This window comes from Hemicordylus capensis, chromosome 1, assembly GCF_027244095.1.
Source record: "Hemicordylus capensis ecotype Gifberg chromosome 1, rHemCap1.1.pri, whole genome shotgun sequence".
NCBI lineage: Eukaryota > Metazoa > Chordata > Lepidosauria > Squamata > Cordylidae > Hemicordylus > Hemicordylus capensis.
In genome coordinates, this window is record NC_069657.1 from 364115419 (window position 1) to 364364118 (window position 248700).

The 248700-nt window shown below is 44.3% G+C and overlaps 2 protein-coding genes and 1 non-coding gene across 9 annotated transcripts; 1 reads left to right on the top strand and 2 right to left on the bottom strand.

Moving 5' to 3' along the window:
* The first annotated feature begins 63351 nt into the window (after nucleotides 1-63351).
* Nucleotides 63352-112720, top strand: OPRM1 (opioid receptor mu 1). Of its 3 annotated transcripts, none has more exons than XM_053293311.1 (4): nucleotides 63352-64292; nucleotides 93925-94277; nucleotides 96858-97378; nucleotides 98314-112720. In XM_053293311.1, the coding sequence occupies exons 1-4, from the start codon at nucleotides 64078-64080 to the stop codon at nucleotides 98410-98412; spliced, it is 1188 nt and encodes a 395-aa protein (XP_053149286.1). In that variant the 5' UTR covers nucleotides 63352-64077; the 3' UTR covers nucleotides 98413-112720. The 3 variants fall into 3 exon arrangements, with proteins under 3 accessions (XP_053149286.1, XP_053149293.1, XP_053149300.1); XM_053293318.1 differs by having other exon boundaries at nucleotides 105959-112720; XM_053293325.1 differs by lacking the exon at nucleotides 63352-64292 and adding an exon at nucleotides 87576-87816.
* Nucleotides 112721-130061: 17341 nt separating this feature from the next.
* Nucleotides 130062-188598, bottom strand: IPCEF1 (interaction protein for cytohesin exchange factors 1). 5 transcript variants are annotated; one of them, XM_053293411.1, is made up of 11 exons: nucleotides 188533-188598; nucleotides 174179-174228; nucleotides 165638-165674; nucleotides 164841-165010; nucleotides 155511-155584; nucleotides 153613-153684; nucleotides 152400-152461; nucleotides 146636-146721; nucleotides 140449-140812; nucleotides 131028-131218; nucleotides 130062-130720 (listed from the first exon to the last, which is right to left on the bottom strand). In XM_053293411.1, the coding sequence occupies exons 2-11, from the start codon at nucleotides 174200-174202 to the stop codon at nucleotides 130517-130519; spliced, it is 1284 nt and encodes a 427-aa protein (XP_053149386.1). In that variant the 5' UTR covers nucleotides 174203-174228; nucleotides 188533-188598; the 3' UTR covers nucleotides 130062-130516. The 5 variants fall into 5 exon arrangements, with proteins under 5 accessions (XP_053149386.1, XP_053149379.1, XP_053149404.1 ...); XM_053293404.1 differs by lacking the exon at nucleotides 188533-188598 and adding an exon at nucleotides 180794-180871; XM_053293429.1 differs by lacking the exon at nucleotides 174179-174228 and having other exon boundaries at nucleotides 188533-188556.
* Nucleotides 133116-133206, bottom strand: LOC128341329 (U5 spliceosomal RNA). Its single transcript, XR_008314350.1, has one exon. It is a non-coding gene; the product is annotated as a U5 spliceosomal RNA (small nuclear RNA).
* Nucleotides 188599-248700: the final 60102 nt, after the last annotated feature.

Consider the following 248700-nt stretch of genomic DNA (forward strand, 5'->3'; position numbering starts at 1 on the left):
GGTGTAGTTCACAACAACTGTGCCTGGGCTCAGCCCCCTCAGGGACACGGGGAACCTAGCTAGCGGAGCCCCCCAAGGCACGGCTCAGCTTCAGACCCTTACCTCCCTTGGGAACCCTCCCCACCCACCTGGCATTATAGACCAGTAAGATCCAGACTATCACAGGTCTGAGAAGCAGCTCTCTCAGCGCTCAGGCGCTTTCAGTTTCACTTTCTCTGTTGCTGTGTTTGTTTGCCTTTTCTTACTTATCTGTCCGTGCTAATCCTAATGATTTTATGCAAGGACTCCCCAGAGTACTACAAGTACTGATGGAGTCTAAAACTAGCTGGCCTGCCTACTCCTCCTCTGCCACCAGCGACACCACCCTAAGCTGTGTTGGCTGGCGAGTTTTTACTCCAGCCGGAGGTCTCTGGAGCACATGGACGTCGCTGTTCAGCTGTGTGGCAGCATCCCGCAGCAGCAGGGAGCACAGCCGATGGGCAGGATGCAGTCCGAGCAGCACCTCCAATACCACTATCCCTGACTCCCCTTGCTGGCAAGAATTTGATTTTGAGTACCCGCAACCCCCCACTCATCTGGGCTGACATGCGGGATGCGCGGAAGGCCAAGCAGACTCCTCCCCTGCCGGCAATGGTGGCCTCAGGCTCTACGGCCCTTAAGAAGGCACCAACAACTGAATCTGGAGCGACAGCTGAGAACATGCGGTACCCGCAATCCCCGCTCACCTGGGCGGCCAAACCGGGTGTCCTCCTCCCCTGCCGGCAATGGCGGCCTCGGGTTCTAAGGCCCAAAGAAGGCGCCAGCAGCCAGATCACGGGCAGCTACAAAGGGCATGTGACCAGGAGTCCAGCCTCGACAGCACTGGAGGAACTGGTGAGCTCAGCCCATGCTGGGTCTTTTTTCAAGAGTCTGACTTTCCAGCTGTGTGTTCCACATGGTCATCTAGTCTGACCCCAAATACCCCTGTACCCCAGGCCTTATTTAATCTTCCTGTAAATAAGATGAAAGGAAAAGGAAAAGAAAACAATAAATGAATGAATTAAAGGAAATGCGGACCTGAAGGGCCTCTCCCTTCTCTCATAGTGTGGCTTCCAGATTTAGTTGGAGGGAGCTCAGTGTTCACTCCTCTGTGATTTATTTTATTTTATTAGTTATGTTCAACACTCGTGTTCTGCTCTTCTCTGAGGAGCTCAGAGCAGTGTACATGGTCGTTGTTGTCCACACAACAACCCTGTGAGGTAGGGATGTTATGTCTGGTCATGGGTCCCCAAGAACCCCAAGGTTGCCCCTCATAGTGGTATGGGGAACTTGGCCATGGCAACCCACAAGGCCCTCCCCCTCCAACGGCCTTCTAGCTCCATTTGGGACCCCCATTCACCAACTGAACCAATGGGCCAGGAGGACCTAGACCACCTAGGTCTGAGGGTGAATGGCCTGATGCCCAAGCACCAGTCTCACCTTAGGCTCCCCAGAGACTTCCAGGTGGCAGATCTGGCCCCACTTACGGCCCAAACCATACATGCTTTGAGCCCAGCCCTGCAACCTCTCAGGAGGCCCTGCCAGTGGGTAAACAAGTGCACTAGTCTTCCCAGGTTCTAAGCAGTCTAGCATAACCCTTCCACCCCTAAACAGTTTGTGGAAATGGCCAAACTCTTCCCAGCACACCAGATCCTCCACCTAGGAGTGCTGATAGACGCCCAGCTGGACAAACTCTTCCTGCTCTGGGACCGAAGACATACCCTGGAGTCAGAGGTACGAAAGGTGATGAAATCCAATTTAGCACATTTTATGGACCTGTCCAGATTTCTGGGTCTGATGGTGGGAAGCTTACAGTCCGTGCCCTAGAGGCGTTTCCATCTGAGGCCTCTGCAGTGGTTTCTCCTTCCCTTTCAGATGGGCATAGCAATGAAGTCCAACCAATGGGTTGCTATGCCCCAAGAAGTTCGGCGCTCCCTAGGTGGCTAACCCCCCTCCATCTTTCAGGGGGGAGTTCCTCGATCCCCCCCAGGATCATCATGACCACGGACGCCAGCAAGAGGGGATGGGGAGCACACTGTCAGCCCTGGTCAGTCCAGGGCAGGTGGTCAGCAGAGGAACGCCAACACAGCATAAACTGGCTAGAACTCAGGGCCATCCGCCTAGCCCTACGGGAATTTGTGACCTCTCTGCTACATCGCCACGTACTTATCCACACTGACAACACCACGGCAAAGGCTCACATAAATTGTCAAAGGGGTACCAGGTCCGGGCCCCTCCAGGCAGAGAAACCATTACTGTTCCTCTGGGCAGAACGCAGGGGGGAACCCTTGATGGCTCACCACGTCCAGGGCAGCTTGAATACAATAGCGGACTGGTTGAGCCACTCAGACCTCCTACCAGGGGAATGGCACTTGAACCCAAAAACCTTCTCCTCATTGTGAAGCACTTCGGCCTACAAGTGGTGGACCTGTTTGCGACCCCAGCAAACACGCAGCTGCCACGCTTCTTCACGAGATTTCCATGCCAACAGGCAGGAGAAGTGGACGCCCTCTCGGGGCCATGGCCCCTGGGTCGCCTCTACGCATTTCCTTCCACGCCTCTCCTGGCAAGGGTCCTGCGCAGAGTCAAGCTCCTTCAATCCAAGCTCATTCTGGTGGCCCCGTACTGGCCACGGAGGCCATGGTTAGCAGAGATCTACAACCTCACCTCGGAACCCCACCTACTGCCCCCCATCATGCCAGATCTCCTGCAACAAGGTCTGGCCTCTCATCCCAATCCAGGCTGGTTAAAGCTAGCTGCCTGGAAACTGAACAGCGCCTCCTGAAGCACCATGGATACTCGATACTGTCTTGAACACCACGTTAGCTCCAGGCGTCCTTCCACTAACCGAATATATCAGTCTATGGGGAGGGCCTTCCTACGCTGGTCAGACCACCACGGTGTGCCAAGAGGGTCCACCTCCATGTCTCACTTGCTACAATTCCTACAAGATGGTTTGGACAAGGGTCTCTCAGCGATCACTCTGAAATGCCAAGCCTTCTCCCTCGTGGATCTCTTTGTGGGTACCTCTAAAAGAGCTGGCCGTCACCACCCACACCTCAGACGTTTCCTGCAGGGTGCTACTCTCCTGTTCCCACCGGTGGTCCACCGTTTCCCCACCTGGAAGTTGCAAACTGTTCTCCAGGCCCTTCAGGGGCCTCCCTTCGAGCCATTCTCTTCTATTCCCCTGCGGATACTATCACTCAAACTTGCATTCCTAGTGGCCATCACCTCTGCACGCAGGGTGTCTGAGCTCAGGGCTCTGTCTGTACACAAAAACCTCGGTATCTTCTCAGAAGACTCGGTTAAGCTAATCCAGACCCTTTTCTGTCCCAAGGTAGCATTCCCCTTTTCACATGTCTCAGGATGTTGTGCTACCTTCCTCTTGCCTGCACCCGGTTCCCCCGGCGGAAGAGGCGTGGCATGAGCTCGACGTCCGCAGATGTCTCAAAATCTACATCAGGTAGACCAAGCACATTAGAACCTCTGAGTTCCTCTTTGCTTCCTTTCTCCATGGGTCGGCCCCTTTCTTCATGCATTGGAGAAATGCTCCGTTTTAGCCTTTGTAGAGAAGCTCTAGAACTGATCTTCGCTATTTTTCAAGTGAGGGCTACATTGGCCCCTCTCTCCGTGGGTCGGCCCCTTTGTTTCCTTTCTCCTTGGGTCGGCCAGTGGCACCCGCCACCATAACTAGGTGGCTTAAGGCTTGTATATCTCTGGCATATGAATCACAAGGCCTTAGGGCTCTGACTATGGTTTCGCGCATTCCTCTATGTCAGCGGCCACATCAGCGGCTTTTCCCACTACCGCTCCCGTCCAGGACATCTGCTGAGCAGCGACCTGGTGGGCTCCCTCTACTGTTGCCAGACACAGTAAACTCGATATGTTTGCATCTGCACTGGCAGCATTCAAGAGGAGAGTCTTCCAGCAGGTGCTCCCTGCATGGTAGAAACTGGTGCCCTCCCTCTTGGGACCCAGAGCTTTGGTATGTCCCATCTGTGAGATGCCCTTGGACCCAGAGCAGCAGAGAACGGAGCATTGGTTACTCACCGTGAAGGCTCCTTCTTGCTGCGGGGTCCAAGGGTGTCTTGACTCACCCTTTGTGGCAGCTCCTACCATCCAGAAATCCGTTAGTGTAAATTTTCTGCCAAGTGATTACTGTAATGTTGGCCTAGTTAGTTTCTGGCCGTGTTTGTTTGACTTATTTTTTGCACATAGTTTACCAGGGGCTTGCTTCGCATCGTTGTGCCTGTCGCTTCTGGTACTAAAAGAACTGGGAGAGGCTTCCTTCTCCCGAACTTAAACTCTAACTAATTTGCATAGTCCTGCCTTGGAGTCATGTGGGTGAGGATAACCCATCTGTGAGACGCCCTTGGACCCCGCAGCAAGAAGGAGCCTTCACGGTGAGTAAACAATGTTCCGATTCTTTCCCTGGCATCTCCCAGATAAGGCTGAGAGAGATTCTGGCCTGCAACCTTGCAGAAGCCTCTGCCAGTCTCTGTAGACAATGCTGAGCTAGATGGACCAATGGTCTGACTCAGTAGCTGCCTACATTCCATTCACAATTGCAGCAAGACTGGAGCCTTTTCCCCAGGGTGTGGCCCATGGAGTTGCATGTGAATGATGCAACCAGAAGTTCAGTGAAGGCCTTCCCTACCCCACCAGTACTCATCTAAAAGGGATGACACTATCTGGGTAGCACAGCCCAGGAATTCAGGCCCACTCACATGCTTACAGCATTTTCATGCAGCCTCATGTGATTGTGCCACAGGGAAGCCGCTCCCATTCTGCCTCAACTACCTGTGAAGACAAACTGAAGAATCTGAAGGAAATATTGCTTAAAATGTGCACACCTATTAAACAGTAATTCCATTCAGTTTAACCAGGATAAAACAACTTCAGTTATTTAGAAATGAAAGAACTAATAAATTACTTCATGGTTCTAAAACAGAACAATAAAAAGTTATCTCCTAAAATGTAATTTGTAATGACTTTGGCTTACTTCCTTTCTGGATCTGTTTAATTACTTAAATAACCTCAATTGTAAGCCCTTCAGTTATGGAAATATAGGGAGTTTGGGAAAACAGTACCGTCACCTGTTTGAAACCATGAAACAGAGCAGCCTCCGAACAGAAGAAGAAAAATCACACAAAAGCTTCACTGTCTATTCAGAGGAGGTGGGGGGAAAGTCTTCTGTCCAACCTGCATTCATTAAACACATATCACTACAACCTAAAAATATTTGTGACAATGGACTGTAATAAGCCTGCAGGAAATGCAGTGTTTGGAGACAATAAACACTGAATAGAAAGACAGGAGTAAAGTTATAGGAGACAGTTTCTTTTGATGGAAACAAAGTTAAGGATTATTCAAGCCTACTTCATTTACTGATATTTTTCCTCATTTATTATTTATCATATTTTTATACTGCCTGATATGTAAATCTCTAGATGGTGTACAAATCCCAACATTAAAAATCTCAGGTTAAAATACATAAAACATGATAAAACAATAAAAAATAAATTATTAAAATTATTAAAATTCTAATTAAAAGCTTGTGAGAACAGGAAAGTCTTGAGGGTCTTCCTGAAAACAAACAGAGAAGGAGATGCTTTTATTTCAGCAGGGAGCTTATTCCAAAGCCCTGGGGCAGCCACAGAGAAAGCCCAGTCCTGAGTCGCCACCAGACAAGCTGGTGGCAGCCATAACCAGACCTCTCCACAAGATTGTAAAAGGCAGGAGGGTTCATGACAAAGGAGGCGCTCTCTTAAATAGCCTGGTCCCAAGCCAAGGGCTTTATAGGTAATAACCAGCACTTTGACTTTCAGCCGGAAACATATCGGCAATCTGTGCAGTTCTTTCAAAACCGGTGCTATATAGTCCTTTCATGTTGTCCCAGAGAGCAATCTGGCTGCCGCATACTGTACCAATTGTAGTTTCCGGACTACATACAAAGGCTGCCCCATGTAGAGCACATTACAGTAGTCAAGTCTGGAGATTACCAGACTTTTTTCTAAAGTATTATTCTAAATACTTTACCACAGCCACCTTGCTCCAGAGATTTTCTCCCTACTACCTATCATGGCCCTTTACCCAGGTTTTACAATTTTCCATCCCATTCCTCCTTTCAAAAACAAAACAAAGAGTTTTTCCAGTTGGCATTAAGCCACATGTTGAAAAGAGACTGTGAGCAAGTTCTAGGCTAGAGCTTATTCAGCATCCAGACATTCCCACAGTCTTCTGTCATTTTTCCAGAGGGATCTCAAATGCAGGTGAGATGGCCCCCAGGAGTGTCATGCAATTTCTGGTGGATGAGGGAGAGGATGAGTTAATATTAAGAAGCAAGAGCTGGCGGCACTGCAGAAATCATGCAAAGGCCCTACTGGCCATCTGAATTGTGTGTGAGATCCCACTGGAAAAGACAACAGAAGTCTGCAGGATAGTCAAGATGCTTAGTAAGCTCTCACCTAGAACTTACTCACAAACTTTTCTCAGTGAGCATCTGGAAGAACCCAAAGATGGAAAATAAAATATAGAAACCCCAAGAGATCTTCAAGACATTATTACATTACTGTTATTCAAGATCATAAAGGCTGCTTTTATGGAGAAGGGTTTAGCCCCAGTTCAAAAGACAGCAAACTTAGCACTTTTAAATTGTATCAATACATCTGAACCTATCACACACTTCACTGTCCAAAGTAGTGGGAGAAGCATGGCTGGTACTGGCGAAAAGAGAATGTCAACAAGCATCCTTTTGAGTCATGCCATATGAGTCGAGTAAACTTACCTAAGAGGAGTGACATCATTTGAGTACCTGAGCCAAGGAAAGCTATTAAAGAAGAATCATATTATTTGCCTCAGAGAGTTATTCATTCAATTTAAGTTACTTGAACATAAGAACATGTGAAGGGCCCTGACAGATTCGTATGGGTGAATGCAGTCCAACAGATACCCCGGCCCCAAGCCATGTAGGGCTTTAAAGGATATTTATTTAACATATTTAACATTTTATCCTAAGCCACCTACTAGAGTGTAAATCCCATATAAAATTGTCTGTCAACTATTATTTTATTGGTGAAACCAATAAACTGTACACAGTCGGTGTCTGAATCAGGAAAACCAATTAATTTCAAAGACAAAAGACAGTTGCTGTTGACCTTGTCTCAAGACCTGGCAGCTTGCCTGCCTAGAATTCACTAGACACCTCCACAAAGGATGTGCCAGGCATGAGTGAGGGCAGGAGACCATAGCTTCTGCACCTGTACTTATATATCTGGCCAGCTCATCAGTTCTGCACAATGAATTCCTATTTGGTAAATAATTAAATCAGTCTGTGTACTAGGTGTGCAAAGGTACAGATACCTTGTTTCAAATTTGGATTTGCACTACCTAAAATACATGATAAGTTATAGAATGGCCTGAGAAAGTATCTTTTTTTAAAGTGGGGAGGTGGTAAAGTATATTGAGAGAAAGCATATGCTACCATTTATTTTAGTTTCAACAAAAAATCAGTAAAGATTCTTTAAAAGCTGAGATTGTATATTCAGCTGGGTTCAGTTATTAGCAGAAATTGTTTAAAAACCCACTTGAAGAATAAGTACACATAGGAGCTCATTTAAAAACATTAAACGGAGGCTGGAATGGTAAGGGCAGCTGCTTAAAATTCTGGAGAAGGAACAGGGAAGAAGCTGGTCTGTGTTAGTGCCACTGTACATTAGCACTTCAAAGCCCATAGCACATAGTGTATGATGCCTTCATTAGGAGCAGTGGTGAGGTCTGGAAAATAAAGTATTGCACAATTATACTACATGTCCCAAGTCTAGGTTAAAAAACAATAGGGAAAACACAATGCAGCTGAGCTGCATACACCCTGAGAATTTATGTACTAATAGGTGGAAAGAAAGGTCAGTGTCAGTGCATTTAAAATTCTTGTTTCTACTCAGTGCTGGAGCTGAATGCTTTAAATCCTCCATTCAGCATGTACCCCTGGACCAGAAGTTACATGGAACGTTGTTGTGTGTGATTTTCCTCCCACCGTTGCTTGTTGTATCTCCACGTGCCTCTATCATGAAGCGCCTCCCTGACAGCAAGCTGGGGTTTATGATCCAGCATAAATGGGACTTCGCACGGGGACAATGCTTATTAATCTAGGCCTGCTATGGCACTTAACTCCTGTGTGGGTGGAGCTGCAGCTGCGAGCAGCATGGCACAACCTGTGCTATAACACGAGACAGATCTCAAAAATAATATTCTAGAAATGACGTACAGAGAAGAACAGACAAAAAGTCTGGTCGAAGAAATGCTCTTCTTGGCAAGAGGATATGGATGTTCTTACTGGCTCCTCACATTCTTGAGCAGCGGAAAAATCTCAGAGCAGCGTACAGGGCCAGTTTCCTTTGGAAGATTTGGTCTGGGGGTATTATGATGTTTTTGTAATATCCGTTTGAGTACAACTATGCTAGGGTTGTCAGGAGTCACCATAAGTAGCACAGCGGGAAAATGCTTGACTAACAAGCAGAAGGTTGCCAGTTCGAATCCCTGCTGGTACTATATCGGGCAGCAGCGATATAGGAAGATGCTGAAAGGCATCAGCTCAAACTGTGTGGGAGGAGGCAATGGTAAGCCCCTCCTGTGTACTACCAAAGAAAACCACAGGGCTCTGTGGGCGAAATTGTCTTGATGGCACATTTTACTTACTTTATGGTTGTCATATCAGATGCCCAAATCCTACATTTTCTGAGGAGGGTACTGTGTAGCGCCACAAGATTGCCAAACCTTGAAAAATGGGGAGAGAAAGCCGGTACTGGGGCAAAGCTCAGCAGTAAAGGGACAGAGCCCGGAGACAGTCTCAAAATGGCCTGAATTAACCTTTGCCACCATCCATGAAAAAGAGAAGCTGGAGGGTCAGAGTCAATTCTGTCAAACTGAAAACCCTAAACTCTACAGGTTGAGCAGGCGGCAGGCAGAATCAACAGTCCCCCTGTGCAACAGCAACACACCTGAAATCTGAAAGTTCAAACACTTAGCACTGTTTTTCCTGACCAAATTCAAAGAGTTGCTTTCACTTCACCTATAAAAAATATAACTGTGAATAATAGTGCATCATTAACCATACTTAGGTCTGAAACCTTAGCAACGCAGAGACATCAGGACCCTAAATAATGGATCCTGATAAACATAACCATGTACACTGCTCTGGGCTCCTTGGAGGAAGAGTGGTATATAAAGGTACTGTAAGAAAATTAAAATAAAATAAAGAAGAAAGAAAGTATTGGCCGTATTTGCATGTAATGTGAAACCAGAGGCTGCCAAACCTGTGGTTAATCTTTGTAACCATGAATTGCATCATGGACATTTGTCCAGCTGCAGACCGGCAACCTCCATTTTCATGGCAGGGGAGTCCTGCCCTCTTCCTGGTCTGCTGAGGCTGCATCCCAGCAAGCTCTATAGCGCTCACATCACCAGACTGTGGACACGACATCAGGATATTTCCAGGGCAGCAGCCATTGGCCATGATCTTCAAGGATGCATGCTGAGCATGATTGTACTTTTTCAGAATGATCTGCCTGCCCTCAGCAGGGAAAGGGCATTTAAATCTCTTTAAATGATATTTAAGCCCTCCTCCTGACAGTAATTGTGTTGCAGCCCTCGTATGCAGGGGCATATCTAGGGTAGGGCAGGCAGGGCACATGCCCCGCGTGCCACTTGATGGGGGGGCACCATTTTTAAAAATTAGAAAAAAATTAAAAATGGCCATTGAAAACAAAATGGCCACTGTGCATGCTCACAGAGGCCATTTCAGCATGCATGGCAACCATTTTGTTTTCAGCAGCCATTTAAATTTTTGTTTTTAAAAAATGGCCACCGCACATGCTCAATGGTTCCTGTGTGAAATCCTTAGTATTAAGGCCCACTGGGAGTTTCTTGCTCTCTTTATCTCATTTTAACTGTCTTTCTGAAAGACTAGAATATATTCCAAGCAGTGACACAGTTTACTCTGCATATCGTTTAATTATTTTCAGAGTATCTGAGAAAAGTCAAATTCTCCATTTATTTTTAAAACTTATGTAATAGTGATGCTACAATGCATAGTAGAGAATTAGACATTAGTTTTCCAAGTACACCTCCACATAGTATTTGGGTATTTCATGAGTGCCCCAGCATACTGAAATTTGTAGTTTTCCAGCATTTTTTGGTCTGACTACATCCACTGCTAAATAGTTTTTGAAATATTAAAAGATTAACAAGCTTGACTTGTATTTTTGAGCTGATATTATGGTAAACTTATCTGAAAGATGGGTGTCAGATGTTTGGACAGGGGGCGCAATTTCAGTGCTTGCCCTAGGCGCTATTTTCCCTAGATACGCCTCTGCTCGTATGAGCTCCACTTTATCCACAGCCTCACACAAGCACAATTTCTGGTGGGCAGGGGATGCTGAGGGGCATTATTTTTCTGTTACTCGGGAAAGGGAAGGGAACATGATGACTTCCTAGAAGGGGATATGTATAGGAGGGAGGGGAAAGGATCCTAGAATCAGGGCCACTGTTACCAAGGATGTTCTTGCAATGGCTCACCCTGACAAAGCAGTCCATGAAGACCAAACCACACTCCTTCCCCGTGGCAGCTTGTCACCAAGGAATAGCACTCTCATGAGAGGGCCAGTCTACTGGGGAGGACCTCAGGCTCGCCAACCTTTGGTCTTTGTCAGACTGTGTGCTCATGAGTTGAACTATCCAAAAGGGGGGGAGGCCGCTTGTGCCCCTGTTCTCACTGGTTAATGATAGGTCTTTTTCATAGTGACCCCCTCCTCTCAAAGGAAGCCTTTGATTCACCCATAGGAGATTTTAACACTCCATGTGTCAGGACATAGCCAGGTGGGCAGACTGGGGACTGGGGACAGATCTTAACTCATTCAAATTCCCTGGGTTCAGACAGGCGTTGCAGCATATGTAGATCTGCACTGCAGGGAATCATGGGAGAGGGGAGCCAAAGCTGTCTGTGACCCCCTGGAGAGTGGAGTCACTGTTCCGGGGGGAATTAAGATGGACATGTTCAAATGGCTGGACAGGCTAGCAGTGGGCCCCCTTTGACTGCTTCTTCATGGCAGTTACCAAAACAGAGAGAGGTGTTGCAGGGTACTCATCTCTGTGGCTTGCTTGTGTGGAGCAATCAGTCTGGGTGGCATCTGCCATCCCAGCCTACATGAGTGTCTCCATGACCTAACACTCTTGTGGGACAGTGGTCCATGGGGGACATTCAACACACTTTATTTATTTATTATTGAATTTATATACCACCTAATATAGAAATCTCTAGGCGGTGTTAATCACATTATTAGTGATTCTGCCCGATGCCCCCGTCCCTCCAGATGGTTCTTCTCAAGAGTTGTGAAGGGATATCCCCATGGCCTTACATTCTCATGAATGAGTGGTCTGCTTAGTAGCAGCATCCTTCCTCATCACAGAGGATGAATTTCTCCTTTCACTGGAGGCAATAATGATCCTGCTGTCTGGTCCGTTTCATGAGTAAGCCTAGGGATTTCACACATTCATCCAATGAGAAGAGTCTGGGCCTCCATTCCCCAACATCATTGTGCAAAAAAATAGATATGAGCCATTCAAGAATTATTGGTTGGGGCTGCTCTTTAAACCCAACCCCAGATATTGCCACCCTGCCATATGTTCCTGTCCCAGTAATCTAATGGGGTTGCCCTGATTGTGTTGTCACAGCCACTGCCTGTGCTTGTGAACATACCTCTTGATTGCTTCATTTTCAGAGAGGTAAGCACATAGTGCCCATCTTGCCATCCTGTCCCCTTTCTCTCCTGACTGCCACAAGGGGGGGGACAAGGGACAGAGTGGGAAGAGGGCATGCCGCTGTGTGACTTTCCCATTTGATAGGCTTTTCCCATTTGGAAGCTTGGGATGGGACGTGGTGTCATTGCTGTTGCTTGTCAACTGCTTTATTAGATTGGAGACAGAGTGGGGCAAGTGCTCGGAGAGGCAGCCAGCAAGAAGCACCACAAGCATGGAACAGGCTGGGCTGCCCTCTCTATGGTTATGATTACATAAACTGCATAAAACTGTGTTTATGGCAATGTCCACATTCAGACATAACCCCACCACAAAACCTCAGGTTGAGGTGTGAAACTCACTACAAACCAAAGGTTCAAATTGGAAGGAAACCACAGGTCACTTTTGCCATGAAACCATGGTTGCATGCATTTGAACATTCACCAGTTCCAACCTCTGCCCCATTTAGCTGTGATTTCATGTTGCGTGCAAATGCAGCCAGTGTGTAAGGAAAAAGTACAGCCACAGGGACAGGGGCAGCCAAGGAGGCTGGTAACCTTCCTAAATACGGTGGTACACCTCAGTATGAGTCTCTTCTGGCTTATCTATTGACCACTTTGTTCAAAGCAAGGAGCCTTAATGAGCTGCAAAGAGCTAAAGAGCTGCAAAGAGCTAAAGAGACAAACTCTCCCTTTTCCTGAGTCGCAACACTTGTTCAGAACTGAGGATAGGTGCTGCACTAATGCCACTATTTCCAGATTCAGCCAAGAAGAATCAAAATAAATATATTGTATGCATATGGACCCACACTAAAATGTTGCACTACATCTGTGGAGTCCATGTGTTACCTGAGCCTGTGGCTGAGCATGGTGAAAAAGCAAAAGTTAGCAACAAAGACAGGAGTCATTGTTCCAACTTGGGTCTTACTTAATGTGCAAATTATGGTTAAGGGTTTTTTGTGGGGGAAGGGACACTGGTGCCTCAGCTCCTTTTCATCCAAGGTTTAATGTTAAGAAGTAGGGATGTGCATTTCGTTTCGGATACAAAACGTTTTGTGCACAAAACAGGCCGTTTCGGCTGTTGTGTAGCCAAAACAAAACACCCAATGCTCAAAACAGAAAATTTTGTAGCCAAAACAAAACGTCCCTGTTTCAGATACAACATGTTTTGTTGTTTCGGCTGTTTTGGAATTCCATTTTGCAGTCGCAAAAAGTCTTTCTCCTTCAGTCTCCATTTTGAGTTTTGACATCTGTTTGAATTTCCAGCCCTTCCAGCCCACAGATTGGCCAGTGAAAGCATGGGCTGATCTGCTGGCAATTGCCTCCTTATTCCTTTTAAGCAAATTTAAGGGTAAATTTTACCCTCATTGCCCAGTGGGGCAGTGTGCATTTCATTGTTGTTGTTTCACACTGTTGTGTATAGATAAATTGCATTTTGGGCTGGAGGGATGTGGATGTACATGACCTTTGGAAATCTGCCTGATTTTTTCCAAAGCTCTGCTGTTGCTAAAGTGTGATGTTGATGTTATTTGGGGTGGATTCGGGGCAGAAAGGGGGCTTTGGGGGCAGAAGAGTGGTTCAGGTGGTAGTGCCCCAATGGGTGCCTGCCGCCACCCAGATTCCAAAGGAATTGGGAAAAGGGCTGATTTTTAAAGAATGTCTTAAGTTGAAATGTCTTTGGGACAGATTCGGGGCAGAAAGGGGGCCTGAGCGGCAAAACAGTGGGTTGGGTGGCAGTGCCTCAAGGGCTGCCTGCCACTTGCCCTGTTCCAAAGGAATAGAGCAAAGGGCTGATTTCTTAGGAATTGTTGAAGTTAACGCTTCTTTAAGGTTCCCCCCCCCCCGGAATAAAGGAGGTTTCAGAAGACGCATAACTCCACCTTGTGGGCACTGGGGTAGCCGGGAGCGAGTGGTGGTGTAGTGCACACAGGGTGCCAACCACCCCCATGGGTTGCTGACCCATGGGGCGCTGGGTTCTCTTGTTTCTGAGGTGTTCTGAGTGTAGATTCTCTTGTAGCATATGAGATTTTCAATGACAAACCATGAATCCACTCTTACATGCTACCAGAGAATCTGAATCTACACTCAAACATCTCAGAAACAACAGAACCCAGTACCCCATGGGTTAGCAACCCATGGGGGTGATTGGCACCCTATGTGCTCTACACCACCACTTGCTCTGGGCCACCCTGGTGCCCCCCAAGTGCAGTTATGGGGCAGGAATTATGGAGGTCCATCATTCCCTATGGGGAAGAACTTTACAGACGCGCAAACTCCATTACATCTTTAAAATCAGCCTTCTGCCCAATTCCTTTGAAATAATTCTGGCAGCTTCCTTGCCCCCACTGGGCACTACCACCCACCCTACTCTGCTCTGGGCCTTCCCTTTCACCCCAACATGAAGCTATACTTTTGCTGAAACCTCCATTCTTCCCTATGGGAAAAATCCTATACTTCAAAAATTCACCAAAAACCAGCCCTTTGCCCAATTCCTCTGAAATTTGGGTGGTAGTTTCCACCCATTGGGCACTACCACCCCCACCCACTAGTTTTTCCCAAGGGCCATTTTTCAAAATCAAAAATGTTTCGGATTCGGATTTTGCAATTTCGAACAAAGAACAAAATTGGGGTGTTTCAGATTGGCTGATTTTGAACAAAGAACAAAATGGGGGTGTTTCGGATTCGGGCCAAAAACAAAACAGGGGGGGAAACAAAACGCACAACCCTATTAAGAAGCATGGCTCTTGAGTTTTGTGTAACTGCTACAGAGTGAGCTAAGACACATTTCTTCTGTTAGGTCATATTGTGGTCTTCTCAACCTCCAGAGTGTCCCCATAAAGCTGGAGAGTTTTGAGGAAATTCTCTCAAAACCTGCCTCCCAGCATCTGAGAGGGCAATACTTCATAATATCAAGATATTAATCATGTTATACTCCTCCCCCTTCAGAAACAGAATAGGGTTACCTGACTGCTGAGGGAGCCATCGAATTTCAGCATTTTCTGAATAATAGTCTTTCTGTGGAGACTATTAGACAGTTTTTCCCCTCAGAAGCAGAAGTGCTGATTGTCTTGAAGGAGTGTTCTTTGAGCTGATAAATTTTATGCTCTTTTTGATGAAGCCCTCCTCGCCGCCCTTCGCCACTGAGTTCCATTAGCTCTGCCCACCTGTTAACTGACTGAGCTCATGAACATTCTGTTCCATTGGCTAACGTAGGGACAATTGTGGCATGGTGGCTCCCTTAGGATGTTTTCCCCTCAGAGTTCTGTGAAACCGACTTATCTGTAAGTCACCCCAAGTCTGCTGGTACACCCACATGCCTGCAGGCCTTCCGGTTTTCCTCCAAAAAGGAACATAACATTTCCAGCTCTTTAGGAAATAGTTCATAAATAATTACCATCGGGCGGGGGAAAGACCGCAAACAGTCATGGTGGCAGGAGTAGTGGCAAGGTGCTACTGCAGGCGAGTGGAGGCAGTGGCACTCTTGCTCCTGGACTTCAGGGCCAAAGTCCATGGCCTCCACAACCCTGTGGGGGGCCCACATTCTCTTTAGTCTGTCCTGGGCGGTGTGGTCACCACTGGCCTGCACTGTGCTGGGCAGCTGAATGATTTTTACCTGTGCTGGGTGTTTTAGAGCAAGGATTCTCAATGTTGGGTCCCCAGATGTTTATTTATTTATTTTATTTTTTACATTTTATATCCCGCTCTTCCTCCAAGAAGCCCAGAGAGGTACTACATACTTAAGTTTCTCCTCACAACAACCCTGTGAAGCAGGTTAGGCTGAGAGAGAAGTGACTGGCCCAGAGTCACCCAGCAAGTATCATGGCTGAATGGGGATTTGAACCCGGGTCTCCCTGGTCCTAGTCCAGCACTCTAACTACTATACCATGCTGGCTCTCTGGACTCTAACTCCCATAATCCCCAGCCCTAGTGGCCTTTGGTTAGGGATTATGAGAGTTGAAGTCCAATAACATCTGGGGACATAACGTTGAGAATCCCTGCTTTAGAGACAGAGGGGTGTGTGGGGAAAGAAATACGTGGGATAGGAATATGTCAAGTTGTGTGTTGAAATGTTTCTGCTACTGCATATGTACATAAACATACCTGTTTTATATTGTTTCATTCTTGTGAGTTCAGTTGCTGTTTTCACCCTCATAAACCACCATGTTAAAAATTCTGTGTTTGTCATGTGTGTATAGGAGGTAATACTTAACTTGCAGTGGGCGGGGGGGATCCAGCATGGGTGGGGGCAGCTCCAAAGGCTTTTAGATCCAGGCTTCAAAATTACCTAAGCGCACCTCTGAGCAGATGGGGAGGGGCCACATACCATTGAGAGAAGGCTGCATGCCCAAGGGGTGAACACAGGCCCCATTGGAGCTAGCTATACCAGTGGTCTGCAGCCACATGGTCAAAGCCTAAGCGTACCATTTACATGCATGTAGGTTTTCTCATATCTTCCCCTGAATTAACACTGGGATGGGACCAGGGCCAGAGGTTGTGATCTTGCTCCCCCATGTTTACTTTCAGCATGTCAAAAGGTAGTATATGTAAGATGTGAGCCAGCGTGGCTTCTGCAAAGGTAAATCTTGCCTCACCAACCTTTTGGAGTTCTTTGAGATTGTCAACAAGTGTGTGGATCAAGGTGATCCAGTTGACATAGTATACCTGGACTTCCAAAAATCTTTTGACAAAGTTCCTCATCAAAGACTCCTGAGGAAACTTAGCAGTCATGGGACAAGTACATGTGTGGATTGCTAACTGGTTGAAAGACAGGAAACAGAGGGTAGGGATAACTGGGGAGTTTTCACAATGGAGAGAAGTAAGAAGTGGGGTCCCCCAGGGATCTGTACTAGGATTGGTGCTTTTTAATTTATTCATAAATGATCTAGAATCAGGAATAAGCAGCCAGGTGGCCAAATTTTCAGATGATACCAAACTCTTCTGGGCAGTGAAATCCAAAACGGATTGTGAGGAGCTCCAAATGGATCTCTCCAGATTGGGGGAGTGGGCGACAAAGTAGCAAATGTGGTTCAATGTTAGCAAGTGTAAGGTGATGCACATTGGGACAAAAAACCCCAACTTCAAGTATATGCTGATGGGATCTGAGCTGTAGGTGACTGCCCAAGAAAGGGATCTTGGGCTCGTGGTGGACAGCTCGTTGAAAGTGTCGACTCAATGCGCAGCAGCTTTTTAAAAGGCCAATTCCATGCTAGGGATAATTAAGAAGGGGATTGAAAATAAAACGGCTAATATTATAATGCCCTTATACAAAACTATGGTGCAACCACACTTGGAGTACTGCGTACAATTCTGGTCACCACATCTTTAAAAGGACATTGTAGAACTGGAAATGGTACAGAAGAGGGCAACTAAGATGATCAGGGGCCTAGAGCACCTTCCTTATGAGGCAAGACTACAACACCTGGGGCTTTTTAGTTTAGAAAAAAGACGACTGCGGGGAGACATGACAGAGGTCTATAAAATCATGCATGGTGTGGAGAAAGTGGAGAGAGATAAATTCTTTTCCCTCTCACAAAACACTAGAACCAGGGGTCACTTCATGAAATTGATTGCCAGGAAGTCTAGGACCAACAAACAGAAGTACTTTTTCACACAACGTGTGATCCACTTGTGGAACTCTCTGCCACAGGATGTGGTGACAGCCAACAGCCTGGGTGGCTTTAAGAGGGGTTTGGATGACTTCATGGAGGAGAGGTCTATCAGTGGCTACCAGTTGGAGGGCTGTGGGCCACCTCCAGCCTCAAAGGCAGGATGCCTCTGAGTACCAGTTGCAGGGGAGTAACAGCAGGAGAGAGGGCATGCCCTCAACTCTTGCCTGGGGCTTCCAGCGGCATCTGGTGGGCCACTGTGCAAAACAGGATGCTGGATTAGATGGGCCTTGGGCCTGATCTAGCAGGGCTGTTCTTATGTTCTTATGTGTATTGGACTTGAACAGATTCAATAAATATGAATTACAGGCTCAGGTGAACAAGAGAAAAGCCATGAATGACCAGAATATTAACTGATATGCTAGTATTGATGAGAAATTTGGATACTGAGAGGCATGCATTGTTATGCTTCAGATGGCGCCCCACTTTTGGCTGCAAAGTATAATGCATTTTGCTATTGCGCCCTTGGAATCCACAATAAGCTCATGAATTTGGCTGCTGGAGTCAATCTATTGAGCAAGAACAGAAGGACCCCAAAGTCTAGAACTGCTCTTTCAGTTTCAGATATGCATGAGTGATTGGTAGTAAACAGTGCTTCTTGATAGCCTTGCTCTGCTCAAGAGCCAAGCAATTTCTAGGACGATATTAAGGTAAAATGTAGAGCTGCTTGCCTGGAAACCTACCGCTACACCCTGATCTACTGACTGGGCAGATATTTAACCAAAGATTTGCAGTTCACTCAGACAACCTCCACTTTTTTTTTTTTATTCTTTTCTTTCATTGGAGGCTGCTTCAAAAGTAGAACCACAAAGCATTTTTGTTTGCAATTTTTAAAAAACGTACTAATGACTTTGATAGCAATAGGATTATTAGCAGTGATCAGAACAAGGGAGGGCAAAAAAGGCTTTTTGGCCTGAAGGGCATTTCATACTAATTAATAAAATATACTGTCTATATTTAAGCATTCAAAACTTAATGTAATTACATTAAAATTCTCATTAGCCCTGTTAATAAATCATGACTACTCTGCAAGTGAATCCAATTATTAAGTGATAATTCAGTTCAGGTGTGCAAAACTGACATACACAACAATGTTTTTCTCACTGAATATGCCATTGATTTGGAAGACAACTTGAGGAACCTTATGGCACATCTTTAAAAGCAAAATGTTTCTGGGGAGAAATACACATCCCAAAATCACTTGTGCCTTCCCTTTCTTTAGTGGTATCAGCTCATTGTTCCATGTCAGCTTGGTACCAACAAGCTGTTGCTAGGATGCGAATGTTGCCATGGCAATAAGCAAACCACTTAGCAGCACTAACAAATAGAATTCCATCTTTTTCCCTCTCAACTTTTCCCCATCTCTCTTTTTCTCTTTCCAAAAAAAAAAAAAGACATCTATTACTGTAACTATAACTATAACTATTCCCAAACACAACTGAAAACACAGCATGGCTAATTAAATCCTCTTTTGAGTATATTCTTCCCTTGCATGTGCCTGCCTCCCACGCCTTCCACTGGAGCTTCCTTTGTGTCAATATCTACACTGTAAGCCCCTCAGAACAGGGACCTGCCCTCTCATTCTTTGTAAAGTGCCAGGGACATGGAAGGTATGATATCAACAATAAATCACAATAATACATCTGCCAATTTGATTAGGCCAATGAAACTTGTGACAAGAATAATGTGCTGTGCAGTTGTTTGATATACAACCCAACTTCCAATAGGGAGTGGACATAGATTATATATCACACTCCAAAAATTATCTCATATGTTAGAAGGAACAGTCTGTTTCTCTTAAAGTAGGTTGACTCTGGTGTTCTCTTTCAGCCTTCCTTTTTGTTTCTTTCTGGAATGCCCAGCCACTAAAGAAACTACAGTATGAATGCCAGCTGTTGGGTCTAAAACTGTCACCAGAGTGTTGTGAACTGTGATGAGCAAAACAAATGGCCCAAGCGTTCAGAGAGCCATGTCTGGCCACATGGTGCTAAGTACTTATTTTTAGTTCCCCACCATTTTTACAGGTCTTGGAATATATGTGAGGAGGAGACTGGAAGACTCATTCCATGTCTGCTTTGTCAGGTTGGTATATGGTTCCTGGTACTTTATCGAGGGATGAATAATAATAATTACAAAGCAGTAATTACAATACCAGTAATTAACAGCTAGCCGTTAACTGGGGGAGCAAACAAGCCCTCTCAAAAGGTTGGTGGTTGGATTTTTGTTGGGGGCAGGTTGCCATGATCAACACAGGATATTAGATAACTATGGAAATGGGAAACCCAAAGAGCCAATGAGAATCTTGGGCTCAACAGGTGGAAACTAATTAAGGGCCTAAGAACACAAAGGGGAGAAGTTTAATTTTATTTTTTAGATATAAAATGAAAAGCCAGCAAGAAAACAGGAAGAATTTTCTCTCTTGGTTCCTTTATATTTTACCTCCCCTTCTTGCATGTCTCCTTTGCTTCTCTCCTCTTGGTCCTTCCCCCTCTCTAACCAAGTTGCTTTATCTCTTAAAACTATTTTCTTTCTCTTCCCTTCTCTCCTTCACAACAATAATCTCAAGTATTTTCTTCTCTTCTAAATATGCAAACTTCATCTATACAACTTGCTGGTCTTGTGGTAGCAAGCATGACTTGTCCCCTTAGCTAAGCAGGGTCCACCCTGATTGTATATGAAAGGGAGGCTAGAAGTATGAGCACTGTAAGATAGTTGCCTTAGGGGATGGCACCACTCTGGGAAGAGCATCTAGGCTCCAAGTTCCTTCCCTGGCATCCTCAAGATAGGGCTGAGAGAGATTCCTGCCTGCAACCTTGAAGAAGCCGCTGCCAGTCTGTGTAGACAATACTGAGCAAGATGGACCCATGGTCTGACTCAATATATGGCAGCTTCCTATGTTCCTAACTTATTGAAGCTCTTCTCACGATCAGTGAGAAGAGCTTCTGATGGGTCTATGGGAAGAATGGGCTTAGCCTCTCCCTGCAGATGATCTTGCCTGCAGCCCTGGGCGGCCGGATTGGCCACCCACACGGCTACTGGCTCCATCACGGAGCCAGTGGGAGCTGCAGGGATTGGGGCCATGCGACCCCTGGAAGTTCCATTATGCCCCACGCTAGCATGGGGGGCATACTGGAGAGACCCCCCCCCAAGACCAAGAGGCTGGCTGCAGCCTCGCAGTCGGGGGTCTACTTGTGTGTCACTGCACACTGCGGTGGCACATGAGCAAAAAAATGGGGTTAACCGAGTTCTTGCTCGGTTAACCTCATTTAAGGGGAAGGGGAATTAGGTGGGCTATCCACCTTGGAACCACCGAGTTCACCTGTGAGCCCGGTAGTTCCCACAATCAGTAGAAAGCGGGTTAGGCTCCCTTAGCCCGCTTTCTACTGATCGTGGGAATAGCTTCCTTATATTCCTATAGACTTATCTTCTATCCATTGAAGAGCTAATTCTTTACTTAGTACAATAAACTTACTGAGGCAATAAAGGAACTGATTTTTCAGCATGGAGATTCAGTATAAAGAAAGGTTCATCTATAAAATGTATGCCTGTCATGAAGCTGGTTTTCTCTAGCAGACAAAACCATTGCATTAGCTGGGATAATGGCAATGAAAAGCATGGCAACTCTACAACCTACTAAACACCATCCTGTGTAATCACGATTACAGAGAACTTCCACATGTCATAGTGTGATCATTGTTTGCCAGAAGGAACCTTAAATTATACTGAAGATTATTTTATTAAGCTCAGTTTTCTTTGGGGAGGGGGGCCATAGCTTGCCAGAAGACCGCTTCCTCCTAAAGTCCTGGAGAATGACTGTCACTCAGTGCAGACAATCCTGAGCTCATCTAACTCAGTACAAGGCAGTTTTCTGTGATAAGTGATGCTTCTTCAGAGCACTGATTAAACATTCTGAGGCAGTATGGAGGACTTCTCTATTCAGGTCCCCTGAAAAAGTGACACTGATGGCTTAATGTGGTGTAATATGTTATATGTCAGACTAGGACTGCAGTAACCCAGCTTCCAGTCTCTACTGGGCAACTACTTCTCTCAGCTGAATCTTCCCTACAGGGTTGTTGTAAGGATAAAAAGGGAGAGGAACCACGTACAACACCCTGAACTCCCTGGAAGAAGGATCAGCACTGTAAAAGTCCACTAACTAAAAATACATCTTCTGTGCACCTTTGAGAAGTCTTCTCTGGTTGCTTCTGCACTGATGCCCTCCATCTTTCCTTCCAATGTTAGCCAAAAAAAACAGTAAGTGCTACAAAAAGTGTTGCCAACTGACCAGAAAAGCCTGACCTGCTTCTGTGCCTTTAACAGCAGCGGTAGGTGACTCTTTTTCACAACATGAAAAAGCAAGCAACATAAACTGTAATATCAAATTGCTGTTAAAGAGTAAGAATCAGTTTAAAAAAAACACAACTCAAAATAAGGGCAACCCTAGTAGGAGTGTGCATGAATGGTTCAGCGCCAAATCAGTTTGCCACAAACCAGGCTGATTCGGTAGCTCGATCATGGACCAAACTGGGGGTGGTTCGGTCCATGATTGAACTGAACCAAGACTGGTTTGGGTGCACCGGTTTGGCACTGAATGGGCAGCCGGAGGATGTGGTGAGAGGGGTAGTTAAAGGCTTCTTACCTGCCCAGAGCATCTGCAGGCACTGCCATTCGCTGCCCCACCCCCACCCCCAGACACAGCCCATAGCCCAAGAGAGCACGATCCTCCCTCCTTTATCATGTCACCCATGGAGCAGCAATTTAATTGCAGACTCTGTGCATCCACGGAGGCCAGAACCGAGTCACCACCATGTGGGCAGCTTGATAAAGGAGGGAGGATGACAAGCACTTGGGCTATGGGCTGCACCAAGGAGGGCAAGCAGCAGCAGCAGCAGCCACACAGGGTGGGTAAGAGCTACCTTTAACTCCCTCTCATGGCCTCACTAGATTCCCCTTTACAAGTATTAGCTGCTGGAATGGTTCAGTCAAACAGAACAGACCTGGTGGTTGGTTTAACCAAACCAGTTTAGTAGTATGCAGTTTGGCTCAAATTCAATTCAAATTTGAGCCAGACTACAGTTCTTGGTTCATACACACCCCTAAACCCTAGCAACAAGAAATACTTCATTAAATAAACCACCACATACTTCAGGCTATTGTTACTGTTTTGGCATAACAGAAGCTCTGTCTCCAGTGCTAGTCTATTTCACCTAGCAGTAATCAGAACTTGAATTAGGAAGAGAGCTGGTCTTGTGGTAGCAAGCATGACTTGTCCCCTTAGCTAAGCAGGGTCCACCCTGGTTGCATATGAATGGGAGACTTGATGTGTGAGCATTGCAAGATATTCCCCTTATAAGATGACGCCTCTCTGGGAAGAGCAGAAGGTTCCAAGTTCCTTCCCCGGCATCTCCAAGATAGGGCTGAGAGAGATTCCTGTCTGCAACCTTGGAGAAGCCACTGCCAGTCTGTGTAGACAATACTGAGTGAGATGGACCTATGGTTTGACTCAATAGATGGCAGCTTCCTATATTGCTATATAATTATTCCTCCCTACACCTAGCCTGAACAAGTGGTTTGTGAATTGTTGTTGTTGTTGTTGTTATTATTAATTCGATTTCTATACCGCCCTTCCAAAAATGGCTCAGGGCGGTTTACAAAGAGAGATAAACAAATAAGATGGCTCCCTGTCCCCAAAGGGCTCACATTCTAAAAAGAAACATAAGACACACACCAGCAACAGTCACTGGAAGTACTGTGCTGGGGGTGGATAGGGCCGGTTACTCTCCCCCTGCTAAATAAAGAGAATCACCACGGTAAAAGGTGCCTCTTTGCCCAGTTAGCAGGGGTCAGCAGCACAGTGGCCAATATACTGCACAAGAGAACATCAGCCCAGTAAAGTTGCATTTGTGCAATTAGCTTAAGTTGTGCAAACACAACTGTGATAGAGAAAGCCAGTTGGAAATAATACATTTACTTTTAAGCAACAAATATTGCACACATTTTGCAGTTGCACAACTTACACAGATTAGATAAATGCATCATTACTAGACGCATATACCTTTGTGTAGGTGTCGACTGCTGATTATGAGCACCCATCATCCACGAACCTGTTCATATCGAAGCTATTTCATATGGCAGAGCACACAGGCAGAGCACACAGAAAGATCATGTTCCACTCTGCCTTAAATGCTTGAAATGCCTAAAGAACAGAGAAAGTGCAGCACTGCTGATTAAGTCAAATCCCTATGAAGAATTTATATAACATCCAAGAATCCAAACACAAAGTGGTTGCTTGCTATAAGTTCTTTATAGAGATTCATTGAGAGAACTATAAAAGAGGCCAAAAACTTTAAAAATTCAGTTTAAAAAAACCATACACCCCACCGGCTTGGGGTTTGAGAGGGGAGTTGTTGTCCAATGTGCCTTACCCCAAACCCTCTTTGGAGCACCTGGGCAGCCCCATGGGGGGAAATGGGATGGTTGAGCCACCTCAAATCCCCATGATTCTCCTTTACAAATTTACACCGTCCAGCTCAGCCCACCCCCATCTAGTGTGTGTGTGTGTGTGTGCAAATGCCCCCGCAAGTGCTGCTGTCCAGTTGCGCAAGATGTTCAGCATCACGGGTGGTGCCTGTGAGTGTGGGTGTCATGTCATAGCACTAGCAGCAAGCTGTGACATGGCACGGCTTTGGAAAGAGGGAGGGAAGGTTAGGGTTGAGCAGAATGTTGCGGGCAGGTGACCAACACCATGGGTCAACCAAGGACCAATCACTTACCAACCTCAGCTTCCGCCTCAGGGTGGCCCAACAGGGGGAGGTTGACCTTGAGGAAGACCAACTGCTCAACCAAGCTAGGATCCAGCAGAGCGCAATGGGGTGTCACCATGTCGCCAGCACATGAGAACACCTGCTTGCTCTGGACACTAGTTGGTGGACAGGAGAGGAGGTGTACCGTGACTACTTGGCCAGTCTTGGTGGTGTGTTGCCCAGAACTGCACACAGTCCATCTCAAGGTCTTCCTCCACCAACTCCTGCAGGTACTGATCAACAAACTGCTCAGCACTCATGCAAGGCCTGGTCAGCTGAGTCTCCTGCACCCCGAGGAAGGCACCAAGGTGCACCCACTTAAACCACTGGGCTGAACAAGTGGCAGGAACTGCCTGCTATGTTGGCATCACCACCTGGGATATGACACTGCTAGACTGGGAAGCAGGGGAGAGGAAGGTTGCCCCACACTGATGCTTAGTGTGGATTGCACACTTGCAGGGGGCACACCAGCACCTTCCTCCTGGTCTTTGGTCCTCCTGACCTCTTTCTCTCTAACTCTGTTGACCAGGAGGTCCCTCCACCCAGGCAAGTTGCCAGCACGAATGACATTGCCCCTGATAGTCGGGTCACAAAGACAAGAGATAGTTGGGTCACAAAGACAATTACTCAAATTGCCTGTACAGGGAGGGGACCACCATCCAACTGAAGGAGGTCCTTGAGGGGATGTTGTAGTCAGGAGTGAGCGTCTGGAGTATTTGGTGGTAATCCACTCCGCCAATGGCCCAAAAGAGAGCACAACCTTTGCCTGACTGCACAAAGGCTGGGGACACAGAGTCAACCCAGGAAAAAAGATAGTTAGAAAAAGGGGGAGAGGATTTAAAAAATGGACCAGAGGCCTCAGGCCAAAGATCTGCAGCCCAGCTAACTAGCTGGGCTAGCAGCACCAGGAGTAGGCCCACTCACTCATTCACTTACTTACTGCTGGGGGGGCGGGGAGAATTTTTCTTAAAATACCTTAAAGGGGGAGATTACAGGACAGGACACAGGATAGACCTGAGTGACCAGCAGAGACAGTCTCCACAGTCAGCAGCAATGACAGCAGCTCGCTCTCTCCACTCTCAGCAGAGTGATTTTGCAAGGCCAGGGCTTGCCTTTAAATATTAGTTGAATCTCCCTACTTTGGGGGGGGGACCCTTTTCCCTCCCCCCTGGCCAATCGGGAGATAGTTCTCCATGACTGGAAACATTTCCAAGCCTACTAAAGGGCCACACACATCTGGCCAATCATGAAAGTGGGAGCTCGGCCAATCGATTTAGTGACACAAGTGTCACAAAATGGCCACCATTCTCTTAAATGGAGGCTCGCACCTTCGAACCTGTTTGAAGCAGTTCAAACAGAACCTTCAAATAGAACTGGGCTTGGCTCAGTTCGAACTCGGACCAGCAATGGCCAGCCTGGTCCAGGTTTGAACCTTCGAACCAAATCAGTTCAAATCCAAACGGTTTGCACATCCCTAGTGCTGATAGTAATTTGTAGTCCACATTTAAAGAGGTATAGTAAATCTTCATTGAATATGCTACTTCCCACTATACATTAATGGCCACAATCCAGCACAACATTGTTAATTTCACACACATTATTAATTTCAGTGAGCTTCTATACATCTAAATCTGTGCCAGATTGTGGTCAAAATAAATCTTTTGTTTGAGACTCTTCCAGGAGAAAGTGAAGGAGAGGTTGTAGTTCCCCTATTCCATGTTCCATAATTGTTTCTGCTGAAAGGCAACATTATCCTTTGCGTCCTATCTTCCTGAAATGATAAGAAGGCTTCCGCCCCCCAGTGCTAACAATATGCTCAACATATTTTTAGGAACAGTGTCTAAATATTCCCCGCATGTGGTGCACAATATGGTTGTTTGCGGCTTCCTCAAATATGTGATAACATTTGTTAATGATTTCTCAGGCACAGGCCCAGGATTGACAGTGTTTGTTATAAGTTTTAATAAAACTGAGGGTGGGAGTTCTTTGCTAAAACATTAACAGTGTGTTACATAAGAATAAGCCCATTATTTCCAAAGAGCTTACACCTGTGTAATGCCATTTACTCAACTTGCGCAAATACATTACTGGGCCGATATACTGTTGTGTGGTATGTCAGCCAGTGGCTTTTAAGCATTTAAATAAAGTGAAATAAATTTAGGACATGACTTCTGCTGTGGCTACTCCCAGACTGTGGAACTCTCTCCCACTGGTCCTGTCGATATCAAATTCCAGGAGCTTTGTCACTTTAAGGGTAGCACAACTGGAGGTGGGGTGGGAGGGTGAGTGGGGCTGCTCAAAACCTAACTCCCCCCCCCCCAGATGATCGATCGTTAAGCTTTGGTGGGAGTGCAGACTGCTCTCCCACACAATCTACACTGCTCCCAGCAGTGCGGATCTCCAGAGGCTGGGACAATTTGTCCCAGCCTCTGGGAATCCCATAATATACCAAGCAATGAGTATGGTGCATTGGGGAATTCCCCCAGGAGGTGAGCACTCCAAGTGCCCATCTCTGTGTCCACTCGGGCTGCAAGTAGTTTGAGCATTCACAAGCGCCCTTCAGCTCAACTAAAGGCTAGGTTAAAAAGAAAGGTTTGGAGGGAGGGCAGTACCGGGAATGGCCTTTTCTGAGAAAGGCCCATAACAGATAGCAGATGGGGGCATGCAGTCATTTCAGAGGGAGGAGGGGAGCTGGAAAGAGCTCTCTCTCACCACCCTTGCCACCACATCCCGCCACGCAGTGGGTGTTGCTAAAAGGGGGGACTTTCCCCTTGCCCCACCACCACCCTCCACCCTGCAGCCACTGCCACCCCATCCCGCAGCACCACACCATTTTAAAGGTAAATGGGGGGACTTTCCCCTTGCCTGCCCCACCCTCTCTACAGCCTTCGCTGCCCCCATCACACTGCACAGTGGCAGTTTTCAGGAGGAAGAGACTTACCCCTTGCCCTCCCCCCTCGCTGCAGCGGCTGCCCAGAAAGGGATGGCAAAGCCTTGATTGCCTAAGGGTGGCAAAAGGCTTGATCCGCCCCTGCTAGGCTGCCCTAGACGGGGCTAGGCTGCTTGTGTGAATGGCATTTTTGTTTTGCAGAACCTGGGACTTTTTTTGGTTCTGCTGTGTGTTTTGAATTTCTTTTGCTGTTTTTAATTGCTCTGCTGGTTTTGTTATGCCTGGTTCTTAAGAATATGGTGCGACTGTGGAGTGGCAGTGGCAGAGCTGAAAAAGTGTCAAAGCTGAAGAAATTGGGCAGTCATGCTAGTAGTGTAATTCTTCCTATTGCCACAAGTGGGGAAAATGTGGTCATACTTCCAGCACTACTGCCTGAAATCTCCAGCCTTGCTGCTACTTCCGCCTTTGCAGCATTGGCTCCACAAGCCCTCCCATCCAGTAGGACTTCCATATTAGAGACGAGCAAATAGATTTGAGCTCAAAACAATTCGAGCTTGAAATAGCCATTTCAAGTGTGTCGAGCTAGAAACAAATTGCCCTAAGGGGGGGGGGCAGTTTCAAGCTCGAAACGAAACTACCCCATTTCGGGTTTGAATTGTTTCAAGTGTTTCATGTGCCATTTTTCTAGGGAGAACTGGTCTACCAATTGGGGTTGGCAGGTAAGCCAGTCCTCCAAGGCAGGCGTGATAAGCTAAGTCTAGAGCAGAGGCCTGATCTACCTGCCGTACACGGAGGTTAGATCAGGCCTCCTCTCTGGACTTAGGACATTGGCCTCCTCGGAGGACTTGTCTACCCGGTAGACCAGTTTTCTGAGGCAGGCTGACATGCTGAGCAGTGGCCTGATCTACTCACCTCACACATTGGGTAGACCAGTCCTCTGAGGTAGGCCAACTGGTCTACCTTGTAGACCAGTCCTCTGAGGCAGGCCAAAGTGATGGCTGGAGTGGAGGCCTGGTCTACCTGCCTCATGTGACAGGTAGACCAGGCTTCTGAGGTGGGCCGACATGCTAAGTCCAGACTCCAGAGCAAAGGCCTGTCTACCCTCTGCATGAGGTGGGTAGACCAGGCCTCTGCTCCAGATTTAGGTCATTGGCCCACCTCGGAGGACTGGTCTACCCTCTGACCCCAATTGATAGACTGGCTTTCCCTGGAAAAATGGCACTCGAAATATTTGAAATGTTTCAAGTTTCAAACAGTAGGCTTGGCCGCTGTTTCAATGAAATGTTTCAAGCATTTTGAGTTTCATTTTGAACTCAAAATGAAATGCAAAATTCGCTTTGTGCCCACCTCTATTCCATATCATGTCAGCCATTGTTTTTTAATGTTGTAAATCTTCTCCTTACTCCCTCCTTGGCTATGAAATTGGACTGTGGCCCTGTCCTGAGGACTCCCTGGTGCTAGCCATGCTATTTACTCGGGCCTAGCCAACTGTGCCATGAAGGTGCTGACAAGCACTGAGCTGCATTTCACCTTGCACTAGAGCGGTTTTGTTGTCCTTTTACATGACACACAGAATTAGAGAGTAAAGGCAGGGAAATTGAAACCCCTCTGAAGTAGCCCAAAGTACCCGCTTCTCTTTACTTTATGGAAAGGTTGACCCTGTTTCTATAACCATTAATCCTTCCTACAGCACTTTTATTGTGCAAAGGGCTTATAATCATCTTTTGGTCTTCTCAAGACAGCTGTCTAAGGCAGAGAGTTGTTTCTGTTGCAGAAAAGGACAACTGTCGCTGGGATAGCTTCTTCTCAAAACCACCTATGGAATCCATAGGTGAACTAAGGCTTGAACTCTCCTATTCCACATCTTCAGCCTATTGTCTGTCCACTGGGCTACACTGGAACTCATCCCTTTGTGTTTCTCAGAAGCAGTAATGTATATCAATTCCTCCCACACATCGACATGGGAGCAACTTAATACAACATTCCTGCATCATAAAAAGCAATCATGAACAATAATAACCCACAGAAAAGGAACCATTCCCAGTCAGATGCTTACTAGTGGTATACAGGGAGAGCCATTTACAGTAGGTTTGCTAATCAACAAAAATCTTGACTCCTTCTATTGCTTTTGCATATTCCACTATCTGGCTCCTTACTGCCTGCCATCATGCTACTTGCAGGTGGCCCATGGCAAAGTTCCTCCTTGTTGTGATCCACAAACAACAACTTCCATCGGAGGCATTCCTAATAACCCAGTTGCTCTTGGGAAACTTAAATTAGCTGGTAGGGCTTATCCATGGTTTTGGTGGCAACAATGGCAAAATGAATTGGAGCAACAGAGGAGGTTTTATGCCCCATTCAGAATGTACATGCGTAGAGACACCCATGCACTTGTACATGTATTTGTGTGAAAGATTGGAAGCACATTCATTTTAAAAGTGAATCTAGGTACAGGCTCCCTCGCAGGAAACAGATTTGTACTACTGTACATGTGCTGAACCTAATGTGACTGCACATGCAGTCAAATCTGTATGTGCATACACAGCTGACATGCTGCGCAGCGAGCCACCCATCCAAGAGCTCATCCACACGGCTTCCGAAGGCAGAGGTTGTCCTGTGCTTCTGAAGTTGTGCATTGTTGTACTGCGCTGCTACTGCCATTGGGAATAGTGGCATAGCAGTGATTCCACCTTTGGAAGCTGCATAGATGAGCTATTGACTGGTTCAGCAGCAGCAAGCATACATCCCTTTTGGATGGGTAGCTTACTGCATAGAACTAACTTGGCCAGGCGCAGAGCATATGCGCCTCCGGATGGCCCACCCACTGCCACTGCCTTTTTCTCCCCACCCCCCACCCCTGCCAGCTTTATGGGCAGCCAGCAGGCCCACTTCTTCTCCCCCCACCTCTCTGCCCCCCCCCAGTGCTTTCTGGCTGGTGGGTCAGCCAGAAAGCCAGCCCACCACCTCCTCCTGCCCACCTGCCAACTCCCAGCAGGGGCTGCCTCCTCCGGTTGGCCAGGCCACCACCTCCTGCTCCCACCAGCTGGACCAGTCCGCTGCCATTTCTTCCTCCTCCGGTGCCTCTTGCTCCCTCCGGCCGGGTCAGCCGGCATTATTATTTTCTCCCCCATCTCTATCCTGTCTGGCAGCTACTCATGAGAGCTGCCATGCATGGGATTAGCGACGGGTACATTAAAGAGAATTAAATATATAGATGTGAGTGATTTTATCTGCAAGGTGATGGACAAGAGTCACAGTTGAAGACAAATTATTCAGTGACCTCTTGTATGGGGGATGGAAAAACATCTCTCATCAATTTTGGAAAAGCTCCACTGAGTGAGACACAATGGTGGTGGAGAAGTAAGAATGCTTCACTGCCACTATTACCACAGAGTAGGCACTAACATGAGCCATAACCTCTATCTGGATAGACTAGTCCTGATTTTTTTCCCTCCACTTGTGTTGAAGTTAACACCCTTGGAGTTTCATTGCCTTCAGTTCCCAGTTGTACCAAGATGCAGTTTGGATTCCAGTCCTAATCCTAATTCCCATCTAGGAGTGATCATGTTAGGAGGACTGTTCATCTCCTTATTTGAAAGGTTGATGAGGGTATCGACAGGACTGACCATTATATCAGCTGAAAACTCCACAATGGTATCCTGGAAACGATAAAGATCCTTCAGCCTAAGAGAGTAAGTAAATCAATCATTGCAACAAATTCCCCACCAGTGCAGGCTATGATCACCTGCAATATGGAGGCTAATCAGATCATGTCTGACTGTAACAAAGTTGTGATCTGAACCTCCTCTACCACCAAACTAGCCCTCTCCTTTGCTGAACAGAAAACTAAATCAAGCCTTTGGCCTGCAGCATGTATAGGACCAGCTCCATGATTATCATGGATGCCATGAAATCTTAAACTGCTCCATCATAGGATCTTCAACATAGATGATATCATACTCATCCCTCACCTGGACACCTTACCCAGTCATCCCTGCTCTCACCAGGGACTTAAGGGGAGGACTTTAACAATACTCAAGAGTAAATCATTACACAATTCACATGATCAAAAACTGGATAGGACAAGCATCTTGCCCAGCTTCAGGAACTGTGTGAGCTTCCAATTTTCAATCATGTTTGAGCAACCAACTAAGTAGGAGGAGTGGGGAGTGGTGGTCATGTGTGAGAGTGGAGCTGGGTAATTTGGTACTGTCCTAGTCCTACTCAGCTCTCATACTCAGCATCTTAATAAGGTAGGAGGAAAAGCCATCCTATCCAGCTCCTCTCTCACACACAATCAACCCCTCCTCCTACCTAGTTTTTTGCTAGGTAGCACACTCAAAAATCAGGAGTGTGCACAACACCCACCCAATTTTCAATCATGTGAACTGCCATAGTAAATAGAAAACTTCGCTTAATTTGAGTGATATATTTAAAGACAAGTCCAAAGTGTGCCAGAAGAGATCCTAGAAAGATCCACATATCTTCACTGACATATCTTCACCATGATGAAGAACCCCTGGGCCAGATTCTCCTGTCTTCAGTTTCCCATTATGTCACCAGAAGATCAGCACCCTTTGGCATCATTCCCAGTGGCAACACCATCGCTACCTCCAGCCTAATGGAGAAAGGTTACTCCCTGAAGCTCCCATCACACACAATCTATGTGGGTGCAATTTGTACTTATAGGAGAAGGTAGGTGGTAAAATCCCTCGCTAATCATCCTAAGACACAGGTATTCTAGCAGGGTTAGAGTTATGACCGGGGGAGTGCTTATATGACATAAACGTACTCTCGCACCTCTTGCCTGCTTCTCTGCAGGTTGTAAAATCAATCCAATCCAAAAAGGTTTTGCTGTTAATTAAAATCCATATCCAGGTTAGGTCGAATACACCAACTTGTAGTTTTCCTCAGTTTAAAATGAACGAAAGTGTGTCTTGCACTCACTCAGTTGATCTAAACGGACTGGTTGCTGTTTCTCAGGATGGAATTAAACATCACAAGAGTCATGGAGAACCTGCTGCTACTGCTCTATATTTATTTTTCGTTCTCTCTTCCTGATAACATCTGGCTTAACACAAAGTGCAATGTGACACTATGGCACTGTAACTCTGATTGCCAATGATGTGGGCCATGAAGCACACAGGGTGATGGTGACACATCACCCCTTCTTTTATGCTAGACATTACCTGGATGAGAAAAGAAAGAGACACAGAATGGCAGCAGTTGACAGTCTCGTTCTTCCCTAATACAAAATAAGCCCAACAACAAATTGACAACAGATGTCTGTTGTATGGTTTGCTGCCATTTTCTAATTAAAAAGCATAACGCCACTAGTTTACACTGTCTGAGTATTTAGCCTCTAGTGGTCAAATTGTTTAATCTGTTGAATAAGTGGCATAGCACATTTTACTACATTTACTTTATTTCATCCAACTTTGTGCCTCTCTGCCTCCTGCTCTGTTTGAGCATGCTAAAGTAAAGAATTATGTAATTGTTATTCAGTGACTTGACACCTCCACAGAAGCACAGACAAATAACACCTCATAAATCCAATGAGATCGGGTAAACACAGTTTTGGCCTTGCATTAAAAGTTTATTACAATTCCGCTTAAATATGTTTTCTCATTTTGTTGTTTAAATAACGCTTGCAGCAGCCAATGTTGTGCTCATTAAGAATATAAGCATTTGGTCCACCAGTGGTAGCCAGACATCAAGGAGATTTACAAGCAAATGAAGTTATGTTGCCAGTTCACAGCAGATGATAACTGGAGATATACAATTACTGAAAACGGAGGTTGCACTTTGGCTTAGCATGACCTGTAATCATCTTGAATGAATTCATGTTGTGCTTTTTAAAAAGATGATACAAGCTTAACCTAGAAGAAAATTGGGAGTATGAAGATGAATAGTTGTTAATGGGGTTATTTTCAAGTACCTTCTTGCCCTAAAGTGTTCTCATTTATTCTAGAAGGTAATATACTAGACTGTCAAGCTCCATGGACATTGTTAGATGTGCTGAGAAAATAGCACAGTGAGAGGATGTGACTGGCAAAGCAAGGAATGAGTTTGTCCTCACACACACACAGTAATGAAGAGACTCAGATACTGGATGAAATAAAGGTCATGTCGTTTTTGAATCAAACAAAAAGGAAATGCAATGATTAACTAAGCTAGTTAATTAACCCCAAGCTGGTGAGGGTAACTACCAGGTCTGTGGTGGTGAGGATCTTCTTCCACCATCTGCATCCCAATGCTTTTAGGGCAAGCCCACACTGGCTCCATGCCTATGATCAGTATCTTCCCTGACTGAGACATGTCCTAGCCACACCTTCTCCGGTACTCAAAGGATTTTGGAACTTTTCACTCAGAGGCGTTCTTACCCCCTGACCTTGGAGCCCTGATCCATGGCCTCCATGGTCAAAGGAGGCCTCCTAAGACCAGGGGGCCTCCTGCTGCCACCCCGCGCCTGCTCCGCTGCTGCCCTGCCACTGCCCCCCACCACGTTGAACCACGGCTTCTCTGTAATTTTATCTGCCATGTGTGGGGGTGAGCCAAGCAGGCCTCCCCCCACTGTGGAGGTGACGGTAGGCAGAGCAGCCATGGGGCCTGTCCATTCAGCCCAGCAGCCCTCAAAAACTGTGAGGTGCACCTATGCCATTCAAATAGATAGTCACAAGCCCATGACATCATGGGCTTGTGGTGATCTATTCGAACTGCGCAGGCACGTCTCGCCCCTTAACCCCCCACCACTGCACATGACAGATAAAATTACAGAAAAGCCATGGTTCAGCATAGCTGGGCCTTGCGGAGGTGGGGAAAATCTCACAGTGGGGGGCCTCGCGGCCGCGGGGGAACTTTGCAGCAGCAGCGGTCTGTGCGCCAAAATCACCTAGGTGCACCACTGAAATCACCCCTTTCTCAAGGGGCTCCATTCTCTTTTCCCTAAGCCCTTTGACACTTGGGGCCCGGGTGAGGGGACAAGTCCAACATAACCTCTTCACCAAGTTATGCCTCAAAGTGCCTGCCAAATCCACTCAACCTATAAAAATACTGCCCACACCGACATTCCTGTTGTGATTGTGATAAACCTGCATTACATCTATTCTAACTAACCTACAAACCATACCCAAAACAGTGGAGAGCAGACACATACACACACAAAAGCCCTGGGCCAATCTGGGCTGAGGGGTAAACAGTTCCTACTCAGACCCTTAACAGTAACACATCTTTCACTGCTGGTTGGGAAGGTACTGCACAAAAGCCAAATGAAGCTGGAAGGGAGATGCTGGGCTTCAGCCCCCTCCCACATACCTCCCATTGGTCCATTTATAAAGCACCTGGCCCCAACATGTATCCAGGACCAGGAAATTCCACACTAGCCATAAACCAGCCCAGCACAACCAACTGGGCAAGTTGGCGCAATGTTGCAAGGTAAAAGCAAAATGCCTGCCCTGCGTATCACTGGTACTTTTCTCACTGAATATAAAGGTTCATTCACTGGTTGGATCCACATTCCAAGAAAGCTGTAATGCAGAAAGGTGTGATGGTTGTCCCTGCTCATGGATTTGGGAGTGCAGCAAACACCAGTGATGTGGCAACCAGCAACCCAACCCCTCCTGTTCCATTTTCCCAATGTGATCACAGCATTTTGCTCCTGTTTTTGGATGGTACGGCTTTTAAGAGCTGGGAGTGGGAAGTCTCAAAGGCAGCATAAGCTGCGTTCTGAATTGCTCACTATCTGCTCAGACAGGTGTAGCTTATCTTAAGGGACCACTCCAGAGCCCATTTAAGTTGATGAGATTTTCTTCCTAGTTGACTTCAGCAAGTTCAAATGAATGCAAAGTTGGTGAAGCAAGTGGCAAACATCGACAGAGGAGAGACGTGTCAGAATTTTCTTTATGTCTTTAACAAATGGCCTCAGCTGTGGGTCAAACTATTCTCAGTAATTTCTGCTTTCAGAGGAAATGAACAAAGATGTGTTGCAAACTGATATGCAGAACAAGGACCTGAAGTAAATAAATGTTGGTCAGCTGCCCACTTGAGTGCTATACCCTGTTTCATGTGGCTTATAGCCTGGATTGATATATGTTTTTCTTTTCTTTGCTGTACTGTTCTAATGGTGATATGTTTTATTGTTATATTGAAATTGATTTATAAATTTGAGCTATAAATAAAACATGTGTTTAATGTCTTATACATCACCTGGGGTACAACATGTATAAAGGCAGTATATACATTGTTGTTGTTTTTTAAGTTCTTCCAAAACATCATTTCATCACTACTCCTTCCTCACAGTGGTTTCACAAGCATTCCAGAAAACACTTGAGGGCTGTGGAGAACCCAGCAATCATCTGAACTGGTACAAGTGAGAGCAACTGACCAATGTCTTTTTCGTTGTTGTTGTTGTTGTTAAGAAAGAAACAGCAAAGCTCCCGAGAAACAAAAATCTTTTAGTCTTGCCCATTCCTCTTCCAGCCATTCCTGCTCCTACTGGGGTATGCGAGGAGGTTCCAAGTGCTAATTAATATTATCTCAGCAAATGATCAAGCAGACAGTTCCACTGACTCACTGCCTGAGCTGCTACTCCTTCACATGTGCACAAAAATATGGGACTCCTGACAGGTTTTTCCCCAAAGCTCTAAAGCAGCGGTTCCCAATTGGGTGGTACTTCAGATGTCGCTAAACTACAACTCCCATCATCCCCAGCTATAATTTATTGTGGCTGGGGATGTTGGGAGTTGCATTTCAGCAATATCTGGAGTACCACTGGTTGGGAACCCCTGCTCCAACACACCACTTGCAGCACTTTGGGTGTTACACTAAGGTACAGCCTATGGCCTACAGGTATGTATACAACCTATACAGGGCATTCATGGCCCACAAGTGAAAAGACCTCCTGCATTTTGCACAGGTGTGAAGCTTTGCTACTTTGTCTTGGACAAAAACCTCCATGTTTCTACAGAACTGAACTAGCACTTGTGCATTTGCTGGTTGCTAGTATATTCACGCCATGAACCAGGCCTCTCCCTGCCCTTTGTTCACCATGTAGCAATAACAGCATGAAATGGCACCCTGAACTATTTCACAGGCTATGCCTGGCTGTGCTCTATGCTCCTGTTTTGAAAGGCTGTTTGAGGCACATACAGAAAACCCAAGGAGAGGAGATCTTTCTTTTATTTCTAACCCCACTGCATTATTCATTTATTATTCATCCTTATTAGGGATGTGCAAATTGATTCAGATACAAATCAATTTGTACCCAAATCAAGCTGATTCGGGTGATTCGGAGACAAAACGAATCACCCCTGTGGTCCATTGGCTAGATTCGGGTACAAATTGAATCGCGGCTGATTCGATTCAAATCGATTTGGGTTTTGGATCTGTCCTATTAATTCCCCCAGATTCCCAGCTTTCATTTTTTTTAATTAAAAAAAAAAGCTAAGCTCTAGCCCTTATAGAAATGGAGTTATGGAGCAAAATGTGTGGTCACTATTTTTCAAGTGTTCTGATTCTTTGGTGTATAATAACTTTCACTCAATGAATCCTTATGAGGATTCATTACACACCTTCATTTCTTCTATTCATTTTGACTGTCTTTTCAACAGCGCCAACTGTCAACTGTCATGTGCCAACTACACCCCACTCCCACCCGCAAGGCAGTAGGGTACTACTCAGTTTAAGTTAAGTGCCTAATGGGTAGAGGCTACCACCCAAATTGCAGAGGGATTGGGCAAAGGGCTGGTTTTTGGTGATTTGTTGAAGGTTTAGTGTCTTTGGGGAAGATTTGGGGCATAAAGCAGGATCTGGGGTGGAATAATGGGGTGAGGTGGTAGTGCCTAATGGGTGGAGGCTACCACCCAAATTGCAGAGAGACTGGGCAAAGGGCTGGTTTTTGGTGAATTGTTGAAGTTTACGCATCCTTAAGGTTTTTCCCTTTTAAAAAAGGGTTTTTTTTTACAATGGAGGTGTATCGCTTCACGTCGGGGGGGAAAAGGTGGCCTTGTTGGAAGTTAAAGGACTTTGCGCTGTCTCTTTGTCTCAGACAGTGGAGGACAGACTAGTAAGTCAGAGGGCTAGAGAGTCAAGACATTGGTCATCCCTTCACTGCTCTGATGCTATCCCTTTGAAATGTAGATTGCTACTCTTAGGGATTAACATACTTCCTCTCTCTCTTTCCTACCTGCCTTTCTACCTTGCAACATGGCAAGCCTCTCTCCCTGCACCATATGTGCAGAGAAGATGCAGAATCCATCTGCATCTAGATAGATAGATAGATAGATAGATAGATAGATAGATAGATAGATAGATCCTAACTCCTCACTTTCCTATCTAGAATGGAGTTCCTTAATAAATGCCTTTTATATTGATTTGAAACGATGAATTGGCTCCAAGTTACTTTACTCTCAGCACACACGCATGCCTAACTAAACTACCGCTGTGTTGTGCCTCTGTGCACTCTGCTATAATGAGAAAGGGATTCTCTCACCACAGAGAATTTCCAACAGGCCTAGAGTGGTGTGGGGTTGGTGGTAGTGCCCAAGGGGGGCAAGGAAGCTACCATAATTTTTTCAAAGGATTTGGGCAGAGGGCTGTTTTTTGGTTATTTGTTGAAGTTTATGCATCTTTAAGGTTTTTCTCCATAGGGAATCATGTAGGTTTCAGCAGCCCCATAACTGCAACGGGGGAGGGGGGCTCTGGGGTGGCCCAGAGTGAGTTGTGGTGTAGTTAACAGAGGGTTCCAGCCACCCGCATGGGTTTCTAACCCATGGGGTTCAGGGTTCTGTTGTTTCTGAGGTGTTCTGAGTGTAGATTCTCTGGTAGCAAATGAGATTTTCAATACAAACCATGAATCCACTCTCATTTGCTACCATAGAATCTACACTCAGAACACCTCAGAAACAACAGAACCCTGTACCCCATGGGTTAGCAACCCATGGGATTGACTGGCACCCTATGTGCACTACACCACCACTCGCTCTGGGCCACCCCAGCACCCCCCAAGTGCACTTATGGGGCTGCTGAAACCTCCATTATACCTTATGGGGGAAAACCTTAAAGATGCATAGACTTCAACAATTCACCAAAATCAGCCCTTTGCCCAATCCCTCTGCAATTTGGGTGTTAGCCTCTACCCATTAGGCACTTAACTTAAACTGAGTAGTACTCCATTGCCTTGCGGGTGGGAGTGGGGTGTAGTTGGCACATGGCAGTTGTGCCACAACCCGAATCAATTCAAATTGAATCAGCCATGATTCGGATCCAAATCGAATCTGGTGTGATTCGGATGGGTTAGATTTGGATCCAAATCTAATCAGGGCTGTTTCGATTCAGATACAAATCAAAACACAGAAAATCCAAATTGCACAACCCTAACCCTTATCCTTATCCTTATCATCAACAACTGCTTTTCAACAGAGTTCTCAAAGTAGTTTACAGAGCAAAAGCTATGAAGAGATTCCCTTTCCCAAAATGGCTCACAAGCTTAAAAACAAACAAAAACAAAGGAGACACCAGAAACTGTCAATGGAGAAATGCTATGCTGAGCTGAATAGGGACAGTTGCTCCCCCCCCCCGCCGCTAAATAGAAGAGAAGGGCCACTTTTAGGGGTACATGATGCAGTTCTGGAGAACAGTTTTTCTTACATGGGAATGGTGCCCACATATAGTTTGATCTTACGTACTTATGATCTTCACAGGGCTCAACAGAGTTTTGTTTTCTCATTTTCCCCTTGGGCTTGCATGCACAGGCAGAACACCAAGGCAGTCCAGGAAACTGAGTTCTGTGTGTGCCTCTCATATTCCCATTGAGCCCTCCTTCTACACCCAGTCAAGAGGCAAAACTAGAACAAGAAGTAGGGAATGGGCAAGTGGGGCTGTAGAAGTATACACATACTGTAGGTCCCATTCTCCAGACTGCAAAGGTGTACTGCTTGCTCATGCACCTTATGAGGGAGGGTAACAATGAGGTTCTGTTGACTCTCCTGGAAACAGGCATCAGTATCCATATAGGGAAATATCATATTCCTGGAATTCTACACATTCTGAGGACATTTCAGGTTTAACTCTTTTTAACAATATTATTTGATTAACTGATCTAATGCTCAAACTGGTGGTGGAACATCTAAATTAGAAGTCACTAAAGGGCAAGGGACTTGTCCAGAAACACATTGAACCAGGTCTCACGATCAGTGAGACCCGGTTTGGTGAGCTGAGCTCACTGGTGAGCTGAGCTCATTGTCCCTATTCAGCTAAGCCCGCTCTCCCTGCAGACAATCACGGCGGGAGCCCTGGGCGGCCAGATCAGCCACCCACATAATTGCCGACTTCCGTGACGGAGCTGGCAGGGGCTGGGGAGCTCAGGGGCCCCGCGGCCCCCAGAAGCTCCAGTATGCCCTGCGCGGGCGTGTAGGGTATACTGGGGAGACCCCCCGGAGCTGGGAGGTGGCTTTTCGCCTCCCCTCCGGGGATCTACTTGTGAGTAGCCACGGCATGGAGCTGCACCACAGCTACTCACAATTGGGAAGCCCAGGTTTGTGGAGTGCTCGCTCCACAAACCCGGGCTTAGGGGCGGGCTACGAAAGTGGGCTAGCCTCTTGTAAGCCACCAGGCTTGCCTGCAAGCCCGGTAGTTTACACAAGCAGCAAAAATTGGGCTAGGCTCTCCTAGCCTGATTTTTGCTGCTCGTGAGAATAGCCCCATTCTATGATTTCTAAACACCTGAATTCTTAACACTTCCTAACTGAGTTGCAGTTGTATATGTGATAGGGGCGTGCAGAACTGGTTCGGTTCGAACTGGACCAGCCCCCAAAAGAGGGGGCCAGTCCAAGTTCGAACCAAGTTGAGCCTGGACTGGTTTGATTCAAACTGGTTTGAACCAGTTCTATGGTTCTAACATGGTGGACACCATTACAGAACTTTGTTGACAGTTTTTCTGCCTTTCTGATCGGTTTTTAGCCACTGCCTTCCAATTGGCTAGCTATGTTCTGGTTGGCTTGTTGTCATTCAAATCTTCCTTCTGTCTGGGCAACTCTGCCCCCAGTGGCTGGGGGTGAGAGATGAAGGAGGGGGAGAGCAAAAAGGAGGGGGTTTCAAATGTATTTAAAGCCTGGCAATGCCTGCCTGGCTTTAGTCTTCCTCAGGCTTCTGAGGAATAGATCTGGCTGTGCTGTTGCAGGCTTTCGCCACCGCCGCCACTGCTGCTCTTGGTGCACTTGGTACAGAACTCTGTCTGCAGATCCCCCTGCAGATCCCTGACCCCTGAATTACCTGCATTTTTCTTTGGATTACCCTATGCTGTTGGATTACCACCTGCCTTTTGCTTTGGACTACCCTGTTGAATTACTGCCTGCCATTTTAAAAATTGCCCTTCCTGTGGATTGCCTGCCTTGTTGCTGCATTGGATCGGTGAGGCACCTCCCCCCCCCCCTTTGTATTTTTTTTCCTGGTTGATTAGTTCATTTTGTAGTTTGGTTCTTTTCAGATTAGAGTTTGGGAGAGTTTGTGCATTTGTTTTTCTGTGGTTAGGTTTGGAGTTCTATTAATTTTTTCTTAGTGCTGCTGTTTTCTAAGTCTTGTTAATTGGTTTAAAGTTTATTTTTAGGTTGAGTAGTAGCTTTGGTTCAATTTTCGGGGGTTTTGTGCTTTTTGTGTAATTTTAGATTCAGTCTTTGGTTTTTTGGGTGATTTTGCTGGCACTTTGGTGTTTAGTTGGTATATCTATATCTATATCTATATCTATATCTATATCTATATCTATATCTATATCTATAATCTCCTAATTTGGGGGAAGGGATGTCCAGGAGGGTGCAGGGCAGGGCTAGAAGCACTATTGTGGGCAGAGGGAGGGGTGATGCTACTTTAGGGTGAGGGCGGCAAGAGGGGCCTTCTCCCCTAGTCCCCCAAGTCCCCCTGGAGGTCATTGCATATAGGCTCAAGTTTCCGGTGACACCTGCTCCTGCAGCGTAGCTGGCTATGAGGGTGGAAGCCCAGTCAGGGAAAAAACTCTTCTTCCTTTGGTGGGACTGGAGGAGGAGTCTGCTAGGCTCCTCCCCCTGATCCCCTTTCTTACTGCGACTCCCCACTCAGACTGAGGAGGAGCAGGAGGAAGTCAATTTAGGGTTGACCTACTGATGACCTTCTACAATTCAAAAATCCATTAAAAATTGCCTGATTGCCTGATTGAGTTGCAGGTTGGGTGGTAGGTAGCACCCACAATGATGTACCACCCAACCCATTTTGGTGTCCCTAGGCACTACCCATAGGGAATAAAGAGCCAGTTTGAATTCACATTATTCCATACGGCAGAACCAATTTGAACCAGCTCGACTCTGTTTCAAATTCAAGCCAGATCAGCAGCCAGTTCAACAGATCAGCAGCCTGTTCAAACTGGGGACCCCAGTTTGAACTCAAACCAAACTGCCACGTCTGGTTATGTGCACACCTCTAATATCTGAATTTACAGTTGTGTGAACTGACTCCATATAAATGTTTTGCCTTTGAAGTGAAATGATGTGAGATGGCATGAATGTTCTGTTGGATCTGTAAATGCTCATTTCCACATGCCAATCAGTGCTGTGATTGTCTAATGATGGATAAGTATATGTGAACCAGCTCTCAGTATTACTCTAGTGCTCTGTGAGTATAATGCCACTGAAAGAATGGCTCAAACAATGAAATATTAAATGATGAGGCACACCCCAAGGTTCCCATTAGTAATACTGATGTTTGCTGATGTCAACATAGTGAGTGATTCTGCAGCAATGATTTTTTTTAAAAAAGGTTAGACTATTTAATTTACATTTAAGCATTCCTGCTCCTGTTGTCTTCAATGAGACTAAGGAAGTATAAGGCATTTGTAGACCATATGATGTCCATGATGTCTTGGCAAATTGTACATATTTCAAACATGAAGTTCCTGCCCATTTGCTTCTTCCCAGCATTCAAAAATGTGACCTCTTTTTGTTGCTTTCTCAGGTATTCCCATAAATCAGTTATCAATTGCCGGTCTAAGCTTTCTCCATTGAATAATCAATAAGGTCTTTTTAATTGCTTTCATGGAATTATATATTCTATGTCTGCTCAAGACTTCTCCTCAATTACATTCTTGTTGCTGATAAAGGCTTTTCTGACATCTGAAGAGAGACCAGACCATTCTTAATTTTCTCGGAGACAATGTAATGCAATGCCTAATTTGAATAAACTGGAACTGAGGCAAACTGGAGCACCTGTAGAGCAGTTTAAATGTAATAAAGTCTAAATGTACTTTGATGGAGCATCTGCTTGACTGATCAGATTCCAGTCCTTTCAAAATATCGATCATCCATCTTTACAGCTGCATGGACCAGCACTCAAGTGGCATTTTCTGACAAGAGTGGTAGCCTCTATTTGCAAATGTATTATGTGAATGAAAAATATGAATAAGGGAGTGGCCATAGATAGAGTGCATACTTTGCATGCCTAAGAAACAGTCTCCATCATACCCAATTAAAGGAATCTCAAGTCGCAAGGGTCTGGAAGATCTTTGTTTGAGACCTTGGAGTGCTGCCTGAAATCAGGGTAAACAATGGGCCAGTTCAAACAATGGCTGCACTCACACGTAACGTGAAACTGGAAGTTGCCAACCCCGTGGTTAATTTTTCTAACCATGAATTGCATCACAGATGTTCGTCCGACCACAGTCCGGCAACCTTTGTTTTCAGGGCAGGGAAGCCCCTCCCTCTTCCTGGTCCACTGAGTCTGCATCCCAGCAAGCTTTGTAGCACTCAGATCACCACTGTGGGCAGGATGTCTCCAGGGCAGCAGCCACTGGCCACGATCTGCAAAGGGGCGTGCCGAGCACAACTGTGACTCTTCAGAATGGTCTGCCCACACATGGCAGGGAAAGAGCATTTAAATCCATTTAAATGCCATGCCATGCACACCCTTCTTCTGACAGCAATCTCACCACCACCCTTGTAAGAGACCCACAACAAAACAGTCTCGCACAAGCACAATTTCTGGTGGGAGGGATGTTGAGGGGCACTCTTTTTCTGTTACTCCTGGAAGGGAACATGAAGACTTCCTAGGAGGAGATATGTATTTGAGGAAAGGCAAAGGATCCTGGGTCTGGCCCGCTGTGACCAAGGATGCTCTTACGATGGATCACTTGGCAAAGCAGTCAATGGAGAGCAAACCACACTCCTTCTCCCTTGATGGCTTGCTGGTGGGGGAACTAGCACTCTCATGAGAGGGCCAGTCTACTGGAGAGGACCTGGGCTGAAAAGGTTTTGGTCTTCTGTCAGACTGAATGCTCATCAGTTGAGCTATCCAACAAATGCGGTCCACACTTGCATGGGGCCCCCTTTCTCTTTGGTTAATGATATAACTTTTGCTCAGCATCCCTCTCCTTCTCTCATGATTTGTGAATGGGTATCCCCATGGCCTTACACTTGCATGAGTGAGCAGCATCCATCTTCATCACACATGTCATGAACCCTCCCACCTTTTACGATCTTCTGGAGAGGACCAGTTACGGTTGCCACCAGCTCGTCTGGTGGCAACTCAGGACCAGGCTTTCTCTGTGGCTGCCCCAGGGCTTTGGACTATGCTCCCTGCTGAAATAAGGGCATCTCCTTCTCTGCTTGTTTTCAGGAAGACCCTCAAGACTTTCTTTTTCTCACAAGTTTTTAATTAGAATTTTAATAATTTGTGTGATATTGTTTTTATTGTGTTTTATGTATTTTAACCTGTGATTTTTTTAATGCTGGGATTTGTACACTTAACTTTGTGGTGGATGGTGCCCACTGTCTGTCATGATGTGCAGCATAGCGGCAATGGAATGATCTGTGCCAGGGCTGCTGTGTAATTATAAGGCAGCCGGAATGCTTTTCAGAATGTGCAGTTGCACAAGTTGCTGCCACAGTTACTCCCATTCACTGGCCCAATGAAAGTAGCTTATGCTATTCTGAATAACATCAGGGCTGCTTTAAAAGTCTGCCGCAGCCCTGGCATGAATCTTTCAATTGCCTATACACTGTGCAGCATGTCGACCACTATTTTTAAATAGTAATGAACCAGATTTTGGGTAGCCACCCAACTGGTATCTACAATATTTGTGTTCATTTCTGTTTAAATATATTACACACTTGCAGTTACTTGCAATTACAAATTTCATTCTCACCACTCTGTGTTTGATTATGAAACTAATGCAGTCACACACAAAAAGAAGATGACACTGAAGCAAATATTCCTTTAGTAATTAAAGAAAGCCACTTAATGCCCCCAGATTCTTCACTTCTTGTTCTATTTTTTTAATATATATAGCACATAAATTGTATGGATTTGATATTAACTTGAAAGAGAAAGCTAGGAAAAATAGCACCGCAAATGGAGCAAATAGATAGTTAGTTTGAGATTGATTTTTAAAATGATATAATATAAAAATGCTAGCAGACAATCTAGATTTATGAATCAGATTCCCACGAACTGAGCAGTGATATATACCAAACACCATTTCATGATCGAAAAGGTGATAAAATGACACAGCAGAGATTTTGCAGCTAGACATAGAAAGAAACCACAGTCCAATAGTGTCAGGCATGTTTAAGCCTATTGAATGTTAGTAGATGTAAGCATACCTAACAGCACTGAATTGTGGCCAAAACGTTTTCAAATGCAATGTTTTCAAACACAACCAGTCTCCAAATTAGGAGTGCATAAGAAATGTTACAGCTGTCACTTATATACAAAGCTGCCTTATATTTAGTCAGACCATTGGCTGATACTATCATTTGAATGTGGGACCTTCTGCATGCGAAACATTCCTGTACTGCTGAGCTATGGTGCTTCCTCATATGTAGATGATACATGTATGAAAAATAGCAAGAACACTATTCTTATCATAATATATTACATCTCTGCCTCCATTCTTTGCCACATTTTAGTGGACTTCATTCTTCAAAGGAATAAAACAGCACTGGAAAACTGACTCGCACGTCATGTCACGCAGAACGTTACACATATAACGCGGAACCATTTGCATGTAATGTGGAACCTCTACCCCAATGAACCCACATTTCCGCTCCCCACCTCACCCTGCTCTCCTGTCCACATTTGGATGTAACAGAGAGTAGGCTTTCTGAAGTCAGGGAAACTGCAGAAAGCCGGGGGAATTGGCTGTCCGGACTTCCTTCTTGCATGAAGGGCAGCCCGGACAGCCAATCTCAGCTGAAGAGAGGGAGGAACTTCCTCCCTCAACTCCAGTTTCAGACAACTGAGTCTGCAGTTCAGTATTCGCATATAACACAGGTGTCTGTTAACCTTGGGTTGTAGGGAGTGGTGAAACACTACAACCCAAGGGTTCAAACTGGAGTTTGGAGAGCAAAACCTTGGATTGCTCTTCGTGTAAGACTGGAGTGACACCAGAGTATTATGCATTTAGACGTAGAGGTTTAGCAACCTCTGGCCCCTTAAACTCCAGTTTCACATTACGTGCAAATCAGCTTTTAGTGAAAGTTAATTGTGCTTAAGGACTGAGACAATAGAAAATGCCTATGGCTGGAAGGTTTACTGTAAAAGAAAGCAAGGGATGCAGAAAAGGTTTATCAGATCCATTGAATATGGTGTTCCATTTCAGAAATGCCATGTTGCACCAGTCATTCCTGAGGTATTTCTCACAGGGGGAAAACGGTTTTCAGCAAACAGTGTTTCTATGCAAGACAACCATTACAGAAAACATCTAACTGAAGGGATATCAAACCCCTCCATACCTCAGAACTATGTACTAGGATCCTTCAAAAGATTGTTTTTTATGTTCAAGATGATGAATATGACAAATATTTATATACCACTTTTCAACAAAAGTTCCCAAAGTGGTTTACATATACATACATACATACATACATACATACATACATACATACATACAATGGTTCCCTGTCCCCAAAGGGCTCACAATCTCAAAAAGAAACATAAGATAGACACCAGCAACAGCCATGGGAGGAAATGTGTGCTAGGGATGGATAAGGCCAGTTGCTATCCCCCAGTAAATAAAGAGAATTGCCAATTTTTAAAGATGCCTCCTTGCTGAGTTAGCAGGGGACTGCTAACCCATGAAATAGATTTGCTCAGTTAGCAGGGGACTGCTAGCCCATGAAATGGGTTAGTTGACTGGCCTCCCACTGAAGAGTATGATCTGTATATCTGTATACTATTTGGACAAAAAGTGACAAGTCCCCGGGCAGTATTGTAAGATTTTGTGTCCCTTGTGTTGGATGAGAAAGCACTGAAGATTCAGGGTGGTGCCTTTGTAATTTATGCTTCATTTGCCTTCACATGTGCCTTCAGCAGGTAGCAAAGTTGTCAGTCTGGCATCAGATTGCCAGATGCAGTCCCTGCCCCTCAAGGTGCTTTACCTTCTGATAACTCATAGCTCCCGAGTTCTTCCTCATTGTATTCCTGAATTTATTTAACCTGCAAAACTGCTTTTAGCTGTCTCTATCTGTCCCTCCCCCACCCCACACACAAACTCTAATAGCTGTCACATGCCAAAGGTCATAGGAGAACATCAAGGTTCTTTTGTCAAATCCCAGATGGTGACTCCGATCAGGCCGGACTCTGGGCACAACCCTGGGGAGAGGAGGCCCATTCACAGCGAGCCAAACTCACAGCAGCCACAATTTTGTTGAGAAAACTCCACTGCTTTCTCCAGAGTGTTTATTGCTTAAATAATGGTGGCAGAGCTTTGAATGTTGCCCCCTCTAGGCTTAATTAAATGACTTCCTTACAAAAAAAAATGTCCTGCTGGATGAGTGCTAGACACTGACATTTAATGTGTGAAAAATAGAAAGAAATGGGTATGTCAGACAACTACTTAACACGAATACTATCCAACACATTCTATTTAGTATTTTTTATTATCATTCACATTAACAGCATAAATGTGTTGTTTAATGAGATACCATCAGAATAAAAAAGCAGAAAATTGCAAAGCAGGGGTGAAGGAAGGAGACTGTGGCTCACCATCCGTGGACCAGAGACCAGTTTCTGGGGGACCACCTAGTGCCTGATAGTTGTTGAGTTTCATTGCAAAGAATGCTGGACTAATTGGACTTCCATCTGATTAAGTGTTTTTATATTCTTAAGGAATATCACATAAGGCTCACTCAAGATATGCATGATGCCTTCAGAACTTGCATTAAGAGACTCTGAGTTTTGCTTTGGAAATTGAAAACACATCAGAGGACTTTGGGATTATCATGAAAATAAAGTCAACCATGTAAGACTTTATGCTGTTCAACATGCAGCTGCTGTGAAAAGGGCAAATTCCATGCTAGGAAATGCGAGGGCTTATTCAGAAGAGGACTGAAAATAGAACTACTAATATTATAATGCCCTTATACTGGGCCTGCTCAATTTTGCCCCACCCCAGCTGTTTTTAGACTACAACTCCCATAATCCCCAGCCAGAGTGGCCAATAGCCAGGGATTGAAGGAGTTGTAGGCCAACGTTCGCAGGAGGGCCAAAGTTGAGCAGCCCTGCCTTATACAAATCTATGATGCAGTCACATTTGGAGTACTGTGCACAGTTCTGGTCACCATATCTCAGAAATTGCATTGTAGAACTGGGAAAGGTGCAGAAGGGAACAACCAAGATGCTCTTTAGAGGCCTAGAGCACTTTTCTTATGAAAAGCTGGGCTTTTCATAAGCCCCACTTATGACTTATAACCTCTTTTAAGGGCCTAGAACACTTTTCTTATGAGGCAAGGCTACAACACCTGGGGCTTTTTATTTTAGAAAAAAGATGGCTGAGGGGAGACATGGTAGAGATCTATAAAATTATGCATGGTGTGGAAAGAGATAATTTTTTCTCCCTCTCTCACAACACTAGAATCAGGGGTCATCCCATGAAACTGATTGCCAGGAAATTTAGAGTCGACAAAAAGAAGCACATAATCTATGGAATTCTCTGTCACAGGATGTTATGATGGACACTAGCTTGGATGGCTTTAAAAGGGGCTTAGACATGTTTGTGGAGAATAGGTGATCAATGGCTACTAGTGTTAATGACTATAGGCTGCCTTCAGGCTCAGAGGCAGGATGCCTACAAATACCAGTTGCAGGGAAGCAAGAGAGAGGGCATTTCTTCATCTCTTGCCTATAGGCTTAGGAACATAGTATAGAAAGTTTCTTTCTACCGAGTCAGAGCATTAGTCCATCAAGCTCATTATTGTCTACACCAATTGGTGGTGGCATCTCTAAGGCTACAAGCAGGGGTCTCTCTCAGCTCTATCTTGAGATGCGAGAGAGGGAAATTGGAAGATTCTGCATGCCAGCATTTCCAGAGCAGCCCCATCCCCTAAGGTGAATATCTTACAGTGCTCACACAGGTAGTCTCCCATTCAAATGCAAACCAGGGTGGATCCTGCTTAGCAGGGGACAATTCATGCTTGCTAACAGAAGGCAACTCTCCTTCCCAGGCATCTGGTGGGCCACTGTGTGAAACAGGATGCTGGTCTAGATAGACTTTGGGCCTGATCCAGCAGGGCTGTTTTTATGTTCTAACATGCCAACAGCAGATATGATTTTTAAAAATCCTGTTCACACTTACAAGTGATGAAAGTGGATTGGAAATCCCACCTTGGCACATCACTCATCTCCAATACCATACTACTCATGGAAATAGCAGCATTTTTTCTGCAGAGGGAAGCTCGCTAACTGTGATTGCAAGTGCTCCGATGATGATGATGATTATGATGATGACATTTATATCCCGCTCTTCCTCCAAGAAGCCCAGAGCGGTGTACTACATACTTAAGTTTCTCTTTCACAACAACCCTGTGAAGCAGGTTAGGCTGAGAGAGAAGTGACTGGCCCAGAGTCACCCAGCAAGTCTCATGGCTGAATGGGGATTTGAACTCGGGTCTCCCCGGTCCTAGTCCAGCACTCTAACCACTACACCACACTGGCTCTTGGCAGCCTGGGGCAATCCTGGTTAACAAAGATCTCCATGATTATGAGAACACAGCTTGATGCATCCATAGTAACAAGGTGTCATTTGAGGCCTTTTGTCATATATATACTAGGGATGTGCATGAACCTGTTCAGAGACCCTTTTACAGGCCTCCGAACAGGTTCGAGCCCTGGCCGACTTGAAGGTTTGACAGTGCAGGAGGTTTGCCTTTAAGTGCGAGAGAGGATGCACACACACCCCACCGCGTTTCCCCTGCCGGCGCACAATTTCCAAAAAGCCCGTTGGGGTGGCAGCGTACCTTCCTGCCTCCCCGTTGCCCCCTTTACTGGATATAACCAGAAGTACTAGGCTCACCTGTGAGAGTCGCACTCACGTGAGCACATCAGATGCATGTGTACAAGGTGCATGTGCCCAACACACACAGGTGCCTCTAGTACTTCCAGTTATATCTGGTACTTCCAGTTATATCCGGTAAAGGGAGCAACAGGGCAGCAGGGAGGTATGTGGCCACCCCGACGGGCTTATTGAAAATCGTGCGCTGGTGGGGGAAACGCGGCGGGTGGTGGTGGTAAGTGCATCCTCCCCCACCCATAAAGGCAGACACACACACACACACACACACACACACACACACCACCATCGAACTGCCAGTTCCATGCACATCTCTAATATATACTGCTTACACTCTTTAATTTAACAACAATTGTTTATGGGCTTTGGATTTCAGATTACAAGGTTACATCATTCCCCCCTTCCCACATGCAGGCAGCTGTTGTACCTTAGGCCAGCAAGCCTCTCTGTTACATCAGAGCTGTTGAGCCAATGACAGCCAGGATCGACATATCAGGTTTTCTTATGTCACAGACCATAGTTAAAGAATCGCCGTGAAAAAGAACTGTTTTCAAACTTCTTTCCCAATTAAAAAATACTGATATCTGTTCAGCTGCTAAAAAGTATGCTTAGAAAAATGTGAAGTTACAAACATGGTAATTAGTCCAGTTATGAAAGTCTGCATTTTTCTTTTACTGGGTAGGAGTTTGAGGTTCCAGAAGTATGGTCTCACAAATGACTCTAGCAAGTAAAGCAATTTTGTGTTTAAGAAGCTAAGCACTCCAGAGTCATATTACAGCATAGTGGTTTTTTTTTCAATTCATAGCAATGGTTAAAATTAGCAAATAAAGCAAGTTTATGTTTTATCAGTTAAGCACTCCAATTTTAACCACTGTTACAAATTTTTTAAAAGCTGTGCGGTATTCACTGTGCTAAAGGAGGTTTTTGACTAGATTTACTTCCTTTGTGTAAATAGCAACGCACTCCCTCTATTCCCTCCTCTGCTACCTCCATTCTCCCCTACCCATGATTTCATGAAAGAATAAAATGCTTAATGTTTATTCTGGAGACCACTAAAATATCTGGATCATATTTCCCTCTTATACAGCCACCAAGTAATGTAGAATTATATTTTAAGGCTTTAAAAAGGCACTTTATTTTGTTAATTTTATACTATTAGTTTACTTGTTTTGTTTTCTCAACTAGTTATATCCTGCCTGAAGCACAAGCAATTAACAACATTTTAAAAAATCAATAAAAATACAATAACTCAAAACAGTAATATCAAGAGAAAGAATAATGGATATGTTCCAGCCAACACCATACACTTCTAAGTACTATGGATTGACACATACTTCAATCTCTCCCACTGAGGGATTCAGTGAATAGAATCTAAAGGGGTTTAACTCTGACTGGATCATGCCCAATATATTAAAATAAGTCCATCTCAAAATAACTCGTCAGATTGAAGCAAATCAAATGTTTCTTTGAATTAAAAATGTTGATTTGCCTTCTTAAAAATAAATATAGCATAATGCTTATTTAGACCCCCTTCCAAAATGTTAGGAGTTATTTAAGCAAACTATGGGCACAAACCAGCCAAAGTTAACCACTTTCCAGTATTATTGAGTTCAATGGAAGAGACAATCTAGATGCTTAACAGCCCAATCATATGTAGGTTTGCTCAGAAGTAAGTTTCATGTGTAAGTATATATAGAATTAGAAATTTAATCTCTCCCACTGAAATCATTTGGATTTAAAAGTGATACACTTTGGCCTGGTTGTGTTTAGGATAATTTATCAACAAAGTACACAGAATTATGCATGGAGAACAAAATTAAGTAAATTCAAACTAATTTAGCATTGATAACATACACTTAATCAAGGCATGTAACTTAAACAAAGGAAGCTATCTTCTATTGAGTCGGTCCATTAGTCTATCCAGCCCAGAATTGTCTGGACTAACTGGCAGTGACTCTCCCGGGTTTCAGACCGAGAACCCCTGCTGGTACGTTTTCCAGATGATGGGAAACACCTATATCAGGCAGCAGCAATATAGGAAGATCTGAAAGGCATCACCTCATACTGCGCGGCAGGAGGCAATGGTAAACCCCTCCTGTATTCTACCAGAGCAAACCACAGAGCTCTGTGGGCGCCAAGAGTCGAAATCGATTTGACAGCACACTTTACCTTACCTTTCTCCATCCAGCCTGGAGACATCAGGGACTGAACCTTAGACTTTCCACATGCATCGTATGTGCTCTACAGTTGTGCTTGGTCCTTTCCATAAATTGCCCTTGTACAAGGGGTACAGTTCCGTAGTTGGATACTCTATTTCCAAAAATTCAGCATAGATGTATTTGGATAGTCCAAATAATATTCTCTTCTCCTCAGCAACAATGTTTGCTTGATTAAATCCCCATCTATTGAAACCAGGTGTCAGAACCCTGGTTCAAGAACCCATCCTTAACATAGAGGGGGGGAAATGAGATGGTTCCCTGTGCCCAAAGGGCTCACAGTCTAAAAATAAACACAAGGTAGACACCAGCAACAGCCACTGGGATGGATGCTGTGCTGTGCTGAACAAGAACAGTCCCTCATCTGCACCACCCACCCACTTCCATCTAAATATATGAGTCATCACTTTAAAAGTGGCCTCTTTGAATGTTTAGCAGGAATAGATAGTAGATATAGATGGATGGATATGGATATGAATATAAGCAATCAAAAAGCTGTTGAAGCAAGTGGTTTCTGGATCCTAGAAGGGTGAGTTTAATCACACACAAAATCTTCTTCATTAATTGTGATTAATGTAACAGAAATATAGATGATATAAAACAAAATGTTTTAGCTTTTGCCTTCCTCAGTTGCTATAAGAATGAGAGGCACTGGGTTTAACTTGGCATACATATTATACACATTATGACATGTATCTATATCTACACACACACACACACATTTGGTGCTTTGTTCTTTTATTTGCTCAACCAGAATGAAGAAAGATAACTAGTGATAATGGAAAGCTGAGTGACAATGTGCTTGAGTTATCAATTTTTTCATTGAAGATTAGCTGGACTCAATCATCTGCCTGGGTTTCGTTTAAAAGGTACAAAAAGGCAAAGGTTAAATGGTCCATGTTCCACAGTGGCATGGCTTGTGCTCTGATAATATCAAAAATGCATTCACAGCCAGCTTGAAAAAGAGACTCAACTGAAAGTTTCAGAAGGTGTGTCCCAAACAAAATGTTTCACTTTTGCCATTTACACCAAATTATATCGATTGTACTTGTATACTGTACAGCTCTCAAAGGCAGGAGAGCTGGTCTTGTGGTAGCAAACATGACTTGTCCCCTTAGCTAAGCAGGGTCCACCCTGGTTGCATATGAATGGGAGACTTGATGTGTGAGCACTGTAAGATATTCCCCTTAGGGGATGGAGCTGCTCTGGGAAGAGCATCTAGATTCCAAGTTCCCTCCCTGGCATCTCCAAGATAAGGCTGAGAGAGATTCCTGCCTGCAACCTTGCAGAAGCCACTGCCAATCTGTGTAGACTATACTGAGCTACGTGGACCACTGGTCTGACTTGGTATATGGCAGCTCCCTATGTTCCCTATGTACTTCTTAATGAATCCAGAGCTAGGAACATAAGGATTACCATACCTTTCTGCACCACACTAAGGGCCATCCATTCTACCATTCTGCTTTCAACAGCAACTAGCTGGCTGTCTCTCGGTGCTCCCTAAAGAACAAGTGAAATTGCAAGCCCCCTGAATCTTCTTCAGCTCATATCAAACTCTTGTCACTTCTGTTTGACTCCCTGCCTGAGATGGGCAGTTCAGGCAGAGGTGGCAAGAGATGGTGTTCTAGGGCAAATCAACAGATCAAAAAGTTTAAAAACAAAACAAAACATCAGGCAGCATCCACCCAAGTGTTCTTAAAGAATTCAGATATAAAATTGATGATCTTCTAGAAAATATAGGTTAAAATTCCCCTAAAATCAGCCTATCTCAGAGGACTAGTAACCAATGTGATACCAATTCTTAAGAAGAGATTGCGGGGTGGGGTGGGGGGCGTTATGGGACTTTCCAGGCTGGTTACCTAACATCTGTTTAAGGTAAATTGGCAGAAAGCATAATTAAAGATTCTGTAAAAACATTAAGTAAATAGAAGAAGAAACCCTGCTGAAGAAGAATCAGCTAGATTTCTATCAAGGTATGTCTTGCCTCACTTACCTTTTAGAATTTTTTAAGAGTGCCAAAAGATGTGTGGATGCAGATGATCCAGTTGACATTGTATACTTGGAATTAAAGGGATCTTGAGTAAACTTGGCAGTGATGGGATAAGAGAGCAGGTTTGGGGTGGTTTTTTTTAATGGAATGGTAACTAGTTAAAGAACAGGAAGAAGAAAGTAGGAATAAATAGACAATTTTCACAATAGAGGGAAGTAAGAAATGAGGTGCCCCACGGATCGATATTGGGATTGGAGCTTTTTAACTCATTCATACTCATTCATAAATGATCTAAAGTTAGGGGTAAGCAGTGAGACAGCCAAGTTTGCAGCTGACATCAAACTTTTAGCATGGTGAAAACTAAAACAGTTTGCAAAGAATTCCAAAAGGATCTCTTCAGGACAACCAAATGGCAAATGTGATTCAATGTAAATGAAATGAAAATGGACAACAAATGGCAAAAGTGATTCAATGTAAATACTGCAAGTGATGCACACTGGGGCAAAAAAATCTCAACTTCATATATATAATGATGGGGTCTAAGCTGTTAGTGATTAACCAGGAAAGGGACCCTGGGGTCTTGATGGATAGCTCAATGAAAACATTGACCCAGTATGCAACAGCTGTGAAAAAGGCAAAATCCATGCTAGGGCTCAATAGGAAACAGATTGAAATAAAACCGCTAATATTATAATGCCCCTATATAAATCTATGGTACAGCCATAGTTAGAATACTTTATATTCACTGTATATGAATATCTAGAATATTCACTGTATATCAATATGAAGAATACTGAATGTCACTGCATCTTAAAAAGGATATAATAGAACTGGAAAGGTCTAGAAGAGGGCAACCAAAATGATCAGGGGGCTAGAGCATCTTCATTACAAGGAAAGGCTACATCTCTTGGGGCTTTTTTGACTAACCAGAGATATGATTGAGGCTTATGAAATTATGAATGGTGTGGAGGAAGTGGGTGGAAAGAAGTAGGGATGTACACAAAACCGGTTTGCCTGGTTTGGTTCGAATTCGAACCGAGTTCGAACCAGGAGGGAGTGGTTTGGTTTTGGTTTTGCTCGAAACGCCCCCCCCGGTTCGGTTCAAATTTGAACTGTTTAAAACCAGTTTGAACTGGTTTGAACCTCCAAAAGTGGGTGGGGTGGTAGCTGGCACCCAGGGGTACCTGCCACCCAAACCTCAAAGCAATCTGACACTCGTACGATTTTTTATGAATTTTTGAAAATTATTGTTATTATTTTCTCATAGGGTATAATGGGACACGAACCAGACCATTATTTCCTATTGTGGAGCACCCATGGGTGCAAACAACCACCCAAACCCCAAAGCAATCAGACACCCCTACTACTTTTTATGAATATTTGAAATATTTTCAATTATTTTATCATAGGGTATAATGGGACCTGAATATGGACCAGCCCATATCCACTATTGTGGAGCACCTAGGGGCACAAAAGTGGAGTGGGTGGTAGGCACCCAGGGGTGCCTACCACCCACAAAGCCCCAAGGCAATCGGACACTCCTCTGATTATTGGTGAATTTTAAAACTATTTTTGAATTCCTCATAGGAAATAATGAGGTGAGCAACCCATGGGGGTGGTTGGCACCCTCACTCTGGGCCACCCCAGCACCCCCAAAGTGCAGTTATGGGGCTGCTGAAACCTCCATTCTTCCCTATGGAGAAAAACCTTAAAGCCACTTGTGCGGAGCTGTGGTGGCCCAGAGTGAGTGGTGGTGTAGTGCACAGAGGGTGCTAACCACTCCCATGTGTTGCTAACCCATGGGGTTCTGGGTTTTGTTGTTTCTGAGGTGTTCTGAGTATAGATTCTTTGGTAGAATATAAGATTTTCAACGACAAACCATGAATCCACTCTCATTGCTAACCTTAAAGACACATAAACTTCAAAAATCAGCCCTTTGCCCAATTCCTTTCAAATAATTCTAATAGCTTCCTTGCCCCCCCTTGAGCACTACCACCCACCACACTCTGCTCTAGGCCACCCCTTTGCCCCCGATGTGAAGCTATGCATTTGCTGACACCTCCATGCTTCTTTATGAAGAAAAACCTTAAAGACGCGTAAACTTCAAAAATCACTTAAAAATCAGCCCTTTGCCCAATTCCTTTCAAATAATTGTGATAGCTTTCTTGCCCACCTTGGGAACTACCACCCACCACACTCCACTCTAGGCCACCCCTTTCCCCCTGACCTGAAGCTATACATTTGCTGCAATCCTCATTATTCCCTATGAGGAATTCAAAAATACTTTTAAAATTCACCAATAATCAGAGGAGTGTCCAATTGCCTTGGGATTTTGTGGGTGGTAGGAGCCCCTGGGTGCCTAACACCCACCCCACTGTTGTGCCCCTAGGTTCTCCACAATATGGGATAATGGGCTGGTTCTGGTCCTATTATACCCTGTGAGAAAAATAATTAAAAATATTTCAAATATTCATTAAAAATCGTAGGGGTGTCCAATTGCTTCAGGGTTTGGGTGGTTGTTGGAAACCATGGGTGCTCCACAATAGGGAATAATTGTCTGATTTGAGTCCCATTATACCCTATGAAAGAAAAAGAAAAATAATTTTCAAAAATTCATAAAAAAATCAAACGAGTGTCCGATCGCTTTGAGGTTTGGGTGGCAGGTACCCATGGGTGCCAGCTACCACACCACCCACTTTTGGAGGTTTGAACCAGTTTTAACCGGTTCTAATTGAACCACCCCCAATTTGGTTCAAATTCGAACCTGCAGCTCAAACCTGATGGCTGGTTTGGTTCGAATTCGAACCATCGAACCACCCTGGTTCAAATTTGAACCGGTTTGAGTTTGAACCGGTTCACACATCCCTAGAAAGAAGTGTGTCTCTCACTAGTACCAGGGGTAATCTAATGAAATTGACCAGCAGCAGATTTAGGATGGACAAAAAGAAGCAGGGATTTTTTTCACACAGTGCATAATTAATCTGTAGACTGTTGTGTTGTACAATATGACCACTATCTTAGATTACTTTAAAAGGAGATTAGACAAATTCATGGAGGACAAGTCTATCAATGGCTACTAGTAATGATGACTATAGACTGCTTCCAGGCTCAGAAACAGGATGCCTCTAAATGCCATTTGCAGGGGAGAAGGAGGCATGCCTTCATCTTCTGCTTGTGGGCTTCCCAAAGGCATTTGGTGGGTCACTGTGGGAAAGAGGATGCTGAATTAGACAGGCCTTTAGTCTGATCCAGTAGGGCTCTTCTTTTTTTACACTGCATCTGCACATGGAAGCTCTGTTTAACATCTACCAACAACTACCATTGTTTTCAAACTCCCAAACAGAGGTGCACCTAGGTAATTTTGGAGCCTAGACCCAAAGGCTTCTGGAGGCTCCACCCACCCAGTATTTTAATGCAACCACACCATCTGGGACCAAGTAAAAAGGATTGTGGGGGCAGGGGTGTGGAGGCCATGGACTTTGGCCCAGAAGTCCAGGGGTTAGAGTGCCTCTGCTCCCAAACATGCAATAAAATCCCCACTTTATTCCCATTTATTCCCCATTTATAGAAACTCAGTATTAAGTGATCCTGAGTATGTATCACTCGAATGTGCTCTTAAACGTGTTGTTTACATAGAAGTCAGCTCCTTCCCCAGTACTGCTTGGAAGTGTGGTATTAAAATTCAGTCTGCATCTTCTCTCCTAGACTCTGGTGGTTTAATCTACAACTTACAGTAAAGCACAGAAACTGGGAAGCAGTTCAAAATAATCGTGAAGTGAGGTACATTCCCTGCATAAGTAGAGTAATGTCTCCTACCTCTCTGTCTCACACACAGTTTGGCAAGGGAGCATGTAAAAGAATACTTTCAGCTTCAGAATACTGCAAATAATGGAACGAAGTGTTGGAATAAACCCAGAGCTGTTGCCAAAAAGGGACAGTCCCCCCCACTCCTCCTCCTCCTTAAATGTTGTGGTATTTACCAGTGCCCTCTAGTAATTAAGCTCTGGGTCTTTCCCTGCCCTCCCCCAGTGGCAGCCAATTAGTTGATCATGATTCATGCAGTCCAGCATTGTCCTAAAGCAGGGGCAGCAAACCTAAGACAGGCCAGCTGCTGTTGGACTGCAATTCCCCTCATCTTCAGCTACAGCACAGGGCAATACATTGTAACTGGGAATGATGGGATTTGTAGTCCAACAACAGCTGGGGAGTCTCAGGTTGGCTGCCCCTCTCATAAAGCTCCCCCTGCTAACATGGCAAAGAGGCACCTTTTAACGTGGTGATTCTCTTGTATTTAGCAGAGGAAAGAAAGAAAGAAAGAAAGAAAGAAAGAAAGAAAGAAAGAAAGAAAGAAAGAAAGAAAGAAAGCTGTTTCTGCTCTTGTACAAGTTCCTTTTTGGCAGGCTGAAGTCTGGCTTCAGAATGAAGATAAGAGGTGGGCACAAGAGCCAGAGTGGTGAGTGGTGCGGATCCCACCAGAAGCATTTGAGGAGTCCTCCTCCCCATTTTATTGAATTTCCACTCACCAGACTTAATATTTCATATCCCCCCCTGTAAAAAATAAGTGAGATGCTCCTCAAGCTTCCCCTCTCTGCACCCCCATTAGGCTGGCCTAGGAACATCCTGGCTTGAATAGCAGCTGGGCAATGAAGTGATAGGGCTGTTGCTATCTCTCTAACCAAGTATGCCACCCTGTGAGATACAAATGCAACAGCTACCTAAATGAAGTTGTGTTGCTCATCACTAGTGATGTCACAAAAATGACCCAATAGGGAGCCCTGTTGCTCATGTACATTACAGCCACCACTCCATATGACACTGGTGGTCCCACTAGCAGGGGAAAGAATTCCATTTTCCAGCAACAATGTATTACAGCTTGAATGCTGGGGAATGTTGGGGGGAACTATCTCCAAAATAAAAACATTTCTTTGCATGAAAATCTCTAAAAGCCAGACGACAAACGAGCAACAAAAACATCTGGGAAAGAGTGAGCATATATCATATTATGTTTCATACTCAGTTTCATATTCCAGAGGAGCAGATAACGGAAAGAGCTTTTAATATCCAAGAGAGAGATTGTCTGCAGAGTCCTACACGTAGAATAATGAGCCCTTGGGGGACAGGGATCCATCTTATTTATTTATTTATTTATTTATTATTTCTCTGTGTAAACCACCCTGAGCCATTTTTGGAAGGGCGGTATAGAAATCGAATGAATAATAATAAAAATAATAAAATCACCGCTGAGAGCAGGAAATGAAAGAATTCCCCCATAGAGGAGACTTCTGTATATATACTTTTGTGCTATTGATCTTTTCTGTACCTTGGGGGATTTATTTTCACACATTGCTGAATTAGTCCCAAATTGATGACTATAATACATGATTCAGCAGTAGCCATAGACTTTGCATGAACACATTCTTGTAATTCCATATTTGGAAGGAAAACACACAGCAGATGTTTCAAAGAGCACTTTCTCATCTACCACTCAGTATGGGTAATCAGAAAAGGTAGTGTGTGTGGCCCAAAGCATACTCCTGATTGTTTCTTGACCTCAGTCATACACACAAAGAACATGTAAACACAGGGGCAATGTAATGTGGATTACAAAGAATATCTCTTGCTGAAAGCATCATTTCAGAGTGACCTTGTTGAGAACAAGAGAATAAATAACATGGACTAGGTAAAAATAGATGTGCAGCTCATCCTTGGCTCTACCCTGTGTGGAAACTCTGGGCCAAATTAGACATGATACAAAAGATACATGAACAAGATGTGTCAGGTTCCGTTAAAAAGTTAAAAGCAGCTAAAGCAGCAGCGGGGAAATCACATCAGAGTTGTGGAATTAGGAGTACTATTAACTCTTTCCTTCATGTCATTTCTCCAATGCAAATCACACCCACTCCAAGCTTGGGGGAGGGGGAAAACATCTACCCATATGTTATATACTTCGCCCACTCTAGCAGCACAGCCCTGATCTGATTCAGACAACCCACCGTGCTGTTTTTAACTTAACCAACACACACACACACAACACCCCAAAACAAAAACCACCTGTAGGTGACGCTGCTTGTCTTACATGCCACATCTGGACTGGCCCTCAGTAGTTCCCTATAGAGTCATTTTGGTATTCCTGCTACTTTGTTATTTGGGCACACATGACTGGGAAAGTCTCCTGTGCCGGCCTAATTGAAATGAATGAAAGTCATGCAAGATGATGTTCTTGTGTTTCTGCCATTCATTTCAGTGGTGTGTGGCATGCAAAGGACAACTTCCCAGTGAACTGTGCCCATAGTGCTTAACTAGAAATGTGATCGTATATCCTTCCATTTCCAGATGCAACCTGGCCCTGGGCTTTTGTGCCTTCTCAGTAATTCTCCCCACCCCACATGGCCTGCATTCACAACACACAATTCCTCTCATTTGTTGGATGGGAAACTGAGCAATCATGGTGGTCTTTGATCACTGTGGCCTGGTACACTGTGATTTATGTGGAAGAACATGCAAATAATTCTTATCTTGTCCTAAAAATAAGTCTGTACAAGTGTAAATACATTTACATTGGTTATCCTTGTCTAATATTTCCCCCACTCCCATCCTTTATTATTATTATTATTATTATTATTATTATTATTATTAATGTGGTTATTAATAAACTGTGGTTTTATTATTATTAATAATAATAACAACAACAACAACAACAACAACAACAACAACAACATTTATAAACCTCCCCATCCAGAGGCTCTGGGCAGTGTACAACAATTTCTAAAAAGACATTAAAAATACACAATTCAAAACACAGTGCTAAAAACAATATAAAAACAATTCAAAAACAATTAAAACAATTTAAAACCAATTAAAATACTTTAAAAAACAACAACACTTTACAAGCCTTGGAAGGCCAGGCCAAACAAATTGGTTTGGGGGGCTCTCTTAAAGGCCAACAGCAAGCCTAAACTGTGGATATCTGCCGGGAGTGCATTCCATAGACCAGGAGCAGCTACAGAAAAGGCCCGGTTCTGAGTCGCCACCAGACATACCGGTGCTAACTGGAGATAGATCTCTCCAGATGACCTCAACGAGCAATGGGTGTCATACCAAAGAAGGTGCTCTCTAAGGTTCTTTGTTGTCTCTCTTCCAATTTAGATTGGAAGAAGAAGAAAGTGGTCACCCAGACCCATTAAAAATCCATGACAATATAAGGAATCTGGCTTTTGTTATGTAAACATTTCCCCCATCTAAAAGAATATACATTAGCTGGATGCCCCCAAAAGACACTAATTCTTTAATATGAAAATTATTTCTGTATAATGCATCTGAGAAGTATGATTTCTAATCAGAGATGGGCAAACCAACCCCTCCCAATCTGGAATGGGTTGGGTCTTTCCAGGTCATGCAGAATTATACATATTAGTTATTATCTGTTTTTATTTTGTGTATACTGGTTCACATACCATGCAGCAAAATGCAGGTGGTAGAGCATCTGCATTCCTGGTGTGTGTCTGTGAACAGAATTGGGGCTGTTGTAGAACAGAGCAGTTCTACTCCAGCTTAAAGTTGTGCAAGCAGTTGTGTGATGCAATGCTTGTTGGAAATAAGTGTCACTACACACAACTGTGTTTGCACAACTTTAAGTCAGAGCAGAACTGTTCTGTTCTGCAATAGCGCTGACGGTGTTTACACACATGCAACAGTGCAGGCAGATACTCACCCAACTGCATTTTGCTGCACAGGATGTGAACCATTCGGTGCAGGAAACAGATCATTTTTAATGCTGGGGCACTGATATTTGCCATAAAAGGTAAAGTGTGCCGTCAAGTTGATTTCGACTCCTGGTGACCACAGAGCCCTGTGGTTTTCTTTGGTAGAATACAGGAGAGGTTTACAATTGCCTCCTCCCACACAGGATGAGATGATGCCATTCAGCATCTTCCTATATCGCTGCTGCCCGGTTTAGTAGCAGCGGGGATTTGAACCGGCAACCTTCTGCTCATTAGTCAAGCATTTCCCTGCAGCGCCACTTAAGGTGACTGCCACAACATGACAAAGTGCGAATTTTGATGCAGCCAAATATAAAATACACACAAGTCACAATGCAGTTAATCCCTGCACATGGCAATGAATGTACATAGTCCTTGTGTAAAGAATGAATATTATAAATTAATTAATCTTTGGCCGCAATCATAAGCATACCTACTCAGAAATCATCCAAATAGAGCAGCCTAAATACTATATTTGGACCACCTGACAGTGAACTTAACTTCATCCATGCAGCATGGACTATGGAAGTCTGAGTACTCAACCCGTATTGGTTAATGCCTGTAATAATTCCTGTGATTAGTGGCACACATCTCCTTCCACTACTACAGCGCCACATGTATACACAGAGTTTCCTGCTTTGAGACTAAGTGGTTCCTCAGTTGTGTTCCTCCAAGAACATAGTCCTTTAGAACAGAGGGATGTTCTAATAAAATCCCATATAAACACTCTCTGTAGGGCAGAACTAGATGGAATTCTACTGCCAATCACCTTATATTCCATACCCGGAGACAAATACTTTGAATCTGGAGGAAATTAACTGCCAGATCTGTAATACAAGCAATAAACCACCTCTTCATGGTAATCATTGCTCATAAAGTAGTTGTATTTGCAGTAACAGCTAATAAGATTAGCAGTGGCTTCGTGGATGCCAATATGCTTTGTTATCAAAAAGATGGCATTTGATTTGGGACCTTTATTTGCTTCTTGAATTTAATTGCTGCTGTATGCCAAAAATTGAATTATATGCTCCATTCTGTAGACAATAATTAGAATGCTGCTGTATTATTAAAATTGTTGTGGCTTTTAGCTTAAGCGATAAACTAGTGGCTGATGATTTTTAAAATAAAAATTTACTGAAACAATACAAAGGCAACTGCTTCTCAACCAGAAATGCTCCAACATCTTGTAATTGTTTAGAGCCAGTGTTGTTAGAGTGTTGGGCTGGGACCAGGAAGACCCAAGTTCAAATCCCCATTCAGCCATGAAACTCACTGGGTGTCTCTGGGACAGTCGCTTATCTCTCAGCCTAACCTAACTCACTGTGTTGTAAGGTTAAACATAACCATGTACACCACTCTAGGCTTCTTGGGAAAGAGTGGAATATATATGTAAAAATAAAGAAAAAATATTGTCAAAATTGGTTTAGTTCTTTGGAGGCTGTGTCATCTCCTTTCTAGTACGTTTACTCACATCTGACTGAGTTTTTAAATGCCTTCCACACCAGTGCAGAAGGTCACAGCAAATACACAGAGAGAGAGAGAGAGTGCAGGCAACTATTACCTCGCGGTTCAATCCGAATTTGGGATTCGCCTTGGGGGAACTAGCTTGCAAAAGTTAACAGGCAGCTGAGGCTCGCTTTCACGGAGGAGAATGCACCTTAATAAAAGGCATGCCTCTTGGCAACCGATGGCCAGCCGAATGGCATATCATTGTTTCAGAGGAACTGCCTGCATAGAGAGAGAAAAGTTTCCTAGTCCGTTACATAATCCAGGAGAGCAACAACATCTCTCGTGACTCATGCACGCTGATCAGTGACAGCTAACCCTCCCTCCCTTATGCCCCATGCTGGTAACTCCTATAGACTCGGTCTATAGACTCCTATAGACTCGATTATTATTATCATTATTTCATTGTCATTTTAAGAAGGTTTAACTTTCAATAACAAAGCCTTTCTTTGCCATGGCGGCAAAAGGAAGGGTGAGGAAAGGCACCCGCTGTTGACCCCCGTTCCAGCATGATCGCAAGCCTTGGGGATACTGAACAGCTTAGGCGAAAAAGTCAGTCCGCCCCCACCCCCTATCAGCCCCTCCCCTTAGCCATCCCACTCGCACACACGTGTGTCAGAGCCAGCTGTGTGAATGCACGCCGGAACATCTGGAGGGGGGGGGAGCTTGGGGCCGCTCTCTGGGCTGGCAGATCCTTCCTAGCTTCTCTTGCATCCCCTTCGCTTCCCCCGCCCTTCGCCCGTCTCCTTTCCTTTCTCCTTGTGTGTGCCTGGTGGGGGCTGCGGTGCGGTGGGAACTACCCGCAAAATCCATCAGGCTGCTTTCTCCGAAGGTGTGACTGTTGAGCCGTCGCTTCTTTCGCCCTCCGCCGGGTGCAGCTTCCAGGTCGCTGCAGGGGTCCCGCCCTCCTCCTGTAACTGGGGGAGAAGGAAGGGGGACCTGGATGGGACTTGAACGTCCCACGCCTGTTTGGGACGCGGCTTGCCTTGCCAGGAACGCGCTCCGCGCCCACCTCGGCAGCACCACGGACAGCTCCCTGACTGCCCGCGCCGGCGTTTGCAGCCCCTTCCAGTCTCTCTCCGGCGGTGGCTGCTGCCCGCGCCTGTGATTCGGGGAGAAATCTGTCCGGCGGCATGGAGGAGGGACACTGGAACCAGAGCGACCCCAACAGCACCCAGCTGTCGTGCGGTGGCCCCAACAGCACCCTCGGGGCAAGTGGCGGCAGCCAGTGCGGGGGCTCCGGTGTCAGCCCTTCCATGATCACCGCCATCGTCATCATGGCTCTCTACTCCATCGTGTGCGTGGTGGGACTCTTTGGCAACTTCTTGGTCATGTATGTCATCATCAGGTAAGAAGGGGCAAGGGGGCAGGCCGGGAGGGGGACGAGGTGCCCGGGACCCAGCGGAAGGGCTGCTCAGGCAAGGAGGGGACTTGGGGGGATGGAGGGAGCCCAGATCAGTGAGGCTGTCAGGGCAATGGTTACACAGCGACATAGGAAGCTGCCTTATACCGAGTCAGACCAGTGGTCCATCTAGCTCAGTGTTGTCTACACAGACTGGCAGTGGCTTCTCCAAGGTTACAGGCAGGAGTCTCTCTCAATCCTATCTTGGAGATGCCAGGGAGGGAACTTGGAACCTTCTGCTCTTCGGCTCCAGCCTCCATCCCCTAAGGGAAATATCTTATAGTGCTCACATGTAGTCTCCCATTCAAATGAAAGCCAGGATGGACCCTGCTTAGCAAAGGGGACAGTTCATGCTTGCTACCACAAGACCAGCTCTCCTCTCCTTAGTTTGTCCATTTCAGTGCACCCTCTAATGAGTAACTAGGTTGTACCAGTAGGTGCTGTCTTTGCCCTAGGGAGAAAAGAGGCAGAGAATCGATACATGTGCATAGGCCTTCTCCCAATGGAAACCTGAGGGTTTGGTTGGGAGATGTTATAGCAATAGCAATAGCAATAGCAATAGCAATAGCAATAGCAATAGCACTTACATTTATATACCGCTCTATAGCCAGAGCTCTCTAAGCGGTTTACAATGATTTAGCATATTGCCCCCCAACATTCTGGGTACTCATTCTGGGTACATTCAACATTCTGGGTATGTTCTTCTCTAAAGGCAGCATTTTCAAAGCCAGGGATGGTCTTCTGCAAAAACACCATTTCACATATCAAGAAATGGGATTGGACACATCTGTTGTGGACCTAATCGTAATAAGTAATCAGCTGAACCAATTAGTCTCTGAGGTGCCAGACAGCTTTTTGGCCACTCCACCCCACCCCAGCTGGAAAGGTTGACTTTTCCCCCCAGGTCAAAGGGAAGGGAATAGTGTTGGAAAGAACTGCTAGTGGGAGGGAGAAACATATTGAGAACATATACTATCTCTTGTTTGGAAACCGATGGATGTGAGCAACAAGAGCTCCTGTAAGCAAAAAAGAAAGTTGCCACAGTGAGCAGATCTGATCCTGCCAGTTAATCCATTTGAGGTGGGGCAGCCAGGGGAGTCAAATGCCTTCTTAAAGAAGAAAATATTATTCCTGAGTGATGGAAATAATTTTCAGTAAGTGTCAAACATGTACTTGTTAGGAAAGAACTTTGAGTCATAGCTTTCACATCCAAAGAGAGATGAAAGATCAAACAATATCAGAAATAAAAACCTGTCACAGAAGCCCCAAAACTGAGCATGATGTGCTCAGGAGGACTGAAGTTTCAACAGGGCACATATGGATGCATTCTTCCTCACAGGCAACACATACAATGAACATGAACAATTGAAAGCCATGCTGGCTGGCATCTTTTCCATCCACCCACCCCCTCCATTGAGTTATATACTAAAAGATTACCTGTTTCTATCAAATGGGAAAAGATTCAAGTCGATTAAAGCAAAGGGAATGCATTTTTCTTAGGAGTAAATTCATCTTCCAAAAAAATTACTAAACTCACTGTGGATTAGAAGTTGCTGCAAATATATCTGTCTAATACTTAGGGGAGTTGGGGTTTTTTTTAAGTAAACAGTTCCTTTGGAATGAGTTTTTTGTTACTGTTGTTAAATTAGATTTACTTAATGAATGCCAGGTAGGAGAGCCATTAAATTTGCTCCTAGCACACAGCTAACATTTAGGAGAAATGAGGTTACAATCAAGTTCTATGAGAACACAGCACCATCTACTGAAACGATTGATAACAACAAGTGGACATGGCAGCTTCAAAGGGGCACACAGGGCATCTGAACAGAAAGTCAATAGGACTGTTTCCTTCATGGTCCCTCTGCCTGGTCCCACTTTAACATTTTCAACTTAGGATGACAGAATATTAAAGATGAAAATTCTGCATTGTCAAAGAATACAGACATTCAGTCATATTTGAAATGACATGCTGTTATTTACACAATTATTCTAAACTACTAGCATGTTGACCTGTATATCATATTGTTGCTAATTATTTCTGTATAGCCATTGCATTGCTTTTCATTCAGAAACAACAAAAACATCTCTTTGTTGGTACCAGCCATGATTCACAAAGTGTTGTGAGCTGTTAAGTTTTGCAAAATCTTCCTTGGTCAGAATGAAAACAAGGAAGAGGAGAACTTTAAGGATAGAAAAGATGTTTAAAGGAGATGCTGGTGAGCTTTGTCTGTAGTTAATGCTTATAAGGTGATGAAGGAGGGCCCCTACAACTGATTAGGTTAAGATATCTGAGCTTTGCCTAGAAAGATCTCAGGTTGCAACGAGGCATGCAGGGACTGGGAAGCAATGAAGATTCCCTACTAACTAATAGCCAAAGTGCCTGTCAAAATTGACAAGATGTATTTTTCAGTTTCCACACAATTTCAGTCTTCTCTATGGGCCTACGCTGGAGTAAGGGATCTTGAGGGAAAGTGTCACCCCTCACTCCTAACCTGGCTCTACTCCACTTCTTTTCCCTGCTGCACATTCATTGTGAAGCTCTTCCTGTATTTATGATAGTAACAATCTGAAGGAGATGTCCTGAAGTGCTGATTAAATATCCACAAATAGTGCAGTAACGTCAGAGGTTTTTGAATTTCACTGTGGGTGGGGGGTGGTTTGTATTTTAATTGTGATCAGTTCTTCACAACAGGGACTGTGTAGTGTAGTGTAGTGCTAATGCTGGCATCCTGTGTTGGTGACAATTCATGGTTTTGTGTGTTATGATTTTTTTTCCCCATTGTGGATTATTTTAACTGTGATTTTGTGTTAGCGATAGCCAGTAGTTGTTGCTAGTCAACATGAGCACTGTGAAAAGGAAAGGAAGTGGGGACCTGAAACAGAAAAGCAGAATGCTGCTGACTCCTTTCCTTTCCAGGGGCCTGGCTCTTCATTGAAAATAATGACACTTATTTTAAGGGTCATTAAAAGACATTAAGCTTCTGAGGTAGTGGTTTTCTGTAGGATAGAATATTCATCAAGTCTGAATTTCCTAAACCCTTAAATATCCCAGGTGAGAAGTATGGGGTTTGGAGCATGAGCAACCAACCCCCAGCACACACTTGGAAATTAAATGTGCTAGATTATTTATATCAACAACGAGAGGAAATGTCTGTGCTTCTTTTGGAAATTGATTTATTTCTTTTACTTATATCCAGTTCTTCCTTCAGGTTCAGGTACATGGGATGGTTTCCGTGGATCTTCCATGATCAGGTTCACATTTTCTTAATTTCACCACTGTTATAGGATTAGTAGTTCCTTGACCATTAAAGAAGCCAAACAAAGAATGAAGGTTTTAAAACAGTGATTCGAGTATTGGAATCGGACCAAAGAAACTCAGGTTTAAATTTCCATTCATCCATGGAGCTTACTGAGTCACAGTCTCTCAGTCTGACCTATCTCACAGGATTGTTGTGGGAATAAAATGGGAGGGAATCTTGTAGATTAGCCTGAGCTCTTTGGAGGAAGGCTGGAGTCCTAAGTAACACATACATAAATGGAATGTGTAATGAACAACATTCTTTTCTAATATAAAGTAGGTTTTCAAAGTCAATGCCAGGAAACGGGGTGCGGGGGGGCATCATTTTAGCCTTAAATCCATGCCCCGCCACACATACCATTCACAGTGAATCTCTCATTAGTATAGTATGTGGAATCACTGACATCTACCCAAAGCAAAAGACAACTAAAAGCATTTCTGTACAACAATATTTTAAACATCAGCTAACTTCCACCCTTTTATGCTTCTAATGTAATAGTGTGTGTTTTCCAGGACATACATAGAAAGCAGCTTTAATTTTTGATCGAGCCAAGCAAGCACAATAGGGGACAATTAGCAGGTCTGGCAAGAAGTCTGCTTGCTTTCACTGTGGGTGCAATCTGCAGCCAATAATACTAAAAGGAAACATTATCATTGATTGTTGAGGGCCCTGCAGTATTTGTACTAGAGGATTATTATTTTTTTAAACCCATGCCGGAACAACCTCAATAATAAGCATGCAAAAACCGAAAGAAGGCAGGCAGGTTCATGTGCTGGGAAGAAGAGTCATGTTGTACCAGCAGAGCATTATGAGATCAATTTGCTTGGTAGGCAACAGATGCAGAAATTGTGGACTCTTTCTAGTGTGGTGAAGTGGACCGTATGATTCCTTTTGTCTAGAAAGCCAATCTGTACTTAACAATGAAGGTCAGACAACATTGACACTCAATCACTTGTTAGTTCAGATTTTGGTTTTGGGTTTTTTTTTTTATGAAAAGCAGCTGCTGGAGTCTAGTCTCAAGTAAAATGCCAGCAGTGAGCTGCTTTACTCTTTCCTGTTGTATTTGTCCACTCTACATGTATGTTTTTTTAAAAATAACTTTTTTACAGTTACTTTCCCACCCATATTTTTTAAAAAGACATGGAGCTTGTATTTTTGCAGCTCAAGAGAAAAGCAGTTGTGGGGAAGGGGTTAGAGCAGAAAGGTAACTCAAGGGGAAATAGTTAAGCAGTCCCTATTACCCCACTTCTTCCCCTGCTGGTGTTCTGAGCAAGATTACAATCTGCTTTTACTTTTTTAATTAAAATTATACACATCTAAGTATTGTGTTTGAGTGATATGAGCAAGACACTATCTCTCTGAACAGGACTGCAGGTCACTGGACACGCAAATGGCCAGTGTGCACATGAGGCAGCCTTCAAAATGGCCAGCACAAGCAGGCAGAGGGCCAAAAAGGCCCATAAATGGGCCAAACTGGCCCTAAAAAGACCAGGAGGAAGGCCAGCAAGGGGAGTGGGGACCATTGGAGATCCTATGCCCCACGGTCATGGCAGTACCCCCTGGAGGCTGCCGGACTGGGCGGTAAGTTTTGTTTTAAAATATTTTTTTATTTTGAACCCCTGAGTCATCCAGGGTTGTTCAGCTGAACCAGGCCTGGTTTGGCTCGAGAGTGAGCCATCTAACAGGCCCGGTTTGATGGCAAACCAGTTCGACCTCAAGCCAGTTCACACATCTATATATAGGGTGTGTGTGTGTGTGTGTGTGTGTGTGTGTGTGTGTGTATTCCCCTATATATCCCTATATTTTTCACTATAGTGAAAAATATTTAAACCATTAATGTAGCAAGTAGAATCTAAGTATCTCTGCTGTTGAGAAGTTTCACTGCACTTTTCTCATGTGATATGGGGAGAACTTGAGCTATCATATTCTGAGAATTTTAAATGCCTCTCTACAGAAAGGCATTCTTGAGTAATTACAGTTGGGATACCAGTTTGGGTGGGGCCCTTTCTATAACAAAATTAACCTGGGCATTAAATAACCTACACACAGTGATGACCATCTGTCAGAGATGCTGTAGTTTATTATTTATTTAGTTAGTTAGATGTATATGTCGCCCTACTCCCATAGGACTCAGGGCAGCTTACCAGCAATAACATACACAGCAACACAATTTCATAAAAATATATCTTACATAGCCTCATAATGTAATGCCCTCCATCTGCCACAGCCATGGAATGGAGCCACTTATCATGACTTCATCCCATGCTACTTCTATCATATCTAAAGGTCTGGCACACGTGGGCTAGACCAATGTATGCAGGTATGTTTGTATGTATTTGTTTATTTCGGCCCAAGGCCAGCATAGTGGGCTAGACCAATGGTGCTGGGCCATTAAGCATTACAGCAGCAGTGTAGGATGAAGCCAGGGATAAATGACTCCTGTGCTGCTCTCAGAACATATACAGGACACCTTCGTCCAGCGCCAGTCAGGCTTTCATTTTGATTTATTTTCTTTCTGTCCCAAATGTTCAGCTTGAGTTATGACACAGCACTATTTCTTTTGATCTCCATAACCATCCTGTAAGGAGTGTTAGGGTGACAGATGGTGACTTGTCTGGGTCTCTCCTGCTCAAGCCCTACACCATTGATTGCATTGCAGCGGTGTTCTCATGCATATTAGCAATAGCACTTTCATTTGAAGGTCAGTAGCGGCTCGTTCATGTGGATCTACTGCTCCCTGACCAACACATCTGCCTATAGCAATGATCAACCCCTATCCTAATATTTCCCTTTTCCAAATCAGGCATCACCAAAAATCAAAATAGGCTCAAACTAAAGAATGCACCCAGAGATTCTTTCCCCCCCAGGCCTAATGGCAACTGAACTCAAACGTAAAACCTCTCCTTTGCTTGAACCTGAATCTGAACATGAGTAATGGTAACTGATACAAAATAAATGGTATAATACTCAGGTGTTCACGAGATTTTTCTTAGGAGTAGTAAGGATTCCTTCCTGCTGCGCCAGGAGTCGATATTGACTCAACGGCACACTTTACTTTACACTTCCAGTGAGATACCTGAAAAGAAAAAGAGCAGCTGCAGCAAAGATTGGTAGGCAGGGCTTGTGAATTGTAGTCTTGCTGGTATTTAAGTAGAGGCTTTGCCCATACACAGCCTGTTATCAGACAACAATGCCTCAGTGTAGACAATTATTGTGCTGAGGTATTTTTTGGGTGGTGGTGGTGGTGGATTCTTTTGCATTTGTACCACATTGATCCTAAAGAGTGTATTTTCCTGGTTTAGGTATTTAACTTATTTTATGTATTTTGTTTGGGAAACTATTGTAAAGATTCCAAAAATAAATAACTTCATTTATTGGCTGCCCCATAACATTCGTTCTCTGGGAAGTTTACAAAGTAAAATAACACAAACGAATAGTCTTATCAAGTTAAATCATTATCATATTCACTTTACAGAATAGTGTTGCAAGCAAAGGCATTTGACATTATGCTGCACAAAGTATATTCAAGTAATTCAAAGGATGTTAGCCAGTTACTGAACCACTTTTTGAAGTTACTGTCTGAATCAAAATTAAAATGACAGCTGAAAAATATTGATGAATCTGGACCAGAATTGAATCCAAATGCTTAATGGTTCAACCTTATGCCTATAACATGATTAGTAGAGATTCTGAGAATGGGGCAGAAGAACATGAATGGGGAATTCCAGTGGGAGCAGCAGATGGGCATTACAAGGCTAAGGGCAGGACAGTGGTTCTGTGGTAACAATATTAGCTCTTCTCCAATTCAGAAAAGTGTTCAAATAGAAATGTAAACCAAAAATTATCCTGTAGCTATTGTCTGGCCACAAAAGCCCTATTTACATATTATGTTCCATGCAAATAAAACAATATATTCCCTATCCATACCCTAGGGGAGGAAGAAGGTTGCTAGAAGTGTCCTCTTCTGATGTAATCTTTGCAAGGCATGTGAGATGGGGTGCTCCTTGCAAAGCTTTAAGGGTCAGATCAGTCCCAAAGAACTGCTCCAATTGTAGGATGGGGGGTGCATCTTGCCCCCAAAAGCTGCAGCCTGAGGCAACCACCACCTCACTTTGATTCATGAAGGCCCACCCCTGAACAGATTAGCTTCATTTTGTGACCTCACATTCTAGCAGTATGAGAGAGGAAGGTGGGGGCTCTCCACTGTATTGATATGCTTCAAAAAGCATAGAGACAGTACATGTGAGAAAGCATCAATTGAGATTTCCCAATAGATACTTTTGGCTGAAATTCTCCTCTCTCTCCACCCCAGTAGGAAAACACTCACTGGCTTTCTCTATCGCCACAATGGCTGCCAATGTATCAATTCACCTTTTTTTTGCTTCCAGAGGAGAACAGATGGCTCTCTTTGCACATTTTCAGCACTATTTCCTGTACATAAATTCTGTTGCCTGATACAGAGCTTGTTCTGTTTATTTTGTCCTAAGTTTATTTTATGCTAAGGGCTCAAGGAACCCAACTAAGGGTAGGCATTTTTATACTTTTATATTTAATTGACTGTAAGTGGAATAATGAATCGATGTGGTCCTATTCTCTGGCTGCATTCTTCATTTAAGAATGTACATCATGATATATGAAAGAATCTTTAAAATGAACTAGAATGTCAAAGTACTAAGATGTCAAGAGGCTTGAGAATAATCCCACGGGGAACATGCAGTTAAATGCAATCTGTTGCTTTTGAGAAACCAATTAAAATGATTTCCAACCCAAGCAAATGGTGTTCATGCTCTCCTTTCACTTCACGCATATTGGATCTAAACACATGTTGAATCAAAATGGTTGGAAGCAGTGTTCCCTCTAAGGCATGCACGAGTGCACACACTCACATGTTTTTTGATGTCCACTCAGTCAGTTTTAGATCCTGTTCAGGTTGAATCAGAGAGGTCCCACTCTGAATGCATGTGCAAACACACTACCTTGATACTGCTGCCCAGAACAAAACTTGTTCTGAACAAAGATGGAAAAAATTAGAGAGAACGCTGGTTGGAAGTGTATTTTTTATTCCCAATAAGTATTTTTAGCAAGGAATTTTCATCTGAAATGAGATGAGCCACATACACACTTGCATAAGGCCAGGCACTGCTAGAGAATCACTGGAATGTTGCATTAGTTGCTATGGATGCAATCAGTCATATTGTCTTCAGTAAACTTTACTAAAAGCTACACGATGGAGAGAAGTGTAGAGTTAAAGATAACCGTGTAAATTATTTTCTTTCAAATGGAATGCACAAATTTTTTTTACAAGAATCCATGTCTGCTGCTGTTGATCAGTTTTATTTATGTATTTGTTTGAAGTATTTATATACGTTTCTCAAGCACAAAGCAATTTAGTACAAACACTGTAATGCATTCTTAAAACAATAATAAAAATGTAACAACAAACAGCTCATCAGAGCTCAGCAGCCATCAAATTTAAATATGAACCTACATACTGAGGTTATTCTCATGAGCAGTCTAACGCAGGCTAGGGCAGCCCAGCCTGGGTTAAGCTGCTTGTGTCGAGCGTGGGATCGAGGCTGATCCTAGCACTCCTGCCCCTCCTAACACAACTTTTTAGCCCAGCCTTTAGCCAGGGTTAAGGGGGTGAACAGGCCCTTAGCCCCATGCCAAAGTCATATGTATGTGCAGGCTGCAGGCGGTCCTACCCACCCCCAGCACTGTACCTCTAGTGACTGTTGCTGGTGTCTATCTTATGTTTCTTTTTAGACTGTGAGCCCTTTGGGGACAGGGATGCATCTTATTTATTTATTATTTCTCTATGTAAACTGCCTGAGCCATTTTTGGAAGGGCGGTATAGAAATTGAATGAATCAATGAATCAATGAATAATGCACACATAGAGCCAGGCAGCAAGAGCGCTGGGCTGAGGCAGGATCCATCAATGCACTGTGCTCCTGGCTTCCTTACTTCCTCCTCCGAGTTCCAGCTCCCTGCTCTGCCTCTCACTACAGCACCAATCATGGGCAGGGCGAGCAGAGCCTGGAAGAGTAAGGAGATAGTGTGTGGGGAGGCAGGCAGAAGCCTGCCTCCCTTCCAGCCCTCCGTCACAACAGCATTTTTGGTTGCATGTTCAACCTTATTATCCCAGCTGCCAACCATGTTTCAAAATAGGAATATTTCACAATTCCCCACCCCCACTCAAAAAAGGCCATAAGGTAAGAATGGCTTCTGAGCTCAGTAGAGAAGTCATTCCAAAGCCTTGGAGCAATTGTGGTAAATTCGGCTTACGATTGGTGTAACGCTTTGAAGTGTTCTGAGCACTTGGCATGTATTTTCTTGCTGTAATCCTTAGCAGATTCCTCCACCGAGCAAGGTGGTTAGACTAGAAAACCTCCAAGGTCCCTTCCAAATCCAACATTCTATGATTTCTGTGATTCTATGAGTTGCAGAGCTCAGACATTGCACAAGCAAACACACACACAGATTCCAGTGCAACAGCCTTGACATTCCATAGATCCAGTGGCAGCCATTGCACAGAAACAATTAAATTATTTTAACTGTGTTAACATTTTAATTGTTTTGTTTTTGGACTCACCCAGAGATTTGCATATGGGGCGGTATAGAAATGTGCCAAATAAATAAACATTTTTAGAACATTAAAAAAAAATTCAAAATGTAAGAATTTGGAGTTGAATTCTGAATGCCAGGCTTTGAATGAGAGCTGGAATTAAATTTTAGCTCTGCTCAGCTTTCACATTTGTGAAAAAGCAATATTTAAATCCTTATGAGGTGCCAAGAGTCTTTCTGCTTAAATCTCAGTCAGATGTGAGTGGAGCAAGCCAGGGTATGGGCTTTTCAGTGCTCTGTGTGGCTCTTTGTTACTCTCAGTGAGTAAATTTTACACAGTCTCTCAGAAAGAGACTGTGCAAAAGAAGAAGATATACTTAAATGTGTATCGCCATCTTGTACACTTTTTGGCTTTATCGCAGAGAATACACAGACCTGCCCATAGCCCGCTGGGTGTATTTTACGGATTTCAGCTTATGCATTAGCTGCCCTGAGAGGATTTGGTTTGGAAGGGTGAAATATAAAATGTTTCAAATACAGGTTGCCCTAGTTACCCACAGTCCTGACACCCACAGCTTCGTGTTTCCACAGTCAGGCAATGGAGACTCAACCTTGGTATACACCAGTGTTCCCTCTAGCAGGGATTCCCAGATGTTGTTGGCTACAACTCCCAGAATCTCCAGCTGCAATGGTTTTTGCTTGGGGTTATGGGAGTTGTAGTCAACATCTGGGAATCCTTGTTAGAGGTAGGAATTGTAGGAAATGGTAGGAATTTGCCTATCCACAGTTCCTAGGTGGCCGGAAAAATTCTGGCCACCATTTTGCTGAAAGGAGCCACTTTGTGGCTCTTTTGTAAGAAATAAATTTTCCCATGATTTTTTTGCAATAAATCACTTAAGGGAGGGGGGCATTGCTGGACAGCTGGAAACACACCTATGGCAGCAAAATTTGAGGATCAGCAAATTTTACCCTTCCTCAAATTTTGCCACCCCTCTCTGTGGGCACCGGTGGCTGCAGCAAGGGTGGAGTGGGCGAGGAGAAAGTCCCCCACCCTTTACCTTATATTAAAAAGGCAATCCCTTTAAGGTAAAGAGGCGGCAAAAACCTTTTTGCCTATGGGCAGCAAAAAGCTTAATCTGCCCCTGGTCCCAGAACCACTTACCTGCTACCTGTACTGGGCTCTAAGTAAAGATCAGATGGATGGCTGGCAGATTGCTGAGCTGCTCTTCTACTTGAGGATGGAGGAAGGCCCAGAGCCAGAGCAGCTTGAGGGGATGGCTTGTCTTGTGGCAGGGTTCTTTTTTTATTTATTTCAAAGAGCAGTTCTTTATTTAGCATTAGCATGTACCTGTTCTTTATCAACTGAATAAAGAACATGGATTGTTCTATATTTTCAGCACACTGAGGTAGGCCAGTCACTGACTGCAGTGAACACACAACTGGCTTCATGTTGCAGGCTTCTAGAAAGCAGTCTTCTTCAGTCCTGCAGGCTGGATAGCAGATTGCACTCTGGGTTCTACAACTCCCATGATGAAGCTTGTTTTTGGAGCCAAAAGTTAACCGTTGCCCCTGCAGGCAATAGGAGGAGGCTGAGCCTTGTGGAGCAGAGAGCAGCCAGGCCTGTGAAGGTATGGCCCATTCCAGGTGCGGCTCGTACACTCTCCTCTGGGGGCGGGGGCGGCAGGCGGCTTCTTTAAGGTAAATGGAGCCGGTGCTCTGTGCCGCCCAGCAGCCCACACGGTGGGGAATGGCCTCCACCACTCACCTGGCCGCTGGCGGGGGCTCGCCTCCGCAGGAGCCAGGTGAGTGGCGGAGGCAATTCCCTGCCGCGGGGGCTGCTGGGCGGCATAGAATACCGACTCCATTTACCTTAAAGAAGCCGCCCACCGTCCCCCGGAGGCACGTTCACGAGCCACGCCTGGCCCATTCTACAAAAGTCTCTCCCTAGAGTTGAACAGTCTAACCGTCTGTCATCTTCTTCCACCCAACCGCCATCAAAAAAGGCAGGAGAATGCAAAAATATCGTGAGGAATAGGGAAAGGAGTTCTTTTAGTTGTCTAAAGTGCATGATAATGCTTTGAAAGCTCATTGCAATATACAGGCAACATAAACTTTAGTTTCGCACTGTGGAGTGTGTGAGGTGAAACAGCATGCAGCTGGAGAAGGTCACGCTCACAACATTCGAATGAGGGGCCAAAATCAAGTCATACCCAAGTTTCTAATTTAATGAAAGTTCATCAGAAGCCAATAAGGTATCTCTTTTTATCATCTCTTGTTTTGCCAGTTAATGAAAGTGAAATAAATTTGAGGGGCTCTCTCTGGTGACAAAGCTACTCTCACTTCATATGAAAAATGTTAACACTAGTATTTCTTCTATGCTGCTGATAGTAGTGTATATTGTTAAGCCTGGATGGTTGCATCAAGCTTCCTTGTTTTATTTATTCATTTAGACCTTTGTGTCCCACCTTTCTAGAAAGCTAGAACATCAGAACACGTTCATTTTTTATTAAATTGAGTCAGACCCTTGGTCCATCTAGCTCAGTATTGTCTATACAGACTAGCAGCGGCTTCTCCAAGGTTGCAAGCAGGAATCTCTCTCAGCCCTACCTGGAGGTGCCCAGGAGGGAACTTTGAACCTTCTGCATGCAAGCATGCAGATGCTCTTCCCAGAGCAGCTGCATCCCTAAGGGGAATATCTTATAGTGCTCACATGTAGTCTCCCTTTCAAATGCAAACCAGGGTGGACCCTGCTAAGCAAAGAGGACAATGCATGCTTGCTACTACAAGACCAGCTCCCCTCCCAAGCTATTTAAGGCAGCTTACAATACCTAAATTGTACAAATATGGAGTAACCAAAAATATTGCAAGGAGTAACAACAACAACAACTCATGGAAAAGAAGAGATGCACTCAGGGCAAAAAGCAACTGTGATTTAACATACTATCTGTTTTAATTGGGTTGAGATTGTACTGTTATCAGCTATGTTGTTTTCTTATAATGCTGCTTTTCAAAACTGCTCTTGCTTATTATGGGGTAGCATTCAGACAAAGCTACTCATGTGAAGCACAACTGAAATCATTGAGTTATCTTTACTACTTTAAGGCACATAAATTTCAATGGAACTCAGTTATGGCTAACTTAGTCTGAATGCTACCCAAGAATTCTTTTAAAAAGCAGTATATAAATATATTAGATAAATGTAACACATTACACGACTAATAAATTATTGTTCATGTTCTGACGGACCCACATAATGTCATTTTATTAAAGTCTTACAATGAAGCTATTCTCACGCGTCGCCTAAGCCAGGCTAGGGATGCCCAGTCTGGGTCAGACAGTGCACGAAAACCACCATGATTGGGCCCTGTCTCAGAGGGGCAGCACCACCGAGCCTGGCTTTCAAGCCCGGCTGTTAGCTAAGGTTAAGGATGCAAGCACTGCCTTAACCCTGCCTACCTGTTTGTCTGCAAGCATGGTCTGCTTCCAGCCTGGCCACACACAGAAACGGGCACCTAGAGTGCCCATCTCTCAGGAGAATCCCACAATGCATTGCACGTGTTGCACGGTGCATTGTGGAATTCCCAGAGACCAGGACGCGTTGTCCCAGCTTCCAGAGCTTCATCCTGCACCACACAGCAATGCTTGTCTGGGAGCGTGGTCTGTCCTCCCAGGAACATGAAATCACTCATCTGGGGGGGAAGGTGAGTTTAAGCAGCTTTCCCACCCACCGGCCACCCCACCTGTTCTTTATTTTGGAGCTCTTCAGGTGGCAAATCTAGGCAGAGCCCAAACAAAGAGTGAGGGGAAGAGAAGGAGAAATGGAGATCACTGTTCCCTCTAAGGTGTGCGCATATGCATGCGCTCACAAGTTTTTGGATGTCCGCACAGCTCATTTTAGAAACTGCTCAGGTTGAATCAGGAAGGCCCCATTCTGAGTGTACATGTGCACACACTGCCTTGATACTGCCACCCAGAACAAAACTCACTCCACACAGAGATGAAAAAAATTAGAGGGACCACTGTTGGAGACCTTTGACTAGGGCCTTTGAGTCTAGGGGAGCCAACTGGCCTGTTGTGCCATATTTATTTATTTAGCATATTTGTATTCTGCCCACAACTCCTGGCTCTGTGGGTTTATTGGAGCTGGAGTTCCACTGCATCAGACGTTTGCACCAACTATCCTAATGATCACTAGGGACATTGGGAGCAGAGGTAGATAGGGTCTCCTTACCTGTCCCTGCTTTACCTCTACTCTGACCCCTGCCTTGACTCCTCAGGTATTTCCTGTAGGAAGTCAATTCACTTTCTTTCCTCTCGGAGAGTAGATGGAAACATCTCTCACCCCACCCCCATCTATCCATTATGTAGCCTTTAGACAGAGCTAGGCCTTTACTATCCAGAATGTTAGGTTAGATTATATTACGCTGTGTCATAGAGTCGGTGTTGACTCCTGGCGACAACAAAGCCATGTTGTTTTCTTGGTAGAATACAGGAGGGATTTACCATTGCCATTTCCTGTGCAGTCTGAGATGATGCCTTTCAGCACCTTCCTATATTGCTGCTGCCCGATATAGGAGTTTCCCATCATCTCGAAAACATACCAGTGGGGAGTCAAACCATCAGCTTCTTGCTCTCTAGGCAGATTGCTTTCCCACTGTGCCATTAGGTGGCTATATATCCAGAATGCACTTCACCAATAAACCTATTTAGTATAGATTGTGCTACAATCTCTATGTGTGTTCTTTAGATGACTGCAGCAACAAAAACTCTGCACGCTACTCTAACTGGAGTGGATAGCTTCTTTTGTTGGTGTGTTGAAAAATAATTACAAACTCCAACAGGGTTTTGCAATAAAAAATAAGGGGGGAAACTGAACTGCAGAAGATCATGCTTAAGGATTGTTATTCAAACATATTGCTGTCTATGGATGTCTAGATCTTGTGGGTTTGACTGGAGTCAAACAGAAGCAGCGTTCAAGCAGATAGAACAATCAGCATGCTAAGGCAGCTGCTGCTGGTCCAGGCCCCACTCTAGGGATGTGCGGTTCGGTTCGGATCCGGACCGGTTCGTCCGAACCGGTCCGGATCCGGCGGCTCGATCCCGGACCGAATCGGGCCCTCCCGGGGACCGAGCCGGACCGAATTCGAGCCGGTTCGGTACCGAACCGGCTCGGGTTTCCCGAACCGGTTCGGGAATGAAATTGAGTCTCACTCAGTGTCTCTTTAAAGTGTGTCCTCCATTTTGTGTCTCCTTCCCGAAACTTTTGCTCCTCCTTGCATCCATTTTGTGATGCTATTTCCAGGCATTGTATTGGCTGCGCTATTGATCCTTGATTGGCCAGAATGAGTCCTTTGGTCTGGTAGGCTGCTTGGCTGTTGCACTGTTGAGAGCTGGCACCCTGTTGGCCGTGGGGGGAGTGCAAAGGTGGGGGCTCCCAAAGGAGGGAATTTCAAACCTATATAAACCCAAGCCTCTTCTCTGGAAACTTCTCTTGGCTGCAGTTGTGGGATCATCTCTGAGACCTGCTTGCCCTTTGCTGGCTGCTCTGGTGTCTCTGTGAGTCCTGACTGTGTCCTGTGTCTCTCTGTGTGTGCTCTGTCTAATCCTTTGTCCACCTGCCCTTTGTGACTCTCTGTGTGTCTCCTCTCTCTGTCTGTCTCTTGTCTGTATACTGTGTGTTACTTCACTTTACTTTCTTCTTAATTTCCCCCAATTTTCCCTGTTCCTTGTCTGTCTGCTTTTCTCCCCCCCCCCCTTTCCCTTCTCATCCTTTGGGCCTACCCTCCCCCTCCCCCACTCCCACCCACTGCATCCTCATTGCTTTAAATCTTCTTCCATTAATTATTGCTCTTTGTCCTGCCTTGTTGTTGTCCAACTTTTTGATTTTCACATTGCATTCCATTGGTTTCAGTTATATATTGCTTGCTGGTTTTGCTTAAATTGTACCATTTTGTTTGTTTCTGCTGACTGCTGCTGCCCTGCGAGTTGGTTCCCTGAATCCCTCCCCCCCACCCCCAGAGGATTCTGTTGTTGTTTCTTGTTGTCCCATATAATCAGTTTTGGTTCCCTGCTCCAAACTTGCCCCTCCAAGTCCAACCACACCCCACCCCAACCCCACCCCATCCAGCCTTCTCCCAAGTTTGCTGCTGCCAAACCGAGTCCAGTTTTCTTTGCTTGGTTCCACTTATTCATTTGCTATTATTAATTTGCAGCAATTGTGGTTTCATTGTCTCTGTTCACTTAGTGGCCCCCCTCAGAGTCTGTGTTTGGTTCCCCCTCCCCACACCCCCACCCCCAAGTTTTTTCTGCTGGTTATAGTCTTTCTTTTAAATTTTTTTTTTAAACTTCTGGCTTGTGTTCTCTTGATATATATTGCTTTATATATTTTGCTACCCTCCTCCTCCTCCTCCCCCCCCTGCCTGCCCCCCCCCACCCTCCCTCCTCCCAGACCCTACCCTAGCCCAGGCCCAGCTCCTCCCCCAACCACCCCATCCAGCCTAATCGCTGCTGCTGCCCGAGTTGTTCCAGTTTCTCCTTTGCTGTTTGTTGTTGCCCCCTCCCCTTCCCCCCAACACCCCTCTGCCACACACTAGCCCCCAACCACACACACCCTCTCTGCTCCCCCCACCCCACCTCTTTTTCTCCTTGCCCCTGACTCTCTCCACTCACCCCAGGCCCCCTGCCACACACTAGCCCCCAACCACACACACCCTCTCTGCTCCCCCCACCCCACCTCTTTTCCTCCTTGCCCCTGACTCTCTCCACTTACCCCAGGCCCCCTGCCACACACTATCCCCAACCACACACACCCTCTCTGCTCCCCCCACCCCACCTCTTTTTCTCCTTGCCCCCGACTCTCTCCACTTACCCCAGGCCCCCTGCCACACACTAGCCCCCAACCACACACAGCCTCTCTGCTCCCCCCACCCCACCTCTTTTCCTCCTTGCCCCCGACTCTCTCCACTTACCCCAGGCCCCCTGCCACACACTAGCCCCAACCACACACACCCTCTCTGCTCCCCCCACCCCACCTCTTTTTCTCCTTGCCCCCGACTCTCTCCACTTACCCCAGGCCCCCTGCCACACACTAGCCCCCAACCACACACACCCTCTCTGCTCCCCCACCCCACCTCTTTTTCTCCTTGCCCCCGACTCTCTCCACTTACCCCAGGCCCCCTGCCACACACTAGCCCCCAACCACACACACCCTCTCTGCTCCCCCCACCCCACCTCTTTTCCTCCTTGCCCCCGACTCTCTCCACTTACCCCAGGCCCCCTGCCACACACTAGCCCCAACCACACACACCCTCTCTGCTCCCCCCACCCCACCTCTTTTTCTCCTTGCCCCCGACTCTCTCCACTTACCCCAGGCCCCCTGCCACACACTAGCCCCCAACCACACACACCCTCTCTGCTCCCCCCACCCCACCTCTTTTTCTCCTTGCCCCCGACTCTCTCCACTTACCCCAGGCCCCCTGCCACACACTAGCCCCCAACCACACACACCCTCTGTGCTCCCCCCACCCCACCTCTTTTCCTCCTTGCCCCCGACTCTCTCCACTTACCCCAGGCCCCCTGCCACACACTAGCCCCCAACCACACACACCCTCTCTGCTCCCCCCACCTCTTTGGACCGCTGCTACTGCTGTGTCCTCCCCCCACACCTGAATCCCCCCTCCCTGCTGCGCTGCGCTTCTCCTCTCTCCTCTTTCTCTCTATCATCTCTCTTTCTCCTCTCTCTCTCTTTCTTTTCTCTCTCTCTCCTCTCTTTCTCTTTGTCCCTGCCCCCCCTCTCTTTTCTCTCTCTCTTAGTCTTTTCTCTCTCTGCTCCCCTTCACTTTCCACCTCCTCTCCCACAGCTGCAGCCGCACACAGTAGCCTACCCACCTGGCGGCTGCCATCGGTTTTTTTTTTCTTTTTATAGTTTTTGGTTGATTTTGTCTCTGCTTGGGGGTGAGTTGAGCGACACAAATAGTGTTGTCTCCTCACTTCTGCCCCTCCATCGTTGTTGAACTACCCCGGTTGCCTGTGTGCCTCGTGCGGCCGCCCTGCTGTGTCTCAGCCCAGGGTGGCTGGCTGGCGGCGGCGAATCCGTGACCAGCAGTGAGTGGCAGGAGAAGGACCGGAAGAAGAGGGGTTAGTGCGTGTGCGATTGTGCACCTTTTGTTGCCCCTTTCTCTCCCTAGCTGGCGGTTTTAAATAGGGACACCCCTATTCTGAAATGCATTTGGGTGTGGGGAGGAGGGAGGGAACCTTGGAGAGGAGATGTACTGTTGTAAAACTTGTGTCTTCATGCCCATGCCCAGTAAAGAAATTGCTGCTGTGTGTTGCGTTGCATTGCATGCGTCTTGCAGGTGGTTTTTGAACAGCTGCCTTCCAGAGTGCTTCCTTGCCTCTGGGGCAGTCTGAGTGGGGTCCAGGGTTCTGATGCGATGCTGCCACTACATGCTGGGCCCATGCCATGCCAGAGTGCTTCCTTGCCTCTGGGGCAGTCTGAGTGGGGTCCTGGCTGGGCTCTGATGCTGCCACTACATGCTGGGCCCATGCCATGCCAGAGTGCTTCCTTGCCTCTGGGGCAGTCTGAGTGGGGTCCTGGCTGGGCTCTGATGCTGCCACTACATGCTGGGCCAATACACACGTATGATGATGATCATGATGTTCAATCCATGAGGCTGCCATCAAGTGTTTGCTGCTGCTTGCTTGCCATGGCATTGGGCAGGCAGAGTCACAGAGTGGGTGGGTTCAACCTCTGTGTTGGTGTGACTGGGTTCTGGTTTTGGTTGTGTGCAATTTAGAGTCACTAAATAGGCTGCATTGAGTTTGATGCTCCCCCCACAGGAGCATTACTTGAGAACCACCCCCCAGAACCCACACTTTGTGTTCCAGTTCACTAAATAAGGGTTTCCTCCTTTGATCTGCAGGTTCCCAAGCGTTGACTGCATCCCTCCCCCACCCCCGGTAGGTGCTGTGCCCTCCCCCCATCCACTCTCCCCCCCAAAAAAAGCTAAAAACTTGCCACCCACACCACATCTACTCCACCCAACTGCCCGTGCCACCCTCCCACACCGGGGTTCCACCCTTTAACCCCCTATTTTTCTAAAAAAAAACCCTCCCAGACCCATCTCCCCAATTGGCTTGGTGGTTGACTCCCAAATTCAAAAAGGACACCCTCCCCCTCACTTCGATTGGCTTCCCCCCCCATATCAAAAAGTCTTCCTTTCCCCCCAATTGGCTTCCTTTTTTGAAAACAAACTTCCCCCCCGCCGCCTCCAAATCAGCTGCCTTTTTTTTGGCCCCTAAGCCCCTCCAAATTATTTTTTTGACCCTGTCTGGCCTTCCTCCTAAAGTCTCCCTCCTTCTGACCTAGCAGCATGTCTGAGCGCCGTGTGGCGGGCAGGGCTCGCTCAAGGCTGGCAGGCAGAGGTGGGAGAGGCCAGGTGCGGGGTGCGCCTGCGGCACGGGGAGGGAGAGGACGCGGGGAGCCTGAGGACACCCCAGTTCTCCCCATTGGAGAATTCTTTGCTCCGGCCCCATCTTTGGTGCGCAGGATTCAGTTCCCCACGCCTGCTGCCGCCAATCGCGGCAGAGGCAGAGGCACTGTTAGGGCTGTGGCGGGTCCCTCCTCGCCGGCGGCACCAGGTGCTGCTGAGCTACCTCCAGTTGTTGAGGTGGAGGAGACTGTGGAGTTGGAAGAGCAGGTAGAGGGCGGTGAGGACCGTGCGGCTGGCAGCGATGCAGCCAGGTTCTCCCTCCCTCTGGGGCCCCTTCCCCCTATCCTTTCGCCGCTCAGTGGGGCCCCCCCTCGTGAAGCCCGACACTCTGGTGGGGAGCGGTCTGGCGAGGTGGTGGAGGAGAGGCCTGCCTCTCCGATGCCAGTTGAGCCGGGCCCTTCCTCCGCTGTGGAGGGCGGAAGGGGCGGGTTGGGTGGCAGCAGTGGGCAGGCAGCGGCGGCCGCCCCCCCCCCCAGGACTGCAGCCACCCTGCGAGAAACGGCCTAGGACGGCGCCCAGGGCGCAGGAGGCCAAGGGCAGTGGTGCATGGGTGCATTTTGAGGTCCCTCAAGATGCCCCATTCCACGCCCGCTGTGTCCACTGCAGGATGCTTGTCAGCCGTGGAAGGGACCCTGCGCACCTGGGTACGACGCCTATGTGGAGACACCTAGAGTGTCACCACCCAGGTCTCAGGGGACAGGCTGGCAGCGCTAGTGCGCCTTGTGCATCTGCCACTAGGGCGGGCAGCGGCAGTGTGCCAGCCAGCAGGCAGGCTACACTGCCCGTCCAGCGGTGGACGCAGTCCTCGGGCAGCCAGCGTATTGTTCGCGTGGACCATCATCACCTCACCCGCCTCATAGGGGAGATGATTTCCACCGATGACCAGCCGTTTCAGGTGGTCGAGAACAACGGCTTCCGCCGTATTCTCCAATACCTGGCTCCCGAATACGTCATCCCCTCAAGGACGACGTTCAGCCGGAACGTGGTCCCCTCCCTGTACCGCCGGTGCAGGGAGCTCGTGTCGGCCGAGCTGCGTGCAGCTCCGGCCGGGACAAGCGTGCATTTCACGACTGACCTCTGGACCAGTGTCAGTGGGATGCACGCTTCTTTCCTGGCCCTCACTGCCCACTGGTGGGGACCGGAGAGTGAGGGGACCTCCGCGGGCGATGCTTCCGGGTCCGGCGCGGCTCCCGATGCACTACGGCACAGGTGGGCCGTCCTGCACGTGGAGACGATGGACATGAGGCACACCGCGGAGGAGGTGGCGGCCGTACTCGACCGCCAGATAGAGGAGTGGATTGGCGGGTGTCCACACCTCTCCCGCGGCTTCATTGTCACCGACAATGGAGCCAACGTTACCGCCGCTGTCGAGACAGTCATGGACTGTGTGAACATACGGTGTATGGCACACACGCTCCATCTGACCGTCAGGGACGCCCTTGGCCTTAAGGAGCTGAGGGCGTCCCAGGAGAAGGGGGCCCGCCCCATCGCAGGTGCTGTTGCTGCCATGGCTACGCTTGTGGATAAGTCCCGCAAGCTGGCCGCCCACTTCCACCGCAGCGAGAAGTCCAGGAGACTGCTTCGCCAGAAGCAGGATGACCTTGGCCTTCCTCGCCATCTCATCCCTACGGATGTGGAGACGCGGTGGAACTCCACCTTCCTCCTGTTCCAGCGCCTGTTGGAGCAGGAGAGAGCCCTTGTCGCCCTGGCGAGGGACGAGTCCTTGGATGTCTGCGACTTCTCGAACGCAGAGTGGAAGCAGATGTCCGAGGCGGTGTCGGCACTCGAGCCCTTCCAGCTTGCCACGAAGGGCTTGTGTGGCGACACCACTCCCTTGAGCCAGGCGCTGCCCACAGCTGTTGGTCTCGAGAAGCTGATGGGTGGACTCCATATCTCTCTGACCACGCCAGAGGGTCGTGCTCTGGCTGGGAGGCTGAGGTCTGGGGTTGACAAGCGGCTCGTTGATGTGCTGGGAGACAGGGAGGAGTATGTCCTCGCTTGTCTCTGTCACCCAGCCCTCAAGGGCAATGCCGTGAGTGCCGACGACTTGCCCAGGTGGAAGGGCATCCTGGTCGAGAAGGTTAGGGAGGAGGAGGCCGCTAGGGCCCGCAGAGACCAGGGTGTTGGTAGTGGTGCGGGGGCAGCCCTCACGGCCCAACCCGCACCCAGCAGCAGCATGGGCGGCCAGCCGGCGTCAGCTTCCCCTTCCCCTCCCTCTTCCCAGTCCAGCAGCGCGGCATCCCAGGCGGCACCATCGCAGCAGCCATTTGCTACCGACTCGAGATCCGCCCAGTGGTTTCAGCGGTTCTGCTATGGCGCCATGCCTGGTATGCGGGAGGCTCGACCTGCCAGGCCCCCCTCCAGTGCTGAGCAATGCGTTGCGCAGTACTTGGAGGAGCCTGTGGAGGGAGACGGCGTGGACTGCGCACAGTTCTGGGCGAGCCGCCGCCAAGTCTGGCCGGACCTGGCGGTGGTGGCTGTGCGCCTCCTCTCCTGCCCCCCAACCAGTGTCCAGAGCGAGCGGGTGTTTTCACGTGCCGGGGACGTGGTGACACCCTCTCGCTCCCGCTTGGACCCTGGTCTGGTGGAGCAGCTGGTCTTCCTTAAGGTGAACCTCCCCCTGTTGGGCTACCCCAAGCTGCAGTTTGAGACGGGCGAGTGATTACCGTGGGTTGCCCCATGGTTGGTCACCTGCCTGGCTCGAACTCTGTGCTTATCCCTACCCTCCCCCCTTCCACCTCTAGCTGAGCTGACGTGACAGATGCTGAGCCGTGCCAGCCAGTCGCAGCGTGTAGTGTGCCCACACAGAGATGCAGTTGTAGTAGTAGTTGTAGTGCTGCGACTGGCCAGATGTTTACAATGCCCACGCCCACCTAAAAAGAAACCCAATGCTGACCAGCACAGGCCCTTTATCTATCCACCTGTCAGCATTTGGGGACCTGGCATGGGCACGGCACACCCCCCCAAAGTAGCACAGCCCACGGAGTACTAGACTTAGCGGCAGCGGCGGGTATACGTTCAAAAATGCAGTGTAGATATGTAAATACTGTATGTAAATAAACATGTAAATAATTTTTTCTTTAAAAACCCCATGTCAAAATCAAGCCTCAAAATTATGCAAAAGAAAGAAAAAAAGGTGACAAAGGGAGAACAAAATGATGAATGCCAAATGAATTGATTTTATTGAAAATGTCACCAGAAATCATGTGTGGGGGGCTTGGTTTACATGGAGAAGATGATTGGGTGATTTTTTGAAATGAAAGAATGAATTATTATCATCTTATGTTCATCTTGATTGTGGTCACTGTTGATGTTGGCTGATGGCAAAAACCCCAAAACCATCAGAATAGCAATGAACTGGCTGCCAACACAACATATTGATTGATAACTGTGCAGGGGGGGAATTGGGTCTGTGTGTGTGTGTGTGGTGCAGGCTCAGTCTGTCTCTTCCTGTTGTGTGTCTGTCTGTCTGTCTGTGTGAATGGATGCCTAGCACTGTCTCTGTGTGTGGATGCTTTCTGTGTGTAGTGTGGTGTGTGTCTGTCTACATGTTTTTTTTCCTCCCCCCCATGCCTCCCTCCATACTTCCCCTCTCATCCTCTCCCCTTCCTCTTCACCACCTTCCATCCTCCCTCCCTTCCAGCCCACCACCGCCTCACCTGCCCCCAACCCCGGTCTGGCAGATGATGAGAGTCTGGTCTCTCCCACCGAAGCACACACGTGAGCACGTGTGTGCACAAATATGTGGCTGACCAACTCTGAGCCGGACCCTCCCCCCTTCAATCCCCTCTACATCCCTCTCCCCCTCCCCTTTCCTCCCCCCTGCCTCCCAGCCTCCCTCCCTGCCTCCCTCCCCCCTCCTAGCTAGCAGCGCACACATACACACACAAAACACCTGTGGTGGCAAACACCACCAGCACACATGCACTCACACTGGTGCCACCACCTCTGCCTTGGGCCTCTGTGTCCTTGAGCAGATATGTGGTGGTGGACCAGAGAAGCATTTCTTTCCAGCAAGGCAAAAGGCATGCACTCACTGCACACACACACACACACACACACACACGAAGAGGTGAAGACGAGAAGAGGCAACTTCTAGAACCAGCAGCAGCAGGTGAGTGTCGTGTAATTGTGTTGCTTCCCAAGGCCACTGCCCATGCTCAATGCTCAGTCTGCTGAAACTAAAGAACTAGCTACAATCACCCTTCCTCACATGCAGCTCAGCTCAGCTCAGCTCAGCTGCACAGCACACTGACTAACTAGACACTACAGCTGGTGGTAGAAAAAACAGAAGTCTAGATTCTAGAAGATGTCCTGGTGGATTTTAAACTTTCAAATCTGTGCTAGGATTGCCTCGCCCGCCTCCTCCTCCTCCTCCTCCTCCTCCTCCTGCCTGTAATTGTGCCCTCTCCCCTTGCAGTTGCGCCGTCGTGATGGGTTGGTGATGTGCGTGCGCCGTCTACTTGTTAGCTCTCTCCTCCTCATGTTGGCTGGGCTTGCCAGGCACTGGCTGGCAGCAGCTGTTGGCTGTGTGCTAGGCTCAGGCTGTGGCGCGCGTGACTGGACTGGGAATGTTATTGTAGCGGCAACACTGGTTGTGGTGGTAGCAGTAGTAGCTGTTGTTGTTGCTGGGCTGGTGGCTGCTGGCCTGTGCTGACTCTGCGCACTTGGTCTGGTCTGGTCTGGTCATTGGGATGCAGATGTAGGGTGTGTGTGCATCATCCATGGGGAGCATCAGAGCAGAGCAGAGCAGGTTGGCTGGCTTCTGTCTGTCGGGCCTAGTCAGTGGCAGGCACTGAGTGAGGCGGTGGTTCCTTTGGGCATCACGTCACCCATCATGCAGAGCGGCAGGTCTGCTGCTCTGCTGCTCCGCCTCCTGCTTCTTCTCTGTGTGTGCTGCTCTTGTGCTTAGTGTGCTGCTCCGCTGCTGCTGCTGTGCTGGCAGGCAGCACAGCAGTGGCCTTTTTGTTAGATCAGAGAGTGGGTGTTGTCTCTCTGAGTGTCCTCCTCTTACTTGCTTGGATAGGAGTGGTGGTAGTAGGTAGGCATTAAGATGGACTGACTAGGTGTTACGTGTTAGGGCGCCCAGAGAGAGGGGCCAAAAAGATGGGGTGGCAATTGTTGGGTTGCTCCTAGTATTATTGGTGAATTTCTGAAGAAAAATTTTTTTTCCATTGGCTAGAATGGGGGTTCGGGGCTGCCCCAGACCCGCCTCTGTGGGGTGGCAGCACCGCCAAAGTGGGTCCGGGGCCATGGCAAAAATGCCCTCAGTCCCTCCCAGCAATCCCCGTAGAGATAGGAGTGATGGTTCTGTTGTTTTTCTGAGGTGTTCTGAGTGAGTGTGGATTCTGTGATAGCAAATGAGAGTGGATTCATGGTGTCTCATTGGAAATCTCATAAGCTATCATAGAATCTACACTCAGAATACCTCAGAAAAACAACAGAACCATCACTCCTATCTCTACGGGGATTGCTGGGAGGGACTGAGGGCATTTTTGCCATGGCCCCGGACCCACTTTGGGGGTGCTGCCACCCCACAGAGGTGGGTCTGGGGCAGCCCCGAACCCCCATTCTAGCCAATGGGAAAAAATTTTTCTTCAGAAATTCACCAATAATACTAGGAGCCACCAATTGCCTTGGGATTTTTGGGGTGGAGGACACCCATGGGTGGCTACCACCCACCCCAGCTTTTTTGCCCCTAAGGGCTCCACATTGTGAGTTATGGGCAAAAATTTATTTTTTGAAAAAAATTTGTAAAAAATCAGAGGAAGGTCCAATCGACTTGAAATTTGGGTGGCAGGTAGAACACAATGTCCCCTTCAAAACCAGCCACTTTTTGTGATCCGAACCGGTTCGGTTCGGATCCGAACCGGTTCGAAACCGAACCGGACCGGGGGGGTGGTCTGGCAAAACCAAAACCGAACCACCCCGGTCCGGTCCGGACCCGGTTCGGACCCGAACCGAACCGGGAGAACCGGTTTTATGCACATCCCTACCCCACTCCACATCACAGTTTCTAGGCCTGGGAACTGGAATTTCAGCCTTCAAACCTGATACTATTCTCTTTGTTAGGATGGTCTCATAGATCTCTTTCTAGCTTCCTTGCAGCCTAGTGGGGAAGTGGCTAGAACTAAATTATTTCACTAAATTCAGAGTTTCTTTGGGAGCCAGTATCCTACTTGCTCCGACCCCACACTGCAGACACTCATGTACTCAACCCCTGGGTCTATAGAAGCATGTGGGGCTTCTATAGATCCCCTAAAGTAGCCAATTTTTCCATTTAAGTGCAAATCTTTAAACAATCTTCTTTTCTTATACTTTTATATCTTCTCGCAAACTGTTTTCCTTCTCCCCGCAAAGTGTGTTTCCTCGCCTCAACTGTTAAACAGTGTTTTTCTCTCCCCCAAAATGTATTTTTCTCCCCCCAACAAATGTCTTTCCTCTCCCCCAAAAAAATTTAAGTGTGCCCCATCTTCACCCCTGCTTTGCTTTCATTCACTGACCAGGGAACTTAACCAAGTCCCTAAGCAGATTCAATCCTGTCCTCAAATTACAGGGGAACAGAGAGGAGTCTGGCCTCTTGTGGCAGCTTGCTTGGTTACCTTTTAAAGAAAACTGCAGTGGGAGGACATTCTTTGGATAAAATCGAAAGAGCTCAGAGGGTGGGATTTTCAGATTTTTATCATGAGTCCCGCGCCTTCTCTACCCGCCATAATCTGAGTTCTAGATGGACCTCATCAGCTGTGGCCAAACCCCCTGGGGCACCAGTAGGTGCAGTTATGCCTGGCCATCCAGATTTGGGCAGCTAAAAGCCTTAACATGGTTGCATGCTAGTTATTGCTTTACACTCAAATACCCACATCGCTTAATTTCTTTTTAAAATGAAATTTATCTTAACAGCTGGCTGGGAAAGAGGACAAATAAAAGACAACAGGGAGAATGTTGCACTGCAGCATCGTATGAGTTTACAATCAATAGATCTTTTACTCAGTGTCTGTAGTTGAACTGCCAGGATTACAATAAAGAAATCCAAATAAAATGCACCATATTGCCTTTAAAAATAAAATTTTAACTCTGGCTCATGTCATAAATGTGTAATAAAATATTTATAACAAAAATTCTGAGGAACTGTTAGGGGTGGGGAGTTTCATGATATTAAAACTCTGTCACTATAACATATTTTGTCTGGAATATTGCTCCTTAGTTCCTTCTCTTTCCTATTCTAACTTGGTGATAATAAAATATCAGTGTAAAAGTTATCTGGAAATCATTTATCATGAATGGAAATATCCAGTCTTCTTTCTGGCAATGAAATGCGACAATTTCATCACACACACACAAAATGTAACAAAATGCACCCTAGCCTGCAATATGGAGAAGATGAAGAGAGAAAGTGGCATCACACTGCCAAAGGAATTCTTGGAGCAATAGAACCTGCCACGGTATATTTTGTCAGTCAGCCTCACAATAGGGGCAGAGGTAACTGCTTACGGCAGCTCTGCTGCAGCATCACATTGAAGAGACTTTCCCAGAGATTCATTGCTATGCATTTTTGTTTTCCTCAGAAATATGGTGGATTCAGACTGGATTGTGTATAAAGAGTAATTATGGAACTGATGAACCAAGTTGAAAAGAGCTTGGCCTGCTTAACTTAGCAAGTATGGTTGTCAGGTTACCAGTGTGGCAACCAGAATTAGGCCTTCTGAGCAGTGCTCCCCCCCCCCACCTGCCACACACACCTTTTGAAATCCCCTCTCAGATGCTTCATCACTCTCCCACCTTGATTAGTTCTAAAAAGAATCTGAAAACCCTCCTTTCTAAAGAAGCATTTTAAAATCCATTTCAACTGGGTTTCCTGATTTAATAGGTTTTAGTCATGTCTTCCATTTTGTATTGATGTTTGTATTGATGCTTGCTGTTTTGTATTGATGCTTGCTTTGTTACTATTTGTTGTTGCTTTATTGTGTGTTTTATTGTAAACTGCCCCAAGCAGCAGTGTGCTAGAGGGGTGGGGTAGAAATATAAAAAATGAAATGAACATTCTGATGACTGAAAGGCAGTTATTTTGCCTCTGTGGAGAGGAAGTAAGAAAGCAAACCAACTGGCTATTAGAAACAATGGTTAGCTACCAAGGGTAGCAAAAACTGTGGTTCCCTGGACATTGGCATAAAAGAAATACTATCTGAAAATACAACAAAAGAACTAAATTAATATTGATCAATTCACATTGGCATCCAGAAATGATTGCTAGCAACTTGAGAGAAAATTAAAAAATAAATGTGAGAACCAGGTCAACCTGGTGTCAATCTGGAAGGTTCTGATATCATGCAACTTTTGAATATGAACCAATTATCGGGTTTGAAAAAAATGCTGCTCTATGATGGTATCATAGAGAAGCCCTACGGCTGCTTTGAGTTATGATACTGTACTGACCATCCAATCCTTTGAGTTAGTGGGGAGGACTGTGTTTTCTCTTTAAAGTGGAGAACGCCAATGGTCAAACTAATCATGAATGGGGCAGCCACATTTGTTTTTCATGTGTATATCCCATTTATGTATAAAGGAGTGTGGTGGTGGTTTTAACTTTTACAATCAAAACTTTGTGGAGGTGAGCGAATCTGAAGTGATGGAGAAAATAGCATGAATGTTGGCAGGACAGGAAGCACATGAAGTGAATTTATATGAATATATCTGAAACAGATCACTGTTTAAGTTTTGAAACCACACCTAATCCATATAGAGGCTGTTCACATGAACAGCAAAGATCGGACTTGGCTGCCTTCGCCCGATCTTTGCTGCACATGTGAACCATCGGGAGCTATGTAGCTCCCGACGGTGGCACACATGCCTATGGAGCCCACCTCCAAAATGAGATTAAGGGAGTGCCCTCTCTCTTAGCCCCATTTTGTTGATCATCTGCAGGGGATGTAAGTTTTTGCAGCCTTCCTCCCTGTGTGCCCCAAGTCCTTTATCACGGATCATAAGAAAAGGCTCATTGATTTTTCCCCATCAGCTTTTCTGTTAACTCAGCCAAGAGAGATAAAGGGCAAAGCCATTAAATAATTCGAGATAAATGACATTAAATTTACTTCTTCCAGGTCTTTCTGGGCATTTATTCTTTGCTTTCTTTATTTGAATTCAAAAGACATTTTGTGTTAGACGTTTGTTTATTGCTCTCTGACAGCATGGAGAGACATTAAACCAAAGTACCTGGGTTTCAGAAAATTGGGTTTTATTCAATTGGATTGCTATCTTGGCCCTAAGAGGCCACTTTAGCTACAGTAGCACAAGCAGGGAATTATGTTATTCTTGCTAAACAGTGGCAAAGAAGTTCATCTGAACTATGGCAGGCAGACAGAGCTATAAATTAAATATGGGACTCATGAATGTTTCTGCATAGAGGACTAGAGACAACTCCAGTGACCCTTAGGGTCTGTGCTCTTACATTAGCATCCCATGCCTTACCCATCATCTCAGGTAAATTCTTTGTGCAGCCTAGGCTACAATGCCACCCAGGGGCAGGACAATGTGAAGCTCTGAGATGCATACTGAACCCTTCCTGGAAAACAGTATCATTTGATGTTGGAGATGAACTTCCAGTGCATCGACCTTTTGCACCAACTGTCCTAATGTTAGGGGGCATTGGGAGTAGATACAGTGAGTAAGGGTCTCCCTGTCTGTCCCTACTCTATGACCCCTGAACTGACTCTGCAGCACTTCCTGTGCTGAGTCACAATCCTTCCTTTCCTTCTAGAGAGCAGATGGAAACATCTCTCTCTCCTTACCTATCCACTATGTAGTCCTTTAGATTAGAGATAGGTCTTTCCTATCTAAGTGTATTTAACCAATAAATATTTAGTGTTTGGTCATACAAGGATCTCCATGTCTTTTCTCTAAATAGCTGCAATATCCAAACCATCCTCTGCTACCTACTCTGTAACTGGAGTGTGTGCTCATTCCTTAATGCTCTGCTGTTTTACCTATTGTGGGTAAAAATCAACAACCTCTAACATTGACCTTGGTGCAGGGTTTCTGTTCCCTCTTTGTCAGTTTGCTTTGATGCATCTGATAAATATGAATGAACTACATTGCTAGATCTAGGCATAAAAACCACAACAACATAGTTCAGGGAGGTTTCTCTTTAGTGATTCACGTGTCTTGTGCTTGTTTCCATTTGACCTTGGCATGTATTTTCAATTTGCTCCTTTGTTGACTTTCCTAGATACACCAAAATGAAGACTGCCACAAACATCTATATTTTCAACCTTGCTCTGGCGGATGCCTTAGCAACAAGTACACTGCCATTCCAAAGTGTGAATTACCTCTTGGGAACGTGGCCATTTGGTACCACCATTTGTAAGATTGTTATATCTATAGACTACTACAATATGTTCACTAGTATTTTTACCCTCTGCACTATGAGTGTGGATCGCTATATAGCTGTTTGCCACCCAGTCAAAGCTCTTGATTTCCGTACCCCCAGAAATGCCAAAATTGTCAATGTCTGCAACTGGATAGTTTCGTCAGCCATTGGCATCCCAGTTATGGTCATGGCGACCACAAAAGAAACTAGTGGTAAGTAAAAATTCCACCTTCCATCTTGAAATGCTCATTCACTGTCTTCAGCAGGAAGAGAGAGAAGTTCACTCAATCAGGTATCAGCATTGTTATGATACTTCCCAATGAGTTCAAGCCTTTAAATTTGACACCCATCTAATCCAAGACATCCTGGTTACTAAAAATCTGAAAATGAGACATTGATGTGGAAGACTCTCTGTCAAGTGTTGAACATAAAACACAACCCAAAATGGTTAAATCCCCATATTTGCGAGACAAGTAGAGGATCATTTGTAAGCTGGTCCTTAAAAGAGGGGTGGGAGTATACCCCTCAGAATGTTGTTGCTTCTTCACACATTTCAGCCAGGCTATGATTTAGGGGAAGGCGGGGGTTGTAGGAACAGCTAGGAGCATTATGCCTGCAGAATGCAAATATCATTGACAAGTGTGTGTCTCTTGTAAGCTTTAATTGATTTAACAGCCTGCAAACTTCAATTAGATTGAACAGTAGATTCACTAACTCAATCTTCAGTTGATTAATTGATGGGGACTAATAAGTGATACTGTGAATTAAAGGCATGCTTGTTTATTTTTGAGCTAATGTTGGATTTTGTGAGTTACAGTAATAAGGGATGAAAACAAAATAATATCAAACTTGGCCTTTTCTAGTAGCAATGAATGGAAATTCTGTTTATTAAGTTGTAAATTAGCTCTTAACTGGTAGGAGGGGGAGCTAACAAAAAAAGACAGATATGAATGTCTTCCACTACACTATCCAAGCTATTCAACATTTTAAGTTAAACTTTTTGACTTAAAACCGACTACCATAGGTCATCATTCCTACCATTTTGTCATTAAAAAATAAAATAAAATATTGATCATTTCCCACAAAATTTAACTAGCAATTTTCTTTATGTATTACGGTCCACTTCCAGAGAGTAAACTGTCAAAAGACATTGGAATCTCCCAATGAAATCAACTCCTCTAAATTAATTGCCTTTAAAAATAAAAATGAAAGTACTAACCATGATCTCAGTGTTTGCAGCATTTTTTAAAAAAATGGTAGCTTTATGCCTTTTAACAAAACCTTTTCCCACTTTCATTCTGATATGCTGAACTACTTGTAGCAATTTAAGAGATTAATCCAAAATTTACAAAGCTGCAAAAAAACCAGAATATAATTCTGATGCTGATCTACTCTTGTTATTGCTTGATTGTTTTACATTCTTTTAATTTTTGTTTTTACCTTTATAATTTTTCACTGTTTTGAGAATGTTCTAGAAAAAAGGTATAGACTTTTAAATAAATGAATGAATACTAGTACCATGGAACCTCTATACAGTTTTTATGGGTACCAATCCTACAAAATAACAATGTCGGGAACCATGCTACCATGGGCTCTTGTGCAGTTGCCTGGCCCAACAAACCCAGCCTATAAAAAAACAGGCTAGTCCAGAAATGGTGTGATTCTTGGTATTGGTGCATAAGTGTTCTGGAAGCCACAAAATGATCATATAAGCTGCTCCTTTAGAAGGAACAGTAGCACCCACAGAAAGGAATGTCTCATTCTGTTTTTTCTGAAATATCAGTGTCTCAGCTATTTCCAAGCAAGAGGATATCAGTGAACATTTGATAGGTGCCATCCTCAACTGAGCTGATGTGCTGCAAACTCCAAGTGGACTTTCCCCTACAGACTACTCTTCTGGGGACTTCCCAAGTTGCCCATTTGTCAGATGCAATTGGCTATGGCTGTAATTTGCCACTTTATAACACAAGTTTTATTAACTTCAGAATCATAGGTGGCAGCAAAGGGGGATGGTGGGCAGGGGGGAAGTGATCCACGTACAAATAGCTTTCTTCTCATCCCATCCTATGCTAGACCCCTGTGGTTACTTGAAGGAAAGGCACTTCTTCACATCCTTGCCTCCCCATTTTGCCCCTTCTGCTCTCCCACACACACCCCACCCACCCACCCTGCCATATTGGCTGACAAGATTTGGAAAATGATTCAGAGTAGCTCCATTGAAATTAAAAGAACAAATTAGGCAATGCCTAACTTGTCCTTTTAAATTTCAATGGGAGTACTTTGAGTTGTTTTCCTCACCCTACCAGCCATTATTTTTCTGTGCTGCTACTGTTCATGATTTGTCACTGAATTTATAAGAATTTAAGCATGCATGAGACAAGTTTCTCCTCCTCTTCCTCCTCCTCCTCCTCCGGGGCAGGGCAGAATTAAAGGCTTATTGCTCAGATCTCTCAGGCTAACCTTTTAGTTACATAAGATGCCTCTCCCCTCAAGTAAACACTTCTTTAAATTGTGCCCTTGCTTTTATGTTGCATGAACAGTACATATTCTCCTCAAAGGTTACTACACTGTTGACATTACACTAAAGGAGAGTTTTTCTGTTGGAATAAAGCTGTTGAAAAATAAAATGTCAGCACTATTCAGCAAGCCATTTAACAGGCTTGCATCAAATTAAAGTATTGAACCAAGTATATAGCTATGGGCGTGGGTTTGTGAAGAGGGGAGGAAAAGAAGTTCATGGGAAACCAATCACTCACGAAAAGTCTTTTTTTTTCCCCCTGTTCTTTTCATAGGATCTATTGATTGCACCCTTAAATTTTCTCACCCAACCTGGTACTGGGAGAACCTGCTGAAAATCTGTGTTTTCATCTTTGCCTTCATCATGCCAGTCCTAATCATCACAGTTTGCTACGGACTCATGATATTACGCCTGAAGAGTGTCCGAATGCTGTCTGGCTCCAAAGAGAAGGACAGGAACCTAAGAAGGATCACCAGAATGGTCCTTGTGGTGGTGGCTGTCTTTATTGTTTGCTGGACTCCCATCCATATTTATGTGATCATCAAAGCTTTGATCCATATTCCAGAAACTACTTTCCAGACAGTCTCCTGGCACTTCTGTATTGCTTTAGGGTACACAAACAGCTGCCTTAATCCCGTCCTTTATGCATTTCTAGATGAGAACTTTAAAAGGTGTTTCAGAGAATTCTGCATCCCAACAGCTTCAACCATTGAGCAACAAAACTCCACCCGAATCCGACAAAACACTCGCGACCATGCCTCCACTGCCAACACGGTGGATAGGACTAACCAACAGGTATGACTAGCCGTGGAGATGTCATCTCTGGATTCAGGAATTCCTCCTGGAGATTACATGAATTCTGAAATTACCATCGTTACTGATGTGTAGCTTCCGGAAGGTTTGCAACACCCTTTCAATTTCTCTTCCTTAGCTGGGGTGTTACACATACATGGAGGGACCAGTCCTAAATGTTGGTTAGGCATCTTCAGTTCCCATCAATTCTGGAAAACCCGGGAGCTCCTAGATGTATCTTGAATGACCAGACCCTGTATGTGTATATAAATGTAATCTGTATTCAGTAGACAAGAAAGGAGGAGATGCCTTCCTGGTTTTTAGTCACAGAATGTTTGCTGCTGCTCAGCATTCTGCACCTGTATATATTAAAAGCTGCCTTGTACAAATCAGAGCATTGGTCCATGTACCAAGGACTATTAGCTGTGACTGGCAGTGGCAGCGGGCCGCAGAGCTGCCTCTGTGGGGTTCTGGAGGAAGGCTTTACATAGCCTGCTTCTTTAGTTCCCTGACTGACACATCACTATTTCTATCAGTATTTTTAGATAAGTCTGTATCACCATGACAAGACTTTGAGGAACCAGTTTCCTGCCAATGTCTTTGGTATGCCCATGCAAACAAGTAACCCTTTGTTAGGCTGTGATCATACTCTGAGGGTAACTATCCTGTCAGCAATTATTCCTGTAAACAGACTGTGGGGAGGAGTGTTTGTGGGCAAGCTTGTGTGGGCTGCAAACCCAACAAGCACACACTCTCCCTTGTTCATATGAGCACTTGCTCATAGTGAATTCAGCCCTTGGGGTGAAGAAAAACTGGCATGTTTTCAAACTGTGAATTTATTTTCCTTTTATTTAAAAAGTACCACCCCCACCCCCACCAACTCACCCTGATAATCTCCCTTTCATAATTGAATAGACAACCCTTTTCTCTTAATGCAGGGGGGAAGTCCATCTTATTCATTTGTTTCTCCTTCACCCTCCATGGGGACTCTCCTCTTCTCTGAGAAGCAAGTATCCCTTTTTCTTGGAAAGCACTAGGTCCACATGAGAGACTCATTGTATATGCATGGTGGGAACATTGCAATGGTGATAGAAGAATGATGGCAACAAGTACAGTGACAGCGGACAGTTGACAAGAATACAATGGATGGGAAGAGGCAGCGGAAAACAACCAACAGAAGTATCTGAATCTCTTCTCCAAACCTATTTTGTGAGCAGATTTGGGGTTTCAGACCTGATTGTCAAATTTGACTTATCCCTGTTTAGGTAACCTTAACGTAGAGCTATCAACACTACATAAATGTTGTGGACTGGCCATACATTTTTGAGAGCTTTCTCCATAATAGGTAGAACACTTATTATGGACAAAGTTTGTTCCCCTTTTTTTGTGAAGACAAAATTGTGTGTCTGAACAAACCACAAACAGTTTTGACTTATTTATCAAAAACATTTTTTTAATAGCTTCTGGAGATAGCAAAGAGCAACATCAAATCTGCTCTAAAACAATAAAAAAGAAATAAAATGAAGTTATTTTTTGAGAAATATAATGGGCTTGTTCTCACAACCATAGGGCGTCGGGAAGGTACACTCCTACTTTGTGCCTCCCAGACAACCAAAGTCTCTCTGGGCTCTGCAGTTTGCATACCTACACGGCTGCTGCAGTGGCATTCTCCATTGCTGAAATTGGGGGCTGGGGCCTCCACATATCCCACAATGCATTGTGGGAGCAGCAGAGAGGCAACCCTCAGTACAACAATTCTCCTCTCCCTGGTCCCACTTTCCACAAAACTCTATGGGGCGATTCTCACGATCAACAAAAATCGGGCTAGCAGAGGCTAGCCCGATTTTTGTTGACTGTAAGAACCACTGGGCTCGCAGCCGAGCCCAGTGGTTCTTGAGCGGGTAACCCGTTCGAGAACCCCTGCTAAAAGGCAGGTTTGCAGAGCGAGCACTCCAGCAAACCTGCTTTTTAGGATCATGAGTAGCTGTAGCGTGCCTTCACGCTGTGCCTACTCATGAGTAGACCCCCCAGCCAGGAGGCAAAAAGCCACCTCCCGGCTCCGGGGGTCTCCCCAGTATGCCCTGCGCACTCACGCAGGGCATAGGAAACATAGGAAGCTGCCATATACTGAGTCAGAGCACGGCCCCCGCTCCCCCCACCCCACGGCTCCGTCACGGAGCCGGCCTCCGTGTGGGAGGCCGATCCGGCCACCCAGGGCTCCCTGCCCACTCATCTGCGGGGAGAGCGGGCTTAGCCTGCTCTCCCCACAGTTGTTACAAAAGTGGGTTTCACGGATCGTGAGACGCGCCTCTATGATAAACATGGCTGCTGGCAGCCCAGGAACAGTTTAAATAGTGCTGGCTCACAGACGACAAAGGTAGGATAGCTCTTTTCTTGTCCTACCTCTCTTTAAACCTGGGTAAACAGATCTGGGCTTTCCAGATTTGGAACTTCTGGGTTGGGAGGACTACCGGTTCCTGGATTAACCCCTTCATACCTAGGTATCTGTGGCTGTGAGAACAACTCTAATATATTCTATTATTCTGTTTGTCGTACCCATTGTAAATACTGAAAAATCACCACAGGCTAAGTGGCTATAATGACCATTAGGGATTAGTAATTTGCTTTCTAATGCAAGACTTGATAAATAAAATCATGTAATGCATTGTGCTCATTATGAAGCCCTTTAAGCCCCTTGGTTTCCTACTGATTTTGCCCCTCTGGTGCAACAAACAGCTGGACTGTTCATAAGTTGCCAGGTTAAGAGGTAGCAACCCTAACTTAAAGCCATGTACACAGCTGTAGTATCGCTATAACTGTTCTCTAGTGCTTCGTCCTGAAAATGGTTCATGTGTCTCCATCCAATCTCATAGTTTTATGCTGCTTAAGATCTAGGTGCAATTGTTGAAGTACGTCAGTGAAAGGGTGGCTACAGATGCAATACATAAAGTGTTTGCCTTGAAAGCTAGTTCAGTGGCCTGCAGCCTTCAGCTTAATTGCTATAAAAAATGTAGCTGCACCTTCATTTCCAAACTGTAATCCATTTTATATTGAGACAGGCTTTGTGTAATTATGACAATGTCCTAATATTATATTCTGATAGTAATCATACATGGTAGCAAACAAATATTTCAAGAGAGATGTTGCTCATTTGCATGAGTTATTTCATCAACCCTTGACTCGTTTTGTGGTTGAGCTGAAATGCCATTATCTATCTATCTATCTATCTATCTATCTATCTATCTATCTATCTATCTATCTATCTTTATTCATTTATTTATTTATTTATTTATTTATTCATTCATTCATTCATTCATTCATTTATTCATTTATTCTATTAGATTTATAAACTGCCTAATAAAAGCTCTCTAGGCAGCTTACATAAAATTTAAAAAATTTTTTAGAAACAACCAACAATTAAAAGAAATAAAAATAATTAAAACATGAACGATGGCAATCTCATTAAGGCCTTTCAGTGAGTTAATGTTAATGGGTTGAATGCTGTGATCTGAGAGGACTGCTTCAATCACTATCAGTACTACCGGAAGTTAACCTTGTGTCTAAAAGTGCACCATGAAAGGCATTTTATTCAGGAGCAATGTGTCGACACCACACTCCGGCTGTTGGAAGCAGTGCTGCAGCCATGCCTGGCCTTTTGGGAAGTGGGTGTGGTGCCCGGAAAAGTGCAAGGGCAGTAGAAGAGCAGGTAAGGACCTGCTTTGTAAGAGAACCAATCCCCGCCCCGCCGAACCAGTTCAAATGTGGGTGCCTGAGCCAGTTCAGCACTTCTAAGGTGCTGAACTGGTTTGGGCACATCCCCCCCCCACCCCGGTGCCAAGAACGCTGGGTGCCACCACTGAGCATGCTACCCTGCACTGGCCACAGCCCTTCCACCTGCACCAGCATGCCTCTGAAGTAGGTTTTGCCAGCAAAGGGCAGAGGTATGCAGCCCATCTAGCCTGCAGGTGCTGACTTCTCTAGCCTGGGTGCTTCTTTCCTCTCCCTCACAAACAGGGCCTGCATTCGTGTGCTGACACAGGGATAAAGGGCATGGCCAACATGGCAGCAACAGGGGGCATGGCACCCACCCTCACATCCTGTTCCAGGGCCGCTGCCAATCTTCCTATGTCCATCGAAGAATTCAAAATGACTGCTTAAATCCACATTTTGTCCCAGCAGCAATGCTAATTTCTGTGAACCAAATGCTTCTTAATCTAATGGAAACATTGAGACCTAAATTACATGAAAATTCAGGGTACTCTCTTGAGATGCCGCTAATGAATATTTTTGCCATTTATTTTCTAACAAATACTATTAAGAAGACATTTCCAAAAGACAACATCGAGTGGATAATTGCTGAATGGGATGGGACAGATGCCTAGTGCTGATCTTTCCCCTTAAATTTCTATGTGTTGCAAAGAGGGAGTGGAAAGATCATTTACAGTATCTCTTTATTATGCAAAGAAAGAATATCTTGCTTCGCCATTAAAGAAACCAAGGAGTGGTAGCAGGAAAATAAGATGCCATTTTCAAGAAGGATATGCAAAATTGAAGCTAGTCTTTTTTTCATCCTATATAGAAATACAGATTTAAAATGGAATCTCTAACACTCATTTACTAGTAAAATAATACATGCTGTTTCTCTGCAGTTAGAGATTTATCAACGCTGGGGAAAAGCTTCATTTTTGCATCAAAATGCTCCCTGCGAGGAACATGAGATGCCAGCCAGAGGAAGACAGAGATTCCTATGGAGTTGTGTCATTTGGCTCAATGGCCATAGTGCTAGTTTTGGAGAGCTTCAGAAATCAGCCTTGATGAAAGCATAGCAAGTACGGAACCATATGGGTATTTAGTACTTCAGTCAAGGCACCTGTGCAAAGATATTGCCATAGATTAAGGGTGTCGAACTGCAGCCCTCCATCTGTTTTTGGCCTACAACACCCATCATCCCTGGCTACAGACCACTGTGACTGGGGACTATGGGAGCTGCAGGCCAAAAACAGCTGGAGGGCTGCAATTTGACACTCTGCCATAGAGTGGTGTAGGGTGTTTTATTTTTGTTTTTTTTAAAATCACATTGTAGTGGAATCAGAAAAACAGTAGTCAGGGCTTAACAAAACATGTAAATACATTCAGGTTTTGGGCTTTATTCACATGCTGCTACCAAAGTGAGCAGAATCATCAAATATCGGGAGTGGGGGATGGTTCTAGGGCTATATTCTTTCAGCTTGCTGTAAATGTTATTGATATAGCCAATTTAAAAAAAAACAAAAAACCACTGGCTGACATGATGTGCAATGTTACAGAGCCATAGTGTTGCACCCTTTGGGGCTGCAGCAGACCCCTAATGCAGCCCTGAAGCTGTCAAGAATGGGCAATAGCACAAGCCGTGCTTCTACAGTTCTCCCCATTTTTATGAATGGGGGAAACTGCAGAAGAGCTGCTTGCACTCCTGCCTGTTCTTAACAGCATTGGGGCTTCCTTAGGAGTCTGCAGCATCCCCAGGCCACGGTGTTACAGCTCCATAACGCTGTGCATCATGTCAGCCCACAGAAATTTAACAACTTCCTAGGAGATGAGGGAAAGGGGAGGAACTGTTTGATATTTCTGTTGCATTTGTCTGGGTCCCCCCACCCAAGCTTTTAAACTTTTAAAATAGAGTCTCAGAAGTGCATATTTTTGCACATAAGTGGTAGATTTAGGTTGCTGTTGCCTTCACAGTGAGGATGTTTAAGTACAGTTGAAAACAATAGGATTTTAGCAGCCTAACTGTGCAGAAGGTTGGAGCTGTAAGTAGTCTTATAGGATGCAGTCAACTTACAAAAACTGGTCTGACTTCAAATAGCTTTTAATCAATGGCTTCAAAAAATAAATAAAGAGGGAGAACTAGTGTATTGTAGTAGTAAAGAGTCCAATCTCATCTCTGCTGTTAACTAACTAGGTGACCTTAGAGAAGCCACCACCACCCTCCGCCCCAGCTACAGTACAGGGAGAATAACTGTTATCTTACTGGGCTGTTAAGGATTACAAGCTCATTCATGTTAAATGCTTTGAACACTCAAAACACTTAGCATAGAAATGCTAAGTAATACAATTAAATGAAAACCTAATTTGTCTACCAGTAGTCTATATAGGACCCCCTTAGAAGAGAAACAGTCAGCAATCTGTGCTTGATATGTAATGTATTCCATGCATGTGTGGGTGGGTATGTGGTTAATATTTATCTTTGGTATTTTGGGATGTGTAAGAAAGACCAAAAGCTCAACTGGTGTAAACCAGCAAAGTTGTACAATTCAGTAGAAGTTTTCTGATTTACAAGATGAAGATTTGTCCCATATATTCTCATCTTTGGGTAGAAAGTTCAATTACTGTCACTGCTATTCATGATTTAGAACTTTTTGTAAAGATCTCAAGTAAAGGAGAACCTTGGTGATATGAACCCTAGAGACAAACCCCGAGCAAGCAATCAACCAAAGGCATTCTTTTGTGCCTTTGGTTTCGTGCCTCAGCCACCCAGGGAATAGTTATCAGCTTGACATGAGCTTTTCCAACCAATCTGTTTGAAGCTTCAGCATGAGAAGGTTGATGCATGCAGTCAGGAAAGGTGAATAAAAAAATCATCAACCTCTCATGGAAATCCCATTGGGGCTGTTGAAATGATAAAAAGAGAAGATGGGTAGAACTGGGGGGGTGAACAATTGTAGGAAAAGCACAGAGTGGCTGAAAACCCTTCAGCATGAAAAGGGGAGTTGCATTTTGATGTTATGTAGCAGCACTTCTGTTTCAAGGGGTTCATAAACACTGAAGTTCTGCTGTAGAAGCTTTGCTCTTTTGAAATCTGAAAAGCAAATGTGTTTGTGTATGCAGAGGACTTCCTCCTTTAGCCTTGGAGCAGCCAATTTTCTTTCAGAGATAACGAGTCAGTTCCAATCAACCATTGTACATCTTTTGAAGGATTGTGATATTTCTGCTTCCCGTGCACATCTATAGATGTGATGCCTCTCACACAGATTCATTCCATAGTGGCAGAGCCATATTATCTCCCTCTCATGGTTCAGCCCGTACATCATTTCAGTCCTGAAGAGCAGCTGAGACATCTGAGGGCTCCTTCAAACCTAGGGTCAAAGGATGTTCACATAAATCAAATCAAATCATCTTTATTACATTTCCAAGACCAGCATAAGATAGTGCACAATTAAAAGCAAACTATGGAACCAAAAAACTATGTTACTTTAAAATTACGACTCTAATACTATAAAACTATAATATAATATTAAAAGGCTGCCAACCTTAAAAGAAGAGAGTAGCTATGAAATTATTAAAATTATAAGCATATAAATGTGGAATATATAAAATACAAAAGGCAGTGGCTAAAACAGAGTATAGCAAATAAATCATCTAAACAGGAACACTAAAAATAATAGTAGAATCAACTATATTAAAAACTATGCATAGCTGATGCAAGGCAATGGCCTAGCAGTCATGGCCTGGCAGATCGTACACGCCGCCACACAGAACTTGGCAGTGTTCAGGGCACACCTAGCTCATTTTGGTGCCCAGGCTGCCCCCGGAGTGAGGCCCCCCAAAACCTACTGGGAGGGGCCTGCCGCGCCGAACCTTCTTCGTTGTTGGCTTTTCCGATTTCAGCCATCGTGCGGCCAAGGAGTGGCTACTGGGGGATCAGCCAAGCAGTCCTTTCCCCTCCCCCAGCAGCATGGCTTGCGACGATCTCCCTCCATTGCGCAGGCACACCTCACAGTTAGCAAGATATGCTGGGCTGAGCGGACAGGACCAGCGTCACTCCAGCCGCCGGGGGGTGGGGGAGAAGGATGGCTCAGATGACCCCCTTGGCAGCCACCCTTCGGCCACACAGTGGCTGAAATGTTTTTTTAAAACACAATGGAGGTTTGGCACGGCGGGTGCAGGGTGGCTTCAGGAGGCCCCGCTGGACCTTGGAGGCCACGGACTGGGCCATTCAGGAACTGCAGATAGGCAAAAATCACCTATATTTCACCAAATCACCTATATTGCTTGCCGAGTATAAAGAAACTGGGTTTCTAAGACCCATCTGCGGATACATGAAAATTCACTCTGTGGATAACAAGGGTCTCCTGCATTCATATGGCACTTTTAAAGATACACAATCTTTAGCTCATTCAACATCACAAAGAGTCCTGGGAGCGGTTATTGTTCCCATTTTGCATAGGAGTAAGTGAGGCTAGAAGATGACGACTTGCTCACAGATACCCACCTCATTGATAGTTTGACACATATGCCCGTATAAACTATCCACTAGCTCACACTGGCTCACTAGTATAATAAAACACAGTTATATTAGAAGCTGCTGCTCGTGTTACATTTTCCATGGAGATGAAGCACCATGGTTTACGTTGGAACTGGCCCAGTGTCCTCAACCTTTGTGGCTTCATTATATAATGTAAAAGAAGTATTCTTGCCTTCTCAGAATAACTTCATTCTGCTTTATTCACTGAGAAAGAAGTAGCAAATGCCAGACATATTCACCAAGTAGCATTTGCGAGTGGAGAAATTAGCTCATTTTTCATTGTATTTCTTTCCTTGCAGCTGGAACTTCTTGAAGCTGAACCCACACCACTGCCGTGAGTGACAGGGTCCCCTGCTGTGTAGCAAGCATAAGTCAGTGCTGCTGCGCAGCTGCATTATTTGCTGTGGGAATGTCAGGAGACTGATTTTGCCCTCTCTTACTCCCACCCCCTGCCCCAGCCTAAGGCGAGTGCCTCCTTTTAACATCCATCAGAACAATTTGTCTCTGTGGCAAATTGCCACTCCATGCTTTGGAATCAAATATCTTCACAATAGAGTAAGGCAAGATAAGGATTTTATATCCATTCTCCAGTGCACTAAAATATAGCCACCCAAGAATGTACGTGCTGTCACAAAGTATGGTCCTGGAATTAGATAGCCCTACCCTAAACCAAATCAAAATTACAGTAGAACTTAATTACTTAATAGAAGAGCAGAAGTATATTTAGTACATTTGTATCTAGGGGTTTTAAATAATTCTTTTATGTATGGGTATATTGTTGTGCAGGATGTTTTTTCTTCATAAAAATATTTCCAGCACATATTGACAGGGGGGTGGGGGTGGGAAAGATTGTACAAGATAGCTGTTGTAAGAAGACAGATCTAAGCTACCTCTAAAATTCAATGAAAAGAAACAAAGAAAAGATTTCCTTTTAGCTGAGATTGAAGTCATCATGTAGAAGTCATTAGGGACATACGAACCAAAGTCGAGCTAGTTCACCATCAAACCAGGCTGGCTTAAGGCTCACCCTCAAGCCGGACAGGGCCCGGTTTGGCTCAACCTAGAGCCAATCCCAACCCCATCCGGCTCAGGGGTTCTAAGTAAAAAAATTTTTTACTTATTACCCCTGTGACCTGGGCATGTGAGAATAGTCAGTGTGCCTGCACAGCAGCCTTCAAAATGGCCACTGCGAGCTGGGAGAAGGTCAAAGAAGACCGGGGGGAGGCTAGCAGGGGGAGGGGAGCCTTCTGAGACTCCCCTGCATGGCCACAGCAGCACCCCCTGGAGGCTGGGTGAGTTTTAATATTTATTTACTTACTTACTTAGAACTCCAAACCAGCTTGAACTTGAGCTGAGCCAGGGTTCTAGTTTGGGGACACAAAACAGGTGTGAGTCCAATCTGGACTCGAACTGAACTGGGCAAACCAGTATTGTGCACACCCCTAGAAGTCATCCATTTCTCTAGCAACAAGATTTCATCAAATAATGTTAACAGAAAGGAGCATCAGTATTCTGCACTGACTTAGAAGCCATCATTCTCTACACATGTGCAAATATATGAACTACAAAACCATAGAATTTTCTGTTTGGAGAAGTGGATGACATATGAGCATCAGCTGGACAAGCTGCTGTGTGATGCTAATTTTGGGTATCAAAAGAAGATAACCCTTGTAAGTTTTGTAAATAGCATTGTAAATACTTGTACAGTGCTAAAGAATTGGCCATGAAATATGTGGTGGTGTTGCACTTTTTCAAAGCACATCCACCCAACTGGGCTATGTCCCACACACATAATTCAAACAGACCCTTCTGTTCTGAAGGTTCTTTCTATATTTGGTCATAACAGATAGTATACATTATCTCTGTAACAAGACATGTAAAATAGAGGGGTGTGTGTTCACCTAGTTAAACCTACAAAGTATTTACACATTAGTTTTTGGCACAGTTTAGAAAATGGATTTCCTAATTAGCAAGTGGGAAAGTATACATTTCTTTTTAAACTAGATGGCAGTTTCATGTACATAGTCATACTATATAAAATTTTCCTATTCCATTAACAATGCCATTGTCTGCATCTCTGTTTTATGATAGCAACTAGCATAATTAACAGCTTCAAAAAAATTACCATTTTTTTGTAATTACTGTAATAATCGTACAGATAATGTGCAGTTGTATAACATTTTCTACTTGTTGTTTAGTGTATGCTGTAATTAAATGGTCAACAACTACCCAGGAAGCAAAAAGCACTTAGGTGAATTTGTGTGCATTGTAAAGAAAATCATACCCATTGCTTTCCTTGTTTTATTTTAGTGTCTACTGCTGCATTTTCATTGCTGCTTTGATGTTAAATTATGTAAGTAGTACTTGTTTCATGTTAAAAATATTTTTGTCAAGAAGGGAAGTCAACTCCTCATTTGGAGTGCAGAGATGGAGCTAAATAAGTGACATCAGTTTACATTAGATCTTTGTATCCATATGCATGAGGGATATGTGTACAAAAAAGTGCCTTAGTTTCTCTTATGACTCAAATCTCTTTTGAAACCATGCTTTTATTAGCCAATGGCAGACCACACTTATGTTGTTATATAATTGGTGGTGGTGGTGGTGGTAGTCTTGATTTTATTATCAACTGTTTTTACTTATTCCTTTTAGAACAAAATGATTCATTACAACTGAACATACCCACCAACCAGCAGGCTACCAAACTAGTTCCTGCCCCACCTCAACCCTCACTACAACTCTTAGAGAAGCTAACTCAAAAGCATTTGGCTCAGCAACAGCATTTGGCTCAATTCAGACTTCAAAAGGAAAAAAGAGCAAATCAAAGGGGATGAAAATTTAACAAACTGAATCAAAAGGGTGGGGGAAGAAGTCAGAAAATGAATAAAAGGCAAAAGTAAAAGTTTGAAAGGGATTTCAGAAAAGAGCATCCACCAAATGTAAGAAATACTACTACTACTTATATACTGCTTTTCAACAAAGGTTCTTAAAGCAGTTTACACAGAAAAATGAACAAATAATAAATCAGATGGTTTCCTATCCTATAAGGGCTCACCATCTAAAAATAGACTTAAGGTGGACATCAGCAACAGCCACTGGAAGGATGCTTTAATGCTGGGTTGAACAGGGACAGTTGCTCTCCTTCTGCTTAATATAAGAGATCCACAACTTTAAAAGATGTCTCTTTGCTCAGTTAGCAGGAGTGAAATAGGTTGTTACAATGCAGAGGAGTATACTGAGTGTCTGTCTAGATCAGGCCTGCTCAACTTTGGCACTCTTGCAGATGTTGGCCTATAACTCCCATAATCCCTGGCTACTGGCCACTGTGGCTGGGGATTATGGGAATTGTGGTCCAAAAACAGCTGGGGAGGCCTAAATTGAGCAGGCCTGGAATAGATCAATTCAGAAGCCAATATTAAAATAAAGATCAAATTCAATGTTTGTGAAGGTGCAGTTGAAAAACATTTTATGGGCAGGTTGATTCACACTTTATTTAGCAGATGTAGTGGAGGTACACATCCATAACAAACACACAGGGACACTCAGCAGGCACACACACAAAAGTGAGCTGTGATTGGCCATGATACGTGCATTCACCAGATATTCACAGACATGGTTTCTTTTTCCACTTCATATATCCCAGGTGTTCACTGGGAGTGGCAAACCTATTTGCTTCATAAAATGTGAATTGGTCCTACAACAAAGGATCAATAAACAGGGGAAACAGCTGTTGAAATAGAGTCGTCCTTTAGAATAGCTTCTGGGTAGTACAACAAAGTAACTTAGTCTGAATGTCTGTCTCTCTCTCTGTGTGTGTATAGTTAAATGTATATACTGCCTTTCATACATTTATCCCAAGGCAGTTTATGAGGTTGAAACCCAACAATAAAATCTATGAAACCACATTAAAACCACCGTCAATACAAACCATACAATATGAGACAGAGAAACTTTGACTAAGGGGCAAAGGCCTGAATATAAAGCAGGGTTTTTACTTGCTTCTTAACGGCACCAAGTGAAGCCAGGGAGCAGATATCCATCAGGGGTGCATTCCAGTGTCTGGGGGCAATAACAGAAAAAGCCCTGTCCCGTGTGAACAGTTGAGCCTCCTGAATCCAGAAGCAAATTGGCAGCCCGTGCAGCTCTTTCAAAATGCTTCTAATATGCTCCCAATCAGTGGCTCCGGACAGAATCCTAGCTGCCACATTTCACTCAAGTTTCCAAATATTCTTCCAAAGCAACCCCATATAAAGCACGTTGCAGTAATCAAGCTGTGGTGTGAAAAAGGCATGAGTAACCATGGCCAGATCTGCCTTCTCAAGAAAGAGGGTTATCTGGCTCACCAGCTGAAGCTCTGCAAAGTCATCCCTGGTCACCACCTCGAGCTGAGCATCAAAAAGAAGAGCTGGTCCAGCAGTACCCCCAGACTGCATGCTTGCTTTTTCAAGGGGAGTCAAGAGCCAGTCAATTTCCCTCATCCCGATTGGCTCCACTGCTGTCCAGCAGCACCTTCATCATGTCTGGATTCTATGTCAGTTTACTAGCCAGCCCATCACTGCCTCCAACCCCGGTTCAGAACATCCACTGACTTCCTAGTATCACAAGACAATGTGAGACAGAGCTGAATGTCATCTGCATATAGATATGTGACCTTAAGTTCAAGATCTGAGACATGTACAGTCTCTGGACCAAAGGTCCATAGAGGACTAACCTTTGGACTGAACACCAAATCAGTTTAGGGAAGCTCAGGAAAGAGCATTCACAATCAAATCAGGAATTATGCTCCTAATCTAAATTGGATTGGCTTCAAGATCGTCATAAATGATCAGGCCACCAGAACAAGCAAAAATGAGGCAGTCCTATTGAGAGGCGGGCTCCAGGAACACATACACTGAGGCAGCCTTAGATTTTGCCCTAAAAGAAGAAGTCCAAGAGCCTAACTTTGCAAGGCAAGATAACCATGAATGCTCAATAAAATCACAGACAGGAGAAGCAAAGGGAATAATGCAAGAGGAGCCAGCAGTTCAAAGCAACCAGTTGTGCACACAACTGATGAGAAGCCAATGCTATTTGTCTCTTAGAAGGCCTTTCTATATTGCAGGACCTCCAAAAGAAGTAACACCCTAAACCAGCTAGTCGGGACTGAGGGCACAGATGCCACAGTACAGCCTCTCCTTACAGCTGGACTTCAGGCAAGTAAGAACCTTGATTAACAGAAATCAGAGCAGCCATGAAGAGCACCAGAGAACCAGGACTTTTATCTGGATGCTGACATTTGGCCTTTGAAAATTACTGTGTGAACGTTTTGTCCAGATAAGCTAGCTCAGTTCAGTTCTGCCAGTCCCTATGACTTCTTCACAGTGATTCTTTGCTACCACACTGGCAAGCAACTGTAGCTTCTTACCTTTGGGAAGGTGTTGTATTCCATCCAGTATCTTTTATGTTTTGTTGTTTAGAAGTTTCTCCCAGTGGGGATCCTGTAAAAGTGTGTGGGGGGGGGGGGTAGGGGGGGGTAGGTTGGAGTCCAAAAGGAAGAGGGATGAGAAGGAGAAGGAGAAAATGGAGTTGTTTCTGAATAAACTCTAAGTAAAAATCTATATAAGATCACTGTATTTGAGAGAGAAGCAGCTATAAAACATAGGGTGAGTCTCTTGTTAGAAAGGGAGGGTTTTGAAGCTAAAGGAACTAACAGCGCAAACAGAGGCACTCTAACTCCCAGACCTTGGGGCCCCAGACTGTGGCCTCCAAGGTCTGGGGGGGGTCCAAATGTCTGGGGGCCTCCACCCCCCACAGCCATCCCTCGGCCACGCAGCGACTTTGCTTTTTAAAAAAAGGCACATAAATTAGCCGCAGCAGGAGACCCCCTCCCAAAAATAGGTTTGGGGGGCCTCATGGGGGGGCACCTGGTGGGGGGACCTCGTGGAAAGGCTGGTTTGGGCACCAAAATCATCTAGGTGAACCCATGAGTGCATAGCTAATCTATGAAATTCTCTGCCACAAGATATGGTGATAGCCACCAGCTGGGATGGCTTCAAAAGGGGCTTAGACAAATTCATGGAGAACAGGTCTATTAGTGGCTACTAGTCTGGTGTCTTTGGGCCACCTCCAGCCTCAGTGACAAGAAGCCTCTAAATACCAGTTGCAGGGGAGCAACAGCAAGCGACAAGGCATGCCCTTGCCTCTTGCCTGTGGGCTTCCCAGGGGCTTCTGGTGGGCCACTGTATGAAATAGGGGGCTGTACTAGATAGGCCTTGGGCCTGATCCAGCGGGGCTGTTCTTATGTTAAGGAAGAGGAGAATAGAGCTTCCTTTCTAATATCAAGAAGGGCAAAGCAGTCTAGGGATTTGCAGCAAGAAGCTAATCCACAGACAAGTGTCAGTCTTTGGTCTGGAGGTTAAACTTGAAAACCCAGTAGATACATATTCCCAAGCTATTTGGAGGCTCATTTACTTAACTGGGCCGTATTCAATCATAAGTAGCTGCCAGAAAGGAACCAATTACACATGCAAGTTTAGTACATTATTGGAAGCATCTAATTTATTGTCTAATGCCAAATGGAAACCTGGATTCGCCAAGAACAACTTGGGTAGAGAACAATCCAATTAAAGATCCTAATCTGTTCCAACATAGATCTGGAAGTTTATAAAAAATCTAAATAGGCTAAATACTCAGTGCTCATTAAACACTTATTATGGTACTCTAGAAGATGATATAATTAAAACAGAAGTTGCAGTTTCTTGCATCCATCAACTTTCACAGACACTCTTGATTACTTTAGATCATTATTTTTAAATGTCTTTTTGCATTGCATCCTCTCTCTGGTGGTTAGTCAAAGCACAAGAATCTGAAATAATCATTTGGCTTAATACAGGAATCAGTTTCAGTACATGATTCAGCACACCTTATTGAAGCTATTTATGGGAAGGCCTTGTGGCAAAGCATAAACAAACATTGTTGAACTGTGCTTTACTGAGAAGGCATGAATATTCATGGTGTAATTGCTTTACAGTAAATTATGACATTTGCTTTTTTGCATTAATAAAGAATTAACTTGACTCAAAGATGGCTTTTATTAATTTACTGTATACACTGGCAGAAACACATTAGTTCACCAGAGGCATTACTTAACATGAGGCACAGATCAGCTTCAGACATCATAGTGAACTGGTGGATCAGTGGACTGTGAAGCTAAACATGCTAATGAAAAATAGATATGGCCCACTGGGCAACTAGAAAGTTCTTTAGAGTAATCCTCACTGAGATGAATGGGAGCCTCATTTCAGTGGGTCCATGAACACTTCCTGGTGAATTGTGTCACATGCAGAGGGAGTACCATTCAGTTTCCTTCCTCAGGTAATTCACATGGATGGAATTGTAGGGTAGGAATGGCAGTTCAGCCCTCAAATAGCAAAGCAAACCAGTTTGGTGAGAGAGCAGCAAAGCAAGAGGTTTTGAGACAGTTCTTTAGTATTGAAGAACTACATGGGTTTATTTCAAAAGAAGGTTGCAAACAAATGTGGAAAAGCCTGCAGCTTATTTCAGCTGTAGCTCATTGGTTGAAGAGAGAGACCAAAACAAACAGCCATCTCTAGAGAGACAAAACGGAGACCAACACTGGAAGAACAAAAAGAGGAGGGTTCCAGCACTTTTATCCATGACCCTAACCCCGCCCCCTTCCCTGGTGGTCACTATGAGACATTGCACCTGAGAGCTGAGGCTGCCAGCGTTCTAGCTCCAAAACTCCTTCTCATCGGTTTGTGCTGCAGTCTATAAGTCCCAACTTCTCTCTCAAGGTTTTGAAATGATACCTGGGCAACGGCTTAGGTAGCACATCTGCTACCATTTGTTCACTTAGACAATACTTCAATTTTACAAGTCCTTTTTCTTGTGCATCCTGCAGAAAATGATATTTTGTTTCAATGTGTTTTGTTCTAAATTTAATTTTTCCATTTGTGAGATCTGGATACAGTTTTGAATATCCTCGAACATCTCAGTGGGTTAGGGTTTGTCTATGTTGAAATCTGCCATTAGCTTGTGCAGCCATGCCACCTCTTGACATGCTTGAGTGGCAGATACATATTCTGCCTCAGCAGATGAGAGAGCAACTATTGATTGCTCACCAACTGACTCCTCCACCATCATAAAAGAATATATAACCACTGGTTGCCTGTTCAATCATCAGCCCAGTCTTCATCCATATAACCTACTAATTTGGGTCCACTACTAGCAGGCAAAACACCTTAAGTGGTGCAGCAGGGAAATACTTGACTAACAAGCAGAAGGTTGCCTTTTCAAATTTCCGCTGCTACTATATTGGGCAGCAGCAATATAGGAAGATGCTGAATACTGCTGATACTGCTCAGGAGGAGGCAATAGTAAACCCCTCCTGTATTCTACCAAAGACAACCACAGGGCTCTGTGGGTGCCAGGAGCTGAAATCAACTTGACGGCACACTTTACCTTTACCTTTACTAGCAGGCAACTTTAATTTTAGATGGATTGTCCCTTTTAGGGACCTCCCTAGTCTCTTAGGAATGTTCAAACTGGTTTGATGTTGAACTGGTTCATTTTCAAGGATTGGGGTCAAGCTGAACCACCTGTTTGACCCCAGACTGAAACCAACACACACACACACACACACACACACAGGCCATTCGGGGTGTGTGCAAGCATTTCAATGTTTTTAATGATTTTAGTACTTACCCCCCTCTGGCCTTCCTTAGGTCAAAAATTACCCAGTTTGGGCATTCTTCAGCCCGTTGTGGGCCTTTCCCCTTATCTATGGCCATTTTGGAGGCCGCCATGCATGTGCAATGGGCCACTGTGTGGTCGGGTAATGACCCAGGCCATGACGCGAAGGGGGTTTGATTGGGGGGGGGTAAAACCAAACTGGCCCAGTCTGGTTCGGGTCCAGTTCAGACTCGAATCAAACCGGTTTTGTGCATACCCCTAGTCTCTTTACTGGGTGTCATCTTTGCTGGGTGTGCTTACTTTCCTACTCAAGATTCCCACAGATGCAGTTATATCCAGTCATGTTATCATAGCTATATGTTAAAGTTTTCCAATCGCTGTCCTGTACTCACTGTTGTCTGGCAGAAGTTCACTTTCCTCCTTCTGTTTTAGGTAACCTGTTTCCATAAGTGTACTTGTTTCTTTGGCCTCTGTAAGTCCCAAATACTCTAGTAAATCATTTATTTTCTAGTTTTGGTTAAGCAAATAGCTTCCATCCTTTTCTCTTTCTATGTGTATCTCAAGATAGTGTGAAACAGACCCAAGTTCTTTTACTTCTGTCTCACTATTCAGATGCATTATTATTTCAAGGCTGTCCTCTCTATTTTCATAACAAATTATCAGATCATCAGTGCAAGTATATAGGTCCATCTGTTGTCTTTGAGCCTTGAGTACAGGCAAGGTTCAACGTTTCCTTGGGTAAATCCTTCATTGACTAGCAACTGGTTTAATTTGGCATTCCAGGCTCTTGCAGCCTGCTTTTGTCTGTAGATACTTTTCTGCAGCTTACATACAATTTTTTTCTTTACTAGGTTCTACAGATCCTGGAGGCTGCTCCATATTAATATCTTCTTTGATGTCTCCATGAATAAATGCAGTTTTCATGTCTATTTGATCCGCTTGCATTTTCTTCGCTGCTGCAATGCTTAGGAGTGTTCTTACTGAGGTGTGTTTTGCAACAGGAACAAATGTCTTGTCATAATCTTCCCCATATATTTGCAAGAATCTCTTTGCCACCAGTCTCGCTTTGTAATGCTGGACATTTCCTTCTGCATTTTGCTTAATTTTAAAAATCCACTAGCACCTCACAGTCTTTCTTTCCTCAGGTAGCTCTGCAAGTGTCCATGTGTTATTTTTGTGCAATGACTCCATTTCTTCTTTCACAGCTTCCTTCCAGTTTTGTGTTTTAGTTGCAGGTAAGTTATCAATTTCTTTCCACATGCTTGGTATGGAATAGCCAACAAGTATTCTTTCCTCAGATCTACAGTTAAGTTTGGTCCTTCTGGCTTTTGTTATATCGGTGTATGCTTTAGATCCAAACCCTCTTATATGACTCAAAGTAGGCTTGTTGCCATGCCATAACTCATGTGGTGTTGTTCCTGTGACCTTTGTTGGCAATCTGTTTTGCAGGTAAGTAGCAGTCATCACTGCTTCTCCCCAAAATTTAGTAATCTAACCAATATCTACAAGCATTCATCTCGTCATTTCCATAAGAGAACAGTTCTTTCTTCCTGTCACTCATTTTGCTGCAGAGTATAAGGAACAGTCTTATGATGTTCAATGCCCTCCTCCTTTAGGAATCTTATGACATCATTCCCAGTGTACTCGCCACCATTTTCAGTGCAGAGGATCTGTGGCTTTCTCCCAGACTTGTTGCTCACTCTTGTAATATATTCTTTTAGTCTTTCTAGTACTTGTCCCTATTCACTCAACAGGTATGTATCTAGAACAGTCATCAATGAAAGTGAGAACATATTTATTCCCTCCTGATGTACAGCCCTGCTGGATCTGGCCCATGGCCCATCTAATCCAGCATCCTGTTTCACACAGTGGCCCACCAGATGCCTCTGGAAGCCTACAGGCAGGAGTTGAGGGCATGCCCCCCCCCTGCTGTTACTCCCCTGCAACTTGCATAGGTCCATAAACATCACTATGAATCAGATCCAAAGGATGCTGTGTTTCTCTTTCTTTGTGTGGAAGAAAAGCAGTCTGTGCTGCAGGGGGCTATTTTTAGACCCTTTAGCAAATCAAAATTTTCAGCCTGACATATCATTTTGGCATCTCTGCGGCCTAACCTTCTGTGTCACAAATTCAGACATCATTTGTGTGTGCATTCCTTCACAATTTTTGGCTTTTCAGTCACACATTCTACTTCAAACAATCCATTCTCTTATAAAACTGCTTTCATAAGCAATTCCTGTTTATGAGTAATGAACAGTTACAGTATTTAAAGAAAAGTTTACAGACTGTAGTGAACAGCCTCCCTTCCCTCTAAAGAATTAACCAGAAGTGAACCCTTGTCTTGACTGACAGGCTGGTGAACTCCAGGGATCAGCCAGTCAGCACACCTGGTGGGTAGGATCTAGAGAGCTGTTGCCCAGAAGAAGGGAGTTCTTTGTTAGGAGAAGAAGCTAGGCTGCACAGGAAGACATGTGGCCATGGAGGTTGGCTGCAGGAGAATAACTCTGCAGATCCTTGAAAGACAGGATGGCAGGAAGCTTGAATTCACATCAGGAGTTTGGTGAGTTCAAGGAAAAGGGAAGTTTCGTCTAAGGAAAGGTTTGTTTAGTCAGACTTTGCATTAGGGATGTTATATTTCTTTGGTGTGTGTACTTTTGCATATTCCTAATACTGTTCTATTACTGTTTGCCTGTAATGTAATTAAAATAAGAAACACTAGCCTATGCCCATCCTACCTAGGGTGTTGCAAAAGACTCTAAGCGTGCATTAAGGCAACCTGTTTCTGTAACCCTATTAAGTATTCTTATTAACTGTACCTAAAAGCTGAGAAAGTCTCAGACGGAAGCAGTCTGTAGGAATTGAATACAACTGTGGGGTTTTTTAGTTCCTTTCATTTTACAAGCCTCTCTGAGTTGGTTTTTAACTCAGGAAATTGGGGTGGGGGTGAAGGGGGATTTCTTTGGTTCAAACATGTCCTCAAATGTTCAGCAGCTATCAGTTTTCTCACCATGTGTAGGCTTGTACATGGAAAATTTTGTGCTTATCCAATAGAAAAAAAAAAGAGAGTTTCCCCTGGGATTCCACCCCAAGCCCAGGGAGGTTCAAGCCTAGGTGGCCAGATTTGGCTTTTAAAAAGCCAAATTCTGGCTTATGGCCCATTTGACCCACGAGTATACCCCTTAGGTTCTGGCAACCTTGGTTCAAGCTCTATTGATAAGAGGGGTGGTGGTGGCAGCATTTTGAACCTACCAATAATACAGAAGAGTTTTAGGAGAAGGCTATCCAGGTCGCTCAGCAGGGATGATTCAGCATTTCTTTCCCTCACATGATCTTGCTTTAAGACAAAGGCTGTAATCCACAACACAAACAAATGTGAAAAAGTCTGCAGCTTATTTCAGCTGTAGCTCATGGCTGAAGAGAGAGACCAAAACAAACCGCCTTGTCTGGAAAGACAAAATGGAGACTAATACTGAAAGAACAAAGAGGGGAGGAGTCCAGCACTTTTATCCATGACCCCAAAACCCCGCCCCAGCCTGTGGTCACTATGAGACATTGCAACTCAGAGCTGATGCTGCCAGGATCCTAGCTCCAACAGGAATATTCACACAGACTTCCCAGCTGCATGAAATCACACCATGGGGAAGGAACTAATACCATGCTTTGAGGTAGGTGTGTAAAAAGGAGAGAATGATGAGCCAAGGGTGTATGGAAACTGCTGCCTGGACATTAAACATTCTCTATAAACAAGCAATTTTAACTGTTTCTAATGATCCTAATGATAAAAGAACACCTTCAAGCTAGAAAAGAGAATGATTGAATTTTTTGTTTTTGTTTTAAACTCTAATAGATCTTCAGCTTTGACCAGCCCTATTTTTCAAAACTGAAAAGAGAATGTCAAATCAAGACTGCATTGTGAAAGCCTCTTTGTCACTGAGTCAGTTGTCATTTAAAAAAAACAACACACCCTTAAATTATTTGTATTAGATCACTTGACAAAAATGCTTTTTAATTAGTTATCATGGCTAGTTTGAAATTACAACAAAAAAGCAGGCATGATTAAGCCAAATTAGTTTTCATCTCGAGCTCAGCAATTTCAAAAACAGAGAGGATCTCAATTTATTTATGTTGGATACATTTTATGAGAATAAAACTTAGGTTTGATAGATGAGAAATACTGAGTGCAGGAAAAGCAGGTGGAGGGCAAAAAAGAGGCAGGAAAGGAAGGAAAGGCAAGTACTGTGGGACTGAATGGACAAGGGAGAAAGCTGGTGAGGTAAGAGAACAGACTTCATGGACAGAAGGAGAGTTAGGAACATAGGAAGCTGCCATATACTGAGTCAAATCATAGGTCCAGCTAGCTCAGTATTGTCTACACAGACTGGCAGCAACTTCTCCAAGATTCCAGGCAGGAGTCTCTCTCAGCCCTATCTTGGAGATGCCAGGGAGGGAACTTGGAACCTTCTGCTCTTCCCAGAGTGGCTCCATCCCCTGAGGGGAATATCTTACAGTGCTCACACATCAAGTCTCCCATTCATATGCGATCAGAGCAGACCCTGCTTAACTAAGGGGACAAGTCATACCTGGTACCACAAGACCAGTTCCACAGAGTTGAGTTGTGGGGAAAGGGTCTCTGCAGTAACTTTATGAGAGAAGGTTCATTGAGCAAAAGATTCTCATCAAAAGTTAGGTCAGCAACCTTGCACACCAAGAAGGCCGGATACTGGCGTTAGGCTGGCACTTTTGTGTATGTGTTTGGTCTTCAGCTCTTTGGCAGGTGAAGAACAGAACTACTGCCTGAAATGGACTTTGGAAACAGAGTAAATAAATAATTTTTGAAAAACCAATGTAAATTCACATGATATAACCAAGGGGAAAGTCTTGCACCTATGAGAGACAAGACACATGTGATGGGCTGAACCAGGGCTACACTTTATTAACCACATAGCAAATCCCTCTGCAACAAGCTAGAATGCAGGTTTGGCTCCTAAGTGGAGACAGCTTGTATTGACAATGTACGCTTCCAGTAGTTTGGTGAGCCAATCGAGCTCAGAGGCCTGTCACGGTTGCCTGACCACCAGGCCTCTTCACCACCACACAGTTTGACGTGTCAAGGAAGACAGCCTGATTCACCACACCCCGAGCCCCAAAGCTCTGAGCGGGTGACGCGGACAAGCTCCAAAAGGAGTTTCATTCCCAGACACCCCCAGGCCCCCAAACCCTAAAAGGCTGTTCCCTTCATTACAATAGCACCTCCAATTGGACACCAATACACCGAAGGGGGTGGAAACATGATACCTGCACTTCCCTGTCAAGGTGACCAAACTACATTAAATAAATGCATCCACCCTTAACAAACAACACCCAGTAAACTCAGGAAGAAGCTGGTGAAAAATCCTCACCAAATGCCAATTAAGTGAAGTGGTGTGTGTTTTTTTTATCCTTCTTGGCCCCAAACTGGCAACCATCAGGAATCTAAAATGAGCATCAGGCACATGGGCAAACAGGGGACAAGTGAGCACAGACTACTTCAGCCCTGGCCGGGGCCACCCTCTACAACCAGGCTGCCCCAGCCAATTGGCTATGCTGCACTTGTGGCCAGGATAGTTGTGCAGATGTCCCATTTCCCCCTGACAAAGCACAACCCCACCCTCCTAAAACTACAAGGGTGCCAGATAAGGAGTGGCATTTTATTAAACCCACAAATCCTTTAGTAGAATTATTAGCAGACCAGTGGTTATCCTGGACCTAAAATGAAAGCCATTCCTAAATACATTACTTGAGATGTGCCCGAGAAACATTTATATCCACTACACATTCCCTAATACTTTTCTAAATATTTTTATGCACTTATGGAGTATAGAGGTATTCTTCATGCATATTTCTTCAGGCTAGAATGTATAATGTCCTTTGGATAGTTGCACCAAGATATTGATATTGTATTGACATTATCAGTACATTTCTAGAATTTTCTACAAAGTAACTTACCATATGAGACCCTATGCTTCTTTAAACGTAAGAAATATACAAGCTATGTAAGTCAGCAATTCATATTTTTTTGCATACGAGGCAATATTGATCTATACCCAATTGTTCTAAATCTTTCTAAGTCTTTCTAATAAAAATTGGTGGTATCTTGTCATTAGATGTGGACTATCAAAACTTAACAAGTACCTCAAACCATCGTCTTGGGAGGGAAAGACACTCCTTTATGATAAGAGATCGTAACAGTTTAGGCCATGGATTTGATTGAGGGACTTTTCTCCCCTTTTGGGGACTTTTCTCCCCTTTAAGGGATTTTTCCTCCTTTTTGGATTTTCTCCCTCTTTTTCTCCATTTCCCCTAGCTTTGGGCTTCAAGCTCTGGCTATAGTACTTTTGATTTTTCTTCTATGCTTTGTGTTGCTGAGACTAATTTGCAGACTGATTCAACATATCTGGTGAGATGCCTTCTGAATTCTTTAATATGTTTAAACTTTTAAAGATCAGCTTTTCTACCTTATTTCTTTTGTAACTCAAATAAAATGTTAAATTGATTTATAGAGTGTGTGCTTCACTTTCTGGGCAGTGGGCAAACAGCTGGCCAGGACCCAATAAACCCAATGCTAAATCTGGCTACCAGGGAAAATTAGGAATTTTTTTTTTTAAAAACCCAACAGGGATTTGGAGCACACACTCAGTATGGCCTGCCTCACAGCCCTGCTCTCCAGGAGTACCCCCCACCCAAAAAAAAACCCCTTCTAACTGTGAAGAAACTCTTTTCACAGCAGTCACAGTTTTGCTTGTGAGAGGAAAAGCGGCCACTGCCAGCTGGACAGTGTTGGGTGTTGAGGCCTCTGGGCAAGAAGAAGCTGGATCTCAGATTGAGGAAAGTTGGAGAAGGAGGAGAGGTAGGTAGGCCCCCACTTGGCCTAGACTGAGCCTCAGACTTGTCTATGGTAGCTGCTGGTAGCTACAGTCTGCCTGGCATGCAGTCCTAGTCTCTCTCTTCTTATGGCAAAGGAAGAGACAAGCAGAAAATAACTGGAACCACTGAATTAGAGGCACTGCCACAGCATCCAACATGGTGTAGTGGATAGAGCTGTGTTCTTCATCCCAAGGCCCAGGAGGCAGTGGCAGCCCCCATCGCCCTCAATTGTTTGTTGAGCCTGGACAAAGTTGAATTCAGTAATCCAAAAATCTTTGGATTCTGATGAAAGCTAAGATGCTTTCCATTTTCATTCGTGCTCTAAAAAGAATGGAAATTGCAAGTTACGGTGCCCGTCTTAATTTCCATGCTATATAAGCTGTAAAGACTAGGGATGTGCTTGGAGCGTTTTGACACTTCTGTTTCGAGGCTCTGAAAGGCTTCAAGCATCCCCAGCCGAATTGTTTCAGTGGGGGGCAAGCGGGCACTTTAAAAGGAGGGAGGCAGGTCTCACCTGCCCCTCCCTTGCACCTCTGCCAGCACCACCAAGTGGCGCTGCTTGTATTCAGCAGCTGGGCTCTCTGTTTGCCTGGCTGCATCTTGCTGGGAAAAGGGAGTTCCCTGTTCTTAGTAGCCTTTGGGCAGCAACAGGAAGCAGGAGTGTAGGAGGTTGGCAGACCCTAGCCCCACCTGTGTGCGGCCGCTGCCGTGGCCCCCTAGCCCCACCCCCTGCATCTGACTTCAGGTGCAGGGCTCAGCTAGCCACACCCCCACATCTGACGTCAGATGTGGGGGATGTGGTCTACCTCCCAAACAGGGCCGCATGGCCCTGTTTAGAAGGGAAATTGGCCCGTGCTGCATTGAGCAGCGTGGGCTGGAGCAACTCTCCCTGCCTTAAAGGCAGGGAGAGCCGTTCCGGCCGCGCTGCGAATGCAGTACAGGCCAATCTCTCTTCTGAACGGGGTCACGCAGCCATGTTTGGGAGGGAGATCGATCAGCCCTGCTGCATTGACAGCAAGGCAGGGAGATTCGCTCTGGCTCCGCTGCCAACACAGCACAGGCCGGTTTGGGCTCCAAACGGGGCCGCACGGCCCCTTTTGGGGACTGAAATAATGCCCCCGCATCTGACATCAGACGTGGGGGGCATGTCTGGGGCTGCACTTGCGGCCCCTGATTGGTGGCAGCCCGGGTTCTTTGAACCTGTTTGCCCAATGGTGGCTCCACCCCTGACAGGAGGAGAGAGGGTGTGCCCTCATCTCTTTCTTCTGGGCTTATCAGAGGCACCTGGTGGGTCACTGTAGGAAACAGGACCCCACAGTGACCAATCCGACCAATCAGCTTTGGGCCTGATCCAACAGGGCTGTTCTTATGTAAAGAGCCACAACTGTGTCTTAATTTTTAGGTGAAGAACTAAGAGCTTTACTGTGCTATGTGGGGACATGTATATAGGCAGACTCACTACAGTCAGAGCAATTGCAGTCTGCTCACTGCTTAGAGCCATGATTCAGTTCCAAATACTACTTTCAGGGACTCATAATTTCATGGTTTCTCATATTTAAAAAGCCACTGTAAAAGAAACATATCTATGGAGCTGATTTATGTTTCTAGGTGATTGCCAAGACGTACTGGCTGTGGTGTTTTGTTTTATGATCTTTTAAAGCACTCATCAGTTTAACAGACTGCATTGGTCAGGCTGTGCTGTGGGGAGGAGACCTCTTTGTCCTCCAAAAATGTATCACATTTTTCCTCAAGAGTGTATCATATATGGCAATGGCAACCATGCAGGGAACCTCTCTGCAATGACCCAGACTCTCCAATGTTTCAGGCAGCAGTCTTTCCCAGCCCTACCTGGTGATGCCAGGGATTGAGCCTGGGACCTTCTGAATGCCAGCAGATGCTCTACCACTGAGCTAAGGCTCAATCATCTTACAGCGGACAATGCTCAAATGTAGTCACCCATCCAATCGCAAACTAGGGTGGACCCTGCTTCGCAAAGGGGACAATTCATGCTCACTACTGCAAGACCAGATCTCCTCCCCCATGTAAGCATGTGAATCTAGCTGGAGACTACATACCAAGTCACATATATAACACACATATATGCAATTTATAATTCATGATGTGTACGGAACCGGTTCCATGCACTCCTGGGAGTGTAGGGGGTATTACTTTAAAGGACAAGGAGGGTGCCTCCTACCTGCCCATCCCTGCCCCGCCACTTTTTCCCCACCTGTGCTCTCCCAAAAAGCGTGGGTGCAGGGCTGCAGCATTCCTCCTTGCAGGCCCATTCAGTGTCGGCATGCAAATGCCATGCCTCATAAGGAAGGTGCTCCAGGCCCTTGATCATCTTGGTTCCCCTATTCTTCACCTTTTCCAGTTCTACAATATCCTTCTTAAGATATGGTGATCAGAACTGTACACAGTACTCCAAATGTGGCCGCACCATAGATTTGTATAAGGGGATTATAATATTAGCATCCATATTTTCACCCCTCTGCCTAATGATCCCAAGCATGGAATTTGCCTTTTTCACATCTGCTATGCATTGAGTTGACATTTTCAAGGAAATGTTCACCATAACCCCAAGATATCTCCTCTGGTTAGTCACCAACAGTTCAGACCCCATCAGTGTGTATGTGAAGTTGGGTTTTGTTTTGTTTGGGTTTTTTTGCCCCAATATGCATCACTTTACACTTGCTTACACTGAACCGCATTTGCCATTTTGTTACCCACTCACCCAGTTTGGAGTGACTGCTTCTCACAATCAGTTTTGGATTTCACTACCTAAATAGTTGAGTGTCATCTGCAAATTTGGCCACTTTGCTGCTTATCCCAACCTCTAGGTCATTTATGAACAAGTTAAAAAGCACTGGTCCAAGTACAGATCGCTGGGGCACCCCACTTCTTATTTCCCTCCATTATGAAAACTGTCCATTTATTCCTACCCTATGTTTCCTGTCCTTCAATCAGTTACCAATCCACACATGAACCTGTCCCCTTATTCCATGACTGCTAAGTTTACTCAAGAGCCTTTGATGAGGAACTCTGTCAAAAGCTTTTTGGAAGTCCAAGTATATTCTGTCAACCAGATCACCTTTATCCATATACCTGTTGACACTCTCAAAAAACTTCAAAAGGTTAGTGAAGCAAGACATGCCCTTGCAGAAGCCATGCTGGTTCTTCTTCAGCTGTTCCTGTTCTTCTATATGTGTAACAGTTTTGTCCTTAAGGATGCTCCCCATCAATTTATGAGGCTTTAGTGATAGTAGAGTTTTAGGGGAAGACTAGGCGTAACTTAAAGCAACTTCTGGGAGCGTGGGCCTTTCCTAATGAGGAGGAAAGCCTGGGAGAATCAGAACAGAAGGACCAATCCAGAGGACCGGGCGAGATCTACACACACAGAGCCATCAGCAGCAGAAGAGAAAGCTTTGTTCTTTGTTTAGTCTGTTCCGAGTGCCCTGAGAAAGCAGCAGGCTGAGAAGCTGCTGGGGAATTGGGAGGCTGGAAACAGCACAAAGGCCCCTGCCAATGAGTAGTAGAAGTATAGGGATTAGTTCATTCAAAAGTGTGAAGAAAATTATTTTCCTTTATTGTATTGCTTGCATCTGAGTTGCCTGGTTAATGAATCTCTCTCTCTCTCTCTCTCTCTCTCTCTCTCTCTCTCTCTCTTTGGTGAAGTGAGCTACTCTTCATTTTGGGTCTGCCTTAGTCACACACATTTGGAGGCCTAGGACTACTCAGTCCTTTTAGGGAGGTGCCACTTTGACCACCCCCCTCCAAATCTTATATGGAGCATGGGTTTTCCCACATCAAAATAAAGTGAATTATGGTGGCCTACTGTGAATGCCTTACATACAAGGATTCAACCCAGGTGAACTTCCCCCTCCTCCTCTGGCAGGAGCTATGACAGAGGCACAGAAGTTAAGGTAATTGGCCCATAGTTCCCCAGATCCACCCTGGATCCATTTTTGAAAATGGGAGTTACATTAGCTACTTTCCAGTCCTCTGGTACAGAGCCTGACTGTAGGGACAAGTTACCTTTTTTTGGTAGGAGATCAGCAATTTCAAATTTGAGTTCCTTCAGAAATCATGGGTGGATGCCATCTGGTCCTGGCGATTTGTTAATTTTTGGTTTTTAAAGACAGTTCAGAACATCCTCTCTCGTCACCTCAAATAGTCCTTCAGCCCCAAGCCTGAGAAGCTCAGTTCTGGAGTTGGTATATGACCAGTATCCTCCACTATTAAGACATATGCAAATAACTCATTCAGTTTCTCTAGAATCTGCAATCTCTTTATCCTCCCTAATAATCCCTTTCAAATCCTCATCATCTAAGCGTCCAACTCCCTGGCAGGTTAAGACCTAATACCTCTGCAACTCAAAATAAATTATGTTTTCTTCTCTTGCCAAAGTCTCTTCAAGAAATCAATTCAATACTTTTTTTCCCCAGTGTAAAAAAACCACACCCTCAAACACTTAAAACAAGTGAGATGATTTTTACTGCTTTCCCTGCAATACCATGAAAAGCCAGCAGATTGTGCCCTTGTACCAATTTCATCTATTACAAAACTCCCAGCACTTTTTCATGGTTTAGCAGATCTTTTCTTTAAGCAATTTGTGAAGGACATAAAGGGGAGCTTCCAATATTGTCTTTGCATTGATTTTTCATGAGTACCTCCTGCATACTGTAACTATCCTTTCTGCCAGAGCACTATGTTCTGATTTTTTTTTAAAAAAAACACTTTCAAAACATGGGACTACTACTAAAATTAAAACATTTCTTTTGGGGGGCATGCAGCCCTTTCTTATGATTATAATAAGTAATAAGAGAATCATCTTTGACTCAGGGTGCAGTCTTAAAAATCCTTACCAGGAAATAAATCTCATTGCACTGTGGCTTACTTCTCCATGTGTCCATGTAAAATTCAGCTTACCTTGGACCTAGGTAAGAACATAGGAAGCTGCCTTATATCAAGTCATAGCATTGGTCCAGCTAGCTCAGTATTGTCTGCACAGACTGGCAGCAGCTTCTCCATGGCTGCAGACAAGAATCTCTCTCAGCCTTATCTTGGAGATGCCAAGGAGGGAACCTGGAACCTTCTGCATGCAAGCATGCAGGTGCTCCTCCCACAGCAGAGATGTGCAAATAGATTTGAGTTTAATTCAGTTGAGCTCAAATCGGGCCAATTTGAAAGTTTCAAACTTGAATCAAATCACCCTTAGAATAAAGGGCCTGATTCAAGTTCAAATCCAATCAACCCCGTTTTGAGCTCAAATCGATTTGAGTGATTCAAGCACCATTTTGTGGTGGACGTTTCCCTTTGCTGGTTGGTTTTCTGGTGCTGGTTTTCTTGGCTTGAGATATTCTTGCTTCTTGGTTGGCTTATCATACAAATCAAGTGTTGTAATGGGCAACTGTGCCCCCTTTGGCTGAGTGAAAGGAGGAGGGAGGGGGTACAAAAAAGGAGGCAATTTCAAAATGTTTTCAAAAGGCCTGCGGAGTGGATAAAGGAAGTGTGTCCTTGAAGAGGATACAGCAGGAGAGGAGGGAGGGAGGAATCAAGGAAGGTATGATTTTGTGGTTTTCCTTTTTCAGTACTGAGTATAATATGCTGTGTTATTTATTTATATCTATGTAAATCGCTTTGGGAATTTTGGTTGAAAAGCACTATATGAATATTCATCGTATTCATATAATTGCTGCTATATTATTAACTATCTGGTTTTGCTGGATCTCAGATTAACAAAGGCAGAGCTTGGATGCATGTGCCTGCCTGCAGGTATGGTTTGGTCTGTTTGTGAGATGGTGTTGTGGCGAGAAGTGGACAGTGGCAGCTCAGCTGTGTGTGTGTAATATCTCTTGGTGAGTACTGTGATGAGCTCCATGTCTGGCCTTGAGTCTAACTTGTGCTTCACTCACTGCTCTGGTCTGCTGTAGGGATGTGCATGGAACTGGTGGAGGTGGGATAACTTTAAGGCCAGGGGAGGGTGCCCCGCTGCTCTTCGGACTGGAAGTAGGCGCGAGTGCGACGTGCACATGTGAGCTATTTCTGCCTACTTCCAGTCTTCCGCCCCACCGGACTGGTTTTTCAGTGAGGGGGAAAGCGGAGGGAGGGGCAAGTGCACCCTCCCCCACCCTTAAAGATATCCCACCCCCGTCATCAAACTCTTCAAACTGGCCAGTATTCAAACCTGTTGGGAAGCCTGTAAAAGGGCCTACAAACAAGTCAGTGCACATCCCTAGTCGGCTCTGCAATCAGCATTCTGCATTGCAATGTGTACTCAGTCAAAAATGTGGATGAAGCATTCTAATTGAGCTTTTAGGTATGCTTGCTAGGTGCTAAGGGTGCTGCTGTGGCTACTGTTGCAATGATGAAGTAGGGGGTCATAATTGTGTCTGAGAGAGCAACTTGTGCCAATGATGTCACTGCAGCGCAGGCACTGTGTCTTCAGTGGATTCTGGTCAGTAATTCTTTTTTGCCCATGCCTGGATGGTGTGTTTGGCAAAATGTGGTGTTCTGTGTTGGGAGGGACTGTGTGCTTCTGTTCTGCAGTGTTGCAGAACGCAGGGTTGCGAAATTTGTGCACTCTGCTTGTTTGGGCCACAGGGAATAATAGGGAACTGGAAACACTCCGTTGTTCCCCATGGGTAGGCTCTAGGGACAACAAAGTGGGCTGGGTGGTACGGCATGATGGGTGGTACAACTGATGAGTGCAACCTACCATGACCCAATCCACAAAAGAAATGGGCAAGCAGGTGATTTTTTTTGTTCAAATTAACCTTTCTCCCCAAATCCCATAGATTCTAGTTGATTTGTCAAATGGGGGTTTGGGGGAAAAGTTTTTTAAAAATCATATTCTTGCCCATTTCTTTTGTGGGTTGGGTGGTAGGTAGCACCCATCATGCCATACCACTCAGCCGACTTTGGTGTCCCTAGAGTCTACCCATTGGGAACAATGGGGTGATTCAAGTTTACCATTGTTTCCTATGGCCAAATCACTCAAATAGATTCTAGTTGATTTGTCAAAGCAGTTGGCAATGGCCACTGTTTCAATGAATCAAATTGGGTATTTTTTAATTTGATTCAAGCTTGAATCGAATAGCAAAATCCAATTTGTGCAGAGCTCTAGCAGTCTCATCCTCTAAAGGGATTATCTTACAGTAGGGATGTGCATGGAACCGGTGGGGGGAGGTTTGAAGGTGGAGGGCATGCTGTTAAGGGTGGGAGAGAGTGCCCTTTCCCCTCTCGCCACATTTCCCCAGCCGGCACTCCATTTAAAAAGTGTCCGTCGGGGAGGCAGCGTACCTCCCTGCCACCCCAGTGTCCTCCTCGGCCGGAAGTACCCAGCACGCATGCGCACTTATGTTGGGCAGGCACATGAGTGAGTGTGACGTGCACGCATCTGGTGTACATACACGTACTGGGTACTTCTGAGTACCTCCCAGGACTCCTCAATCCAAGTCCAACACTTTAAGCACAACTATACCATATTGGCTCAATAGATTAGACTTTCTGTGGTTTAGACTAACAGTCAAGACCAGGACACTACTTACATTCCTAAATGTGCACTAAGGAGCAATTTGTGCAAATTAATCTAATGTTAGTTTGACAGAAATTGGATATTTCCACTGTGTGTGCCCTCCCATGGAGCATGTCATATGAACCCTTTCCCCCAGATGAGCACAAACATGCTACTGGAAGCGCAGAATGTGCTCCAGACAATTCATGCTGTGCCACGTAGTGCAGACCTCCAAAGGCCAGGAAAACACCTCCCAGCTTCTGGATATCCCACAATGCACCATGCCACAAGCGTGGTGCAGTGATGGGATCCACTGTCAGATGGGTGTTCTAGGCACCCATTTTTGTGTCTCCTTGAGCTGTGTGCAGCTCAGAGAGACACATGAGTCTGGTATCCAGATTAAGGGAGTGCTTGCTCCCTTAACCTCAACTAAGAGCCGGGCTTGGGAGCAGGGTTAGCTGGGCAGGAACACCGGGATCCGTGCAGATCCCGCTCCATATGAGCAGCCTTGCCTGCGCTAAGCTGCTCGTGGGAACAGCCTCACTGACTCCAGATCCCAGGACACAAATTTCAGCTTTGTTTCAGTTTGGCACACTGACATAGTTCACCGAAAAAGCCTGGGTTCACATGTCATGCTCACATGAGCATGCCTGCAATGGGAATCTCCAATTCCCAATGAAACGGATATTAGATTACTCTTGTGAAGAGCCCCTAAAGCTTCACAGGGTGGGTCCAGATGTCATGTGGAACCACAGTTAAATGTTGGTTCTCTGCAACATGTCTTAGCCTTAAAGGCTTGTGCTCCACCCTCCTTTGTCCATGCACAAGTTGTAAGATTTCTACTTCTGACTGAGATTAGGACCAAACCAGGATCAATTATGATGTCCAAAGTGACCAATCTTGGGTTGTTCTAACCAGCTTACTTGAAATAAATTGAGATCCAAACCCAAGGATTGAAGTGGTTCCACATCTCTATTTATTTCAAGTAAGCGGGTTAGAATAAACCAAGATCAGTCAGTTCAGACATCAAGACTGATCTTGGTTTATTTCTAACTCCAGTAAGAAGAATTAGTCTTCAGGCTCACCCAGGCTGACATTGAGGTCATTCACACAATCAAAAACTGTACTCTACCGGGTTTGGAAGCTGTGCATGTGCCCAATTTTGGTTGCGTGGAAGCAAGGTAGGAGGGAAACCTGAATAGAAGTGATTGTGTGAAAGCAAGCTAAGGGGGGAAGCTACCCAGGTTTTCTTCCTACCTACCTACCTACCTCTTTCCGTGCTCATCAGCAAGGATTAACATTTTTATTGGAAGCTTTCTTTTAAAGACAAGTTATGGCAAAATGTAGCATTTTTACAATTTAAGATTGTGCTTCTGTCAGCAAAGTTTAAAATAACCTAAAACTTCTTATTTACATTATATGTACATATTCTTTTAAAATACAAATATCCAGGTACTCTGCTTTCTTAAATATTCCTGCTATGGAAGTCAGCCATTTTAAAAAATAGATATCTGATTCACACCTACCAGATACATTTTCCCCTCAAAGCTTTACCAAGGGCTAGTATTGTTATGAGCTCGGACTTCTATCTTCATGGAATATTGAGATAGGAAATAATACAGGTTGAGCTTTCAATTTTAGTAAATGATCGGCTATTAGAAAAACAGAACCTGAATATGTAGCAGCTTAAACTATTTGTAAATGAAGAGAAACAGTGGGGAAGAGACCACACAGTTCACTGTTCTCAGATAGTACTTTCGATGAAAGAAGGTTGCGGTATTGCCTCTTGTTCCTTGATATTTCCTTCAGACACATTAAGAACATCCTGCTGTTGGTAGATATCTTGAATCAAGATGCTATTTGTATTCTTCCAGTGTCTGTACTTCCTTGCTGTTAGCTGATGATCCTCCAGTAACTGGTTAATCTTGGCCAGGTCATGTTCTTTACACTAACAAACAAAAACAAACAGTTCATAGAATTTGGATTGACCACTAGAGGTCTCTGTAAAATCTGGAACATTTACCAGTGCTGCTGGTGCTCCGGTCCATACAGCATAATGGCTTGTTTCTCCAAACTATTATTCTAGCATTGAAAACACATTTTTTCAAGCATTAGAAAGGACCCATGTCATGATTTCAGGTGTAGGGGGGAAATTTGTGGGGGATTGCTAAAAATAAATAAATCACATTCATCATAATCAATGGAGGTACTTTTCCCCACCATGCCTTAAGTTTAATTCCTTCATAAAACCTTACCTTTAATGTACTATTCAGTGCTCGGATTTTGTGGAGTTTCTCATTAACTGATGGGTTCTTGCTCCTTTTGATGAAGGATTTTCTCAACTCTTTTTTAGTAGAAGGTCGCCGGTCTCCAATGGGAGATAAACATGCTTGCTCTAGGGACTTGTAAAGTTTCTCCATTTCGTCTTCTGAGCACTTCCCATGTTCTGTATAGAAGAGATAATGTGTATATCATGGTCTGATGCTTCTCGGCTTTCTGATTAAAGCATGTTGATGAAATGCATACAAGAACTGTTCCTGATTGTATGATGGACATTACACAATCACGGGGAAACAGGTGTTTTAATCTCTTCTCCTCACAGGTATTTTAATCCTTTCCCCTCACACCATAGTCCCGATTAAACATATCTTCCTCCCCAAGAAAACCCTGCTATAAGCCCCAGAAGGTAAACTTCCATTGGCAACCATGGAAGTTTCCCTCCTGCAACTTATAGCAGATTTGAGGAGTATCTTTAATAAGGACCATATAGTGTGAGGGCGAGGAGTTAAATGCCCCGTCACTACACCCCTGAGCATTTCACTTTTTAAAAGTCTGACACACCAGGTACACATTTAGCATATATCTGGTTTGATTCTCAGTTAGACCTTATAGAAGCATTATGGTATTGTTGCCAATATATACTGTAGTTTCTCCAGAGTAGTGGTTTTCCAACTGCTCCAGGGAACCTTGGATTCCTCAGAAGAATGTATGTGAGAAATTACTACAGCTGCCCCATCTGAGCATGTGCACTTTACACAAAAGTTCCTATAACATTTCTCCCTACAGCTGGATACCCAAGAACATGACCACAAGTGAAATATATATTTCTGTGTTGCCTCTTTGTGTACCAGACCTCACATCCCCCTGCAGAGAGTTCTTTTGGAGAAAACAATATCCTATGGAAGTTCCACCCCACCCCATCCCACACCCCAGCACAAACAGCATATTGAGACCTGATCCAAATCCAGGGAGACAAGGGTTAAAGTCTGCATAGCCCCCAGTCATGGCCCTGATCAGACCCCCCTATCTACCAGTGTAAATTATAGGGGGGGAGCAAGTACACCATGTCCCATGATGCAATTAAAGCTACATCTAGTTTGACCCCTTTTTCTCTCTCTCTTCCTGCTTTGAAGAAGTTCTGCTCATGGCCTTTCCCTCATTTTTTTTAAACCCTGTTTTAAATAGCCATGCTTTTGCTCTGTGGTGCACAACAAATATTTGTAACTGAATACTTCCTAACCTACATACACACCACATCAATTGTCCTTGGAGGAGAGCTATATATAGCTTACAACTTTAACACAATGCTGAAGAAAGTGCCTTGTTCTGTAGCAAGAAGCCTACATGAAAGAGAAATATGGCACTGCAGCCAATGTGCTGCTGTAGTATTTCCTCAGCAAAACATTGCCTCATGAACGTATCTCAGTTATAGTATCTCTTCCTTCAGAAAAAGCTATTGTGCATAGTTAATTGTGCATGGTTAACAGAGAGGGTTTCTTCACAGATTACACTGGTATGAGTGCACTAAAAAAACAATAAGATGATGAACAGGTATGCAAGCACACATGCACTCACACAGGTACAGTCACCAGGTAAGAACAGCCTTGATAGATCAGACCTAAGGCCATTCTAGTCCAGCACCCGTTTCCCCCAGTGGCCCACCAGATGCCTTGGGAAGCCACACAACCAGGAGATGAAGAAATGCTTGGCTGGGACAGACACACTAACTACTTTCACTACAACTACTACTTAGAACTTTAAAAGTAGTTGCACTGCTGGTTAAAATACATTTTAGTAAAAGTAACTTGAACCACTTTTAGAATGACTTTTATAGTAGTTCTAACTTTTTTTTTTTTTAATGACTTCCACTGCTCCCAGATTCAAAATTAAAACCATTTTTATGTTTGTTAAACAGGTCTGTTTACTTGAGATAGGGACTTCTGACATTTACTTCACTCAAATATCTGTACAAATTGTTCTTTAAAGAAAGACTTAAATAAAAAAACACATGAAGTAAAAGCTAAATACAAAGATATGATGCTGTTTCAGGCTGATGTTCATTTTTAACATTTTATTACTCATAAATGTTCCTCTCCATGGAAATCTTTAGAAAAAGGAGAAAGATTTATATGATCTGAAGAGAAACCAGATTTCTTTTTATTACGACTTGCAGTTATTTAAAGTGTCACGCACAGATTGGCTTTTTTGGGATAGGGATGTGTGGACCGGTCCGGCAGTCCAGAGGTTCGGTCTGGAGGTTTGGGGGTTTGGGATTGGACTGACCCCCCCCCAGTTCCATCTGGACCAGAACTGAACCTCCGGCCACATTCGCCATTTATTTATTTATTTAGCACATTTTATACCGCCCTAACCCAAGGTCTCAGGGCGGTTCACAACATTTTTAAAAAATTAAAATAAATTTAAAGTGCCTTTAGCCCCTTCAGGGGGCTTCCTGTATGCCGTGGGGGCGTCCTGCGTGGGTTCCCTTCGCCCTGCCAGCCTCTGAAGTCACCACCACGGCCCAGGAAATTGATCATTTTTGGCCCGTTCGAGTCTCAGTAGTGCGTGGTGGTGGCCATTTTGGCCGCCGCCACACATTCGTAAATGACCCCTGAGAGGCTCACAATGATGTATGTGGCGCGCGTGCGCCAGCAGCAAAGACAAGCATGCGCGCCGCGAAGGGCGCATGAGCGCTGCCAGCTTTTTCTACTTTAACCCTTTGCAGACAACAACAGGGGCAGGGGCGGCAGGGAGGAACTCTGCCACCCCAAGAACATTTTTGGAAAGTCCAGCGCCGGAGGGGGAAGAGCGGTGGGGGGGGGAAGTACTACCGCCCCCCCTTAAAGACACACTCCACCCAGTGTCGGACCACGCCTCCATGGTTCCGTGCACATCCCTAAAAACCACACCCAGTTCTTGAACAGCTAAGATTAAAGATAGAGGCTGAAATGACAGAGGAAAAAGAAGCAGGGTTTAATTTGTGCTAGGAAATCTCCAATCTCTCTCATTATCAGCACACTATCCTGGAGAGTGTCATAATAAAAGGAATACTATCTCTGAGCATGACATGCATGGTGCCTGTAACACACCATGCATGCTGCTTTTGGTGGCAGAGTATGGTATCCATGAAACCCTTGAGAGAGGTGGCACCTCTTTTTTTAAAATGTTTGATGCATTCTTGAGGTCTGCTGAACTGTGACAGTATTAGACAGGGCAGCTAATAGTGGGGGGACAAAGTATCTTACCTAGCCAGTTACTTTCTGTCTCCTATAAAGAATGCTACTGGGTATCCTGGAGAGGCTAAAGCCCTGGTTTGTATTTTTTCTAAGCCAATAACTTGGCATACCAGTAGGAAAAATAGAAATCTCAGCCACGAATGTATACGTACACTATATGTACAGTGCATATGTACAGCATAAGCATCGGATTTTTGTACCATATATTGTTCAGTGCAAAATGTTGTGGTTTAACAGTGGTTAACCATTTTGCAAAGTCAAGTCAGGAATAGAATGAGCATAAATGGTTTGTTCTGGTCATATTCTGTTGCGCTCTCACACCAAACCCAGGGACACCTGCCATGAACAATGTCTTATTCCTTTTTCAGGGAGGATGGCCTAATGGAACATGAAATCTTTGTGGGCATTCTAGATCTACAAGAGTCATTTAGCTTAGTGCTATCAGTTAGCTGTCCTTTGTGCTTCCTTCCTTTGGGCCCTCAGAGGCTTTCAGGATAGCCATCTGAGGGAGCAAGGTCTAATGCCTTTGGTGTACTGTGGCAAGTAGTACTACATACCATTGCCTAGGCTCCAAAGGTAGCTACTTCCTTTATCTAATGTTTAACTGATGCTTTAGGGCATCAAGTTAAATTTTGTATTGAAGATGTTCAAGGACAATACAAGTCCAAATGCCGGCTAAGAGTCTTATTCTGATATTCAGCACCACAGTTAATGTTCCATTGTATGCTATTGTCACAACAGTTAACTTGGTCACAACTAGATGTCTACAGGACTGTTTCACACCTTACACAGAAGTTAACTTGGATTTGGAGAATTGCAGCCAACAATGATGGGCAGTAGTCAGTCTACACATAGTTAAACTCATGCTGAGTGGACTCAGCGCAAGAATGGGTCTATTTAAATTGGATTCATTTGATGGATTTCCCCTGGACATCCGAAATCAAACCAATTTAAAAATTAGACCCATTCCCAACTGGCAAAGTGTCTAAACCATATCATACTTCCAATGATGTATTAAGGTATATCACAGAACCTGGAGCTTCGCACTACCACCCTCTGCCATGAGATGTCCCCACTCCCACCCCACCCACCCCAAGTTTTCTGAAGGAGCTTTTCCAAACTGAAAGCGTTACAACGAGAGGAAGTGGCTTAAGTTAAGACAGGAGCAGATAAATAAAGCATGTTTAAGCATAAATAAGCATAAATCAGACTGGGGCTGTTCACATGGCTACTTTTTATTATGATTAGTTATGGTTCCTTGCAGTTTGTCAAGCCTAAGATTGTTCATACTGCATGATCCCCATTGCCTTCTCACTCTTTTCCAGCCAATAGGTTTGTAGAGGAGGCTGATGCCCTGCCTCCTCCTTCCTATTCATGTGGGCAGGTAGAGAAGGAGCACATGTGTGCACAGGGGTGTCCTTAGAGAGCTGTCATGGGGTGCAGGGCTTGGGACAATTCAGCCAGTGTGGGGCCCCCTTCTAGTTAATTTTAATGGTAGCAACAAGAGCAGGGCCCAGGCAGTCACTCTGCTTGCCCTGCCCTAAAGACAGCCATGTGTACACACATGTATGGTGGATGGCCTGCATTTTAAAAAATCCTTTACTATTTTTTTTTTTAACTTCAAAGAAAGTCTGATTGGGGTTTGAAAAATTAATTTGCCATGGGTCTCGTGCAGGACTGCTCAACTTTGGCCCTTCTGCAGATGTCAGCCTACAGTTCCCATAATCCCTAGCTATTGGCCACTGTGGTTGGGGATTCTGGGAGCTGTAGTTCAAAAAACACTGGGGGGCCTAAGTTGAGCAGACCTGGTCTAGCACAAGGCTGCCATATGTCTCTACAGACAGCTACAGGGATTTTTAACATAGAGGTCAATGGAAAATGGCAGGGGGGACACCATAAGTTGGGAACAGCTGTCCATCAAGCTCTGAAACTGGGCACAGTTGTAGCATAGGATGCCAGGACTCTGTGTATTGAATTTTAAATGAATAGGTCAATCTCTTAATCTTTAATGAATTTTTAGGTGGGTAGTAGAACCCCTGCTAACTGGGCAAAGAGGCACCTTTTACCATGGTGATTCTCTTTATTTAGCAGGGGGAGAGTAACTGGCCCTATCCACCCCCAGCACAGTACTTCCAGTGACTGTTGCTGGTGTGTGTCCTATGTTTATTTTTAGAATGTGAGCCCTTTGGGGACAGGGAGCCATCTTATTTGTTTTATTTCTCTTTGTAAACCGCCCTGAGCCATTTTTGGAAGGGCGGTATAGAAATCGAATTAATAATAATAATAATAATAATAATAGTAGTAGTAGTAGTAGTAGTAGTAGTAGTATGTTTCACCTTTTGTTTGCTTTTGCTTTTTTATTTCCCCATTTATCTTGCACAAGTCTGCCATCTGCCACCAGATGGCATCTTTTACAAGATCAACAGGAAAATTAAAAAAACAAAAAAGGTGTTAAACACTTCCACCTTTCAGGATTTGGGGAAGGAACATTTTGGAAGACTTGTGACAGAGATGGAAGTGGGGATGAAAACAGATCAATTTTGGATTCTCACAGAATCCGGAGGAGAAATCTTGTGTCAGCCCTATGTTCCTTACTAAATATCATATACAGAAACAACTACCTTCAGTATAACTCTTTGGAACTCCTATAGGCAGATTGTACTTCAATCCATTTTTATTTCACTTCTCCAAGGAGTTCCCAGTAGCATACATATGCGGAGGGTCCAAGATTCAGTCCCTGGCACCTCCAGATAGGGATGGGAAAGATCCCTGTCCGAAACTTTTGGGGAGCTGCTGCTAGTCATTGCTGACACTGTTGAACTAGATGGATTAATAGTCTGACTCAGTATAAGGCAGCTCCTTATATTATCTTCACAACAACCCAATGGGGTAGGTTAAATTGAGGGACAGCTTGGCTTGAAGTGACTCAGTAAATGTCATGGCTGAATGAAGTTTCCTAGGATCTAAGCCAGTATCTCCTCATTCATTCTAGTTTTATATCCACTACAATGCATGCGTCCATGCACATGCAGCAAAATGTATCACTGAACAAATACATTAATCCACAGCCATACATTAACTGAAATGGGGGGCAGGGAGGGGGAGAATCCTGTGACACCATAGCCATAGTAGCAAGTTTATTGCGGTCTAAGTTTGTGTAGGCTAATGCCTACTTTACAGAATTGTAAAGGGAGACAGGGCTGCTGTCCCTTGAATAGTTTGTAGAGGGAACATCTTTAGGAGGTGCACCAGAGCATGAGAAGCTGTACCTGCCAAAATCCCCCTTTCTAACCCAACTGCTAAATAGGGCTGTGCAAAGAGTCAGCCTTGAAGCATCACAACCAAATCATCTACACATTGCCCCTGACCCATGTGGACGTGGCACTTCCAACACTTAACCTCACAAAGAGCAATCTTCTGCACAGCGCCAGGGAGGGCAATTGAACAACTGTTTGCAACTTTCTGCAGAGCTGCAGAAAGCCCTGTGACAGCTTGGGAGACATGGGGGGTAGGCATGTGCACAAACTGAGGTTTGTGCACCAGTCCAAATTCAGACCGGTTCATGGTTCCACCCTACTACAAACCAGTTCAGGGTACAAGGGAAGTGAGCGGCACCTTTAAAAGAAAGCAAGCAGGCCCTTACTGCTTGCTTACTGTGCCTTCTGCTCCGGGCAGCTTCCTGCTGCAGCAGCACTACCCCCAGCAGCCGTGCACGGTGGCAGTGCAGCAGCAGCATGCACCTGGCTTCTGCACATACACGGAGGCCAGGTGTGTGCCACCACCACTGTGCACGGGCTGCTGGGGGGAGCACTGCCACAGCAGGAAGCTACCTGGAGAAGTGAGCACACGAGTAAGGACCTGCTTGCTTACTTTTAAATGTACTGCTTGCTGCTGCCGTTGGTGCCACCCTTGAACCACCGAGCTGGTTCATGCTTGGGCCGAACTGGAACAAACCAGTTCTCAAAACTATGAAATGGTCCAAATTCAGACCAGTGTACAAACCTCAGTTCGTGCAAATGCCTAACATGGGAACACTGGGAAATGCAGTCCTTTCCAGCACTTCCCCTATAGACCTCTATGGGGAAAGTGCCAGAAAGGTCTACATTTCCCAGAATTCCCTGTGTGCCTGCCACACACCTCCTAGGATCTCACTGGGACTTCCTGGGGCATGAGATCCATTCACTGGCCCTCCCTGGTGCTGTACACAGGACTGCTCTGCATTGAGGGACCACTTTGAAAAGTCCCTCAAACATGCACTGTTTCCATCTATTCTTGCCTCCATGCTTTGCCCTTCACTCAGTATCCTCATCACTCAAGTGACACATAGCAGAAGGACTGTGGGCAAATATATTTGCCAGATGTGCGGTTTAGCCAAGTACAGTTCAGCTTACTACCACATTTCACATCATGGAAGTTTATGGCCCAGTGGCCTCTGTCAGGTTTGGTGTTTAGCAACACTGGAAAATGTGAAAGAAAGAACTGTGATAGTCCTCCTCCACTCATTATCATTATCCTGCCCCCATCCCCCATGAAATAAGAAGAAATGTAGAAGAATCAGATTCATTACAGGAGCAGATCATGGCCAAGGACTGGGTTTAACTCTAGCAAGTCCATAAATGCCTCAGGAAGGAGGATGTTATTGCTGTGGTAGGAGGGAGAAACTAATAATAAATATACAGCCCCATTCTATTGTAGCAGTGTTTCATTTTCTACAGCTTCCTTTTTTTACCATCTGTTATAATCAAGCATGTTGTTCCAACAACTGCCAAAGGAAATAAAAATGACAGTAGTGAGCTGTTGCTTGTGTCCTATAACTTAGAAAAGAAGCTCTGGACTGAGAGCACGTACTCAAACCCTTGTTTACATGATTCTGCCTCAAACTACACGTTACATAGAGCTCTCTGGGTCTTCCCTCCACCTACTCTGTGGGGGTTTTTTTTAAGCCAAGATCAACCTCTGCAAGCTACAATTCAGGGTGGACAAAGCAAGGATGTTTAACCCTTCCTTGTGCTGCTTATTCATTTGTGAGGGGAAAGAAGACTCACAAATTGATCTAATTTTTCTATCTGTAAGGGGAAAGGCAGCTTGGAGAGGAAGAGCTGAGCTGAAAAACAACCAGAGAGGAAAGGGTTAAATGTTCCCTTATTTTCCTTTCCTCCACCCTGGACCCACAGTCTCAATTTGGTTTTTTGATTTAAAAAAAAAATGCTGAACTTCATATCATGTGTAAGGTAAGCCTTAGCTTCCTCCCCGCCGCCCCATTCTTTCTCCACAATAGATGGTTCCTATTCCTTTCATATGTGAACATTACCAGCAAGGCTAAGCCAATTTTGTTTTTGTCCAGAGTTAATATTACTTCTGGTTTTCACCAATATTTCAGCATCCCTCCATGAGACTTTCTAATAATTTGTATAGGAATCATGGAGGCACATGGAATCTCTGCATTTGCCTTAAAAAGAACAAACTTGGAAAGATCCACAGTCTCATTTTAAAAGCTCCTGTGCTGCCCAGCCTTTCAAGGACTCTGCAGTTGTGGTTTAGCCCAAAATGGTCTTACCTGGCTAATGAGGAAAGCTACTTAGCCTAGGGCTCTGCAACTGCTGTGCAGTGAATATTCTGCTCAGGAGAGCTCCATCTCCTTTAATATCCTGCTAGAATCCCTCCCTCTAGTCTAAAACACTTCCAGGAGCCCTTTTGCATATGGAGAGAGGCAGCGATCAGGAGGCCAGAGTTCATGTCTGCCACAGACTTCCGTGTATACCTAATTTTAGTTCAAAATAAAATTATATTTCCCTCCTCCAAATTATATTAAAAGCAGGGCTTGATTCAAACCTTCTGATTAACTAAAAAGGGCAGATTGGCCTGATTTTAAAAACATATATTAAAGTATATTAAAGTAACACAATACTGTAATAATAATTTATGTTAGAATTGTGTTAATGATTATTTTAAACACAAGTACTTAAAAACTACAGATGTAAAGCATCATTTCTCAAATATTGAGGAAATGTCAAATTATCTAAAATTCTTGTGATTAATCAGCTAATTGAATGACAGGTCTAATTAAACACAATATTGTCTAGTTAAAAACATCTCACAGGCAAAATATAATCATAAATAAATGTTCCTGAAGGAGGAGATCTACTCCTGCTGGGCTCACCTGCTGTTTTTCTAGGCACATCCATGTTATCCTTGTCATTACCAAATGAAGATGCATCTTCACTTAAAGAGATCTGAAAGTTACATTCAGGTTTGACGTGACCACTTTCCATGGTTTTGTAACAGTCTGTCACTAGAAGATCAGTTTCTTGAGAGTCACCAGACACAGCTAAAGATTGGCTGCCCACTTCTTCCCCAGGAAAAGGGCTGTTAACAAGGTCTGGCCATGATTGTTTCTCTGGATACAATATTTTGGACAATGAGGAAGAAGAGGATCCTTGTGACTTCATAGTGCTTTCTGGTGAGGATAAAGAACATGATACTTCACTTGATACATGGGATGTCAAGGAAGGCTTTTCCTGGTCCTGTTATCCAGAATAAACAAGGCAGGGGGAAAAAATCAGTCAAGTTATAACCTAATCATAGCTTTTTTTCCAAGGGGAAATGTGCATTGATGTGCAACCACTTCTGGCATACATCTGTCCATATGAGCATTATAATATTTCCTCCACTAGCTGACTGAAACAAAGAGGTGGTCTATGTGTTACACTCGCCTTTCATATCCTCCCACCTCTCTCACACAAACGCATGGATTTAGCATAATTCATCATGTGTATCATACTCATCACACAGTGAATTCCTCTGCCCGATTCTACATCACTGGTAGCTGTTGACAAGGAAATTCACTATATGATGAATTTAGACTGTGTGTAGGAAACTCAAAAAGAAGCAGAGGTGCACATCAATGGCAAATGCAAAATGCAGACTAGGGTTTCAGAGTTCTTTGGACCCAGAGATAAGTTCTTAGGGCCTGGGAGAGCTCACTCCAAAGGAGGGGTGAACATCTGTAGCCCAGAGAATCCTTCTGAGCTTGGAGACAGTCACCACCTTCTCCTCACCAACCCCAACCATTTCCTAACTGGTCTTGGTGGCAGCAGGGCAGTGGGAGAAGCAGCAATGGTGGCACACAGGGAGAAGCAGCACCACACAGGGAGCCTTTTTCCCCTCCCCTCCATAAGATGCCAGTATAAAAACATTTGTACTGCAGCAGCCCTTGGAAGATTCCAACTCCCAAGAGCCACCACTCATTCGCTTCGGCATATTGCACAGCAGTTAAAAACAACACAGAGGTAGAGGGGGAAAACCTCTCCTAGTCCCCACTTCCCCCCTGACACACTGGGGGGGGGAGGCCTCCCCACACAGCACCACTGCTGGTACTTCTCTTGTTGTGCCACCCCCATGACTGGAAAGGAAAGTGTGGAAGGTCTGGTGAGAGACTGGTGGGGAGGGGACTAGATCAGCATATGAGCAGAGTTTATCCAGACTTTAGGAGGGAAAAGCTTGGATCATTTATGGGCTTGTCCAATATTCACTCTGAATAGTTTGCCCATATCTGATGGACTACCACTTAACTAGCTTGTGGAAGGAGGAAATATAATCAACCATGGGTGCAGCTATAATTGAGCGAATGGGTTCAAAGAATGCCCTAGTTCCACTCCTCCCTATTTTCTTCATTATCTCCCTCAGTCCAAGGTGCCACCAGAGTGAGGGGAGGACACAGACCCCCTCACTTCCAGCTACGCCCCTGTAATCAACAAAGTATGCATAGCATGCTTGTATGTACAGGTGTGTGCCAGATGTTTTTAGACATCAGCACACTCATCACACACACACACACACACACACACACACACACACACACACACACTATGCTTTCATTTTAATGGGTAAAGAGCCTATAAAAATCCAGACAAGATTCAAGGCTACTGGAAAAAATGGAGATAGCCACAACTGCCGAGGAGGGCAGGTCCAATGGACAAGCAGCAGTGACTCTTTTCCTCTTAGCAAGAGCATGAAAAAATATGCCTGCCAGTTCCCAAGCTGCCCTGATCAGTGTTCAGGACCTTTGCGGATTAGATTCCCCAATGCTATCAGAGTTCTAAAGGAGGACGGGAGGACACCTATTGAAGGGGGAGGGGGAGCAGAGAGTGCATGAACTGAGCCAGTGCCTCTGTTCATCACTCACATTGCCTCTTTTCAATGTAACATGCTTATTTATTCAACATTTGGAACACTTGATTTTCTAAGAACATTTGAATAAATGATGCCTATTTCCTGTAAAAGTGAGCAACGTCAATATCGGCAATGTAATCAAGGATCCAAATATTTTACACTGCTTCTCATTTTCAACTTTAAAATGTTTAAGTGTTATCTTGCTTTTGAAATCATTTGGTATAACTTTTACAGAAAGCCAGTAGCTCTGAGTTCAGAACTCAGTCCCAGCTACATCCCAAAAATGACCGTAAACTGGCACCTGAATATGACCTGCAATAGGGTATCAGTAGTTCACAGTTTATAGCTCAGTTAAGGCTCCCAGGTGCACGTACAGGGGTGTATATCAGTCAATCACACTTCAAAAGCTTGTGGCAGGAAACACCAGTGTGGAGCAGTGTCAAGAGTGCAGTTTCTCTTAGAAAACCAGTAGGAGAAACTCAACAGGGCAAGAAAAAATGAGATGCTGATCATCTGCTTTTGGCCAGAAATTTCCTTCCTTGTTTCTGTTCACAGAAATAAGGTTATTTTGATTCAGATCACAAAAGGACACTGTCCTAGAGTGCAAGTCAGGAAGGGTTTATCATCAAACATAGCAACTCAGTTTAAGAGGATTAAGCATCAGCCATGTCATCAAGCTGCTCAGGTAAGTGTATCTTAACTACATTTTTCTGGCCCACAAACATTTCTTTTATTTTTATTTATGAAAGAAGAAGAAGAAACCTTCCAGTTTTTAGTTTAGCAATATTCCATATCCTCATTTTGTTTTGTTTTTTCATCAGTAAAATAAGAGAGAATTTGGAAATTGAAATAATTATCCTGCATGATTTTGTTTTATTTTTTAAAAAAACTTTTTAACTGCTTGATGACTCCCATGTGCCAATAAACTTCCAAGGGGCGATACTATAAAATGCAGATGATATTTGCCCAAGTCAATATAAAGGATTCCTCAGGAGATTAATGATTCTTTAGGGAGGAGTTCAGCTAGCAGTTGCAGACAAGATGAACCTTGACAGTCTCTTTGGGAATCCCTGAAGTCTCAACATGGCTGTTTTCCCAAGCAATACATTCATATATAAAGGAAGGAGCTTGCCCAAATGCTTTGTCTTGCTTCTGTGAGAGAGATCTCTCTCCCCACAAAAACCATTCATATGCATTTGTTTCCTCAAGCCAGCTGGTTGGTGGGTAATGAAAAAGAAGTGCATCTACCCTTAGAGATTATCCAGTCAAATAAACTATCCCTCCTTGAGATACTTCCCTTCCCAAAAATGCTTCCCAAATTTGAAAGATACATAAGAAGAAAAAACACTCAGATGGGCAAAAGGTGAAAGCAAAATACATAATTATGAATCAGTCTGGCAGATAATTATGTGCAAGAAAATAATTTTTGTTTCATTTTACTGCTTTCATTTTTGGCAGCCATTTTTTGCCCACACTGCCCTGCTGCTGAAAGGAAGTGGTTACACTGTTGGAGTTCCTGCCAGGAGCTTCTGATACAATCAAGTTTACTTTACACATTTAAATTAATGGTAATGACGTTTCTGAAAACAGACACACATGCAGGCACATGCACACACACAATACTGCAGGGCATTCATTTTGAATGAGTACAGTTGGCTACAAATAATTTTTTTTTGTTGTTTTTTGCATTGGGTTCACATCTATTGGGTTTGTATTTGTATTGGGAACAAATGTATTGGGTTCCATTTGTTCCAGAAACATATACACATTCCAGCTGGCAGATGGTTTTTAAAAAGGAGGAGGCAACAGCTAACTCTTTGCCCTTCCTTCTGCTTAGTCTGTTCAAACCTTCAGTCAGGAATGAGCAAAGAGAGGCCCAGGCCAAATCTGGCCCTCTGAGGTGTATCAGCTGCTCTCTGGATGCCAGTGCTAAGCAGGCCCCACAGGGGAAGGATACTTGCTAGCAGGCCCTAGCCTACCACCTTCCTCCTCTTCCCTCAAGAAGGAGCTCCCGTCAAAATAGTTGCTGCCCAGGGCCCCACATACTGGCCTTTTGTACAATTTCTCACTCATAACAGAACAGCTTGTGGAAAGAAAGGATCTTGGAGACGTGTTGCAAACAAGCAAGCTGAAGCTGTTAGCAGATGAAATTTACAAGTGTTTAGCTTTATCGAAAGATGTGCAAGAGGTCAGTGTCTGTTTCAGTGTTCCCTGGGAGACATTAATACTTTCCACCCTTTGCAGGGCGGGGAAAGAGACTGGATGTTTATAAGGTGGCTTTATTCATTGGTGATATGCAGTTTCAAATATTTTTAGATTTAGGTTTTTAATGGTCTTTGATATTGTATTTTATCAGGGTTTTTATTCTTTCTTCATGCTGTATTTTAAGCCCTCCTGTGGAGCCAGATGGTAAGTTCTAAGTTCCAAAACAAGCATTAACAGACTGTAGCCTCCATTGGTTTATTCTGACATACTTAAGCTACAAGGAGCTCACAGAAATCTCAGACACTAAGACTTTTTATTTGGTTCTCATCAGTGATCCAGCATAAATCTATAGGATTCTTATGCTCTAATATTTGCACCATGTTTTGACTCTTAATTTTTATAGTGCACACAGAATTTTTAATTTCTGCAGAAAATAATTATAAGCACCAGCTATTCTCCTTCCTAGAGTTTAATGAGAAAGGAAGCAGTAGTGATTACCTTATCTGACTGAAACAGAAGGAGAACTTCAGGAGAGGATACAGGCAGCAGCCTGACCCACTATCCCAGTCGTGTATAACTAAATGCAGCACTTGCAAAACCTGACACAACTGACATTTGAACAAACTAAGCTTTCCCTCTTCCTGAGCTCTTTAATTATTCAAAATACCCAGATTGTGAGCCAGGACAGAAATGTATGATTTAGGAACTGCTGCAAACTGCCCTGGGCAAAATATATGGCAAAAATGCATTGCATACTGGAAATGTTTTGCTCAAAAATGGTACTAGATTGCAAGACTAAAGATAGCCTGTGAAACAGTACACTAAGACAAATGTCCCTGGGCTGCAGAAGTACAGGGGGCCACCACGGTGCCCCCTCCCCCAGGGCACCTCTCATCCCCCATTCCATTATCCCTCCCTCCCCCCCGCCACCACACTGGGTATGAACACCCAGTGAGCCCTCTCTAGCTGGTGAGCACTTTCTTTGATGGCTAGGTGCTTCCTTTTTCTCCTTTGCTGACTGGAGAGAGCAAGGAGCTGCCGTGCATTCATACCCAGCACCAGCCATGACCCCTGAGCCAACATGCTGATGCTAGGGGAAGGCGTGTGGCCAGCGCTGCGTAGTGCACTCGGTGGCGGCCTGTCCTGGGGCCACCAGAAACCTTGCTACAGCCATGGAATGCTTTCTGCTGTGTTGCAGAAAGTGTTAGAGCACTCACCAGATACAACAGATTCAATACAAGCAGTGCAGATTTTGGTATACCTGTTTAAAATTTCAAGCAAAATTCACTTTTTGGAGGATTTGCAGAAATCCTGTACAAGATCCATGTGTCAGATGCTGCAAAAGGCTTCAACTTTTCTCTAAACTGAGATAACTGAGCCTACATGTGTCTGTTTTCTTCTGGGGTACATAGGAACCATGAAGGGAGCAATACAGATTGAGACTGTGGCAGCAGCAAAAGGTTAAAACTTTCTTTCCCTTTTCTGCAGTCCCAGTCTGGATCATCTGGGACTGGGATCCAGTCCCAGTCTGGATAATCATCATCATCATCATCATCATCATCCCATCCCATGGCTTTCATTTAGGGGGAAAATCAAGCACAATAGCGCTAATGACATTCTTAACATAAAGTGTGGCTTGGCCCGGAATAATATTTTGGGCGGGTAGCTAAATATTTTCCCCTCTTCTTAACCTTCAACATCTACAACCATCTATCAATATAGGTGAATTTTATTTTTCTTTTATGTACTTATGGTATCATATGACAGACCTATGTATACATGCATGCATGCATGCATGCATACATACATACATACAGTTTTCACAGAACTGCAAGAACACACAGCAGAGAAGCAAGTCTGGTCTCTCTACTGCAGATTATTTGTCAGAGTGGCATCTTCTGCACTCGACAGGATGACATTTGAACAAGCCATTTGGCAAGTAGAAGCACACTAATTACTATAATACATACAGAATGAGGTGGCAGTGGCTGGTCTGAATATGGAGGGGGTGGCATCTCCGCATCTATTTCTTCATGCTCGCTCTCACTGTAGCACTCTGAAGCAGAAACACAACATTTTAAATGCATTATACACTCCATTTAATGCTTTGCAAACTAATGCACGCTTCTTCCAGGTAATGTTAGTGAAGGCAAACATATTGTCTCTGATTCAGTCATACATGATGTGGGTGATTTGTATGCAGAATGGGGGATTTTCTGAGTTTCCTAAATAGCAAATTCTCTCTCCTCTCATCACCACTGCATGGCAAATGACTTTTCAGAATGAGAATCAGAATCATTTTATTTGCGGCCATAAGCTAAACAGAATTAAAACTATTGACTGTTACCAGGTATATATATACAGCATAAAATAACTAAAAGATACACAATCAGTCTCATAAAACCCCATGATGAGAGGTCAATTTCATAACCCCATATAAAAATTTAGCAACCAGTTTGGTAATACTCTCATTAACATCAGCGAGACATAAATTAAGATAAAATGAGTCAGGCCTGCCTGGAAACTGATCAAATAAGGGGGTCAGTAATTCTTTCCTTGAGCCACGGAACAGAGGGCAGTACAGAAGTACATGAGCAACTGTTTCTAAACAGCCCTCACCACAAGAACATAGCCCCGTACATAACAGGGGCATCCCGAACATAACAGGGGCATCCTTGCAAAACCTTCTAATGAGCAAGGCAGAGGGTAAAACATTCAGCCTGGCTCTTGCAAAGGCTGACCTCAGTTTGACCAGACGAAGCGTGGAAAGATATTTGGTAGGATGATTACGAGCAGGAAGGGAAATACCAACATATATGGGAGAACAACATATATTCACTAGGGAGACAAGGCGTTGATACTCAATGTCTTTAAGACGTTGGATCGTAATAGCCTTGGCGCTGACATCGCAAATGACAAGGAGGATTAGGGCTCCTACTGTTACAAAAGAGGTAAGTTTTATCTAATTTGGTGACATATGAGACTTTAAGTCTTCTACACATATATGCACATGAGCACACACGGAGATCTAAAATAAATGTTAACGAATAGTTGCAAGATTGGGTAACTGACACACAACCTCAACATATGATGGGGGGATGTCATAAAAAGGCTTAATTCTGCATATCTACAGGTCGGAAGGTGGCCGGAAATGACCACGGAAGTGATTTCTGGCTGCCATCTTGTCAAATGGAGCCATTTTGTGGCTCGATTTGTTTTTTAAAATGTGTTTTTCCATTTAAAAAGGCAGAATTTGGCTTCAGGGGGGCACTGTTGGATCACTGGAGGCCCACAGAGCATGGCAGGGCACTTCATTTCACCCTTTTTGCCTGTTTTTCAACATTTTAAACCAATTTTTCAGACTTCCGAGATCCAATAGAGTCAATGACTGTATTCCTGTTTCGTAAGCACAGATAATGGAACTCCAACAAATACATTCGTCCACCTGTAATTCAATGCAGCCTCAAACAAACAAAAACAAACAAAAAGTAAACCTGTTTTCCATTTCCATCATTGACATGATTTGATTAGCATTGAGAGGGTTCAGCCAGCCCAGAACTATTGCTATCTGCATCCCCTTCCACTTTCCATTTGGTTCTTTCAGAATTTGGCTTCTTCTTGTAGCTGAGGACTTCCCCTACCTAGCTTGCTTCTCTTTTACTCTTCAGTTTATGGAGGGGAAGAATTGGCACAAATAGCCTTCTTCCCCAGAGAGGAAACGCCCAACGTTTTCAGTTCCTCCTCTGGTATGTCATGCTGGATAGCCATTTCCTCTGCTCTTGCTTGCTAAAGCAGATGGCTGAAGGAGATCTACAGCAGAAATATATCAAAACCTTAGGTATCTATAGGCCCATTTTGTGATGTTTTGGGGCAACCCCCCAGATATACATAATGCATACCTGCCAACTGCCCCATTTCTCCTGGAACAGACATGATTTTTGTTTTGGTTCCTGGCTGCATGGGGAGGCCTGCAAAAATCCTGTTTTTCTGCCACCTCCTTCTTCTTAGCCAGGCTGCCTCCTCCTCCTCCTCCTCCCCCACCCTCCAGTGTCATCTGCCAAAGTTTCATGAGAATCTGAAGTCTCCTCTCACAAGACCTCCAACAAGATCTGGGATCTCAAACTCAGATGGAGCTGGAGGAGGAAGGAGGAGGCAGCAGCTCTAGCAATGAGCATCCCAGAACCTCCTCCCAAGGGGCAGTGGCCAGATCTTGCCCAATAAAACCCCTGACCAAGAGGTGTGCTGCGTTTGAGCTTGTGAAGACTCTAATAAGAGAGAGCTATTTGACTTCTTCCGTTTTCTGGCCCAATTTCTTTTGAGAGAGCGCTGACCTTGCTTTTCAGGCCTATTTCTCCTATATTCCCTTCAGAATAGGATCTGATTTCATTTGAGAGCACATTTGCTTTTCAGAGCTATTTCTTCTCCAGTTTAATCCCTATAGGTCTAATTTCATAATCTTTGCTTTTCAGAGTTATCTCCAGTTTATACAGAATAGGATCTGATTTCCTTTGAGAACACACAGACTTGGCTTTTCAGAGCTATTTCTCCAGTTTATATTTCCTGCCGAATAGGGAAATGTTCTCTCCTATTTCTCAGGTTGAGGCAGTGTCCAGAAGCACTTTTTAATCAGCTTTGGCTGATAAATCAGCTATGCCCATGGAGGTAAATGACTTTAAAACAATGGTACATATGCTAGTAACCTCCAGACTTGACTACTGTAATGTACTCTACGTGAGGCTTCCTGTACATAGTTCAGAAACTACAACTGGCACAGAATGTGGCAGCCAGACTGGTTTCTAGGACTACTAACAGAAAAAACATGTTTTTAAAAGAACTGTACTGCTATTAATATGTTTCTAAGCAAAATACAAAGTGCTGACTATTACCTATAAAGCCCTTAATGGCTTGTGCCCAGGGTACTTAAGGGAATGCCTTTTTCATTATGAACCCTGTGCATCCTTTGTGATGAACCCTGTCACCTATTAAGATATTCTGGGGAGGTTTGTTTATATCGTTAAATTTTTATACCACCTTTCATTAAAACAATCTCAAGGTGGTTTACAAAATGTTTAAAGCAATATACGACTATAAAACAGTTACACAATATAAATATTAAATTGGAATATAAAAATACAAATCTAATTAAAAGTTTAAAAAACATACACAATGAGACCATAATGTGCAGGGCAGCAGCAACAAAAAGAACACTCATACAAAGCCAAGATTTAACTTCCTTTCTAAAAACTGTGATGGAGACTAAGGAGCGGACGCCCAGTAAAAGAGCATTCCAAGGTCTGGGGGCTATAACTGAGAAGGCCCTGTCCTGCATGCATGACAGCTGAGCCTCCCTCTTTGTTGACACGTGGAGCAGAGTACCCTCCAATGACCTCATCAAGCAGGCAGAAACCCTTGGGAGAAGGTGGCCCCTCAGTTATCCAGAGCCAAAATGGGCTTTACAGGTCAAAACCAGCACCTTGAATTGAACCCAGAAACAAATTCTTCAAGGGCAGCCCCACACAGAGTGCATTACAGTAATCCAGCCATGACCTCACTAAGGCATGGGAAATTGTGGCCAGATCTGCCTTCTAGATAAAGGGACACAGCTGGCTCACTAGCTGAAGCTGTGCAAAGGCATCTGAGCTTCCAAAAGCAGAACCAGGTCCAGCAATATGCCCAAACTGCACACCTGCTCTTTCAAGGGGAGCGCAACCCCATCCAGTACCGGTAGAATCCCCGCATCCCGATTGGCTCTCTTAGTGAGCAAGAGCACTTCCACCTTGTCTGGATTCAATCTCAGTTTATTAGCCCACATCCAACCCATAAATGTCTCCAGTCCCCAATTCAGGACATCCACTGCCTCCCTAGGATCAGGTGATAAGGAGAGATAGAGCTGAATATCATCTGCATATTGCTGACAATTCAGTCCATGTCCCCAGATGACCTCCCAGGAATTTCATGTAGATGTTAAACAGCATGAGAGACAAAATCGAACCCTGCAAGAACCCTGAAATGTACTGAAATAATTTGTGGGAGCATCATTGAAAAGATACAAAACAAACAGTGCAACATGCATAACATGCATGGGAAGGAAACACTGGCAAAAATCACTCCTTTCTTGTCGCACATACATTTTTTTCTTTCATGTACAACATTAGTTGGGATGTCACTTTTTTGTGTCTGTGTTTCTCTGCACCTCAACTCCTTTTCTATAAGTATATTCAGACAATTCATTCATAGCTATTCATGCAGTGTTGGGTGAAAAAAGAAAAGTGTTCTTTGATACTGACTGTTCATACATTGTGAATAAGCTATCATGGAAAAAATCAAGAAAAGCAGATTGAAAAAAGCAGGCTGTGAGAGGATAATTGCAATTTCCATGATGTAGCCCATGTAAACAGGAGCAGCATGCACACACACCTCAAGTTCTCACTTCACACCTAGCATGGAAGTGAAACATCAAGCTACTTTGGTTACTAGTGAGTCATTCCTTATCTTGTTTCATGTATTAGGGCAAGATGTCACACCCTTCCAAGCTCCACAGCAAGGAGACATCTAGCATCTTGTTTCTGCTAGTAAAATAGGGGTCATTTGTGGGTAGGCTTGACCCAGTCAAGTATTCAGTGCTTGTGCGCTCTCTCTCTCTCTCTCTCTCTCTCTCTCTCTCTCTCTCTCTCTCTCTCTCACACACACACACACACACACACACACACCCTCAAGTAGGCATTGCTTCTCAGCATGGGCAAATCTCTTTTCAGAATGCATGCGTATTTGAGCATAGTGTCCATCGCCTATCACTATTAATAACTAAAACTAAAGAAATGAGGAAAGGTGGTCGGGGAGGAAAATAATGCTAGCTAGACTGAGGAGTGATGAGGTCAAAGCAAAACTAAGCTGGTGGTAACTCTAGCCATTGCCAGCATTATTAGAGCTCACAGAAAGCTCAGGCAGAAGAGAAGAGAAGTGCACCACATGACTCTTGTTCTGGAGTTTGCTCACCATTAATTATGAGTCCTTAAGTGCACATACAATGGCCAGCATCCTGATTAAGCATGTGGCACCAGCAAGAAGCATCCCAGCTGCAGAGAGCTTCCTTAGCTCCACAGCTCCTATCAGGCAAGGAGGGGCAATTTCCACTGTTCTTCTCCCAGAAGTGAATTCTGTCACTTTAAAATATTCCCTAAGGATTGTGTAAACCTGAGGGCCATATGTGAGGAGCCAGCGTGGTGTAGTGGTTAGAGTGCTGGACTAGGACCGGGGAGACCTGAGTTCAAATCCCCATTCAGCCATGATACTTGCTGAGTGACTCTGGGCCAGTCACTTCTCTCTCAGCCTAACCTACTTCACAGGGTTGTTGTGAGGAGAAACTTAGTATGTAGTACACTGCTCTGGGCTCCTTGGAGGAAGAGCGGGATATAAATGTAAAAATAAATTTAAAAAAATAAAATGTGTGTTTTTATTCATGGCTGGCAGAACACTTTACTTATAGGTATAGGTAAGAATGGAGGCCTTAGACTGGAAATCGCTACAGAAACCTTGGCCTATTATCAGAAGTTCATTGCTCCGCTACAGTTGTTAAACTACGGCAGTATTTCCAAACGTAGCAAGAATCCTAAATATTCAGCTGTGAGTGATTGGAACATGGTTCATAGGATGATCTGCTTTATCTCAGTAAAAGTCTTCATGGGAAAAAAAATAGAGAGAGATTCCTTCCCCAAAACTATCATTTGAACATACCTTCTTCATTCTTTTTACTGGCTTGTTTCTCAAGGACAGCCATACCTAGTTTATTTAGCCATCTGCAATTTAAAAGAAAAGAGATTTTTACAAAATGGAATATTCAAGCTATGCCAAAACAAGTTTGTAGCATTATAGGTATATAGGTATGGTGACCAAACCACATCATCATAAACTCCAAGTTCAGAAAATAAGAAAATCTAAACAAAAGAAAGCCTATGTATCAAATACAGGTATTAGAATTATACAACCAAGTCAGAATGATTGAAGATTTTCATTGATATCTTCTTCTATTATATGTGGAAGATATGGAAGCAATCAGGATATATAGCAGGGCTGATCAACTTTGGCCCTCCAACTGTTTTTGAACTACAGCTCCCAGAATCCCAGCCATAGTGGGCAGTAATAAGGGATGATGGGCGTTGTAGGCCAATAGGAGGAGGGCCGAAGTTGAGAAGCCCTGATATATAGCTTGCTTTTAGCTTATAGCAGCGACACCTTAAGTGGTGCAGCAGGGAAATGCTTGACTAACAAGCAGAAGGTTGCCAGTTCAAATCCCCACTGGTACTATATCGGGCAGCAGTGATATAGGAAGATACTGAAAGGCATCATCTCATACTGCACGGGAGGAGGCAATAGTAAACCTCTCCTGTATTCTACCAAAGACAACCACAGGACTCTTTGGAGTCGGCATCGACTCGATGGCACACTTTACCTTTACTTAGCTTATAGCACATTATAACCAGGATGTTCACACACTGAATCCTTCCATCTGCTATGTTCCAGGGGCAGAGTCATAATTGTGTGAATGGGTTCAAAGAACCCAGGGATTGCACGTCGCACCTTTTAAAGGCAGGGAGAGTCACTCCCAGCCAGGCTGTGAACACAGTGCTGGCCAGACTTTGCTCACAAATGGGGCCACGCAACCCCATTTGTGAGCTAAGCTACTCCCACTGCGTTTGACGCAGATGCAGGGGGCACGGTTTAACTACTCATGCTGCATCTGAAATCAGACGTGTGTGATGCAGCGGGTAGGGGTAGGGCAGTGGTGGCGGGCTGAACCCGGGCTGCTGCTGGTTTCCCTCCGCCCCTGCTGAGTTCCATTTCATATTATGAAAGCTTGAGATTGAAGTCATTGCATAAATAAATATACTACTGTTCCTGTTGAGAACCAGGGAAACAACATGCTGCTGAAGATATTACAGCTACTTACATCTTCATTTCTTCCACATTCTCTGCTGCAAAATAAAATGTCTTGATCTGTGGATGGATGATCTTCATAGCACTTTCACAAAAAGGAGAAGAAATTAAATATTTATTCATATCACACACACACAATTCAATTTTATAAATGAATGTGTAGACACGTTTTCAAAATAAAGCATAGTAATTTACCCAAGATGTAGTTATCTCAGAATAAAAGTAAATACAAGTGGTGTTTCAAGTATTAGGAATATGGTGGGTCAATTCATCTCTTTTCCATGTCCCTCACTTGGATAAAAATGCCACATTTGCCAAAGACACAAGCATATTCTCTCAAGTACAGAGGATTTAGAAGTCTGTGAGGTAGGCAGTGGTGGGAACTTTCAACAAAGGGAATGGGGGATCTTATGATCATGAGTGCATGGCATGTAAGAGAATGCAAGGCCATTCACATGTCATTTAGGAGTAAATGGCCTTGCAACTCACTTTCCTTCCTGAACTGTGGAGGAGAGAAAAGGCATTGGGATGAAAGATATTCTACGTTAAAATCATTAGTTTATTTTGAATAAGAAAAGCCAGCGATCTTTCACATATGAGTTCAGACTGAAGGCAGCTCATTCTGTTCAGTTTGAATAAGTGAGAGCAATGCTTACCCCTTGGAAGCCAAATAATCAAAATGTCTATTGCATTTTCATGGATTTGCAACCACTGTCTTAGGAACATAGGAAGCTGCCATATACTGAGTCAGACCATTGATCTATCTAGCTCAGTATTGCCTACACAGACTGACAGTGGCTTCTCCAAGGTTTCAGGCAGTAGTCTCTCTCAGTCCTATCTTGGAGATGCCAGGGAGGGAACTTGGAATCTAGATGCTCTTCCCAGAGCGGCTCCATCCCCTAAGGGGAATATCTTACAGTGCTCACACTTCTAGTCTCCCATTCATATGTAACCAGGGCATACCCTGCTTAGCTAAGGGGACAATTCATGCTTGCTACCACAAGACCAGCTCTCCTCTCTTATAGTATCTTATCTTAAGATACTATAAATCCTAGCCTCGTTCATCCCAATGTACTCTATCAGTCTGAAACGCAGACTACGCTGGAGATCTACTGCCAATGGCATAGCCACCACTGGAGGGGGGGGCGGGAACAAATGTTCCTGGACTGCTGGGATCTGGGGGGTCGCCATGGCACCCCTCCCCAGGGAACCCTCTTGTCATCCTTCCACACCCACCAGGCAAATGAAGTGCTCACTGGAAGGAAGCGTAAGGCATGGCCTCTCTCCCACTCTTTCCCAGCTGGTGAATGAAATGCTAGTTGGGTGTTTTCTCTTTCTCCATCATTTTTTACTTAGCAGAGGAAGAGCAACTGGCCCTCTCCATCCCCAGCACAGCATCCCTCCAGTAGCTGTTACTGGTGTCTATCTTATATTTCTTTTTTTAGATTGTGAGCCCTTTGGGGACAGGGAGCCATTTTATTTATTTATATCCATGTAAACCGCTTTGGGAACTTTTGTTGAAAAGCGGTATATAAATATTCAGAGAGAGAGAGGCGGGGGGGGGAGAGAGAGAGAGAGCGCGCGCACGCAGCTGGCACTTCATTCACCAGTTGGGGAAATTGCTGGATAGGGGCCACACAATCCCCTCTTCCAGATTCTGGTCACGCCCCCTGCATCAGTGTGTCTGACATCGATGCAGGGGGCGTGGCTGGCATGGGCCGTTGTGAGGCGAGAGGCCACCAGCAGCAAGCTCCCTACTACGCCTCTGGCTACTGCTTTCATATCCTGCCTCCCAGAGGCATCTGGCTGGTCATTGTGGGAATCAGGATGCTGGCCTAGATGGACTTCAGTATGAGTCAGAATATTCTCACTCTGACTTCTAGAATTTCATTTGCCCCAAGCTGGACTTACTGCTTTTTCTTGCATTCTATCGCTTTATCCACTGTGAAGTTTGGAAGGCTGAGGAATCCTTCGGCTTTCTCGGCCTATGATAAAATAAACCATCAATATCAGCCCATACTAAAGTATAACATATTTACTGAAATCAGGCACTGGAAATGTACTGAACTTCAAATCACTTTTCTTATAGCAAGAAATTCTAGCTGGTTGAGAATGTAACCTGCTTTACAATTTAGGTGTGGGGAAGGAAGTGACAATCCTAGCATTCTTGAGCATTTTGTGGGGAACAGGTAGGCAATGGTGAGATATGTGAAGGGCCTTTGCTGTGTTTCCATGCAATAAGGAAAGTAACAACACTACATAGGACTGTAGAAAAAGCTCATCTCACTAGCAACCACACACTGCACTGATGCTGAATATGTTGCAAAAACCAGTTGTACAATGCTGTGAGCAAAAACACACAGAAGCAAGAATTCAGTTCTTTCCTGAAAAAAACAAAAAGCAAACATGAAGTTAGGGTGGATTTAGATGAACATTTATACGCATGGAGTGGCGTTGGGCAGCGGCAGAGGGGACTTCCACAGTTAACAGTGTGGGAAGGGTGACTTCCATCCCTATCACACTGAAAGGTACTCATCCAATAGCACAAATGTCACTGACAGCACACTACTACAAAAATGCATTTGGGCAAAGCATTATCAGTGACATCTTATACAATCATGCACCCATCTCTCTGCATGGAGGGGCAGAAATCTTCCAGAACACGCTGTGGCTATTGGGAGCGGGGTTGATTTGACTTAAATCAAATTGATTTGGATTTCTTCACAGAAGAACTCAATTTTAATTATTTAAATCACAATTTAAATTACTAGTCAGGAAGCTACTATTTAATCAGCATTTTCTATAAAAGTACATTCTTGTTGTCTATATTTCATAACCATCCAAGCAGATGACATTTCATTTTATTGAAACACACTGTTTTGTGTGTGTCAGTCCTTAATTGTGAAAAGCTCTGGATATTGACAGACCTATGCAAGTTTAATCAGGAGGAAGACCTATTTTGTTCAATGGAGCTTATTTCCAAATAGGTATTTCCAAATAGGCATATGATTGGAGCCTTCACATTCAAGAAGTGATCTTGCTTAGTACCTTTGCATGTGTGCACAGAGAGGCAAACAGAAATATGTCTCTTGTCACTAAGCAGACATAATTCTGTACTGCATGCAAGCTGCATGACCAAAGGTTTTGGATTATGCTCATACACACGTGGACAAATTTGTTGGTACCCTTACGGCTCACTGAAAAAGTGTTTTATGTCTCCTGAAAAGTGATTAAATGAAAAGCAATTGTCCCATGTATACCTGCACGCCTTTGATATGTCATCGAGTAAAGCAAAGCAAGTGTGAAAAGAGTTAAAGTATTGCTTATTCTACAAAGATATTCTAAAGTGGCCTGGACACATTTGTTGGTACCCCTAGAAAAGATCATAAATAATTGGATTAGAGTGATTTTTCAAATTAGCAGTTTTCTTTAACTAGTATAACACATGTCTCCAATCGTGCAATCAGTCATTCAGCCTATTTAAATGAAGAAAAGTAGTCTCTGCTGTTTGGTATCATTGTGTGTCCCACAATGAACATGGATCAGAGAAAACAAAGGAGAAAGTTGTCTGAGGAGATCAGAAAGAAAATTATAGACAAGCATGTTAAAAGCAAAGGCTATAAGACTATCTCCAAGCAGTTTGATGTTCCTGTGACAACAGTTGCAAACATTATTAAGAAGTTCAAGGTCCATGGGACTGTAGTCAACCTCCCTGGACACGGCTGCAAGAGAAAAATCGACCCCGAAAAATCGAGAATGGTCAGAAGGAAAGTGAGAATGGTAGACAAAAAGCCAAGGACAACTTCCAAAGAGATACAAGCTGAACTCCATGGTCAAGGTCCATTAGAGTCTGATCGCACCATCCATCACTTTTTGAGTGACAGTGGGCTCAATGGAAGAAGACCCAGGAGGACTCCACTGTTAAAAGAAAAACATAAAAAAGCCAGACTGAAATTTGCTAAAATGCATATTGACAACCCACAATACTTCTGGGAGAATGTCCTTTGGACAGATGAGACAAAACTGGAACTTTTTGGCAAGTCACATCAGCTCTATGTCCACAGATGAAAAAATACACCATACCTACCGTGAAACATGGAGGAGGCTCAGTTATGTTTTGGGGCTGCTTTGCTGTGTCTGGCACCGGGTGCCTTGAGTCTGTGCAAGGAACAATGAAATCTCAAGACTATCAAGACATTCTGGAGCGAAACGTACTGCCCAGTGTCAGAAAGCTCTGTCTCAGTAGCAGGTCATGGATCCACCAACAGGATAATGACCCAAAACACACAGCTAAAAGCACCCAAGAATGGCTAAGAAAAAAACATTGGACTATTCTGAAGTGGCCTTCTATGAGCCCTGATTTGAATCCTATCGAACATCTATGGAAAGAACTGAAACATGTAGTCTGGAAAAGGCACCCTTCAAACCTGACACAGCTGGAGCAGTTTGCTCAGGAAGAGTGGGCCAAATTACCTCTTGACAGGTGCAGAAGTCTCACTGAGAGCTAAAGGTATCGCTTGTTTGCAGTGATTGCCTCTAAAGGTTGTGCAACAAAATATTAGGTTAAGGGTCCCATCAGTTTTGTCCTTGCCATTTTCATCTGTGTTATTATTTGAAATATTCTGTTGCATCAAAACTCTAAAGCAAAGTCTGATTTTTGTTAAATGTGGAATAAACTGATGGGTGACAATTACTTTTGTCACTTTCAAGTTATTTCAGAGACAATTGTGGGTTTTTTCGTGGAGGGGTACCAACACATTTGTCCACGTGTGTGCATAGTACAAGGAGAAAGGTTATATGCATGCTTGTTCAAAAATTTTAAATGGATTTAAATGGATTTTAAATGTCTATAAATCATCTAATCCATGATTTATAGCAAAGATTTAAATAGATTCAATTTCTTAAAAATTAAAAAAAAAACACCAATCCACCCTTATATCAACCTATCCCACCCCTAGTCAGCATTCCAAAGGAGAAATGGCTTGTATCTGATTGGCCAGATGAAGGAACAGGGCCAAAGTGTAGACTGAATACATTTCAAATCCTAATAAGTACTTATTTTATCTCAAAGCTTACTGAAGGACTTGTAGACACATCAACCTGCTGTTGCTATGTTACAGCTCCCTGCATCTGGGCAACTGAAGAAGATTTTGCTTTCCAATGAACCGAACTCATGAACACACACACACACACACACACACACACACACACACACACACACACACACAGAGAGAGATGCTATTAAAAGAAATAATGTTCCTCTCGTCATACTCCCATCATCTTGTTTGCTTGTGACAAGCGTGTTTTTCTCCTTGTTTATAATCTGTAACACACACACACACACACACACAACCTGTCACAAGCAAGCAAGATGATGGGAGGATGACAGATGGAACATGGTGTCTTTTAATAGTCTCTGCCCCCAAAAGATGCAGCATTGCATTGTCTCCTTGCTTATTATCTGCGCTGTGCATTCAATAAACTAAGTGGGAAGGGATTTTCCCTGGGCCCTCACAAAACAGTAAGATGTCAGGCAGCCCCCACTTTTCTGAAACCACAGAAAATTACAGATGATGAGTGATGATAAAGTTTCCTCTGGCTTTGTGATGAAATGGACCTTATAGCACAGGAAGCTTTTGAACTTTTAAACTGAAGCTGAAGAGATTGTCCGTCTAGTTTTAATAGGAACACCTGCTGTCAACAACAACAAATATTTATATATTGCTTTTCAACAAAAGTTTCCAAAGCGGTTTACATAGAGAAATAATAAATAAATAAGATGGATCCCTGTCCCCAAAGGGCTCACAATCTATTAAGAAATATAAGATAGACACCAGTGACAGTCACTGGAGGTAAGAACATAAGAACAGCTCTGCTGGATCAGATCCATTGCCCATCTAGTCCAGCATCATGTTTCACACAGTGGCCCACCAGATGCTACTGGAAGCCTACAGGCAGGAGTTGAGGGCATGCCCTCTCTCCTGCTCTTACTCCCCTGCAACTGGTATTCAGAGGCATCCTGCCTCTGAGGCTGGAGGTGGCCTATAGCCCTCTAACTAGTAGCCATTGATAGACCTCTCCTCCATGAAGATATCCAAACCCCTCTTTAAAACTTCCAATCCAGGTGTTGTAGCCTTGCCTCATAAGGAAGGTGCTCTAGGCTCCTGATCATCTTGGTTGCCCTCATATGCACCTTTTCCAGTTCTACAATGTCCTTTTTTAGATATTGTGACCAGAATTGTAGGCAGTGGTCCAGGTGTGGCTGCACCATAGTTTTGTATAAGGGCATTATAATATTAGCAGTTTTGTTTTCAATCCCCTTCCTAATGGGTTAGGCCTTGGGTTAGGGTGGTATAAAAATGTGCTAAATAAATAAATAAATAAATAAATAAATAATGATCCCTTGCATGGAATTGGCCTTTTCCACAGCTGCCGCACATTGAGTCAACACTTTCAATAAGCTGTCCACCATGACCCCAAGATCCATCTCCTAGTCAGTCACCAACAGCTCAGATTCCATCAACATATACTTGGAGTTAGGGTTTTTCATCCCAATGTGCATCACTTTACACTTGCCAACACTGAACCACATTTGCAATTTTGTCGCCCACTCACCCAATTTGGAGAGACCCTTTTGGAGCTCCTCACAATCCGTTATGGATTTCACTATCCGAAGGAGTTTGGTATCATCTGCAAATTTGGCCACCTCGCTGCTTACTCCTACTTCTAGATCATTTATGAATAAATTAAAAAGCACCGGTCCCATTACAGATCCCTGGGGGACCCCACTTCTTACTTCCCTCCATTGTGAAAACTCTCCATTTATACCTACCCTCTGTTTCCTGTCCTTCAACCAGTTAGCAATCCACACATGTACTTGTCCCCTTATCCCATGACTGCTACATTTTCTCAGGAGTCTTTGATAAGGAACTTTGTCGAAAGCTTTTTGGAAGTCCAGGTATACTATGTCAAACTGTATCACCTTTATTCACACGCTTGTTGACACTCTCAAAGAACTCCAAAAGGTTTGTGAGGCAAGGTTTACCTTTGCAGAAGCCATGCTGGTTCACTCCCAGCAGGGCCTGTTCTTCTGTGTCCTTTACAATTTTATCCTTGACGATGCTTTCCATCAATTTGCCTGGATCGGATGTTAAGCTAACTGACCTGTAATTTCCCGGATCGCCCCTAGATCCCTTTTTGAAAATCAGTGTTACATTTGCTACTTTCCAGTCCTCCAGTACAGAGCCTGATTGCAGGGATAAGTTATATATTTTAGCAAGGAGGCTGGCAATTTCACATTTGAGTTCTTTCTTTTTCTTTATTCGATTTCTATACCGCCTTTCCAAAAATGGCGCAGGGCATTTTACACAGAGAAATAACAAATAAATAAGATAAATAAAATGGATCCCTGTCCCCAAAGGGCTCACAGTCTAAAAATAAACATAAGATAGACACCAGCAACCGTCACTGGAAGTATTGTGCTGGGGGTGGATAAGGCTGGTTACTCACCCCCTGCTAAATAAAGAGAATCACCACGTTAAAAGGTGCCTCTTTGCCAAGTTAGCAGGGGTTCTTTGAGGACTCTTGGATGGATGCCATCCGGCCCTGGAGATTTGCTAGTTTTCAGTTTTTCCAGACAGTTTAGAACATCATCTCTTGTCACTTCTATCTGACTCAGTTCTTTAGCCTCCATCCCTAAAAGGCCTGTTTCAGGAACAGGTATATGCTCAGTATCCTGTGCTTGGTACTCTGCTGGGGGTGAATGGGGGCAGATATTCTCTCCCTGATAAATAAAGAGAATCACCATGTTAAAAAGGTGCCTCTTTGCCCAGAGGCCACATATTCCTGCCCGTGTCTTGAGGTAATCTTTCGAGATCCTCCACCAGGTGCCCTGACCTTCAAAGAACCTCCTTTGCTGCAGTAGCCCACTTATAGAGTCCCCTCTCTAGGGAAGCCTGCTGGGCACCTACACAATTGTCCTTTAAGCACCAGGCCTTTTAGAAACAATATCCTAAATTAAACTCCCCTGGGAGAAAACCTGTAATCTATGTCCAGCCTCTAGGGACAAAACAAATATTTTTGTCTTTGGCAGCTAAATGACAGTTCCATCTCCTAATGTGCAAGCAAAAACTTCAACAACCATTTCCTCCACCCCATCCCGCCACAGTTATTCATTCCAAAACACAGTTTCGCAATACAGTACCACAAATATATTTCCTGCAACACAGGACTGTCTGAGCATGAGGCTCTAAGCTGAGACATACTCTTGGGGGCCTTCATTGACTCATAAATCACACTATTTCCTGCATATGCACAACCACAGGGAAACACTTCCCTTATCACTTAATGAACTTGTACCTCTTGTACACAAGAGATATTGATGCGAGCAAATCATTTCAGTTCAAGCCCTTATTTTGTGATAGGTTTAGGAAGTCTGAGGTCAGCTAGATGGAGAAAGAAATTCACTCTTTCCCCAGTATTACAAGGTGAGACTGCCTGTGTGGCTTAATTCTTAAGAAATAGGGCTGCTGTGTTGCTCTGAGGAAATCTCTAAGCAATTTACGGCTCTTTTTACTGGCATATACTTTTTCTTTAACCTGTACCTTAGGTAGGGAGATCACTTTGTAAAGAGGTGCTTTATCAATGGCAAGGATCCATTGCTGGGCCCAGATAAACCAGAGGATTCAAATGGAAACAGGTGTTCCTTGAGGAATGCCAAAACCAGACTGTGTAGGCCTCTAGAAGGTCAAAAGCAGCACCTTAAATTGTGTCCAGAAACAAACTGGCAACCAATGTAGCTCTTTCAATACTGAGGGGAAATGATCCTTGTGGCTGGCTGGCCCTAGACTGGGGTGGCCAACTTGAGGCTGTCCAGCCATTGCTTGACTACAACTCCCATCCTCCCCAGCAGCAACTGAGACAAAAGCTGGGTTGTTGCATTATAAATAGTCTTTAAGGGTAACGACATATAAAACACATTAAAACAACCCAGTCTAGATGGTTTTCATGGCATGTATAACAGTAAGTGGGATAGTTGATGAACTAGCTGATGCTCATTAAAAAAGACACTCCCAGCCATAGAAACCGCCAGAAACAATGCCTGGATCAAGAGCACACCCAAAATGTGAACTTGGTCTTTAAGTCGGAGCGGAGACCCCCACCACCACCACCATTCACAATAGGCGAATCACATACTCCAAAGTCAGCTGGACCTCCCATTAATGTCTCCAGTCTTATCTAGATTGCCCTTGAGTTTGTGATTTATTTTATTTATTTATTTAAAACAATTCTATCCAGCCTTTAGAAAGGCAGTTTCCAAGACAGCTAACAACAAAAATGAAAACAGTCCATTTTAAAACAAATACAGAAATAAAAAGAACAAGAAGGCAAATAATAAAACCATCAGCAACAAACCATCAAGAAAACAATAAAGCACTCATACAGCACATGACCAACAGCAGAACCTGTTTAGGGAACCCACCACCACAACTGTAACACAAATGTAAAACCACAGCTAGTGTAATCGCAATTGCTTACCAAATCTCCTTAGGACCATCATGAGTAATTTAATGAACTGAAAGCTACTGAGAGGTCCAGGACCACTGTTCCCTCTAAGGCATGCACACGTGCACACACTCACAAGTTTTCTGATGTCCGCTTATGTTAGATCCTGCTCAGGTTGAATTAAGAAGGCCCCACTCTGAATGCATGTGTGCACACAGTGCCTTGATACTGCCGCCCAGAACAAAACTCATTCCGCACAGAGATGAAAAAAATTAGAGGGACCACTGCCAGGACAATCAATATAGGCAGGGGAAATGTGACCATCTCCCAGCAATGATCATCAACCAGTACAACCAAGATTATTTCAGTTCCCACACCAGATTAGAATCCAGACTGAAACTGATCTGATTTCATCCAAGAGTACCTGGAGTTGAATGCTTCTACTTAGTAGAAGCTTACTCAATCACTTTCCACTTCCAAAGGCAAACTGGAAATTTCCTTTATTGGACCAGTTCTGGGATAGTTCTTTTTCAAAAGTCACACTATGGCTTTCTGTTAGGCGCAGGGAATCATCCCCTTTCTCAAAAGACATACCTTCACAGACCAGTCTAGTCAGTTTTCCTTAGCTACATGTGATTTATCATGATGGAGGCCAAAGATCAAGCACACCCATGGGGCATCTTCAAGAATTCTGCCCATATCCCCATGTAACAATAACTGAAGCTCACCCAAGCAATCCCAATGAAAGGAGGCCAAGGACAACTCTTATGTGGATTTAATAACCAATATAAAATCTAATATTTGACTGCATACAAGTAATTTTATCTTCAAGTTGCTTTCTAACAGTTGACAAAGAACAACCAATGGTTTGTGACACAGATCAGGGTGGGTGGGAGCAAAAGCTCTGCCAGATGACATTGTACAAATGTCAGAGCTGTGATGAAATATATATATATTTTCACCATCACCACTGTCAGGGAACAGAATTGCAAATGGTTCCTAGCTCATGTTCAACTGGGCTTCTTCTGAGTCTCCCAACAGCTGTGATCCAGCTGTTGTACTTGCTGCCTTATCATTCATGGCTCCCCAGAATACAAGGGGAAAGGCTGGGCTCCAGAACATGGGAGAAGCCATTCTGGAGCAATCTGGACAACTGCCCTCTATTCCAGAAGTCAGCTAGGGCTTCAAGAGAGCTAGCAGCTGGAAGCTCAAAAGGGTGTTGGGGCAGTGAGAGAGCAGGAATCCCTGATGAATGCAATCAGAAACTACATATGCCTCCCTGTTCGCCCAATCTCCCTTGCTAAACAACAAATAAAAAGGAAGGATTTATTATTATTCTTTTTTTAAACTAAGGTGTTATTATTTGTAATTTTTATACCACCCCCTGGAACAGCTCTGGGTAGTTTAACCATGAATAAAAACAAGAAAAATAGGGATAGTGGGGCTGACTGGCAGAAGCTAGAGGAAGAAGAGAAGGGGAAAGTGCCCACATCTTGTCACAGGCCCACAACTTTAAAATAGATTGGCCGGATACAGTTTATTTCTGCATGCTCACCTTATGAAAACTCAGTGCAGATAACATTTTCTTTCTTTTTAAAAAAATTGAAAGCAAAAGCAAAAATAATGATCCTTTCTGACCCCCTCCCCAAAATGACAGCCCAAAGACACCTAAATTGCTAAGGGAAGCTAGCTCTTCTCTTTATTTACATTTAAGGATAGGAAGGTTGTTCTACTTACCAGCTGATTGCTGTACCAGTATAATGACGAACCCTTCAGTACACACCAGAACTTTTTCCATTTGCTGCCAATAAAGCCTCCTTTTTCCTTCTTCTTGTATAGCCATCCCTGGCAATCAGCAAATCCCAGGTCCTTACAAGAGATCCTTCGGCGGCTCATTACACAAATTCCTGTGCAATTAAAAACAGTGCTGCTTTTTAAAAACATATGCAGAGTCTTATAGTTTTCCTTTTAAATATAGTCCATGATCCTTCCTGTATGAGCAGCAAGCCAAGTTTAAGTAGTCAAAATTAAGCTTTTAGAAAATCCATAATGAGAGAGAAAGGCAGACACAGAGAGAGAGAGAGATTTCCTAGTAAACTGAAATGTAGATCTGAAATCAGTTACTGGATATTGCCCCCAAGGCAACTACATATAAAAATTAAAGCTTCAGCCATCACAAAATAAAACACATTCTATAGAACTGTTAAAACACTCTTCAAAACAGATACATTAGAAAATTATATTCTCTAACCACTGCCAAAACAGACTAGCAATGAATTTAGCAAGTCTCTCTCTCTCTCTCTCTCTCTCTCATGCACACATCCAGGCTATCTCCAACACTGACATACCAAAACAGCTTAGTTCAAATGCAGAGCATATCATCATGTTCTTTCCCCAAATCACTGAAATATTCAGCAGAGTAATAAGAGGTGCCACTGCCCACCACCAACTAAACAGTGCAATAAAAACCTCCACCTCCCGTGAGCAAGATATCACACTAAAGAAAAAGAGGAACAAAAGGAAGACCTCATTACCTTGACTTTTCTTCCTTATCTTCTGACGCAAGGGAACCTGCAAGAAATGCAGGAAGGAAAGAAAAGAGGAAATTTCAGAATGTGTTGCAACAGTTTTAGAAAAGGGAGGCGGCTCTGGAGGAGGAGGAAGAGGAGGAGGAGGAGAAAGAGATGGTGTTAGGGATATCTCAGCAGCACAGAATGGAACCTCACACATATGCACAGACATACACACACACAGCAAATGGGAAACAAGTAGCTGAAGCATAAAATGCTGTAATTAAAATTGATTAATGTGACACTCCATGAGGACAAGTACAGTGGTGCTCTCTATCACGAAAGCTTCCTGTTTCACACCCACAGGCAGCTATTTTGTGTATGGGTAGCTCACTGTGTAAAAAGTTAAGCTTTTTGGTTTGGAGTTAAGTTGAAGCTTCATTGCCCAATATCAGCCCCCTAAAAGTGCCACCAGTAAGTACTCAAAAGTACAACTGTTTCTACCTGCAACACACAGTGGCCACCACTGCCACCGCAGCACACGGGCTCACTGCTGGTCCTGTCCACAACCTTAACACATTTGATCCAACTGAAGTCACCCAGTGAAGTCAGTGAGCCTTAAGGGGTAAGTCACATATATGTTTCCATCAGTCTGTGAACTGCCTTCCATGGAAACCATTTTTATTTAAGGGGATGTGAAAGCTCTTGCTGTGGTGCTTGATCTGCAATGGCTCTTCCACATATGCAAGTCAGCCCTTGTCATTGCCTTCATCAAACAATGCATGTGTGTGTCACATGTTTTGGCATTCTCCTGTCTTCTCATGTGAGAAGGCCACAAAGCTATGACTCCTCAATGCAGCCTTTAGGGAAAGGGTTGCCAAGAAAGGGGGGAACAAAAGGATACAACCCAACAAAGAAAAAAAAAAGATTCAGGAAGGAGGAGGGCATGCAATCTGTTTTGACCTCCACTTTTGTTATTTCTACATGGGGAGAGGGCTCTCCTCATACTTGGACCTTCTTATCCTTCCACCAGAGCCCCCTTTTCCTGATTGCTCCCACACTTCTGCCCATACCTAACATTTCACACCACATTCCCAGGAGTGGCTGCTGTTGCCACAGTGCCTCCCTTTGCCAGCTTTGCCAGGGTTCTTGTGCCCTCCCCCCAATTCCTCCTGCCTCCCAGAGTCACTTGCCAGTTGCCTTTCTCCAGTCTCCCACTGAAGGGACGCCTCTGCATCACAACACAGAGGCTCACACTAAGGTCCAGTCCACACAGCCATCTGCACATGTTGGACCAGTCTTGTGAATGGCTCAATCCATATTGAATTTGTTAACATGTCACATAAAGATCGCTGAAACGCAGTCCAATTGAGACATGGCAAATTACAGATGTAGACTGAGTGACTCACAAAGAAGATCCCCAGAAAATGTTAGCCTCTGCAGAGACTTCAAGATGTAAAGCAAGACGTTCTGGTAAGAACTAATCTGTCTACTTTCCACTTAATATAATCTTAATTGATAATTACCATATTCACAAATTAGCCCACCTACATCTTGGCATCACCACAAACTATGCCATTGAGGTGTCCCTATGTGTCCCTATGACTGTACCAAATTTGGTTGAAATCAGTTAGGTGATTCACAAGTTAACCCACTATGCCTCAGCATCTTGAATTGGGGTGAATGACATCATCACAAACTATGCCATTGAGGTGTCACTACAATTGCACCAAATTTGGTTCAGATTGGTTCCCACTTCTGCCTCAAACATTCACATATCTGGCACCTTGAATTGGGGTGGATGACATCATCACTAACTATGCCATTGAGGTGTCCTTATGTGTCACTACAACAGTACCCAATTTGGTCCAAATCAGTCTAGGCACTGTGAATTTGATAGGGGGTGGGAACACACACACACAGAGAGAGACGCTCAGACACAGAAAGCTGGGTGATCTCATAAGCTTTCTTTTCTTAAGGCAAGTAGGCTAAAAGTGGGTTCATGAATTAGACTTCAAATCAGCTTAAATCAGAATCCTTCATGCCTGAGTTGCAGATCGGGTCTCCTACCAAATCTAGACAGAATGAAAGAGGGAAGTCTGATGTCATCTATGGCCTAATATCTACGTGGAAAGAACGCTGTGTCACCATCATCATGCTGGTGAGTAAACACTCAACAGCTTTTGTCACAGATTTAAGACATCCACAGGACATGAAATTTGCAAAATTGCAGCAGGAAATTATTCTTTTTTTACTCAGTTTCAACACAAATTAGCAGCTTCACACAAGTGACTAGTGGTTAGCACTGAGCTAAGCAAATATATCATAATATGGAAACACACACACACCTTTTAGTACTCCATCACTAGGACCTTTCCCAAATGGACTTGAGAAACCACAAACCAGGAATGGAGCACCTAAAGTGGTTTCTCACCATAATAATGAAGCTATTCTGACGATCACTAGAAAGCGGGCTAAGGGAGCCTAGCCTGATTTGTAATGATTGTCGGAACCACCAGGCTCGCAGGCAAACCCGGTGGTTCCAAGATGGCTAACCCGCCTAATTCCCCCTCCCTTTAAATGAGGTTAACAGAGCAAGCGCTCCATTAACCTTGTTTTCATGATCGTGTGCCACCACAGTGCATGGCGACACACAAGTAGACCCCCGACCGGGAGGTTACAAGCAGCCTCCTGGTGTCAGAGATCCCCCCAGAATTCGCCATGCACTTGCACAGGGCATCCTGGGACTTCTGGGGGCCAGGCGGCCCCCAATCCCCACGGCCCCCACTGGCTCCATGACAGAGCCAGTAGTTGTATAGGCGGCCAATCCAGCCACTCAGGGCTATGGGTTTGATCATCTGTGGGGAGAGCAGGCTAAGGCCACTCTCCCCACCAAACCCCATCTGGCACTTCACACGGGTCATGTGAAGCACCTCAATATTTTACTGATATATATCCTTTTCGTTTCCACATGTAATTTTTTCAAAATCATAATGGACCAAAGCACTCAACTCTCTTAGAAGCATTTAATTCTACACATCTTATTGGGATTTTTGATGAAAAATTGTTTGTGAATTTCAGATTTTTAAATTTGATTTCTAAGTGACTACTGCTTTCAAGAAGCACTTCCGGGGAACAAAATTGTCAATATCAAAGACAAGAAGCTGTTATGCAGAAATCATCAATGCTGTATCATCACCATCATCATTCCCTCTGCAGGGGTGAAGGACCTATTATTTTATTTATTTTTTATTTATCAGATTTGTACACTGCCCCAAACTTTCATCTCTGGGCGGTTAACAATAGCATAAAACAAGTTAAAATATATACAAAAACTTAAAACAATTTAACAATTTAAAAATCATCCACAAATTAAAACCTTAAAAAAAAATTATGATTGTATGCCCAAGAAGGCTGTTGGATCCAATAGGATTCCAAGAAATTGAGACATTTGGGGTTGGCTCTGCCAGTGATTCTGTTGATACCCTAGTGGAGATTTGGAACCACGAACTCACTAGGGCAGTGGACAGGATCACTCCTAAGTGTTTCCTCTGATCTGCTTCTAAATTAGCACCATGGCACACAGAAGAACTATGGGAGCTTAAGTGGCTAGGTCGATGACTGGAGCACAAGTGGAGAAGGACTCAACTTCAATCCGATAGATTACAACACAGAGCAAAACTTATAACCTATGCTCTGGCAATACACTCACAGCAAAGAAGCAGTTCCTTTCTGCACATATTGCACCTGCAAGCTCACATCCAGCTGAATTGTCTAGGATGCTGAGAGGACTACTATGGGCCCCTTCTTTCCCGGATTTGTATCTGGAACTATTGGCCAGCTGGTGTGGTGCTTTTAATGAGTTTTTTTATAGACAAAATATCTTGTATTTAAAAGCCAACCTGGATACCATGAGATGCAGAGTCTTTTGTGGAGGCATACAGGAACTCCTCCTTTATGGTCAAACTGGATCAGTTTTGGTTTGTGGCTCCTAAGGAAATGAACAATCTGATTGGAGTGGTGCATCCTTCCACCTGTTCTCTTGAACCTTGCCCAATATGAGCCATGTTGAGCAAGGCTCATACCATCTAGCAGGGAGAGAGGGTCTGGCTGATATTATAAATGCTTCTTTGAGAGAAGTAAGAATGCTTCCTTGTCTCAAGAAGGCAATTATTAGACCTCTTTTAAAGAAGCCTACATTAGATCCCTCAGAGTTAGGAAATTATAGACCTGCCTTCAACTTTCCATGGTTGGCCAAGGTGATTGAGAAACTGGTGGCCTGGCCTCTCAGCTCCAGGCAGTCTTGGATAGATTATCTAGACTCATTTCAAACAGGCTTTTGGGCAGGTTATAGGGTCAAGACTGCCTTGGTCAACCTGGAGATGATCTCCAACTGGGAATTGACAGAGGGAGTGTGACTCTGTTAATCCTTTTGGATCTCTCAGAGGTTTTTGATACCTTCAACCTTGGTATCCTTCTGAACCACCTGGAAGGGGTTGGGTGTAGGAGGCACAATTTTACAGTAGTTCTGCTCATTCCTCTCAGGTAGATTTCAGGAGGTGTTTGCTCTGCAAACTGCAAGCTTTTATATGGTGTCCCTCAGGCCTCCAGTTTGTTCCCAGTGCTTTTTAATATCTATATGAAGCAGCTGGGAGAGATCATCAGGGGATTGGGTGAAGGGTGCTATCAGTACACTGATGACACTCAAATCTATTTCTCCAGGTCAACTTTATCAGGAAATGGCAAAACTTCCCTAAATGCCTGCCTGGGGGCAGAAATGGACTGGATGAGTGATAACAAACTGAGAATGACTCCAGACAAGACAGAGGTGCTCATTGTAGGGAGCCACCATTCAGAAGATGGGATAGATCTGAGGTTCTAGATGGGGTAACAGTTCCCTAAAGGAACAGGCATGCAGTTTGGAAGTACTTCTGGATCCAACCCTCTCTCTGATACCTCAGGTGGAGGGAGTGGACAGGAGTGCTTTATATCAGCTTCAGCTAATATGCCAATTAAGCCCTTTCCTGGAAGAAAGTGACCATAAAACAGAGATGCACATGCTGGTAACTCCAGGCTTGTCCACTGCAGTGCACTCTAAGTGGGGCTGCCTTGTACATCAGAAACTGCAATTGGTGTAGAATGCTGCTCTCAGGTTGCTTTCTGGTATGTCCCAAAGAGACCATATTACTCCTATTCTTAAAGAATAGCTGGCTGCCAATAGGTTTTGGGGCAAAATACAAAGAGCTGGTCATTACATATAAAACCCTTAGCGGCTTGGGCCCAGGGTACTTAAGAGAATGCTTTCTTCATTATGCCACCACCCTGCCACATACTAAGATTGTCAAAGGAGGTTCATCTGAGGGTGTCGCCAGGTCATCTGGCGGTGACTAAGAGGTGAGACTTCTCTATAGTTGCCCCTGGGCTAAGGAACACACTTTCTGTTGAAATTAGAGGAGCTTCATCCCATCTAAAAGAACTAGAGATGCACCTGTTCAGCCAGGCTTTTAGTGGGATGTTTACCATCTCTTTGATTTAAATGTTTTAAAATGAATTCTGTATACCTTTTGATTTTTCTTTTGGATCTTTTTAGCCTATTTTCCAGTAGGCTTATGAGATTACCTGGCATTCCGTGTGTGTGTGTGTCCCCCTCCGCCATCAACTTCACAATGCCTGGACCAATATGAACCAAATCAGGTACAGTTGTAGGGACACAGAGGGACACCTCAACGGCATAGTTTGAGGTTATATCATCCACCCCGATTCAAGATGGCGGACACATAAACATTTGAGGTGCAAGTGAGCTAACTTGTGAACTGCCTAACCAATTTGAACCAAATTTGCTTCAGCTGTAGGAACACATAGGGATGCCAAAATGACATAATTTGTGATTATGTCATTCACCCCAATTCAAAACGGCATATGCATAAACTTTTGAGGCGCAAGTGCACTAACTTGTGGACTCTCTAACCAATTTGAACCAAATGAGGTACAGTTGTAGTGAGTGACACACAGGGATACCTCAACAGTGTAGTTGGTAATGATGTCATGCACCCCAATCCAAGATGGCGGACATATGAACATTGAGGCGCAAGAAATCTAACTTGTGGTCCTCGATTTGAACCAAAATTAGTTCAATTATAGAGAGTGAGAGGAAAGTAGGTAGATTAGTTCTTACTAGAACAACTTGTTTCTTGTTTGTTAACAGCCTTGAGGCTTTTGTAGTAGATAATATACAAATGTATTCATTAAATAAATAAATAATGCTAGTGAGTACACCAACAGGTTTTTCACAGATTTAAGATATCCATGGGGCCATCCATCTGTTATTTCAAGATTGCTCATGAACTAATTCTAAGGGCTGATATATACAATTTAAAAATCATATGGTATAAGACCCTCACCATATCACTCTTTGCTAATGGAAAGGAAGCATATCAGGAAGAAAGATTCAAGCCTAGTAGTCTCTCTTAGGTAGCAGCTTCCTATGTTCAGTGGTTTTATTTGTTTTTTAAGAATTGAAATCTTGTAGCAGCTATTCTGTAGTCATAGGAACATAGGAAGCTGCCATACACTGAGTCATACCATTGGTTCATCTAGCTCAGTATTGTCTACACAGACTGGCAGGGGCTTCTCCAAGGTTGCAGGCAGGAATCTCTCTCAGCCCTATCTTGGAGATGCCAGGGAGGGAACTTGGAACTTTCTGCTCTTCCCAGAGCAGCTCCATCCCCTGAGGGGAATATCTTACAGTGCTCACACTTCTAGTCTCCTATTCATATGCAACCAGCACAGACACTGCTTAACAAAGGGGACAAGTCATGCTTGCTACCACAAGTCCAGCTCACCTGGGCTGTGGAATGTGCTCCCTATAGACATTTGTGGCTTAATATCTTTATCAGCCTTTAAAAGAGCCCTTAAAGTTAAGTGTGCCGTCAAGTCGATTTCTACTCCTGGCGCCCACAGAGCCCTGTGGTTTACTTTGACAGAATACAGGAGGGGTTTACCATTGCCTCCTCCCACGCAGTATGATAAGGACGATACTGAAAGACATCATCATGTCTTTCAGTATCGTCCTTATTGATACTGCCCAATATAGTACCAGCAGGGATTCAAACCAGCAACCTTCTGCTTGTTAGTCAAGCATTTCCCTGTTGTGCCACTTAAGCAATACCCCTGCTAACTTGGCAAAGAGGCACCTTTTAACATGGTGATTCTCTTTATTTAGCAGGGGGAGAGTAACTCGCCCTATCCACCCCTAGTGCAGTACTTCCAGTGACTGTTGCTGATGTCTATCTTATATTTCTTTTTAGATTGTGAGCCCTTTGGGGACAGGGATCCATCTTATTTATTTATTATTTCTCTGTGTAAATCGCCCTGAGCCATTTTTGGAAGGGCGGTATAGAAATCACTCACTCACTCACTCAATCAATCAATCAATCAATCAATCAAAAGAGCCCTTAAGACACATTATTTTAGCCTGGCTTTTAGTAATCTTTGAATATTTTAAATTATTTTGAATTATTGTTCTTTTAAAAGTTTGTTTTATTTTGTCTTTATTGTATTTATTGCTGTGAACTGCCTAGAGCAGGCCTGCTCAACTTAGGTCCCCAGCTGTTTTTGGACTATAGCTCCCATAATCCCCAGCCACAGTGGCCAATAGCCAGGGATTATGGGAACTGTAGGCCAACATCTGCAGGAAGGCTGAAGTTGAGCAGCCCTCGCCTAGAGCCTTGAGTCAGGCAGTATATAAATTAAATAAATAAACAAACAAACAAAATAATTCAATCATGGAAAATCCTACTCTTGTAATCAAAAATCTGAAAAGAGTTGTACTGCATTCCCTCCCCTCCCCCCAATGCAAGATAGCTATCACATATGAAGTAGTTCTTATTCTGTATACAGATGCTATTTTTTAAAATCATGTTCACATTTACAAGTGCCGAATACGGGTCGAAAGTCCCACACTGTGGCATACCACTCACCTCTCTTGCTGTGCTGCTCAAAGAAACAGCAGTGTTTATCTGCAGAGGGAAGTTCTCTAACCATGCTTGCCAGCACTTCACTGATTGCCAGCCTGGGGAGAGCTCAAGCTGCCAGTCACAGAATCAACTTCTATGGATATATAGTTGACACCCTAGGATCACCAGGGGCTATTTGGAAGATTATCATTCTTTTGCAGTCTACATGCCAAAAATTGCAATCTGCTTTTCAAAGCTGTAGTCCATGAGAGATTTTATGAAGACTTTGAAAGCTCCTCAGGACAGGAATCTGCCCTCTCATTCTTTGTAAAGCTCCATGTATACAGATAAACAATAAAATCCATTTCCAGATGTCTCAACAGGGCTGCCTGTGCTGACCAAAACTATTAGAGATGTGCATGAAATGAATTTTTCAATTCATTTTGAATTCAAATTGAATTCGGAAAATTCATTTTGAATTTGAATCAAATTTGAATATGGTCCAAATTGGCACCCTTTTAAATCAAGGGGGGGTGGGATGGTTATAAAACGGTGCCAGATAGCTATTGAAAGTTCCCACCACCGATTAGGAGAAAAAGTAGATACTCACAAGAGCTTTGCCATCAGCTGCCATGCACAATATTGAAATGGATGGGGAAGCTGGAATAGAAAGCACATAACAATTACATTCACCCTGGCACAGGGGCGTAACAAGGTTGGAGTGGGCCCAGAGACAAAATTTTAAAATGGGCACCCCCATCACTGCCTTCCCCTAAAAACTTAAAAAATATATATTCAAGGAAGCTTGGGTGGGCGTTGGGTGGAGGAGACATGTCTCTGGGGGGCCCCCAAAGGCAGTGGGCTCCGAGACAACAGTCTCCCCTTGCCCTATTATAGTTACACCTGTGCCCTGGCAAAAATAAATTTTGATATGTGTTTAAAATAAAACAGGATCTGAACCTGGGATACATTTCATAAGATATATTACATTCAGATCCTGGTTTGTTTTGATATTCTGGCTAGAATAAGCCAAGATTACCTGATTCTGATATAATGAAAAATTCTTTTCTTCTTATTTATTTATTTATTTATTTATTAAATTTATATCCCACCCAAACACACATCTCTGGGCGGCTTCTTGTCTTCATGTCTTCCTCCAAGACATGATCAGAAGTAGAGTACTTCCTCCCCTTCATGCATTTGGGGGGTGGGGAGAACATGTGTACTCAAAGCTTGGGGGCATCAGATGAAGCCAGGATTCAGTTCTGGCTCTGGGTAATTTCTGAACTGGGCCAAGAGGACGATAATCTAAAGAGTGGTGCTATCAGATCCAAAAAAACTATCTTAACCCCTTGAGTAAATTTTATTCATCCTTGCAGGTTCCCCCCCTCAAAAAAAACACCTGAAACAAGTTGTTCTAGTAAGAACTAATCTGCCCACTTTCCTTTCACCATTCCTACAACTGGACTAAATTTGGTCAAGATTGGTTAGGCAGTTCAACATTTAGCCCACTTGCACTTCTAATGTTCACCATCTTGAATTGAGGTGGACGACATCATCACAAACTATGCATTTGAGGTGTCCCTACAACTGTACCAAATTTGGTCCAAATCAGTTCCCACTTGTACTTCTAATATTCACGTCTGCCATCTTGAATCAGAGTGGGTGACATCATTACAAACTATGCCCTTGAGCCAACTCTACATATCACTCACTACAACTCTACCAAATTTATTTCTTATTTATTTCTTATATTTTGGTTCAAATTTGGTTCAAATGTTAGTCCACTTGCATATTTATGCATCCACCATCTTGAATCAAGGTGGATGACATCATCACAAACTACACTTTGAGATGTCCCTATGTGTCCCTACAACTGTACCTGGTTTGGTTTATATTGGTTGAGGCATTGCAAAGTTGATGGGGGGAGACACATGCACGGACACACACAAAATGCCGGATGATCTCATAAGCTTACAGGAAAGTAAGCTAAAAAATTTTAAAAGATAAAAGTCACTGCCCTAAACTAAGGTCACAGCTAAGCTGTAGGAAGGCAGACAAATATCAGACAGATTTATTATTCAATATCAGAAGAAACTGAAGGTTTAATTACTTTCATTAAATAGACTTTTAGAACTTTAAAAATGTTATGTAACTACGTGAAAATTAGTATGTATCCAGCCTGTACTACAAGATTCCAAGCAATCTCTCTCTAGCACCGAGCTCAATAATGTCATTGCCAATAAACTGTTCTGATTTGACACACAGTGGGAAATCTAATGACCAAAATTTTAATAAGTAAGGGATATAATAATAATAAATTTTAATAAGTAAGGGATAAAAATTAAGCTCCTCAATTCTGATGTAGGTAATTATAGAACAGATTTTCTGAGATTAAAATTCTCTCTCATCATCCACAAGACATTGGTTGTGCAGTTTGACCTGCTGCATACTGTTAGTGTGTGTGTGTGTGTGTACATACATACATACTGAGGTCATTTAAAAATGATTTTATATCCGAGAATAATTATGCTGTAGAGAAACATGCTCAAGGCATAAATGTAACAATTTTCCACAACAAAACAGAAATCGTCTTCCTTTGCCCAGTGGTGCTCTTACCCATAGACTTCGGGGCCGAAGTCCAGGGCCTCTACATCTTCTGGGGGCCCCCAGATCCTCTTATTCTGTCCTGGGTGGTATGGTCACCACTGGCCCGCACTGCACACTGCACTAACTTGAAGGGGAGGGCCTCCAAAGGGCTTTAAGTCCAGGCTCCCAAATTACTTAGGTGCACCTCTGCCTTTGCCCATACTTTTTAAACACACACACCTACATTTATCTCATTCTGACAATCACATTGTCACCCAACTGCTGGCAAATATTATCATGAAGAGAGTGTCATTTGTTAACTGATGACATAGCCTAAATACTAAAATGTGTTTTTTGTTTAAGATTGTGAGCCATTTGGGGACAAGGATCCTTAATTATTTATATTTATATATAAAAACCGCTGTGGGAATTTTTGGTTGAAAAGTGCCATTGTCATTGTCGTTATGAAGCAACCCAGCCGCTATAGCATAGAACTAGCGTTTGCTGCTTGATTATTGTGAATAGGTCTATCACCACAGCTCTATCTTAGTGCAATTCCTGATCAGAGTCTGGGAACTGGCAAAAGAAAACCATTTTAAAATAATTCAGAATAGTCACTCAAGTTCTCTGTAATGGGGTCTAGTTGTTAGGAGATCATTTCTTGATACGGAGATTGCTCTCTAGAACATCTGGAATAAGAAAGTCATTAGTGTTTGAAGAAAGTGACATATATCACTTTCTTATATATGATCAAACTAAAAGGAAGGAGCAGATGTGCATGTGTGAAGAAACAGCAGTTTGCAGTTTGGAAAAACAACAACATTTATATACTGCTTTTCAACAAAAGTTTCCAAAGTGGTTTGCACAGAGAAAAAATAAATAAATAAGATGGATCCATGTCCCCAAAGGGCTCACAGTCTAAGAAGAAACCATAAGATAGACACTGGAGGTACTGTGCTGGGGGTGGATAGGGCCAGCCAGCTACTCTCCCACTGTTAAATAAAGAGAATCAGCTTGTTGAAAAGGTGCCTCTTTGCCAAGTTGTCAGGGTGATATATGTCACTTTCAGAGCAGTTTTTATATATAAATGAAAATAAATAAGGATCTTTGTCCCCAAATGGCTCACAATCTAAAAAACATTTTTGTATTTAGGCTGATTTTTATAGTCTTGCTGCTTTTATGCTGTTTTACTGCACTGCTATTTTATATAGCTTATTCTCTTTTAAATTTATGCTACCTTGTGAAATTATATTTTCAAGGTGGGTTATAAATTAAAAAAAAATTCCTGAGCATATATAGCAGGAATAAAGTTCCACGTAACTTCCAAACACAGACATTTAGGATCTGGCTCTAGCTGGTTTGGTTTTTAAAAAACCATTTAAAACATACTTTTCATTTTTTATTTTTGCAGAAACATGCAAACGGAAACAAATGACAAAGAACAACAAATAAAACTCAGTTCAGTAACAAATAAATATAATACCTCAGGATCATTCCTTCCCTTAATTCATTCATAAATTTGTAAAGAAAATTGAAAAACAACTATCATTTTCAACTTTTAATGACAGATGTAATTGATAAAGTGCACTGACTGATTAAGGCTGCAATCTGATGTACAGTTACCTGGCTGTATGCCACTTTGGACACAGTACTACTACTACTAATTATATTCCGCTTTACATAGTGAAATAGAAATAAATAAAGATGGCTCCTTTCCCCAAATCTAAAACGAAACGTAAGATGGATACCAGTAACAGCCACTGGAGGGATGCTGTGCTGGGGTTGGATAGGGCCAGTTGCTGTTCTCCTCCTGCTCAATGAAGAGGGTCACCACTTTTTAAAGGTGCCTCTTTGCTCAGTTAGCAAAGAGTTGGGCTTACTGTTAACTGAACATGCACAGGATCATGCTAGAAAGCTTGCCCTCTGTCCCATGTTATATTATGTCTCAACAAAACAGTTAATCTTGCTCTAAGGTGTTCATACATGTTCACAGAACTTGTTTCTGGCCAATTTACATAAAATACATTAAAGCCAGGCTATGTTTCAGTGGCATGTTAACAGAAAATATTAGAAACATATGCTATGTGTGCCTGTTTACATGCAGGAGAAAGGCCATATATTATTATTTGTTCTTGGGGTCTTTGGACCTCCCTCACATAACATGGTAAATGTCATTTGCCTAGAAGGCTATTAGAGTCTTTGAACTATGTATTATAGTTGTAATAAACCCACAACTTAACAACAGAACAAAATGCTCACATTCTGGCCTTCAATTATTGGAAACTAAAAATAAAAATAAAGGATGGGAAGTTTCTAAAGATAGTTACAAGTGAGGAAATGGAAACTGAGGCTATAAAAGAATTTTTCAATGCTGTTTAGAAATTATGTCCCAAATGTAAACAGGCAGATAGGAAACGTCTTTTTCATCATACAAATTATAAGGAACATCAAAAGTTTACCAGAAAGCAAGGAAATAGTACAGCAAACTAGGGATGTGCAAAATATTTCAACGTTGAAACTTTCCGACTCGCAACAGGCCATTTCGAGTGTCTCAAGCTCGAAACAAAATGCCCTAAATAAAGACATTTTGTTTCGTGCTTGAAACAGCTGAAATGGCCCGTTGTGAGTTGAAAGGATTAAACGTTGAAATGTTTTGCACATCCCTACTTTGCTGTACTATTTCCCTGCTTTCTGGTAAACTTGAAAGGGCCTACTTCAAGTTTGGAATGTTTCAATTTGAAACATTTTGATGTTTTGAGTGCAATTTTGGAAGCCTGTTTTCCCTTGCTGATTGGTTTTCTGGCACTGGTTTCCAATTGGCTTACGATCCTATGGGGGTTTGGGGCAAAGGTTAAAAATTTGTTTAAAGTCACCTGCTTGCACATTTCGTTTGTGAGTTGGATGGTAGATAGCAGCCATCGTGTCCTACCACCCAACCCACTTTGGTGTCCCTAGAAGCTACCCATGGGGAACAATGGAGTCTTTCAGTTTCCCCATTGTTCCCTATGGCTGAAACATGCAAACATTTCGAGGTTTGTTCCATAGAAACAACCGGGTAGACTGCTGTTTCAAAGAAATGTTTCAGCCATATAGGTTTTGTTTCAAGCTCAAAACAAAAACACAAAATCCATTTTGTGCACATCCCTACAGCAAAGCAATAATGACTTATTTATTTATTTTTATTGTTCAGTTTTGATACTGCCTTTTATAAGGATCCCAAGGCAGGATGTACAATAATGGGCTAGTAAGTGGCGCAGCGGGGAAATGCTTGACTAACAAGCAAAAGGTTGCCAGTTTGAATTCCCGCTGGTACTATATCGGGCAGCAGCAATAGGAAGATGCTGAAAGGCACCATCTCATACTGCTCAGGAGGCAACAATGGTAAACCCCTCCTGTATTCTGCCAAAGCAAACCACAGGGCTCTGTGGGCACCAGGAGTCGAAATCGATTCGGCAGCACATTTTATTCTAAGGACGCTTAGCACAGGCAAGACTAGGGAATTATAACAACAAAAATAGCAACAATAAACCAGATAATTCAATGAAACAAGCATAGTTTCCACCTTTTGTGAGCATGATGCTGGACAGAAGTTTGAGGAAGGCTAGCCCACTGTCACAAAAACTGAACTCTGGTCACTTTAATCCAAGGCCAACATCTGAGTAGGCAAAGTTGGGCAGCTGCTGAGGTCCAAGAGCCCTCATAATGACCCAGCACTGATCTCCAAAGCAGCCTTCAGGTGGTGGTGGTGGTGGTAGGGCAATACCCCAAAATAAAGGATAATTTACCAAAGGCCCAGTAAAAGCTGGAGCCAGACCCATATTGATTGATGTAATTGGTTGCTTCTTTATAAACAGAGCCATTCTTGGGGAGGTCAGAATAAGATAAGCAAAATATGCAGTTTTAAGAACAGGACTACACATTTTCAGGGTAAAGCTGCTTTTGAAGAGACAAAAATGGTGAAAACTAGGAATGTGCACAAAGCATTTCAGCACCTCTAATTTGAAGTGCTGAAATGCTTCGAGCTTCCCCAGCTGAATCGTTTTGGTGGGGGACAAGCAGGTGCTTTAAAAGAAGGTCTTCTCTGCCCTCCATTGCTCCTCTTCCACCCCGCACTGCACTGTCTGTATTAAACAGCCATGCTGTCTGTTCTGAAAAAGCCATGCCACATGGCTGCTTCCTGCTTGGGAAAAGGAAGTTCCCTGTTCCCAGCAGCCTGCAGGTGGTGTCAGCACATAAATAGCATCTGCACATGCATGGATGCCATCTTGAATGGCCAGCATGGTGTTGCTGACCACTCAAGATGGCATCCATGAATGCGCAGATGCCATTTATGTGCCAACACCACCCACGGACTGCTGGGAACAGGGAACAACCTGTTCCCAAGCAGGAAGCAGCCACGCAGCATGGCTTTTTAGAACATAGTGCTGCTGTTTAATATAGACAGCACCAGGGCGGGGGCAGCGGAGGAGCGATGGAGGGGCAGGCAAGACCTGCCTTCCTCCTTTTAAAGTGCACACTCTCCACCCCACCCCCAGTCTCCACCCCACCCCTGGATGTACACAAAATGCTTCATGCACATCCCTAGTGAAAACCTGTTTTGGGGTACTGTTTACAACCATATTTTTTTTGTTCTTACTGCAGCAGGGCTTGTTTTCTGTTGTTCTGTCCTTCCTCAAGTGTTCCTAGCCAGAGATCACTCTTTCCTCGAATGATTCCAGCTAACATGAGATCACTTAATGAGCATTATGATGTCACTAAGGGCAAACAAAACTGAGTTATAGTAGGTTATATACTTCCTGGACTGGTCACATTATCAGAGCTAATCAGGAGTGTGTTGCTGTTTTAATTCTCCAAGGAAGTCAAGAAAGGCACAGCTCTCTCACAGGCTTTCTTTGCCCCTTGGGGAGAATATTCATACTGTTTTCTTGTACTTGAAGGAATTATTCAAGACAGGTGGGATTGTGCCATAAGACCAGCTCCCAGAAATACATTATCCATAAGGGAGATTGTCATGTAGTGTAGAAAATTGTCACCAAACACCCACTTGCACACAGCTGTGCCCTAATTTTCTTTACAGCCAAGATGAAAAGCAAAATTAAAGTCATTATGTAAAATAAAGAAATAACTTGCCTTTTTCGAGTCCTAGCACTGAAGCTCAACCCCTGAGCCCTAAAAATCCTGCATATTCTTCCCCGCTTGCTCCCTGCACCTGCCTACAGAACTTCAAACCTTCCTAGCTTTTTCGGGGGGGTTAGCATTCCTTCTTCAACCCAGTTCAGGCCTTTGCGCATGCATGGAGGTAACTAAAATGGCCCCTGCACATGCACAGAGGCCCAAACCAGGTGGCCGCTGGCCCAGGCTACTGTGGGGGAGGTCAGTGGGGTGGGGGGATCCACCTCCACCATCCCAACAATTGGGACTTGTAAGTAGTAACTGATTCCCCTCCTGCCACTCTTAATCTTAGGGAAGCCCTCCTGTCCCTTTACTGGTAAAGGGCACTCCTCACCGGATTCCTCTTTATCAGTAGACCACCCACCCCCGTAAACCAGTTCAGTTTGAACCAAGGCCAGTCCAGTCTGACCCCGAACCTGTCGAGCTGAGACAGTTCGATGTCAAGCCCAGCCCAAACTGAGCCAGCTCGCACACTCCTAATGCAGATGACTTACACCTGGAGGCTGAAGCTTGCAGGAAATTTGTAGTTGAGAATGGAGATCAAAGTCATAGGAAATGAATTCCTGAAAGTTATGAACATGGAAAAACAGCTAGGTGAGAAACTTTGTTGCTTTTATCCAGTTATGGAAATGAGCTGCGGAGAGAGCCCATCCGCAAGCCAAACCGTGGTAATTCAAGACCAAGAGTGAGTAGAGCTCCTTGGATTGGATGGTCAAAGAACAAAAACACATCCAATCAACCCTTGGCACATGGCATGTCATTCGGGCTTGATTAGGAGGCTCCTATGTACACATGCAGCTAATAGCTACACAAGTATCTAGTCCAACAAACATAGGCTACTAAAGGCTAGTACACAGTAACCGAGTTCAAATCCCCATTCAGCCATGAGACTTGCTAGGTGACTCTGGACCAGTCACTTCTCTCTCAGCCTAACCTACTTCACAGGGTTGTTGTGAGGAGAAACAAGTATGTAGTACACCGCCCTGGGCTCCTTGGAGGAAGAGAGGGATAGAAAATGTAAAAATAAGTTAAATAAATAAATAACTCACATACATTCTACACCTGTGATGCTCCTATGGCAACATACTTGTTTCCAGATGAAAGGCCTCAAAACTGCAATCTGAATACTGTGTTACTGAACCTGAGCCTTTAGACCTCCTGCGCTGCTGCTCCTGAGGTCCTGGGGGAGTGATGGAGACTAGTCCCAACAAAGGGCACTGGCTTCTCCACTAATGGAGTTTGTTCAGATTGGATATCGTCTGGAGGCAGCCTCTCGTTGTCTATCAAAGGGTCATGAGTCCCCAAGGTCCCCATTTGTGTTGAGTGTTGCTAGAGGATCCTCTGCTCCCCCCAAGTGATCTTATCAGGTCAAAGTACCAGCAGGTTCCGACACATGACATACACACATTTATTTGAAGGTCTATACATGCATAGCAATCTCTATATCCTCAGGAATCCTGAAAAAAATCAGGATCCCAATCATGTGAATAGACCTTATGTACACAGGTTCATGTAAGGCACTCCTTCAAAGCAGTAGCTGTCTATGGCTTCTCTGTGCACTTTCACATGCACCCCACCTCTTTCCTCTTCCCTCCCCAAGTGGCAGCATTTGATTTGAATCCACATGGACATATACACTTACACACTCACTCAAACTCACTCATCTCCATTTCCTGCTTTGTTGTGGTTGCAACAACTGTCACCATGTGTTCCAAACACACTCTCCTCCACTTCTTTCCACTTGTACCAGAAGACTGATTAGGAAAAGGGGGAGGAAGGGGAATTCATAGGCAGCCCAGCAGCACATGTGGCTGGAGGAGGATGTGTAAATCCCACACAAAGGCAGGTGGTGGCAGCAAAGGGGAGAAGTAGAAAGAGTTACTCCAATGGTTGGGGCAGCAGAGGAAGGCAGCAGAGGGCAGTGGGGGCATCTGACACGAGAACAGAAGAACAGCCCTGCTGGAACAGGCCCAAGGACTATCTAGTCCAGCATCCTGTTTCACACAGTGGCCCACCAGATACCTCTGGGGGGCTCACAGGTGAGGACATGTCCTCTCTCTTGCTGTTGCTCTCCTGCAACGGGTATTGAGAGGCATCTTGCCCTTGAGGCTGGAAGTGTCCCATAGCCATCAGACTAGTAGCCATTGATAGACCTGTCGTCCATTAATTTGTCTAAGCCCCTTTTAAAGACATCCAAGCTAGTGACCATCGCCACATGCCATGGCAGGAAAAAATATAGGGGGGAAATCCATCGTTTAATTATGTGCTGTGTGAAAAAGTACTTCCTCTTGTCTGTCCTAAATATCCAGACCTTCAGTTTCGTGGGGTGACCCCTGGTTCTAGTGTTGTGTGAGAGAGGGAGAAACATTTCTCTCTGTCCACTCTCCTCTCCATGCACAATTTTATACACTCGATCATGTCTCCCTTTAGTCGCCTTTTTTCCAAACTAAAGAGCCCCAGATACTGTAGGCTTGCCTCATAAGATAGGTGCTCCAGGTCCCTGATAATCTTGGTTGCCCTCTTCCATACCTTTTCCAATTCTACAATATCCTTCTTAAGATATGGTGACCACAACTGCATGCAGTACTCCATATGCGGCTGCACCATAGATATATAAGGGCATTATAAGGGCATTATAATATTAGTATTTTTATTTTCAATCCCCTTTCTAACGATCCCTAGCATGGAATTTGACTTTTTAACTGCTGCTGTGCACTGAGTCGACACTTTCAACGAGCTGCCCACCATGACCCCAAGTTCTCTCTCCTAGTCAGTCACTGGCAGTTCAGATCCCATCAGCGTATACGTAAAGATGGGGTCCCCCCCCCGCAATATGCATCACTTTAAACTTGTTTACATTGAACTGCATTTGCCATTTTGTCACCCACTCCCCCAGTTTGCACAGATCTTCTTGGAGCTCCTCACAATCTGTTATGGATTTCACTACTCTAAATAGTTTAGTGTCATCTGCAAATCTGGCCACTTTGCTGGTCACCCCAACTTATAGATAATTTAGAAACGAGTTAAAGAGCACTGGTCCCAGTACCGATCCCTGGGGAACCCCACTTCCTACCCCCTCCATTGTGAAAACCATCCATTTATTCCTACTCTCTGTTTCCGGTCCTTCAACCTGTTACCGATCCACACATGAACCCGTCCCCTTATCCCATGACTGCTAGGTTTACTCAGTCCTTCTACCCTTCTGGCATTCCACTAATCTACTGCCTCATTTTCCCTCATCAGAGGACTGCCCCTGCTTCAGAGAAATGAATTTAGTTGGGCGCAAAGCTTATAATACCTCTCACTCACTATCACACACTGAGGCTGTTCGCACAGCCAGCCTTACTCTGCTTGACTGCCACAAGCAGGGTTAAGCTGGCCGTGAGAAGCAGCAGGATCCTCACAGCTCCCTCCGCTCCATGCCCGCCTAACCCCCTTAACAAACCCAGCTTTTAGCCAAGGTTAAGGGTTCTCTCGCACCCTTACCCCAACTACCAGGTATCATGCGATTCACAAAGACGCATAGAGGCCCCTCTGGTGGGGGAAATCCCCAATGCAATATCGTGTCACGTGTTCCATTGAGGGATGCCTGGAGGCTGGAACAACAAATTCCAGCCCCAGGTCCCTCCATCCTGCCCTGTGCTCACAGAGCTGCACACAGCAGGGCTGTCTGGGCAGCCGGGTAGGAGGCGCACTGAGAAAGGAAGGTCTGGTCATCTGGGGAGAAGGTAGGTTAAATGCAGCCTTCCTGCACCCTCCCAGCCCACCCAGGACAATTGTGTAAATCACCCCACTATGCCAATTCATTCTAAACCCTAACTTCATGTAAATAGGGCTAATCACTGCAGCTTTCAAGGTTAGACGACAATTCCTTTTTAGACATGAAAGCTGAAATTGTCACCAAATGCGTCACAGTCTCATTTTAGAAACACATTTCTAGAAATGCACGGCTAGAAATGAACAACTGACAAGATTTATTGGAATTAAATTCCCACAGCAGGGGCATAATGCCTGGAGAAGGGGCTTGTGTCAAAGCACTGGACACAGGAGGTCTCCCTCCCCCATTGTAGCACAGGATCTCTGTGGTGGCAATCAGACACTTGCCAAGGCACGCGAGCCCCCCACTCAGCCCCCCACTGCTTCTGCTACCTGCCCATCCATTCCCCAGGGCTTCCCGAACCATTCTGCTTCCTTTGGGCCTGGAAGCCCCTGGAAATGAGGGCTTCATCAGGGATGTGTCACCATGCTGTATCCATCATGATGTGTCTCTGTCAGGGTGCATGCATGCCCTCATTCCCAGAAGGTTCCTGGCCCAAAGGAAGTAGGAAAGGCTCAGGAACCAGGGTGAGGGTTGGGGGCAGTGGCAACAGCAGCAGCATCTGATTGGCTGGCTGGAGGGGGGATGGGCCGAGGGCTGCCCGCTGCCTCTCACTGCCAGGGAGCTGGCAGACAGGGGCAGCATGGGTGGCAAACAGGTGGTGGGTAAGTTGCCAGTGGCAGCAGCAGAAATAGCCAGTTAGCTGTGAGGAGGGGGAAGGGGAGAAAAATGGCTCCCAGATGCTGGGTGGCTCACAATCTGTTTTGTAGCTGCTTCCCTCATACACACAAGGAAATCTTATGTAGATCAAAAGGTACGGTGAAGTGTGCCGTCAAGTTGATTTCGACTCCTGGCACCCACAGAACCCTGTGGTTGTCTTTGGTACAATACAGGAGGGGTTTACCATTGCCTCCTCCTGCGCAGTATAAGATGATGCCTTTCAGCATTTTCCTATATCGCTGCTGCCCGATATAGTACCAGCGGGGATTTGAACTGGCAACCTTCTGCTTGCTAGTCAAGCATTTCCCCGCAGCACAGTTAGATGGCTCTATGTTGATCAACTAAAGGTTTATTCAGCAACAACTCTATTTTCTCCTTCTCCTTCTCCTCCCTTTCCCTTTCTGACTACTCCCCCACACTCTCTACAGGATTCCCACTGGGAAAACTTCTCAACAACACAACATAAAAGATTACTAGATAGAATACAGCATGTTCCTTGAACACCTGCGCCCAATTATATCTCCTCCTCTGTATCACAGCCTTCTCAGAATTCCATAACCAGCTGCAGGGATCTTTTAGAGGTGAGGTTTTCTCTCAGGTCTTATCAGCAAGGTTTAAGCATGCACACGCGCATGTGCACTCGCAGACTATTTGGCTCAGCTGACAACTGTGCCCAAAAGAAAATTCAATCACTTAGAATTTGCCTTAAAATATCAGATTGTGAAGAATTTAAGTTTGGATATATTAGTATCTATATAATCTTTCCTATTGAAATTCAAAATCTAAAGTGTTGAATTTTCATCCAAATTAATTTAAACTCTTGTCCCAATCACAAGATCAGCTACAGGTTGTTTTTCCCCTTACAGTCCACCTGGATCAAATATAGCCTTTTCATTTTAACAGCATTCTTTGCTTACGATTGTATATGCTCCATTTAGTCCTCATCAAGATTCCAAACCACAAAAAACATACTTGCAAGATTCAATTTTGATGTTATATTTTAATATAGGAAAATCACTGTGAAATCATCCAGGCACCTCATATAATGAACATTTCAGATAAATATGCCCTCATGTGGCAAAAGCTGGTATTCACCATGTCTAGATGAACCCTTGCTCTCAGATAAGAACAAAGAGAACTGGACTGGATTAAAAACACTGACCAGTTTATTGCCTCAAGAACAGATCCGTCAGTCCTGTGCACGTCCTCTCTTTGCAAGTATAGCACTAGTGTTATTGCAGAAACAGGATATTACGAGGTGGGGGGGTGTTTGTGACGTCATAGGCATTATTCAACCAATGCTGGAATCATCACGCAACTACATTCTTGACAGTACTCCATATCCCACAATGCTCCTACTAGCTAGGAAAAGGATCATGCTGCTTGCTGGGGAAAGACAGTGGCCGACTCATGCTCAGCATTGAGAAGCCATAACATTGTACCCCAGGGCTGTTGTGGACTCCTAAGTAAGCCTCGACAATGTTCAGAAGCAGCCAATGCGCAAGCAGCATTCCCACAGGTTTCCTCATTTGTGACAATGGGAATAATGGAAACACTGCTATCTCATCCACTGCTTCTGTACAATGTCAAGGATTGCTTCGGAGTCCGCAGCAGCCCTGGTGCACAACATTACGACTCCATAATTTGCACAGCATGCCAGCCAGTGATCTTGAAACAGATATGCTTCCTTGATGAAAGATGTCTGGCTGTCATGCAACAAAATGAGGCGCAAAACTAACTATAGCCAAAAAGCCCTTTGACAAATTCAAGAATAAGGAGAAAGAAACAAAAACGTGAATTACCTTAGAAGTCACTAGGGGACAGAACAGAAACAACAACATTCTACAGGAAGTAGCCAAAGAACTTCCTTACTAACGGCTGGTCCGGGAAACTGCGCACGAATAATGTACCAGTCCATGACTCCAAAAACGTCGAGAAAGACTGGTCTAGACAATACTGGACCAATGGTCTGACTCAATATAAGGCAGGTTCCAATGTTCCTATGCTTTAAGACAGCATCCAGCTTAACCATTTGTTGACCAAGCTGGTCTGTAATTGTGTTCCTTCCCTGCCCCCCTGCTCACATTTACCAGTCTTGCCAGCCCAAAAGGTTTTTTTAAAAAAACAAAACAAAAAAACTATGGGCTTTGCAAACAAAAACAATACCTATCTGCAGTGCAATGTTGCAATTTTTTTTTTAGAGAATCCATGTTCTGAACTATAATTGTTCTCTATATTCCACTATCATATCATTCACCATTGCATGCATCCAGTTCCAGGTAAATAAAAACAGAACTATTAACTTGGGGCAGCGGGGAGGGGGGGGATTCTAAACAGCAGTATAGCTGAAATCAAACACTTCTCTTCCCTTTGATTTCAATGGGAGAATTAACCATATGTCCAAATTCCCCCCTTGCAATCAATGGGATTTAAAGGGCTAAGTTTTGGCAATGCTGTGCCTACAGTAAGCTCAAATAGTCCATCTGTATTGTCTGATCGAAGGAAAAGGGGAAGTAGTACTGATCTCCAAAACAAAAAAGTAAAACCAAGTTCCTAACCCTAATGTAAATAAACTACATGGTAACTTCTAACCAGCAGCATCATAAGGCAGATAAACACCAGAATAGCATTTCATTTTAAGTTTTAAAAAGAGCAAACTCACATACCCACGCGCTAGAAATTCAAGAGAACCCTCCAATGCTTCCACCTTCTTTACCTTCTCAAAACCGACAGGAAATCCTTCTTACTTAAATAACTGCAAAGAAATATTACTCAAGAGGAAATTGGTAGAAAAGCCATGAGTAGGCAAACCAAAGAGAATTAGCTGGTTGGCATAACAACTACCCAAAGTCACATTGGTCAACAAACTTCATATTGACCAATCTGTCCCTCTGAAGAAAGAGAATGGACGATTACATAGACAAGATTTCACAGAGGCAGACAGGCTCTCTCACCTACTGACTCTAGAGAAACATCTCAAATTCTTGAGTTGCATTGTAATCTTGATGAATACTCAGTCACAGCACTAACTAAAATAATGGAGCCATACAGACCATTCAGGGGAAAGGATTTATTTCACTAGACAGCACAGAACTATCACCTATAACAGCATTCCACTCTTCCTTCACTTGAATATTCTGCTATAATTATCTCCGCTTTTTACAAATGCACTGCAATACACTTTGCAGTTCCATAATTATAGGGTTGAATTAGATAGTGGGATATAGTTCTCTCTCTCATCTGGTGCATAATGGCCATTTTGGCAAGGCAGAAACAGGGTGCTTCAGAAAGTGCAACAATTACCTGTAGCCAAACAACCACACATTTAATCACAGAACCAGAAGAATAGGAAAAAGCTGCATGGGAGAAGTACAATAGTGTGCATGGTGGGACTGGGGGATTCCACACTTCTAAGTTGTTTTAAACATGAGCCTGTATATTACCTTCAACATACAATGGAAGCTAGATTCATAATCTGCATTATGGGTTTTCCATATCACCTTGTGGATGATCAATTTATTCCTCCATCTGGCACTACAAATTTCTACACAAGCATTGACACAACCGGCCAGTATGGAGAAATCAGAGCCAAACATCACCAGGTTTCTCTTCATGACACAGGTAATATATAGTTCAGCCCTACATCATCATTGCCAACAAAGAAGCAAGCTACAGCATTATCAATAACACATAACTATCCATAGCTTATGCTGTCTATACACTAATGCACAAGAGTATGGGAAATAGACAAGATGAGCTTCAACTCCTAGTACAGGAAGGTCAAATATGACTATAAAAGATAAGAACATAAGAACAGCCCTGCTGGATCAGGTCCATGGCCCATGTAGTGCAGCATCCTGTTTCACACAGTGGCCCACCAGATGCCACTGGAAACCTACAGCAGGAGTTGAGGGCATACCCTCTCTCCTGCTGTTACTCCCCTGCAACTGGTACTCAGAGGCATCCTGTCTTTGAGGCTGGAGATGGCCTATGGCCCTCTGGCTAGTAGCTATTGATAGACCTCTCCTCCATGAAGTTATCCAAACCCCTCTTAAAGCCATCCAGGTTCTTGGCTGTCACCACATCTTTGGGCAGAGAATTCCACAAGTTGATCAAGTGAAAAGGTACTCCTTTTTGTTGGTCTTAGATTTCCTGGCAATCAATTTCATGGGATGACCCTTGGTTCTAGTGTTATGTGAGAGGGAAAAGAATTTCTCTCTATCCACTCTCTACACACCATGCATGATTTTATAGACCTCTGTCATGTCTCCCCTCAGTCGTCTTTTTTCTAAACTAAAAAGCCCCAGGAGTTGTAGCCTTGCCTCTTAAGAAAGGTGCTCTAGGCCCCTGATCATCTTGGTTGCCCTCTTCTGCACTTTTTCCAGTTCTACAATGTCCTTTTTTAGATGTGGTGACCAGAATTGTACGCAGTACTCCGTGTGTGGCCGCACTATAGTTTTGTATAAGGGCATTATAATATTAGCCCTTTGCTTCACTGTTCTCATATAGACCTTTGGGATCACAAACCAACTTGAGTATAGTGCATTTGTAAAAAAAAAAAGTTGTAACAGTTAGTTCCACTTTCACTAGATGTAAAGTACTCTATGGATAAAGATAGCTCTTTCTGGCAACTTTACTGCAGTAGAAGGGAAATTCATTAAAAATCACAGGATTGACCAATTTCCTTGAAATAAAAATACACAGAGTCCTGCCATCTTGGACTAGATGTCTGCCTGATTTCAGAATCTAATTCTGATTCAATGGCATTTGCACTTTTGTATGAAGGCAAAGGGCAGATTCTTTCACATGGGGGAGGAATGATGCTCCAAGAGAGGGGTGTCAGTTCCAGAGGTTTTTGTAATTTTCTGCCATGAAACAGGCCACTTCTAGGACTTTGACTTTTTTGAAGTTTTTACATTTAAAAAATCATTAAAAATCAACAGATTGACTGATCCACTTCAAAAAATAATGCCCAGAGTCTTGCTAAACTGTCCTACATCTGAGCCCAATTTCAGAACTCTAGACCAAGCTATGCCAGAAATATAGAAGGGGTGAAAGGGGGGTGATGTTTGCCCTTTTTTATGAAGGCAATGGGCAGAGTCTGCCACACTGGAGCGGAATAATGGTGCAGGGCAGGGCAGGGGGGGGCTTCAATTCCAGAAGCTTTTCTAATCTTCTGCTATGAAACAAGCCACTTCTAGGAGTTTTTTAATTTTAAAAAAACCAAAACATCATTAAAAATTAATGGATCAATTGAACTACTTGAAAATCAGTACCCAGAGTCTTGATAATCTGTTCTATAACTGTACCAAACTTCAGAACTCTAGGCCAAACCATTCTGGAAATATAAAAGGAACCCTCTTTTCCCTTTAGGAAGATCATAGGGCCCTCTAGAAGAGTGGATACATGGACCTGAGCCCCCAGGTCCATGCCTAACAGTGCCCTTGACCTTTTATGAGTTCAAAACATCAGGGCTGTTCAACAATGGAACCAATTACATAGCAGGGTGGTGGGCTCTCCTTCATTGGAGGGACTTCAAACAGAGGCTGGATAGTCCTCTGGTTTTCTGGCACCGAGCAGGGGTTTGGACTGGAACACTACCCCTTCAACTCTATGAACATCCATATTACTTAGAAGGTATGAATTAATACAAATATTAAACCTAAAGGAGTTTGGGCATTGGGTTTTGTTTTTTTGTTGCTGTTATGAAGAGTGCAAAAATCTGGGGGAAGCAAACTAATATTAAGAAAATCTGCACCCTATAAGAAAGTTTATTTTTAATCATATTTGCATAGAGCAGGGGTTGGTTCTTTGATCCAATTAGATACCAAAATCTATTCATTGTCCTGTATTTCAGAGGCAGGCATTAGGTAGTCCCTGGGCTTATCAAAAGCAGTGCTCCAGGTGTTTGGAATTGCTTGTCTCTCCCTTTCCTTCCAGCGAATACTGCATACTTGATTATGGCTGGCTGAATGGGGACATGGCTGCCTGTGCTGTACCATTCTTAATCTCTCTGTTTGTGTGATAAGGGTTGCTTCTGCTTTCTCTCATAAAAAATATTTCTGGTTTCTTCTAGTTTCTTACCAAGAAAACCATATGGATAGACAAAATAGAATGATTGTCAATGAAGTGCCAGATGATGGGCCCCTCAGGTTGGATGGCACTCAACATGCTACTGAGGAAGAGCTGAGGATCTCTCAGAGTACCGATGGTGTTTACGATGCAATTAGATTGAAGCCTTTTGGACATCTAGCGGCTGATGTTGCCATGCAGGAAAAGAAAATCCGAAGCTGCAAAGACAGAATTGCAAGGGGAACGTGGAACATAAGAAGCATGAATATGGGAAAGCTCGACACAGTGAAAGAGGAAATGAAACAACTACAGATTGACATCTTGGGCATCTGTGAATTAAAGTGGACTGGAATAGAACACTTTCAGTCAGAAAATCATACCGTTTACTACTCAGGACACAAAAAACAGAGGGAATGGTGTTGCTTTCATAGTCAGGAAGGATATAGCAATGACAGTACTTGGGTACAATGCGGTCAGTGACTAACTAATATCAATTAGATTTTGTGGACAACCCTTTAACATGACAGTTCTTCAAGTCTATGCCCCATTAACTGATGCAGAAGAAGAGGAATTTGATGAGTTTGATGCTCAAGTTCAGTCTGAAATTGACAGAACATGCAAGCAAGATGTGCTGCTGGTTGTTGGAGACTGAAATGCCAAAATTGGAAATAGTAAGGAGGAAAACACAGTCAAACTGCTTGGCCTAGGAAACAGAAATGAAGCAGGAGAATGGCTTACTGTATTAGTTTCTGGAAAGCCAATGATCTCTTCATTGCTAACACATTCTTCATACAATCAAAGCAGCACCTATACACATGGACTTCACCAGATGGAGTACACAGAAACAAAATTGATTACATTATTGGTGCAAAGAGATGGAAGAGCTCAGTTATAACAACAAAGACGTGGCCGGGGGCCAATTGTGGAACAGATCACAAACTACAGTACTCATGTGCAAGCTCTAAGTCAAGCTAAAGCGGAAAAACAAAGCTATCCAACTTCCATGATATGATCTTGAGCATGTCCCCACCATTTTCAAGGAGAACATCTGGAACTGCTTTGAAGTTCTGAACCTCATTGATAGGGAACCAGAGGAACTGTGGAATGAAATCAAAGAAGTTCTTAAGGATGAATGTGAAAAGAGACTGCCAAAGACCAAAAAAACAGAAGAAAGAAAAAGGGATGTGAGACCGGACGGTGGAAATTGCCAAGAAGAGGAGGGAAGCCAAAGTCAAGAAAGATAAAGGCCTCAGGAAGGAACTTAATAGGGAATTTCACAAAGCTGTTAAAAGAGTCAAGGAGCAGTATTACAATGACATCTGTAAAGACCTTGAGGATGGAGATAGACACGGAAAAACATGGAAAGTTTTCCAAAAGATCTCTGAACTGAGAGAGAGCTTCCAACCTCAAATTGGTATGTCAAGGGATGCCAAAGGACAGATAGTAACTGATTCAGAGAAGATCAAACAGAGATGGAAAGAGTATACTGGAAATCTGTACAGCAGGGACATCAACATCCAAGATACTTTAGAAGATATTCCCTACTTGCAAGAACCTCTAGTGTGGGAAGATGAAGTTAGATCAGCACTGGGGTCATTACCAAGTCAGAAGGCTACAGGAATTGATGGGTTTTTATTTATTGTTTATTTATTATTTATTTATTTATTGTTAGATTTATATACCGCCTTTCGCTAAAAACAACCTCAAGGCAGTTAGCTACAGAAATATGGCAAGCAACAGAAGAAGAATCAGTCAAGGCTCTAACCAAACTATGCCAGTAAATTTGGAGAACAGCACAGTGGTCAACAGATTGGAAGAGATCAGTCTACATACTCATACCAAAGAAAGAAGACTTAACAGATTGCGCAAAACATTGCACAATATCCTTAATTTCACATGCTAGCAAAATAATGCTCAGGATCATCCAATGCAGATTAGAGCCTTATATGGAAAGGGAAATGCTGGATGTTCAAGCTGGTTTCAGAAAAGGCCGAGGAACAAGAGATATCATCGCTGATTCATGCTGGATAATTGAGAAAGCCAAAGAATACCAAAAAGAAGTCAATATGTGCTTTATTGACTGACAGTGTCAAGTTGTGGAATATCCTTAGGAAAATGGGTGTCCCAGAACTTCTCATTGTTCTTATGAGAAACCTATACACAGGACAGGAAGCCACAGTCCAGAGGGAACATGCTGAAACAGACTGGTTCCAGATCGACAAAGGAGTAAGACAAGGCTATATACTTTTCCTGTATTTATTCAACTTATATGCTGAACATTTACTGAGAGAAGCTGGATTGGAAGAAGGTGAGCATAGTTTTAAAGTTGGAGGAAGAAACATGAATAACTGATGACACCACTCTGATAGCTGAGAATGTGGATGATCTGCAATCTCTAGTAATGAAAGTCAAGGAGCACAGTGAAAAAATGGGACTATGACTAAATGACAAGGAGACTAAACAAATCACAACGGGCACAGCAACCATTCTCAGAATTGATAATAAAGACACTGAAGACGTAGATAGCTTCTGCCTTTTAGGATAGTCATGTGCATGGACCGGTTCGGAGGCCATTCTAAAGGCCTCCAGAACGGTCCGGACACGGGGTGGTTTTGGTTTGGGAGGATGGGGTGGGGGGTTCCAATAAGAAATGGGAGGGCATTACTCACCCCGGAGACAACCTTTACTTTACTTTACTTTACTTTACTTTTCTTTTAAAAAACGAGCGGCAGGAGAACTCCCTGCCGTCCCCTTCCCCGGCTGGGCTGCAAATGGCTTCTAAGAAGCTTTTTGCGCACGTGCGCAAAAGGCTTCTTAGAAGCCATTTGCCACCCAGCCGGGGAAGGGGAAGGGAGGGACGGCAGGGAGCTCTCCTGCCGAGTGCTGATCCTTTGGAAGGGGAAGGGAAAGGGACGGCAGGGGTCTTCTTGGGGGCTGCAGGGGACTTGAAGGGGGCGGCCGCCAGCCGAGCGGGGCTTTGAAGGGGGCGGCAGGGACTGGGTGCTGTCCTGCCGCCCAATTCTGAATTCAAAACGAGGAGCCGCGGCGCCGAGCGGGGAAGGAAGCGGACGGCAGGGAGATATCCTGCCGCCCGAGTGCTCAGTGAAATACGGCGTGGTTGTCTCCGGGGTGAGTAATGCCCCCCCATTTCTTATTAGAACCCCCCACCCCAGTGCCGGACCGCAGCTCCGCGGTTCCATGCACACCCCTATTTTAGGATCCACCATCAACAGTAAAGGAGCCAGCAGTCAAGAAATACACTGCAGACTAGCACTTAGTAGGGTTGCAATGAAGGCTTTGGAAAGGCTATTTAGATGTTGTGAGATGTCTATACCTACAAAGATTAGAATCTGTTGGACAATGGTTTTTTCTGTGATACTCTATGGATGTGAGAGCTGGACTTCGAAGAAGCAAGACAGAAAAAGTATTGACACTTTTGAACTTTGGTGCTGGAGAAGACTTTTCAGGATACCATAGACAGCCAGGAAAACAAACAAATGGATCATAGAACGGATCAATCAAGCATTCTCACTCGAGGCACAAATGACCATGCTCAAACTATCATACTTTGGACACATTATGCGAAAACCCAGCTCCCTTGAGAAGTCTATAATGCTAGGAAAATTTGAATGAAAGAGAAGAAGGAGAGGAGAGCTGGTCTTGTGGTAGCAAGCATGACTTGTCCCCATAGCTAAGCAGAGTCTGCCCAGGTTGCATCTGAATGGGAGACTTGATGTGTGAGCACTGCAAGATATTCCCCTCAGGGGATGAAGCTGCTCTGGGAAGAACAGAAGGTTTCAAGTTCCCTCTCTGGCTTCTCCAAGATAGGGCTGAGAGCGATTCCAGCCTGCAACCTTGGAGAAGCCGCTGTCAGTCTGTGAAGACAATACTGAGCTAGATAGACCAATGGTCTAACTCAGTATATGGCAGTTTCCTATGTTCCTAAGAAGAGGACGACAAGCAGCAAGGTGGATGGACTCAATTGTAACAGCAATGAGTGTACCACTGAGACACCTTAAAGGCCAAGTTGAAGACAGATCATCCTGGAGAGGACCTATCTATGTAGTCACTAAGAGTCGACACCGACTTGACGGCACTTAATCAATCAATCAGTCAGTTTCTTCTTCCACAAAGTAGACTTTCTTGCTCCCCACTTGTTTTGCAACAAAATTCTCCTGGAATTCAGGGGTTATGATGTTAAAATCCCTTAATCTTTTATGGTGAATTTCCATGTAAGCTGCTATTTTGTGACTGGCTCTGCTTCCCCAAGCTGCTATTTTGTGCTGGTAGCTCCCAAGGTTTTGGTGGCAGTGGCAGTAATAGTAAAATGTTTCAATTGTTAATTATTGTTGTTTTATGCTGTTTTATAATTTCTGTTTTAATTGTTAATTGATTTTAATGGTGTTGTTTTAATGTAAACCTCCCTGAGCCTTTTGAAAGCGTGGTATGAAAATTAAATAAATAAATAAATGAGGTAGTAGTAGTAGCAGAGGTGGTGGTAGTAGTCGAAGAAAAGGCAGAGCTCCTGGAAGTCTTAGATTTGACCACCCCTGCTGTATTTGATACGTTCCTCAATCTCATCTCTATTTGTGGCACTACAGTTTGATATTATATATCTGTTGGGTATAGAGGAACCTACCATATTGTATGTTACACCCCCAGTTACTAGGGGTTATTGGTTTAAAAAGAGAGAGAAGTCATATACAGTGGCCGATATCCTGACTAACAAAAGTGCAGGCATAAGGAGAGACTGCAGGGATGCACCAAGAGCGACATGTTTCTAGTCTTACAGAGCACTTCTGAGGTACAGACAACGCTTTCAACCGGCACAAGAGTGAGCGCACAGTGGGGGACTGGGGGAGTTGAGCAAGGGCTCCCAGTGTCAAAGTGAGCACATTTTGTTAATCAGGATGTCAGCCAATGTAGTTTCTTCCTGACAAATTTTAAGAGCCATCATTATGTCCTTCAGTTTCCTGAAAATCAAACTGCAATAATACCCCACAAACTGGAATGAAACAAACTATAATGACCACTAAATTTCACATAAAGCAAAATTCATGGCCTTGTTATCCTTGTTAGCTACAATGTAAAAGGAATTTTGAAGAAAGCCCCCCGCCCGCCATCCCGCAAAGGGGTCCAAAAAACCCAGTGAAATTTCTCAGAGGGATTCCTCATACTTGTAAAACAGACTATACATTAGGCCAGGGCTGAATATCATCTGACCTGTGGGCATGTTTTTGACAGCCCACAGGGCTATAAGCTGCTCAGCTCTCCCCGCCTTCAGTTTCTCCCAGTCCGCCACTGCTGCTGCTGTATCTCAGTGTGCTGCACTACATTCAGTCAGCTCCCGGGCAGCAAGAAGGAAGAAGCTGCTGTGCGGGGCTTTCCTCCTTCCCACCACCCAAAAGCTGCTTGGATATGGAGTGGTGTGGCAGCTCCTGGGCAGTGGAAGGGAGGGAAGGCCAAATGGCAGCTACCTCCTTCCACCTGGCTCAAACTGACCACACTTTATAGCCACTCTGTTGAAGCGGGCCAGGTGTTCCTTCCACCCGGCCTGCTTCAACAGAAGTGGCTACAAATGAAGGATGTGCATGTACAGTCTTCATTTGTAGTTAGTTCAGGCCAGATAGAAGGAGGTAGCTGCCATTCAACTTTTCCTCCTTTCCGCTGCCCAGGAACCATCGCGCTGTTCCATATCCAAGTTGCTCTTTGGTGGCAGGAAAAAGGAAAACCCCGGATAGCAGTTTCCTCCTTCTCACCTCCTGGGAGCTAGCAGCACAGCGAAGGTAGGGTTGCCAACATTTCATTGCCAGAATGAGGGACACATGTTACAGAATGAGGGACACAAGTTTGTGGGGGCTGGCGGGGGGGGGGGGCAGGGAGGTGTATGTAGTGGTAATCAAGAGCCTGAGTTTCATTGACGTATATGTAATTGAATTATATGCTATTGAATAAATGAGGGACAAATGCTGTCCCCATAGGACACAAAACTCTCCCTGGTGTCCCAGGTTGAGGAAGTGGCCAGAGGTTCCTTTTATCAGCTTTGACTGATACGCCAGTTGCATCCATTTCTTGAGATTAATGACGTCAGAACAGTAGTACATCTGCTGGTCACCTCCAGACTTGACTACTGCAGTGCGCTCTATGTGGGGCTGCCTTTCTACGTAGTCCGGAAACTGCTATTGGTCCAGAATGTGGCAGCCAGGTTGGTCTCTGGGTCATCTCGAAGAGACCATATCACTCCTATCTTAAAAGATCTACACTGGCTGCCAATAAGTTTCAGGGCAAAGTACACGGTTTTGGTTATAACCAATGAAGTCCTAAACGGCTTGGGTCCTGGGTATTTAAGAGAACATCTTCTTTGCTATGAACTGCACCACCCATTGAGATCATCTGGAGAGGTTCGTCTGCAGTTGCCATCGGCTCGTCTGGTGGCTACTCAAGGACGGGCCTTCTCCATTGCTGCCCCAAGGCTTTGAAATGCTGAAATAAGAGCCTCCCCATCTCTTACAACTTTTAAAATGGCAGTCAAGACGCATTTGTTCACCCAGGCTTTTAATTAGATATTGTTTTAATTGTGATTTAACTATCTTTTAATAGTTTTAACTTTTTAAATTTTAATTGTTGAAATATTTTAATGTTTTTATTGGTTGTTTTTATTTTATTTTAATTAATTATAAATAATAATTAATTTTTAATTTTAAAATTGACCTCAGCCCCCACATGCCAAGTCATGGTTGGTTTCAGGCCACTTAGGCATTTGAGTTGTGCACTCCTGCTATATACTCAAATACGATCATCAAATTCCTCCCCCCCACCACCACTGCCCCTTTTTTTCTTTCTCTTGCCATTAGTCCAAAATATAACTATACTTGGCAGTTGTACAGGCAAGCACAAAACCTAGTAGCAGAAGTGAAAACAAAGATAATCAAAAACCACTTCTGTCTAGGGTCACTTCCCATTAACGTTTAACAGACAGAAGTCTCCTCTAGGGAGCAATAATTGTTGAATATGGTGATGTCAAAAAAAGAGCAGGACTATTTTGAAAGTGACAGGAAGTTTGCCTCTTTAAGAAGTCTGAAGAGGAAAATCCCATGACATGGCTGCAACTTCTCCCATTACATAGTTGAAATAACGAGGGAAAACAGCAGGCCCCACTTGATGTTATTGTGCTTCTGAGTTTTTAGTGAAACATGAGCCTGCTCCCTTGCTGGAATATGCTCACCTCAGAGCTGAATCAACTGTCTTAACACAGCTTTTGGCAATGGTTGTGAGCCCCATGCAGAGCAGAGCTCTACTGCCATAGTTCTCAAAACCAAAACCAAAAACCAAAAAGGCATGGCGTTAAGGGTGTTGTGAGTTACACAAGGCATTGTTTGATTCATTTCGCAGACGGAATGCATACTCACCAACGGATCCCTATTTTCCCATTCACTTGAATGGGAAACAGGGATGTGTTAGCAGGTATGGGAAAGTAGTTTTAGAGTTCATGAAGCCAAACAAAAAGAATGGATTTTAAATAGTAATTATCAAAGAATATGCAAATTAAGTTTGCCTTCTCCGGCTTCAGACCATACCAGCAAAAGTACCCAATTCAAAGCTACAGGAACGGACACAGCAGCATAGCTCCAAACAAGGCCAGAGGGCAATGGACTGCTAAACCTCAATGCAAACATTTGAAATTATAATTCCCACAGAGTCCTAGAAAGACTAGCCCTTCACATCAGTGGCAGCTGGTATGGGTGGGACAGAAGACAAGTTGAAGGTGCGGCTCTTTTGCACTCAGCTCGCCCCATCCTGGCTGCCTCTCGCCTCGCCCCACCATGGCATTAACCCCAGGAGCACGGGCTGCTGTTCACTGGGTTGGAGATAACCTGTTGAATACTAGCCTGGGCGCCACAGGTTACCACCACAGCAGGATGAAGCAAGAGCCAGAAAGGCAGCTGGGACAAGGTGAGATGAGTGTGAAAGAGCTGCAGCTTGTTTTCCACCCTCCAGCCTCATCTATACTGGCCACCAGTGCTTCACACTTTATGCTCAAAACATGTCAAATTAGTGTTCAGTGTATGCATGTACAGATAGGTATGCACGTAGAGTTATTCACATATGTTCAACGCACACGCAGCAGTGCACTTCCGACCAGCACCCTGCATTTAAGGGGAACTACCCAGGATCACTTTTAGAATGAATGCAGATACAGCCATGCACACACAAATATGTACATGTGCAAAGACTCCTGGACACACATACAACACAATGTCTGGACAGGGCTATTGTCTCCATGTGAAGAGGTCAAGCAGGGGTGTAGCTATAATTGAGCGAATGGGTTCAAAGAACCCGGGCCGCGAGCTCTTGAGGGGCCCCCAGCTCCACCCTTCCCTATTTTTTCCATTATCTCCCTCACTCCGAGGGGCTGCTGGAGAGAGCAGTGAACACGGGCCCCCTCTTCCCTAGCTATCCCCTGAGGGTCAAGAACTTATGGGTTCAAGCCTTAAGTCCCACAGCATCCATATTAACTTTCCAAGGGTGCCTCCCTCACCCTTTGAGGTAGTAATTATGAAAATATGTCCTGCTGTGACAATTTAAATATTTCCACTCAAGGGAAATGGCAGCTTGGATGGAGCATTTTCAGCAAGAAAAATTACACATTCACTCATCTCTGCTGCCACATTTTGCTTCGCCCTCTGTTTCTCACACACACACACACACACACACACACACATACTTGACTGATCATTTCTTTTAAATAATGGAAGTCCCCACAATGACACATTTATGAAATAAATAACTGCAATAGCAGATGTCTGTAACCACCGTCCTTGATTTTCCATTGCTATTCATTGGGTTCTCAGATTTTTGCATAGAGGTTATAATGACACATTTTGTTGTCCCTTTCATAAAAATTAACTCCTCTGCTTTATTCCACCCTTGAGTGTGACAAACAAAATGGTTATAATTCATAAAAGGGTCAAAGGAACTCAGCTGCTGGCTTCACTATTAGCATTAGACTGAACTGAAATACATTTGGGATGGGGAGAGTATTTCTAAAAAGCAGACCATCTGATTTAGGCTGTCAGCATTGGTCTTTACTCTAACACTATTAGGTTGCTGGTATTATTGATTTTAGATTGCTGGGTGATTTTTATATAAACTGCCTTGGAAATTGTGAGGGGAGGCATAGACCTTAATATATACTTTTATTCCTCCACTTCCAACTAGGGTTGTGCGAGCCAACTCACATCAAGTCAAGCTCACCATCAAGCTAGCCCGGTTCAGGTGGTCCAAGGTCAAACCAGATCAGCCCCTAAAGGGGAGGTGCTGGTCCAAGTCGGAACCAGACCACCACTACCACCCCCGGTTTGTGGAACTGGCATGTGGGCCAGCTCTGGGGATGGGGGGAAGGTATATTTGTAATGGGGAATCCAGCTAGGATCCCCTGTATTTGTAAAGGGGAATCTTCTAGCCTAAAAAGGCTTTCCATTTAAATTATTATTATTTATATGCCATTCTTCCTCCAAGGAGCCCAGAGTGGTGTATTACATACTTAGGTTTCTCCTCACAACAGCCTGGTGAAGTAGGTTAGGCTGAGAGAGAAGTGACTGGCCCAGAGTCACCCAGCAAGTCTCATGGCTGAATGGGGATTTGAACTCGGGTCTCCCCAGTCCTAGTCCAGCACTCTAATCACTACACCATGCTGCTTTAAAGTGGTGGGGCTGGTGAAATGCTTTTATTTTACCTTTTAAATGATGCCCCACCTACAGCAGGGGTGGCCGCTGAGGGGTGGATACTGGGGAGGCGGCGGGAAGTCCTCCAACTGCACTGCCAGTGTGGCAGTGGGAGAATTGGTTAAATTACATCCTTTAAATGAAGGGGTGGCCAATGCAGCAACGGATACTCTGGAGAAGGTGGTGGTGCCCCCCCCCCCACGCAACTGATAGTTTAGCCTGTTCGGGCCTCTGTGCACATCCTCCAACCACCCCACCCCCATCCCAAATGACAGTCAGGCCTGTTCAGGCTTCTGTGCATGTGCAAATACAGGGGATCTCCTAGCCTAAAGGCTTTCCATTTAAAACTTTAAAGCGGTGAGACAGCTGGAATGTTTTAATTTTATCTTTTTAATAAAGGCCCGTCGATGGTGGAGGTGGCCACTGTGGTGACAGATACTGGGGAGGCAGAGGCAGGAGCCCCTTCAACCATCCCACTGGGGGGCAAAATGGTTAAGTTACATCCTTTAATTGAAGCACGTTGGGAGCAGAGTTTCCTGTAACAGGGATTCCCAGATGTCATTTGACTACAACTCCCAGACTCCTCAGCTACCATGGCTTTTGCTTGGGGATTATGGGAGTTGTAGTCAACAACATCTGGGAATCCCTGTTAGAGGAAAACTGGTTGGGAGGGCTATCAGCTAGGAGGGCAAGGGGGTGATTGGAGGAGCTCTTGCCACTGACTCCCGGGTATCTGCCATGGCTGCCCCCCACCCACCAGCGGGGCTTCATTTAAAAGATTTAATTTAACCATTTTGCCCGCCAGCAGGGAGGTTGGAGGAGCTCCCCAGTATCTGCCACAGCAGCCACCCCCACTGGCGGGGCTTCATTTAAAAAGGGCTTTTAAAAGCATTTCACACCCCTCCCCCGCTTTAAATTTAAAATCAGAAGTCTTTTTAGGCTAGGAGATACCCTGTATTTGTAAAAGGGGAATCCTAGCTAGATACCCCTTTACAAGTATACCGGTTTGTCCAGCTCACGGGTCTTACCAGAATTGGCCAGGCTTGATCAACTCGAGCCTGAGGAGGCTGGAATCCAGATCAGATTCGAGCCACCCCAGCTGGCTCAGGCTCTATCAAACCAGGCTAACATCGAGCTTGCACATCCCTACTCCCCGTGTGTCAATGTTGGATGCAGTTTGATTTGGAAAATTCTAGGTATGAAACAAGTTAATCTGGCAAGCTGGTCATCATCAAGCCTTGAAAAAATCCATCAGCTGAATTTCAAATCCAGAGATCTGAAAGAGTTTGAAGATGAATTCAAGCTCTATTTTTTCTCTCCCCAATTTTGCCTCTATGGCAGAATTTGCTTCTTTTCCACCCAGGCAGGCTATAGCAGCTACTCAGTGACAGTTCCAGAGATAACACAGTAGTAACCATTATCTAAATTTATATGTCTTGCAAAGCCCTTGTTTAGCAGTATTGTGAGTTCCACTTCTACACCTCAGTCTTTTCGCTGTCTACCATCTACACAAATGAGACTACAGTCCTGTCCAATTCTGTCCTAGTTTTATGCCTACACACGTTGAACTTGATGGATGATTCAGCAATGACTCCATTGCTCTCTCAAAGTTCCTCTGAAAGTAGTGCAATGATTCAGACAGCTCAGAGTGAGAACCCACCCACACTCCCGGTCTGTGTGTCCCCGCCAGAGCCAGTCACCATCACCCACTGTTCTGATACAAATAGAAGCAAGGTCCACCCACCAGCCTAATAAGTCATGCCCTCTGTGCAAGACCATGCTGAGACTCCTACCTAACATTCAGGCAGTTTTAAGCTTAAGAAGCTTTTCCAGCATGGTCTTCTAACTCACTTTTTCCAGCACTGTCTAAGGGCCAAAACAGACATGCTGCAGGAGATCAACAATTAAGAGCCTTTTCTCATGATCAGTGAGAAAGGACTACAGGGTCAGCGTAGAGGAAGCCTTAAAAAGCTTTCCTCCCTGCAGAGGATCCATTTCTGTTTGTTTGGTGGGCAGATCACCCACCCAGGCAATTACCAGCTGCTCCCAGGAACTCAGAGGGTCAGGTTGCCGGGATGCATCATGCCCCCCGCTCCAGAACTCCCATAAAGCACCACATGAATGCACAGTGCATTATGGGGATCCCACCTCCCCTCCCCCAAAGCTGGCCAGGAGCTCCATCGTCTTCTAGTCTTTGCTGGCAGACAATCAGAAAAATGAGGTTAAGAGATTGTGCTGTCTCTCTGGCCCCTTTTAAGAGGGTGGCTCCAGAGGTGTGTTTGCCAGCAAGGTGCCGCCAGGATTGGGCACGATCCCGGCAGTTCTTACTCACAGGCAAAATCAAGCTTGGCTTTCCTAGCACAGTTTTGCCTGTGTGTGAGGACAGTCTCTGGATCTCCTGCCTTTTTTGTTCTGTGATGCAGAACGTTTTTTGTTTGTTCTGTAACCCCGGGGAGGTAGGGAGGATTTCTGATTTTCATCAGAGCAGCAGTACTGGAACAGAGGAGTGCCTAACCCTTCATCTTGCACTGCTATCTTGAACTAAATAATCTCCTAAACTGCCCCATAACCATTTACTGGGGGAGGGGACACAGGTACCACTATCATGTCTGTATCCCCCCAACAAAGTTAATAGCAGTTTTGAGGGAGAGGATTTAGACCAGGAAAATGGCATGGGGGGAGAGACTTGAAAATTCCTTCCCTTCGCACCACTTTGATTGGACACAGGTCTGTCCAATCAAAACCAAAGCACCTATGAACATACATGCATGCACACACACACTGCAGAACACATGCTTTGGATGCAGAAGGTCCCTGGTTCAACCCCTGGCCCCTCAGTTGGGCTAGAGAGCCCTGTCTGAAACCCTGGACAGTTAGTGCCAGATACTGCTGAGCAGAATGGACCAATGGTCTGACTCAATATAAGACAACTTTATATGTTCATTACTAAACAGCTTTGAGAACCTTTCCTTTGAAAAGTGGTATATTCATAAATAATGGAATAATAATATTTATATACTGCTTTTTAACAAAACAAAAAACTTTCTCCCAATGGTTTAGATAGCAAATGTATAAGAAAATAGTTGAACCATTATGGTTCCCTGTCCCAAACAGGCTCACAAGCTAACAATAAACACAAGGTAGACACCAGGGTGGCCAGAACCTAAGGGGTATGCTCGTGGGTCAAATGGGCCGTAAGCCAGAATTTGGCTTTTAAAAAGCCAAATCTGGCCACCTAGGTAGACACCAGCAACAGCCACTGGAGGGACGTTGTGCTGGGCACTTTCCAGATTAAACCCTACAACAGTGTCACTATGGAGCGGCTAAGTGTTTTTCCATACTTCCTGTGTTGTGACACCGCAGTCCCTGCGTTGACAGCGAGGTGCCGTTCACATTTCTGATGCCTTCTTTTGGATTTTATCTTTGTGTTATAGTGCTACAACGTTGCAAGTCCGTTGAAGAAAAATAGCTGTATTTTCCCATTGTAGGAGTTTGAGATTCTGGGGGTTGTTTTCAATATGATCCTGCCAAGTCGAAGCATTTTACCCCTGTTGTACCATGTAATCTAGAAAGTGCCGTGGGGCTGAATAGGGTCAGTTGTTCTCCCTCTGCTAAATATACAGGCAGCCCTTGTTATTTGCGGGGGTTCCGTTCCTACCACAGATCACAAAACATAAAGAAACCTTAACCCTATGGGGACTGGGGGGGTTAGGGCACAATGAAAATCACTTACACTGCCCAGAGACGTAAGTTTGGGCGAGGTATAAATTTAATCCATAAATACATAAATAAGAAAAAGCAGGGGGCGGGGGAGCAGAAATAAGCACAGTGCCTTGCTCTCCAGCTCATCAGCTCTCCAGCAATGTCCTCAAAACTTCCCAATCCTGATTGTTGTTCCTTTTTGAGGGGTTTGTTGTTGCTGCTGCTGTTGTTGTTGGTTTGCTTTTGCTTTTCTTTTTCTTTTTTGTGGAAAAAAAAGCCACAAAATGGCGGGAGGAAAATATATTCGAAGCCATTTCCAGCCACTCAAGAACTGCAGATAGGCTAAAATAATCCTATTTTCGCATCATGAATAAAGAAACTGAGTCCCTATGACCCAACTGTGGATATGTGAAACCACAGGTGCCCGGACCACGGTAACGAGGGCCGCCTGTATAGGAGAATTGCCCCTTTAAAAGGTGCTTTTTTGCCCAGTTAGCAAAGATAATGCTTTATGCTTTAAAGGTAGGTGCACCTATGACAGATAATTCTCCCACTTCGCATCTGTTTTGGATCTTTTATAGGAAGGATATTTTGTACAAAACCTTGGATCAACGAATAGAACATTTGAAGCAGAGGAGGGGTTTTTTATATACATATTATTAACTGCACTCTTTGTATTTCTGTCTCACTGACTTTGAAAGGTATAAGGAGCAATCTGTCGCTTGGCACAATGGCAGGACCAAGTTCTCAGTTGCTCTTATTGCACTCATGCTCTCTATATTATGGCAGGAAACGTTTTAAAAATAGCCACACTGTTTCAGTCTATAGGCAATAGACAAGACAAAAACAAAAATCACTTTGTGTCTCTATTCATAGGTCTCCTTTTTGTCTGTGAACATTTGTGGAAACCACATTTGTATTGTCATTTGTGTTCCCTGGTTATTCTAATAAATATTCTTCAGCTCCCAATCCAAAACCAGTAGTGGCTTCAGCTCATTGTTCCACATAAGTCTCCAGCATTTGGTTACCAGACCCTAACAATATTTACATGCACTATTTGAAATCTGATTAACATTCTGAGCAACGTAATGCATATGCCGTAAAGATTTGCCTAATAAGCAACATTTATCCCAACTGCAGAATTTGTGGTATTGCATTTTTAGAATTTTAAATAATCTCTCTTTAGCTACTTCCAATCCAATTGGCTTCTGCCCCAAGACCCATTCAATCCTCTCTTTTCTAATTTGAGCTGCAAATTCCCACATAACACTAAGAGCTCTCAGATGTTTTAAGTGACGATGATCTTGGTTTCTAGTTTATTACACCAGTTCCCTGAAGAAATCCTATAATTTTAGAGATCTACAAAGGGAGGATTAAAAAAATGTAGGTAATGCCAAGTTTAAGAGGTGTTCTGGTACAGTTAAGTTTTTCAGATCACTATCTGTACTTCCTGCAGTGCCCACATGGTGGCAGTATCCATTCCTTGCCTTGTTTTTAACATGACATTTTCCTTCCTCCAAATTGCTCTGGCACAGCAGCATACCTAGCCCCCCTCTGATTAATTTTATCCTCGCAGCAACTTTGTGGGTAGGCTAGGATGAGAATGGGAGTAAAGGGCCTAAGCTCTCTCCATGAACTTCATTTAAACTTGGGTCTCCCCAGCCATGGTATACTTGGACTTCCAGAAAGCTTTTGACAGAGTTCCCCACCAAAGGCTCTTGAGTAAACTTAGCAATCATGGGATAAGGGGGCAGCTTCATGTGTGGATCGGTAACTGGTTGAAGGACAGGAAACAGAGAGCAGGAATAGATGGACAGTTTTCACAATGGAGGTAGGAAGGAAATGGGGGCCCCCAGGGATCGGTACTGGAAGCTGTGCTCTTTAACATGTTCATAAATTAAGGGGGGGGGCTTGTAAGCAGCGAAGTAGTCAAATTTGCAGATGACACTAAACTATTTAGGGTAGTGAAATCCACAATAGATTGTGAGGAGCTGCAAAAAGATCTGTCCAAAATGGGGGAATGGGTGACAAAATGGCAAATGCAGTTCAGTGTAAACAAGCGTAAAGTGATGCATGGTGAGGCAAAAAAACCCAACTTCACATATACGCTGATGAGATTTGAGCTATCGGTGACTGACCAGGGGAGAGATCTTGGGGTCGTGGTGGACAGCTCATTGAAAGTGTCGACTCAGTGCACGGCAGATGTGAAGAAGGCCAATTCCATGCTAGGAATCATTAGGAAGGGGATAAAAATAAAAAGACTAATATTATAATGCCCTTTTACAAATCTATGGTGCGGCCACATCTGGAGTACTGCGTACAGCTTTGATCACCATATCTTAAGAAGGATGTAGAACTGGAAAAGGTGCAGAAGAGGGCAACCAAGATGATCAGGGGCCTGGAGCACCTTCCTTAGGAGGCAAGCCTACAGAATCTGGGGCTCTTTAGTTTGGAAAAAGGGCAACTAAGGGGAGACATGATCAAGGTGTATAAAATTATGCATGGAACGGAGAGGGTGGACAGAAAGAAACATTTCTCCCTCTTTCACAACTCTAGAATCAGGGGTCACCCTATGAAACTGAAGTTCGGGATATTTAGGACAGACAAGATGAAGTACTTTTTCACACAGCGCATGATTAATCTATAGAATTCCTTGCCATGGGATGTGGTGATGGCCACCAGTTTGGATGGCTTTAAAAGGGGCTTAGACAAATTCATGGAGGAAAGGTCTATCAATGACTACTAGTCTGGTGGCTGTGGGCCATCTCCAGCCTCAGAGGCACGATACCTCTCAGTACCAGTTGCAGGGGAGCAACAGCAGGAGAGAGAGCATACACATACCTCTTGCCTGTAGCTTCCCCAGAGGCATCTGGTGGGCCACTTTGTGAAACAGGATGCTGGACTAGATAGGCCTTGTGCCTGATCCAGCAGGGCTGTTCTTATGGCCCAACAATCTAACCACACTGCCTTTTTGTGACATTGGCTTTTATGGTAAAGATTTTATAGTAATTCCTATACCAAAGGGTATAGGTGTTTATAGGTGCTCCTATACCAAAAGGTGTAGGTGTTTTGTAGACTTAGGGAGCTTTCAGACAGGTGGCTTTTTTGTGCTTGTATCTGTGGATTTCTGCACTTAACTCTATGCAGAAAAGAAACAGATCTTCTACATCCAGCTGTTCTTGCAAGTTGTTGTTTTTTAATTCTCATGCCACTATTTTCTATCCACATTGGGGAGGCACAAAGATGCCAACTGGTGGCCTGCATTTCTCCATGGAGTCTGTTTTTAAAATAATAATTTCTGTTGCCACATACTTCCAGTTTACTGAACAGAATAATGATCATTAATCAATCACTTCCTGTAATAGTTTCCTCCCAGTGGGACCTTCTCTTTAATGACTGGACTGCAACCCTAAGCATGATTTCCTGGGAGTCAGCCCTAATGAGCGCAGTGAGATTTAACTTCCAAGTAAAGAGCTCTCAAGGATCTTGAAAGGCCATTATACCACCCAAATTTCAGATGGATAAGTGTGGGGGATTTCTGTGTTCACACACTTCAAAGTCTTGACTTTTTGTCATTTAAATCACAGCAGTTGGAACAGTTAGGATAGGCACAATGCATGCACACACGGACGTGCACGTACATGCACACACACCCACACACCTACCTACATCTCCAATTAACAATTCAAATCTATTCTCAGCTCTACCCCAAAACTCATGATTCTCCTCTCCATCCCCCCTTCTTGAGCGGAAACCTTATTAATACATAATAATAATACCAGCAACAACTTTATATATAAGGCCATCCCATTCCCTGCAAGGGAAATCCCTTGCAGCCCTCAATGCTCATGATGGGTTAAGATACCATCCAAAGGGCCCTCAGAGATTCTTCAGCTGGGTCATCATCTCATGATTGCTCTTCACTGAACAGGGAGGAAGAGTTAAATGAAAAGTTATCGGGTGTGTTTGCTTTGTTTAAAAAAGAACAAATTATAGTGGTATAATTATCCAGTGTCAAAGCCTTGACTGCACACAAGAGGTGCAAACTATTGTACGATCTTTTTTCAGCCAGCCAGCCAGGCGCGTAACAATGATAGGGCAAGGGGAGACAGTTGTCTGGGGGCCCCACTGCCTGGAGGGGCACCCCAGGGGCACCTCATGTGACTCCCCATTGCCCCCTGCCCAGCCCCATAGCCTCTCAGCCACTTGCCCTCTTCGCCGTCTCTCCTGCTTGTTCTGCTGGCCGCAATCCAAGCAGCAGGCAAGCTGCAAAGAGCTCCTTTTCTCCCGCCTCTCAGCTGATCGGCGGGTGGGCGGGGCTTCCACGGAGGCCTCTGTGTAGGCCGCAGTGAAGCCTGAGCTCGAGTAGGGCCCAAGCCAGCCAGGAAGGAGGAGGCAGCCAGAGTGTTCTCTGCAGCAGAAGACCCCTTGCTGCCCTGCTTAACCCAGACCAGCATTTGCCAGGTAGAGTGTGAACTCCTTTTTGTGGTTACCTTTCCCGCCCCCCCCCATATATAGGGATCTGCTTGCCATAGGGCTTGGATATGGGGGGGGGAGGGACCGAGAAGTCTCTGAATATTTATTTTGAAACAGCTTGGAAAATTTGCTGACTTAAAAAAAACTATCTAAAAAGTCCTATAAGTGGCTTGTTTCATGGCAGAAAATTGCAAAAACTTCTGGAACAGTATTTTATTAATTTTATTTATTCATTCATTCATTTATAAATGCACTTATGTTCAAGTTGTTTTGCAACCCAGAAGGTCTGAGTGAGAACTGTGAAGCATGTGTGGTGCTTTTATTTTATTTTTCTTGTGTGTGAACTGCTCCCCAATAACTTGCAGGGACTTCAGGGTAAATCTGGCCAACATGTGAATGCAGCACCTCCATTCCAGAGGAGATGTGTCTTAAAGGGCTTTAAAAGCCTCCTGTGAAAAACCTCCTGCAATCAAACTTGACTGAATTTGTTCAGAATTCTGAGAAAACAAACATAGGTTCACCCTGCATGGTTGAAAGTCTCCTTTGCTAATCTGCAGCGAGGGGCCCATTTTAATCATTCATCTTTCTAGTGTGTTCTAGGCATTAAAAGTAATACAAATGTATAGTACTCAATGTATATCACTATATATTGTGATGTGTGTGTGTGTATTCAGTGAAATGTATTTGCAGGCAGCATACTTATTTTGGAATATCAGACTTAAATCCTTGGGGGCCTGGGGTGTGCGGAGGCCCTGGACTTTGAGTGGGGGGGCCCCATTTTAAAATCTTGTCTCTGGGCCCACTCCAACCTTGCTACGCCCCTGCAGCCAGCCATATGGTGCTTAACTATTAACTACCTTCTGAACTATGAAGAATTTGGGCATAAATGCACACATCTCATTTTATCTGGTACGTTACGGCTGGAGGGTGGTTGTGGCAGGGAGAGAGGATTTTTAATTGGTTTGGGAGCCTACTAGGGTTCTCTGTCTGGGGTAGTCTGTTCTTCTCAGCCAAAGCTACAGTAAAGAGGCTGTGTTTCTTAGTCACACTTCTTTACGTTGGTTACCATCATCAGTAGCACTACCACCTTACCCTGCTCCTTTGCCTTAAAACAGCATGGAGATGTGCCACCTTTCCCTGACACACAGAAGTTAAGCTGATGGTGCTCTTCCCCTCCCCCCACCCCCGGCATGAAGACAGGTGTCTTCACCTGCTAGGTTTCTGGATGCCGAGTGTTAGCCACCTCTAGATGTCGCGGTGGGTGGCAGAGGGAAATATTTTGATGACTGGCTGTGCTGAATGGACAGGTGGTGCCTGGACAGCCATGGGAAATAATGGATGGGAGATATACAGAGAGCATTAGCCATTGGAGGTTGAAGGAGATGCCACCCAGCCAAGGTGAGGGGCTGGTTAAGGTGCCGAGTATGAAGGACCAGGGAGAGGGCTGAAGGCATCTTGGGATTTGAGGGTCTCTCTCACACTCTCTCTCTCGACCTGATATGAGGCAGAGCTCACAGTTCACAGCCTGTTTACCTCCACCTATACTCTACTTTTATAAGGGTAAATAAAGCACTAACACATCCCAGTAAGGTCAGGACATAAGAAGAGCCTTGCATCCCGTTTCCCACACTGACCCTCTCAACTTTGTGAGAGAGGTTAGAGATATCTAACATATAATCAATATCTAACATATAATCAAAGGCCACTCATGTTCCACAAGAAATGAGGGCATCATAGCTAAGATAAGAATATATGGCCAGCTTGGAGAATGTCTGCCCACATTATTTGGAAGGGGATGCATCAAGAGTGCACCCATCATCAGGACATTCTCTGCAGATGTCCTGACACCCTTCCAGTACATCCAATAGTATCTGGAGCATGCCCCCTGCTAAATGAGCAAAGAGGCACCTTTTTAGAGTGGTGATTCTATTTAACAGAGGGAGAGCAACTGACCCTAGCCATCCCCAGAATAGCATCCTTCCAGTGACAGTTTCTGTTGTCTATCTTATGTTTCTTTTTTTAATTGTGAGAATTTTTTTGATTCACTTTGGGGACAGGGAGCCATTTCATTTGTTTATTTATATCTATGTAAACTGCTTTGGGAACTTTTGTTGAAAAGCGGTATATAAATATGCATTGTATTCGCAAAGAGGGGGCATTTGGATGAACAGCCCCTACATGTGATAAAGTGTCATTCCAGGAAGGCGTCAGGCTATCCACCAAGGATGTCTCAACAAGCACAGGAGGGCCAAAGTTGAGCAGCCCTGCACTACAGGATCAAGTTTATCCATGGGCTAGTTTGGATGATACTGTCTCTGCCAACACAGTTAGGAAGGGTATTCAGCTAAAGTGCAGATGTTGGTCTACAACTCTCATAATCCCTGGCCATTGGCTACTGTGGCTGGAGATTATGGCAGTTGTAGTCCAAAAACAACAGGGGGGGTCCCAGGGGTGTAGTGATAATAAGGTTGTCCCCAGGCCCATGGGGTCTGGGAGGCCCCCCAATGCCCCTGCAGCCTGCCCTGCTCTCTTTCCAAGTCCCATTCACTCTGATTCCGGTCCCAGCACAGCTGAGTGCAGTGCAGGCTTGCCTGGGAGGGAAAGGCTCCTTCCAGGCAAGCTGCTACAGCTCCTCCCCTCTCCACCTCTCAGCTGTTTGGTGTGTGGGTGGGTGGGGCTTCCAGAGAGGCCTCCATGCAAGACTCACTGAAGCCTGAAGCTCAGGAAGGAAAGGAGGAGGCAGGCAGGCAGGAAGAATGTCCAGCTCTGGCTACCCTGGCCCACCACAGCTCTCTGCAGACCCTCTGCCCAGCCCAGCCCAGCCCTTGCCTGCTTAATAATTGAGATACAATTTGATTTCCTTTTTGTGGTTATCTCCCCCGGCCCCCAGATATTTAAGGATCAGTTTGCCATAGGGCTTTAAAAAAAAAAATTTAAAAACCATCATAAATGTTTTAAGGCAGATAATTACAAAAATGGCTTGAACGGAAGCCCCCTACCTTAGACCATCATTCCACCTCCATATGGAAGAATCTGCCCTTTGCCTTCATAAACAAGTTCTTCTAGTAAGAATTAATCAGCCTACTTCCCTTTCACTGTCTCTACAACTGAGCTAAATTTGGTTCAAACACAAGTTAGATCTCTTGCACCTCAAATGTTTATGTGTCCGCACCATCTTGGATCGGGGTGGATGACATCATTACAAACGAAACCATTGAGGTGTTCCTGTGTGTCACTCACTGCAACTGTACCCAATTCGGTTCACATGGGTTAGGCAGTCCACAAATTCGCCCGCTTGTGCCTCAGATGTTCACGCAGCCACCATCTTGAATTGGAGTGGATGACATCATCACACACCATGGCATTTGGGCATCTATATGTGTCCCTACAGCTGTAGCAAATTTGGTTCATATCAGTTAGGTAGTTCACAAATTAGCCAACTTGCGCCTCAGAACTTTATGTGTCCCCCATCTTGGATAGGGATGGATGCCATCATCACAAACTATGCTGTTGAGGTTTCCCAGTGTGCCCCTACAACTGTACCCAATTTGGTTCATATTGGTCCAGGCGTTGCAAAGTTGATGGAGGGGACATACACATGGATATACGGACGGACACACACACAGAATGCCGGGTAATCTCATAAGCCTACAGGAAAGTAGGCTAAAAAGGATAAAACACCCCCCCCTTTCTGCCCCAGCCTTTAGATCTCCTGGAATAACTTGGCATAGGGCTTTGGTATTGAACACAGATGTAGAGCCAGGTAGGAGGGATATGTATATTTAAATTGAAGTGGATTGGACAAATCGTTGGTTTTTTATTTTTTATTTAATTAAAACCAAAAATATCCTATAGGTGGCTTGTTTCATGGCAGAAAATTACAAAAACTTCTGTCTGTGTGTGTGTGTGTGTGTGTGTGTGTGTGTGTGTGTGTGTATATATATATATATATATATATATATACACACACACACACACACACACACACACATACACGCACTATGCTCAAGTTGGTTGGCTACCCAGAAAGTCTGAGTGAGAACTGTGAAGCATGTGTTGTGCTTTTTGTTTTTATTTCTTTAGAAATGCATTCTATATCCAAGCTGGTTGGACGTGTCCAAAAACCTCACTCACACTCTTTACACTGTATGTCATCAATCATTATGATTCTGTAAGGATATGAAATGTTAAGGAGGCCTCACACCTGCTGATTCGCCCCCCAGTCCCACACCCCACTAGGGACAGCCCTGCGCAGAGCAGAGAGCGAGGAGGAGGGAATGCGCTGGGTGGCCAAGTGTGGCAAGACCTGCAGCAGGGCCCTGCCAGCCTGCCCGATCTCTCTTCCAGTTAAGGGGGGGCAGGGGCAGCCGGGCCGTGTGAGCTGCACCGCCGCCGGGCGAGAGTGTGGCAAGACCAGCAGGCAGGGCCTCCGCCAGCCAGCCCGATCTCTGTTCTGAGCAGGGGCGGCTGGGCCGTGGTAGCCTGCCTGCCTGCTTGCATAGCGTGGGACCCGTTTTAAAATCTCATCCCCCGGCCCACTCTAACCTTGCTATGCCCCCGGGGCAGGGGGTGGTTAAGTTGAGCAGGCCTGCTGTAGTGAGCCACCACATTAGTGGCAGGAAGAGGTCAGTCTGGTGCGGACACCAGTCATGTGATCAGGAAGGATGGCTGTAGACGCCTTTTCATAAAGCACTATTTTGGAATTGCTGCACAGAATCCTCCTTCAGCTGCCTCCACAGACTGGCACATTTGAATTTGCCTTAAGGGGTGCAGTGAGAGAAATACAAGGAGAACAACCCTGATGCAAAGGGCCCAACCCTCTCAAACCACAGCCCCAAATCCAGGCGCCTTTTAAGTGGTTATGCTTAAAGGAGGTTTTCCTCCTTTAAGGTTTTCTTACATTCTCTTGTTCCAAAGGCCCTGACCCATTCATCATTAGCTACACTGAGGTTTTAGACTGATTTTAATGAGAGTGTTAAAGAATGAGTCATAGATAAGCATCGAAAGTAGGCAGAAACTGATCTACGCAGGACTATCCATATCTCTAAGCAGCATGAAGCAACTGATTTTGGGTGCCTTAGAGGGCTACTATATCGGGCAGCAGCGATATAAGAAGATGCTGAAAGGCATCATCTCATACTGCATGGGAGGAGGCAATGGTAAGCCCCTCCTATATTCTCCAAAAAACAAAACAAAACACCACAGGCTTTGTGGGTGCCAGGAGTCGAAATCGACTTGACGGCACACTTTACTTTAGAGGGCTGCTAATTATCAGTTCTTTCATTTTGCAATTGTATATGTTTTACTGGGACTACTCAGACTTTCTGCCTCCGGTACAAACAATATCATAGGCCAATCCCAAATCTATGATGTGATCCTCATTGGAAGGGAGTTATATTGCCCAAAGTTACAGCATACTTACTGGGGAAGCAAATGCCATTGGACTGGGTGAGACTGGTTTCTGAGAGAACTAACATACCTACAATTGTCCTGCACATCACAGTGAAGTTAGTGGGGCATGCTGCTGAGTAAGCATGGAACAGATTGTGTTGCAGTTCTTCCCTCTCCACTATACCTGATCTGCTGCATACAAAACCCCAAGTTCTATCTCCCCAGCATGTGAAGACAATATAGTTCAATGGAAGATTTGAATATGGATTTTTTTTAAAAAAATCCCACTTTTCCTCGAAGGAGCCCAGAGGGTTTACATGGTTTTGTTTTTCCTCGCAACTACCCTATGAGGTAGGCTGAGAGATATGTGACTGGCCCAGAGTCACCTGATTTCATGGCTGAATGGGGATTTGAACTCGGGTCTCCCTGGTTCTATTCCAACCCTCTAACCACTACACCACACTGGCTCTCTTCAAAAGCCCAACTTCCAAAGGGAGGCACAAATCCTTACTCACCTACAAAGTTCACTGGAATTCTTGGACATTCTTATAGAGCTTCAAATAAGCTTGCTGAGGGAAAGCACGGCAAGATTAAAAAAAGGTAAAGAAGCTACACATGTATTTATTCATTATATTTATAAAGTGCCTAACTTAAGGTGGTGTGTGCAAATAATCTATTGCAGTTTGCAAAACCACTGCTTCTCTAATGTGTACACCCCCATCAGCAACAGAACTGGAGGTGGGGAAACACCCATAAAAGTAAAGAATAGAGAAGTGGAGAATGGTTGAAGCAAAAAAGAAACACCTGGCCCAGTGCTGCTTACAGAGAAAAAGAGTGCCCTTCTCCCTTTGAATCACAAGCTTCAAACATTTAACCAGTCCAGTTACACATACCCCATTTCTTTGAATTTCCAGGGGCAGGGGCCATGCTACAGAGTTTGGCTTCCTTGGGATGGGTGCCCTGGAGACTTGGGATGTCTTTATCACATTTGCCTTTTTTACAGATATACACAGGGAGAGCAGAAGTGGAGACAAGCAGGCACTCCCACTGGAGGCAGAAGCTCTCCTTCTGAGCAATTTGGGCATTCTCCCAAGGCTAAATTCTCCCAGTTTCCCCTAATTCCACCTAGGTGGTTTCCAGGCAGCAAGATTTACACTGCAAAAAATGGTGTGAACTGCAACACTTTGAGGTGCAGATTTAAAACTGCAGTTGAAATCCATTGCCTCCTGCAGCCAGGGGCGTATCTAGGGTAGGGCAGGCAGGGCATGTGCCCTGGGCGCCACTTGAAGGGGGGCGCCATTTCTTAAAATTAAAAAAAAATTAAAATGGCTGCCGAAAACAAAATGGCCACTGTGCATGCTCAAATGGCCTCTGTGAGGCCCTAGGCCATACCAGGCCTCACAGAGGCCATTTGAGCATGCGTGGAGGCCATTTGAGCATGCGTGCAGCCATTTTGTTTTCAGCTGCCATTTTTTAAAAAAAAGATTATTTTTAAAAACAGCCACTGCACATGCTCAAATGGTCCCTGTGAGGCCCTAGAGGCCAGCGGGGGGGAGGGGGAACCTTTGCAGACCCTCTCCCCATTGCCTTTAGGAAGCCCCCCGAAGGGGCTACAGGTAATTTAAAAAATTAATATAAGTCACTGTAAACATATTCAGATATGTGACTTGTATGTGACCTTCAGACTTGTATTTTTCAGCTGATATTATGGTAAAGTTATCTGAAAGATGAGTGTCAGATGTTTGGACAGGGGGAACAATTTCAATGCTTGCCCTAGGCGCTATTTTCCCTAGATACGCCTCTGCCTACAACGGGCAAATACAGTTTTGTTGTTTTTTTTTTTTTTGCAATGCAGATGAGACATTATAAGGCTGTGACGCAGCAATAAAACACGAAAGAACAAAGAAGGCATCAGAAATGCTAACGGCGCCTTGCTTACAGTGTAGGGACTGCGATGTCAAGACACAAGAAGTACAGAAGGACACTTAAGGGATACGTTGTGAGTCTGTGGTAGCGTACAATCTGGAAAGTGCCCTACAGACACTCAGCCTTTTTCTCCCTCTCCACCCAATTCAGCTGAAAACTCTCTCACATACTGGGCCAGTTTGGGAGAAGAGCTGGTCTTGTGGACAGGGTCCACCCTGGTTTGCATTTGAATGGGAGACTACATGTGTGAGCACTATAAAATATTCCCTTCAGGGGATGGGGCCACTCTGGGAGGAGCACCTGCCTGCTTGCATGCAAAAGGTTCCGGGTTCCCTCACTGGCAACGCCAAGATAGGGCTGAGAGAGACTCCGGCCTGCAACCTTGAACAAGCTGATGCTAGTCTGTGTAAGCAATACTGAGCTAAAAGGACCAATGGTCTGACTTTGTATAAGGCAGCTTCCTATATTTGGACACTCTTTGGCTTGCACACACAATAAGAATGCATGTACACCATGGGCGTGTATGCCCTTCCTCACTATTAATATGCCTATCACTGATCACGTTATGGAGCAGTTTGTTCAAACCACCTTTCTACATATGGGGTAATTACTATTTGTAGCATGTGTTGAAGAGTGGTCCGGATGAACCACACTCCTCCCCCTACATGATTTAGAAAAAGTATTGTGTTGTATTGGGAGGGGGGAAAGGCTCTGCATGCTCACAATGTGCACATGTCCTTGTCACAAGTGGAAGGGTGGGCAAATTGTTGCCCTAACCAGCACAGCACACACCACTCCTTGCAGACAGACATCTTGTCACAGATCCCAATGCTGCGGGGGGGGGGACTTATTGGAGCATCATCAGCAGTAATTAAGGACCATTAAAATTCTTTTGTCACCCCTCACCCGCCCTACGAGTCAGTACAGACAGTGCCATAGACACACACCCGGCCACAGTGTTCATGATAGGGCAAAATCCTAACATCTTCCATTTTGCCTACAAAGTTCTTGTACCTGAAAAATAACCTGTACTTCACCAATGTCTACAAAGAATGACAGTGACTACTATTTACATACCACTTGTCAACAAAAGTTCCCAACGTGGTTGACATTGAGAAATAAAAATATAGATGGCTCCCTGTCCCCAAAGGGCTCACAATCTAAAAAGAAACATAAGATACACACCAGCGACAGCCACTGGCAGGATACTGTGCTGGGGATGGACAGTTGCTCTCTCCTTGCTCAGTCGGGATGACGGTCCGGTATCAAACTGACACACACACACACACCCAGGGTCAGTGGTTTGTTTGTTTTTGTGTTTCTTAAAAAAATTTACTCACCCCCTCCTGGGGGCTTCTCCGAGGCCTTGGGGGGCGGGTCTGTGGAGTTTCCCCTTCCCCCTGCCAGGTTCCATTATGATAAAAAATCACCTGGTCCAGATGGTCTTTGGTTCATTCTGGGCCTGCCCTGCATGGTGGCGGCCATTTGGGAAACTGCCATGCAGGCCCCCCAAAACCGAACCAGGGGGGTTCGAGGGGGTGCAGAACCAAACTGGCCTGGTCTGGTTCGGATTCAAACTGAACCAGGCCAGCCAGTTTTGTGCACACCCCTATTGCTCGGTAAATAGCATCACCACTTTAAAAAGGTGCCTCTTTGCTTGGTTAGCAGGAGGTGGAACATACATTTTCTCAATGAAGGTCGAAGGTGCCATATTAAATGCTCCCTCATATAAAAAAGGGAACTCACAGCAAATATGGGGAAAATTCAAACAAACCCAGCACACAAGGACAAAGGTTGGGCTAGAACCTTTTCCCTGCTGTACAGTCCATTGTCACGACCACCTAATGGCACAGCGAGGAAATGACTTGATTAGCAAGCCAGAGGTTGCCTGTTCAAATCACCACTGGTATGTTTCCCAGACAATGGGAAACACCTATATTGGGCAGCAGCAATATAGGAAGATACTGAAAGGCATCATCTCATACTGCGCGGGAGATGGCAATGATAAACCCCTCCTGTATTCTACCAAAGACACTGTGGTTGCCAGGAGTTGACACCGACTCCACAACACTCTTGACCTTTACAGTCCATTGTGTTTTCTCAAACTCACACACCTCAGTCCCACCTCATTCTGCAGCATCTAAAGCACACACCTGAGCAATTGAGGAAAAGACTGGAGAGAGGAGAGAGAGAAAAATATCTTCCCTCTCGAGGGAAGCAATCAAGAAAAAAATTGGAGAGAGAAGAGGGGGGCACAACTGGAATCTAAGACAGTTTGAGCACTGTAGTATGAAAGGGTGTGAGAGAATCTTTTTAACAAATGCAGGTGTTCAAATACATGGCTAAGACTAAGACAAGCATTTGGGAAAAAGCATGGTTTTTTTCTTATTTGTCATTGGGGATTTTTACTTTGACATAGTGGTATGATCTCAAAAGTACAAGATTTTTAAGAGCTGGGCCTCTAATAGGACTACGTTTAACAGGTGCAGGCCATGCAAAATTTATGAAGAAGATTTTTTTTTTTTAATCAACAGGCAACACCTTTTCCCCTTAATGCATCATCATGTTTTTGCATGTCATATGGCTGATAAGGCCTCAGAAAGAACCTTGCCGGGGTGGGGCAGGCAGGGAAATGGCAACCCTAAGAATAATAATCAAATCTGGTGCTGTAAGAGGTATTGTGTCAATCCACATATCGAAAACAAGCAAGATAGCGAAACCATCTTTCATATCGGCAGATTTGAAAAGGGAAGCACAATACTCACTAACAAAACCCGGTTTGACCTTGGAGCTTCTATTACTGCAGTCCCCAGTGCAAATCGTTATAGAGCTCATGCTCAAAACTAAAACAAGATTTCTCAGGATAATGTTTTATACCCATCTTGGGATCACACAGTACTTTTGCTGTACACCTGAACAAACTAGACTATCCTCAGGTCTGTGCTCTGGTGTTCTCCTGTTCAGGCACTAAGTAAACTCAACCTGCTTAGCTTCAGCAATGCTGCTGCCTTACCAACCAGACCCTAGGAGGACAAGAGTGGGCAAACCTGGCCCTCCAACTGCTGTTGAACTACAACTCCCATCATCCCCATCCACAATAAATTGTGATGGGAGTTGTAGTTCAACAGCAGTTGGAGGGCTAGGTTTGCCCACCCCTAACCTAGGATCAAAGATATAGTCAGCATCCACTAACACTGTGCACTGATGAAATCATGGAATCTGATCCCATTTCAGTCCAATGCAAATGATTATTCTATTGTTCATTTGATATTGATACCAGCCCAGATCAAATTAACCAATGCATCATTATCAGGTCAATACATCATCCCATGCCCTTTAGGAAATGATGGTCAATTATTATCATAAATCAGAATGAGATTAAACTTCAAGGCATGGCAGACCCTTGTTTGGGTTGATGGTGGACTCTTCTAAGGGCTTGATATCACCCCCCCATTTCATGCACAATTGCCAGGGCTTTTAAGAAGCAGGCAAAAATTTTCATACTTCTGCTTTGAACTGATACTTGCATCCTTGCTTTACATGGATGCCTGAAGGCATTTGAAGCCCTTGCTGAGAGGACATGTCCCCCAAAGTATAGGTCCATATATGAAGATGCATACCCCTCCCCTTTAAAAATGTCTGCTTTGCTTGGATAAGACTGAGGGGACTGAACAGAATTAACACAGAGGCAGGCTGGCAGGCAGGCTCTTTCTACATCCCTCCCCTGAGGTGCTGTGATTGGAAGAGAACAGAGACACAGATGAAGCAACTGTTAGGCTTTGAACAACTGCAAGCTCTAAGGAGGCACTGAAACAATGTGCAGCTAGAGGTGTCAATCACAAAACTCCTCTCCTACCCCACTCAGCATTTTCCATATATGTCACATCATCAGAGTCAAGGAGAAACAAGTTTGAACTTGTTGTCTCAGTGTGCAGCAGCTGTGAAAAAGGTTAATTACATGCTAGGAATCTTTAGGAAGGAGATTGAAAATAAAAATGCTAATATTATAATGCCCTTATACAAATCTATGGTGCGGCCACATCTGGAGTACTGCGTACAGCTTTGGTCAGCATATCTTAAGAAGGATATTGTAGAACCAGAAAAGGTGCAGAAGAGGGTAACCAAAATGATCAGGGGTCTGGAGCACTTTCCTTATGAGGCTAGGAAATTATTCTCCCTTTCATACTAGAACCATGGGTCACCCCATGAAACTGAAGGTCGGGAAATTTAGGACTGACAAGAGGAAGTACTTTTTCACACAGCGCATGATTAATCTATGGAATTCCTTGCCATGGGATGTGGTGATGGCCACCAGCTTGGATGGCTTTAAAAGGGGTTTAGACAGATTCATGGTGGACAGGTCTGTCAATGGTTACTAGTCTGGTGGCTGTGGGCCATCTCCAGCCTCAGAGGCACGATGCCTCACAATACCAATTGCCGGGGAGCAATAGCAGGAGAGAGGGCATGCACATACCTCTTGCCTGCGGGCTCTCCAGAGGCATCTGGTGGGCCACTGTGCAAAACAGGATGCTCGACTAGATATGCCTTGGCCCTGATCCAACAGGGCTGTACTTATGTTCTTATGACCTAAGTAAATAACTGAGAAAAGCATGAAAGCAGCCATCTGATCCTCTCATGCGGTTTGATACTTGAAATTTGAAATATTGTTTCAAACAGTGCCAATATTATCAGTTTTGCATCAAAAACAATATCATGCAAAACAGGGGCTGTATTGAATTGGATACAATTACTATTCTTATTCTACGTACAGCCTTGGTATCCATGATTGTGACCCCTGAAGACACGCCACCATCATCATGGGCATTGCATACTGTTCCTTGTATCCATTATGTATCCATGATGTTCCCTGTATCCATCCCAGTCAACAGGTTGCATTTGCTCCTGTTTCCAAGAAGGGTTGGGACTGCTCATGTGGAAAGCTAACTTGGCAAAGAGGCACCTTTGAACGTGGTGGTTCTCTTTGTTTAGTGGGGGGAGAGTAACTGGTCCTGTCCATCCCCAGGACAGTACCTCCAGTGACTGTTGCGGGTGCCTATCTTATGTTTCTTTTTAGATTGTGAGCCCTTCGGGGACAGGGTTCCATCTTATTTATTTGTTATTTCTCTGTGTAAACCGCCCTGAGCCATTTTTTGAAGGGCAGTATAGAAATCAATCAATCAAAAAAAACCAACCAAACAAACAAACAAATATTTTGTGAACAAGTCTGGAGTCATTTTCGCAGACTTAAGCTTATCAAAATCTGGAAACACAGCCTGGGAATAAACAACTTTCTATCTCCTAGTTGGGGCTACTCACATGGAAATGAATAATATTTTGTGAACAAGACTTAAGTCTGCAAAAAAAAAAAAAAAAGACGTAAGACATGTTCACAAAATATTATTCACTTTCTATGTGAGCAGCCCCAACCAGGAGGTAGAAAGCTGTTTATTCCCAGGCTGTGTTTCCAGGTTTTAATAAGCTTAAGTCTTCTGATTTAAGCCAAGGAAATTGTTTTTACATCTTTTCCCCCTTTCTGACCTGCCCTCCCCACTTGTACTTTTTTCTTTTCTTGTAGTCTTTCCAGTTGGTTTTATTTATGTAGACATACAAGTATGGTAAATTTCAGAGCTATAATTTGTGGCTTCCTGTCTCCAGGATCATTCTGAAGCAGTTCTCCTGTGGCCATTTTTGCAGCTAAATATTTACACATACATACACTGGACATAACTTTTACTTATGGGTAAGGACTCGACATAGTTTCACATAATTTTTCAAGCTCCACATGTGGTTCATATCATGACAACATATTGAAAATATGTGCCTACAAAACACATTTTAGATGTATTTATACAAGCCATTATATGCTTATCTTTGAGGCATTTACTATATATAGAAAAAGTGGAAGATTAGATTTCCTGTTCTCATTGCCTGCCTCAAGATCCCCTCATGTAATATTAATCACATGCAGACTCTTGTTTTGGAGTCAAGGCTACACAATGGTTTAAAAAATAATAATCCTGCTATGCCTGCAATCCTGAGCTCAGTTAAATCCATGCAAGTTGTATAGATTGCAATGAAATCCAAGTGTGTGTAATTAGGTGCAGGGTTGTGGCCAAAATCAGGCAATACAAAGACACACAACAGCCTGCCTACCCAGACCTTCATATTGCTTTGAATCACCCCGGGACATTTTTCTATAGGAATGGTACTGTAGTCATGGAAATGTGTTCCTCTCAAGCAGCTGCATATTTAACATCTGGAAAGAAAGGGCATATCCTATACTACACCTGGTGTTTACATGACATCTCCTTTAAGAACATAAGAACAGCCCTGCTGGATCAGGCCCATGGCCCATCTAGTTCAGCATCCTGTTTCACACAGTAGCCCACCAGATGCCACTGAAAGCCTACAGACAGGAGCTGAAAGTATGCCCTCTCTCCTGCTGTTACTCCCCTGCAACTGGTATTCAGAGGCATCCTGCCTCTGAGGCGGGAGGTGGCTTACAGCCCTCCGACTAGCAGCCATTGATAGACCTCTCCTCCATGAAGATATCCAGACCCCTCTTTAAGACATCCAGACTAGTAGCCATTGTCAATAAGACATCTTGTGGCAGAGAATTCCACAAATTGATTATGTGTTGCGTGAAAAAGTACTCCCATTCTTTGGACCTAAATTTCTTGGCAACCGGATGACCCCAGGTTCTGGTGTTCTGTGTGAGAGACAAATGTCTCTCTATCCACTTTCTCTACACCATGCATGATTTTATAGACCTCTATCATGTCTTCCCCACAGTCGTCTTTTTTTCTAAACTAAATAGCCCCAGGTGTTGTAGGAGCCCCTTGTGACATCATGAATATAAGAACTGCAGCCCTCAGCTATATTCTCTTTAATAGTCTCTCTGAAACATATGGAACTACTTCAGAGTAGTACAGTGCATCAAGCCTCTACCCCACTTTCCTCACAGACTCAAAATTAGATTGGTCTTTTGCTCACATGGAGTCAGTTGGATAAGCTCCAATGCCATCTCTTCTGGCTCTTTATTAGTTGCTGGCCTTGAATGAAGTGCAATATGGCCTAGAAACTACAATAGCCTACACTTGGCCCTCCAGATGTTAAGAACATAGGAACAACCCTGCTGGATCAGGCTCAAGGCCTATCTAGTCCAGCATCCTGTTTCACACAGTGGCCTACCAGCTGTGATAAGGCCACAGGCAAGAGGTGAGGGCATACCCTCTCTCCTACTGCTACACCTCTGCAACTGGTATTTAGAGGCATTTGCCTCTTAGGCTGGATGTGGCCTATAGCCCTCAGAGTAGTAGCCATTGATAGACCTGTCCTCCTTGAATTGTTCTAAGCCCCTTTTAAAATCATCCAAGCTAGTGGCTATGTTGTTGAACTACAACTCCCATCTTCCATGCTTGGAGTTGTAGTCTAAAAACAGCTGGAGGGGAAAGTTTGCCCAACCCTGGCCTAAATCCTTACAGTTGTCATTTTTTCTCCAGGCAATGCTCATGTGCCTCAGACAGACAGAAATACAGCAGGTGTGACTTTTTTCACCACACTACTCCCAGTGCAGAGGAGTTGCACCTGCTGAATTTCTGCTCAGCATATGACTGTTAAGGCACAGGAGCTTCACCAGAAAGCAGTGGCAGCCCTATTAATCTACCAAAAACTACTTCAACTCTTCTCTTTAACATGCCCACAGAATTCATTTTAATCTAGGTGTATGCACATGCACAAGCACCAAGTTTGTAACAATAGCCTGCCCTGTGTGGGGACAGAACAATGGACAGGAGCAGTGTTCCCTCTGTGTGTCTGTGTGTGTGCTTACACTTCTTTTGGTGTCTACTCAGTCAGTTTTAGATCCTGCTCAGGTTGAATCAAAAAGGCCCCACTCTGAATGCATGTGCATTGATATTGCTGCCCAGAACAAAATGCATTCTGCACACAGGTGGAAAATAAATTAGACGGCGACACTGGAGAGGAGACAACAAGCATGGAGAGATCCAAACAACCAATCCTTTTGTTATCGTTCAAGGATCTGGCTCCGACGTAGCTCAGCTGGGGCTGTTTTAGCCCTTCCCCAAACTCAAATGTGGAAAGGTAAGTCCTGAAAGGCTGGTTGGCTTATTCCTCAGTGCATTTCAAGTCTTGACTCTTCCTCACAGACGATTGATTTGACTCTTCCCGCCCCCCACCCAAATATCACCCACATCATGACAATTAATTCTGGTCACTGTTTGAAAGAGTCAAATCCATTGTCTGAGGAACTGTCCACAGACCAGCCAGCTATCCCCTGTGCACCTCTGAGGTCTCCTCTCTGCATTTTTGCTTTTGAGTTTGTCTCATCTTCCCTTCCTTGGTTCTTATCCAGACCTCTCTGCACAGTCTTTGGAGTCAGTAAATATATTGCCACTGCTATACTTATTTGACTACAAAATTGTATGTAAGCATCATCAATTACAGAAGCAAATTTTAATAGCTCCTTTAAGTGCACCCAACAGCTTGTGAACATTCCACAGGACTTTGGACTTTTTATTCTTTAAACTCTTCTGAATTTCAAAAGCATGTTCCTATGAGGTGCAAAAGGCTGGAAGTCAAAAGTCTGCTAGATACACTGACTTACAGCACAGTTCTGTGCATGCATACTCAGAAGTGGATCTTGTTGTGTTTGATAGGGCTTACTGCTCAGTACGTATGCATAGGACTGCAGCTCTTGCTATGCCAGCTTTTCTCTTCTCTTTGTGGAGTTTCACATGTATACTCCCTTATGCTCATCATATATATTTTTAAAGTGTTTCTGCAGTAATGTGCTTCATGTGTGCATCCCATGTTGTGAGAATAAGTATCACACAGGCACTGGGGGAACAACACGTGCTCAGAATACAGTCAAGAAGCATGCTCATGTCATGCTGATCCTGTGCATGTTTGTGTACTGGGAAATAAGTCCCACTGGGTTCAAGAGAACTTACTCCTAAGTAGGTGTGCCCAGGATTGTAGGAGCGAAGTGCAATCCTATGCATGTTTACTCAGAATTAACCCTACCAAGTTCAACTGGACTTACTTTGAAGAATACATGTGTAAGATTGCACTGTAAATCTGCAGTCCTCTATGTGCATTTGCATAGAAGTGTTGGATGGGGCTTACCTAGATGTAAATCCCACTGAACATTGCAAGACTTGCAAGTACTAGCACCATCCCCTGCTAATTTGGTAAAGAGGCACCTTTTAATGTGGTGATTCTCTTTATTTAGCAGGGGGAGAGTAACTGGCCCTATCCACCCCCAGCACAGTACTTCCAGTGACTGTTGCTGGTGTCTATCTTATGTTTCTTTTTAGATTGTGAGCCTTTTGGGGACAGGGACCCATCTTAGTTATTTATTATTACTCTGTAAACCGCCCTGAGCCATTTTTGGAAGGGCGGTATAGAAATTGAATAAATAAATAAATAATAAAGAAAGAAAGTAAACATGCATAGGGTTGCTCTGAACTACACATCATACAGAGCTCTGGATTGTGTCCTTAGTTTGGATTCTCTTTTCTTTCTTTCTCCTGCATGAAGAAAGGACCCAAAATACTAATAACCACATGTGGAAAACGAATAAGGAGCTAGAAAAAGAAGTCCTATTTTATTCAGGCTACTTGTCTTGAGCCATTTTTCCCCACATGAACTTTACAGAAACACACACACAAATACGGCTTTGTGCTTCCCTGAATGCAGTCCACAGTTACTGGTCCAAGTAAATATCAACACGATGTCTATTTGAGAAACAGAGAAAGAGCCTGTTGAGTACACAGACAGTAGCCGATTCTGGTCATGGATGAGCTCTGCAGTCCTCACATCGTCCCAAAGTTCTGTTAATCTTGCTCCGCTTCCTCTCACCGCAGACCAGTTGCTGATGTACTTTAGGGCTGCCTTCAGCCTTTGACAGAGCCCTACACAGACTTAAGCTGCTGCATTACCACTGAGCCCAATAAGAGTTAAAAGGCAGTAGAATCCCACTCCAAGCTGGTTTTTTAGAAGTATGAGAACTATATCTTCTTGCTGGATATAAATGTACTAAATACATAAAATAAATGTTACCCAGGTAATCGCTTCAGGGCCTGCCTTACTGCTTTTGTGAACAGAAATGACACGAAGACTGGCCCAAGTGTGAAGGCAGACCCACCAAATCTTGAAACCACTTCCTCATTGATATCCCTCATAGATGCTAATCATAATGCAGTGGTGTATAAGTGGAGGCTTAGCAGCAGCAACAAACAACAGCTCTGAAGATTAGTGATATTTTTGCTTGCCGGATATGATAAAGTAGTAACAATAAGTACAGCCAAATCCCTTGTTGCTGTTATCACTAGAAGAAAACAATTGCTAGAACTGAAGTAATAGTATAAATTCCAAGGGTCTGTGGTGAATCTCTCATGTCACTAATTGTATTTTGTACTACTTGATTATTGTATTATGGTCTATTGACTAATAAAGGAATCTGACTGACTGACATTTACATCCTGCCCCATAAAAAAAAAGTCCCTGGGCGGTTCACAACATAAAAACATTAAAACATTAACATAATAACATTAACATAATAAAAACAATTTAAAATACAACAAAAATTCTAAAACTGAAGCTTTACAACTATAAACTAAAGGAATGATTAAACAGGTATGTTCCTAGGTCCTTCTTAAAAACATTCAGAGAAGGGGAAACTCTAATTTCATCAGGAAGCACGTTCCAGAGTCCCAGGGCAACTCAAGAAAAGGCCTGGTTTTGAGTTGCCACTAACCGAGCCGGTGGTAACTGCAACTGGACCTCCCCAGATGATCTTAACAGGTGGTGGGGTTGATGAAGAAGGCGGCATGAAGCATGCAGGTGTTCCATATCCATGGAACAGACTTCTTGCATCCTGAGCAGGGCAAAGCTATAATTGAACAAGGAGGAGACAAATGTTCCAGCATCCCTCAGGGAGGGGCCTCGGCAGCTGAGCAACAGCTTTCTCTTTGCCCTCCCTCTTCCATCTCTTTGAAGGATGTGGGGGCATGAGCCCCTCTCCACTTTTTGTCCCAGGGCCCACCCCAACCTTACTAGGCCCTTGTTCCTGATAAATCATTTTGAGAAAAATTATGAATTATGGGCTATTATCCGCTGTCTAGAACAGGCCTGAAGTAGCTAGGAATTGGCATCTATTTCCAGATGACTATTGAAAGCAGGCTTGGAGCTTTTAAACACTTGATATTGTGGGGAAATATTGGGAAAATATTTCCAGGAATTGCTTCAGTCAGGATTGGCAACCTATTACCCATCCACTTAAGACATCTCATAACAGTAAAGTGGCATACTCCATGAGGGTCAGAATTGACCCAGGAAGAAGAAAGGAGGGAACTCCTCCCGCTCACCAGACATGAAGGAAAATGGGTTGTTGTTGTTGGGTGTTTGTTGTTTTTTTTTTTAAAGAGAAAATCAGTTCCTCTGCATATCACATGGCCCTCCTGTTGACCTGGAACCCTGCCAGCAGAACCTAGGAGCAGGCCTTTAGGTGCTGCTTAGCCATTATCCTGAAGGGAGGCAAGTGGCCTGCATCCTGCTTCAGCAACCAGTGCAGTGGGGATGGCAACTGGGGGAGAAGAAGAAATGGAAGTGATGAGGTGGCGGTGCTTAGGCAACAATCTTGGGTGGGAGCCCTCTGACAGGCTACTGTTGGAAACTGAATTAGATGGACCTTTAGTTTAGCATTGCAACCTAGTACGTAAAGCCCCAGGTTCAAATCATACCTCACCTGCAACATTAGAATGTGTATTTATTATTTTACAAGCAGCTCCCCATCCAACCTTTACAAGGCTCTGCAAGGGCACAACAGGAAGACAGAAGAAAGTTGCTGGCACAGCAGTCTCCTTCCTCATGTGGTGCCCTTGCAAAGGCTTACAATAGCCAGGTCAGGAGCTTCTGATCCAATCTTTGAAAACTCTTAGAGGCAAAGCGAGCCCCTCCCCGCCATACTTGGTGGTGGTGCTGCTGCTGCCAACCCAACTCTTTCTAATTTTCCTCCCCATATTTTGCCCTACTAAATACTTACCTGAACAGGCAGTGAATGGGATGTGACAGGGAAGGAGGGAGGGGAGGAGGAACAAGCAGCAGCCACAGAAACAGCTGGGGTGCCACAAGAAACAAAATGTTCAGCGTGGCTAGAGGTCCAGCTGAGTCAGGTGAAGGCTGAGGTGAGGTCCACTGCCTGCCTCTGCCAATCTACTGCTTAAGGCGATCATTCCCCTCCCCTCCCCTCCTTAGTGAGGCATCCCTGAACCCTGATGCATATTCAGCACTTTCAAATACTTGGGACACGTTATATAAGGGTTAAGTATGCTATAAAGGCCACACAACTTCGACATATTTATGTAGGTAAAACAACGTACTTATAAAGCTGAAAACCCTTATTGCAGAAATCAGGCCCGATCGCACTTAATCGTGACAAATAGTTGCTCGAGCTGTCTGACAGGAGTCCCTTGCAATAGGAATACCCAAAGTATAACTTGGGGATCTGGTCCAGTGTCTTCTGCCTACAGCCACAGTCCCATGCACACTTCTTTAGAAGCAAGCCTCACTGAGTTCGATTGACTGATTGATTGATTGATTGATTGATTGATTAAGTGCCGTCAAGTAGTGTTGACTTTTAGCGACCACATAGAAAGATTCTCTCCAAGATGATCTGTCTTCAACTGACTTCAGAGCGGAGAGCTGGTCTTGTGGTAGCAAGCATGACTTGTCCCCATAGCTAAGCAGGGTCTGCCCTGGTTGCATACGAATGGGAGACTTGATGTGTGAGCACTGCAAGATATTCCCCTCAGGGGATGAAGCCGCTCTGGGAAGAGCAGAAGGTTCCAAGTTCCCTCCCTGGCTTCTCCAAGATAGGGCTGAGAGAGATTCCTGCCTGCAACCTTGGAGAAGCCGCTGCCAGTCTGTGAAGACAATACTGAGCTAGATAGACCAATGGTCTGACTCAGTATATGGCAGTTTCCTATATTTCCTATGTAACTTGGCCTTTAAGGTCTCTCAGCGGTACATTCATTGTTGTTGTAATTGAGTCCATCCACCTTGCTGCTGGTCATCCTCTTCTTCTCTTTTCTTCAACTTTTCCCAGCATTATGGACTTCTCAAGGGAGCTGGGTCTTCGCATAATGTGTCCAAAGTATGATAGTTTGAGCCTGGTCATTTGTGCCTCGAGTGAAAATGCTGGATTGATTTGTTCTATGATCAAATCATAGAACAATGGAACTTACTCACAAACGTACTCTTCAGTGGAACTTACTCACAAAGAAACACGCACAGGATAAAGCCATACCTTTAAAAAAAAGAGTTAAGAAACCAAACGAAACATACAAAACACTTAAGCACAAACAACATTCAGACAGAAAGTTGTTGGGGGCAGGAGAGGATAATCAGGCTATCCATTAAAATGAGGGGCTGCTTGTGCCTTTAATGTTCAGCAAAGCAAACATTCCAGGAGATAAGCTGAGCCTAGTGCTCTACCCAGGTTTTTTAACTGACAGCAACCCCAGTATGTAGCAAGTATATTGTCTCCATTGGCTCAGGGGCAAAAGACAGTGCATGCATGAGAGGCGAGTCCCTGCTGAAGTCCTATAAAAAAAGGGGAGGGGGGAAATGCTGAACTCTTCCCACATCCAAGCTTTCCCCCCAGAAACCACTTCTCTGCCTCTGTGTCTCTGACATAAAGTAAACGCTGGCAGGAGAAGCAGTGGGAGGAGGATGGATCAGCAGCCTTCCCACCACACGGTACTTCAAAGACCCCACACCTCACTTAGAAGAATCTGAGTCATCATGACAGGCACATGAATCATGCCACCATAATACTTGCCCTGGAGTGCAAGCCTGCTCCGAGGTACAGGAAAACAAGAGCCATACAGGCATCTCTTAGGGCCCCTGCGTCTTCCCAGCGGCCCTCCTTTGCACTGGCCCCTTTGCCACTGCTACCCACCTCCCTGGTCCCCTGCTGACTCCACTCCCTCCCCTGGCCCCGTTCTCCTCCTCAAGTTCTGAATTCCATAACTAGGCTTGCCTCACCTCCTTTTCCGCAGGCTGCTTTCTCCACACCTCCTTTCCTGTGCACCTTGCTTGTATCAATTCATTTCCTGTTTGCTTTCTTGGTTTACTAGACTTCTTTTCAGTGACTTTTAAAATGATTTGGTTTTAAGTTCTCCTAATGGCAGTGTTTTGGATGAAGTGAATGCTATGGTGTGCAGCATAAACTGCTTTAGATTGTGTCGCAGACACGTTGGATATGAGCACGCCCTGTGAACCAGCTGTATGCGAGTTAATGCTCAAATAATTTACATTCAGTATTGGTCTACTTGCATACAGGCAGCTGATTGGTGGTTATCTCCACTGGAAATTCTAGAAGGGGCCTAAGTATGTTTTCCAGGTGAAAGGTCACACATTCCCCAAACAGAAGACTCTCATTTCCCCCTCCTTCTCTGCTTTCCAACAATATCAGACCTCCATGTGTTGACACAGTAGTTTAAGAGGCAGGGGAGGATAGGAAAGGCAAACACAGAGGCGCATGACTGTGGAACATTATATAGGCAGGTGATCCTTCCTTCTAGCAGATTAGCAGCACCGATAGTATGAATTGCAGCTGCAAATGTTTAGATTGCTCTATTGTGCCAGGTGATCAGCAAGACATTTTTGACACCCAGCTTTTAGTATGCATCTCCTCCAGAATGGAGGTGTGCATTCACATATCGGCCAAATTTACCCCAAAGTCCCTGCGAGCTATCAGGGAGCACTTCACACACAATTCAGACCATTCAGACACAGTTTTTCATTGGGCGTTAGAGGGTGGCCCTATTTATACCCAGTTTTTTTTTTTAATCATTTTGCATCAGATTGGGGGGGCAACTTTGAACTTGTGGTAAAGCCTCTAAGAAAACCCACAGTAAAGCCTGCTTTCTGGGAAGGCTCCAAGGGCAAGTTGCCAGAGCCAGATATTTAATCACTGAGAAAATGCATCCTCTCCAAGCTTAAGAGGCAGCTTTGCCCACCCGCTGCTTTTAGAGCACTGTTCTGAAGGTCAACAGCCTCTCAGAACACATTTACAATGGAATGACAACATGCAAAGTTAAATGGCAGCAATCTGCAACAAAGATGACTAATGGCATCCATTTATATCATAGATGTGAATTCACACCCACAGGCCTAGCACAATAGATTTGGTTTAAGTGGATTGTGATGTTTGATATTTCTTCAGCCCTACCTGACAACAACCCAAGCTGCCCCCTTCAACAACAGAAAAGTGGCCTTCTTGATAACCTATCAGGAAATGTGGTTTCTCTTTACTTTGGTCTTTGCTTCCTCTGACACAGTTCTATTTTTCATGTGCTGTAACAGCACTGCAGATTATAGAGGTGCCAGCATTTTCTAGAAAATCAATCCAGCCTGTTTGGTGGTTATGCCAATAGCCCTGGTTTAGAAACCACCACAAATCTGAAGCTTTACTGCCTCATATCAAGTATACCTTCAGCTTCCCTGGTTTGTTGCTCCACCCATGGGCATCCACAGAATCTGCAACTGCCCCCCCCCCTCGGATTTTGGATGCAAGAGAGCTCCCTACCTCACAGCCCTGATCACTGATCACTTGCTTTAAAATTTCTCTGTCTCTCTATCTGCAATGCTGGAAATGGAAACCTAAACTGATCTGAAGTTCTCTCAATATGAATTTGTAACTTGCTTAAGGAAGATTGTTTTGCAAATATCTCCTGATCTACCCCGTTTGCTGTGGCTAAGTAATGGTTGGCAGCTAAAGGTTTTCCATTTATTTTCTCTCTTGAGACAAACCATCAACCTTCTCTCTGTCTGAAATTTACCTTCAGAGAGCTTTGGAGGGCATGCAGAGTGCTTAGCTGGCTTCCAGGTTACCTGACTGTGGTGGACACAGAACTCACTGTGGGACCCACAGAACAATGCAGAAAAATGTTTTCCTTAGACTGGGTTTGTTTATTTGTATGTTCCATTTGTTTTAAAAACCATCTTTCTTTGCAATTAAGATTTTTGATTTGTTCCCCTACTCTGCATATGTAAGTAATCTTTATATTTTTGTAAATTGGATTTTAATGCCTCTGCTCTTTCCACCACTTTGGGAATGTGGTGCTGAAAAGCATGATATAAATAAGAAATGATTAGTTACTGTTCTCTCTGCCAAGAATTCCTTCTGACTGCCTTGCTGTATGTGAGATTCAGCTGTGTGACTTACTTTGCTCTCTGACTATCCTTTACCTTGGCCTCTGTATTTCGGATATGTGAAATGGGCACAGTTGTTCAAGAATATTTTCATGCTTAATTTAGAGGCAATATGCCATTCACTGCATGCAAGTTGCAGGGGAGCAAGGCAGGAGAGGGGAGTCCACAACCCTCTTCTGCTTTTGGGCGTCCCAGCTGCTATTTGGGAAGAAAACGTTTCTTATAAACTAGAAGTACTCCTGTTGCTTAAAGAAAACAGTTTACCATTTATGTGGATCTGTATTTGTTATAAACAAAAAGCATACTCCTGTTGTAATTGCTTAAGGAAATCCACTTACTATTTTAACCATGTGAATTTTTATTGAATTCATTAAAGACATTGATTTAGAAAATTGCCATTTTTTTGTCTTCTGCACTTCTTCCGTATAAGTGCCTGTCAGGCCTACATGTACCCAGGCTGTGAGAAAAAGGGGAACTCAAGCTCTGTCCAGACAGGACTGGGAGGTTTCAGCAACACCACCTGCAACAGGGTTGGTTTCACTCACACAACCCCCAAGTCGTCTTCCTTCCTTACACCAAATCACTGGGCACTCGCCAGCACAAGCCCTCCTCGGTAACTGGCCCCTCACCCTCGGCCAATCTATCCGTTAAATAGAGCTCAACAGCTCTGGCAAATCTTGCGAGATCTCGGGCCAAGACAAGATCTCACCCTGAGATTTCATGGGAGTCCCCAGAAACCACACGAGACCTTGGCCCTGCTCAGAAGCCTGGGTGCTTTTACCTGTCTGGGCCATCTTTTACCTGACAGTGCCCTAAGCTGCAATTTGTTTTTAAAAGGCCATATAACCTGGACCACCCCAACTTTTGATTTCCCCCATGCACACACTTATAGGCTGGCTAGAGACCTGTTCAGCTACCCACTGTAGTTAATCCCTTCCTTGACATCCCCCCCCCCAACAATCTGTTAAGTTGGTTATACAGAGAGAGACAGACAGACAGACACTGCTTCACAGGAACAGATACTCCATGTACAATAGCCCAAGTTTGCTTTCCCCTCATTTTATCCTCACAACAATCTTTTGAGGTAGGCTGGGCTGAGAAATAGTGAGTGGACCAAGATCACCCAGAGAGATTCATGACTGAGTGAGGGCTTTAACCTGGGTCTCCTAGTCCTCATCTCACAACCTAATCACTACACTACATTGGGTTATGGGGTAGTTAGAATCTTCTTTATCTTCTGATTTCTAGGAGAATATACCTTTGATTTATATATAAAGCTAGTAGCTTTCTTTAGCTGATATTTTTAACCTACTTTCCAGTAGGCTTATGAGATCACCCAGCATTCTGTCTGTGTGTCCATGTGAGTGTCCATGTGTCCCCCACTCCCCACAACACCTGGACCAATATGAACCTGCCTAACCCATGTGAACCAAACTGGGTACAGTTTCAGTGAGTGACACACAGGGATACCTCAGTGGCATCAGGCCAATCTCCAATCTTCCTTGGTTGGGCAAGGTGATTGAGAGGGTAGTGGCCGACCAGCTCCAGGCAGTCGTGGAGGAAACTGATTATCTAGACCATTTCAAACTGGCTTTAGAGCTGGCTATGGGGTTGAGACAGCCTTGGTCAGCCTGATGGATTACCTTTACTGTAGAATCGACAGAGGGAGTGTAGCTCTGCTGGTCCTTCTGGATCTCTCGGCGGCGTTCGATACCATCGACCATGGTATCCTTCTGGATTGCCTGGGGGAGTTGGGGATAGGGGGCACTGCTTTGCAGTGGTTCCGCTCCTATATCTCAGGTAAATTCAGGATGGTGGAGCTTGGTGACAGTTGCTCCTCAAAACGGGAGCTGTTATATGGAGTCCCCCAGGGCTCCATTCTGTTACCAATGTTTTTTAATATCTACATGAAACCACTGGGAGAGGTCATCAGGAGATTTGGTACTGAGTGTTATCAGTATGCTGATGACACCCAAATCTACTTCTCCTTTTCATCTTCAGGAATAGGCACTCATTCTCTAAATGCCTACCTACAGGCAGTAATGGGCTGGATGAGGGAGAACAAATTGAAGCTGAATCCAAGCAAGAAGGAGCAGGTGAGCAGCTTGGGAGTACTCTTGGACCCAGGCCTCACCCTGGTATCTCAGGTGGAGGCCATGGCCAGGAGTGCTTTCTATGAGCTTTGGCTGATTCAACAGCTGCACCCATTCCTTGACCTCAAGGGTCAAGAGAATAACCTCAGAACAGTGGTGCATCTGCTGGTAACCTCCTGGCTTGACTACTGCAATGTGCTCTACCTGGGGCTGCCTTTGTATATAGTCCAGAAACTTCAGTTAGTTCAGAATACGACAGCCAGATTGGTCTCTGGGGCAACCTGGAGAGACCATATTATGCCTGTTTTGAAACAGTTGCACTGGCTGCCGATATGTTTATGGGCAAAATACAAAGTACTGGTTATTACTTTTAAAGCCTTGAACGGCTTAAGTCTGAGTTATCTTAGAGAGCGCCTTCTTCTACATGATCTCCACTGCACATTAAGGTCATCTGAGGAGGTCCGTCTCCAGTTGCCACCGATTCATCTGGTGACAACGCAGAGGCAGGCCTTCTCTGTAGCTGCTCCTGGGCTGTGGAATGCACTCTCCGCAGAAATTCGTAATTTGAGATCATTACTGTTCTTCAGGAGAGCCCTGTTTGGCCTGGCCTTCCAGGGTTTTAAATGATTGACAACTGTTTTAAATTATTTTAAATTGCTGCCCTGATTTCCAGGGTTTTTTGCTGTTTAATTGCTTTTATTGTCTTTTAATAGTTTGATTTTAATTGTTAATTTGTTTGAATTATTTTTATCATGGTGTGAACCACCCTGAGCCATTTTGGAAGAGAGGTAAGTAAGTAGGTATGTAGGTAGGTAGGTAAATAAATAAATAAATAAATAAATAAATAAATAAATAAATAAATAAATGGCATAGTTTGTTATGATGTCATGAACACCAGTTCAAGATGGCGGCTATGTAGACTTTTGAGGTGCAAGTGGGCTAACTTGTGAACTACTTAACTGATTTGAACCAAATTTGCTGCAGCTGTAGGGACACCTCAATGGTGCAGTTTGTAATGATGGCATCCACCCTGATCCAAGATGGTGGACACATGAACATTTGAGGCACAAGATATCTAACTTGTAGGCCTCAATTTGCACCAAATATAGTCCAGGTGTAGAGACAGTGAAAGGAAAGTAGGCTTTTTAGTTCTTACGGGAACAACTTGTTTCTTATTGAGTAGCAACTTGAGTTTAGGGGAATCCTTCTGAGTCACTCCTGCAAAAAACAAAACACACACCCCACATTGCTCTCAGTGCTTCAAGAATAGCATAGAGAGATTGAAAAGGGGGCAATAGAGTAATTGAGGTAAGAAGAATTATTCCCCTCCCTATCTGATTTGGCCATATGATTGCTTCACCATAAACACAACTTGCTGCTCATGACTAAAAGTAAAGGTAAAATGTGCCGTCAAGTCGATTTCGACCCCTGCCACCCACAGAGCCCTGTGGTTTTCTTTGACAGAATACAGGAGGAGTTTACCACTACCTTCTCACGCACAGTATGAGATGATGCCTTTCAGCATCTTTCTGTACCGCTGCTGCCCGATATAGTACCAGCGGGAATTCGAACTGACAACCTTCTGCTTGTTAGTCAAGCATTTCCCCGCTGCGCCACCTAAGGTGGACTATGCCACAGCTAGGGTCCTGCTGCCAAATATGGGCTGAATTGGACATTGTGCTCATGATGAACCAATCAAGGAAACACTACACCCCAAGCACAGCATGGCCCAAAATTCCACAATTCATTTTGGATAGACCTATCAGTAAGGGAATTCTTATGTTTACTTGAGGACGGAGTTTTCTCAATGAAATGTTGGAGTATGAAACATTCTATGTCTATCTACTGAGTCATAACAGCCTAAAACTTTTAAAAGTTTGTTTTTCTGTTGTTTGGGGGAATGAAGCCTCCTTATGTGAAGATTTCTAAAGATCCTTAGTGGTTGCCAGTCTGTACTCCTACTATGTCTGAATTAAAATACTAGCAATTATTAAGCAGTAATTAAGACAACACGAATTTGTTAGGCAATAAAAATAATATCCCATTTTATGTATTTATAAAACTTACTTTCTTTTTGCAATCAGTTATTGCTTCTTATATCTGTTGGTCTGCCTGTCATCCTAGGCTTAGGACTGTTTGTTTGGAAAATGTTCAGAGCACACAGAAAATGTACACAGTATATACTTGTGACCTCCCACACACACTCCCCGCACCTTCCAAAATTGGCATTTCTGTTAAATAAACTGATTTTGTGTTAAATTCTGATTATGCTGTATTGATGCTGGTCTATAAGTGTAATAAATTTGTTGAGTTAGTCCTGTTTCAAGTAGATCTATTGGAATAATAGTACTTAGAGTGCAATCCCATGCATGTTAACTGAAAAGTAAGTCTCATTGAATTCAATGAAACTTAAACTAAAGTGTGCTGTTGAGTTGGTGTTGACTCCTAGCGACCACAGTGCCCTGTGGTTGTCTTTGGTAGAATACAGGAGGAGTTTACCACTGCCATCTCCCGCGCAGTGTGAGATTATGCCTTTCATCCTCTTCCTATATCACTGCTGCCCGATATAGGTGTTTCCCATAGTCTGGGAAACATACCAGTAGAGATTCGAACCGGCAGAGGCGTATCTAGGGAAAATAGCGCCTAGGGCAAGCACTGAAATTGCACCCCCTGTCCAAACATCTGACACCCATCTTTCACATAACTTTACTATAATATCCGCTGAAAAATATAAGTCAAGCTCATTAATCTTTTAAAATTTCAAAAACTATTTAGCAGTGGACGTAGCCAGACCAAAAAATGCTGGAAAACTACAAATTTCAGTATGCTGGGGCTCATGAAATACCCAAATACTATGTGGAGGTGTACTTGGGAAACTAAACAGAAGTGCCTATCTAATTCTCTACTATGCATTGTAGCATCACTATTACATAAGTTTTAAAAATAAATGGAGAATTTGGCTTTTCCCAGATACTCTGAAAATAATTAAAGCATATGCAGAGTAAACTGTGTCACTGCTTGGAATATATTCTAGTATTTCAGAAACCTGTAGCCCCTTTGGGGTGCTTCCTATAGCCTGTGGGAGGGGGGGTCTGCAAAGGTTACCTCTCCCACCGCTGGCCTCTAGGGCCTCGCAGAGACCATTTGAGCATGTGCAGTGGGCATTTTTTATAATAATTGTGTTTTTTTAAATGGCCGCTGAAAACAAAATGGCCACTGCACATGCTCAAATGGCCTCTGCGAGGCCTGGCATGGCCTAGGGCCTCACAGAGGCCATTTGAGCATGTGCAGTGGCCATTTTGTTTTTAGTGGCCATTTTTTTTAAAAAAAATAATAATTTTAAGAATTTGCGCCCCTTCAAGTGGTGCCCAGGGCACGTGCCCTGCCTGCCCTACACTAGATACGCCCCTGCGAACCGGCAACCTCTGGTGTGCTAGTCAAGTCATTTCCCCACTGCGCCATTAGGTGGCTTCAATGAGGCTTACTCCCAAGCTGTTAGTAGTAGGCTGCATATAGGATTGCAGCCTTTGTCATGACTCAGTTATTTCAATAGGTCTACTCTAGGCAGGATTAATATTGGATATGTCCTGTCATGGTTTGATTTTTGTTTATATACATTGTATATATATTGTGTTTATATACATTGTGTATATATGTTTCCCCCGGGGAAAGCCTGCTGACGCCCATGACTCCACCCTGTATAGGGCAGATCCCACGGCAGGCTGTGCCAGTTTTCCAGCAGTAAAGCTCTTCCTACTGTTTTATGCTGGTCAATGACCGAAATAAAGTATCTGTCTGTCTGTCTGTCTACTGTACTGTTACTATTCAACTGAGTATATACTGTGACTTCCTTACATGATTATCATAAGCAGTAACAACTGTGAATTTATAGTATCCTCAACAAATCTGAAAACAAGTTGTGTGAAAGCCGGTAGGTTGTCTGTTCATGTACATTCTTCATGAATGCTGAAATTCTCAATTTCTCTTCATTCCGTTACTTTCCAGATAGCAGGATTAATCTGCTGGAAGTGGCTTAATGTCTGCAAGCTGAACTATTCTAGCAGTCTACAAAACTCCACAGCAGCTCAATGCAGTGCTGCTGAAAAGAGAAACAGCCTTTGCTAACTCATTAGAATCTCTTGCCAAGTTAATCGAATGCCAGCAAGTGTAACGTGCAGCTCAACCTTGAAGAGACCTCTCGCATCGCTGACCCATGACCTCATTACTCATTTCCATAAAGTACCAGGAAGCATCCCAAGCACACACTGTTACAGCCACCAAGTACGTATTTCCCATGAACATGGATTCTCACACACACATATTCTGCTTATCACTTTGAAAATTTTGTTTTTCCCCAGGACAGGACCTGACTGTGCAAAGATTTTTTTTTTTTTGTCTGTTATTGTACTGTAGACTTGCCATGGAGAAATCAGCAGTTTTCATTACACAAGCGCACATGTGCACGTGCACACACACACACCACAAACAACAACTGGGTAACCATAACAAAGCTGGGCTCCTCAATCTCTTTGCGGCTTCTCAACAAAAAGTTCACATTTTTGCTGAAAAGCTGTTTAACATTTTGAACAAATATTCTAATAAAATATGATCTTGGTCATACCATAAAACCTCAATTCCTTTCACTGTAAATAAAGCTATAGAAACAGCAATATGCCAGTTTCTACCACTGAATGTGTTATTTTAATGTCGTTCTTATCAAGCAAGCTACAAGACCTCACGTTACAGACCTCTTCTTTGTCCTTAATGGCTTGCTGGCCATGCAGTGAGGTAACCACTAGTACAGTCTCAGTATCCTTAGCACTTCAGGAGACTGTAATGGGTGTTAAAGACTATTTTCCATGCAGCTGAGAGTTGCTAGCACTAAGTTTTGCCATAATGCTACAAACATTGGTTTGACTCCACACTGCCGCTAGAAGAGAAATGGAAGGAACTGGGATTAGGGATGTGCATGGAACCGGTTCTGTGCACACCTAGGAGATGGGGTAGCTTTAAGGTGTGGGGAGGGGGTCTTTACCTCCCCCACCGTGTTTCCCCCTCCAGCACTGCTTCCAAAACTGCTGTCTTGGGGTGGCTGTATACTTTCTTGCCGCCCCAGTTGGCATAATACTGGAAGTGGCTAGCATATTTACATGGCACCCATGTGCTGGCCACTTCCGGTATTACACCAACCAGACGGCAAGAGGGTATACAGCCACCCCACAACAGTTGTTTTGGAAGCAGCGCCGGAGGAGGAAACGTGGTGGGGGGAGGTAAGGACATACTCCCTGCTCCTTAAAGCTAAGCGCCCCCCCCACACACACACACACCTTCGAACCGGCTCGAATGTCGGTCTTTTGAACCAGTTCGGCAGTCTGTGAATCGACCGCCGAACTGGTTCATGAACATCCCTAACTGGGATAGGGATGCAGCAGAACAGGAATGCAGGGAGAAGAGGTTAAATATATATGTGCAACTGATCAAATTAATGAAATCAAAGGGCATACCACAAATGCCTCCAAAACTGGAGGAAAAAACTGTTTTTGTAGGTGTTTTCTCAGACAGAAGGAAGATGATGGCCCAGAATGAACATGGCTCAGTGGTTAGACAGTTGAAACTGGATATGGGAGAGAGGGGTTTAGATGGTCTTGGGCAAATCACTGATGCAGAACAAGACTAGAGAACTACCTTACAGGGCTATTGCAAAGGCGAACAAATATTCTAAAGTATAGCAGGGTTTGTTTGTTTGTTTGGCTAAAGTTTGCTTTCTAGAACAATGGGGCAATTCTCACGATCGCCCTGGAGAGGTGGGGAGGAGGCTGCTTTCCACTTACCTTCCCCCCAGATTACCAAGCAAGTCAGCTTTAGCACACCTCCCGTGAGCCCACACAGACAGCCCTGCTCTATGCAGCTTTGTGAAGCATGGAGCAGGGTGGAGGGATCTGGGGCTGGAACTTGTTGTTCCAGCCTCCAGGCATCCCTCAATGCAACACACAGCACGCATGTTGCATTGGGGATTCCCCCATCAGACAGGCGCTCTATTCACCCATCTCTATGACTCCTCAGGCTGCAAATCACATGATTCCCAGTAGCTGGATGAGCTCGGCTAAGAGCCAAGTTTATTAAGGGGGTTAGGCGGGAGCCCAGGCAGGGTAAGGCTGGTCATGAGAAGAGCCTCAAGGTGTATGAATTTAACATTGAAAATAAAATTTACATAGATGCAGTTGTGTTATGCAAGTGACCAATTTCCTCCCAAAGATTATGCCCTGACAACTCTAATAGTATTTGAGGTAGTTTTAAAAAATAATAATAAATTGCCCAAGAGAGATATTGAAGGATATATATTGCACATGCTAAAATACTAGCAAGTGGTGTTTGATACCTTTTTAGAAATGGGTTGTTTGACAGGAATCCACTAAGTAACCAAGAAGAGGCCATGTCACAAAATAATAATTGTTTCTATTTTGTGCCAAAAAAAACCCACCGAAAAGTTCACAATGTGCAAATACAGCTCCTATCTCCTTCTAGTAGGCATAGTGTTGGACCTGACTAATGTTTCTCTTCCTTCAGCTCTCTTACCTAAACACAAAAGAATGAGTCTTTGTTACCCTCCTTTCAAAGACAAATGCTGAATTCCCTCTGCAGTCGGCAGCTTTCTATTTTTAAAACGAGAGTGTCGCAGCAACGTAGGTGGTTGTGGAGTCGAATTAGATCCAGTATTAGGCTATGGCTGCAGCTGCTTGTCTTGTAGCCATCATGCCACACTGACAGGAAAAGCTATACTGTCAAAGCTCACACACGTTTCCAATGGCTATCCTTGGAGAACTGGTGATTTCCCACAGAAATGTTCTGTTTGAGCCAAATGAGAAAGCAAAGCACCATCAAGCTGAGATGCCCAGTAAAGACTGCACTGAGGAAGGGGTGCGTGGGTGGAAAATCTTGTATTCCTACTTTCAGCCACAGTGGGTTCTCCACCACTGCTCTTCTTCCTAAATTTGTTCTGAGGCCTCGACTGCAGTGCCAGTTGGGTTCCTGAATCAGGAACAGAATGGGCCACAGAATGAAGTCTGAAGAACTATGCCAGTCTGGACACAGTGGAAATACAATGCCAGTCATGAAGCTCCATAGTGCACAGGAAAAGAGACCTGCAGCAGATTCTATTGGTGTGTGGCGCATCCAACGTTAAGCTCTTGGTAGATCTGTGCTCATACTTCAGAGGCCTTCCTTTGTGCTTACAGCTACAACATATTTTACATAACATCTGACAGTCTCATACAAGAACAGAGGCAACAGAAAGGGGATCCCTGAGCCTGAGATCTGAATTCAATCTCATGTGGCAGTGGTTTCTAAAATGTTCTGTTCTGCCTTCAGAAAACCATTTTAAAATCGATTTGCCTTTTGAAGAATCTGAACATGGAGTAAGAACACAGGGAGCTGCCTTATGGTCAAACCATTGGTCCATCTAGCTTAATATGAATCTGCATTATAGTCAGACCACTGGTCCATCTAGTTCAGTATTGTTGACACTTGACTCGCCGGGGTCTCTCCTAGGCCTACTTGAAGATGCCAGGGAGTGAACCTGGGATCTTCTGTATACAACTCTTCCACTGAGTTACGGCCCCATCCCCTAAGGGAATATCTTACAGCAGAGAGCATTCACATGTAGTCATCCATCCCAATGCAAACCCTGCTTAGCAAAGACAATTCATGCTCACTACCGCAAGACCAGCTCTCCTCCCCTGTGTGTTGCTAAGGATTCCAGGCTTTATTCTAGGATGTGGTGTCATACCTCACCATCACCTTACATGAAAGTATATGCTAGAACAGGGCTGCACAACTTCAGCCCTCCTGTAAATGTTGGACTACAACTCCCATAACCCCCAGCCTTTGGCCACTGTGGCTGAGGATGATGCGAGTTGTAGTCCAACAACAGCTGAAAAGCCAAGGTGGACATAGAATATAGCCAGCTTGGACATAGAATATGGCTAACGTCATCATGGGCTATGCACTGCAGGGGGAATTGTTGCAGGCAAACTGCCTTTAGCAAAGCCATTACTAGTCTTCTCACTGCTTAACCCCCCATAGAGATCCCCGAAACAGTTTGAAAATCAAAATGTTTTCAGTAATCAAACTAATTGGCTCAGTTGTGCAGCAGAAAATGTCAGATGAATTCCATAGTGTGTCAACAGATCAACTTGGGCAATAATTTACAACTAATTCTGTTACCAGGAATTAAACCATTATAAAGTTGTTGTTTTTACCAATTTAACAACACAGTAACACCACCAAAATTCCCTAGTCATGAGAATGGAGGTAGATCAATCTTTAGCGAAAGATTCAGACAAAGTCTAAGCGACAGGGCATCTCTGAACTCTTGATGGGGCAAGAAGACTGTATGGGTTGCTTCCTGAAAACTAGGTGATTTAATTTGAGTTTCATATGGGGCCCCTGTACAGGGCAGAGCAGTTTGGGGAAAGCAGGTATCTCTTTTTATACACCTTAATTTTACAATCTGACTGGGCAGGGGGACTTATACATAGACAAATAAAAAGGTGTTATGTTTCCCTCTCTAAGAGTAAAGCTTTCCATTTCTGCCATCTGTTTCCTGACTTGGCAAAATTGTTACCCACCCACCACAAACCTGTACAGAATAGTGCTTTTAAATCTTGGTTGCAAAAGAGGAAACAGAATGTTAATTCATTTCCTTCACTCTGAAGAATACACTGACATAAATTGCGGCTGCTGGCCAGAAAACTCTTCCTTAAACTACTTTTTCCTACAGCCAACTAGAAGAATCCACTTGGTTCCTGTTGGGCTCGATATAGTCCTCTACTGTCAGCATTCCAATTTATCTTTCTAGCTGACAAGCAGGCTTTGATAACACATTTTCTGCAGGTATCCATATTGTACCATTTGTGCAGATAACTTGCTGCAATTCTGTGCACACTTGTACAGGAATAGGTTCCAGTGAACTCTGAAAGTTCTGCTTCTGTGTCATCATGCATGAGAGACTGTACTGCACAAAATGCAATGTCATATTTCTCCTTGCCAGGTTCATTTGACACCTTATTTGATGCCAGTTAGGATGGACTAGATGAAGAGATGAAGGAAAAAGTTTTTACATTTTCAGATGAGACATGATCCAAAAGGGAACCTCCAGTTAAAAAAAGGCAAGACCAGACCTGATACTCCAAAAAGATTTTTTTTTAAAAAAAGTGGCAAAAGAATATTTCACTACCATTTGCTACAGCAGGGTAAGATAAAAGGAGCTCCAGGCAAATTCAAGACACCCACTTAAGATCATTTACTGCTCAAAAGACTGACATGAAAACAGTCTCCTTAGGAAAAGCAATAAGATATTATTGTTCAATGAAGTGAAATTATCTCTTAATACCTCTCTTTTGAAAAGAGCATTTTCATCAGAACTCACCCACCAAGTTTCGTTTAACAGCACACTGGAGCTTTTAAAATTAAGCTTGGTACTTTGCATATCTTGCTTGCATATTTAAAAAATTGTTAGTTTTCTTTTTCCATTTTAAGGAATTCTAATCCAAGTTTTACCTCCCAAGAACTGCTGGCAATTCAGCTTAGTGGGACACTTCAGCGCAGTTTCCAGAAACTGTTTTTGCTAATCAGATCTTTTGTTCTGCAGAGCATTTCCTGCCTCTCACTTGGCACAAAAACAGTTCACTGAAGTGTAATGTGTTAACCAACCAGTGAAGATATATGTAGGGTTGGTGTTACAAAAGTGAACATTCTACACTCTCGTCACCCAAATTCTGTTCCAGCACCAGCTGAATTTGGCAACCTGTATACATTAGGCAAATTAAAGTGTGCATATTCCCTTCTGTATATTGTATCCTGCAATATTTACTGCTTTGCATAATTTATTCTGAATTTGCTAGTGGGAGCATACAGAACATTGAAGCATCACCTCCAACCACTGGAAATATTATTCAGCCACTTTTCTGGCTTCTGAGATTTCATCATAACACACTTTCAAGCATATCTTTGCAGCCACTGGGCTAAACTTTTGCTTTAAGCAGGGAACCTTGCTTTGAGGGAAGGGGGGAAGCTAAAATTCTTAAGTTTGATTCTGTACCCAATTTGTGATTTCTTTGTGCTCCAACAGAATCATGGCATACACACACAACCCTGGATATTTGAGGTTGCATCATGATGATTTTGAAAAACCATCATTCAAGTTCATACTGTCACCTTGATGGACACTGGGTCTCAAGCTCTACTTTCTAGAGGGTCAGAGTGGTGTACTGGTTAGAGTGTTTGACTAAGACCTGGAGAGGAGAGCTGGTCTTGTGGTAGCAGGCATGACTTGTCCCCTTAGCTAAGCAGGGTCCACCCTGGTTGCACATGAATGGGAGACTAGAAGTGTGAGCACTGTAAGATATTTTCCTCAGGGGATATAGCTGCTCTGGGAAGAGCACAAGGTTCTAAGTTCCCTTCCTGGCTTCTCCAAGATAGGGCTGAGAGAGATTCCTGCCTGCAACCTTGGAGAAGCCGCTGCCAGTTTGTGTAGACAATACTGAGTTAGATAGACCGATGGTCTGATTCAGTATATGGCAGCTTCCTATGTTCACTCAGATGCAAGCTTCACAGCTGTTAATGTGTCTGACTCAGTATATGGCAGCTTCCTATGTTCCTAAGACCAAGGTTCAATCCCTGCTTGGCCACACATCTCATTGGGTGACCTTGGACCCGTCTAATTTACCTCACAGGGTTTTTTGTGAAGATAAAATGGGTAAGAGAAGACCATGGATAACACCTTGAGCTCCTTTGAGGAAGGACAGAATAAATACAACTACTACTACTGCTACTACTACTACTACTACTACTACTAATAGGTTGTTCCTAAGAAAGTTAGTCATGACTAAGCACCACTGAAATCAATGCAACAAGTTAGTTGTGATTAACTTGTCCCATTAACTTCAGTTGGGACTTTGTCATGACAAACTGTTCTGAAGTAAAGATGACTAACTCATCTTACTGATTTTAATGGTGCTTAGTTATGACTTTTTTGAAATCAATAATAATTTCAAGAATCTTCAGCTAGTGGTTTCTGAATTCTGCTTCCCAATATCCAATAAATGCTAGTAAAAAACCCAAGTCTTATAACATTTCAACACAAGTTATGTTACCAATGGCATCATCTGTTTTAATAGTACTTGGAGATACAAACAGTAGGCACCTAAATCCTTTCTGCTATCTTCAATACTTTATAGAAGTGGGATATGCAGAAACTTTTGCTTTAGTAGTATGTGTCATTTCAGTCATCAGGATTCCTTCTATATGCAGCTATAAGCTCCAACCAGATTGATTTTTTGCATTATTAAAACTAGGGCAAAGGAAAAACACAATTTTGAACTGGTGGACAGAAAAATGTCCAAGTTGTATTGTTACCACTACAGTAGGAAGTTTTCTTGAGCAAACTTTGCACAAACTATATTTGCAACGTGCATCATGTGTCCACTAATTTCACCTGAGCTATCAAAAATCTTAACACACATTAAAACACCCCAATAAACACATGCTTAGAATAAACTTAAAATGTACAGGAGATTCTGAATTCTAATAAAATCAGAATGAACTGAAGAAGTAGTGTAAGCTAATCCAGCTTCAAACACAAACGTGATTAGTTATAGTGATTTCTGCTCTCTCATCATTAAGAGCAAGATGAACTACCTCCAGCCAGTCTCCTGCCCAGACCAGGAACCCCTTTCAGGGAAGCTTTGTCTCCAAATCAAAGCAACCACTTCAAATCAGAGCAAAGTGAAGTAGGAACCTCCATGCCCTCCCTGCAAGCCCTCAATCGAATCAGGGGTCCCTGAACCCATGAGAGAGCCCCCAATTAGAAGTGGGGCTGCTTGGCACAGTCCTAGGCTGTGGAAAACATGTGGAAAACTTGTACTCATCAACATGTGGAAAACAGTACTACAGCATTTCTGCCTGCATGGTACTAAATATTATTTTGCAACTATCATGATCTGAAACCAGTTGCCTTAAATGTACTTATTCAATGTAGGCTCACAAGAAATTAACAAGAGGAAGGATGTTCAAATTATTACAGCTTGGAGCTGTAACAACTCTTATCCAGACACTTGTCAAATGAAAAACATTCCTTGAAAAAAGTTGATTTTGGACTGTAGAGACCATATAACCTCTTCCCTTTGCTACAGGAAAAGGGATCATGCCCTGTTAAGGTGACTGGATTGGACCACTTGCCTCCAGGGTTGCCAGCTAGGGACTTTTATAGAGGACATGCTACTATTTTGGGGACCAACTTTTGTTTTTGCATGTTTTGTGGTGTCCGAAGTTCTTGGGAGCAGCTGGAACATTTTGTTTGCTCAAAACAAACTCAGAACTTTGCTCTCAGCTCAGAACTTTGTTCTCGTGAAGAGCTTCTCTTCCTCTGTCTCCTTCCCCTTCCTACTGACCATCCATCCAATGGGGAAGCCAGAGTGGAGGTTCTGCTCCAGAGCCATGTGATGCAGGAGCATGGACAGCTTCCTTCCTTCATGTGGTGGTAGTGGTGGTGGCGGCGGCGAGAAGTTAGCAGTTAGCTAACTTTACCCAATTAGCAGAGTAAAAAGGCACCTTTCAGAGTGGTGAATCTCTTCTATTTGTCATGGGGTGAGCAACTGGCCCTGTCCAACCACAGCACAGCATTCCTTCAATGGCTGATGTTGGTATCACCTTGTGTTTTCTTTGGGAAGAGGAGAGTATCTTATTACCTTCTGTTGAAAAGCCATATATAAATGTTTGTAGTGGTAGAAAACAGCAAGCGAGGGGGAGACTGTGCATGCACCACTGCATCAGCACAAAGAGAGACTGGCTCAGCAGCTAGCTGGCTGCTCTGCCTCAAGCTAAGAGCTGAAGTCGCTGGCCTGGCTGGGGAAAGCAGGCTGGGTGACCGTGGGGGAGGACGACAGAGGACTGTGTGTGTGGTAAACCTAACCTGGAGTCGGAATGACAGTTGAGAAGCAGGGGCCATGAGAACTCTGCAGCTAGACAGCAGACTGAGCAGACATACAGCTCACCTAGTCATCAGCTTCACAGTGGTGAGCTGTGTTTATTCTCAAATTATCCAATTTTTATCAAAATATGTATATATAATACTGATACACATATGTAAATTCTATGCAAAGTGGAAACTTTTCCTGTGAAAAGCATCCTCTATTTCCACTTGGTGATG

Bases quoted from the DNA above. Each gene is read 5' to 3' on its own strand.
- OPRM1 (XM_053293311.1), top strand. From the start codon at position 64,078: ATGGAGGAGGGACACTGGAACCAGAGCGACCCCAACAGCACCCAGCTG. The intron at 64,293-93,924 runs GTAAGAAGGGGC...TGACTTTCCTAG, and splicing joins GTCATGTATGTCATCATCAG to ATACACCAAAATGAAGACTG. The intron at 94,278-96,857 runs GTAAGTAAAAAT...TTCTTTTCATAG, and splicing joins GACCACAAAAGAAACTAGTG to GATCTATTGATTGCACCCTT.
- IPCEF1 (XM_053293411.1), bottom strand. From the start codon at position 174,202: ATGGCAGCTGATGGCAAAGCTCTT. The intron at 165,675-174,178 runs GTGAGTATCTAC...CATTTCTTGCAG, and splicing joins CAGCTGATGGCAAAGCTCTT to GTTCCCTTGCGTCAGAAGAT. The intron at 153,685-155,510 runs GTAAGTCCAGCT...TTTTTGTGAAAG, and splicing joins ATAGAATGCAAGAAAAAGCA to TGCTATGAAGATCATCCATC.